This window comes from Maylandia zebra, linkage group LG6 (assembly GCF_041146795.1).
Source record: "Maylandia zebra isolate NMK-2024a linkage group LG6, Mzebra_GT3a, whole genome shotgun sequence".
Taxonomy (NCBI): Eukaryota; Metazoa; Chordata; class Actinopteri; order Cichliformes; family Cichlidae; genus Maylandia; species Maylandia zebra.
The window spans coordinates 25,956,773-26,240,014 of record NC_135172.1 but is presented as its reverse complement, the minus strand read 5'-3'; the positions used below and the strand labels follow the sequence as shown (position 1 = coordinate 26,240,014).

The following is a 283,242-nucleotide window of genomic DNA, read 5'->3' as shown; positions in this document are numbered from 1 at the left end:
GTTTATCACTAAAAGGTGGAACAATCTATCAACTTTGAAATATTCTGCACTGGACCTTGTTACTAGAAAAGTTTAAAATGTAGAAGCAATTTGGATTTGGACTTATCTGAAAATGCTTCACAGGTGTTAACTGCTACAAAGATTAGCGTGAAGGACTTTAAAATGTCAAAACGAAAAAGAAAGGAAAAGAAAAATGAGAATCTGTGTTTGGTTTGAGTATGCAACGCTGACACCAGATGGTCATGCGTGGTACGTCAGTTTCCTGGTAGAGCTTTTTCTCTGTGTCATGACCCCTTTAAACATGCAGAAGTGAAGTACAGTAATATTTTTAAGCAATTAAAGGCATTAACTTTACATTAAAAAACATGTCATTTTAATTCAAATGACTCTTTTCACTGAACCAAAAATATTTGCTAAAGATTTAGATGTAATAAAATATCAAAATATGATGTCCCTGAATCTTGGAAATGATCCTTTAAGAAAAGAAGGTTCTTCAAATTTATGTGATACACAATATATTTTACATGATAGCTACAATAACTATTTAAACATTACTTTATTGTTCTTGAAAGGAATTGATAATTTCAGAAAACAAGCACATTTTAATATTTGAGTACCCATTATCAGGGGCATCGCAGCAATTAAAAGTTGAATCCTGCACTCTACTCTGTTTTCCATTGTCACAGAACAGCATGTTTTCTCCTGAACTTTGAGCTGGTTACAGCACTCAGAATTTAATGCGTTCCTGTTTCACAATTAGATTTTCAAACAATTCCAACTAATTACTAAATTACTTTTGCTGTTTGACAAAATTCAATTCAAATGCATCTTGTTTTATTTTTTCCTCGGGTGATGGCTTATAATAATCTCACATTTGATTTAAGGTTCAGTGAAAAAAATGTCAATTGATGGACTCTAAAGTCATATAATTGTGTGTCCTTATTATCATCAATTAGAATAATCGCTTGTATTACTATGCAAGTGTGTCACCCATTCAATAAAAGGCTGTTTTCACCTGGAAAAACATTATGAAGTGCTGACCTCAGTTTTAAGTTTTCAGGAAATAGCCACCTAGATGTGTTTGCATTCCACAGAGGACAAATTCTTATGTAGCTGGTAATAAAGTAATAAAAGCACACATTGATTAAATCATTTAAAAATATTAAAAACCTTCTTTGAAACATCAGAACCATCATATCAATCAACTTTTACTCATATAATAAGCACTAGCCATAAAAGGTTTTGTAAATGATAATTGAATAAGAAATTGTCTGTCATCCAGAAAAAGTGTTAAAGTTAAACTCTTCATTAAATTCAAGGGATACATCTGATGGATGTTCATTTTATTGATTTTATAAAGATAGAAGAAAGTGTTGCGATTGCGCCCGGTGAAGTAAATCCCAGCATGTTAACCTCCTCACACACTGCCCAGCAGTATATCAAGTGGTCTTTGGAGTTGTCAGGTGTTTTCAAGAGCTTAAGCTCACTCTTCTTCTGAGTGACAGAAAGCTAGATTGAATTGCCTTTGAATTGGCTTTACATGCACAGAGAACCTTGGGCTCATTGCTTCAAAGTGAAAAGACATATTCGTGTAATATGTTGAAATTCGCCTGTCTTATTCGTTTGTGCTTTCCAATGAGAGGGGTTTATTTTCAGATCCTATCAGAAGGTGTAAGAGTAGAAGATGTAAAGAGTTCTGCAACTTATCCACACACACACATACACAACATTCAGGATTGGTAGAAGTGAAGATAAAGCATTAAGGATGCGATAAATTCTGTCAGTGCAATGTTCCTATGTTAAGGGGAGCCTTGCAGCAGAGCTGTAAACACTATTTCTCGCCAATATGCCAGACAGATGATGTGAGATTTGATCCTCCCCGTCTTCCTCGATAGGCTGTCATTTATGTCTTTTCATCTTTTCATGGTCACACCAGCCTCAGCTCATCAAAGCTGTGCCATCAGCATTCTTGGTAGGAACAAGGAAGCAGGAAATAACACATATACAGCACATTTTATATAAAAGCGCATCTTTTAGCATGATGGCATCTGCCTATACCTGCACGATAAAAGTTACTTTTCAGATGAAAAGTGGGTTATTCAAATGTTCCTAAATGTTTATGAAGCAGGATAAATATGCCAATTATATATTTCTATGAAATATGTAATATATTTGACAGTCCTCTGCTGTGCTTAGCTTTGCACTTGCTGTAATGTATGAAGACTGCATGGTATGTTTTAAGGCTAATTTGCACAGTATCAATGTCAGTTTGGTTTCTGCTGTCAAAGTAAATCCAAACAAGTGAGAATAGTCATTACTGTAAAATGCATTAACGGCTTCTTCATGTTTTAGATGAAGGGGTTTCCATGCCGATGGAAGGCTGCAAGAACGGTCTTGAACGAAAAATAAAAATATATGCAGAAAATGAAGCGATCACATTGCAGAGCCATGCCGTACCAAATGTGCGATGTCACAATGGTCACTATACCAGGACTTGTTATGATGAATAGGTTTCAGCAGGGAAGAAAAATACGCAATGCAGTATTTGTGGCAAAGCGGAACAGGTGGAACAGTTTTTCATAAAGATAAAAGAGAAACAGCTAAAACAGCATTTAAATTCATTGGTACATGTTGTTAAGGTTTTGCAGTTATACATCCTGAATGAACACATTTATATTCTGTCCATTCTTTTTAAAGGACTTTTAAATTAAGGATTCATTTATACACACGTTTAAAAGTGAACTTAGGATTTCCTCACTGCATACTGATGAAATCTAACAGAACCTTTCACAGCCTCTGCTCTGCTTTTATGTAACAATCATGTGATTTTCAGAGAACTCACTTTGACACTCACAGAGTAACGTTATTTCCATACTTGCAGGACCGCACTGCTTAGATTGGTGTAATGGTCTCAAGGCGAGACCACTTTTCAGTGTTTTTAATTTACCCCATGGGTCTCCTCAAATGTGTTTACTTTGTTTGTGCCATTTCCTCACAGATAAGTCTGAGCTCATAATCCGTAGGAAGTAATAAAAACCCTCTGTGTGTGTGTGTGTGTGTGTGTGTGTGTGTGTGTGTGTGTGTGTGTGTGTGTGTGTGTGTGTGTGTGTGTGTGTGTGTGTGTGTGTGTGTGTGTGTGTGTGTGGCTGATGACCTGCAGGTGGTGACATGTGATTTTCTGTTTCAAGTGATTGCAGGGATGTCATTGCATCTCCTGATTGACCATTTCTTTGGGTTTCCAAATGTTTCTTCAGTCCTTTGTTGTTTTTTTGTTGTTTTTGTCTTTATCCTCACAAAAGAAGGTTTGGGGGGGGGGGGGGTTCACTTGTGTAGCTAATTCAGAATCAAAGTTGTGACAGCTGCCCAGTGTCGAAATTTTACTACATGTGGTTAAGTTTGCATGTTAGTAATTAACACCCCCACTCTCTGGTCTCTTGCACCGTGAGATAGGCTCCAGAGCCACCCTGTGAAAGCCTAAGTGGGATAAGCAGTGCCAAAGGAGTGACAGATAGATACGTTATACACTTCATTTCTATTTCCAGTAATTCGCTTTGACTGTTTTCATTTGGGGGATAAAAAAGTACTGTAAAAACTGCTGCCCTAAAGCTTTATTTAAAAAGTTCATCCATATAGCAAATGCAGTCTCGTCTGTTACTCAAGTAAAGAGGACACCAAACATTGTTGCTCAAGTTTAAATCAATCTACATCCATTTCAGATTCTGAATGCCTCGAGAGTCTAGACCATTTTCCCCAAAGTTCAGCATGGACAGCATCTTATTTAAAGAAACTTTTGTCTTTCTCAGGCAGATGTGATTTACTGCTGTTAAAAGCATTTGATGATGACACATTTAACATGGGGATGTGTAATAATGTCAAGTGGTAATGCCATTAATAATCAAACTGCATCCCTCTACTTCCTCCTCAGAAGGCAATCATCATTTTTGTGGTCTTGATAATTTTGTTGTTGAAATTAGGACTATAGTTATGATCCATACTATCTCTGCAAACATGTCTGTTTTAGAGCTACGAATAATGGACCATTCATTACCGCGTATTATCTTTTGTTTTTGGATGTCACTCAAAATATCGTCACGTTCTAAAGAGAACTAGCAGACTTTTTTGTTTATTGCACGGATGCTGGATGCAGCTCAAATATGCACTGCAGGGGCCTATGGGACTATCAGTAGTAGGACGAAAGCACAGCTGGCTCAGTAATTTGCCTGGATGCAGTCAATCCTCTGTTATGCCCAAGAAGCGGTCTGTACTCTTTCAAGGGATGGGAAGTCATTGCATTGTTATGGCACCTGTTCAGACTTGTGTAAACTCCAAGTACACACAGCCACTGTTTTACATTTCTGTGATTTCATCGCCTGCAGCAGAAAATCGGAAGACATGCATAATTTCAGCCTCAGAAGCTCAATATTACATCCCTTTGGTTTACTCCCAGAGCAGATGGCAGCAGCAGCATGCAGGTCTCTGTTGGTCTCTGTGAAGGTGATGTTGTCTGGATTCAGTTCATCTGTACTAGAAGCTAGAAAATGTTCTTTTCAAATATATATATATATAGTCTGCATGATGTAAATTAAAAATCTCCAAGCAAATAAAGTTTTAGTGCGAAGATCAAATAAATGTCAAACTATGTGCTATTACTAGTCTGCTTTATTGCTTTTACAAAATACCCCTATCTGTTACATGCGACATAAAATTAAAATCTTTGACATTTCAGATTGCATATGATGAACATCTTTCTGACCTTTACATTTTTTATGATCATAGAAAGGGTAAGTGGCTCCACTGTTTCTAAAGCAAGCCCCAGCACTGCTCTCCCTGCAGCATTTAAAAACTGTTTATTCATTTTCATAATTATCACTTTCACACCTGGTCTCCCTAAAACACAACATGGTGTTTTAGGACTTTAGATGGCAAACACAAATAAACTCTGGGACACTATAACGAATGCAACTGATGCACAGAGAGTGCAAAAGCAACCCCAATAAAGCAAACTCACTAAACAGCGCTTCCTTTGAGAAAACACTTGAGAACAAGTGATATCAGTCTCCAGATGAAACGTGGAAATTAAGTGAAGTAGAAGTAGCTGTTATTGTTGAGGACCACAATAAAGGGAAATGAGCCTCCAAGGAAACACAGATGGGTGTAGATATTATACAGATGCAGCATAATTAATCGTATGTAGCGTTTGGATGTACATGGCTTTTTGTCGTGCTAGTTGATATGTTTTGCGTAGCATTTATTGCTTACTTTAAGATATCATGTGACATCTGTGAAAGTTCGCTGACTAATGCTGTGTGAAACTAATATGAGACAGTCTGCGGTCCATGCTGTTCCATGTTAATGGAGCAGGAGAAAACTACATAATGGCTGCTTACTGTGTAGTTCACTACACTCATGCATCGGGATAAGTGATGTTTAAAACAGACTCACAGTGGATCACTGCCAGTCAATGCAAAGTTGTTCTGAGTGATAACCTTTATCCTGACATATCTATCTCAGTGTTAGTGCTCTTTTCCAGGATCACACTGCTCCAATCCATGGTCCCCAATGTGTAAAAAATATATTGTCAGTGATATGCTATCTCCTTCGCAGTCACCAGTCACTCTCCGCTCAAACCCCTGTTAGAGATTTTGGACCGCCTTGTTAGACAGCACTCTCCATCGCTATCATCAAAACACTAAATGAGGAAATATCTTCTGGTAAAACGGTGCTCTATCCCTCCAATGGAGTTTCAGACATTTTTATTGCCAGGGGCCCTCACATAGGCTGGGAAACTGTCTGGGGTGTACTGCACTTGTCTCCTGATGAAAGCTGTCTCCACCACCCTGAAATGGGTAAGCTGTTAAGAAAATGGGTGGATGGATGTTATTGCCAGGGCACGTTCAGGCTGTTCTGGCATTGCGTGGTCACCCAACAACAAACTAAGGGACTTTATGCGGGCTTTTCTTTTCAATTGTGGCCCATCTATAGCCTCTCTTTCATGAGTATTTGTCACTGTTAAGAGCCTGCCAGCTATAATATAAAAGTTGTGAAGGAGCACACGCTGCCATCCAGATGAAGTCCTTTCCAGGGAAAGGCCTCGCTTATTGTGATCTGGCAAAACAATGCTAAACCACATTCAGAATGAATAACACCAGCATGCATGGCACAATATTAAAGGAGTCCAGATGAAAATCCACCCTGCCTGAAGTCCAGACATGTCACCCTTTGAAAACATTTGGCACATTATGAAATGAAAAACAACAAATGAGGCCCCCAAACTGTTGAGCAGCTGAAATCCTAAACAGGCATTTGAAAAGATCGCTCTTCCAAAGCTAATTGCTCTATGTTCCCCAATACTAAGTGGGCACTTTTAAAAGAAGAGGTAATAGGGGATGCAATAAAATGATAAAAATGCCGCCTGTCACAACTTTTTGAAATGTGATGCTGTGGTGAAATTTTAAATATAGCATTTATATGTTCTTTAGCCATCCCTTCTTTCATTTGAAATGCAGTGTGTGCTTAAAAAGTTTTAGGAAAATATTCAAGTTGAAGGTAAAAGAGGAAGCGTGCAGACCTAAATAACATCTAACATATCTGAAAGTTATGTCCTTAAGAAACCGGGGGACAGTTCCTGAAAGACCTGAGACAGGATCTGAGACATGCATCTGACCCGTATTCTATTCACCAAAAGCTCATCCGAAATTGTTCACTGGAAGTGATGGCTGTCAAGAAGCAGTTCTTAAGGAAGGGAAGAAGGAAGAAAAGAGTGAGGTATGCCAGCAGAACACTATCAGTCATGGATTGGTTTCCCCAGAGCCCGGACCTCAGCATTATTGAAGCTATGTGGGTTCGTCTTGACAGAGAACAGAACAACATCCAAAGAAGAGCCTTGGATCTTCTTCAGATAGCCTGGAGAACTATTCCTGAAGACTATATAAAAAAAATTACAAGGCAGCTTGCCTAACAGAGTTTATTCTTTGTTGAAGAATAAAGGCAGTCATACCAAATATTAACTTTCAGGCTCATTAAAATTTTACAAGCTATGTTTTTACCATATACACTATATGTCCGTCTATCTATTTCACTTAATCCTTGCACCTATTTCCCATTTACCCAGCAAAACATAAAGAAATGAGCAGCAGCTTGAGACTTTTAAACAGTACTAGATATTTGTTTTACAAACAACAAACACTGATAGTTTGCATATTTGATATGTTACCTTTGTTCTACTTTTAATTAAATGTAAAGTTATTCAGAGTCAGAGTTCTGTTTTTGTTTGTTTTTTAAACAGTGCTCCATCTTGTTAGAAATAGGATCATCATACTGTTTAATCACATGCACCTTTTACTTGAAGGTAATAATAATAAATCATCTTTATTAAACAACAATTAATCAATGACTATATATGAAGGATGTTTACTTTGATTATACAACCATTATATGGGAGTAGCTAATCGATGGAGAAATATGGAGAAATATGATGAGAGGTCAAATGTGACATGATATTTGGATACAAACTATAACATGATATTCAAAATCCCCATATACCAGTACTGTTTTCTAAATGTTGCCAATACAAACAAAGGCAGTAGACTTTTAAGCACAGCTTTAAAGATAAAAGACACTTTGTGAAAGTTTAACCTTATAAGATGAGATCAGAGGTCCAAAGAAACAAGATATTTAGCGTTGTAGATCAGTCTCTATATCTTAAGTAACATAGTTTTTAGTAGATATTTAGCATTATTATCACTTTGTCCTTCAGATCAATCGAGTTTGAAGGAGAGGTTAGAGGTCAAATTTTACATGATATGTTGAATCTCTATGCCATATCTCTGTGAAGGTTCTCAATCTCAATCACCTTTATACTATATGTTAGACCACACTTGTAAAAATTATAGTTTCTATGTTATAAGGCTTTTTTATAAGCTGACCTCGGCGTATGTGAGGTAAATTTTAATGGATTGTTGACCCCATGCTTGAAATATCATGTTTACAGACACTACCAAAAAATGTAACCTCCTTGGTGGCAGAAACAAACCTTATTTCTACTTAATGCATTATTAGTTACATAATTAATATAATCTTAAGAAAAAAATGATTTTCATTATTATTATTTTTTCAAACTTACAATTAATTTACATATTTTGTAAAAAATTAAAATCAATAGCTTTCTTTGATTCAACTTGTAACTTTATTCCAAATACAATGCAAATTGTTATTTAACAGCTTATTTAACAATATTTTGATTTTGATATAAAGTAAACATTATTTGTGTTGTATTTTTGTGATGAAACTGATATAAAATACTTGAAATAACACAAAAACCAGCCAGCCCAGAGACATAACCTCTCCACCATGTCCTCTGTCTGCCCTGGGGCCTTCTTTACATGTCCAAAACACCTCACCTTGAAGGCACAGACAGGGCATCCCAGTCAGTCACCCAAACTACCTCAATTGGTGCCTTTCTATGTGAAGGAGTAGCGGCATCCAAATGAATATCTCTAAGGCTGCACACAGACCCCCTTCATAGGAAACTCATCACAGATGCTTGCATCTGTGATCTTATTCTTTCAGTCACTACACAGAGCTCCTGACCATATGGGACGGTATGGTCACATTAGCCGTCAAATTGACTGATTCTCTCAGCTCTCTTTTCACCACAGCAGACTGGTGTAGCATCCACATCACTGCCAAGACTGTACCAGTCTGTCTGTCAATCTCCTGCTTCACTCTGCTTTCACCCGTGAACAAACACCGAGGTACTTAAACTCCTCCACTCGGGACAGCACCTCGTTCTGGGCACTCCACTCTTCCGTCAGATAAAGGTGACACCTTTGTCAAGTAGATTGTCCAGCCAAATATTGGACAGTCACATCGGCAGATGGAATTTTCTTCACTCCCAGGAGGGATTGTGGCTTGCAATATAACAGCATCAGCTGTCCTTTTCATGTGTGGCATAACCAGGGCATCTATCTGTCTCAAGTAGATCTGGCAATGTCTCCAATGTTCTGATGACTTCCAGTCTGGGAAGTTCCCCATCAAGATGATGAATGCAGTAATAGCATCTAAGTTGACACATGACAGGTACCCCTGCCTCCCTTGATATTATGTGATACTTTAACTTAGGACAAACAATAACTGAATAAATCAGTTTGCTAAAACTGCAATGGCAGAATTGGGTTCTTTTTAAAACATCTGTATTTAAAAAAAAAAAAACACACTAATCAAAGCAGAAATAGAAAGCAATGATGTGGCATCATTAGAAACACATTAACTGACAAAATCATAAAATACCTGAAAGATTGAAAAAAGAGATATAACAAAAATATAACTCCTGGGGCTTCATAGAGCCCAGTTAGTGGGATGACAGTTAAGGATACACTTAAATTAACTCTGGGAAATGATGCCTCAGATGTGCATAAAAATACTGCTAAAAAAACCTCATTGGTACTGATCTACTCCATCATAAAGTGAAAGGACATCTTTTAGAAATACACTTTTACTCAGACTACTCTGAAGTAGCACAGCTTTCCAGCACAACCCAACATTCTGCCATCATAGACATGAAAGGCTTTTTCGTCAGACATGGAACCCCACTGTGTGCCTGCTGTCACTATTGACTGTAAGCTGGATAGGCTGTAAAGCAGCAAGAGCCATGTGTACTGACAAAAAAACATCCAGAACGCCCTCTGCTGACCTTTTCCATATTGCACACAGATACAGAAGAAATCCAATGTTAAAATACAGCTTCTCTAAATTTTGAAAAAAGAAACCTAAATCAGACTTTTTTAGATTCTTTCTACTACATCCTGTTATACCAAACGTTTTTGTAATGTGCCAAATTTCACAATATGCTAAAAAGGTTAGCACTGTTGGTTCACAGCAAGAGGGCCCTGAGTTCGACTCTGCCAACTGGCCGGGGTCTTTCTGTGTGGAGTTTGCATGTTCTCCCCGTGTCTGCGTGGGTTCTCTCCAGGTACTTCTTTGCACAATCCAAACACATGCAGTTAGTGGGGTTGGGTTAATCGGTGGATCTAAATTTCCATGTGAATGTAAATGGTTGTTTGTCTCTCCATGTTAGTCCTGCATCAGATTGGTTTTCATTCAGTCTTGATCTATAAAAAATGTAGTGTTCTCATTCCTGTACTCATTTCTTTTCAGTTTAGCAACTTTTTCTACTGTGATTTATAAATTGTAATAATAAATTATATAATTATATTTATAAATCAGTTTTTCAACCTTTTGCATGTGTAAACCTTTTTGGGGGGGATTGTATCTAATGCTTTTAACAGCAACGTTACCTAAATCTTTCTGATTAACTACATGCAGTTTATGTTGGCAGCGACTTTCCTGTATAACAGTGACTCTGAAGATTATTAGATTATTTTTATATGCATAACACACAGTATTTAACTGAGCCTCTATAAAAGGAAATTTATCTCCAATCTTAAACAAAATACAATAAAGTGAAAGAATTATAATTGTGCTTTAGTTTGTAACCATTACAACCTATCAAAACTGGCTGTTCTAAAGTTTCCTTTCAAGGTGTATTACAATAAATAAGGCCTTTGATTTAACCTGAGAAAATGCATTCAGTAATTCTAAATTTAGAAAAGACAGAGACAGATCGTGAAAAATTATATTCAATCATCTGAATTTTGATTACGATCAGAATAACAAATGATATTACTAATAACTCACAGTGTGTTTGTCTTACCATCATTTTTGACAACAGTCCAGTCTTTATTAAGTGGTTTTATTGGTGACAACAGACAAGAGTAAACAAAACAGAGAAACACTAAATGTACTATAATGAGGAAAATGCCCAGAAATAAATAACTGAAACAATAAAAGATTTAAAAAATAAAAATAAAAAAACCTGTTCAGAAGTTCTTTTTCTGCAGTGAGTTTAGCATGTCATTACAACAAAGTTCTTATTCTGGTGGGAGTGATTGGCAGCAAACTAAGCACGCACACTGAGAAGTCTACATTATGTAGGTACATCAATCTAGAACTTAATTTAGTTCACTTGTTTCTGTTTTCACTTTGACTGCTTATCTACTTTCACACAGAGTGTAAGAGAGTACTGACACATTTGCATATAGTATCTGGTGGTGGAGAAAAAAATGCATTCCTTTCAAAATTTACAGTAATTTAAATTGCATGAATATGTTTTTAACTAGGTAACAACTGCCTCTGCCCACAGTGGATGTCGTTAGGGTTTTCAAACCATACATATACCAATATAAGAATATGCTTGTGCTGTTGAATACAAATGTGCTTTGAGTTCATTTTAAAGTGTTCCTCCATTGCAACAATAAACCACAAGTAGTGTAACATCTAAAGACGCGTCCATGCAGTGTAACTGATCCGCTTGAGCCACAATGAAACAAATATTGCCAAGATATTAGAACCAGATGCAGAAAAAAATCTGACAATTCTTGAGCTGTCCACCATGTGGGTGGAAAGGAGCACCATGTCAGACCCACACGGTAAGATGTGGGAGGTGAGGAAGAATAAGAAGGAAGTCATGCTCACAGGAAATAAGTTTATGACATAACACTTGGGCGACGGGTTGGTTGGAGGGGGTCCAACACTGAATCTGTGTGTGTGTGTGTGTGTGTGTTTGTGTGTGTGTGCCTGGAACGTGACTTTTTATTGATTTGAATTATTTAGCTGATTGTAACTCACACACCTTTTTTGGATTAGAAGTAGAAATGTGCTTTTTTTGTTCTGAGTGACCATGACAAACCGATATAACAGAAACGGTCACGTTATGCCAAAAAAATGCAAAGGTATTCATTCAGTCGTACACATACACTCGCACACACTCAGTAGGTGAAGCGTCGCACCAGCCGTGCTTCATATGTATTCAAGTATTCAGCCAAGGCTGGTGATGTTGGAGCGACCACCCGGGGGTGCTACAATGCGGTGGCCAGAGCGACGTGGGATATTGTCATCAATCTGTGCACCTAAAATGAGGACAAAATTTATATATTAGATGGCTCTAATTGCAAAAGAAATCAATTTTGCATAACTGTGTATTTAGAGTACATTCTGTTTGAAAATATATTACTTTTCTTACCTGAAAGGCTGAAGTTGGACTGGTGAAGATTACGTATTGGTGGTGGCTGGTGAGAGGTGGGAGAGGTTTTGGCTGACGGTGAAGGAGTAATGTATTTGGGAGTCGGAGCAACATCATATACAGGGCCATCATATATCCCCCGAGTTACACCCTGCTTACGCTTTACCTGGGCAGAAAACAGACAGAGACACAAACAAGCCAACCTATTATTCATTCTTTAGAAGCGAATGGCCTGCAGCACATTAGTCTCCATAATGCGGGACTAATTGGCTCATTTGTATTTTGCCTGAATCACCTACTGGTGAAAAAAGAGAGAATAATGATCATGTTTCTAATCAATTCAGCTCCTGTTTTGTTTTGTTTTTTTTCTTTTTCATTATCATAACATAATAATCTGTACAAAAGGTAAAAATAAACATCCCAAATTCCTCCAACCAAGGTTAGGTTGTACAATTATTTAATTTACAGAGTCTTCTTCAAATCTTTATTTGCCTCATTTTGGGGGCATATTTAAATTTTTACCTTTTATGAGCACTTGCAGCAAGATAAGGAAAAGAAATCCTCAAACATCTACTATCCAATTAATCTTTCAATGAAATTTTTCAATGTGACATTTATAACACTGTTTTTTAAGTATTTTTAAAATCTTCTAAATACTCTACCTCATTCCTGAACTTTACACGCTGGTAAGCATAATCTGGGAAGGGTTTGCGTGGAATAAATCGACCGGTGCCCTGCTGAGCATGCAGCTTTCCTTCTTCATACACCACCTGGCCTTGAATCAGCACCAGCACTGGACCTCCGCGACATTCCAGACCCTCGAAGATGTTGTATTCTGCAGCCTGTGCAGAGAGAAAATATGAGACAAAGAAGTACAGAAAACAGAGGATTATTTGATTTTTCCAAATACTGTACAGTGTTTAGCCTCTCTATGCAGTCAGGGCAAGCTTGTTTTTTATCATAGGGTTTAATAGATGCAGCAAAATGCAGCATATGAGAAGATGGGGGATAAATAAGTGGGGGGCAAGGGGATACGGGGGGTGACTGTATAAATTCAGGGGGATGGGCGGAGATATAACAAAATGGGTGAGGGGTGAAGGGAGATTATAATTTAAATCTGGCTTCAGTCTGGATTAGGGTCTTTGGGAGTGGCAGAACAGACCAATAAATGAACTACGGTGTATTGAGTTACATTTTTGAAAGCAATTTTGTTTTACCATTTGCCTATAGCTCATTTTGTTTTGCAGATAGATTTTGTCTTATCCTTCACACAGACACAGCTGTCTGTGTGATAGCTGCTGCTGTTGAAAAAGGTGAAAAGGCTTCATCTGTGATGCTTAAAGGATTAAAACAACAATGTCCTGATAATCCACGGTCCACAGTGTGAACTCGGGAGCATGGTTATTGTTCCGTGTCATTTTCAGTAGACTCGGTGTCGGTTTCACAATACGAAATTTCACTTGCCATCTCTGATTTTGAGAGAGAAATGTACAAAATGCACATTTGACCGCACATTTGCTCAGACCCGAACACAATAAGAATGAACAGCTATTCATGTGTAAACTCTGTCTCATCTGCCTTTACGAAATATTATTTTAATTAATTTAGGAAAAAACTTTTAAAACATTGAGGCTTACTATTTTGGTTCTAGCACACATATATGATATATACTGAGTAAAATAAAGCTAGACTTGACTGCATATTATTATTCAGGTTTCTGTTCCCCTCCTGTGATCTTCCACATGGTTCTTATCCTATTTTACACTCTGCAGTCTCCCATGAAACCTTCTGTTGTGCAGCCTCTGTCTAGACCTCCCCCCCTTATTTTATTAGTTCTTCTCCCTCTCTCCGATTTACCCACCCTCTCTTTTCCCTCATCATCTTTCTTTTCTTTTTGTCCTCACCGACTGCTGGAGTTTGGCAGTGATGGTTTTGACGCTGTCAGGGTCCCAGATGACAATGTCTGCATCAGAGCCCGCAGCTATCCGACCCTTACGTGGGTACAGATTGAAGATTTTAGCAGCGTTGGTGGATGTGACTGCCACAAACTGGTTTTCATCCATCTTCCCCATGGCCTAAGGGAAAAAGAAGTGGATGTTTAGAGTGCTACACAAAAACCTCACACCTACACAAAAGAAACAACGAAAACATGCCCTCATTGCTCACCACTGCCTTTTCCCAGACAAAGCCCATTCTCTCCTCAACGCCGTTGATTCCTTCGGGGATCAAGGTGAAGTCATCTTTACCAATAGCTTTCTGGGAGGTGCTGTAAGCGCAGTGAGAACTGCCCACCACCTGGAGGTCCCCACTGTATCAAGGCAACAAAATGAAGTGAAATCATCAGCAAACACTTAAGGATGCAGTCATTGACTTGTCTAATGTTAAAAGGTTCCCTGACAAATTGCTAAAAGTTTTAAACCCCTCAGAGAGCTCAGTCTGTAGAAATAGCAACAAATCAATAAAATAAAAATGTTTACGTTAAAAAAAAAAGACAGAATGAAGAAGACACATACAGAGAAGTTATTTTTTAACCACTAGCCACCAGGTGTCCTCACTGAGCATGTAAGGTAAAGTATGTCAAGTCATGCAGTGGCCTATTGCAGAAAAACAGCCAACTGAACTACAGAGAATGGTGCAACACAGCTGCAGTATCAGTCCTTTAAACATTAACTAGATTAATGCTCAGTCTGGTCTGCATCATTAAAGAAAGCCAACAAGACTTATGCTCGCTTTAGCTCTGAATAAATAAGGCTGAATCCGGCTGATAAAGAATTGTGATTGTCACGGTTCAGTTATAAGACCTTTAATTTATTTGTTAATTACAGTGATTACTCCGTGTTAGTGAGCTGTGGGATCGTCACCTTAATGCCAAGAAAGTGCTTATTATGTAAATAATGGGCTTCACTGAAATCTGAGGAGGAAAAAAAGCTGTTCTTGTGTTCATGTCTCCGAAAAGAACCTAAGGATACACCCCGTTGTTTCAGGAGTGGCTCAAAGAAAACAGCAGTATCACACCACCGACTTGACAGCATGGACCCGCCTTGAGAAGTAGGAGCTTCAGACGAAGGGTGGAGAAACAGAGGAAGATAGAGGAGGAGGAGAAGGAGGAGGGAGGCACTCGGTAGCCAAGGCAACAGATAATAGAGGTTTCAGTGCTATTTGTGGAATCGGGGGCATTTTAAAATGTGCAGCTGGAAGTTCTCCGCATTGTGTGTGTGTGATATGTGTGACGGGTGCGAGTACTGTGTCTGAGGTAATACCTGAGGTGAGTTTGGCCTTGACTTGCACTTATGCATAGGTACAAGTTAACCAACCATTATCGTGTGCTTGACTGAATATACAGTAAAGTGGCTTCCAAATGATTATGTAGTCCTTAGTCTGTAATTAAGTCTCTCTTCTCTTCTGCCTCTCCTCACACCTTCACCTTCTCTCCATCTGTTCTTCTGTTTCACTGAAGTTTGATCTAAAATTCTGCATAACACTAGCAGCTGTTTGTGGCATGAATACCAAAGAGTGTGTAGGGGTAAAACGTAAGAGTCTCCTTTTGTGTCTTCGATCCTATTTGCATTTCACATTGAGCAGAGGTCATACTGTAGCTAAATTAAGCTTTTGTCTGCCTTTACATAAATACTAAAAGTTTTTGCCTGTTTTAGGGTTTATGAAACACTCTTGACACTGCACATTTTCTCAGACTTCATACAAACTACTTGTTGTAAAACTCTGGAGTCTTCTATAAATTAAATTACTACAGTTTTTAGCAATATCCATTCACTGTTTAAAAAGAAAAAGTGAGACGTACCAGGCCAGCAGGGTGTGAAGATGGTCCGGGGTTGTCTGGTCAGGACTTAAAGGTGGAGAGGTCACGTAGGCAGCAGCCTTGGCCCAGTTTTTGCTCCAGTAGTGCGAACCATCAGTGGCCAGGCTAGCTGTAATTGGCTCTCCGAAAACCACCGAACCTGAGAAGAATAGTAGAATGGTTAATTTCATCCTTAATAAAGACAGAAAAGGACATTATATGATTAAGAACTACCTTTCCTCCGGGCCTGGGTGATAGTGTCAGCTGCACTCTTGCTCATCACCTTTGTGATGTAAACAGGACAGTTCACACGATTGCCAAGAGTGATGGCACGGAACACCGCCTCAGCCTCCAACTGCACAGGAAGGGAATAAACTAGAGCCAAGAACCTATACAGTGGCAGGTGAATTGATTAACAGTGAAGCTATGGGGGGAAAAAAATCACCTCTTCGGGACGACTAAGAGGATGGCCTTCTGGGCCAGTAATTCCCATTCCAAGTATTTTTTGCTGTTCCTGCAAAAAAAAAAAAATTTATAAGAATAACAAAAGAATGTCAGAATTATCTTCACATGCAATGCAATCACTGACAGCTGTACATACAGTAACTGTACAGCCATGTTTGAATGCCTCTGATGAGATTTCAGGAATTAGAAATAACAAATCTTTTGGCCTGTCAAGCTAAAATAAATATGCAGTGTAATCTTCGAAAGCCAGCGCACAGCTGGAAGATTAAGCACATTTCAGTTTCTCTGAAAACCTGGATGACAACCAGATCCCCACCCTGCTCCCTTTTTAGTGTTTGTTTGTTCTCTATGGGGTTGATATGAATTTTCATCACCTATCTCCCTATTTCTCTTACAGTTAGTTTAACAAGCGTGTCATGATCATTCATCAGCACTGCAATTATCTTCCATTACCCTGATTCATCTTCACATACATCAAAGTTTTTGCCATAATTGTCTCATTAATCTGGGCCATCATTTCCATGACCACAACTAATACTTGCCATCACTTCTGCTAGCTATATCAGCACCTTCACCCTCACCAACTTAATCACCATTACATAATCATCATCCTCATTAGAATAATAATGGTCAACTTTAATGGTGGCCTAAGATAAACATGTCATTCTCAACTGCAGCTGCAGTTGCAGGCGTATTAATCCTTGCTTTCTCTTTCTGAGAGATGCAGCATTATGTAACAAGAATATCTCTAAGCTGTGGTGCATGCTGGAGAGAGCAAAAAAAAAGGCAGCAGCACTTACCTACATAATAAGATATCCTTTTTCAGCAGGCAGTAGCACTTACCTGAGCAATAAGATCACCATTTTCAGCGTGAACTAACACCACAGCACCCAGCTGCTTCAGAAATGAGAATGCCTCATACAGCTAAAAGACAAGAACACCAATTTTCAGATTTCTACTGTTAAAAACAGAAGCCAGAAGATTCGTACAGTACAGATTCGTGGAATTTATGAGTATAAAACATACCTCTGAATCGGTCATCTGGTACACATCCTTATAAGCCATGTATACTTGAAAGGAGTTGATACCTGGCAACCGAAGAAACAATGAACGGCTTCATAATGAGAAAGTAAATACTCAGGAGCGTGGATAATAAAGACAAACTGTGAGTGAGTAGGAATGGGAAGCAGTGCGTGTTTGTGTCTAGCCAAATAATACAACTCCTAGAAGGAAGCTGGACACACAAGCAGCTGGTTTATCTCGTATGGTGACTTTTAAAGCTGCCCCAGAAGAAAATGCTAATTTTTCTACTCAAACAGATTACAAGTGAAATTTGCACATGGCCACAATGACAGCAGTGAGAACAATGGCTCTCTATAGTGTCTTGACTCTAAGAGGATTCAGCACTTTAGCCAAATTGTTTCTAAATCTGTCCCTATTGTTCTTGTGAAATGTGCCCAAACTAGGGATTGAAACAAGAACTGCAAGAAAGGCCACATCTCTAAAATATCATAAAATAATTAAAAATGGACGTACCTTTGTCCTGCACCAGAAGCTCCAACTCATCTTTAACATTTTCATTCCACTGGGGGATGTCTACGTGCAGAGAGTAATCACAGCAGGCTTTCTTGTCTGCGGCCTCCTGCCAGCGCTCAAACGCCTCCAGCAAACTGTCACCAGGCTGAGGGGCTACATGGTCAACTGAAAATTAGGAAGGGCACAAGGCATAGAAAAAAGAAAGAGCGTAATCAGTATTTTGAAACACTTAAAGACAAATGTAGATATGGTATGTGCTATACTGTAGCTGACACTTGCTGACTAAGTCTAAGCATTCACACTCACTGATCATAGTGGTGCCCCCAGCAAGTGCAGCCTTGGTGCCCTGAAAGAAGTCATCAACAGGCTGTGTGCCCAGATAGGACTTCATCAGGCAGGTGTTAACATCTATTCCACCTGGTATCACCATGCGGCCATTGGCCTCGATCACCTTGACTCCCTCAGGGACAACCAGGTTCTCCCCCACCTGCCTACCCAGGATAAGATGTGCAAAAACAGATGAATTGATGAAAGGGAAAAGGAAGCCAAATTATGGAGGTGTGAAGATTATGGAAAAGATTTGTCATGGCAAAATACACATGGGAATGCAAAAGGGTTGAGAAGATGGAAAAGAACACAAAAAGAAAGGAAGAGCAAAGAAATGTAGAAAACAGCCTGTGCAGTGCTTAAAACAACACGCTCATACAATGTCCCCAAATACGCACTTGATGAGCCCGTCTTCAATGTAGACATCTGCATAGAAAGACTGGTCATCATTAACAACTCGCCCTCCTTTGATCAGCAGCCTTTCACTCTGCAGGGGAAAAGCACAGAAAGGGAGATCAGGGAGGGAGAGGTTGAACTTAGTCCTGACATTTTGATATATTGCACAATCAGTTATGTAATCCATGGCTTTATAGCAATATAACATGATGTGGTGTAGTGTGGACAGAAATGCATGGCCACACAAGAGCTGTACCTGAATGGGGCGCCAAAAAAAAGTATCTTTCTGTTATTTCAATTATGCAATCAAATACTGAACATTCACAAACAGGGTGTTGAAACCAGCACGTTTTTTGTGAGACCACCACGTGTCCACACCTTCTACTACTACGGATGGTGCCTGGCAACAGCATTAGGAAGATGTTACGTCTCCATGGTAACCAGTGATCAAGCAGAGTTTGGCATGACGACAGCTGACGGCTTGCCGAAAAATCAACGTCTTTGACCAATGAGAAGGCAAAAGGGGGGAAGAATATGCAGACATTATTTGTGTCTTAACCTTCAAATTCAATGTGTAACTCTAGGCTTAAGATCCATTAGACACTGGATAATTCTCAAATAACAGACGTGCCAAATGTGTAAAATCCACGCTTGAACACAGACTGAAAAGGATGCGCGTCGTTTGTTAAAATCTAGCTTCACATTTCGTTGCTTTTAAGCAAGCAATTGTCACTTGCTCGACTCCAGTTTCGATCGCACACGTCAACCGAGTTAATCTCTCTGACAGGCAGCGAGATTATACAACATTATCCAACCAGGAGCGAGAAAACGCGCTCAAACACAACGCACTGTCACCTTTCTTTGGCGTGCAGTTTCTCGTAGGGGCAGCATGAGAAAGCCTTAAGTGAGGTAACTTTCAGTAGGAATTTAATCCGTATTCATGCATACATGACTGCTGGTCGCTGCTGAGCAGGCCGGCTCGCTTACCGTCAGATGGGGGATGCTGTTCTTGGACCCAGACATGCTCTTTCCGTCGCTCTGCCCCCTGGCAGTTAACTCAGAAGCGAATTATACCGACTCCGGCGCCCCTGCGCGGCTTCCTGCTCCCCTTTGTCTCCACTGATGTGATGTGGGTTTTGTTTCCGTGTGTGACAGAAAGCGAGCGATGAATCCGCCGCCGTACGGCTGCGTCAGGCTGCGTGGCGCGCGCACAGTGGAAGAAAGCTGACGTTCCTGTGGGCGCGCGCGTGAGGAAAAACTCACAGCCACCGTATTGCCTGACGACGTTCACGACACGGGGGGGGGGAAAGACAGCTATAGGCCGTATGTGAAGACACGAGCACCCTCATACCCACTACACACACACACATCTTACTTCAAAGCATAAACAATGCAGCGTGGAGGTTGGGTGGGGGTGCATGTTGTCTGTCGCTGTCCGATTCAGCACCACGGCAAGCAAAAAATATGTGTTGCTTTGTTGCGCGCGTTTTGCGCCTTTTATTGAGAATTTAAGCTTAACGCAATCCATAATAGCCAAACTGCAATGCACCATAAAAAGTTCATAATTTATGCAAACTGACGCCTTTGTCAGGAAAATAACTCCTGGTTCCTGGTGTCCCAAAACGAAACCAGCATAGCTTTTTTTGGTGGTTTATGAGTAAAAATTAATTTTATCCTCTGCGTAGGCCAAAGGTTTAACCAAAGGTTAAAGTCTAGTGGCACTTACTGGTGCACTTCATTAATAAATTATAGTTAGGGAACGACGGAGCCATTGCACTATCAACATATGTCAACAAAAAGCCACAGATTGAAGCTGTCAGTCCTACCTTGCCATTAGGACTTTCCGTCCCCGATGAAAATCTGACCTCAGCACCACTGCGTGCTTCGTTTCTCTCTCCGGGCGAGCCGTTCAGCGACGACTCCCGGGCCTCGCTGGGCGTCTTGCTAATGGGGTCACCGGTGTCTAAGAGTCGTTCCCGGCTCCCGCTTCTCGGGGTGCGGCTACCTTTTCTCCCCACCGCGTAGTTTTCGAAGTCTATGGTCTTGCTCTCAAACGCCCCCTCGACGGAGCTGAACATACCATAGGTCTTCCGCTGGTTCGGCCCGGTGGTGATCGGCCCTGCTAGGTAGACAGGTAGCTCATCCTCCCGGTTCCACTGTCTTCTGCAGTCAGACATATTGGCTACAGTGGGAGACGCACACTTCCCCCCCAAGTCTGAAAGGATGGAGACGGCTTTGCTTATTTTACGTCTAACCGGGTCACAGTCCCGCCTCTCCAGGCAAGCGCACTCATTCGATGATGTGAACTGGAAAAGCAGCTCTCTTCGGGCAACCTAGAATCCTTCCTCTTCATACACACATGGTGCAGTGCTCCCGTTTTGACAGGACTGGTGGCGTGTCAGTGTGAACTAGTTTTAAAGTGAAGCATTCGTGCTGAAAGAATAAGTAAGCACATCTACAACTTACCCCGATAAATTTAGATTCGGTGTTTTGGCCTCTTTGTGGAGGACCTCTTTGTCTCTCTCCAGTGTGCCCCTTTCTCGTGTTTTAATGTGGGGGGTTGTGTCTGAGCAAGACACATCATTATCATCGGATTAAATCAGCGTCATCTTTCCATCCACATCTGGGGGGGATCATCCACAAAGTCCATGTGCCTTAGGGGCTTAACTGCGGTTGTCACACAAAGACCTGCTTTACATCAAAGACCATGCGAGCTAAACGAGAGCTACCCTTTCTAGTTCCTTCATCTTCAATTATGGAGGCCTGCCCTTCCCAGGGCGCTCCATATGTACTCTCGGAAACGGGATGAGGGTGGGCGGCGGCTGTCCCTCAGCACTTGGACAGGTGGACCGCTACAAACATTAACACAGCAATAATACGTGCACACGCATTATTATTATTATTATTATTATTATTATTATTATTATTATTATTATTATTATTATTATTATTATTGAAGGAAACGGTTTCCAGGGCCTAATCCGTGGATCGACTTCCTTCGAGGCGTGGACGTCTATCAGCAGAGAATGTACCTTCACCTATCAGCAGAGAATGTCCCTTAGTCTGTAACACAGTCAAATATATTCTCAAGTAATATTCAAGCATGCCATTCAGCGTGTTAGTACGAGCTCGGGAGCAGCTTGGGAGAACAAGAAAACAGAGACTGCTTTAGATTGTCTTCCCAAAGTGACTCAACTTTATTCACAAGTACAACAGTTTATATGGTAAAATTCATGAGACAGCAGATTTATCAGTTTAAACCAGTACAGACCAAGATAAGGCAGCGTCTTCCTGCCCTTGGGTGAAGAAGCATCCTTTGTGTAGTGTATCAGTTCAGCTACAATTGTGATTATCTCAGCGACATATTTTCAAGGCACAAAACAAAGAGTTCTTACATTAGTGAAATCTGAAACAAACCATTTGGCCTTCAACAGGCGTCTAAAAGATTAAGAAACTAATGTAGCTGAGGGAGTGATCTCTGTGGTATTTCAACCTTGTACCAGCCTGTGATTCTCACACATCAATTCTTGGGTCAAAGAGAAAAACACTGAAACAAAGGGGCCTTACTGAATGACAGAGTTTTCCTGCATAATGTCACTATAAAACAATATCCAGTAAATGCTACCATGGTACTAAAATACCTAACAATTATTATTATTATTATTATTATTATTATTATTATTATTATTATTATTATTATTATTATTATTATTATTATTATTATTATTATTATTATTATGTATTTGTCCTCTTTAGTATACTGATACAAGTGTTTCTCTACTACATGCCTCATAATGATCAACTACACTGATGTAAAATCCTGTCTCTCCTTAATGAAATAATGAAAGGATCATAAATCCTCGTCTAATAGAACATCGGGTATTAATAACAATACGACATTTACTTTTGAAGTAACCGAGAGATGGTAAACAGGTATACATAAGAATCTCCTATTTTAATTCATATGCGATTGTGTTTGTATCTGATGATTACAGCAATTGTGACTTATATAATTATCTTGGTTTTATTTATTAGTCATTTTAATGATTTCTATTTTACTTTCACAGCATCTCAGGGTGCAGGATCGCTGTCCTCTGCCATATGGAAAAGACACAATCGATTAAGTGTAGGCCCGTAGCGTTTGATCTGGGACCCCGTAATCTACTTACATGTGTCTACTGCTCTAGCTATAGCTAAAATAACTGCACGTCCAGGCTTGAACTTTAAAGCAAGACCTCAAGTTTGTTTGTTTTTTCTTTTTAAAATTGGAAGTGCATTGGGGAAATGTTTAAAGAATCGCCATAAAACATCCGCAAAGCATCTGTCACAGGTTTAAAAAGCTAAAAACCAATCAGGTAAGCTGTTCCTTTGACGGACATTTGCAGTCCTTGCAGTGCGAGAGCCTGTTTTAAGAGGGCGGGCCACAAAGTTGTGGCGTCGTTTATAGCCCAGAGTTTGACGGCAGCGAGCAAGTGTGCGTCTCTGGTTACTCGGGGCTGTTTGGTGAGGATTAATCTGGAACATGGAATACACACTCAACATTCAAATCCAGGAGGGTGATTGTCTTGAATCCTAAAGAAATCTGCTCATTTAGTAAACAGGTAATGATTATTGCTTTACTGTATGTCATCATAGCGCAGTTTTAATGTTGAAGATTTGCTCTAGTTACTGACGTTCCGAGTTCTCCTGTTGCCTGTTACTTCATGTCAGTCCCTGCTTGCTGCTCTGATGCTTTAATGCGGAGTAATTACAGTACTTTCCCAAAGCACCTCTCATTTACCTTGCGTTTTCTCAAATTTTTATGCTGTTGTATATTTTTTTAATTAGCCTTTTTCTTGCTTTGCACTTTTAGCCTGCTTTATGTAAGAATTTGTTAAGTTCAAAACTTCAATGAGAAGATCTGTTGTTATGGACGTAAAATGTCTGTAGGTGAATCCATCAAATTCTGTAACAGGGAGTTCAGAAAGTTCACTACCCAGCTAAAATATACATTTTCTCTCACCCTGTTTTTATTTTAGGAGAGATGGAGAAGGATTTGTCATCAACACCAACTAGTGTCAACGTCCAGGGGTCGAGCCCTGTCCTGGATATGCCCTCTTGTCCATCCCCCATGCAAATTCCTCTTACACCCATCTCCAGTAACCTCTCTGCTTCTCCCACTCAGCATGAAAAATCACCAACCTCTCTGGAACCCAGAAAATTACCCAGTTCTTCGCCACCATCTACACATACTACCGCTAAACAGATGGATCCCCCCCTTTCCTTAGACAAGTCAAAGCCCTTATCTCCTGCTGTGTCTCCTAGCTCTACATGTAAAACCGTTTCTACTAATCCCTCCCTTAGTGCTCCGATCAGAACACCCCTACCAGCTTCTCTCACCCTTGCTGACCCTCAAACTTCCACAATTTCACTCACTTCCGACCTCACATCTGCCTCCTCAACAGCTACTTCCACCACGGCTTCCACATCTTCATCCATGGCCTCCGCAAAACGCACTTTTGCTTCCATGGCCAAACGGGTAATCATACAGGAAAGACTTAGAAAAGCTGAGGAAGAGGATGCCTTTGATGAAGAGGATGGTAAGAATAGTTTCATTCAAATTGAGGGATTAAATGACAGATTTTGAAGGTTCAGTGCTGCTGAGAGGATGTCATAGATCAGTTGCTGTGTTAAGGTGATAAGCCTTCTGCATGCTTTGGAATGTCTTTTCATGTAAACCTGTCCCAAGGAAAACACAACTCTTGTCAAGAATCCAGAATGCAGATCCACTTTGGCTTCCTTTGTTTACTCATTTGAATACCGTGCTGTAAAACATTTTGGGATGCTTTTTTTCCCAGTGAATTAAACACAATAATCGAAATAATGCAAAAGGCTTTTACTTAAATATCTCAGCAACTTGTTATGGCTTGCATTTAAATCTGTAGGGCATTACACAGGGACATTATGACTTTGGTAGTCTAAAACTCCAATATGAGGTTCAAATCTATGAAACAATATTAGTTGCGTTGCCGTGGAATTTTGTGCACAAAGTCATGTCCCCTCATTGATAGAAATAATACACCTTTTTCATTGTACATCATGATATGTTTCATGTATCACAATAAATATTTTATCTGTCAAGTGCACTAATTTTATAACCTCACTTCCAAAAGTTGGGAAGGTGTAAATGCAGTTTTAAGAAGAATGCAATGATTTCCAAATCACATAAACTCCATATTTCGTGGAAAAATATACAAAGGCAATCTGTAAAATGCTGAAACTGAAGAAATTGTATTGTCATTGAAAAAATCTGAATTTTGCAACAGAAAAGTTAAACAGAAGTTGCTCATTGTTTAATAAGTCAATTTTACAGCCTAAATTTGGTTGGTTAGCAGCATCACTGGTTTAAAAATGTCTGCCAAGAGTAACAATAGGAAGGGTTCAGCACTCTCTGAAAGTTTAAATATGCAAAAAAGTATTACTATTTAAAGTTTATTCTATAAAAAAACAAAGCACAAAAAGAATTTGATTGTGTCATTGTACACTCAAAAATTAACACTCGCGTTCATTAATTCTCTCTGGCACAGATTCAACAAGGTGCTGGAAACATTCTACAAAAATTTTGGTCCATTTTAAAATGACAGCATCATGAAGGTGATGCGGATTTGTTGGCAGCATAACAATAAAGTGAATTTCCTGCCCCATCACATCCCATAACTGCTCTGCTGGATGTAGACCTGGTGACTGTGGGGCCCATTTGGATACACTGAACTTATTGTCATGTTCAAGACACCACCCGTTTGAGTTTCCTGACATGGTGTTTTATCCTGCTGGAAGCAGCATTTTTTTTTTTTTTAACCCTACAAGAAGATGGCTAACATTGTTAGCAACAACACTCAGGTAGCCTGTGGTGTTTAAACTATGCTCAGTTGATACTAAGGAGTCTACAGTGTGTCAAGAAAATATCCTCCCTAAACCTTGGTACAATAAAAAATGCATTGTACTTTCATGTTGCATATATCAAAATCTGACCCCACTATCCAAATGTCATAGCAGAAGTCAAGACTCCTCAGACCAGGCAATGTTTTTCCAATTTTTGTGTTGTCTGGTTTTGGTAAGTATGTGGGAATTATAGCCTCAGTTTCCTGTTCTTAGCTGACAGAAGTGGCACCTATTGTGGTCTTCTGCTGTGGTAATCCATCTGCTTCGGGGTTTAATGTGTTCTCAGAGATACTCTCCCTTGCATACCTTGTTTGTGAAAGTAAATATTGAGTCTCCTAACTGTCTCCTGTCTCCTAACTGTCAGCTTAAAGCAGTATGGCCATCTTTCTCAGACCTCTGGTAACAACAAGGCATTTTTGCCAAAAGAACTGCTGCTCACTGGATATTTACTCTTTTTCAGACCATTCATAGGAAACCCTAGAGATGACTGTGTGGGAAAGTCCCAGTAGATCAGACTGTATAATCAGATTTTTATGTATAATAATAAAACTGTTCATAATGTACATTTTCCTTAAGTACTTTAGAAAACCGACACTCTTGTCTCATTGACATTTTGTGGTATTTCAATATATTCCATAGCTGTTGGAATTGAAAACAAGATCCTGGCTTCACCAGTTGGAGATCTGCTATGCGTGATAAGCTGTGACATTTGAAATGCAGTAAGGGCTAAAGTTGAAGAGTGTCAAGCCCTTTTCTTAATGGACAGCGGGGGGACAGTTATGAAACTTTTACAGCTGACAAGTGCTGTGAGGTAAAAACTGGGCACGGTGTTGCTGGAAGCTTTGAGGTTTTGTCAAAAAGTTATTGGCAGTTAATTAAAATTGATATACATGATTTTTTTTTTATTAAGACATATTGTGTCCTCTCCTGCAGATGAAGAACCAGAGGAAGACGTGTCTGTGGAGCAGCTTGAGGAGAAGGCCATAGGCGGTGATGCCAGAGCTCAGGCCCGTGTAAGTGAAAGCACATGCACAGACATGCACAGACAGGCTCTTGGCATTGTTTTCAGTCCTGCAAGCTGACTCAGTCTGGTTTTCAGCATGTGCCTATTTTGGGCCACTTGGAAGATGATCCCACAATTTCAGTGTGACACACTAATATACTGTCATACTTACAAATCATTAAGAAGTGTAAAAGTTAAAGCATACTGTAGCATGTACTGCTGCTGTATAAATAACAATGCAAAATTCACACTCTGTTTACTCCATGTTGTCTGCCAGCGCAAACAAATTCAAGGGTGGTAGAAGTGACATTCCCAAGCGTCTTGTCAACATTTGGTTCAACATTCTCTTGCCAGATGTCATGTATTTGCACATACCCACTGTCTAAATAAGGAGAGGGTGTGCATATCTAAGAGAACACATGCAAACCTGAGACCATATCAGTACAGCAGCTGGATGCTGAGAAGCATTGGTAGGCTTTCCATTTGTGCATTATGGTATCCCAATAGGCAAGATACACATTATAATATTTACAGTACTGTCCAATACTCCAATTCAAAGCTTTATTTTATTTTAAAAACATTTTGTCACTCTAGCAATTAAAATACGTTTTATGATGGTATTTTCTTTGTTTGTCTGATAGACACAGGAATACACAACTGCAGAACCATTAAAAACGAAGACACATCTGATTCCACACAAATAGGGACATTTAATAATAACTGAGTGAGAGGGAAGTTTATGAAATGACAGTTAATATTAGAAAGCAGTCACTTGATATGCCACAGGGGCCACTGCTGCCCCTGTTAGTTAGACATGACGAATGCCCCGACGGCTACAGAAACAGAAAATAATACATTCTGAAGTCATGTGTTCTTGGTGCATTATATGAACTTTACTATGAACTGTTTTGAATGGAGCTCACAAACAAGTGTAAATCCAATAATCCTTGAGGATTGTTCAAAATAACAAGAGAGCTACTGGAAATACAAGTTCCTGTTTAATTACATTTTTGTGCCACTGCAGATTAATTTTGATGACAGTGAATGTCGTAGCTGGAGGTGTTGCTTTTTTTTCATCTGTCTCTCCCATTTTTTTCATAATATTAATATTTTAGGAATACCCTCAGGGAAGTTCTTAAGCTTTAGCACAAACGTTCACTTGATCTCAAAAATGAAATTATTATTATTTGGTTACTAAAATTCAGAGGTCAGTGTGACCTCACGTAACACATTTTTGGCCATAACATGCATACACCAATTATGACCAAAACACTTCACATACATTTTTAATGGGATAAAATTAATATGCGATTCTGTTTCTGTCCAAAATACAAAAGAAGCTCAGCTATGATTTCACTATGGCATAATGTTTTATGATAACACTTTTTGGGGCATTGTTCACTGCTGTATCTTGGGAGCTAGGAAAAAGATTGTAGTAGACATACAGTTTTGGACATACACGATTTTTTGTAGTTTTGCCTTTAACACCACAGTATAACAAGCTTGCTTAAATACATATCCATGCATGCAGTACATTAAGTAAGCTGAAATAATCTGGCCCTTTTACCTCTCCTCTGTCTTTCAGCTTGGTCAGCACTACTTGGGTCTTGCTAAAGAGAAGGATAGTGAAACAAATAATCTGCTGGCTGTTAACTGGCTTGTTAAAGCAGCGAAACAGGGAAGAAGGGGTACAACAAAAGCCCTGCAGCGCTGCTGGATCCAGAAAAAAGGTTCATTTAACACAAGTATCACATGTGTTAAAGTCTTTATGTTTCTGTTCTATAACTTAAGCTCACTTCCACTAGGAATCACTCCAGAGAATGAGGCTGATGTCCGCAGGTTGTCGACAGAGAGTAAGTTTGAGCTGGCAGTACGCAAAGCAGCCATGCTGATGTACTGGAAGCTAAACCCAGACAGGAAGAAGAAGGTGACTGTATCTGAGATGCTGGAAAATGTCAACCAGGTGAATGCAGTTCCAGGTAGGAGAGACAAACTCAGCCACAGATATTTTGATAAATTCATCATTAAAAAGTATTAACTATTTTTGAATGGTGAAAATAATGCTGCATGATGTACTAGTGGCTATACCTAGAAGGATTTAGTATGCTGTTATGCAATAGCTGTCACTACTGCTGGAAATATGAGATGCCCCTGTGTGATTTTAATATTTGCAGCTGTTACAATGAATAGTTTCATGTTACCAGCTTTCATCCAGCTCAATGGTGGTGTGGTCATTTCTCACCAACAGGTGGCACTGCAAGCAGCAAGGTTCCTGTCCCAACTTCGAATCAAGCCCAGAAAGTGTTGGGGAGCATGGTCAGCAAAGAATGTAGGTATCCAGAGAGGGTGGAGGAGCGGACCAGAAACTATATTGCATCTCCACCTGTAATTATATCTCTCTTTATCTCTTAGCCAGTCAGATGGTGGACCTGGATGAGTTTGTTGAGATGACTAAGAACTATGCACAGGGTATTGCCCCGGCTACTCCCAAGAATGGCAGCCAAGTCTCAGCCACAACTGAAAGCCCTGCACTTCATGACAGTCGTACAGGGGTAAAAAAAAAAAAAAAAAAGAAAAGAAAAGAAAAGAAAAGAAAAAAAAGGTTTACACTTTACATAAGCAGAAAAAAACTGTTACTTGAACATAGTTTATTTGATACAGCATGGCTGTGAATGTGTTTGTGTTTGCAACTGTGTTTTTAAAGCACAAGGCTGAGTCAGTCTCATCAGGATGCAAGAAGTCAAACAAGAGTGCCTGGAGTTTTGGCCGAAGTGGGATGATGCTGCACACTAGTGAGACCGGAGCCTTTAGAAGGGCCATGGACATGAAGTCACAATTAATAGTACCTGTTACCTCATTATTATTTCACATTTTAATAGTCTTTTAAATGTGTTGATATTCTCTGTTCATCTTCATATCCGTCTCTCTTCTCCTCAGATGCTGCAGTACCCACTGCATGCAGTTGTTGAGATAAAGGAGCATCTTGTTGATTGGGCATCACGGGCCGGTGTCCAGTGGCTGAGCACAATCATTCCAACGCAACACGTCAATGCTCTCATTTTCTTCTTCATCATCAGCAACTTGACGGTGGATCTGTTTGCTTTTGTTATCCCTCTGCTTGTCTTCTACCTCTCCTTCATCGCCATGATCATTTGCACGCTGCGTATTTTCCAGAGGACAAAGGTGAGCATTTCCTTTCAGTTTCATTTAGTAATTTTCACACAGTTAGCAGGACTGTCAGAACCCTGAAAGTTTACATGAAAGTTTATGAAACAAAGTAATTTCTACTGTAAATGTGCATTTATTTTTGCATTTCTCCTTAATCAATGAAATTATGTAGTGCTCAACCAATTTATTACACCACAACCAATGTAAGGTTTATGCTAAATCTGCCCTACATTAACAGTACTGGTAATTATCAAATTACCAGTAAAAAAAAATACCACAATCAGTATTTTTAATGCAAAAATATAATTATTGTTTCAAATTTACTGTGTTGCTAAAAGTTGCTTTTTATGCTAAATGCTTTTTATTCTGCAAACTTAGTATTTCTGACCCCAAAGATACAAAAAAGGGACACAATCTCAGATTTAAAATTTGCAGCACATTAAAAAAATTCAACCAACCTCAATCCACTTTGAATGCCTATAAATCAGAAAATATTTATAGCATGAATGTAAACTTTGCGGACGACATTTTTGTACAAAAAAGTCAGCTAATGCTAAATGGGATAGGTGAGAATATGTTTTCTGTTGTTGTTGTTTTCTTTTCTTTAATTTGTTTGATATTGAATTTCAGTCTAAATACCCTGCATTTAAATTTCTTTGGAGTGCTTTGCTTCCTTTCACTTGTAAACTTTCCCCCTTTTTCTAGACCTGGGAGAACTTTAGTGCCCTGACATCTCTGCTGACACGGTTTGAACCTGGCCTTGATGTGGAGCAAGCAGAGACAAACTTTGGCTGGAACAACCTTGAACCGTACCTCTATTTTATCTTCTCCGTCTTCTTTGTAATTTTCTCCTTCCCTGTAGCAGACAAGAATTGGATCCCCTGCTCTGAGCTCTCGACTGTGGCCATCTTCTTTACTGCTGTCAGCTACCACAGCCTCAGCCCAAATGCCACAGCATATGCACGCCGGGCAATGGTTATAGAGGTCAATTGACTGAGTGATTGAATGATCAGAATTACTGTCTTGCCTGTTGCTAAGTATAATTTACACTAATAATATTGCTGCTTAATTAATCATTTCATTCTTAATGAAATGATTTGGAATTTCTAGGAAACCACTTGTTTGCCTTCTGTCATAAAAACGTGTAGCAGCAACATGACATTGATAACAGAGAAAAAATATTTTTGTAAATACTGGGAAATCTCAGATTTGGGAGTTGAAGTTTTATTTTGCCTTGTAAAACCAGAGTTTGACATAATTTTCTAGTAATGCCTTTTTTAGGCATAAGTTGCATAATTAGCCTGATAGTGACCACATGCTTTCATTCACTCGTTGTTGTGTACGCTGTGTGGCAGGCAGAGGTAGGACCCAAAAGCAGGACTCAGACACAAAGGGATCAACTGAAAGACGCAGCTGAGACTATTTAACCACAAGGGTACTAACAACCAAAAACTCAGAAATTAGCAACTAGGAACTATAAACTGGTAACAAACAACTAGGAGATTAAAACTAGGAATTAACAAGTAAAACATGGCACACATGGCAAACAGGGACAACACGACAATGTGCAGTGGAAGAGAGAGGACTTAAATACACACATGATAACGAGAGGAAGGGACACAATGAGAACTAATACAGACAAACAGGACAAGAGAAGCAAAACTTAACAAACTGTACACACTACGAGAGACTGTCAAAATAAAACAGGAAGTACAATAACCACACAGACAAAGACTAAGAAACAAGTGTTTGACACTGGGACCAGGGGAGAAACAGACATGGGAACAAAACTGACTGAGGAGACAGAAAAGAAATACTAAACACGGAGATAAGAGTAAAACAAACATGAAGACAAGTCTGATAAAACAGTCTGTGGAACATAGGAGAGGCATGGAAACAGAACCTGAAGACTAGATGGCAAAACTAAGGCCAGAAACTACAAGTATTACACAAAACAGAAAAACAACTAAAAGAACCAGAACTACGGATATAAACTAAACCATAGAATGGGTTAAAGGGTTTTTATGTGTACTTAACCTCAGTTTTATGAATGGAAAACATGCAATGCTGTTGTGCAAGGTTTTAACAAATGTCGACAAAAATCTCTTTCCTATTTATAATCTTAATGTTTTTATGACAGTGAAATAAAACAGCCTTCTCCAAGTTAATCAAAACCTCTGTTGTGTCCTTGCATTTGGTTTAATCCAGATGGCATCATCTCTCTGTTGCCTGACGCAGTTCTTGCCACAGAACATGACGGCGCTTCATTTACTGGGACGCACCTTCGCCACTCTGCCACTGGGGGAGTCTGTGGTGCTGAAGCTCAGTCTCCCCTGCTTGCTTTATGTTTACCTGTTCTATCTGTTCTTCAGGTAAGAAAGATTTGGACAAACTGAAATATTGATTACTTATATTAGTAAAATTCTCAAACTGGTCTTACTCCTGTCTGCCGTGTTGTTTTATTCTATGTTAAAATGACAGATTTACTCTTCAGACACTTAAAGTAATCTCAGAACTTTTTACCCCCTCCTTTTTGTTTCTCCTTCCTTAGCATGGCGAGGTTGCGTGGTTTCCGGGGAACTTACTGCTTCCTGGTTCCGTATCTTGTGTGCTTCATGTGGTGCGAGTTCTCAGTGGTCCTCCTCCAGAATTCCACTGTTGTGGGTCTAATCCGCACTTGTGTGGCTTACTTTCTCTTCCTGTTTGCCTTGCCTGTTCTGGCATTTGGTCTCGCCACCATGCTCTTCATCCAAGTGTTTAAGTGGTTCCTCGAGCTAGAACTGACAAAGATGATTGTGACTCTGGTAATATGTGCGATCCCTGTCACCTTGCGGCTGTGGACGCGGTTCAGCACGTCCATTCTGGATGTCTTTCGCTCACTGACTCATCGGGGTCCAGTCAAACTCATTTTACTCTGCATCTCCATGGTCCTTCTATTCTTCTCTGTCTATGTGTACCATGCAGAAGGTGAGAAGGTGTACAACTCCACCCTTACTTGGAGTCAGTATGGCCAGGTTTGTGGGCCTCCTGCTTGGGAAACCAAAGGCATAGCCCAGACACAAATCTTCTGTAGCCACCTGAATGGACACAGAGTCACCTGGACTGGGTGCTTCAAGCAAGTCCGTGTGGCTGAAACAGAGAATGGGGCACAGTCTGTGATCAACATGTTGCCGGTGTTTGTGGGAGATTGGCTGCGCTGCTTGTACGGTGAGACCTATCCCAAATGTGAGCCAAAGAATGCCGCAGTTGCAAATCTGACAGCTGCAGATTTGACAGCCAGTTCTGCATCAGGGCCTGTTTCACTGCCAATCCTCCTTCTATCGCAAGATGAGGAAGAACTGTGTCAGCTCAAGGCTCTGGCTAAACATACCTGCCATGTCAAGCGTTTCGACAGCTACCGCTTTGAAGTGACAGTGGGAATGATCCAGGATGAACGTGGAGAGAGAGAGGACCCAGCCAGAGATATAGTCCTAATGGCGAGTCATGAGTTCAGACAGGTGCTTCTAAATCTGAGCCCTGGTAATAAGGTGGAGTTTAGCACCAAACTGGAGGGACGTCTAGGAGCCAGAGCTCCAGCCTTTGAGTTGAAAGCTATCCACTGTCTTGACTGTCCTTCTTCAGTGCTCACTGGAGGCAGGCAGGTGAAAATAGAGAGAAACTGGAGACGTACCACAATGAAAGCCCTGAAGTTTGCATTTGATTTTTTCTTTTCCCCATTTTTGTCAGCAAAAATTTAAAACTAGTAATTAAAAGTAGAAATAAAATAACCTATTTGAGTCTCTCCAGAACATCATCTTGTTTCTTATGATGTTAGTCTAGAAGCACTGATGCAATTAAAATAGTATTTTTTTAATTGGATGGATCTATAAAGTTTGTGTTCCTGTGCATTAGTTTATGCAGATCCTACTTTTACTTCATCTACAGCAGTTCAAGAATCGTCAGACACCAACTTTGGCAAGACTCATGATCTGTTTTATTTTCAAATCCATTTTATGTCTAGCTAGAGTTAAACTTATACACACACAACCTAATATATAATAATATGTTATAATATAGTTATAAAGAACTGGAAGATTGCTGTAATTTGATGGTATCCAGCTGTATGCAAGAAGGTTAATGCTGGGTGCTGTTCTCCTTTCACCTTTCACCTAGAAAACTGCACATTTGTTGAAAACAAAATAGCGACTGAGTAGATTTTATATCTGCCTTTGTATTTAAAAATTTATCTAGAAATATAGTGTATGGTTAAGATATTTGCATTTGTATTCTGTTTATATTTGTGCATTTTCAAATGCATATTTAAATATTTTTATGGAAATATATGACACAAATTTAGTGATAATATATATGCATTTCTGGCTTCCTCTGTTAGGCAATATTTTATGATGTTGTCTTTAAACTTCCTGGTCTTAACTTTAATTTTAGCATCAGATTTTCCTGTCTCTCAAGCTATGATGCACATGCAGTCATTTTGAAAAGCCAGCATAAAACTTTCATCAAGGGGGGGTTGCAGTAAACTTGCAGATTTTTGTATTACACATATCAAAATGCATCAAATGTGGTGCTGTGGATTATACACAGATATCTACACTTTGGTCTGATCTGTTTCTCATCAAGACATCGTTCCAGAAGTCTTGTGGTTTGCCCAGATGCAGATCTGCAAACTTAAACTGTGCTGACATCTTGTTTTTAGAGGAAGAGCCTTTCTCCTGGAACCCCTTCTACCCAAGTTGTACTTTTTATAAATTTACTATCATGAACTTTAACATATTCAGGCCTATAGAGGCTAAGATATAGTGCTTGTTGTTCTTGTAGGTGATCTGAGAGTTACACAGTGTGACTTTGGAGTGAATTTGCTGGGGCATCCCCTCATTGGAAGATTGTGGCATTTTGTTAACACACATGAGAATGCTCCAGCCCAGAAAACTGCCAAAACCTCTGCTTTTATAGAAGTGCTCACTTGCTGATGATCAATAACCAGACGCAAATAAGGTTGAACTTTGTGCAGTTCTGTGAAAACTTTCGTTATCACATTAACACACACTAGACCTCCTTTTATGGTATTTCTCAAATGTATGCAAATGACAAATTTAAGACACACCATGTTCATTCCATAACAATTAAGAATTACCAGGAATGTTTAAAATGTGTTGTTTCACTGAGTTGAACACAATATTGGTTCAAGTTAAGAGACCATTTTGTTTACAGAATCCGAACCTTTAAAGAAAAACAGTTTTTATCTCAAAATTTGCCAGTTTGGAATTTGACTGAAGAAAGAGGTACTAAAGAAAATATTGTACACATAATTAAAATAAGCCCTGTGAAAGATTGGCGATGTGCCCAGAGTGTATCGCCACCTCTCAACCCTAAGCTCCATAAGCTCCAGCAGCCCTGAATTGGATACGTGGAAGAAGATGGATGGACGGATAGTTAAAATAACAGTAATGAATGATTAATTTATTTTTGAAATGGGGGTTTTCCTAGCTATCTGGTTTACACAGTACAGTAATGCAGTGGTGGTGTATGAAAAGCTTTACACATAAACACTATCAATCTGTAACCTCAATGCTCGTGTGGATTACAATTGCTGACGTTGAGCCTCGACACTGTAAATGTGAGTGCCTTTTTTTTTTCCACTGGTGGAGTTAAATGGGGTGTCTATTAAAATGCTTGAATTGGGGGGGAAAAATCTCTTGTGAAAGGTTTTATTCAGATTAATATATTTTTTTATATATATTTCTTTTTTGGTGATGAGACAAAAAGCAGAATCTATTAAATGAGGACAGACATTAAAATGAAATCCAACACATTTTTGTTAGATTTTATGTTATTTTATTAATGCACATTCCTTTCATTCACCTCATATGAGTTATGTTTTCGTACTGTTAGATTTTTAAAGCATGATAGATATACACGCTAGTAGCATTGAGTAATGGCGACATGCTGCTGCTGCTGTGCTCCCGAACACAAATCGTCTCACTGGTTGTATGTGTTGGTGGTTATGATGCGATTACAACTGACTTGTTCTAAACTACATTTCGCCACTGCAGGGATGAACCTCGGAGCTTACATAATGCTTCACAAGGCCCTTCACTATGTAAAACCGTTTTCTTGTGGGTTGTCGTCATCATGGATTTTGCTGTGTCGTACATGTTAAATCAATAAGTGAAAAACTGTACCTGCACATGATAACACTGGCTGGTAGTGAAGACAAAAAATATATATGCCCATAAGAAAACCATCTTAGCTACAGGCAGATAACACAGATGTGTGTGAACAGCAACTTGGAAAACCAAACGGGCATGAGGGAGAGAGGAGGAAGCAGGTGTGACAGCAGTTATTTCTTTACACTGTTGATTCTTCAGATTTTGAAAATGTGCAAAGGGACTTGATATTCTCTACCTTTGCACTGGTTATGTTACCCCACCCACTACAGTACACATTTAAACCACTTACAATAATCCCATCAGGGCCAAGGTCACTTGAAAATAAAGTACTTCACTGTAAACAAACAAGTCTCACGCGATCCAACACGGACATCACCTTACTGTACTGCTGTAAATCCCAGGCTTTCAGAGTCGCACCGCAGAGTAGCATGTGGCGCTGTGAGGTATACGGTGTAATGACATTAAGATCTTGTGATAGTATGAATTCACATGACATTACTGCTGTGATGAGCTATTGCACTGATGATAACCTCTAACCTCCAAGCACACTGGACACAAAGTCAACTTTGATTTAAATTTGGGAGTCTCAACGATGTGCTTAGAATTCAAGTTTGTCCAAACTGCAAGATTCCCCCATCAATACACACACTGCCTCCTTCAACTGCTATGTTTTCTCATATAAGCATGTGGATTTGTTTCTTTCCTCTTTTTCTTTTTTTTTCTTTTTTACATGAGATTACCATGATACAGCAATCAAAACACAATAAGGGCTTAATATACACAACCAAACAGTTAGTGTTTTTTGTGCACAATTTTACCCCGTCCTCTCTACAGCCAGCGACAACTACCTATATACTGCTACGAGAAAATATCTGATAAAGTGTGATTCCACAAACCTTATTATAAATGAGATCTCACACCGATTTAGAGTGTCCTTGACAAAATGCTTTTTTTTCTTAGCTCTCTGGAACTGAAAATTGGTACCGCCTTTAAAAAAAAACACAGACTATTTACAGCAAACAGTAAAAAGAGTGTGTACATTTTTTTGTTACCTGTAGAAGAAGAGCTCATGTATTAAAGCAGGAATGGTGCTGCACTGTGTTTTGTTAGTGTTATTATTGCAACGTGAACGGGGAAAAGATTACGGGACAGTTATTCGTGCGTTCCCCCAGAGCACTGCTCTGAAGGAGAGACTGAATTGCTGTTGTCACACGACAAAGAAGAAAAAACTTTTAGGAGACTGTTGTGAACTATACAATAACACCATTCCTGATATGACACAAATTTAGTGATAATATATATGCATTTCTGGCTTCCTCTGTTAGGCAATATTTTATGATGTTGTCTTTAAACTTCCTGGTCTTAACTTTAATTTTAGCATCAGATTTTCCTGTCTCTCAAGCTATGATGCACATGCAGTCATTTTGAAAAGCCAGCATAAAACTTTCATCAAGGGGGGGTTGCAGTAAACTTGCAGATTTTTGTATTACACATATTAAAATGCATCAAATGTGGTGCTGTGGATTATACACAGATATCTACACTTTGGTCTGATCTGTTTCTCATCAAGACATCGTTCCAGAAGTCTTGTGGTTTGCCCAGATGCAGATCTGCAAACTTAAACTGTGCTGACATCTTGTTTTTAGAGGAAGAGCCTTTCTCCTGGAACCCCTTCTACCCAAGTTGTACTTTTTATAAATTTACTATCATGAATTTTAACATATTCAGGCCTATAGAGGCTAAGATATAGTGCTTGTTGTTCTTGTAGGTGATCTGAGAGTTACACAGTGTGACTTTGGAGTGAATTTGCTGGGGCATCCCCTCATTGGAAGATTGTGGCATTTTGTTAACACACATGAGAATGCTCCAGCCCAGAAAACTGCCAAAACCTCTGCTTTTATAGAAGTGCTCACTTGCTGATGATCAATAACCAGACGCAAATAAGGTTGAACTTTGTGCAGTTCTGTGAAAACTTTCGTTATCACATTAACACACACTAGACCTCCTTTTATGGTATTTCTCAAATGTATGCAAATGACAAATTTAAGACACACCATGTTCATTCCATAACAATTAAGAATTACCAGGAATGTTTAAAATGTGTTGTTTCACTGAGTTGAACACAATATTGGTTCAAGTTAAGAGACCATTTTGTTTACAGAATCCGAACCTTTAAAGAAAAACAGTTTTTATCTCAAAATTTGCCAGTTTGGAATTTGACTGAAGAAAGAGGTACTAAAGAAAATATTGTACACATAATTAAAATAAGCCCTGTGAAAGATTGGCGATGTGCCCAGAGTGTATCGCCACCTCTCAACCCTAAGCTCCATAAGCTCCAGCAGCCCTGAATTGGATACGTGGAAGAAGATGGATGGACGGATAGTTAAAATAACAGTAATGAATGATTAATTTATTTTTGAAATGGGGGTTTTCCTAGCTATCTGGTTTACACAGTACAGTAATGCAGTGGTGGTGTATGAAAAGCTTTACACATAAACACTATCAATCTGTAACCTCAATGCTCGTGTGGATTACAATTGCTGACGTTGAGCCTCGACACTGTAAATGTGAGTGCCTTTTTTTTTCCCACTGGTGGAGTTAAATGGGGTGTCTATTAAAATGCTTGAATTGGGGGGGAAAAATCTCTTGTGAAAGGTTTTATTCAGATTAATATATTTTTTTATATATATTTCTTTTTTGGTGATGAGACAAAAAGCAGAATCTATTAAATGAGGACAGACATTAAAATGAAATCCAACACATTTTTGTTAGATTTTATGTTATTTTATTAATGCACATTCCTTTCATTCACCTCATATGAGTTATGTTTTCGTACTGTTAGATTTTTAAAGCATGATAGATATACACGCTAGTAGCATTGAGTAATGGCGACATGCTGCTGCTGCTGTGCTCCCGAACACAAATTGTCTCACTGGTTGTATGTGTTGGTGGTTATGATGCGATTACAACTGACTTGTTCTAAACTACATTTCGCCACTGCAGGGATGAACCTCGGAGCTTACATAATGCTTCACAAGGCCCTTCACTATGTAAAACCGTTTTCTTGTGGGTTGTCGTCATCATGGATTTTGCTGTGTCGTACATGTTAAATCAATAAGTGAAAAACTGTACCTGCACATGATAACACTGGCTGGTAGTGAAGACAAAAAATATATATGCCCATAAGAAAACCATCTTAGCTACAGGCAGATAACACAGATGTGTGTGAACAGCAACTTGGAAAACCAAACGGGCATGAGGGAGAGAGGAGGAAGCAGGTGTGACAGCAGTTATTTCTTTACACTGTTGATTCTTCAGATTTTGAAAATGTGCAAAGGGACTTGATATTCTCTACCTTTGCACTGGTTATGTTACCCCACCCACTACAGTACACATTTAAACCACTTACAATAATCCCATCAGGGCCAAGGTCACTTGAAAATAAAGTACTTCACTGTAAACAAACAAGTCTCACGCGATCCAACACGGACATCACCTTACTGTACTGCTGTACATCCCAGGCTTTCAGAGTCGCACCGCAGAGTAGCATGTGGCGCTGTGAGGTATACGGTGTAATGACATTAAGATCTTGTGATAGTATGAATTCACATGACATTACTGCTGTGATGAGCTATTGCACTGATGATAACCTCTAACCTCCAAGCACACTGGACACAAAGTCAACTTTGATTTAAATTTGGGAGTCTCAACGATAAACGATGTGCTTAGAATTCAAGTTTGTCCAAACTGCAAGATTCCCCCATCAATACACACACTGCCTCCTTCAACTGCTATGTTTTCTCATATAAGCATGTGGATTTGTTTCTTTCCTCTTTTTCTTTTTTTTTCTTTTTTACATGAGATTACCATGATACAGCAATCAAAACACAATAAGGGCTTAATATACACAACCAAACAGTTAGTGTTTTTTGTGCACAATTTTACCCCGTCCTCTCTACAGCCAGCGACAACTACCTATATACTGCTACGAGAAAATATCTGATAAAGTGTGATTCCACAAACCTTATTATAAATGAGATCTCACACCGATTTAGAGTGTCCTTGACAAAATGCTTTTTTTTCTTAGCTCTCTGGAACTGAAAATTGGTACCGCCTTTAAAAAAAAACACAGACTATTTACAGCAAACAGTAAAAAGAGTGTGTACATTTTTTTGTTACCTGTAGAAGAAGAGCTCATGTATTAAAGCAGGAATGGTGCTGCACTGTGTTTTGTTAGTGTTATTATTGCAACGTGAACGGGGAAAAGATTACGGGACAGTTATTCGTGCGTTCCCCCAGAGCACTGCTCTGAAGGAGAGACTGAATTGCTGTTGTCACACGACAAAGAAGAAAAAACTTTTAGGAGACTGTTGTGAACTATACAATAACACCATTCCTGATACCTCACCCTAGTGAAAACAATTAGATTTGGATTAAATGCCTGGTAAAGTTTTCCAGCCATTCTATCGGTATATTCTGTAGCATTTAGAAATTACCTCTCAAATGCTAGCTAGCACATATCTTCCATTTTTATGTGAAAGGTAACCAGAACATTAATGGGAAGTGCAACACGGTGTGAGGAACAGCACTGAGTCACTGCAGATCGAGAGGTGTCCCTGCACCTCATTGACTGCCCCAACAGTGGGGCAGTTAGACAAACATCTTCAAAAAGTGGAAGTAGAGTGCAGCCAAAAATAAATCAATCAATCAAATGTCCCGATGGGTACTAGATCAGTTCAGTTCGGTGATTAGATTAAACACCTTTAAATAAAATGAACTGAATAAAGAGTCTTGTTATTTTATGATTATTCCAATTATGTACAGACTCTGCATCAAAGCATGTCATCAAACATGCCACTCTCCATGCCCTCGATAGAACATCCAAATATATTCCAGTCACTCTTTGCATTTCTGTGACACTTTGATAAAAAGTACTGTGTCTGCTTCTGTTCATATTTCCATTCTTGTCACTGTGCCTGCGTTTCTGGGTTGACACGATCCTGGAAGATGTACAGATTGTTGGTGGCTGCTATGGCAATTATATTTTCAGATGGGTGCCAAGCCATGTGCAGGATTTTCTTGGTGAAGTCCAAGCTATCGACGCCCACATCGCCCCTGCGACGTTTACCGCCAGTGTACACACGGCGGGTTCGCAGTACGGCCCGGGGCTTGCTGCTCTCTCGCCAGGCCTCCAGGGTTACGCCTCGGCCTGTCTCCCTGTCGAACATCCGGAAGAAGCTGTTGTACGCCCCTGTCATAATCACGCTGGATCATGGAGGAAAGGAGAGGCGAAAGGAAGTAAAGAGCGGGAAGAGACAAGCGGTGTTCATGGTAGAATGAGGGGGAGGAAAAGAGGAAAAAGCAAACTGAATACATGAGGATTGATTTGATGTCTGTAAAGCTTGTCTCTGGGATTGATTTAAACGTCGGATAAAGCAGGAGGCCGGGCATTTAGGAAATCACTGTAAGCAGTAACACACTGACACAGCAGTCTGTTTTTGCTTCCAAATCTACTTAAGCTGTACTTTGTCTGTCCCCCCACCGCCTCTTACCTGTCTGAGCTGTTCCAAACACACTCAAACTTGTCAAAGATGCAGTCGTTTTCGTAGAGGGAACACAGCTTACTCCTCAGGTATTCATGGACCTGGGGATGATGCAAACAGTCAGCTTAAGTTTTGGGGAAGGTAGCATTATCCTGCTCAGGACGCTCACATTTTGGCATTTTAATCTTCTTTCTTTACTTTGCTCTCATGTATAATACACCGGCAGTAAAAATGAGAAAAGGCTTCCAGATTTTCTTTGGGATCAAGTTGATGCTGCTGAATTATGCTGATCAACTGAATGAATTGTGTATGAATGTAAAAATATATGTATTTTGAATTTGAAAAGCATAACAAACACCCAAAATTTTCAAATTTGATTCAGACAGATTTTATGTCAGACAAATAATGAATACAATTTCCAAATAGGTGCAGGTAAAATCCTCTACCTGAAAGGTCTCCACTGGGCCTTTATCCATATTGATATCCCACACCTTAGCGGTGAGGTAGTCTCTGGTCAGCAGGTAACGTCCGCTATGGCTGAACTTAACATCCGACACAGAGGAAATAATCTCTGAGAAGAAGGAGCGGTTCCCTGGATCCTCAGGCTCCTCAAAAACTAATCAGACAGAAATATAATTGCATTGCTTTCGTGAGAGCAGGATTCCTCATGCACAGCTTGCAGTAAACTCTTTAAAATGTTTCCTCACGTTTGGTATGTTTGTCGCAGAGAGCCGAGGCTCTCATGTCACAGAGGCGCAGCGTTCCCTTGCTGCTGCTGTACACGAACAAGTGGCAGTGGTGAGGGTGGAACTCTGCCGCTGTTATCACCTCCGTCAGATCCTCCATGTTTGCTGGTTTGATGTCTACAATATCTGAGAAGCAGAGCCATCAAGGAACAAACAGCGCAGACATTAAGCACCACATAAATCTGGCGAGCTGGGTTTCTACCACAGCCACACCGAATTCCATGACTATGTTTACATTTTGTCAATTGAGGCAGCAGACATGCAAACAAATCACTTATATTCATTCATGCAGTCTTTTTATTTTCAGATGATCTACACGTTCACAACCTAAATTCATAAAGACATCCCGGAAAAAAAAAAAACTGCACCCCATCCTATCCCCAATATGCATGCACAGGCTGTTCCTCTCTGTTCTATTTGTGGTAGTCCTGTGTGGCTCAGAAGAAAGTGTACTGCCGTGTGAATTATTTAAACTCGTCTTCCATAGATGCCTCTATGATTTTCTAGGTCAGCTTCCATTTGAATGGGGAAATCACAACATGCAGCCAGTCCCACATGCTACCACCTGCACTGACTACTCAGCATTATAATGGAAACACAAATCCAATCAGAGTCACGTTGTTTACATTAAGTATAAATCAGAAGATGAATTTGGATGATTGGTTATGATTACTGTACATAACCTGGAATTGGCTCCGTGATATTTTAGGCATAAATTTAGATAACAGTGGATGAAATACAAACACAGATTAGAAGCATATGGGATGCATTCCCAACACTGCTCAATTTCTTTTTCTTTAGTAAGGAAACTACATACATAATGATCAGTATTGATAACTAAAATCATGCACACTAACATACTAGCATGAATTGTTTTACAGTGTACCTTAACACAATTAAAATGAGATTTTATCCTTTATGGACACTTCACCATAAAATCAAACACAAAAAAAGCTTACTGACGTATATTGCACTTTTTCTTTTTTTTCCCCTTTTGGTGTAGACAGGAATCTTTACCTGTTTAGGTATATTGTTCTCATTGCTGTTTTACAATTACCATAAGGATACAGTTATACTTTAACAATGAACAGTGATCTAATTCATACCGCTGAATTCTCTGTAAAATTGAAGGAGTTTCCACCACACAAAAGTCTGAGAGGAGCTATAGAATTATTTAAAGCAAATGGTCATGGTTGGTTAAACTGAAAATAGTGTGTTATAATACAAAAAAAAGACAGTAAGGATACTGAAACTGCGGTCTGTGATGCCCAGGTGCCACATGTTGATGCGGAGGTCGTCAGCAGACAGGTAGGTTTCCCCATCGCTGTTGACTGAGATGGAGTTGACATGGTAGGTATGTCCATTAGCGAATACTCTTCTGGGACGGACCTCCACCATTAGATCTGTAGGTTTCAGCACTGGCACCTTAAATAGTGAGAGATAAAAGATTTAAGGCGGAAGGGAGGAGGTGATAAGAACAGGAGGAGTAAATCATAGGGCAAAAAGAAAGACAACAATGAGAAAGGACATAATTGGAGGACAGTAGAGCCATGGATCATTTAAGGACAGGAGCAAAAAGACAGACACTTGATTTGATGATTAAATGTTAGCCTGATAAATACTTGTATCAGGCATACCCAACAAAATGAAAGTGTGCAGTTGTATGTGTGTGTCCGAGTACCTGTAGAGAGGTGATGGTAGAGATGTCCTTGAGCCGTCCCTCCTCATCTTTCAGGTTGTATCCTTCTGGTCTCTTGTCTCTCTCGCTTACCTTCCACAGTTTAATAGTCTTATCTGTGACAGGCATCGGGATTTGCGTGCCAGAAAATGATGATTACATTCGTCTGTGAAAGTTCTCAGTCATCCAGGTCATCGTAGTCAAAGGAGCTTGCAAAGAAAAGCGTCTGGACTTCTTTGAGTTGCTAGAACTTAAAGAAGTCCAGACGCTTTTCTTTGCAAGCTCCTTTGACGATGATTACATTCATTGAAAATTGCAAAGCACAACAAAAATCACATTTGCAGCTAATTTAAAACATAATACTTAATTCATGCACCAAATTTAGATTTTTTTTTCTGTGCCATTATTGCAGCCGTAAGTGAGACTCCAAAGACTATCTTGATGTTATTTAATTCTATGTAGGTAATAAAAGATGACACAAGGCTGCCATAATTTTGGAAATTGGAGGTAGTTTGAAACCAAAGTGTGTAAGCGATACCTGTGCCATATCAAGCAAAAACAACTGCTATTTATAACAAATCTCTCTCTCTCACTATATGTATATATATGTATATATATGTATATATATGGATAGATAGATAGATAGATAGATAGATAGATAGATAGATAGATAGATAGATAGATAGATAGATAGATAGATAGATAGATAGATAGATAGATAGATAGATAGATAGATAGATAGATAGATAGATAGATAGATAGATAGATAGATAGATAGATAGATAGATAGATAGATAGATAGATAGATAGATAGATAAAACCTATATGCATGTAGTACTTCCTGTACTTCATTTTACCACAACCAACAATCAATATGATGTTCTGATAGAGACTGAGAAGTCACTGATTTCTCACCATTGGTGGAGAGGAGGAAATGTGCTGCGTTCTGCTGTGGCAGCCATCTGATCTTGTTAATTTTTTCTTCTATCTCCACACTCTTCAGGTAGTCAAAGTCAGGCTCGTGGCTCTGAAACGTGCTGTAGACATTGTACTCCCCAGAGTCCCCTGTCTCGCCCACCTCCTCTGATTCACCTTTCGGCTGCCCAGGGCAGACAGTGAGGAAAACACGGCTTTCAGCATGCATTTACAGTATGTGTACGAAGCTATTTTTTTAAAAAAAAGCATGTGTACAGAAAGTGGTGGTTTTGCATTGTAAACTAACCTCAGTCTCTCTCTGAAAGATGACCACCCGGCCACCTTTGTCCCCCGTGGCCAGAAGGTCCCCTGTCTGGTTAAACTCCACTGTAGAGATGACATCAGCTGTAAGGAAGATAGGAACATTGGAGGCAATTAAACAAAAGTATAGAAAGAAGAAAAGAAAACCGCAGCAATGATAGAGTAGCGAGAACGTTAGGCAGACATGGCAAAAAAAGCACAGATGATTAAGTGACCATAACAATGTAGAAAAGGCTGGCAATGAAAGAAAAATTAATAAAATCACATATTATTTCAGTTACTCTAAACCATAAATCAACCATTTATGTCTATGATGCCTAAGGAAAATTTAAATTATGAAAGTGTCTGTTGCTGAGTCAGGCAGTGTCATCATACATTCCTTCTACTGTGCAATGCAGGAAGCTGAAATTAATCTGTTCAATTATACCAGTATGTTATCTGACACCACAGAGATGGCAGCGAGACATCGTCCGCTCTACCTTCAGTGACGTAGTCTCGCAGGAAGGTGTGGTTGATTTTGGGGCTCTCAGCGTCCTCGCCCATCTGAAGCTGAGGGAGGGTGACCCGCCAGTGCGCCCGTCCTGAGGGGAAGGGTCCAATCCGTAATGTCTCTCCCCACCCAGTCTCCGCCCATGCTGGTAGGGCCTAACGGAGCGGCCTGGAAAAAGGCATCCTGGGAAACCAGCCGGCAGGAAGAAGAAAAGGCACGTCGAAGAGATTGAGACTGGAATGCAAGGGGCGGGGGAAGGAGGAACAGGGTTTTAGGAAAGAGGAATGGGAGTGAGAGGAAATTAAGATGCAGGAGGACAGAAGAGAGAACGGTGGATGGAGAGGCTGGTGATGAAGACAGCTTTGGAAAGGAAAGACGAAGGCTGTCATTAGGTAGGCTGACAATATGTGCGCACAGCATGGCAAATGATGTGACCTTAGTTAGACATTCAATGCATTCATTAGCAAAGACACGTGTGTAGACGAACAAGGCCTAGTGGGTGCTGAATCAAATCACAGTGCTGTAGAATGAAGGAAAAGCAACAAACAACTAGAGCAGAGAAAAGCAAAAGATGAATCCTTGTGTTTAAGCTCAGAAATAAGTATATAATGAACATAGCATGAGAATGAAAATATCAGCTGCTACATTCAGCCCTACCACTGGTAATAATGTTCCCAGGGTGTGGTAGTCCTCTTTGACTACTTGCCAGATTCCTGCTCTCACATGCACGCACACTTCTCAAAAAGATAGTCCTTGACAGTGATCAGAGGAGAATGCGATGTCTTGCCTGTGCTGCAATAAGGAGGGAGACAGGCCTCAGCACACCTACCAGTCCGCCTGCTGCTGTCGCTGCTGCTGCTATTCCTGCTGCTGTTGTGTTAATGGACCTCTGCTGCAGTGTACTCAAACAGGCCTGCGTGTCTTTCCAAGTGGGAGGAGAAGGGACAGAGAAGAGAGAGCAGGGGTAGTAGTGAGAGGAGGAGAGGCAAAGGAGGAGAAAAAAGAGAAAGAGAGAGGGATAACGAGGAGGATGGAGGTCCGTTGCCTGCTGATGCTGTGGATCTGTGCAGCATCCAATGTGTCATGGCAGCCTCCTACTGGAGCAGCCAATCACAGTATAGCTGTCACTGGAGGATCCACCCACTGCAGGTGATGAGAAGTACCCAAGACCAACAGAGGGAGCCCTTAAATACTGAGTGGCACATACCAGCATGCAGTTTTCTGTCCAGAGTAAAAATAATATTGAGGACTGCAGAGCAATTTAAACAGATGAAAGAAAAATTCTTTAAAAGAAACTTTTAAAACCTCACACACCAATTGATGGTATGTCGCTACAATTTCAGTTATTTGTCTCCAGAAAATAAAACATGATAAGAAAAGGATAAACAAGATATCAGTCAAAGAATGTTTGAAAAGCCCTTTCTTATTACAGCACTGTGTGATATTCCCTAAAAACTAAATAAACATTGTTCTGGTCACCTTGCTTTTATGATCTTCGGCTTTTCTTTTCTTTTCTTTTCTTTGCAAGGAGTACAATTTATGTTATGTTGTACTTATGTTGCACGTATAAATGTATTTAACAGAATCTGGCTAAATGAAATGTACTTGACTGGTATACAGTTGGCATTCAGTTTACACCAAGCCTATTTTGCTCCATCATTAATTATTTAAATAAAAGAAACTTTTGATTTTATATATTTCAGTTACATTTTACTCAAATTTATTTCTTGTTTAAGAGGGCAAAGTACTATTTTGTAACATATTAGCACAGTGTGAAATAATCTTCTAATGTCCAGTTAATGCTATATATCTGTAATGATATCTGACTGTGTTCATGTTGTTCTTGGTTGTTTATTTTAATTCTAAAGGTCTAAATTGCAAAGCTCAAATATTTGCTGATCATGTGATCACCTATCATGCTTTTTTTATATAAAGCGTAAAGGTTAATTTATAGTTTATCCACATCACGTAAGTGAATAACACATAATATGTTGTGTACTTATGATGATTAAACCATATTTTGTCCTTTTTACTTGGTTTTATTGCTCGTTCTGTACTTCAAGCCAAATAATTAGGATTAACCTATTATTTGCTATTTAAATGAGGACATGTTGGTGCTTTTTTGTTATTGTACAAATAAATATCACAATAGGTTGGTTTTCCTAGTTCTAAGATATTTACTTTTTTGGACACTTGGACACAGGTGTTAAATTTAAATGACGAGTTCATAACATGTACGAGCCGGGGGTTAGAGCAAATCCATTTAATCAGGTTCCTTTAGTGGATATCAGCTAAATAAAGGTCAAGGGATTACCTTGACGCAATCGTTTTCACGGGCTCTTTATGCTCTGCTCTCTGGCAAGTCGTTAGTCTGTCTTACTTTCTGCCTCCTCGCGTTCGAGGTGTTTCTCTTAGATAGCTCACTGGGCGTAAAAACTGAGTTTACCCGATCTTTTCTCGATTTACCTGAGCGAGGGGATGCCCTGCCTTCACTCTGAAGCGCTAGAGTCCATGGAGCCTGGCAGTGTGAGTCCTGGGGCATCTCCGGACGCTGGCGCGGAGTCGATGCGCAGGGGAATCGTGAGCGACTCGCCGATGGTGCAAGGCACGGGCTGGTTCTTCTCCCCACTGTGGAGTCCAAGGTCCAGGTTGCATAGCAGGAAGTTTGGAGATGGTACGACAAGCTACCAAGAGGACGCATGGTTGGATGACCACTCCGACTTCACAAGGGCTTACTTTTTACGCAGAACCTCAGCGTAAGAGTTTACATTTTATACCTCTACAGTTTTAGCTGAAACTCAAATTACTCAGATCCCTCAAAATTATAATGTGCGATTAAAACGTTTTTAACAAACTTTTGTTGAATAAAACGCTTGTAAAGGTGAACACTTTATTAGTAATGAAAATATAAGCTGCATTAGATAAAATTATGTTTCCACATATACGTTTAATACTTTTTATACAAATTTTAAGTACTTTATTTTAGTTTTGCTTTTAAATAAATCGTGTAATTTGTGTATGATTTCAGGGTCAGTTGTCCACAGACAGAAATGTCCCCACTTCTGTCAAGGTTTCAAAGGAGGAGCTCTGACCATTCCGAGGCGCTCATGAAGGCACCTTATCGGAGAAATTCTTCCCCATTGAGAAGCTCAGACCTGAACGTTTTAACTTTGACAGACAGACGCCTCGCTTCAAATCTCAGTGTCCCTGAATGGATGGACCACTTTGGTCCAGATGTTAAAGAAAGCCATTCACCATGCTGTCTCTGCTTACCTCGTTGTTCCCGTTTTCAGTTTTCTCCCTGTCAACCACGAGCTCCCGTTTGCCCCTGCTCATCTAGCTTACCCCACCCTCCACAGTTTTTTCCACCCACATCATGTGGCCATGGTGACGGCTGCCCTTGGATGATGGGGCTCCTAGGAGAAGGCCTAAGCTGTATGGGTTCTTTAGCAGAGCTCTGCCAGGGGACTGTGATCCATGTTGGGGAGCTACTGGGAGCAGAGGGTGGTTCGCTCTCTCTTGTACGGAAACACTGTGGTGGAAGGAGTAGCTTGGAAGACGTGATAGCCCTAACATCACTGGGGCACTTGAATGAGGGAAACCCATACAGCCAAGCTCATCTAGAACTGGTAAAAGGGATCATGGGATGCGTAATGGCTACAGCTTCACCAATAAATCTAAGAGATGCATCTGAGGTAAATGTTGATGTCATGATTGTACATGTAAGCTTAACTCCCATGTTCCAGGGCACAGACGAGGGATTAAAAATCAGAAATGAGGACTGCATGTTTAATGAGTCACCCATTTCCTGAAAGTCTTTTTTGAGATGATGACATGGCTATTTGAAGAAGCCTGATAGGGAATCCCTGATGACGCAGTTTCTTTTAATCCTTTTCGTGACTGCTTCCAGTGATAAACCTTGGATTACTGTCCTTTCCTCGCACATGCCCACACATACACCCCCACAAAAGTAGATTCATGCCAAAGCTGTCTAAAAGGCTTACAGGTGGTGGTCACAGCAGCTCTTCTTGCCCTCACAAGTAAGGTGATTTGGAATGTGTGCCTGGAAGAGTTGAACACCAGGTAAACCCAGTCAGCGTGGGTGTGCATGGGTTGTCCCTAATAACTAGGTAGATGCCAAGCATCCTGAGAAGTGTGGGTATTTTTGGTCAGATGTGGCTAAAGCTGATGAACAGCGCTGACCCAATAGCTTAACAACAAAGGGTTATGAAGAGATTAAAGTTAGTTTAGGTATTAAAGTCTGTTGCTACTCAGTTGCCACAAATATCTAACATACATAAGACTGTTGGATAGGATATGTTTAAAACATGTTGCTGTTAAGTAATTAATATTAAGTGATCCTCTTACATGCACTTATGTTTTCCTTATTTGTCCCAACAGGACCCCAGATTCAACTTAGCCAATGATCAAACATCAAAGATCAGGACGGTTCTGAGTGTTCCTATCAGCAACCATAGGGGAGAGGTATGTGTGCTGTTGCAAATACCTTTAACTAATGTAAATGTCCTGTGGATTTTTCAGTGGCATATTGTTCATTGTCATAACAGAATTTTAAATATAGATTGGATGTAAATAAAACGTTTTCTTTTTTTGAACAGGTTTTAGGTGTCCTGCTAATGATCAACAAAAGAAATAGTTGCGATGGATCACGTTCTGTTTTCACAAACGTTGATGAAAAGGTGAGGGATTGGACTTTAGTATGGAGATTTTTTTCTATTATAAACATTATTTATAATGTCAGATATTTGCCTTGTCTTAATGCTTACCACCCATAAATACGCGTTTGATTTTGTTTTAAGGTGTTGTCAAATCACATGGATGTGTTGGGGACTGTCCTGGATAATGTCCAGCTGTATGAAGGTGCGAGACAAGAGGCTAAACGCAGTAAGGTAAAGCCAGAGAACAGTTTAAAATCGTTTTATGCCTTGTAACATGTATATCTAAGTAATATCTTCATGCATATGTGTGTGTGTGTGGTCCAGGCTTTGATAGAGATGGCACAAGTACTATCAAAGGAGCACCATTCCCTTGAAGTTATGCTGAGTAAGATGGCTGCCACCATCATGCCCTTTACACACGCTCAATACTGCACCATCTTTATCCCCAGTGAGCAAACTTCAGACACTGAAGAAAAGGTACATTATCTTGACATCCTGCTCAATTTCCTTGTTTTCCATTACTTTGTCTGTTTAGAATATAGTACAATATTTTTAGCCATACACAATGTTTTCATTTTTTTTTGTTTTGTTTTGTTTTGTTTTTCATTTTTGTCTTTTGATTACAGACTTTATTCTCAAGAGTTATACATTTGGAATGTGAGGAGCTCGGATCAACCTGCCAGATCTACAGAAGGTATTGTCCGGAGACTTTGCAAGTCCTTGAGTGTGATTTACTTTTAAAACAAATATGGGATATTTGGGGGGTTTTGTAATTTGAAAGTATAATTTTTCAGGGAGCGTGACCTCAGGAATATAGATCCGTCATATGCCTTTCGAACCCTGACTTCTATGGAAACACTTAATATGTCGAAGAGTTCTGATGAACTGAAAAGGAGTCTCATCTGCTGCCCAGTTAGAAATGAGAGATCTGAAAATGTTATCGGTAAGTTCTTTTCTTGAATGGCAGTAAACATTGTAAACAGGATAGGATTTGAAAATAAATCTTTCACACCTCTGTTACCAGACAAGCACAAATGAAGCACAGCATACAAAGCTCTCTTATTAAAGTAGAAAATAAAATAGTATCAAATAATATAAAATAATAGGTTTCACAGATGATTTGCAGTGACCTTTCACAGCTAGAAATCCTTACTTACTGTTTAGACCTTTTCAGTCTTTATACTACTTACTGTGATCTGCTCTGAGAAGACCAGATCTGGACATTTTATAAAATTGTTTCAGTTTTTAATCCAGTTATCTTTTCTAGCCACTTGAATATTTAGATGCTGAGATTATTATTGTGATTTTTTTTCCCAGTGATTCCAAAAACAAGTTGCCCATCTCAGCTTTACCACAGAAAGCAACTAGACTATGTGTTAAAAACAAAAACATAATTTGAAGAACTTTGTGCTCAAGCTACACAACCATCTGTCTTTTAATGTCATTTAGCTGTGTGCCAGCTGATGAACAAACAAAGCAGAGCCTCAGATGAAATGGAAGTCTTTAACCGATATGACGAGCGCCTTCTGGAAGACCTGGCAGTGTATTGTGGCCTGGCTCTACAGTATGCTCAGGCAGTCCAGATCACTGAGGAGCGGAGGGCCAGTATAGAGGTCACACAGGAGGTGAGAACACTATCTCGCCCAATTAGTAAGTTAGAGAAGAGTCAGAAAAATAATTCATACATTAACAAATCTTAAAGTTTTGTTTCTGAGTTTTCTTTGTTTATTGTAATTGTGCAGGTCCTTGCCTACCACATCACTGCAGCAGAGCAGGAAATCCAGGCATTGCAGGTGAGGCTTTCTTTGGAAGAAATCAGCCTTTCTCTTTTTATCCAGTTTATCCCTGTTACAGCGTGGCATCGTGCATGTAAATAGTGATTTAAAGTAAATAGCGCACACATTTGTTCCCTTTTCTTTCATATACCTTGTTCTTTCTGTTAAATGCCTTCCTTCTCCACTCTTCCTATTTTTTTAATCACTATGGCAGTAGTCAAGCAATCAACCCTTGCTTTGTTCCAAGAGGCCAGATTTACAGGCTTTAATGCTATTGTAGAACTAATGCCCTAACAACTTAAAGCTCTTGATCAGCTGCTATCACTGAATGTGAGTGCAAAGGTTAAGGTAACCTCCTCACCCATGTTAAAGCTAGATGGGTTTTCTGTGTTTACACACCTAGGTAAACTGAGGAAAAGAGCTCAAGTTCTATTTTGTTTGTGTGTGTTTGTGCTTGAACGTCCTGAAGAGTACATTTCAATTTCTTTTATTGGTTGTGTTTTTAGGAGGCCACCATTCCTTCTGCTGAATTGCTGAATATTCTAGACTTCCATTTCTCTGGTTTCGGCGTGCCAGAAGACGCGACAACACAATCCACGATTCGCATGTTCCTGGATCTCAATTTGGTGCAGGATTTTAACATAGACTACAAGGTAGCTCAGCTTCTATTAATATTAGTAGCGTCATTTTCTTTATCATATAAATGAGGAAACAGTTAATTTTTGTTTGTTTGTTTGTTTGTTTGTTTGTTTGTTTGTTTGTTTGTTTGTTTGTTTGTTTGTTTGTTTGTTTGTTTGTTTGTTTGTTTGTTTGTTTGTTTGTTTGTTTTAGAACAAAATGACATTAATAGGCTTGTTTCATAAGTATTTATGAATTCAAAAATCCTTTTTCATACACATCATGCTTCTTTTACATCTTTTTTCCAATCAGGATACAGGATAGTGCTTGTATCAGTGTTAGTGTGAAGCCAGTTTGGCGTTTGTGCCTTTTGAACAAGCACAAAATTCAAAGTTTAATAACTAAGCATTTCACAATGTTCCATTTTAAAAGTTGGGGTAAAGAGATTTTGGTAAGAAGGAAAGCTTCTCTGTCAAAATCTGCAAGCTGCATCTGCAAGTTATCTGTGAATTTCTTGGTAAAATCCTGTTGTGTAGCTACTGATGTTAAGGACTGTGAAACCCTGGGGTTCTGTGGTGGTTCACGCTTGTTTCATTGGCATTGGTCTTTTTTTCATTTCATTAACTCCATCTTATCTAAGGCACCAAAACAGGAATCACGTTAGTGGGAAAAGGACCTTTGAGAGAGGAGAATATGAGTTCATAATGGATATTTTAGTGTTATCTTATTAGCTCTTACATTTGACAATATGTAGTTCAATATGTCTCTTTGAGTTACAGGAATTTCACTACTGACAAACTAGAAAAGCACAATAGAATCACCTAATACCTTAAATATTCTCAATTTCTATTATTTATCAATTTTACATATCTCATCCTTCCAGAGTCTTTGCCAGTGGGTTTTGACTGTGAAACGTGGCTACAGGAACAACGTGCCCTACCACAACTGGCACCATGCAGTGAGCACTGCTCAAAGCATGTTTGCAATGCTCATGGCAACAGACCAACTCCAGGTTAGTTTGTGGTAAAAGCAGAGTGGGTCTGTAGTTGCTATTATTATAATTTTATTTACAATCAATTCTATGTGTCCATGTGACAGTCACACTGTGACATTTGCATAATGCCGCCGGAGTTTCATCTGTCCTGTAGCTCAGAAGTTTTGGGAGGAGTCAGTTGAGGACTGCCAGGGTTGTCCTTCCATACTCAGCGCTCTTAACTGTTTGGAAGAGGATTAATTTTAGATCTTGCCAAAACCTCTTAACTGCTGTCTGTAACAATCAGACACATGCCTACGCCTCAACTCAAGTGACTTCTGCCATTCACTCACCAGTGTTCTAAGCTTTTTGGAGATCCAGGTGTATGGCCACCCTGGGGGTCTCTGTACCAGGACCAAGCTGTATCTGTTATGCATATTTGTATCTGTTATAGTCTGGAGCTTAATTATGTGGGATATTCAATGAAGACACTGACTGGTATTAGTAACACTAAAATGGAAGTATCATTTGTCGTACTTCATTTCTTTAACATCAAACATTGAATAGTAGAATTACAGTTACACTTTTTTTTCAGTATTTGTTCAGATAGAAAATGACATTACTATCTAACATTTTACTGTCTTATCACTTAATTCTTTTAGATTAGAGATTATTTAAATACAATTAAAATACAAAAAAAAAATTAAAAATGATTTAGAGATTTTGCATCATCAACTATCCATAAATTCCTGCTTCCTGTTTTTTACCCTTACATATACTCGTGTGTAGGGATCCATAGACTTCAGCTCCAATTGGGGTTGGTCCTTTATCATCTTATCTGTTAGAAACTTTTATTATCGACTTTTGACAGCACATGAGCCACCTATTGATACAAACTTTCTTTTATTTTGTGTAGCACATGTGCAATATATACATGTGCAGATGATTATTTTCTCACTTATTATTTTTTTCCTATAAAGCGTTCAATTATAAAATGCAGAAAAATAATTTTCTTCATTATTACAACCTGTTTCTTTCTGTTCATATGTTAGACCATTTTTTCTCGTCTGGAGATCTTAGCGTTGATGATAGCCACTCTGAATCATGATGTTGATCACAGAGGAGTTAATAATTCCTTCATAGAAAGGTAAATGTTACTTCTTCATCTCTCACATTTACTCCATTACTTATTTTTACTCTAAATTATCTAGACCATAATTATTTGTATTTATTTTGATTTGTACTATCTATAACACTTATTAGTCACTGCCTACTTATATTCAGTCCTGATTCTTTCTTTCTTTTTTCTCTCAGGACTCATCAGCCTTTAGCTCAGTTATATGGACACTCCTCTCTTGAGAACCACCACTACAACCTGTGTGTCTTCATCCTAAACAACACTGTAAGATGCAAGAAATAAGTTATGTTTGCATGCACACAACAGGACGTTCAAATGAAGCTCATATACTATATCTATTATTCTGCAATCATTCCACTTGTGAAATAATTAGATTATTTTGATCTCTGTGTGTGAACTTGTAGTCTTCAATTTAATTTACTTTCTTTCTCTCTCTCATCTTCCAGGGCAGTCAGATTCTTAGCGGTCTGTCTGCTGAAGAGCACAAAGCTCTATTACACTTAATCAAAAGGGCAATCCTTGCCACAGACCTGACTGTCTACATGGAGTACGTCTGAAACATTAAAAATGTCATAGAAGACGTAGATTACACATTAAGTCAGTCTTATTTTAACCCATGTTTCTTCTGGCTGTTTTTAATTTTTTTTTTCAGAAGAAGAAAGGAGTTCTTTTCTCTTGCTAACAAAAGCGGAGTGAGCTGGAAAAGTGAGAAACAAAGAGACTTGCTCAGGTGAGAATCACATAAATTAGAATCAGAGGCATATTATATTGTTGTGCTCGGTAAACCAAGAGGATGCGCTGTGTTGTAAGCTATTACTTTACCCCACAGGTCAATGCTGATGACAGCCAGTGACCTCTCTGCTATCACAAAGCCTTGGCCTGAACAAAAAAGAGTAGGTCTCACAAAGTAGCTCTGAATGAAAAATAAAACACTTCATGCTTCATCTCTCAATCCTTTTTCACTGCAACCTTAACCTCACTCTTCCGCCTAACAGATTGCCAGTTTGGTTGCCATGGAGTTCTTTGCACAGGGGGACAAAGAGAGGGAAGAGTTCAAAATCAAACCCATTGTAAGTGGAGCTTGCAGGATTTGTAGTGTGCCAAGGATTCTGAAAATGTTGAGTGGAACTCACATCCGGATAAAAAAGTGTGCGCACATAAAAAGGAATTTAAATCAATATTATTTTTTCATGATTCGAATCAAAAAGAATCCAATCATTTGTGAATATCTTGTTTCAGTCTGATGATAAATGTTTTTAAGTTTAAAAGGCATGCTGTTGTCCTATTTCTTGTTGCGCTACAATTGCATCTACCCTGTCGTATAACAGTATCACGGTGCCAAAGACTGTTCTTTGAAAAAATACATAACCACAAACACTGGTATGTCTCAGAATATCTTCACATTTTTGTCACTGTGGTTTAAAAAAATTTCTTATTTTGTTTACACAGATTCAAAAAAGGGTTTTCATAAAATGTTACTGTTACTCTGTCTACACTATAACAAAAATAACAATATCTTTGAATACATAAAGCTTTATAAAGCCTGTTGTGTATTTCTGATGCATTTTTCCCCATTCAGAGTGAAGTAAATTTAATGTAGCTTGCAGTGTTTGGGGTTGAATCAATCTTCATATATAAATGTTCATATTCAAGTACTGCATACTTTTACAATTCTATCTGATCTTCTGTAAGTGCTTTAAGTGCTTTTTAACAGCCACTTTATGCTTACTTTTCACTAGGACATAATGAACAGAGAAAACAGCACTCGACTGCCGTATATGCAAGTTGAATACATTGATGAGGTCTGCTATCCACTCTACAAGGTGTGTTATTACTATTGGTATTGTGTAAGCAATGTGTAGATAACTGTATATTCTACTTGCATGCATGTGTCCTTATATATTTCATCACAGAATTCACCTTGTTGTCATCTTGTTCCCTTAAGATCAGTTGTAATTTCCACTGTTCTATCAACAATCCCATCTCTGTCTTTGCCTTCCTCAGACTGTATCGAGACTGTTTGACTCCTGCTCTCCTTTGCTAAATGGGTGTAAGAAGAACAGAGAAAACTGGCTGCAACTTGCTGATGAACAAGAAAAAGAAAACAATGAAAACTTCACTGCATGAAGACTTTAAGGGAGAGACACAGACAGACCAATGAACAGCGGACTGGAGAGAAGATGAAGACACGTGGCTTCAGAGGCTAAAAGGAGGCTTGCCCATATGTTCTATCTTCATTCTTCTAAGTGAAGACTGACCTATTGCTCACACATCAGAACTTTGATGAGCAAACTGGTTAATATGTTATGCAGTGGCCCTCACGGTTATGATTATTCCTGCACTTGTATTGCAAACAACTTATTGTGCCACATATATAATAGCAAATTAAATGCATTTACTGTATGTAAAGATGTACTAAATAGCTTCTCAAAGTACTTTACATTAAAAGCTACATTCACATTTATGTTCTCTCTGTATGGAGTGTTAGGTTAGGGGATGGACTGCTCTGCCTTCACATTGAGCCTACATTAATCTGTTTATTTAGCAGTGAAGCTTTGAAAGTCTGAAAAATGACTTTGATTATTTGCACACCATATCTGTATTTGTATTTTTATCTGTGCTACACTGAGTTTCGTAAGACCTGTATCCAGATTTTCAAATGCATAAGTATTTTAAATGTACTGCTTCCTTTCCACATACCATCAAATTAGTACAGTGATCTATAACATAATCAATTTTGTGAACTTGTATTCAACTATTTATTTTATTAGATTACTGACATCTACATTTTTTTTTTATCTGATTTGACTTTCTTTCCATAATGGCTCTTTGGAGCACTTTGACCCTGTGCTAATTCTATTAATTGTTCCCCTTTATTGGCTCTGACTTACAAGGTTATCTTGAAATTTAGCAGAACTGATAACAACTAATGTTATTTCCACCATCTGAAACTGAGCAATAAAGATATTGTTCACCACACATATACAGCATGCATTTTAAATAATTATCCAGCCTAAAATGTTCAAAGTATTGTCACATACCTTCTATATGATTCACCTCACCCCCCGCTATGTGCCAATTGTGAGGAGGGAACCTGTGACCACCAGGACTGTTAGGAGGTGGTCAGAGGAGGCAATAGCGGAACTACAGGGCTGTTTCGAGGTGACCGACTGGGAAACACTCTGTGAGCCTCACGCCGAGGACATCAATGGGCTTACTGAGTGTATCACAGACTACATAACTTTCTGCACCGACTCCATTGTTCCAGCTCAGACTGTTCATTGTTACCCAAATAACAAGCCGTGGGTGACTAAGGACATCAAAGCCCTCCTCAACAACAAGAAGAGGGCTTTCAGAGGGGGCAACAAAGAGGAGGTGAGGAAGGTCCAGGTGTTACTAAAGGACAAGATCAGAGAGGCTAAGGACAATTACAGGAGGAAGCTGGAGTGGAAACTCCAGCAGAACAGCATGAGAGAGGTGTGGAGGGGCATGAAGACCATCACTGGATTCAGGCCAACCAACAGCAGGGGAGCTGAGGGAGGTGAGAATAGAGCCGACGAGTTGAATCTGTTTTTCAATAGATTCGACACCACAGTGTCTGCTCCCACCCCCACAACCTCACCTGCAGTCAGCCTGGAATCCAGAGCCACACCACTGTGCCAGCCTCTCTCTTCACATGTTGCCTCCTGTGAGATTCCTGACACCCCTCCCCCACCCATCACCTTCACTCAATACCAGGTTGAGATGCAAATGAGGAGACTTCACTCAGGCAAGTCTGCTGGACCAGACGGAGTGAGTCCCCTTGTCCTCAAGGCCTGTGCCCCCCAGCTGTGTGGAGTCTTTCATAAACTGTTTATGCTGAGTCTGAGTCTGCAGAGGGTCCCGGTGATGTGGAAGACATCATGCCTCGTCCCTGTACCAAAGACGCCTCGTCCCAGTGGCCCCCAGGATTACAGGCCCGTGGCACTGACCTCCCACATCATGAAGACCCTGGAAAGGCTCATCCTGGACCAGCTGCGACCCATAGTAAGACCACATCTGGATCCCCTTCAGTTCGCTTATCAGCCTCGTCTCGGAACAGAGGACGCCATCATCTACCTGCTCAATCGTGTCTACACCCATCTGGACCAGCCGGCGAGCACTGTGAGGGTCATGTTTTTTGACTTTTCCAGTGCTTTCAACACCATCAGGCCGACCCTCCTGGGTGATAAGTTAGCAGCGATGCAGGTGGATGCTTCTCTGGTGTCCTGGATTGTTGATTACCTGACAGGAAGACCACAATATGTACGTCTCCCACAGTGTGTGTCTGACAAGGTGATTAGCAACACAGGGGCACCACAGGGGACTGTCCTCTCCCCCTTCCTCTTCACCCTCTACACCACAGACTTCAGCCACTGCACAGAGACCTGCCATCTTCAGAAGTTTTCTGATGACTCTGCGGTGGTTGGATGCATCAGCAGGGATGATGAGACAGAGTACCGGGCTGTGGTCGACTCCTTTGTCACGTGGTGTGAGCAGAATCATCTGCAGCTCAACGTGGCAAAGACCAAGGAACTGATCGTGGACTTCAGGAAGACCAGGAAACACTTGACCCCTGTTTCAATCCAGGGGGTCAGTGTTGACATTGTGGAGGACTATAAATACCTTGGAGTACACATTGACAATAAACTGGACTGGGCTAAAAACACCACAGCACTTTACAGGAAGGGCCAGAGTCGTCTCTATTTTTTGAGGCGACTGAGGTCCTTCAACATCTGCCAGAAAATGCTGAGGATTTTCTATGAGTCTGTGGTGGCCAGTGCGATCCTCTATGCTGTTGCATGCTGGGGGAGCAGGCTGAGGGTCGCAGATGCCAACAGACTTAATAAACTGATCCGTAAGGCCAGCAATGTTGTGGGGATGGAGCTGGACTCCCTCAAGGTGGTGTCGGAGAGGCGGATGCTGTCCAAGATAAAGACAATGTTGGATAACACCTCCCACCCACTCCATGACATGTTGGTCAGTCACAGGAGCACGTTCAGTGAGAGACTGAGATTACCAAAAAGCACCACTGAACGACACAGGAAATCATTCCTGCCTGTGGCCATCTCCCTGTACAACGCATCCACTTAACACACTGTTTGCTGCTACAGCTACACATGTTTCTTTTCCAAATATTTATTTATAAGTGACTTATGTATGTATGTATGTATATATATGTATATATTGTACTATTCTTAGTTAGCGTATTGTCTGTCTTGTCTTAATGTTGGTTTAAAATGGAGCACTGTAACAAAAAATAATTTCCCCCAGGGATCAATAAAGTATTCTGATTCTGATTCTGATTCTGATATGATTTGCATAACCTTGTTAATAGTAAGTAGTTATTTAGCTGAACTGTAGAGGCAAAAGGGGCAGATGAGTGTATAGTAAGCCAATTTATTATTATTATTATTAGTAGTAGTAGTAATAGTAGTAGTAGTAGTAGTAGTAGTAGCGTTGTTTTATTGTTACCTGGATTATTTAGGGGAATGGACGTTTGCATTCCAGGCCTGTGGGTGGCACTGGTGCTCTTAAACAGGGCGCTGTTGCTGCGGACGGCTCGACGCTGACTGGCAGAAGAAGACTTCAACGGAGAAAAAGAGGGATAAAATGACAGGGCGCGCAAAAAGAAAACACAAAGCCGTTCAGGTAAATACGCTTTGTTTTGACCTGCTGTGTTTGGTGCAGGAATATGCGTTTAAAACAGCAGCCTTACCAAACGAGACGCCGTGCTCTGTGTGCAGCAGAGCAGCTGCCGTTAAAGTCGGTGTGAAGAAGTGTTTAGCAGCCTGACCGAGCAGCAGTGGACAACATGGCAGCAGCTCTGCAGGCTGGTCCCACAAAGCAGCTTGTTCAGCGATGCTAACAGCACATACCTGAATGGGGTCTTGGGCTTTGATTAAATGGAAAGCACTGCACCATAACTGGACCTTTATGCTAGCTAGGAAATATCCGTGCGTCGTTCCCATTCACTGATTGTGTAGTGTGGCATCAGCAAGCGCACTGTGGGTGTCTTCATTGATTGGTGCCTTTATCCATTAAACACCAATAAATGGCCCCATAAAATCGTTTTGCTAAGGTTGCGAGCAACTATTGGAAAAGATTTCGATCCCTACTCGTATTGTACACGCCACTGCAGGGTACAGAGTCCAAGGCAGTGGACACAGCTGTACTTATTGTACACTAGTGCTGATGCGAGGTCGATGCATTATTTCTCACGCAGTAAATATTGACCTACTTCTGTGGAGACCATGATGCTCAATGATTATTATAGAAGTGTTTTGAATAACCTTTATCGATATTTTTTTTTTTTTTTGGAGGGGGGCTTCTTTTTATAATAATATAGTGGTTGGTTCAATGTATCCACGATATGTTTTACTGTCAACCTGCTGAATCAAAATGAGATATTTGGAGCTTGATATAATACATAAATAGGCAACTTACTATGCAGTATTGCTGAGGAGTTCCCCTGCTTTTCATGTCTTTAGGAAAAAGGCACAAATAATGGAGAGGTGAAGAAAGCTCGAAGTGAAGAATCCAATGATGTGCTGCCATCGGGAGTGAAATCGGAGCAACGTGATGAGCTGATGCAGTTATACAGTTTTCAAATGCCAGAAGATCTGTACCACTTCTGGGAATTCTGCAGCGAGCTTTGCACTGACAACCCCTGTGGTATGATGATGTGGTACTAGACTTCATAGGGTGGAACCGCTGAATTTAATACTGCTTAGTATTTCAGTCTAATAGAACATTAAAGACGAGGTAATTCAAAGCAAAAAAAAATTCCACGTGACAGTCGGTGGTTAAGGACTTCAAAATGAACAGATCTCCTATTATACTTAAACATGAAATTCAGAACCTGTTTTTTAGCTATTAGATGCTCAATCGTTGTAATGAACTTAGGAGCTGTAATACAGGTGTGAAACAGATGACACAGTAGAAGACAGAAGCATCACGTCTGTAATACTGTAGTACTGTACGGTGCTTTAAAGGCCAGTGTAACAGCTAGCTAAAAGCAGATGTTCTTGAAGGTGCTGCGGTGAGTGGTAGTGTACACACTGCAGTAGAGTACAGCAGCTGACAGTCAATGATCATTTCATCTATAAAATGTCAAATATACTGAACACCTGAACAATTTTATCTTTGATTTTTTTTTTTTTTTGTTATTTTTGAATCCAGCCCTAAAACAGTGGATGATTTGTTTCCACTGAGTGTTGTTTTGTTCTCAGATTTAAGTTTATTTCATTTATCAAGGTTTTTTTGAGCAGTGCAGATGATTCATTTTATCATTAAGTGAAAAATCTCCATCTCAGATACTTATGTGGTGTATAAGATATGTGCTACAAAACAGTGTGTCTATTTAGTAAAATATTTCATCAATAATTTGCACTTAAGTAATGCTTCTGTGTCAGCTCGTTTCTGTATCAATATATTGTCACTCTCTGTAGGTGCTCTGAAAGACTCGCTGGGATTGCAGCTAGTTGGACCATTTGATATTTTGGCAGGAGCTCACAAAAACTCCAAGAATTCCCAGCCGAACTTCCACCTTCACTGGCGATATTTTTATGACCCACCAGAGTTTCAGACCATACTCGCAGGGTGTGAGAACAGCCAGCATCACATTGGTTACTACAGGTATAGAACATAAGATCTGAAGTGTGTGACTATCGGCTTTTATTAGAATCTTGTAGCTTCCACCAAAGGCTGCTTCCAACATTTGCTCTACCGAGAAGATAGAGAGCATCGTGTGTAATAATATGAAAATAGTGATAACAATATGTACATGAGCACAAGTGGTTCTGATTTTGTTGTTGCTTTGTTTTACTGAATTTCATTGTTCCGCCAGAGATACTCCAGACTCCCTCCCTTCGTTTGTTGGGGAAAATGAAGCCAAGAAGGGCTGTACTATAACACAGATGGGGGACAACGTGTTTGCTGCAGTCCAGTGAGTGTTAACCACCACAAACTCACCTTATATCACTTTATATAATCCAACTTCCAGCTTAAGAAACAAATTCTTGGCACAAGAACAAAAAAAGTCCTTGTGCATTAGTGACCACTGATGGTGGTGATTTTATTTCCCACATCACATTTCACAATAAACTGTTTTGTTTTTTTAAATGTAGTGTTTAGGTATGTACTGTTTAACAGGTTCTAAAAGTGATCTGAAGGGGGACAAATGCTGAAAAAGCAACAAGGTCACAGCCTCCAAAGCAGGAGAAATGAAAACTGTTTTTTTATGTTCAGGAAAATCAGGAAGAGCTTAGTATCAGCTGTACTGGAAGGTAGATCTGGGCAATATGGATTAAAAAAAAAAAAAACAATCACAAATTTTTTTTTTCTTTACTGAACAATTTCAGTTTCTGGTGAACTGATGGCAGGGATACAGATTTAACGCTAAGCAAGAAGACTCTTTGTAGGAAAACCTGTTGCGTGGACTTTCCACTATTCCATCATGCTTGTTTGAATGGTATTATTTAGGGCTGCACGATTTTGCATAAAATGAGAATCACGATTATTTTGGCTTAGAATTGAGATCACGATTATCTCACGATTTTCTTTTCCAGTATAAATATTTATTGCACTTATTAACTGCACATCAACTTCGCAACAGTTGAGACTGAACATAAAAACAATAAATAAACATAAAAACAACAAATGTCTCACATTTTGTTGTTGCTGCAAAATGTTGTACTGCTTGAAATTCCGTCTCCACCGTTGCTCGACACTGCGTGTATAGAGCAGTGTTGCCAACTTAAGCTGGGCAGACACTGCGATTTTTTTCAGTCGCGCGATTCAGCTCCTGCTCAAACTGTACGGTTGACTCGCAGGGGTTAGAAGTTCATAGGTCACGATGCAGGGTCTCACACTATACGGCCCGATGCTCTGATGCGACCCGAGTGCTCACACTGTGCGTCCATAAAATGAAGGTTATAAGAGAAATTCTGTTGCTCGCTCTCCCTCTCTGTCTTTCACTCACACAGACACGCACACCACCACCATCAACTTTGCTAAATTGCTAATGAAAAACATTGACCAGGCAGCTGTGATTGAGCAGCAGTGTAGATCCAACTATTTTCACGGTTGTTGTGGTCGTGATAATTTTGTGAGGCCACATCGAAAAGGCTCGGATGAGCTTGCCATAGTTCTACAAGTTGTGCCTCCATCGCTTGTGTCCAGATCACACGCTGCACTGCCGTGCTGCGCCGTCTTTTTCGCTGACATTTGTGTTTGCGCGTGCGCAGTGTGAGAAACTGCGGTGACACCCTCACGACGGTCGCGAGGATTTCAAACAGGTTTGAAATCCTCTCGACCAAGCGATTGATGATCGGGAGCTGGTCGTGAGGTGTCAATCGCTTCTCGTTACCCCACGTATACTACACGATGCACGACGCACGATGAAGGCCAAAATCGGGCCGATCGCCAAAACGGTCGCACGACTCAAAAATCTGCTCAAAATGGGCCAAAAATCGCACAGTGTAAGCCCAGCATTAGCGACTTTGTCGCTATATTTAGCGAGTTTTCAGACCCCCTTGGCGACTTTTTTTCTAAAAAGCGACTAGCGACAAATCTGGCGACTTTTTCTGGTGTTATTGGAGACCTATTTATGACGACTTTTTGAAGTGAAAGCGCGTATCGCTTTTACTCTCAACAAGCAGCGGGTGCTGCCGTGGGCATCTCACCCGTTCCAAAGCGCTCACGGGCGGAGAATAGTCCCCCCCAGCTTCTATCAGGGCAGAAGATGTTCACACCTGTGCGTCCGAACTGCAAATGAATAGCGCATGAGCGAAGCCGCTGCTCTCGCACTGACTGTAACGCAGTCAGTTCTTCTTTTACTGTTGTGCTTTTTTGTGGATCACGAGGTTTAAAACTACTTATACACACACACACACACACACACACACACACACACACACACACACACAGTAACTCCACCAGAGTGCCTATTTCGGGTCACTTTTGCCGGTACAAGCCCGGATAAAGGAACAGGGTTGGAATTGTGACATTAAAAAAAAACAATAATTGCTAAAATAAATTTAATTTGTAGTTATAAATAAATTCTAAATGCATTTAGAACGTTCTTTACTCACTTTATGTCTCTTCCATGATGTTATTTCTCTCTCCAACAACGTAGGTTACAGTTATATTAGCATGACCAATTATGCAAATTAGGCGATGACGTCATTTAACGACTTCTAGCGACTTTTAGGACAGCCAATAGCGACTTTCCTTACTGAGGAGTTGGCAACACTGGTATAGAGCAGGTAGTGCAACAATAGAAAAATAGTTGCAGGACGGCACTGTGTAGCGTTTGTCTAGGGTGTTGATCATTTTCCTAAATCCCTCGTTTTGCACAGTGTTGATGGGAGCCATATCTTTGGTCAGGTGATAAGTGATAGCCTCCGTAATTTCTTTGTGCCTGCGGGAGTTCGACGTGAAGCGCTGTATAAGGTTCCCGTTATTGATGTTTGGGTGGTTGACCGGGACGGATTTTCTCCTGTCACTTTCTCATGTGCTCTCCGTTGTTTTTTCCCTGCTAATTTTAGCAGCCAGCTTCTGTATCACGTGGTATAAGGCTCCGCCCTTGTCATTTGTTGAGCAGGAAGAGTGAGCGCTTGTTTTCATGCAGATTACGTCCCGGATCAAAATGCGGTACAATCGTCGTCTTTATTTACTGCTCACAAGGACATCTTAGTTGCCTGACATGTTTTTCACAAGTCCTTGCAAGTAATGTTTACATTATTTTTTTCGTCTTCTGAGGGAATGGGCAACATGTTGACTATGATTGACTGCTGTGGCGTTATGCCAACCCTACAATACTGTCTGATAGGCTATCCGGTTGTTCAGTCTGACGTCAGTGAGTGATTAAGATGGCGCCGGTGAGGTCGGCTGCCGTCACGACTGCTCCGACCACTTTTTCTTTGTCTTTGTTTTTTAAGTTAGTTTTCAGCGTTTCTAAATCGGCAAAATCATCACCATTGGGTACATTAGGTATGACAGTGACACTCTTGTTTCTATTGGTATACAATGTACTCACAATTCGAAGTTTTTAACTCCGGATCCGAGCTGGCCGAGTGAGATCTCGAGGGAGAACAAAGGGAAGCGGCGGCGGCCTAGAGGGAAGCGAGCCGGCGTCAGGAACAGGCTGAGAGCTCGTGCACACCGCACACCTCTGCCTAGCATCCTGCTCGCCAACGTCCAGTCACTGGAGAACAAGCTTGACGACCTCAGGGCCAGGATAAAGTTCCAGAGAGACATTCGGGACTGCAATCTCCTCTGCTTCACCGAGACATGGCTGAACCCAGCGGTGCCGGACCACGCCATCCAGCCGGCCGAGTTCTTCTCGGTTCACCGCATGGACAGGACACGGGACTCGGGGAAGTCAAGGGGAGGCGGCGTGTGTTTAATGGTGAACAACAACTGGTGCAACAGTGCGAACGTTGTTCCTCTCACACGCTCCTGCACACCAAATCTGGAACTACTGTCCATCATGTGTCGTCCTTTTTATCTACCTCGGGAATTTACATCGGTCATTGTAAGTGCCGTTTATATTCCACCACAAGCGGACACGGTCACCGCCTTATGCGAGCTGCATGAGGCACTCACACAGCACCAGACACAACACCGGGATGCTGCGCTTATTGTGACGGGGGATTTTAATAGCGCCAACCTCAAACGCGCAGCGCCGAACTTTTATCAACACATCACCTGCCCCACCAGGGGTGAAAGGACACTGGACCACTGCTACACTACGGTCAAGGACGGCTACAAGGCACAATCCCGCCCCCCGTTTGGCAAATCTGATCACGCCGCCATCTTCCTCATGCCAAAATACAAACAAAGGCTGAAACAGGAAGTTCCGGTTTAGAGGAAGGTCGCGCGCTGGACAGATCAATCGGTGGCCGCGTTACAGGACGCACTCGATGACGCAGACTGGGGCATGTTCAGAAACAGCTCCGACGATGACGTCAACGTGTTTACGGAAGCGGTTGTGGGATTCATCGGGAAACTAGCGGATGATACCGTGGAGACAAAGACTATCACAACGTTTCCCAACCAGAAGCCGTGGGTGGATAAAACCATCCGCGACGCTCTGAGATCCCGCACCGCTGCCTACAACACGGGACTCATGACGGGGGACATGGACCCGTACAAAGCCGCGTCATATAACGTGCGGAGGGCGGTGAAAGAGGCGACGCAGCGCTACGGGAGGAAACTAGAGTCACAACTCCAACAGAGTGACTCTAGGAGCCTGTGGCGGGGACTAAGGACAATAACGGACTATAAAGCACCAACAACCGGTATGACGAACGCGGCCGTGACTTTGGCAGACGAGCTGAACACTTTCTATGCTCGCTTCGAGGCTGCAGCTAAGGTCTCCAACAATGCTAGTGTTAGCGGCGCTAACGGCTGCAGACAGGAAGATACTGCCAGCACCGGAAACGTGCTCGTCATCTCCGAGCATGAAGTAAGGAGAGCCTTCAAGAGAGTGAACACCAGGAAAGCAGCAGGACCAGACGGCATCCCAGGTCGTATCCTAAGAGACTGCGCATACCAGCTAGCTCCTGTGTTCACTGAGATATTCAACATCTCTTTATCTCAGTCGGTGATCCCCACATGCTTCAAAGAGTCCATCATTGTTCCTGTCCCGAAGAAACCCCACCCTGCTTCTCTCAATGACTATCGCCCTGTAGCCGTCACCTCAGTAGTGATGAAGTGTTTTGAACGCCTGGTCAGAGACTTCATCATTTCTTCACTACCAGTCACACTGGACCCATTACAGTTTGCTTACCGTCCAAATCGTTCCACAGACGATGCCATCTCTCATCTCCTCCACACATCACTCACTCACTTGGACACTAGAAGGGGGAATTATGTTAAAATGCTCTTCATAGACTACAGCTCTGCATTTAATACCATAATTCCCTCCACACTCACCACCAAGCTGGAGCATCTGGGACTCAGCTCATCTGTGTCAGTGGATCTCCAACTTCCTAACTGGCAGACCACAGGCAGTAAGGATGGGCGGACATGTCTCAGCCTCCACCACTCTCAGCACTGGAGCCCCCCAGGGGTGTGTTCTGAGCCCCCTGCTGTACTCTTTGTACACATATGACTGTGTGGCCACTACCAGCTCCACCACCATCATCAAGTTTGCTGACGACACCGTCGTGGTGGGCCTGATCTCTGATAACAACGAGACGGCCTACGTGAAGGAGATTAGGAATCTGGAGAACTGGTGCCAGAGGAACAACCTCCTTCTAAACGTCAGTAAGACAAAGGAGCTGATAGTGGACTTCAGCACTAAGCAGGAGAGGAACTACCAGACCCCCGTCATCAACGAGTGCCCAGTGGAGAGAGTGGACAGCTTCAAATACCTCGGAGTTCACATCACGCAGGACCTGTCATGGTCCTGTCACATCAACACCGTGGTGAAAAAGGCCCGACAGCGTCTCTACCACCTCAGACGCTTGAGAGACTTCCAACTGCCCTCCAAGGTGCTCAGGAACTTTTACTCGTGCACCATAGAGAGCATCCTGGCGGGAAACATCTTAACCTGGTTCGGGAACAGCACCATGCAGGACAGACGAGCTCTACAGAGGGTTGTGCGGTCAGCTGAGCGCACCATCCGCTCCGAGCTCCCTGACCTGCACTCAATCTACAGCAGGCGGTGCCGGACCAAGGCCAGGAAGATCGTGAAGGACCTCAGCCATCCCAACAACGGACTGTTCTCTCTGTTGAGGTCAGGAAAGCGATTCCGCTCCCTGAAGACCAACACAGAGAGACTGAGGAGGAGCTTCTTCCCGCAGGCGATACGGTCTCTCAATCACACCACCACACAGTACTGACCCACACATATGGTTCTTACACACACACTGGACTTTCTGGACATTGTTTTTGCACAACACTGGTCACTATATTCTTCATTTCCAGTTAATACTTGTACAGCTGCTGTTATTGTGTATATATTTATTTATATTTAGATTTCTTCATACATTCTTATATAGTTCTATATTGTGTATTGTGTATTTTGTTGTACAGTTATTTTATTTTCAACTTTAATTTATATATTTTATCTTATTCTTCCCAGTTAAATTTACCCTTCATTCTAATTTGTGTTGTACAGTTATTTCATTTTTAACCTTAATTTATATTTTATTCCTTCCTAGTTAAATTTACCCTTTTTAATTTTTCATATTTATTTCCTATCTTATTCATAGCCTTTCCTTTTTTTGTTTTCTTTAGGTCACGAGCAGTTGTCCAAGCATTTCACTACATATCGTACTGTGTATGACTGTGTACATGACAAATGAAATTTGAATTTGAATTTGAATTTGATTTGACTATGATTGACTGCTGTGGCGTTATGCCAACCCTACAATACTGTCTGATAGGCTATCCGGTTGTTCAGTCTGACGTCACTAGCCGTGTCTGGGTCTAAACTCCGCTGCAGGTCCATATATCAAACGATCACTATGGCATTACTGAGAGTTGAAAAACTGTCTAAAGTCTTTCATCTTTAATAAAATGATCAGCGTTCTGCTCTACCAGGTGTAACTATTGAGTTTAACATCCAGGCATCCATGAAAACGGAATTTATGACATTTAAAGGAGTTAGAAGTTAGCAGGGAGTTAGCTCGCTAGCTTCTATCTAAATACAATATAGCATGTCCTGACTGCGGGGTTTTGGAAACAAATTAAAACGTACAGCTCTGTTATCACTTCCAGCATAAATGAAGACAGAAAACTAAACAGCAGTAACGTTTGTAGGGTTACTGAAGTTGGGCTAGCTGGTATATAATGATGTGCTGTGTGACCGCTAGCGACACAGCTACGTTAGCATAATATAAACAAGCTATTATTTATTTATTATTATTAAACAAGCTACTTGTATTGTCTGTCTGATCAAATTGTAAAGCCTACATTTATTATCATGGTCTTAAAAAAAAATTTTCTCGAAATAATATTGTAATCGTTTTATCATCCAGCACTATCAGAAAGTTGAAAGAATCATCAGTGCGTTGCATCCTGTTGTGTTTGGGTTTTGTAGCTGTAGATCAGTCAGGGTACTTTTGCTGAACTCTTACATTACTAAAAGTGTATTTATGTGGATGTTGTTATTTTGATGCATATCACCCACCTAAACCTTCAGACCACAAATAAACTTTCATGGGAACAATAGTAGAATAATGCACCACATTTAACTGCAAAAACTGTTCAGGAATGTTTTGAGGAATATGAAAAAAGCTTTAAGGTTTTAAGTTGACTTGCTGAGTTTCTGTGTCTGCCTGATTGAGCATCTGAATGTGTTGGGGAAAAAACTCGAGTGCATGGAGACTTAAAGGAAGTCGTGCTAATCTGTTGATGCTTGATACCACAAAACGCCTTCTGAGGTCTTGTGTTGAGTCCACCCCTCAACAGCTCTGACCCACTGAGGTGTGGTCTCAGCACAAGGGGAAATTGTAGAGTATTAAAGTGGTGGCTTTAATGTTGTGGTTTATTTGTTTGTTGGCCACTTAAAATTCCATCAATAACTTGATGCTTACAGAAATAAACAGTCAAATTGGGTGATCCTTAACTTTTCATAATATGCCCTCTTGTCCTTCCTCCTTTTATTTCATGTGTGAGAGTGGAGGTACATTACTGCATGAAATTTTCTGTCATCACTTCTTTTTGTCTTGTAATTTGCTGTTCTTACTTCCATCAGCCTGTATCTGCTGAGGAAGAGGAAAGAGAGGGGCAGTAAGAAAACTGGGGATGAGGCATTGGAAACCTTGGAGGCAAAGCTGAGAGACAAAGCACAGACTCTGGGCTTTTCTCTGGAGCAGAAGACCAAAGACATGAAGCAGAGAGACAAGAAGGTAAAATGGACACGCCAACAAAAAAAATTACCAAGACCTCTCTTGTAATACCCATTAAATCAGGGATGTCAAACTCATTTTGCATTTAGGGTCGCATATAGCCGACTTTGATCTTAAGTGGACCGGATGAGTGAAACTGCACTTTCTTCTTTAAAGACATTGATGTACACATTTAATCCCCGAGACATCTTAATAAAAGATCAAGTCCAATTTCATTTACAGAAAAAGTTCTGGTAGCTCTGACTGTTCCACATTTACAAGACAGTAATGCTGCTTGAAAAGCATTAAATGTATAGATATGAAAAAAAAAAAGTGTTCTTAAAGTTGATGCTTGAAAACTTTTTACACACTATAGGTCGTAACAAAGACATTCCACGGCGCGGGCATTGTTGTACCTGTAGACAAGAATGATGTTGGATACAGGGAACTTCCAGAAACAGATGGTGAGTTTACAAATTTAAAGTTGTTTTAACACCAGTTTTTTCCATTTGTCTTTTGTTTATTCATTGGTGAGGTAAACAAATTTTGATAAAGGAATTTAGCTTCTGTGAAATAAGCTGGTTATATAGATTGCAGAGATGTCTTGATGCATTCTCAATCATCCAGGTAAGTAAATCTCCAAAAGTTGATTCTGTTCATGTGGATGTAGCGTTTTCAGTGGAAGAAACGTTTCGTCACTCATCCAAGTGACTTCTTCAGTCTCAACTGACTGCAAGTTTCCCCAATCTTATACTGTAACTAGAACATTTGCATAATCACTGAAACCAGCCCACTGAAGGAAAAATGGACTGGGAGGTCAGTTCCTTCATCTTGATTATGCAAATTCTCATGACCATTGATCAACAACCACTGATCAAAGATCACTGATCAATGGCCATGAGTACCATTCACACAGAGTTGGGGAATGGCTGCAATCACAGCATTGTAAGATGGCGAAAGATGTACCCTTAAGCACCCTCCTCTATTCAGAGATGGTCTTTCCCTTTTCATGTAAATGGCCTCATTGACTCTGCGCTCAAACCAGCGTTCTTCCCTTTCCAGGATGTGTACATCCTCATCATTGAAAGAGTGTCCACCCTGTAGGTGGGAATACTGCAGTCCTGGTCTAATGAGGTGGCTCTTCTGTGTTGTGCCATTCGCTTTGCCAAAGGTTGTTTGGTTTCCCTGATGTATAAATCCTGGCAATCCTCCTGGCACTTAACAGCGTACACTATGTTACTCTGTTTGTGTCGAGCGACCAGATCCTTGGGGTGGACCAATTTTTGGCGCAGCATGTTTTGGGGTTTAAAAGCCACAGAGACACGATGTTTAGAAAAAATGTGTCTCAACTCCTGACACATGGGATCACTACAGGTTTTTGCTTAGTCAGCGGTTGTCCTTCTCTCCTGGATCGGCTGGAACTTTCTTTAGGCGCCTTTCCAGCTTTGACAAAAGTCCAGCTGGGATAACCCCATTTACTCAGGGCCTTCTTGATGTGATGTTCTTCTGCTTCCCTGTCCGCTGTGTCTGTGGGGATGGTGTTGGCGTCCTGATGACAACCAGTTTATGCTCCAGTGGATGATGAGCGTCAAACCTTAAATACTGATCTGTATGCGTAGGTTTCAGCTTTTAGATGTTCCCCATTACTGATGGAAATCTCACAGTCTAAGAAGGCTAACCTGCCACTTTTCATATCCTCCCTGGTAAATTTGATGTGTCGGTCCACCAAGTTAATGTGATTCGTGAGTTGTGGTACGTCCTGAGATTTGATTTTCGTCCAGGTGTCATCCACATACCTGAACCAATGACTTGGTGGTGTTCCAGGGTAGGATAACAAAGCCCTCTTTTCCACTTCTTCCGTGTACAAATTGGCCACGATGGGTGAAATTGGGGAGCCCATGGCACACCCATGTTTCTGCCTGTAGAACTGACCCTTGTATGTGAAATAGGTGGAATGAAGATACAGTTCCAACAGCAAACACACTTGGTTAGTGCTGAGAGTGGTCCTGTTGCTGAGGTTGGGGTCATCCTGTAATCTCTTACGAACTACCTCCAACGCTTCCGTGACTGGGATGCAAGTAAAGAGACAATGCTATTGACCGGAACTCATACGATTATAAGATTGGGGAAACCTGCAGTCAGCTGAGACTGAAGAAGTCACTTGGATGAGTGACAAAACGTTTCTCCCACTGAAAACGCTACCTCCAGATGAACAGAATCAACTTTTGGAGATTGCAGAGATTTTTTTTTTTTTTGTCTCGGCTCCTTAACAAATTTGTTTTTTCCCTTGTGTCCCAGCTGGTCTCAAGAAAATTTGTAAAGCCATTGTTGAAGCACGGACTGATGAAGAACGCGTCAAAGCTTTTGGACCGATCCAGGAAATGATAACATTTGTTCAGTTTGCTAATGACGAGTGCGATTATGGCATGGGTTATGAACTGGGAATAGACCTCTTCTGTTATGGATCTCATGTGAGTATACTAAGTCACTGCTTCTTCAGCAATCATCTTTCTTGGATTTGATGTGATTTCTGAGATGACTTATGAAATAAAAAGAACTTTTCTTTTCGACTTATTTCTTATTTAAAATGGGATAGTTTTAATTCTTTGACATATTTAAAACAAAACACAACAGTGGCTATACTAGAACTATTAGTGGTTTAATGTTGCACATACATTTAAGTTAAATAGAATAAACATAAGTTGGGAACTAATGCTTTGGTCCATACAAAGAACTGAATTTTCAAAACTTTTTAAGGACTGGGTTTTTGGGGATATAAATCATTTCTCTTTGATTTTCTCTCTCTCTCTTACAGTACTTCCACAAGGTTATCAAGCAACTTTTGCCCATGGCTTACAACTTACTGAAAAGGAACTTGTTTGGGGAAATTTTGGAGACCCATCTGTCAAGTCGTATCCATGACAACATAGACCAACTCTCTCCACATTAAAACAAAAAAAATTATTCAGAAGTACATTTCTGTTCTGGCTCTTTATAAGCTTTCCCACCATGTGTTCTTGTCTTCTGTTGTTTGTCATTGCTGATATTTTTGGTGGATTTGTGCTGCTGTCACTAACTGGAAACAGTTTAGTGATGTCTTGTTTGTAAAAGGTAGCTGTTCAATAAAGCTTTTTTTAAATATATATTTCTACTTTTTTTTTTCTTTTTCTTTTTTTTAACCTGTTTGATTTTTGTGTCCAGCCTAATCTGAGCCAAAGTCCACCTCACTTTACAGTTGAATTGTGCAGTCATCATAATTTTTGCCTTGAGTTTAGATCATCAAGGTGGACTGGTGTTGATCAGACTGCAGGCAATCTGATGGAACAATGCGTTTAAGGTGGTGTAATACCATAGAGTGGAAATAGAGGGCAGTGTTGTGTATGGGAGTTCATAAATGAGCAGCACGGTAAGATTCTGGGAACGACTTCCCATCATTCATATATTGAGTCATCATTTTCCATACTGTACATAGGATGTATTTGGTAACTGACATTTCTGTTGATGAATGTTTTGGCATATAGAAAGGGATTGATCCTTTCCTGTCTTTTCATTAGTCTTTCAGGATATGAGGAGAAAAACTGTAACAATAAGAAAGTTTCCAGTTTTAGCATACTGGAAACGCCAGAAAACCCCCTAAAACCAGGCCTGAGCCACCTCATTCATTTCCCATTTCTGATTAGATGCAGTTCATAAAATGGCTGGTATTTGGATATATTTTATTTAAGCCTCTATTATATCAAGAGCCTTTCTACAAACAAACGTTTTACAGCAGAGTAATATGCAACAAGAAGCCCATGTGGTTGCATTGGAATGGTTGCATCCACAGTAACGCAGCCTTTATTAAAAATTTGGATGACTGCACAGACTGCTCTGTTGCTGTTTTGTTTCAAGACATTTCAAAACATTTATTTCACTTGTCAATAATTGGGCAAGCTTACACTGAGTATGTTACATCTTCAAAATCTAAAGTGCATTACAAAGGTTATGGTGGCTGTGTCATTGTCGTCTTCCTGCTTTGATGTTTTTTCTTGTCGTGAAGCTTCATTGGTACACTAGACTTATAAAAACTCTTTTTGGAATGAGCATTCATTAATTTGGATTTAAGGACCTACAGTCAGACTGTAAACAGACATATTTACAGTTTGTAAATATTTTGACACCAGCATGATTTTGTAATTTGCCCCCTGTCCATCAGAGCCATTTTTAGAGGCATACATATAATGCACAGGGTGTGTTTCCTTATTTGTTAATTCCTGAAAAACTAAGCAGATGGAAGATCTGGAGCTGATTCCAACTTTTGGACTTGTATTGAGCAGTTGTTCAATTTTGAAGTCCAAAGAGGCATCGCTACAGTTTATTCAAGGAAGAAAAATGGATATTCTTCAATAGATCATTCAGTCACCTGAACTTGACGTAACAGAGGAAACTTTTCAGTTATTAACTACAAAACTGAACACAGAGAGACACACAAAAAAGCAGCAGCTGAACTGCTGCAGTAAAGGACTAGCAGATCAAGGAAGGAAACAATATTTAGTAATGTCCATGGTTGATGTCGTTGGCTGCAAGTGATTTCCATCCTGACACTAAAAACAATCCTGATAGTTATAATAATTTTAGTTTGCTTTTCGGTCTATAAACAATGTGTGTTTCCAGGGGGAGCTTAGTTCAATATTTTTTTTTTGTTTAACCCCCTCAAAAATCTGTACTTACGCCACATATTGACTGTTTGATTTAAAGTGCACAATGCTGGTTCACAGAGGCTGCAAACAAACAAACAAACTCATGGTCCATATAATGGTCCAAATGGGTTTAAATGTGAAAGGTCTGAAAGGAATGTGATGGGACTGACCTTGTGTTCCTTGTTGCCTGTATGTTTCCTCCTCCAGAAGCCTGACTGACTAGCTGGCTGGCCGCCTGGCCATTTGGTTTCGCTTTTGTTTTCACCTGCACACACTTATACGCTGTCTTTGCACTCACACACACACTGTATACACACTGATGTCCTGATAACTACCCATACAAATCTCTGGTTTCACTACTTTATTTCATTAAACCACTCCACTGCCTCCTAAGATTAGGTGTGGTCTCCCTGTTTTTGTTATTCTTTTAAAGCGGGTTGCATCGAATGGGAGCTTGTCTGCACAAAAATCGGGGTCCAGTAAGTTTTCAAATGCTTGTTTGTACTGCTTTGTTAGGCTGCACCTGGTATTCTTGGGGTCACATCTTGTGTATACTTATTTTGGTTAGTTATTTCTTTTGACTTGCCTTTAGAAAAGGATTGAACAGAATATTGCTGCTTATTGTCATTTTACATGTATAATGTAATTTTGGGTGCTTCACACCAACTGTGGTGCAATAAAATATTATTTATTTGATCGTATTTATTATTCTTATGGTATCTATTATGTTTCTATTGTTCAGCACTTTGGTCAGCCTTGTGTGTTTTTAAAGTGCTATATAAATAAACAATGATGATGATGATGAAAATATAAATAGTAGACAGGAATAAATAGCAAACAGGATAAATATATACAAAAATAGGCACACAGAGAACAAGTTGCAAAGTGCTTGGAACTAATGCAAAGTAAAGACTTGATCTGAATAGAGTCCATGTATGAGTGGCCTGAGTGTTGCGGGGGTTACTCAGAGCATGGCTCAGATTAGTGAGGTGGTTGGGCAGGGTTGGGGTGTGGGCAGCCAATGATTTAATTACCCTGGGCCTGTTTTAAGAATGTTCAACTTCAGGTTATTTCCTCAGCACCAGTTCTCTACCTCTGCCCCGTACACTGTCTGATCTATATCACAGTGGTGTCATTGGCATGCTTGATGATGATGTTTGGTTGGGTGGGTTGGTTTACACTCGTATCTGTAGAGAGTGTACAGTAAGGGGGCTGAGAACGCAGCCCTGTGGGGAGCCGTGGTGCTCAGTGACAGTGAGGGGGAGAGGTGGGGCCAAGTCGGACTGACTGATGCCAGTTGGTGAGAAAGTGGGGGATCTGAAAATAGTCCAGTTTGGTGGTGAGGATTTCTGGGATTATGGTTTTGAAGCTTTAGTCCACCTTCCTCAGGCTCATAGACAGCCTCCATGAAGTCTTTGAGGCTGTCTATACCAGTCTTCTGAGGATGGGTATGATAGTGGAGGCCTTCAGACAGTTGGGAACAGTGGCATGAGTCAGGGAGAGGTTGAATAGCCTGATGAGGATCCCTGACAGTTCGTTCAACCAACTTTAACCACAGCCCCTGGGATGCTGTCGGGGCCAGCAGGTCGCCTGGGGTTCACTGCTCTCAGCCTCCTCATGACCTCGTGTTCCTGGAGGGAGAAGGGTGTGTGCTGGGTGAGGTGGGTGGCAGGGGAAGTGGGGGAGGGGTGGTCTCAAACTGAGCAAAGAAGGTATGAGCTCCTCTGCTAGTTTGAGGCTGCTGTCCAGGATATAGCTCTGGCCTTTGTGGTTGGTGAGGTTGTTCAGTGGTAACATTGGCTACCGTTAGCTTGCGAGGCAGATAGATAGGCCAGCACCAAGTGGACATGGCACCTAAGTGTAGTGAGCAGTGACTGTGTAATTCTGCTGTTATGGCACCAGTCCTGAAGCACATAAGCACAGACCACATGAGCACAGAGCTCACCACCCCTTCCCTTTGTGTGTTAATATTGTGAATTGGTTGTCTGAGTACTGGGCTGTGACCTATAACTGGTTTGGGGAGGCCTCATAGTCTAGAGTACTTATTGAATGTGACTATACCTAGAGGTGTAGCGCTATTTAAGTAGCAGAAAGCATCAGTTGTGTGCTCCAGTACACGCACATGTTTGTGTTATTTGTTTCTAAGGCTGTTAACAGTGGCAAAAGTGATAAAATCTCAGGTTGAATTTATGAACATGAAGTCATCCGTGTGATTATCTTCTAACAGTTATGGTATGCTGCTTAAGACTTCCTCCTCCCTGGAAGTGTATTGTCTTTTGCCACAGAGGTGACAAAAGTACAGACATTCTGTGCTTAAGTACAAGTACTGATTGTTGTAAAAGTTGAAGTACGGATTCACCTTCTTAACTCAACTAACAATGAAAAAGTATAGACTGAAACATGAAACATGCGCAAAGTAAGAAAGTAAAAAGTATCTCTTTGGAAGATGTTTCTACTACTGTTATGTTAATTTAATAATGACAATAAATGAGAATGCTAACTTTACTTTGGTTGAAATTTTAGTTCTAAATAATATACTCAGCTTGAATCACTTAGGTAGAAAATTAAACAGACTGAAGGTAGATTGCAGTGAATTAATCTAAGCATCATCAGCTTAACTTCAAAATAATCTCTGCAATATGTAGTGTACCTCACTCTGACCATGAAACCACAGCCACTGTGCACCTTTTAATTTTTCTAATGACTTTTTAACTTTTACAGACTCGGGAGACTCCGCCATTTTACAGTGGCTTGCAAAAGTATTTGGTCCCCTTGAACTTTTCCACATTTTGTCACATTACAGCCACAAACATGAATCAGTTTTATTGGAATTCCACGTGAAAGACCAATACAAAGTGGTGTACACGTGAGAAGTGGAACAAAAATCATACATGATTCCAAACATTTTTTACAAATAAACTGCAAAGTGGGGTGTGTGTGTAATTATTCAGCCCCCTGAGTCAATACTTTGTAGAACCACCTTTTGCTGCAATTACAGCTGCCAGTCTTTTAGGGTCTGTCTCTACCAGCTTTGCACATCTACAGACTGAAATCTTTGCCAATTCTTCTTTGCAAAACAGCTCCAGCTCAGTCAGATTAGATGGACAGTGTTTGTGAACAGCAGTTTTCAGATCTTGCCACAGATTCTCGATTGGATTTAGATCTGGACTTTGACTGGGCCATTCTAACACATGGACATGTTTTGTTTTAAACCGTTCCATTGTTGCTCTGGCTTTATGTTTAAGGTCGTTGTCCTGCTGGAAGGTGAACCTCCGCCCCAGTCTCAAGTCTTTTGCAGACTCCAAGAGGTTTTCTTCCAAGATTGCTCTGTATTTGGCTCCATCCACCGTCCCATCAACTCTGACCAGCTTCCCTGTCCCTGCTGAAGAGAAGCACCCCCAGAGCATGATGCTGCCACCACCATATTTGACAGTGGGGATGGTGTGTTCAGAGTGATGTGCAGTGTTAGTTTTCCACCGCACATAGCGTTTTGCATTTTGGTCTCATCTGACCAGAGCACCTTCTTCCACATGTTTGCTGTGTCCCCCACATGGCTTGGTGCAAACTGCAAACGGGACTTCTTATGGTTTTCTGTTAACAATGGCTTTCTTTTTGCCACTCTTCCACAAAGGCCAACTTTGTGCAGCGCACGACTAATAGTTTTCCTATGGACAGATTCCCCCACCTGAGCTGTAGATCTCTGCAGCTCGTCCAGAGTCACCATGGACCTCTTGGCTGCATTTCTGATCAGCGCTCTCCTTGTTCGGCCTGTGAGTTTAGGTGGACGGCCTTGTCGTGGTAGGTTTACAGTTGTGCCATACTCCTTCCATTTCTGAATGATCGCTTGAACAGTGCTCCGTGGGATGTTCAAGGCTTGGGAAATCTTTTTGTAGCCTAAGCCTGCTTTAAATTTCTCAATAACTTTATCCCTGACCTGTCTGGTGTGTTCTTTGGACTTCATGGTGTTGTTGCTCCCAATATTCACTTAGACAACCTCTGAGGCCATCACAGAGCAGCTGTATTTGTACTGACATTAGATTACACACAGGTGCACTCTATTTAGTCATTAGCACTCATCAGGCAATGTCTATGGGCAACTGACTGCACTCAGACCAGAGGGGGCTGAATAATTACGCACACCCCACTTTGCAGTTATTTATTTGTAAATAACTAAGTTTCTGATAGTAATTTAACATTCGATAAACAGATAAATAATGTGATCAAGACCAGCTTCTTTCAACTCCACGTACTTGCAAAGGTGAAGCCATTTCTCTGCTTCAGATACTTTGAGAAAGCATCCCATGCCTTTATTTCATCTCGCCTTGACTTCTGCAACAGCCTCTACTCTGGTGTTACTTCGTCATCTATTGGCCAACTACAGCTGGTTCAAAATGCTGTGGCAAGGCTTCTGACTGGCAAGCGGAAGTGAGAGCACATATCCCCTATATACTTGCCTCGCTACACTGGCTGCCAGTAAGTTTTCAAATTAATTTTAAAATCTTGACACTTTTAAAACATTGCATGGACTAGCTCCTATATATCTTTCTGATCTTTTAAATTGGTACACTCCAGCGAGATCTTTGAGGTCCGCGGACCAAATGCTTCTAGCTGTCCCTAGGTCTAGATTACAACACAGAGGAGATCGGGCTTTTACTGTGACTACCCCGAAACTGTGGAATAAACATATCAGGACCTCTCCAACACTAGATACTTTTAAAACTTGTTTAAAGACCCATTTTTACTCTTTGGCTTTTTTAAAAAAAAATTACTATTCTGTATGAGTCTGTCATTATTTTATTCTTATTATTTTCTTATCTTATTTATCTGATTATTCTATTGTACAGTACTTTGGCCAACAGTTGTTGTTTTTTAAAAGTGCTATATAAATAAAATTGATTTGATTTATTTTCTATTCCTCATTGATAATACTAGTATTTTATTAGTATTCTGAGCTGGGGGGGGGTTGTGTTAGGCACAGACACAATAATACTGCAGTATGACGGCCACCCTTGTTGTCCTTGTTGCCTGTATCATATCCCCCAGGTAATTAGTGGGTGGAGCTGACCTGACATCTGACCTGGGCAGCTGGAGCCCAGGGCATTTCTCACATCCATTCCCTTCACTCAGAAATTGCATGTGTGTTGGCAACCATTCATAGTTTATTTACTTTATTTAACTAAACCATTTGTTGCATTCTTTAGAGCTGATTTCTGACAAAGGGTTAAGTCACATCTAAAAGGTGTTCTTATCTAGTAATTGTTTCACGCATGTTTTAAAGAAAAAAAAATTACCTCTGTCTTTTTTGTAAACTCATAGATTTGGCCTAGGGCATATTATTCTATGCCCTACTGGCTCTGAAGACTGCATCTCAAACGATGACATTTTGCTAACATGATTTCTTACATCTCTTCCCGTACTTGGCCCTCCTCTGCCCAAGATGCTGTCTGTTTTTTAAAATGTCTCCAAGACATTGTTATTGATTTTTGCCCTGTCAGCCTATATTAAATTTGTCATCTAGTGAAGAAGGCCAGGCCATGGCGGGGGCGTAAGAACACGAAGGAGGAGATTAGATTAGTTAAACCCAACCCAAAGTGTCTAATTTCACATGAGTGTGTAAGTAATCTCACAGTTTTTATTCAACCATGGGACAACATGCTCCATACTGGGAACTTTGATCTCTGAAGCAAACTGCTGCACAGGGCGTCGGTGTATTCAAGTGCCACTGGGAATTGTCTCATTGTAAATGTTTTGTTTTGAATTAGTGCTTTACTATGCAGTAAAGCACTATATGGTGACAATGTATGCTTTAAGTGATGCGATGTGTTAAAAAAAATGTCTGCGCACAGTGCGCCCCTTTAAAAGGTGCTCTGAGGCTACTTCTGGTCGCATTCAGGGTGGTCATCACTGCCAAGGTCTACTGTCGAGGTTTCCGGTTGTCCACGAAGGCAACACTGGTCCTGCGGAGGTTCGGGGAAGCGCATCTGAAGCGCGTTCACGTTTCCATACACACAAACACGCGCGCAGGCCATAGCAGCACACCGGGAGCATCCCTGAGAGGAGGGAGCGCTCGTTTTGGTTTACCATCTGGAAGAATCGCTGTATTAGCTTCTGTCGAGCTTGATTAAAGACTTTCTCTGACGACGCATAATGATCCCGGGCTCTGCCGGGCGCCGTGGATGCTGAGGCGTGCACAGAAATCCACAGTGGGTCGGGTAAAGGACCCCCGTGTCTCCTCCAGCAGAAGCAGCAAGCCCGAGACGGAATGTCAAGTAGCCCCGAAGAAAGTCACTCCAGGGGCGGCGGCTCCAACCGTGACTTAAAGACGGCCTCTTCGAGCAGCACGTCCCTCGAGGATGGAAATCCACCACCGCTGCACCAAAACCGTATACGCCAGGTGGGTGTCTGTCCGCAGCCTGCTCTCTGCACTAGCTGGCCCAGTCAGCCGTGTAACGAGCAGTCCAAAGCGCTGATGCTGATGCTGCTGATGATGCTGTGCGCCTAGGCAGAGCGGTCATAGGCGTTGCCGTGCTTTATCACATCGGCGCTGCCGAGAAGACAGATTTTCCTATGATGCTGCATAAACTGTGTTTAAATTAGCTGTTAATAATAGAAAAGCTCCTCAACCATCTGTTTTGATAAGCGACGTAGAGGGACGTGCTTCAGCATTGTGTGATAACAGGCCAACTGTGCCAGTTGTTATGGCCGTCAAAATAAACACCACCAGGTCTGCTCTGGTCGAGGGGCTTCAGTGAAGAATGTTTACATGTTATCATTTACCACTGAAAGTTTACTGTCTGGATCGGCCATATCATGACACACTGCAAGTTGTTTATAGTTCTGAATATTTGCTTGATTAGTTTGAACTTCAGATGTGATTTTTTTTTTTCCAAATATTTGTAGGTCCATAGACTTGTGTCTGAGACTCTCAAGCTCTTGAAATGACACGCATACACTGTATGTGATATCTGCAACAACCTCACATAGAGTGCTGTGCAAAAGTCTCCACTCATTTCTTTACATTTCACTAAAAAGATGGGAAATACAGTAAGCTCAGCAATTTATTGAAACATGCAAACAGACAGAGGTAGTGAGCTTGAATGTCAATTTTGGCATGGGCACCTTTATTCTTCCATAAAGCCTGAACTCTCTTAGGCAGCTTTCTGATCATTTCTAAGTAGTCTTCAGGAATAGTTTTCCAGGCTTCATGAAGGACATTCAAATCTTCGTTTTTAGACGTTGGCTGCTTTTTGCTCTGTTCTCTGTCAAGATCCGCACTATTTCAATAATTGAGGTCTGGGCCCTGGGGAGGTCAATCCAGGATTGATTCTCTTCCATTGTATGTTATTCTACCCAGGTGTACACACTGACATACAGTAAAATACTGTATGTCAGTGTGTTTGGGATCCTTGTCATGCTGGAAAATGAAGTCATTTCCAATCAGATGCTGTGCAGATGGTATTGCATGGTGGATTTTATGTGTGTCAAACTGTTTGGTCATTGGTATTTTTTGTAGATTCAGGTAAAGAAATAGAACATGTTATAGTAAGGCACTTTGCTTATAGTTCAGTGTTTTTGTTAAATGGCTTAATACTAAAAAAAAAAAATTCCTTTTAAACATTTGTATGAAAATGGTCAGGTATAAGGACTGGACTGGATGGAAAAAGAAGCCAATATCCAAGAAAAACACTGAAAAACCTCCAGGAAGCCTGCAGAACTATTGCCCAGGACCACTTTAAAAATTACATGAAAGTATGGCTCCTTGAAAACAAAATATTAAGAAATGAGGGGATGGCTCAAGACTTACAGACTAACAGTACTGTTTATTTATCACTAAGTTCTAGATTTACTTTTATGAGTACACATGCTAGTAATATATAGAGTCCCTTTATCTATATCCAAAAGTCAATTTTCATAAATTTTCAGTATGAACAAGAAAATGGATGTAAAGCGTTACCATCTAGGCCTGATCATGCAATGTGTGTTTGGTTGCTCGGTGGAAGTGAGTCAGGAGATGGCAGAGGGTTGTTTCCTGTCTCAGTGCACTCTCTGAGGCTAATGTGATTTCAGTAATGGACTGTGGTGCTACATGTACACTTGCACACACAGACACACACTTAGACCCTTCTTTTGGGGTGGGGCCTTTGAGCTCAGATACTTGAATTACCCCGGAGGTTTTGTTTTACTGAAATATCAAACGCCGCACTGCTCATCCGTGTGCTTGCTTGTTCGTGGTCAACTAATCACATCGTCTACAGGTTTACTATAGTTAGTTTAAAATAAATGCAATTTGCATACTTATGCTGATGTGCTCCACAATGAAAGCAGAAAATAGATTTCTTAATTTTCAGATAACAAACTGGATTCACGTTTAGGCCTCTAAACAGGCTGTGACACTCAAAGCTTGTTTAGAGGCTAAACTGGTACAATAAGCCACAACTTACAGCTTGAGGCTGTATGACACTGACCTATTGATTTCCAATATATAGTGCTTAACAAATTTATTAGACCATCACCCACTTTACATTTTACACCACAGTTGCACTAAATCATTGGAACTGGTAATGACTAAAACTAATTTCACATACATGTAATCATTAATACACCAGTATGTGCAAGCCCTTTAACTCATATATTTTTAATGCTAAAATATGAATTTTTACAGTTTTAGGTGGTCTAATAAATTTGATTAGCACTGTGTACGTACAATCATTTGAAAAACAAGTTTTCACAGGTCTCTGAGGATCAAATCTACAAAAAAATAAATGAATCAAGGTGTTGCAATGGGCCAAAGTACAAACCTCCATCTGATGGAAATGATGTGGTGAGAGAGCGCTGTATAAAGAAGAGCTTGCAAGCCTCAGCAAAGCAAAGAAGAGTGGAGATCTTTCACAACAATATACTGCTAAAAGATTACTTTAACTTTTTGCTCCTTAAGGTGGTTCCACAAGTTAGTGAATCATAACAGGACTGCATGGAGTCCTGTTAAAACAGTTTTTCACATGACTGTATATTACTTTTTTATTTTTATTTTTTACAGAGAAAAATGTAGGAAAAGATGCCTGAGGCAATGATGAGTAACGAATTGTTCAGTAGAGTGCACTGGGTGCATAATGCACCACAGCTGAGCAAACAGTGGTGCAAAATCAAAATACTTTATATAGTCAGTATGCCCGAAACACAAAAAGATATTACAAATCTTTGAAAACTTGTGTTGGAAGTTGATTCAGGTTTCTGTGTATCGTTATGAATGACTCTGATATTCACTTTCTTCACCCCCTGCTTTGGTCCCATCTAACTCCTGAGTCTTGTTCTTGCTTTATGTTGGACTCTCTTCACCAGCAAGCTTCTGCATTCTTTGTCTGCCATTTTGTTAGGGCACACTGGTTTTATCAAAGCCTTTTTATATCTGCTGTTGCTGGAAATGGCTTTAATGAGCACAGTGAAAATTAAGTATCCTAAATGCGCATGGGCCAGCAAGGAGAGGTACAGAGCGAGTTCTTATGTGAAGGCAAATCATGTGATACGTGTGATAATTTTACTCACCGTGAGTATAAAAAATAGCACATTTTGGCCTCTTGGGATACATCACTTTAACTTGCAAGAAAGACTATGGCACATCAAAGGGATACTGTCCAATTAATAGGCTTTTGGCACAAAGAGTACACTTGTCTTGTCTTGTTGTCTTGCAAGTGTGAAAAAGCATCTAGCTGAGTGGATACTCTTGATTTTATCTGTTAAATACATCAGAAAATGTCTTTCTAATAACGATACCTTGGTTTATGGAGGACTTTAAGGTGTCAGAAGAAACAGGATTGACTGCAGGAACGATTCTTGTGTTTTTCTAAACTGAACTTTCAAAGATTTTAATCCTGCAACCAAACTTTGTTTCATCTCCAGTGTACTTTCCAAACCACAGATAGACAATATGCGCAAAACTTTAAAAAAAGCAAGTTGACATGAATAAATGTAATATATTACAGCACTTTAATGTTTAATCTTATGAATAATCGAAATCTTATCGTTGAGCTGGAGTTCACTAAAACAATAAAACAGCTCTGACACAAAAGGAGAACATGACTAAGGGAGACTGGGATGTGAAGATCTTATTTTCAGGTCTAAAAATACTCCTGTCTCTCTCGTGATTGTCCTGGAGAGAAATCGCTTTTTCCCAGCCAAATGGCTTTGTGTCCATGTCTCTGCACTCACTGCAATGGACCAATGTCACTGTTCATTTGCACGCTACTCTGAGCTGTTGTTAAATGATTGCTTTCTGCAGTGTACTCCCTCCTCTATCTGAAAGATATGTGGAGTGCGTCAAAATATGTAAACTACTTTCCTGGGCTCGAATAGTAGATTCTTAGGAACAGAGATTGATTCTACTAGATTTTATGTTCATTGCAGTCTAAGACAAGTCAAGGAGCTATTTGAACCTTTTTGCTTTGGTGGAAAAATGCTGCTCCCCATGTAGATACAGATATAAAACCCAGAAAAGCGTAATGCCTTCATTTTATATCCAAAGATGATGGGTTTAGGCAGCTTGACCTGTTTTTTATTCAGGACTTGATATGAAGGTCCTATTTCAAGTGTCAAGCCCTGTCGCTGCATGCTCCTTTCTTTTGACACCTTTTCTTGCGCTGCGTTCCCTCTCCACTTTCTTTTCTGGTTGCCAGTTGTCTTTTCTCCTCGAGAGCCTTGCTTTCTCATTCTTTCCTCTTTAAAGGGGTTTGACTCTTTAGGTTGGTTTTCTCCTTGTCTTTTTGGCTGCCTTCCCTACCCATCTCTCATTTCCCAGCAAAATACCCCCCCCCCCCCCCCCCCCCCCCCCCACCACACACACACACACACACACACACACACACACACACACACACTGTTTTTGCCCTGCACTCCTCTCCACTAGTTCCTACACTCATGTCCTGATGTGCAAGGAGGTCAGATTACACTGCAGCCTTTGACATTTTCAGCTTTCTCTTTTCCGCCTCTCTGTCTGTTGCTTTTATGCCTTTCTGTTTTTGCCTGCCTGTCTATCTGTCTGTCTTTTTCCACTGGGAGTCTCATGATGGGACTCTGCAGGAAGGGAGTCCTAATGGAGCCAAGATCTTCATTACATTACTTCAGAACAGCTACATCAATGTACACCCACATATAACCACTGGAAACGTTTGGGGTCAAATACTCTATATTCATTCAAATTGCTAAACGCACATGTAGGTAAAGCATTAAACTGTATATTAGTATTTACCAGAGGCTTAACAGCACATTCCTGATTATAAATTCATGCAAAAACCTGTAAATGACTGCAGGTCAACAACTCCAGTACCCTATGGTTGTCAAATGCCATTAACAATTTATAATGTGGGCTTAATGCTTCCAGATTATTTCTGTATAGATATGATTCAGCAGGATACAGCTGTCAATTACACTTTCTCACTATTCATATACTATACCATCAGCAAAATGGCACATTACTGCATCTGTCAGTCTGTCAAATGTTAATTTTGAGATTTTGAGAATTAGTAAAGTGTTTTGTTTTTTAACAAAAAATGTAAAGCTGCTTTTTTCTTGTAATTTGTTGATATAATACAAGGAAAATGATTTATGTTTTTGTAGTTTGGAGCTTTTGGACCAACACAACACAACAATAGAATACAGAATGCTTATTGTAATTTTCACTACTTATATTCTGAATAATTTATTTTTGCCAACTGGTTAATTGTTAATTGAAACATTTTACTAGTACCAATTATTTTTAAATACTGACACCTAGCTTTAGTCAATTATTGTCAAAGAGCAAGTAATTAGAAAAATGTTCTCCAAATACAGATGAGCCACATTGCTGGTGAGCTCTGATGCAATGTACAAGCAATACACATGAGTGTTGTGTTTCAGTACTAGGTAATGGTGATACTGTGTAGAGAAATCCATTGGTATTCCTGTCCAAGATCCAAAATCCAAAGAGCACATGAGCATGTCTATACTGGGGTACAAACAACACCCTGACTCAACCTCACAGCTAGCTTGGGTGCCCTATTTACGTCTGACACCATCTTTTCCTGGCATGTTTTTTCAAGGAGAGAGATAGCATCACTTGATGTGTAATACCTCACCATCATTTTTACAAAATGTTGCAGACTGAAACAGATGAAATTATAAGGAGAAAACTTGAGAGAATATCAGCCCGAGTATAAGAAAAGCTAACAACACTATGTAAATATTGTATCCCTTGAAATGTGTCCTCTGCTTCATAGAGGACAGGTGTTTTTGGACCAAGGCAGTGAGAAGCATTTAGAAGTTAATTATTTATAATGACCTTATAAGGCTGATTCCCGTTAGAGAGAAATAGAAGGCGGGGGCAAGAGCAGGGTGTGGTTAGTGATCAATGGACTTCTCAGAAGCTCAGACATATCTATGTAAATGTGCACTCTCCCCAGCCGTCAGCTCCTTCCTAATGCTCCTTCTCTCCACTTCTCTTGCATCAAATTTAAGTTGGGTAAGCAAAGGTTTTCTCATAGGAAACGCATCAAAGCTTTTGACTGTGTTGCTGAGAATACTTTGCTGATCGAACTGAATGTTCACACGCACAATCATGTACGTGCACATACGCACAGCAGCATGTTGCTTTTTTTTCACAAACCGAGGAAGATGACACAACCTGTGACCCACCTTCTAACTCATGCAGCAGTTACATTAGAGTTAAGTCTGACATTTGTGCTTTTATTATGTGTCACTTAGGTCTAACATTTTCCTTTCTGAACTGGTATGGTTATAGATCTAAAAAGCGGCTGAAAAAAGTGGCGATACAATAAAGTGAATTCTTCCCCCATTTGTTTTGTTTTCTTTGTCGCCATCTCACAGTTTTGTTTTTTGTCTGTCTTACTAATTGTCTGCATTGTTCTTTTTCTCTGTGTGATGGCATCACGGCATCACTCAGCATTCCTGCATGACTGTGCGCTGCAGCGGATTTTAGGTCACACGCTTCATTATTCATAACACATTCAGATTGGAGGTGAAATCAGTTTCTGCCTCAATACCCTTTGTCATCTGACACAGCACTCTGTCATCATTTTGTTATTCTAGCATATCAAGAAATCAGTGAACTTTAAAGAAAAGGTGCAGAAAATTTACAATACAGATAATTTTCCAATTCTATATTAGCTGTAGGGGTGAATGTGAGCATGAATGCATGTCTTTCTCTATGTGTAAGCCCTGCAATTGATAGGCAATCTGTAAAGGGTGTGCCCTTCCCCTTGACCTGTAACAGCTAGGATAGGCTTCAACCCCCCCCAACCCACCCCTGAGACCGTGAATTGGATAAGCAGTTAAGAAAATAAGTGGATGCTTGGATGTTTATTGTGTCCAATTTTGAGTCAGTTTTGACTCATATCAAGACATACAGAAAGAAAGATACAGAAAGATGTGTTATTGATGATTGCAGGCAGCCGCATTTAAATTATTGAAGGTCATTTTTCATCCTTCTTTTTCAGTGAGCTGCTGTCATTGATGACACACCACGTAATTTGAAGTGTGAACCTACTGAAACAAGGTGCCAGCTGCAGAAGCATTATACTGCATTAGAGATCATACAGCATAATATCCAGTGACACAGCAGATGTTAAATGTAAGTTCAAATGTAAGCCTATGTAATGTTACCTGAGAAATTTTAAATAGCAGGTAAAATAACAGCTAAACACTTTGATTTCAAAAATAACTAAACTAACCCAACCTTGTAATTTATCAGGAGCTGCACAATATTGTCACATAATAAAAAAGAAAAATATTTTCTCGTTGGAAGGTTTTTAGCCAGCCGTGCTTTTTTTATTCTATAACTGCATCAGGAATTTTCCTTCACTGTTTGTGCGTCCTTTCATATGGTGTGCAACTAGTCAGTACTCCATCAACTCCCGGTGAGGCCATTTGATTATATTTGGGTTGCACATCACCAGCTGCTAGTATCTCCTCATTGTTCTTGACTGTGATTCTGCCTTAAGTGGCAAAACATGTTTGTCATTTCCATGTTTAGCACCTTTAGCAAAAGGTGGAACCTTTAGTTCCACCTTTAGGAACAAATGTTTTGCATATTTTTCCAGAGTTTGTTGGTGGTTGTTCCAGTAGCTGACACATACTCTTACTGTCAGAGATGTCCGGGCTTGTTTTGTTGTGTGTACTAGGGAATCTAAAGTAACGCTTGTACTAGGCGTTACTATAGCAATGACATGTCATGCTGTGACACTTGTGGTTGTAACGCAGGAGTGGGTTGATGGTTTAATTCCTGGCTGCTTCAGGTTGCATGCCAAATATCCTTGAGCAGGATACTAACCCCGAGGTGCTCTCATTGGAGAATAAATGTGTGTGAATGTTAGATAGAAAGCACTTACGTCGTAAGTAGAGCTGGGCGATAGAACGATAACGATATGTACCGCGATATAACTTTTACTCGATAGAGAAATTAAGCTATCGCGATAGACCTCGCCGCTCTTGTCCTCTTAAAAAAAAAAGAAAAAAAAGAACAGCCAATCCAAACTAAGTAGCGCAGAGCCGAACCAATCACAGCCGCAGCGTCACGTCGCGTGACTTGTTACGTACAGCACAAGTGCCAAGCCGCACGTGTGTTTGTTTGGGAAGCAGCCAGCGGGTAATGGAGCCAGCGCGTAATGGAGGAAATGAGTGTGCCGACTAGAAAAATCAACCGAGCGTGACCGAAGAGAAAACAGATGATGGTTCCAATGCCGGAGAGATTGTCGAACAGAAGAGCCATAGAAGTTCCGTAGTGTGAAGGTATTTCGGCTATTTCAAGTCTGACAAAAAACAGAGTAGCGTGCACTGTAAATTGTGCCGAAAGCAAGTCTGGAAATACAATAAACTGGTGCATGCGTCACACTGTGCGCCACGTTATTGTTTCGGTGAAATGAATTTCTACAATACTGTTACTGTTAATTCTACTCTCTGCAGTGTTTAAATGCTTAAATATACACAGTTACTGTCCGTCCACACATACGACTCGGTTCTGCTTCTATGCCCCAGCTTTGTTTACTTTTTCCCACCGAGGCTTCTAGACTTCTGATTGGCCAACATTTCTGCACGGTTAGGAATCTAGCGCCACCTGCTGCTTTGGCATGTTCATAGCAGCGTTTTCCTTCATTTCTGCCTTTATGTGTGGACGGGATTATTTTTTAAAACGAAAACGGAAAATCTCCGTTTTCAAAAATACCCGTGTACGCGTGGACGTAGCCTCAGTCTCTGACTGGAAGCGCTAATTCGTCATTCGGCTTTTGTCAGACTAAAGTAACTGTTAAAACTGTTTGAAAACCTAAGCTATACAACAAGGAGAGATTGAGAATTTCCTTTTAGTTCTCAGTTTATTTGATATTGATAAAAGTTAGTCAGTTTTGTCTGTTCTTCTGTAAAACAAACTAAGATTTATTTTTAGAATTAATATTTTGTTTCTAAGTGGAATTGACAATTTAGTCTGTTTCGTTTGTTCTATTTTGAAACTTAAACGCTTTAGCGGCTGCCTTTTGTGTAGTTTGCAATATTTGCCTTTATTTATCTGAAAAAGTCTCATGTTCCTTAAGTACATCTACCCTGTTGAACTTATTATGGGAAATAAATATTTAAATAAAAACAAGCTGCTGATTATTTCACATTTTACTTGTGAGCAACGGCACATTTAAATCTTACAAATATAGTTATTTGGCTTATATCGTGATAGATATCGTTATCGCCTGAAATGAAAAAAACATATCGTGATATGAAAAAATCTCATATCGCCCAGCTCTAGTCGTAAGTGTTTTCTATGGGTGAATGAGGCAAGTTGTAAAGCACTTGGAATGCTCAGACTGAGTAGAAAAGCGGTATATAAGAACCAGACCATTTATACTTTTATATCACGTAAAAAAATTACCCAGGTTATCCCCAACATTATCCCAGCTGATATGATGTTGCATTGTTACTTTGTGCAATACGATGCTGAAACCAGGTATCTTGTTAGGTGATGTCATTTGTTAGGTAAATGTGTGAACCACTAGGCTGTGGAGCCACACATAGCTAGGGACTCTATGGCTTGAACTTATACTTCAGTATTTAGTATACAAAACTACAGACTTTTGTTGTGATAACTGGTATATTGTACTACTTAACATTGATAACATCCTATAATAGGATGGGAGTCTCTTTCAAGTATTTATTTTCCATTTGCCTCAAGGCCTCTTTTTAATTAAAATGAAAAGCAAGATGACATCATGTGTTCCCAAGGGACTTGGGTAGAACTTCAAAGAGGGGAAAAGGGGAAAGCTATAAATTCAGGTACTGGCCATTTGCAAGGTACTGTAGCGGCTATCTTACCAACCCTCATCTATCACAGGGAGGCAGTGAATGTTGGTTGTAGCTGGAGGCATTGCATTGTACTGATGGCTTTTACATATAACACTTCATAAACCCTGGCATCAGTTATGGGAAGTGAATAATGAATTTATTGACGTGAGCAGTTGCTTACACTGCATTACTGGCCATCTAGCTTTTCTTAAAGTGTTCATAATTTATTTGGGAAAAGAAAGAAGTTGAAGGTTGTGGCATTGTGTAACAAAAAATAAAAGCTTAAGCAATCAGTTAATGTAGCACTGCTGTTTGCCTTTAGTGTTGCTGCCTGTCTGTGAGGGTGTGTGTATTGGGGGCTTTAGTGCGGTTGCACAACACTAACAAACAAATGGAGCAAGTCATGTTACGTGTAAATGAGCTGAGTGACTAATGAGATTTTTCCATTTTGTGCTTCATTTGCAACAGGGTGTGGTCCTTTTGACTTCCTCTTTCTTCATTTGACTTTCTCTTTATATAATAATGTATCAAGGTTATGTCATGTCTACAATGTGCCCTTCTATTCAATCTCATCTCATTTCAGCCCCTCCCACCAAGCATCCGAGTTTTATTTCTTAGTGTGTGTTTGGGTGTGGCATGATCTGGAGTCTTAACTGCCTGCTTTGTTTGCTTGCTATTAAATTTGACTCTGTATGATTTGGTTTTGGAAAAAACAGGGACGGTGATGGAGAGCAAGCATGTGTGCTGTGTATTTTATGGTGCTGACCTTTCTTAAGCACTAAAAGAGGCTTTCAAAAAGACATGGCATTTAGGAACTGTCTCTGAGGCAGTCCATTACTGCTTCAGCCATGTATTTTATTAATTCTGTTACACAAACATAAACAGGCTAACAATTTAGCTATTAGACATAAAAAATAGAAATATCAACCTTTTAAGTGGAAAGTCAGCATATCAAAGCAAAAAAAAAAAAATCAACTTCTCTTCAATGCAAAATCATATTTTGATCATTTTTTAAAAAAAACTGCCCTCAAAAAATTTTCCCCCAAACTGTATGTTTTACAGGATCCTCTCTCACAAGTAAAAATAAAGTGCTCTGCTATTGAAAGAAGTATTTAGAACTCAAGTGTAGTTGCTGTGCACCCACAGATGCAACAGATTTATGAAACAAAATAACTATTAGTGACTTTGCTCATGCCAAGGTTGCTTGTTTGTGACTGGCTCTGAACTCTATAGCTTTAGCCACTTTGCCTTTGTTAGTTTCTTTAAAATCCATGTTTCCATGTTTCGCTAGGTGGAGGTGGTTTAAATGTCTCTTTAGATTTTTTTGTTCTGAACATTTGTGGTGGTCCCCCTGTGATTTTGGCAAACATCGTGTCTTCACTCACAATAAGAAGCCTTAAAGCTAACCACATAGTATCATGTGGTTTGCATGCAACGATTTGCCTACATCACTGTGTGTGTGTTGTACATGCATGAAACAGACCGGCTTGTAATTTGAAATAAGTGAGGCTGACTGACTGGTCATCGGCCTCAGTCGATGCTGTAAATTGGCTATTTTTGGTCTTTGGACAGTTAAGAAGTGAAACTCTGCTATACATAATCTTTTAAAGCATGGTAAAGCCTTAACTTAAATTTAGTTTTTTCTCCAATCTTTCTTATGGAATGATGTCATCTGATAATGAAGGATATTTTACTAAATTAAATATATTGGAAAATACAATATAGTGGTTATTGACATCATGAGTCTTTATATTAGTCCCGGGCCTGAAAATGGTCAAGTTATTCAAAGCTAACAAAGGTTCAAAGGGGTTGGCAAAAAAAAGAATCTGGTAGCCATCCCCGATCGCTGTTACAAATTTCAGGGAGGAGATAAAAATTGTGGTTATGAAATATTTAAACGCGTTAAGAAGTCTATATGAGTTTTTTCAAACAGAAAGATCATATCTCCATTAAATCTCAGATGCATTATATGCTGTTAGACACTCTTCTCTGGGAGAACTCTACTAGTCAGCACTGTAGCTCCATTAGCAGGTAGAATAATTGTTATCAACTTGAAGGCCACGTCTTCCATCAAGGATAATGGCCTATCTCACAATTTAAAGAAAGTGATCAAAAACATAATGGCTTATTCCTTTGCTCTTGCTCCTAATGTTTGCTTGTGTTTCATAACATGAGCCCCCCCACGATAAGGATAAGCAGAAGAGATTGGATGGATGGACAGATCGAAGTCCATGGAAGGCAACTATCTTTTTAAAGCCCTGTTGCCTTTTAAAACTGTCAAATTCATTATTAAATAAAAAATCAGCTTGAAAATTAAGCACAAAAGTCGAAAAATAAACAGGAACAAATTGAAACATAGATGTAAAGTGTGAATTTGGTTGTTTATAACCCCCCTTTTCATATAAAAATGAGTGTGTGTTCATTTGACAAAGGAGTTGTACAATTCTGCGAACACACACACATTTACAGTTTGAAACATGCGTGTGTGCTCTCTGTCTATCAAAGAATGCTAATGGGCCAAATAAAAGCCTTTGGATCTATAAAAAAGAAAGCAGACCATTAACCCCTCCCCATGTACCAGGTCCACTGGACCAACAGAAACGAGAGCTCACGTCATCCTTCTTTCAGATCGCCCATCAGTGTAACCTGAATCTCAAATGGATAACCGCCACCACACACACACACACTTCCTCATATACACGTGCATTTGCAGACAAGCAATGATAGCATTATAACTTATTACTGAGGACACTGTTTCTGGATCAGCTAACATGATGATCAATAATTATAGATTTTTTGTCTGTTTAATGTGAAATTCAAGAACTCGGGTAATGCCAAGGTTTTTACTTGTAAAACAGAGTTGGCTTTAGTGTACTTAGGGAAGGGAAGGTGTACCCAATGAAGGTACACCTCCAAAAGACTGCACATCTTCGGCAATCCAAACAGAACTTGTTAGTAATTTTACAATAGCTCACTGTAACAAAATGCTACTAGTTGTAAATAACCCCCATCCAGTAAGTATTTCAGTATGTGATACATTTCAAGTAACGATGCATATATATTTAAAATTACAATAGCAAACCAAAAAGTAAAATTGTATTGTGCAGCAGTTCCATTCCATTTGAGACTCCACAATTTCTTATGTCCTGTTAGGATGTCCTGTGACTGGACAGTACCAACTATATTGCTATGTAAAAGTTAATGTAGTTAATGGCGAAATTATCTCTCGTGAAATAAAAAGATTTTGGTTGAATCCATTTCCTGAAAACTCAGACTTTATGTACTATGCCCGCCTGTTACAAATAAACAAAGGTAATTGCAAATTTATGAAAAATACAATAAAAATTAACATTTTGCATCTGTTTCATTCCCTTGTTAAGGAAGACCAGCCCACCTTTTCTTTTAAGATACAATGATTGAGGAAAACCTCATCTGAGGCTTTGAGAGTATGTTTTTACTGAGCGTAAAATCAAACAATAAATTCATAATCAGGCACTGAGAATATAGTAACCAGCCACATTCTAAAGTATCTGTAACCATAAACTGTTTTAATTTTATGACCATAAATGGTTTGAATAGGTGACCTAGTGAATAGCATGTGCTTGTAATTTCAGTTAAAAACAAGTTTATGCTTGAAAAGAAACCAGAAAAAAATGTACATTACAATTTCAGTTTATTACAATTATTACAGCTGTATTATTTTTATTCAAGTGAATAAATTAACAAGGAGCCTTAAATTTCTGTTCAAGGTTCCTTGTTCCAAAAACCTAGATCAGAGTAGTATTATTTTGTTTTGAATATTAGTATAATGGATTAATGATGCAAAAATGTCGAGTGTTCTTTTTACTTGTGTTTACTGCCAGTTGTTTTTTCTTCCAATATAAACACTGTTGTTAGGTCAGATTGGGTTCTAAGATCCATACGCTGTTTCCTTAAAAAAAAGATTCTCTTATTCCCTTCATCACCAGCAGAGAGCAGCAAAGGAAAAAGAAATGTGCAGTCTCTCTAAAGGCAGCATTGTCATGGAACTAAATGAAGCAGTCAGGTTCAGTGCACCAGTGTTAAAAAAAAAAAGGAAAACAACATTATTGCAGTTGTGGAGTGATTCAGCAAATCTGTCCCATTCATGATTACTAGAAGAAATAAATGCTGCTGATGCTGCTGTAGCTGACTGAGTCAGTGAAACCGATCAGGCAGAATGTGTGAACAGAAATAGAGGTGTGAGATTGTGTCCCTGTCACTTGTGCTGAAATTTCAAACTCCTAACATTAGCGGCATTGACAGAGAGAGACCTTGACACCCGTCTGCTTGGAGTGGGCGCGCACACTCACATGCAGGAGCTGTCAACTTCAATTCTATCAGCCACCACTATGGAGGGTGCAATGCAGTTAAGATTCAGACTGACCCACTTTCTCCCGTTTAGGGGGAAGCCTGTAACTTGGTGGTTGGAAGCCACTGTTCTCTGCTCACTGGTCCCCCTCTGGACAGAGTGGTGTGTCCCATTTGCTCTGCTGGCTCACAGTAGGACAGCCTGTACCCAAGTTCACCCTTTTCATGGTCTTGTCTCATTTTTATTTGAACACTTTTTGCATCATTCTTTTCCATTTTTATTTGGAAAAGTCTGTAGTATGTAATAAAAGAAACTAAACGCATACATCATTTAAACTGCGACAAAATAAAAAGTCCTTACAGACTTTATAGATTTATGAACTTGTAAATTGGGGGTTAACCATACCATGACTAGAATATTTACCGTATTTCGACCATTGTAATCCGTCTCATGGTCCTTTCTGACCTATTAAATCTTCACTACACATTTACCTCATTCGCTAAGGATGGAGAGCATTTTCACAGCAGCAGAGGAAGTAGCTGTGTCTGCAGCAGTCAGCTGGCTGTTAGCACACAGCCTCCTTAAATCCCTTACACAATGAAAAATTTCCTGTGACTCTGGCTCACATGCACATTAACACTCATGCAAGGACACGCTCGTACACACTCAGAGCCTTTTGTAGCCACATCTGTTCACATGGAGGGTTTTCATGTACATCTGGGATGGGTAATTCCCTGTTTGTGTGTTGAAATATGTGATGAGGATGAGAGTGTGAGTGGTTCTTATGTTCATTTTTCATCAGCCCTTTTCAGTCATCATCCCTCTTGTTCGTGTTTGATAGGACCATACGAGGGGAGGGATTCATTTTTTGAGCACCTGTAGGTGTGTGTATGCCTGTGTTTTTGTGTGAGGACTGAAATCTAACTGCTGTACAAGGTGGAAGAAAAGAAAACTGAAGAAAGGAAAAAGAGGAATATGCAACAGTTTTTTAAAAATATTTTATTTTTCACTGAATTTGGGTTAACGCTTCTTTAAAGTCTTTTTTTCAGTCATTTCGGAGTAATTAGTCAATATTTCTCTGTTTTTTCTTTTAGTATTAGCATAATGCTGATGCAAAACAAGGCCTAATAACTTTTTATAATTTATATAGTATGGCATTTTTTTTGACAAATATAAAAAGTGAAGGTGTTTAGTTTGCTTTAGGCAGAATTTATAAACTTTAGCACCAAGGAAAACACACAGAAAAGTAGAAGGGTGAAGTCATGGCCCACGCTGCAGCCCATCTTAAGAAAGCTCGCGAGCTTGAGCAACACCCAGACTACAGGGCTTTGCAGAAAGCCAGGGAGAAGAGGAGACGGCAGCGGGAAAGAGCTGAACGAAAGCGTCAGGTAAAATCTGTCACACGTGGTGTGTATCATGACAATTTCATTACCACATTCTGTGGTGGCCTTATCGTACGCTTTGGTGTTACTGTAGGACAACATGAAAAGGGGCTGTGGGATTTGCACAGATGTGGAGGTGGTTGAAATCGCACTAGGTAACGGATAAAGTCAAAGAAATAGTACTGTACCACTGTCTACCATAAATAGTATAATTTTTTTTAAAGATTTTCACCGTTTTTGTTTTAACCTTCATGGTTAAAACAAGGTTAACCATGAGGTTAACCTAATCAAACACTTAAATCACCACCATGAACATTTATAAGAAAGTAACCAAGGCAAAGGGACTAAAGCTAAAGCCCCTAGCAATACTAGTGCACATATGTTCATAAGTGACCTCGTGTACACAAAGCAGCTGTTAATGAGACATTCGTGATAATAAGTAGAGTTTTGATTTTCATCCAGTGTAAGCATACTTGTGTTGTCCTTCATTACATGACTGACTCCAGGCGAATCTGTGCAAATCCTGTACGGATACAGAGATTACAGCTGGATCTCAATCAATCCAATCTCTGCATGTGGAGTTTGGCAAACAGCTGAATCAGGCAGGCAGACGAGTAAAAACTCAAAAAGTGGAGACTGAAGAATACACACACACACAAAACGAGTTCTGTGTAGTGAAAAATTCTATGTAAGGTTGAAATTAGATTGCTTGTACTAACCGGATCTGACTTGGTCCATTTTTCAGTGGTTTCTGTCAGCCTCCCATATGTCCCGTTATGCATGAGCAACACATGTACAGCAGCACAGCCAAACAGTTGCATACACACTCACAGCCACACACTAACATGTCATTAGTGTTGTAAAGACTCACTTCTTGATGCATTCTCAATCATCCAGGTAAGTAAATCTCCAAAGGTTGATTCTGTTCATCTGGACGTTTCGTCACTCATCCAAGTGACTTCTTCAGTCTCAGCTGACTGCAGGTTTCCCCAAGCTTATAAACAGTACTGTTTATAAGGTTGGGGATAAACAGTACTGTCAACTTTTGGAGGTAAAGTCTCACTGTTCACTACCATGAAAAACCTTTGTAACAGCAAACCTAATCAAACACTTAAATCACCACCATGAACATTTATAAGAAAGTAACCAAGGCAAAGGGACTAAAGCTAAAGCCGTCCAGAGCTCAGAGCCAATCCAAGCCAGCAGCCTCGGTATGAGCAAAGGATCGGAGGAGTTATGTAGACAATTATAGAGATGAGTAAAAATGAAGGAAGGGCTGAAAGCCTGTTATGAACATGCTGAAAAAAGATGAAAGGTTTTTTGTTGTTGTTGTTATATAAATCTGTTGCTTTTGTTTGGTAAGGAAAAATATATCAGACATTTCAGTTAACTATTTATGCTTCAGCTAATTTTGCTTTGAAGAACAGTTATAGTTCTTAGAAAGAAGAGAATCAGAATCATCAAAAATATGTATTACCATGTCAGACTTGCAAAAAAACATGGAATTGGCCAAAGAAATCTCAATTAGTGCATTTCTTATTTAAATCTTTTTATTGCTGTGTTCCATTTTTAATTTTGTCTCAGAATCCTGACCCTTGGTGTTCCTGAAAGCACCGTAGGCCATGTGGTCTACATTCTGAGTGAAACCCAGCTGTTATGCACCCTACCATGAACACACACACACCCATCAGTGGGTTGTGTCTGTGGAACTGAAGGTCTAGAATGGTAAAAATAGCTAAGACAGGAGAAACAGTAAGGGTTAAATGTTTATGGCTGCAGTTGTTATCTTACTGCGAGAGAGGAGAGGCAGCGGAAGAGTAGGCAGGACTGGGCCTTGACCACAGTACATCGTACATTAAGTCAGAGCTAGAGGCTGATCCTCAGCTTGCACTGTGATAAAAGGGAACAACAAGGAAATGTAGTAGAATTAATTAGAAAAGGAAGCAAGATTTGGTAATTTATTAAATATGTTTGAACCAAAGATATGTACAAATTTATTGGACTGTAGGATTAAAGGATGCCAGTAATCAGGAGTGTACTGAGAGATGCAAAGTGAGAAACTGCAAGAATTTGACAAAGTGGCCAAAGAGAGTAAAGAAAGGCGACAATATTCAGGTAAAGCTGTGAATTCTTTTCCTGTCTGAATGGTAACCATGGGAAATGCAGCAACATGTAAGATATGTGGATCAGATAAAGCTTCAAAGACCGTTGGGATTGACTATGCCTCAAATCAACATACTGATTACTACAAGGCTGCTGACACTGGATCTAACGTTGATGATTTACTGGTAAGAGATGGAAAAAGCAGACTTGGGTTGTTATAATTTCTTTTTCTGCTAATGTCCTTTTTTGTCAGAAACAAACATGTTTGTTTGTCCCGTGTTCAGCAAATGAAAATAAAATAAACAATAAAAGCAAAGGTGAATCAAATAGACCAATACAGCAAGGCTGGGATGGTCCATTTGGTAAAGTAAATCCATTGGGCATCTTTCTTTGCCTTTAGACAACAATTCTGATGGCAAAAGAACCAAACGGGACAGGCAAAAAAAAAAGAAGAAACAAACATGTTAATGTCTGATGGTTTGCTTGGGATTGTGCGACATTGCACGTGAAGGGTAATCCACATAGGGGGTGTGGTATGATTGTTGACATGTATTGCGAAGTTTGATGACCTTACAAGTTAACTTCCAGTGGTGATTGACTGACACTTTAACACTTTAACCTTGCTAAAAAGAGGTTAGAAACTCGTTGACACTCTCAAGATAATGAAGACACTACTAATGTTCACATACTGTGATATTCAGCAAATAAAGCGATACATCGGTATATTTTGATTATTCAAATATCAGATGTCATGCAATGAAAAATTCTATTTTGGGCCAAAATCATTACAGAGGTAATGACAGGCCATCGTCAGAAAGTCATCACTTCCTTTGACTTTGTTTTGTTTTTTTGTTTGCTGTTAAAATTGGTTGTTAAATTTCTGTTCATTAAGCTGCAGTGATTATGATTGTCTGCAGTAAACAAATGTTAGATGTTTTATTAATATAAGATTTTTATTTTAATTCTGATACTGCCTTAAAAATATAACACTATTTGGTAAGATTTATATTTAATCCAACTCAGAAAAGAGTGCTATTCCTCTTACATTTTTTTTAAAGAGCAAGAGGAAAACACAATTTACATTTAAAACTTAAATTTGCTGTGTACATGCACATAAAGACAGTCTGTCATTAACTGTTGATCAGGCAGTAACGAACAATTCTAACAAAAAATGAACACATTTTGAATAAAATGAAAACAAGTCTTACACCAGGAGAACAAGAAATGCTGGAAGGCTTGAGATCAAACAGTAACAGATTGGGAACAAGTGCGGCAGTTTAACGCAGGTGATATTTATCAGTGCAGGACAGACAAAAATGGAGGAAAAAATAGTAAAGACACAAGTAAAACTAAAAAAAAGACACCAGGAATGGCTAAATAAAACAAATAAACTTAAGCCTGAACAAAAAAAAAAAACACGACATCAAAATGCAAATTTAGTATGACAACATGATGTAGGGATCAAGGTTAGAATCTCCATGAAATGAATGTAAGTCAACATAATGTCCTCTGGCAATGTGGAAACGTGACTCTGTGTGTGCATGTGTGTGTGTGCACGCGTGCGCAGCTGCTTTGTGATGGTTACATTTAGAGTAGCCTAGTAGGCCACTGATACTGTACAAGCAGCTATTTAGCCATATAAAAACACATGATTGACCCTTTATTTTATGTTTTCACATTAAAAGAGCTTTAAGGAACAAACCCATCGTGTGTGTGTGTGTGTGTGTGTGTGTGTGTGTGTGTGTGTGTGTGTGTGTGTGTGTGTGAGAGAGAGAGAGAAAAATACTGTTTTGTCTGATAAATGGAATGTGGCCTTTAATGTTGTTACTATAATATTGCATATATGTGGCACTTTTATCAGAATGACACAGTAACAAAATAAATTAGAAACATTTGCTTATTTACCTGTTATTAATATTACCCTAATTTCTGTTTTATCTCTGTAGTCGGACAGTAACACCAGTTTCCTCCGGGCTGCCAGAGCTGGAAACATTGACAAAGTCCTTGAATTCCTGAAGAACGGGGTTGACATCAGCACATGTAACCAGGTAAGAAAACTTAAACAACATCGGATTTTGTTTGAATTCTTGTATGCAGTTACATTAATTTGAAGAGAGGCGATAAAAATAAAAACTGTGACAAATTTTCAGGTTTTATGGAGTTATATTTTTCAAAACTCCATCTTTGTGTTTTTAATTTTAAATAATACTTTTTAAGTTTTTAGTTTTTTTTTTTAAATCTAAATATTTATTACAACTTTCCAGAACTGATATAGCAATTGTGTGAAATAATATCTAAAATCTGCTGTTTAGTGCTTCAATGCAAGCTACTGTCAAACCTGCTCAAGCTAACCTTTGCCCTGCCGTGTCATGATGGCATCAAATTCAAATTCAAATTCAAATTTTATTTGTCACGTACACAGTCATACACAGTACGATATGTAGTGAAATGCTTGGACAACATCACACAGCGAGTACCTTAACCTGCCATATCCCTTTACATACTCACAGCTACCCTCATAGCTACAATTACTCCCCCCCCCCCCCCCCCCCCACCCATTCTTCCCCCCAATCTCAGCAGCTTTTGAAAAGGTCTGTCTCCGTGACAGCTGTTCTCGTCCCCTCCCCATACTCGCCCTGTCCCACATTCCGCCGAAGGGGAGGGATTGGAGAGGTTAAAATATTTCCCCCTACTCCTCTCTCCTGTCTACGTCAATGTGATTTACAGAAGTCACAAGACAGCCTAAAGGAGTGAGGCTACGTGAGCGTATGTGTTGTGTGTGTGCGTGCATATCGTTATTTTTTACTGTGTCATTGCTTGACTGTTATAGCTGGTTTGCAGCTATAAAAAGCCAACCCGTAGCTCTGCTGTTTGTTATCATGGGCACCATGGGCTCTGTTTTGTGCCCCGAGAGGGAAGCCTGAATATAGAAAGCTGTGCACACACTAATCTTCACATACACATACACACAGACATGTACATAGGCACACACACCTCCTGTCCTGCAACAGGAGAGCCTTGCCCTAATAGGATTTCTCGGTGGTCAGATGATCAAATTTGAGACCTTGTCAAGTGACCAAAAAATGTAAGGGACATTTTTATACATATCCCAGTTATTCCCTCATTATTGTGTGTGTAGAGGCCAGTATAATGTGCAGTGAATGTAATTTTGGACCTAAGCACGTTAAATATCTCCCAGCACATATGAACATAAGCTATAGACTTTATTTTATTCCAGTGATGTGTAAGTAAACCAAATTAAAGTTATAACATGCACATAAATGCATTACTTTTTTTCTCTTAGTGTTTTCAATAGCCAAATGTAAAATAATATAAAATAATGTGTGCATCTTCCCACGTGTGTATTTGTCTCTAATTCTGATTGCACGTGCTTAAATACATAATCATACATTCACAGATTCACAGATCATTTCTACACTTTTTCCACCTACAGATATATGCTGTGTTACAGGCAGGGAAGTCTGTTGTGTCTTTACCTTTTTACTCACAAATTTTAAGAGGAAAGACATTGACAGTATGGTTAAGTTAAAGCACACATCACTGGTCTTAATTTGTGCTGAATGTGTATGACAGCTGATGAGTGATGTCTCTAGAATGATTTTGTTAAGTCAAAGCACAACAGGCAGTGACATGACCGTACTGGAAGTGATGGCATGAGCCCAGGATTAATGCTTTTGATTACTGCAGTAAGATTAAAAAAAAAAAAAAAATCACAATAATTCTGTGCATAAATGCAAATTTTCTCCAAAGACTTGAACGAATCACGGAAAAGCATCATTATCACAAAGCCATTATCTGAAATAATGTCCGATAATGAGTCATTAGAGTTAGTAGTCTATTGACAAGAGCCGGATAATGTGACATTGCAGTTGAATGACCCAATTTCCTTTTGCTTGTTTTAATGCGTTTCCGATTACCGTTCACAATGCAATCAAATACAGGAACTGTATCTTAGTATTTTATCATGTTTAATGTTATTCATGGTTTCTTTAAAAAGTCTATCCATCCACAAAACACCACAAGAAGCTGCAAATGTCACACACTAAGTCATGCACATATTTTGAGTATCGCCCTTGGTGCTATATTCATTAATAACTGAAGAGTAAAAACCTAGAAAGCACGAAGAGAGTGGCAAGGGCCAGAAACTGGCGCCAAGGGCAGAAGGCTGCCCAAGTTAGTAGAAGAGAGAGTGAGGGGTATATTCCTAGCTTGCCAAAGCCACTGTCATACTATGATTCTCCATTGCACAGATTTTATGAATGAGATGTATAAATAAAGTTGTAATGTTTTTTACAGATGATGTTTGTTCTTCCAGTTTTTAAGCATGGTGTGTTTGAGTTTTAGGATTTCAAAAGAGAATGAGTCACTACAGCTTTTTCTGCATTTTAATACAATATGCCTATGTGCTTGTATTTGCGTGTTAGGAGTGTGTATAAGAACTGTTTCGCTCTTCACAATTAAAGGCCAGATTTCCCTTCTAATCTACTTAAAATTTTAATCCTTGGTGAGTAATATTACTCTTTACTTTAATCCGCATGCATTTACATTATTTGCTCCAAAATCTATCCCACTGTGACATTTATGACATTTACATTATTTCCTCCAACATCTTTCCCCTGTGACATTTGAGACAATAAAACGGCACCAAGTAAGCATGGTTGTTTATACCATGTGTGCTTATAACAAAGGTCAGCGGTCAAAGCAGCTTGAATGACAATCTGCGCTGGATGAAGCTCAACATTTTGTCTCCTGCTAGGGGAAGCAACAAAGTGCCAGGGATCACGATGTCCATTAGCTAAATGAAGCTTTTAGGAACAACTGAGCTCAGAGGGAAAGGAGATTTAGATCGGTTTGTGTGACTGTGTGTGTGTTTTGTAGGGTTTTCTTGTCTCTCCTGAAATACATAATGGCTGAAATGTGGCTGAAAGTATGATTATTTTGTGCCGTGTCAGTGAGTCTATCATTTCAGAACTGAAGTATAACTGAGGCTGGACTTTCTGCTTCTCAAATGTCAGCAAAGAGCATCTGATATAGCCTAGACTATTTTTTTCTCTTTTCATTCGTTGCCAGTTCAGTGGAAAAAGTCACAGATGGACTAACTGCATACTGATTTAAAATATACTGAAGTGATGATGATATTAGAAGGTTTGGCCATGCGACCGGACAAACATGATATGCAGTGTGATCATTGTGGAAGTGATAATGACAATTTAAAAAAATCAGCAAAAACATATATTAAAATTTAAAGTCTTTACTTATCAAAAGTGAGTGCTTGCTATGATGAGTCAGTTGCAGACCTTGCAGACCTGCGTGATGATGATTTAAGTGTTTGATTAGACTTGATTAGACCATGAGGAGCTTTCACACTTTAAGCGACTGTGCTGTGAGAGCATGTGTGACTATTTTAGCGTGATGCAGTGTGACCAACTCATAATCTGACATACATGAAACTGATTGAGAATGTGTCATAGACTGTCGATCGGTGGATCTCTGCAGATTTGATTAAGACACATAACAGACACTGGTCTAGTGCCATTTGTGCCGCTTTACTCGTAGCTCATTAGAAACCGTTTGCACAAACTGAAGGCATTTATGCCTTCTTAGGTTTTATGGATGTACCATAGTGATACGAACTATGTGTCATTTTTCACTCTTTTTAAAGTCATGTTATAAATCACTCAGCCAGACAGTCACTGATATACTTTGGCCTTTGAGGAATGCCCCCCTTTTTATTTTAAAGGCTGACATTTTCAGTTGCTTCTAAATATGATTATCTATGTTTGGATGTGTGTTTGGGTTCCCTCTATGACTGTGCAGAAATATGACACCCTCTTTGGCTGTTTGGCATTTAGCAACTCGCGAGAAAGAAAGAGAGGGCGTGTTTCTATTTGTGTGTGAATGTATATGCATGATGAACATGTGCTATGGAGGGGAAAAGGCAATGATAGAGGGGTTAGCAACAGCTCCTCTTTTATATCACTGCCCAAAAAGCATCCAGAGCTTAGAGGCACATTTCCTCGCTGTCATTCATCTGAATTAGCCTGCAGGAAGAGGACAGAGCACATAAACCTAGAAAGCTGGTTCTAAACCAGTATAGAGGAAGCAGGAGGTGGAGGACTGGTTGGAGTTCCATCACCAAAGACAAAAGAAAACAGAGCAAAGGATTCATGAAGGCACAGAATACCCAAAGGAGCGGGCATTTTGAAAGATAAAAAAAGAGCAAAATTTCAAAGATCCAAAGCACAGGATGGAAGAAAAGGAGGACGAGGTGAATGGTTTTTGTTTTGTTTAGAGTTTGTTTCTGTGTGTAAATGTCAGCGTCAGAAGAGGTACTGTGAGTTTTCGAGTGGGGATAAATCAGTTGTGTTGTAAGGGCTTGTTGGAGTGCAACATTTGAGGTCTGCTCTCCTCTTGTGCTGCTATAGTTCCTGTTGATAAATCTGAGGTGAGGCCCTTGAACTGTGAAAAATCAGCCAGTTTTTTTTAACCCAAATAGTTTTTCTTCTGTTTCCATTCTTAAATGTCAATCTCTCCAACTGTGAATGAAATGAATGCCATAAATCATGTACAGTATAATGCAATGTCAAGTTGGATTATACCTTCATAAGTGACTATAAACTTAATCAAGATTTTTTATTGTTGCCAATTTTACAAAAATTCACACTTGTACTATAGTTTTCCTTTTTTGCAGGAGTATACATGATTCCATTAGATTGTTATTGAGCCAATTTCCAGTAGATATCGCTTTATGTCCTGTAATGTTGGTATGCCTTATCTTTGATACAGGGGGGTTGTAATATGATTCCCTGAGCACCACGCAGTTTCATTTTTTCTTCACGTGTTTTCTTGAAATCTTCTCTTGTTTTCTGTTTAGAATGGTCTCAATGCGTTACACCTGGCGGCTAAGGAGGGGCACAAGGAATTGGTGGAGGAACTGCTACAGAGAGGAGCATCTGTTGACTCTTCCACCAAGGTACACACATGATTTAGCTTTATAGGGTCTTTAATTGATATATTTCAGTTAATATAATTGTTGCTTTAATCGCTCACTATATATCTAATGGGTTTTTCTTTGGCTTGCATTGGCAAAGATAACTTTTTAAAGATAAAGCTAAATTTTTAAAAGAGGGAAAAAAAGATAAGAAAATTATTTTAACCAAAGGAGAAAGATGATGGAAAGGAATTAAATAAGTTGTAAAATACCATAAAAATCATTCCTTCTTTAGTGAATTAAGGAGCCATTGGGGTGGATATGAGGGTGATTTAAGATGATTATGAGAGTTTGATTGTTTGTTTCTTCAGACATTCAGTTTTATTAATTAATAAAATATTAATAATTGTATCATATATAAACTTAGCACAATGAGTCAGGAAATTTTTGATTGGCTGATGACTTGTTTGTTGTAAGAATGTTTCTTGGCAGTAAATGTTGGAAGCCCTGTTTAATTTTTTTCCATTAAATGGTGCCACATTGGTAAGGAAATTGCATTTGTGGGTTGAGCAGCAGAGTTGAGTGTGTCGGTTGCGCCCATGAAAAACCTCTCTGCCAATCCCAAACAGCTTCTTCTACTAATGACTTGTGCTTTGTGCCTCTGTTGTTAAATTATTATTATTATTATTATATGGCCAATATGTTTTGTATACTCAACTCTGCTGCTCAACCCTTTCCAACAGTATAAGATTTATTGCCAAGAAGCATTGTTACAACAAAGAAATCCTTACTTTTTGTGCTAAGTTTAGATATTGTACCATTCAGTCGGAAGGAGTAAGAGAAGGCGAGAGTGAATGTGTAGTGCGCTTTTTGGCAAGCTGCTTGTTATGTGAGTCTGTGACTGCCTCATGACTCAGGCTCAACAGCTAGCAGCAGTGAACAGCTGACACAGAATCTATCACTCTGCTGTTTGTGTCCTTCGAGTGACTTGAATACGTTTCTTGGAATTAAACCCAACTTTTACATCCTAAACATTAAAGCAGAAATGAAATGTTTGCATAATGTGATTTTAGCCCTGTAACACCAAGTGTATGTATATTTTTTTATATGTGTCAAACATTTCAATAAACATTCATTTTCAAAAATAAGAATTTTCTGGAATTTTCAGGGTTAAGACTGAGGGAGGTAAGAGACGACAGATATTTGGTTGGTGATCTTAACCCTGTTTTCTCTTTGCAGAAAGGAAACACTGCCCTCCATATTGCCTCTTTGGCTGGACAAAAAGAAGTAGTCAAATTGTTGGTGTCAAGAGGAGCAGATGTCAATTCTCAGTCACAGGTGAGAATTAACAAGAACTTTTACAAAATGCATCAGCATGCAACACAAGCAACAAGTATATGATGTGGTTTTGTTTTTGCCTGTATATCTCTTCAGAATGGCTTCACGCCACTCTACATGGCGGCTCAGGAGAATCACTTGGAGGTCGTGCGATACCTCTTGGAAAATGAAGGAAATCAAAGCATTGCAACAGAGGTATGTTTATCTTTCATATTGTTATATATACAATTATTGAAGGTAAAAACAATATGTAATATCTTGCCTATTTTCTTTTCTTTTCTCTATGAAGCGTGTAACCATTTAACTTTTTTTCCCCTGTGCTCCTCCAGGATGGCTTTACTCCACTTGCTATTGCTCTTCAGCAGGGGCACAACTCAGTTGTCTCCTTGTTGTTGGAGCATGACACTAAGGGTAAGGTACGCCTTCCAGCCCTGCACATTGCTGCCCGCAAAGACGACACAAAGTCTGCTGCACTGCTGCTTCAGAATGACCACAACGCTGATGTCCAGTCTAAGGTGAGGGAGGGCAACAGGGACAAGTTACATTTTATTGTTTGTGGGTTCCTTAGGGAACAATAATAAAACGGATAGACCAGGCCTCTCTGAAAATGCTGTATTGTACAGGTCCTTATTTTTTATTTTCAAACTGTGCAAACTTATAAACATACTCAGTGTTTTAAATTAAAAAAAAAATACTGAGTGTTTCCCCTAACAGCCCTTCACCCTATTCCCCTTTTCTCTCTCTATGCATCATAACCAGATGATGGTCAATAGAACCACAGAGGTATACAGACTTATCACCTCCTCCTTTGATTCTGAATTTTGTCACTTCTGACTAGGGATGGGTATCGTTTAGGTTTTATCCGATACCGGTGCCAAATCGGTACTTTTGAAACGGTGCCGGTGCTCAAACGGTGCTCAAACCGGTGCTTAAAGAATGGAGAACACAAAATTGGTCCAAAAACCTCTCATGTTCAGCTGGTTTTTTGTAAAAAGATAACAATGTTAGCCTTTTCTGCAGCTATGGGGCATATATGGCATCACTCTTGGCTGGAAGCAGTGCTTAAACAATGGAAAAAACACAAACTTTGTCCTAAACCTCTCATGTTTAGCTGTTTTCCACTTTTTCTTTGGTCATTTTAGCCTTTTTGTCCAGGGTGAAGGGAGTATCTGCCATCAAACAAGAAGACAGCTGCATGTAGCTATGATGATGTTTGCTAGTTCACCTTACATGCATTAATGTAATAACGTGGTTAGCCTACTCAACGTAAATTACACGAACAACATTAAGCTACTCACGCAGAGAAGAACGGCTGCCGCTGCATCATCATCCTCATCATTTCTGCTACACTGGCAGGGCTAGGGGCCAGGACTCTGCTCTTCGGGGTTTTTGGGGGATATTGCTAACTCCTGGTCAGATAACAGGCAACCCACCCGCAGTAGATGCGCTCGGTGTGAGGTCTCGCAGCAAGCTATCATACGGCGCATTTCTGGGCTTTTAAAAAAAAACGCTATGCGTCGCCAGGTGTCTCATCGGATTTGAGGAGTTACCTCCTTTGACAGTATCACAGTATCACCTTAAAGCACTTGTTGCTGCTGAGTTTGCATATTTTGCTGTGAAGTACAGCCAGACTTTTGACTGCTTCGCCTTGGACATTTTAATCTGTAGCTCTGCTCTAAAAGAATGCACGTACCTGGCCCCGCCTACTATCCTCGGAAACGTAAAATGATTGGCTAGAAGTGTATCACAGCTCAGGAAAAAAAAGCACTGAAATAAAGCACCGAAATGTGCGCTGCTTTTCGGTCTGGTTACTACCGTTTATGTCAGATGGCACCGGACACCGGTACCCATCCCTACTTCTGACCATTTTTTTCAGCTCTTTTGTTTTGATCTTGTCCTTACTTATTGAGGACTTTTGTGACATAGGGATACCCTGCATGCCAGAGTTTGCTGTATTAGACACTGCATGGCTGACAGTAAAACACAATGTGTTTTATTGATAATCCCCAGAGAATGTCAGTTAATTACTGATCATTTATTTTATAGATTTTTGTTGTTATTTTTAATTGATAGGTCATTGAAATGTATTATGTTTACGAATTTTATACTGAACTGATAACCTGAAAGTAAAATCAGCTTTTTCTTTTACTCCTATCTTTCTACGCGTAACTCAGCGCATGTGTGTCCTTGTGCATGTTGATTTACTTCTCTGAAACACTTTGATCTCTGATCTTTAAGTAAACTTTGTTTCTTAATTAAATTGCACCATGTCTATCAGAATGGGAAGGTAAGGAGTGAACCGACCTGCAATTGTGTACTATGAAAATTTATATATATAGCTAATATATAAATGTTCATTTGTCCACCCAAGTAGAAACACATACTTGCGAGCGTCCATAGTGTTGCTTGGTGCTTATGAGTTATGTTTTGTCCTTTATTTCAATATATTTATGTATCCAAAAAACCAAGTTGATTCACCCGTAGTTTTTTTTAGTAAGCATGGCTGAACTTGAGCAGTTTTGCATGTATTATCTATTGAATGTGCTATTTTGGGATTTGCTCATTTTTATGCTCCTTCTTACACAATGTTTTTCTTTCAGCACGCTCTTTCATCATATTACTACTTCAGCAGAGTCTGCTTCAGTAGAGTCTATTCCTGTATCTAACAATGAAAAGTCTTTCTTACTTTCTTTTGTTCACTTTCATTTTACTTTTCTCCTTTTCGTGATGAGCTGTTCTGCACTCTCTAACCTCTTTTCCTTTCACTCTGTCCCTCTCTATTCTCTCCTTTCCTATCAGAGTGGTTTCACCCCTCTGCACATTGCGGCTCACTATGGTAACGTGAATGTCTCCACCCTGTTGCTGAACAGAGGAGCTGCTGTTGACTTCACAGCCAGGGTACAGCCAAATTCCTGCTGTGTGGCTGTTTTTGATTTTGATCATTACAGAAGGGCATGTTATTTACCATCGTAGTGTTCACTTCTAATAAGCCTTTATTAATACATACCTCTAGCCCATTAAACGTTACATTTCTTTCTGTATGTTTTACATGCTGTAGTTTTTGATGTACCTTTGTTTCTGTATCTGCCTTGTCAGAATGGAATAACACCTCTACATGTTGCCTCTAAGAGGGGCAACACCAACATGGTGGCCCTGTTATTGGACCGAGGTTCTCAGATAGATGCTAAAACAAGAGTAAGACTCAGATTTTATTAAAACCATAGTGAACAATAAATAAGTGGAATCAACAACTTTCCACGTCCTCTTTCTCAAAATCTTTAAACTGGATTAATGTGTGCGTTTGCTTGTGCATATGTGATTGTTCCGAAGGATGGTTTGACGCCCCTGCACTGTGCAGCCAGGAGTGGACATGATCCTGCAGTTGAGCTTTTGCTGGAAAGAGGAGCCCCCATCCTAGCTAGAACCAAGGTTAGCATATTTGCACTAGTATATCATTTAGAATTTATACAATATGAGTACTATTGTTCCTTTTTATATGCCTTTGGTTTTTATCTCGGCTACTATTCTTTAAATTTTTTGCCTCCAAATAGAATGGACTGTCTCCACTGCACATGTCAGCCCAGGGAGACCACATAGAGTGTGTAAAACTATTGCTGCAACACAAGGCGCCTGTTGATGATGTCACACTCGACTACCTTACCGCGCTGCACGTCGCAGCTCACTGTGGCCACTACAGAGTAACTAAGCTCCTCCTGGACAAGAAGGCCAATCCCAATGCAAGAGCACTGGTAAGGGTTCAAAGAAACAATAAGAGAAGCACCAAAACTGGTATTAACAGAAATTATCATGATATTTACTGATGCACATATTAAGATAAAAAGAGTGACACTATGGATCGTGAATATCTTGCGATTTACTAGTATGCTTATTTATATATATATATTTATATATTTCCATATTCTTTCATATAAAATGTTCCTGAGGAATTTCAAACTGCCAACTTGGATTGTGAAGTCAGCATTGATGGTCTGAGTTGGAAATCTGACTTGAGGGGCAGATACAGTTAAAAAATTCTGACTGGGAACACGTATATTCTGACTTTTCACCTTCAAATTAAATGCCTCTTTGGTTTGGAAATGGTCAGAATACAGTTAGTTTTAATGATATATAAGAGTCCCAACAGTAGTAAGCATAGGGTTAATCAGATTATCAGGGGTCAGTTGACCCAAAAAGTTTAATAACTCCTGAAATATAAAATAAGGTTATAAAATTTAAATACTCCAATGCTACCTTTTTACTATAGAGACATGCATATTCCTGCTAATTTTTCTCTTACTGTCTCTACCAGAATGGTTTTACTCCTCTCCACATTGCTTGTAAGAAAAACAGAGTGAAGGTGATGGAGCTGCTGGTCAAATACGGTGCCTCCATACAGGCAATTACTGAGGTGAGATTGTTTTGGTGTGTCAGGATTTCATGGATTAGCACAGTATACTTTGTTGCTAACATTGTTCTAAATTTGCATTTAATGCTTCTCCTTGTTGTTACTGCTACTGTTACTGTCTCTTTTTTCATTATTGCAGTCTGGTCTGACTCCCATGCACGTAGCTGCTTTCATGGGTCACCTCAACATCGTTTTACTTCTACTGCAGAATGGAGCTTCTCCTGATGTTCGTAACATTGTAAGTAGTAATTTCTTTTATCAGGTCAGCGATCAGCAGTCGGAAATACACATCACAAAGTAAACACACATTTCATTTGTTTCAGTGCAAACACGTGAAAAAATGTACCCCGTTCTGGTGTACTTTTTGTGTTTAGCACAGTGTCCTAAAGCTTAAAAATCTTCTGCCTTTGATTGTCAGCGCGGTGAGACAGCTCTCCATATGGCAGCACGAGCAGGACAGATGGAAGTGGTTCGCTGTTTGCTGAGAAATGGAGCGTTGGTGGATGCCATGGCCAGGGTGAGTCAGCTGTAAACATTAATCACTCTTTCCTTCTGTTTACAGTAAATTTTTATATTTCAAGCACTGGTTTGAATGCCTGATGTCACCTGTCCCAGCTCTGCCTACAACATCACCGTTCATTCTAATTTTACTGCTTTTAAATGACTGCATCATTTCCGTTTATCCTTTTCTTCTATAACATGTACTACCTCTTTTCCCCTCAACTACAGGAGGACCAGACTCCCCTGCACATTGCATCCCGTCTGGGAAAAACAGACATTGTCCAGCTACTATTACAGCACATGGCCTACCCGGATGCTGCCACCACAAATGGCTACACTCCTCTCCACATTTCAGCCAGAGAGGGGCAGGTGGAGACAGCTGCTGTGCTCCTGGAGGCTGGAGCTTCACACTCAATGGCCACCAAGGTGAACAGAGGATGAATGCACGTAGACAGATAAATAACATGTGATAAGTTAAATCAGTGGAATTTTAATTAATCCCTTTTATATCTACAGAAAGGATTCACTCCATTACATGTAGCAGCAAAATATGGAAGCCTCGACGTAGCAAAACTTCTCCTTCAGCGCAGAGCTCTTACTGATGATGCTGGCAAGGTGAGCTGAAGTTGTAGAAGCAGGTTCTGAAACAAAACCCAGCACTGAGGGTAATTGTCTTAATTTCAGAGAGAGACACATTACACTTAATCTTTGAGCATCTGATTGTTTTCTCTGAAACACAAATTATGGAATAAAACTGACTTGAAACAAAAAAAAAACACACACAAAAACACACACACAAAAATATCACAAAGGCTTGCAAAAAGTTTCATTAAATCAAATGCTTCTTTTCACAGAATGGCTTAACTCCACTACATGTGGCAGCTCATTATGACAACCAAGAGGTGGCGCTGCTGCTCCTGGATAAAGGTGCATCGCCTCATGCTACTGCAAAGGTTAGGCTGAGTTTTAAAGAAAAATAAAGGTCCATGAGAAGCTCACACTTGTTTGCATGTACTGTATTTCTATCACAGTGTATATCTTCTTTCGTTCCTCTGTTTTAGAATGGCTACACTCCTCTCCACATTGCAGCCAAAAAGAACCAGACAAACATTGCTTTAGCGCTACTGCAGTATGGAGCAGAGACCAATGCTTTAACGAAACAGGGAGTCAGCCCTCTGCATCTGGCAGCTCAGGAAGGACATGCAGAGATGGCCAGCCTCCTGCTGGGAAAAGGAGCCCATGTGAACACAGCGACAAAGGTCACACAGAAGCACAATCTTTATGACATTTTTATTTATTAAAATAATTTGAAGTGGAAACAAGAAACACATGCACTCTACATACAGCTGTATAAAACTCTTTAGTTCTTAAGCTGAGTGCTCTATAACAACAGTTTTGTCTAATTTGTTCCATGAAGCAATTTATTACTATGTTAATAAATTGCTTCATGGAATTAATAAAATAAAAAAGTGTGAAGGATGGTAATGTGACATTGCTTTGTGTTTTACAGAGTGGACTAACTCCTCTGCATCTTGCTGCCCAAGAGGACAAAGTCACTGTAACAGAAGTACTAGCCAAACATGATGCCAACTTGGACCAGCAAACCAAAGTACAGACATGCATGTGCATGACAAATTTAACAAGTATACGCAAAAGAAAATTGTTACTAGTAATGAAAACCTAACAGTATGCTAATCTACAAGAATTTTCCTGTGTGAATGACAGTATGTCTTGCTTACTTTCTGTTTATTCGCTTTATGTTTACATGTTAATATTTAAGTGTATCATATGGACGTGCATGTAAATACCTGCCATCCAGAGGCTTTTTAAAAACATAACAAAGTCTTCATATACATCATATATTCAGGAAGCATTAAGATTGAGTTTAGTGCTTGCTTACAGAAGATCAGTGTTCATCTCTCACCCTCTCCCTCCTCGCTACAGCTTGGATATACCCCTCTGATTGTCGCCTGTCATTATGGAAATGCCAAGATGGTTAACTTCCTGTTACAACAAGGAGCCAGCGTCAACTCCAAAACCAAGGTTATATTTAAATCTTAAATTTGAAGCATGCAAGCTCTATTTAACTTAAACTGCAGACACAGCATGAAGCAAAACTCAAATATAGCATCCCTTTCGTTTTAGTTTCTACTGTGACTTAACAAAATTTTGTTGTCTTCTTTTTAAACTTTTGCCCTGCAGAATGGTTACACGCCACTTCATCAAGCGGCACAACAAGGGAATACACACATAATTAATGTTTTATTACAACATGGGGCCAAGCCCAATACTACTACAGTGGTAAGACACAATAGAGTCCAAGCATTTACTTTTAACATGTGAAATATGTTGTGGAAAAAGTTCTGCTGGTACGCTATCGTATATCCTTCTCTCTGTTAGAATGGAAATACCGCTCTGTCGATTGCGAAACGTTTGGGTTACATTTCTGTGGTAGACACACTGAAAGTCGTCACTGAGGAGGTCATCACAACCACAACTGTAAGCTCATGATTGCTTTAGCCTCTGGAAATGGAGCCAGGAAATTTTTTTTAACTTAAACTATAACCTTTCTCTGTTTTGGTTGTCTGTTTTCCATGACTCTGAATGGTGTTACATTAGACGGTTACAGAGAAACACAAACTGAATGTTCCAGAGACCATGACTGAGATTCTCGATGTGTCTGATGAAGAGGGTAAGTTACTTAAATGTAGAAAACAAGAATTTAGTGTGCTGCTCATCGATATCAAGCTAATTTTTTTATAGGAAAAAACTACTCCAGTCATGAGACACAATAAGTCATGACTGAGCTTCATTAAAAAATTATACCTCATTGTTCAAAAGTTGTAAAAAAGTGTATTGTAGGTGATGTAGTTTTGGATCTGAAAAAGTGCTCGAAGGGTTGAAGAAGAGCCATTATCTGAGATGTCTGTGGAACTCATCTTTTCGATCCCCATATTACTTGCATAGTCAATGCAACATATATTACATATATATATATATATATATACATGAGAGAGAGAGTGTTATTAATTTTTTCATTGGTCATAACAAGGTTTGGCATTTTTGTTGTATCTGTTTTCCAGGCGAGGACACAATGACAGGTGATGGGGGAGAGTATCTAAGAGCAGAGGACCTCCGTGAGCTGGGAGATGACTCTCTGCCAGGACATTATCTAGATGGCTTCAATTACATGAGCCACAACTTGGACAGGTCAGAAACAGCACACACATATTGTATTTGACAAACATCTAAATTTGCTCACAGCAAACCTTCCAGATCTGCTGTTAGCCAAGTTCATCATCATAAGGAATACCTAAGTAATGCAGATATATACAGAAAAGGTCTGAGAAGATTCACCTTGGTTTTTCATCAGGCCCCAACACACTCCCATTCACCAAAGTTTCCATCAAAGAGAAGTTCTCATTGAAGATCTGCTTACAAGTCACCAGGTAAGCGTAGTATCCGTAGTCTAACCTTCAATAAAGTATCTTTAGACACTCGAGGTGAGTTTAACCAGCCTGCTGATGCTTGTTGTTCTTTAGGTGTCAACACTGTCTAGAGAGCATGAAAAGGACTCATTCCGTCTGAGCTGGGGTGCTGAACATCTTGATAATGTTGTGCTGTCCTCCAGTCTGCTACATTCTGGGTATAAACACACACAAACACACACAGAGAAAAACTCACACTCCTTTCTTTCAGAGAAAATCCAAATGTTGGGACTTAACCCAGTTGCAAACTTAACATACACATTCCCATTATGTCTGGAAATACTGAGGGGTTTTTTTAAACCCACAATTTGTAAAATCCACAAGATGCCATAAACTTTTTGTGGACTTGCATTAAATCAGCTTAGGGTGCACACTTTATCCAAATTTCTTTAGTAAATTATCCACAACCAAAAGCAGAATTGTCTTTATTGTCACTACACTCAGGTACAGTTTCATTTTGCATGGCGTCTCTTATAGAAATAAATACATTAAGCCCATCTTTGGAAATTCTACCAACCTGTTTATGGTAGCAGTGCCCTCTAAAGGCACATTGACTTCAAAGTAAAATCAATTTTTTTTTACACTTGTAGCATTTTAATTTCAGAGTGAGCTTGGACATTAGAATTCAGACTAAAGGCTCCATCTTTATACACAAAGGTGTACATCTTGGATAAACAGGCTATGTGGGCATTTCTAACTGGATCTTCTCATTTGCATTTTGCTTTGTGTACAGTATGTGCAGCAGCATGTCAAAGGATCAGCTGATATTGATTTTTTTTTAATGATTTACTTATACTCAAAGCATTATTCTGCCATTGTTGTGTATTTTCTGGTTCTATTTTAGTTTACTTGCTGATAAAGTCACCAAAGTTTAAGACACAAAATGGCATCTCGGTGCTTTGCAAGCCTTTATTTCAGTAAATCTTTCTCCTGTTTGCAGCTGTCCTTCAGCTTCTATACCTCCTGCAACAAATTACTGACTGTTCTGCTGCTTGTGCTGGCTAATGCACTACTTCAAGGGTTATCATTATATTCTGAAATAGATATTCCATCTTTTACATGCCCTTATTTTTTTCTGGTGTACTTTTGGTGTATTTTTCATACTTTCTCATGTGTCTTTTCTACTCCTTTTATTTTTCCTGCTGTGTAATTATCTGTCTGGTCAGGTTTTCTCACTTTTACTCATTCTTTTTTCTCTCTTTCTCTTTTATTTATTTTGTTGTTGCTTCGATGTGCATTCTCTTATCTTCTCTGTGTTTGTGACTCTGTGTGTGTGTGTGTGTGTTGTTTTTGTATTCTGCTTCTAGCCGTTCCTCACCATGCCTAGACCATGACAACAGCAGGTGAAGTCTTTATTTTGTCTATTTTCTTATCTCCTTTGTGCCTTTACTTCTTTTTCTTTGTCACTTTTGAATGATTTTCTCATTTCCATCCTGTTTCTCTGCTTTATTTCATAATGAATGCCCTTACATTACCTGAAATAACCTGAAATAACCAGATTTTTTTTTATCCTTAGTGCAGCTCTAGCTGGCTTTGCCCTGTTTTTAATGCAATTTAATTATATCAGTTCATAATACAACCTGTGTCCTGACCAGAATCTTGCAAGTTAAAAAATTAAAGCAGAATAAAACCGAAAAAGTGTTTCTCCAGGATAAAGTGATATTTATTGAGACCTATTTGTTATTAATGTCTCTTCTCAGGTTACAAAAATAGCCTTTTCTTTTACCTTTACTTGATTCAGTTGCCTTGTGAGCATGGAGATTTTGCATCTTTATTTGTTTGAATGTCTAGAAACCAATTCATCCATTTCTGGTGCCTTTTCTTTAGCTTCCTGGTCAGCTTTATGGTAGATGCCAGAGGTGGAGCTATGCGTGGTTGCCGTCACAATGGTTTGCGAATTATTGTCCCACCAAGAAAGTGCTCTGCCCCGACACGGGTGACTTGCAGGCTGGTGAAGAGGCATCGTCTGGCCTCTATGCCACCTATGGTAGAGGGTGAAGGGCTGGCTGGTCGCATTATAGAAGTGGGACCCACTGGAGCCCAGTTCTTGGGGTAAATTTGGTTGAGTGTGCGTGTGTTTGTGTGTGTCTGCGCGCATCTACTAACAGTTTGTGTACTTGCTGGTGGCTTTGTACTATCTGGTATAAGTGTGTTTCAGTAGTTGTGTGGTGTGTTCATACTTTCTTCTTCACTCCCCCTCTGTGCTGCGTATGGATCAGTAAGCTCCACCTACCTACAGCTCCACCCCCTCTGAATGAGGGTGAGAGCTTGGTCAGTCGCATCCTGCAGCTGGGTCCTCCAGGAACCAAGTTCCTCGGGTAGGACCATGTGAGGGTGATACCCAACCACCCTCAAATCCTGGTTACACGCCCACCCGTGTTTTTCCCTTGTCCTGAAATTTGAATTTTTTTTTTAGTTTTTCATGATATATATATATATATTAATTTTTATAATTTATTTTTGTGGTGCTTCTTTTCTTTCTTTGAAGAGAAGGACAGCTTTACCACCTGACCTGTTACCTTAACCTGTTGAGTTTTCTTCATGCTTCCCACAAGCACCTATCTCCCCAATCATGTTTCTAGTTGGATTCTGGTCCTGATGTGAAATAGATGTTTATTTATTTTTATGTTCATAGTTTGTGTTTTGAAATTAATTTTAACTGAGTTTTTATTGTTTTCTTTCTTCGTAAATTCATTCACATGTCAACCTAAACACTATGCTATCATTGATTTTTCTCTGGAGTTAGCGCTGAAAAGCATTAATTAGCATTAGTCCAATTTGTATTTGCTTTTACCTTGTCACACCTTTTAGGCCTGTGATTGTAGAGATCCCCCATTTTGCTGCTCTGCGGGGAACAGAGCGGGAGCTAGTGATCTTAAGGAGTGAAACAGGAGAGAGCTGGAAGGAACACCACTGTGACTTCACTGAAGAGGAACTGAACCAGATACTTAATGGCATGGATGAAAGTAAGGGATCTGAAGTGGCCTGTGATGTATAACTGTGATCGATAGGTTGATATCTCAAAGCATTTTATGTAAAACAATACATGAATGCCATAAAACAAGCAACACTAGAGCAGGAGAGAGTTGTCTTATAGATTTTAAAATGCTAGTATAATAATGTGAAGCACAGTACGTAAATAATAAAGGGAAAAAACAAAGCACTGACTTTATGCTTTCTTTCACAGAACTTGATTCCCCTGAGGAACTTGAAAAGAAAAGAATATGTCGCATCATCACCAGAGACTTCCCACAGTATTTTGCTGTTGTGTCAAGGATAAAGCAGGACAGTCATTTGATTGGTCCAGAGGGCGGGGTCCTCAGTAGTACTCTCGTGCCCCAGGTCCAGGCTGTATTCCCTGAAGGAGCCCTTACTAAGAAGATTAGAGTTGGGCTTCAGGTGTGTACATTCCTTGACTGGTATACCAACAGAATATCCAAATTATGGCTATGAAGAAAAAAAATATGAATACATATTACCACATATCTTGCCCCAGGCTCAGCCTATTGATGTTGACATGGTGAGAAAGATTCTTGGTAATAAAGCAACGTTCAGCCCAATTGTCACATTGGAGCCAAGGAGAAGAAAGTTCCACAAACCCATCACAATGACAATCCCAATTCCCAAGACCTCCAATAGTGACACCACATTCAGTGGGGAGACCCCGACTTTACGTTTGCTTTGTAGTATTACAGGTAAGTATCTATAAATAAAACCCTTTGTTTTAGAAAGAAAACATCTTGGATGGCTTTCAGGCACATCTCATTGGATGACATATTGAAATGCTCCCGTGAACATCCTAATTTATTGTTCATGTTGTATTTGTTGCTTGTGCAATTGCTGTTTTTTTTCATAATTTTATTAAGATTTCTATGTTTAAAATCTTAATATAAAGCTCTTTAGTCAATCTTTGATATTTTTCTTTGTGTGCTATTAAAAGAAATGACCTGATTTAATGGACGTAATTTATCAGAACTTCGTGGTGGTGGATGTATCTTATCTTAAGTCCAATAAAAAGACAAATGCTGTGTGAAGATTAAAAAATATTGCGTGAACTGTTTTCAGAGGTTGAGTAACAAATCATCGGTTTACCTTTCAGGTGGTACCACTCCTGCACAATGGGAGGACATCACCGGCTCCACGCCTCTCACTTTTGTTAACCAATGTGTTTCCTTCACCACGAATGTGTCAGCAAGGTAAATCCTTTATTTGTTGGTAAATGACGATGCACAGTTGCAGTCTTACGATTGAAGGTTATAAACGTTTATGCTTAAATTTTTACCTGTTGATACTTACCTAAAAGTGTCGTTCATTTGTAGATTCTGGCTGATAGACTGCAGACAGATCCAGGAGTCTGTTGGTTTTGGCACTCAGGTCTACAGAGAAATCATCTGTGTCCCATACATGGCTAAGTTTGTCATTTTTGCTAAGACACTTGACCCCATTGAGGCTCGCCTACGGTGTTTTTGCATGACAGATGACAAGATGGACAAAACCTTGGAACAGCAAGAAAACTTCACTGAAGTCGCCCGCAGCCGAGATGTTGAGGTGCAGTGTAATACTGGGGAATAAATAAGGCAAATCAAATCAAATTGTGTGCACAGGTTTATCTAACGAGGGTTAAACAGTAATTGAGAAAAGTAGGTCGATGTCAATTAATGATGGTTAAGTGGGTATTTAAAGATTTTAAATCAGACGCAGGTTATTACTGACTGATTCTTATTAATATTGGTTCTTTTTCATTTCTGGAAAGAAATTGAATAATATTGTCCAAGAATTTTTGTTTCTTTTGAGCCATGGAAACATTTAGATTTGTCATATCCTGATACAGGTACTAGAGGGGAAACCTATATTTGCTGACTGCTTTGGAAACCTGGTGCCTCTTACCAAGAGTGGGCAGCACCATGTGTTCAGTTTCTATGCCTTCAAAGAGAACAGACTGGCCCTCTTTATTAAAGTATGACTTTAAATCTATTAAAATATATAAAATGTTTACTTTTTTACTCAGAAATTCACAAATCTAAATATATGCAAGTCAGAGACATATTTTTTCCCCAAATATGAGCAGATTCGAGACACAGCACAGGAGCCATGTGGTCGATTGTCTTTTACCAAGGAACCGCGCACGTACCGTAGTCTTAATCTCAATGCAATCTGCAACCTAAACATCACCCTTCCATCATACTCAAAGGTCAGCTTTTAAATATTTTATCATGTATGCTAGGTGATTTTAACTTTAACTTTGAAACTGCCGCATTGCTGATTTCTCCTCATTTTTATTCTTTTATTTAGGAGTCTGATTCAGACCAAGATGGAGATGATGAGGTAAATAAAGTTTGTTTGATTTCAGTCTATAGCAAAAAACCTTGATGGTATAATTAGGTTGCAGCTTACTGTGATTTGACTTCTTTTTTTTTTTTCAGAGTGAGAAGAGTGACAAGAAATGTAAGTTGTTATTTTAGTATTTGTGCTCTATTAGAAGTTAGTTTTCTTATATATATTGTCACAATAGACCAAGTATCTAAAATGCATGATAGAAATTCATGTATTGAGACATTGTAAAAACTATTTTCAATAGTAATGGGCCTGTATATTATATGATAGTTATGCATTTATGCATCACAAGATTAACTTGAGATTGCTGGTCATAAATATTTTGAAGTATTAAGTTAAAAGATTTGCCTGTTATATATACTAACTACTAATTACTACTACTAACATTGTATGCAGTTACATGTTTGTAACTGGAGGAAATGCTATGGCTGCTATACTTTATGTTCTCACTCCAAACTCCACTGACTTTCCTATCATTTCAATTTTCCACTATATTTGTTTTTATTAATTTCATACAAAGGTCAAAATAGTATTTTTTATATATATCTTCTCAAAATTGTTTGATTCTCTAGATATTTGTACTTGACATTAATCTTAACTTACAGATAATTATGTTTTATGATAATAACATTTATTATGTAACAAGTATTTTTTTGACATAATATTTTCTCATGTTAAACCTCAGCAGTTGTACGAGTTGCGTGTAAAAATTGTTATTCACAGAAAAACAAACAATATCATGTTGTTTGTGCTTGATTACTAGCCAATTTATTATTACATAATTCATGTTCTATGATTTTCTTTAGCCACTGCTTTCTCCTTTGTTGTTTTATTTCTTTAAATTATTATTATTTTTTTGTACTAAGTTACTTTCATTCACTCATTCACACAAATTTTAAATTTGGTTTACACTGTTTTACCTCACTATTTTTATTTTCTATATATGCTATCATGTCACAAAACTATAGGATTCTAGCAGTAACAACTTGTAAGCTATAATATTTAATAATAGTGAACACATCAAATAGAGTGTAAATGCTAAATATAACAGTATTTTATACTAACTAACAGTTCTATATATTGTGTTGCTTACAGTTAGTAGGTATTGAAAAGAGACTAAAACAGTCAAGTAACAGTGATTCTCTTACTTTGCTTACCTCATATTTTCACTCACTCAAATACCTTATAATTTTTTTAATTCAAAGTTTATTATTTAAAAAAATGTTTATTTGTTGGCAAACATGACTATAATAGCAACAATCTTGAGAAGTTTTGTTTGTCTGTTTTCAGTCCTTCTTGTACCTTTGTTCCATATGTAGGTTTATCTGTTTCATCTTGTTTTTGGTATATCTTGCAATTCATTTTTAATGCATAGTCAAACAATTTAGATTATTATGGTACTTATTTACATTCTATTCATTTTGTTACACCTCTTGGCTTTGCTTATGCTGTTGCTGCTCTACCGCTCTTCAAGTGTCTGGGAACTACTTTGTCTTCTTTGGTCTTCTTTTTGAGACTTCCTTATTCTCTGCCTTGTCATCTTCTAACTCTGTGAACTGAAGATGGATTTTTGATGGCATTATCTTGATGACAATTTTCTGATGTCTCTCTCCCCCACTTCATTTGTCCCTTATGTTCTGTACCCTTTTTGGTTCTGAAATATTTTTCACTGAAGACGATGAATCTGAATCAACGGAGACATTCTCCTTAAGAACTAATCAACCTCTTGACCCTGCAACCCTTGCGAGCCCAGATCTCCTGTCAGACACACAAGATGTCAGAATGTCTGCTATCTTTACTCCAGATATCTATGAAGAAAGAGCTGAAACTAATAAATCGGAAGAAAGAGAATCTGTGGCCACTGTAGAACAGTTCAAAGACAGAGTAGAAAAGGCTGGTGAAATTAACGATCGGACGAATGTTAGTAAACTGAGAGGACAACAAATTGATGATATCAAAGATAAATTTTCACTCTATGGGGCCAATACCCTTGAAGAGCCAGTCATAAAGAACATTGAGAAACAAAGTTTAAGTAGATCTTACACAGATGTTAGAGACATCACATTGTTCTCCCCCCCTACCACACAGACAGAAAAATGCCTTGGCCAGAAATCTGCTAGGACATGTGGTTCTCAAGAAGATCTTGTCCAAGATGGATTTGAACAGGTCATTGAGAAGCATGCAAACAAAAAACACCCCCCAGATATCAAGAAACCTATTCGGAAAAAACTTAGAGACAGATCGCGTTCTGGATGTAGCAGTTCTGAGGGAGAGTTGGAAAGGATGAGCTCTGAGGAGTCTTTAGATGGTGATACTATTCTTAAAGAGAGTAGCCTTTTATCCACCCAAGTTGTCGAGCCACCAGCTTCTCCTTTGGTGGTTGAGACACCTATAGGATCAATAAAGGACAGGGTAAAAGCTTTACAGAACAAAGTTGAAGAGGAAGAAGTGCAAAAAGATACTAAAGTCTTTACATACGATGGAAAATCTTCTATTACCGCAAAGAAAATGGAGGAAGCTATGCCAGAACTTCCCAGAGTTCCTAAGTCACCTAGATCTCAGACAGAAAGATTAGAGGAAACTATGTCAGTGAAGGACCTTATGAAAGCTTTCCAAACTGGGGAGGACCCGTCAAAAAGTAAATCTGGGCTTTTTGAACACCAATCCTTGCAGTCTTCTTGTATTTCCACATGGATTTCTGAATCACCAGGTTCGGAAACAGTGCATGATATAGAACAAAGACCTACACAGGAGCCAAAATCACAAATCCAAACTCAAAGGCCCACGATTTTCCATCAACACAGTAGTGTCAAGAAAGGTGATCAAACAGACATCAAGGATGAACCAGCAAACCTAATCAGCTGTAAAGAATCCCAGTTCACTTCAGACAGTGTTTATATTGAAAAGATGGTTACATTTAGTGATACTGTTCAACGAGATGATGAAAGTGTTAGCCCATTGCGAGAAGTATCAAACTTGTCAGAGAAGGAGGGAATCTCTGTGAAACATCTGATAAAAACATTCCAGACTGGGCAAGAAGATCAAAAAAGTAAAGTGGGACCTCATTCAACACTGATATTAGATTCTAATGATTCTGAAGAGAGAGAGACAACTGAACAAAGTCCTACACAGGAGCCAGAATCACAAAGCCAATCTCAGAGACCCACGGTTTTCCATTCAAAGAGTGACGCTGATGTACACGGCATCATAAAGACAGACACAGATGATCAATCACAAAGTTTAATCAAAACGGAACCACAGTTAATTTCAGACATTTCCCTGTTGAGAAAGACAGTTACGTTTGCTGACACAGTTCAGTATGATGCTGTTAGCCCACAGCAAGATGTGCAAGAGCTTTCAGAAAAGCAAAATGTGTCTGTTAAGGAGCTGATGAAAACATTCCAGTCTGTAAAAGACCCCTCAAAAACTAAAGTGGAACTTTTTGAACACAAACCTGTGGCTTCCTCTATTTCAACATTAATATCCCATTCAGGAGATTCTGCAGAGATACAGAGTACTGAACAAAGTCCTACAAAACAGATAAATACTCAAATCCAAAGTCAGAACCTCACAAATGTACATCAACAGAGTGATGCCAAGCAATATGACCAGGCAGAATTGGTTGATCAACCAGTAACCTTAATCAAAAAGGAATCACAGATAATTTCAGATATTCCTTATGGAAAGTCACTAATATTTGTAGATACACTTCAGGGTGATCAATTGTGTCTTAATAAGGGGCCAAAGATGTTACATAAAGATGCCATGTCTGTGAAGGAGCTGAGGAAAACATTTGAGTCTCAGAAAGACCCTTTGAAGAGTAAAGTTGGAGCACTAGAGTCAGAGTCAGGCATTAAGTGGAGTGAACACAGTCCCAGAAATGAGCCAAAATTGCAAACCCAAATGCAGAATATCACAACTTTCCAACCGCAGAGAGATATGAAGGATTTAGAGGCCCAAACTGGCCCTCTACAGAATCCTGAGAGTTCACAACAAATGTTAGATATTTCTTATTTTGGAGAAACAGTAAAAAATCCTTATGGAATTCAGTTAGATGACGGAAGGGTTAGCTCTTGGAGTGATGATTCAGAGTTATCAAGAAGGATAATGCAACTCGAAGAACCGGCTATTAGAAAGAGTATATCTGATGATTCACAGATTAGCCCTGATCGTAGACCTTCTGAGGACTTTAGTGCAGACATAAAAGCTGAGCTGGAGGAATGTCCAAAGTACCAGCAGTTCAAGCAAACAGCTTCAGATGTCAGACATCAACTTGAGACACCTGAAGAGGAGAGCTTTGCTCAGGATTCTGATACTTATTTTGAGGAAGACATAAGTCCCAAGTATCTTGAGAGTCACAAACATAAAGGCATTGATAAATCCTCAGAGACTAGTGTTATTACAACATATCACTCCAGCACTGGTGAGAGAGACAGTTCTGAAGGACTCATGTCAGGACTGAGCAATGAAATCCATTCGTACTCTACTAAAGAAGATGGAATGTACATTATACCATCAGAGGAAGATCAAATCCAAGTAGAGATAAAAACATCTAGTCAGGCTGATGTAATTAGAGAGAAAGAACTCATGCCAACTTCAGTAACTGAGACTTCACTCCAGGAGGTTTGCATTGACAAAAAGGTACATCAGCAATCATATGAGCAATCTGCAAAACCAAAAGAGATGGCAGGGATGCTATCCCTGCTGAACAGTGACCTGGATCAGTACCTCAAGGACAAGCCAGTGAAAAGTGAGCATGCAGAGGAGGTTGTTGTTCAGGAAAACTTTGAACAAGTTATTCACACCAAAATACATCATTCTTCTAGTGCTGATATGAAGGATGATATTAATGATGAAGAGACACAGATTGATGTGGCTAAAGTAAAAGAACTAACACCATGTTCTATATCAGAGACTCCATTTCAAGAAACTTGCATTCAGAAAAGCTTAAGCCTACAACAGTCTTCAACGGAAAAGCAATCTACATCTGAGAAAAATATGTCTGGCATGTTGTCACTTCTCAATAATGACTTAAATCAACATCTTCAGGAAAGGCCAATGGCAGTACAATCTGAACCAGAAGAAGATCTAGTCCATGAAAGTTATGAAGAAACTGTATTGTCAAGTAATGATTTACAGGACAAACTAGGTGGTGAGGAAAATGAAGTCCTGCAGACTAATGTAATTACAGAGAAAGGACTCACACCAACTCCTGTGAGCGAGACTCCATTTCAAGAAAATTGCACTGAGAGAAACTTAAAACAACAAGAATCTGCAAGTGAAAAGAATATGTCAGGCCTGATATCACTTCTTAGCAGTGACCTAGTTCAACATTTCAAAGAAAAGCCAGTGACAATACAATCCCAACCACAAGAAGAGCTAGTCCATGAGAGGTTCCAACAAGTCATATTGACACGTGATGATTCGGAGGGCAAAATAAAGGGAGAGCCAAATGAAGAGCTTCAGACAGATGTAATTGGAGACAGAGAAATACCAAGTTCAGTGTTGGAAACTCCATTCCAAGAAGTTTGCATAGAGACAAAGGCACACCACCAGCCATCTACATCTGAGAAAAATATGTCTGGCATGTTGTCACTTCTTAGCAGTGACTTATATCAACATCTTGAGGAAAAGTCTGTGGTAGTGCAATCTGAACCAGAAGAGGATGTAGTCCATGAGAGATGTGAACAAACTATAGTGAAAAGCAATGATTTACAGGTCAAAATATCAGAAGAAACAAATGAAGAGCTGCTGACTGATTTAATTAGAAAGGAAAAATTCACAGCAACTTTGGTAAGTGACACTCCATTCCAGGAGGTTTGCACAGAGAGAAAGGCACACCACCAGCAATCTACGTCTGAGAAAAATATGTCTGGCATGTTGTCACTTCTGAGTCATGACTTAGATCAACACCTGAAGGAAAAGCCAATGGCAATGCAGTCTGAACCAGGAGGAGATCTAGTCTGTGAGAGATGGGAACAAATTATAATAAAAAGTAATGATTTACAGGTCAAAATAGGGGAGGAGCCAACTGAAGACCCACAGACTGATGAAATTAGAAAGAAAGAGCTCATGCCAACTTCAGTAACTGAGACTCCATTCCAGGAGGTTTGCATTGACAAAAGGGCACATCAACAATCATATGAGCAATCCGTAAAACCAAAAGAGATGGCAGGCATGCTATCCCTGCTGAACAGTGACCTGGATCAGTACCTCAAGGACAAGCCAGTGAAAAGTGAGCATGCAGAGGAGGTTGTTGTTCAGGAAAACTTTGAACAAGTTATTCACACCAAAATACATCAGTCTTCTAGTGCTGATATGGAGGATGAGATGAATGCACAGACAGATGACCAGACACAGATTGATGTGGCTGAAGTAAAAGAACTAACACCATGTTCTATATCAGAGACTCCATTTCAAGAAACTTGCATTCAGAGAAACTTAAACCAACAACAGTTTACAACTGAGAAGAATATGTCAGGTATGGTATCACTTCTTAGCAGTGACCTAGTTCAACATCTCAACGAAAAGTCAGTGACAATACAATCCCAGCCACAGGAAGAGCTAGTCCATGAGAGGTTCCAACAAGTCATATTGACAAGTGATATTTCAATAGACATGATAAGGGGAGAACCAAGTGAAGACCTTCAGACAGATGTAAGTGGAGGCAGAGAACTAACACCAAGTTCAATGGTGGAAACTTCAATCCAAGAAATTTACATAGAGAGAAAGTCACAGCACCAGCCATCTGCATCTGAGAAAAATATGTCTGGCATGCTATCACTTCTGAGTCATGACTTAGATCAACATCTTGAGGAAAAGTCTGTGGCAATGCAATCTGAACCAGAAGAACATCTAGTCCACGAGAGATGTGAACAAATTATATTGTCCAGTAATGATTTACAGGACAAAATAGACGGTGAGGCAAATAAAAACCTGCACACTGATGTAATTAGAGAGAAAGAAATCATGCCAACTTTGGCAAGTGAGACTCCATTCCAGGAAGTTTGCCTTGAAAAAAAGGTACAATATCAACAATCATACGATCCATCTACAGAACCAAAGGAGATGTCAGGCATGCTATCCCTGCTGAACAGTGACTTGGATCAGTACCTCAAGGACAAGCCAGTGAAAAGTGAGCCTACAGAGGAGGTTGTTGTTCAGGAGAATTTTCAGCAAGTTATTCAAACCAAAATACATCAGTCTTCGAGTGCTGATATGGAGGATGAGATAGGTGCACAGATGCATGACCAGACACAGATTGATGTGGCTGAAGTAAAAGAACTAACACCATGTTCTATATCAGAGACTCCATTTCAAGAAACATGCATTGAGAGAAATTTAGAACAACCAAAGTCTACTACTGAGAAGAATATGTCAGGTATGGTATCACTTCTTAGCAGTGACCTAGTTCAGCATCTCAACGAAAAGTCAGTGACAATACAATCCCAGCCACAGGAAGAGCTAGTCCATGAGAGGTTTCAACAAGTCATATTGACACGTGATAATTTGGGGGGCAAAATAGAGGGAGAATCAAAGGAAGAGCTTCAGACAGATGTAATTGGAAACAGAGAATCAGCTTTGGAAACGTCATTCCAAGACGTTTGCATAGAGACAAATGTGCATCACCAGCGATCTACATCTGAAAAAAATATGTCTGGCATGTTGTCACTTCTTAGTCATGACTTAGATCAGCATCTTCAGGAAAAGTCTGTGGTAGTGCAATCTGAACCAGAAGAGGTTGTAGTCCATGAGAGATGTGAACAAACTACTGTGAAAAATAATGATTTACAGGTCAAAATAGCAGAAGAGGCAAATGAAGAGCTTCAGACAAATGTAATTGGAGACAGAGAATCAGCTTTGGAAACTCCATTCCAAGAAGTTTGCATAGAGACAAAGGCACACCACCAGCAATCTACATCTGAAAAAAATATGTCTGGCATGTTGTCACTTCTTAGCAGTGACTTAGATCAACATCTTGAGGAAAAGTCTGTGGTAGTGCAATCTGAACCAGAAGAGGATGTAGTCCATGAGAGATGTGAACAAACTACTGTGAAAAATAATGATTTACAGGTCAAAATAGCAGAAGAGGCAAACAAAGAGCTTCAGACAAATGTAATTGGAGACAGAGATTCAGTGTTGGAAACTCCATTCCAAGAAGTTTGCATAGAGACAAAGGCACACCACCAGCAATCTACATCTGAAAAAAATATGTCTGGCATGTTGTCACTTCTTAGCAGTGACTTAGATCAACATCTTGAGGAAAAGTCTGTGGTAGTGCAATCTGAACCAGAAGAGGATGTAGTCCATGAGAGATGTGAACAAACTACCATAAAAAGTAATGATTTACAGGTCAAAATATCAGAAGAAGAAATCGAAGAGCTGCAGACTGATGTAATGGTAGGCAGAGAAATACTAAGTTCAGTGGTAGAAACTCCATTCCAAGAAATTTGCATAGAGAGAAAGGCGCACCACCAGCCATCTACAACTGGGAAAAATATGTCTGGCATGCTATCAGTTCTTAGTCATGACTTAGATCAGCATCTTCAGGAAAAGTCAGCAGTAGTGCAATCTGAACCAGAAGAGGAACTAGTCCATGAGAGCTACAAGCAAGTTATAGCAATAAAGGATTTCAAACAAGAAACTCATGCCTTATCTCCTGAACATAAAATGATGTCACCAGGAGATACAATTTTTGACAGCCTGGATATCACTAAAAAACAACCTTTAGAAAGTGGTTGGCACACATGTTCTAAAGAAGATGAAGGCCTGAAGAGTTTTTCATCTGAGGAAATTAAAACGGAATGGATGGTGGATGCACATGACTATAAAAGTGACCATGAAGATGTTAGTGTTGCTGTCTCTGATTCTGTTCTTTTTCAAGTACCAAGTAGTTTTAACACACTACAGCGACCGGCTGATTTAGAAAATCTAAACACTGTTGTATTTGATGACCCAGCTAATGAGTCATGTCATCGAGATTCACTAGAAGCTAGCCCTCTTGTGGAGGATAAATCGTCACAGAAATCCCCTGATTCAATTGAACCAAGCCCTACCAAAGAATCTCCTTGTCCAGACTCTCTTGAGGGAAGTCCTACTCAGTCAAACAATGCAGATGTTAAGATCCCAGCAAAGACTGCTGTATATGAAGATTATGCTTCCCAGCTCAGAGCATGTTTTGCTTATGAGAAAAATATTTACTCAGATGAATGTGAGCATGTTGAGCATGATAACAATCTTGAGACAACTGAAATACACAGTGAAAATAAAGAAGACAAATATTCTGAATCCACAAAGAGAGTAGCTCATGGTGAGAGTCTTCACATGTTTGTAAGGCAAGGCTGTTTTGACACAGAAGAAAGGGCGGTTGATGGCACCAATAAACAGTTAACACCAGAAGAGGAGATGTTTAAAATGGCTGCAAAGATCAAAACATTTGAGGAGATGGAACAGGAGTCTAAACTGCGGATAGAAAAATCTTTTGATGCTATTGTACTATCAGAAACAAATGGTCATGAAAATGGTGAGGTTGATCTTAAATCTGGCCCGGTTTCACAGTCTGTCCCACAAGATGCAATAGAGAAAATAACAGAGAAATGTGTGACAGAAAGCATTCACAGACAAAAGGAGGCACTGAATATTACTTTTAATAAGAAGGAAGAAACTCAGTCAGATCCTAAAAGTACTCACTCAGTTGACAGTTCACTGTGTTTAACTGCAACTCCAGATGAACCTGAACAAGAATGTGAGTACTCTGTGCCACACAAAGATAAAGACACTATTGGAGGTGCAGTCACTGACATTCCTTTTTCTGGCTCAGATGAACATCATTTAAATGATGACAAAGAAGTTGGATCACCATTTACAATCGGTTCAGCTTCAGTCAGCCAACCTCAGACTACGGTGTGTACTAAAGAAGGAGAATTTGTTGTAGAGTGTGAGGGTCTTTGCATTTCAGAGGACAGAAAAACACCAGATAAAACACCAGGTGATGAAAAAACCCCTGATCCATTTCAGTTTCAAGAGGGAAAGCTATTTGAAATGACCAGAGGTGGAGCTATTGACATGACAAGAAGCCACGATGAAGAAAGGGAAGCATATGCATTTTTTCATATTGGGAAACATCCAGTTGATGAAGTTGTCCCAGAAGAGACTGAACACTCTCAATCAAAGTCTTTAACTTTACAGATGAATGATTATGTCTCAGATGTAACCCATCAAGAAACCCCAAATTCATATTTGACTCAGGGTACCAGTGACAAAGCATCTAGTCCCAATTCTGAAACTGTCATCGTAGCTACAAGTGGAAAATCACAACTTGAGAAGCCACTTACTAAAGTTCAATGTGCCAGCTCTAGCTCTGCTTTAGACAATAAAAGCCTTGAAAGTCTCGGTCTAAGCTATCTAGACTCTACCATAGCCGATCTTCAATCAGACATATCCACAGTCGCTCATTCATTCTACTCAGACCAGAGCCATGATTTCTCAGATGATGATGATGATGATGATGACGTTGAGGAGGAAGAAGACCAGTGCTCAGTCATAGAGATGGCCTTTTCATCTGGTCAGCCTAGCATGCCAGCATATAATCAGGACTCACCCACACCTTTGACAAAACCAGCCACGGCAGTTAAGGGAGATGGTCATTATAAAAAAGCCAAGAAAGACACACAGATATCTCAAGTTCATGGAGAAGAAAAAAGTTCCACCTTGGCCCGTAGGACTAGATCTGAGGCTAGTGACATAAATAAATCCTCTGTAAAAGACAGCAGGAGTTATTCTGATGGTAGTCAGCCCACTAATACAACTGACCTTTCCCCTTCCAAACTTACTGTAATGACACAAGAAAAAGCTTTACCTCATATGATCTCGACATGCTCTTCTCCAAGGAAAGACAGCCAACTGTCCATGACTATAGAAACATCTGTTAGGCCTTCTTTGGATACCGATGATATAAGTAGCGCTAGTCACAAGAGCCCAGATTCTGTTATCTTCACATATGACATTCCTGCTTCGCATAGTTCAGGTTCTGATGGCAGTAGAGTAGAGCCAACAGAGCATTTGTCTTGTGAGACAGTGGATGTATTTGAATCCAGGCCTGCCTGGAATGAAACAGTGGAAACTCAGATGCAGAGAGTCATCGATGACCAAACTTCAGAATGTACGGCAGGTATGGCCAGACTCAAAGTGGGTTTTTACATTCTTATCTCTTCCTCTCAGCTGCAAGAGCCTTTTCCCTCCTCCTAAGAACAATATCAACATTACTCATTTTGCATTGCTTTCATATGTTGTGACTTGTCTGGTCCCACCTTGCACAGCTTAGTGTATTTTGTATGTGAGTATGTGTGCCCCTATGTGTATATTTTTGTGTTGTGCATGTAAGTTACTTTCCCATCTGTGTTTGTGAATATGCAGTCTCAAGATTGAATGGCCATGTTGGCTAAAGAAATAGTCTAAGTAGTTTCAATGAAGACTTATTGATTATAGATGAATGAATGATTATTATATGAGAGTATTGTCTGTACTAATAATCCAGCTTTACTATTATCAAAATAAGGAAAAGCAGATCTATAACATTACTTACACTAATGACTGAAAAGCATGATGTGCTGACCGTGACTAGTCATTTGTAAGAAAACATTAATTCGTATCAAATTTCAGCCTTTATGTTATCATCTATGTCATTATTACAGATCTACATTTATTTTACAGCCTATAGCATAGAATCCTCGTGAAATATTATTTTACACGTACACATTCACATAACATATACTTGCAATATGTAAAATAAAATTTTACTCGGTATATTTTCACTTCAGGAGTTGTTAACATTTAATGTTTGGCTATGTTGGCATTTTTTTTAGTCGATTGGCAGGAAGATGCTGACAGGAAAGAGGAGACATTAGCTATCATTTCAGATCTTCTTGGCTTCAGCTGGACTGGTAAGCTGTCAAATTATGCAATTAATTTTAAGTTTTATATTTTAAATTTTAAATACGCAATGTACTTTAGGAAAAGGCTGTATTTTAGGTAGAGGCTGTATTTACTGCATTTTTCAAATGTTATTTTAACTTTAACTCAACTATTCATCATCAGGAACAGATGATATTATACATAATTCAACCCTTTTGTTATTTGATTTGTTCTCCACCTCTCAAGAACTTGCAAGAGAACTGGAATTCAGTGAAGATGATATTCAGCTAGTGAGAACAGAGAATCCTAATTCCCTGCAAGAGCAGAGCCATGCTTTACTGCAGCGCTGGGTTGAACGTGAGGGAAAACACGCCACAGGTCCATAACATTTTGTCCTGCCAGATATGCCTTTATGAAATTATTTGTGCATTTGGTAGACCCATATTCAAATCGCTGATTGAATACAAATGTTTTATTTTCAGTTTTTACGTAATAGAAATGAATGTCTTCTAGTCATCTATTAATAAATTATTGATTCTTCCACAGAGGACTGTCTGATTAAGAGGCTGACTAAGATCAACCGCATGGACATTGTTCATCTTATTGAAACCCAGATGAACAAGTCAGTTCAAGAGCAAACATCTAGAACTTATGCAGAGATAGAGAAGACACTGGATCACAGTGAAGGTAGTTGTACTTCTTAGCACACTGAACACCCTACCTTACACCAAGCTCCCTGTGTGTTTACGTTCATTCATATATATACATATATATGTTGTTTTTAGTGTCAGTAGCCTTATCTTCAGTCCAAGAGGATGCAGATAGCCCCAGAGTCGTGAGAAAAGTGGAGTCAGATCGCAGACCACCCCCAGCTGTTTCAGAAGAGGACCTCTCAGTCGCTTCCCTACTGGATATTCCTTCGTGGGCAGAGCCTGTTGGACAGATCCATTCGGAGAGCATGCATGGTGACCTATTGGAGGAGCTTGAAATCCCGCAGTAAGTTATTCATTTGAAAATATTTCTGACTCTGCAAAATGCACTGGCAGTGCAACACAATGTCAGATCAAACTACTCCTTTTCTCAAGCCTAATGTTTCCCACCAAGTTGTCCTCAGGAAACAGAACAGTGTCCTATCCTGCTTCAGGCTGTTCTTTGTGTCATATAGTGGGTGCAGTTCTTTGGGTGTGTTTCCCTTTTAGCTTGTCAGATTAGGACTCTGAGATGCACATTTATCATCAAAGTCAGATTTTGTGACCTATCTTTCTTTTTGTTCTGCAGTGAGTTGAATCCTAACTTGTGGACCTCTGAGAATGTAATTACACGTGAATCAAGTCAAGACAACTTAGATGAGCAAGTAAGTATGCAGCCTACTTCAAAAGAAGCTGCATTTGGGAGCCAAGCAACTCAGGTTTATGACCCCAAAGTGAAAGACCAGGAAGCTCATTTCATCAGCTCTTTCCAAGGTGGAGCTCAAGTCAAAGATGGTCAAAGCCTAGAGCACTGTGGTTATGAAGACAAGCAAGGTCAATCCTGTGAAATTCACTCATCTCACTCATCTTTTTCTGTCAGAGACTTTACTCTGAGGCTGTCAGAGTCAGACAAAATTGAAACTGATATCAGTAAGCTTTGTAATGAATTACATTGTGCACCCTTGTTTTGCAGTAGAGATCCAGCCAGTTCTAGTGAGATCACAGCCCAGTTCAAGAGAGTACTCTATAGTCATGACAAGACCACACAGGTTTCAGGTGTGGACATGGACACCAAACCCTTCAAGTTAAGCAAAGAAGAAATAACAAAGTGCAATGTATATAGTGAAGTCATTCTGGAAAACTTGCCCTTCATTGATGACAATGCTGATATGCAGGCAACTGAACTCAATATTGCAACAGCTAAGTCCAGCAACGTGAATCCATTTAAAAATGGCATACAGACAATGATGCCATGCAGTCAGACAACCTGTCGCCCTCATTGTATGGCTTGTGACTCAACTGAGATGATCTGTAATTGTTATTCTACTACTCCAAACAGTAACAATGTTGTAGCAGCAGCAAACAGGTCCTGCATTACTGAGCCAGAGAATTTGTCTTTCCACTATTTCCAGCCTGTCACTTATCTCACACTACAAACACCTGAGTGTGGTATCACATTACCTTCCACTTTTATAGACTGCAGCCGATTGACCCCTGATTCTTTAGCATCTGAAGAGCAGTGTGGCTCCCTTTCTCCCGCTAATGAAAGTGGTCACTTCCTTCCAGATGCATGGATGTTAAATGAATCTGTACCTAGATTGTCATCCCCCGAATCTGTCATGTCAGTTAGTGATTATAGAGCAATGTCACCTGACTCTCCTCAGGGTGGGGAAAGAGTATTACCTCCAGACTTTTCAAGTATATTTGATGAGACCTATGCACTCTCTGTTATGTCTGAGAGATGTAGTTCTCCAGAAGTTACAAACAACTTCACTGAAAATGAATATAACACCTGTGAGTCATGTAGTTACGACCACAAACTGCTTTTTGGGTCAAAGGCTTTTGTTCCTGTAATTTCACACTCTAGACCAGTATCGAATGACTATCTAATCTCTAAATATAGTCCAAGACATGAGGGTGAACATTTAAAGAAAGAATCCAGAACATTCTCACCTGTGATAGTAGAAAATGAATATGATCTTTCAGTTCACAAAGGAATATCTTCACCTGACTTGTGTGCAGCTATTCATGACTATTTATCTACAGATAGGGATTGCCGACCATCTTCCCCACAATCGCAAACTTCTCAGTGCAGTTTTTCATTTCTTGAACTATTGCTGTCACAGCCAATTCGCACACAGCTAATGAATCAACACTGTCATTATTATTTACAGTATTCAGGAGAAAATCCATCCTCACCATCCCTGATGCCAACTTCTTACCAAAAATTCAGTGTAAAGGAAGCAGGTCAAAGTAGCCCTTTGATGGAGGACTATGTAGATTGTGATTGCCCTCCGTCTATCCCCCAGCAATCTGCCACATCAGTTTATCTTCCACCACATTTTTCTGCTTCACAGCACCAACATAATGCATGTGATGTCAAGCAATATACTATAAAGAATTGCTCATCTCATCTTAATCAATGGCGAGATGATAAAACCACAGATGCATCAGATTCATTGATATGTCACATGAAAGGACGAGAAATACCAATTATGGATTCATCTACTTTTACATGTGTAGAAGTCAAAATCATTGACACTGAAGACTTGGGCTGTTCAGCTAAAGAAGAAGAGTCATTTCAATTTAAGCCACTAGTTTCTGGAGTCCAAAAATTAAGAGAGGAAAGGAGTCAATCTTACCTTGATTACTGGTTTTCAAAGCTGGAAGCAGAATCTTTAGAAAATAATTCATTACCAGGGAAGTCAGTTGAAGATTTAACAACAAAGCCAAAATTGGCTCCAGAATACAATGAAATGAAAGAGACTATAAATTTGACTTCGGTGAAAGAATTATCACCTACCAAAGACCAACACCAAAAACTTGAAACTTGTGACAACTTGCAAAAAATATCTTTAGCCCAACCACTTGTGTTTGACTTAGTGGAGAGACCAAAATACATTTTGGACTTTCCAACGATAACTCAATTCTCTAACACAAAAAAACCCTTAAATGAAACTGTAAACAAAGACTGTCAGTATGCATTATTCACAACTGAGAAGGAAGCACTAAGGCCATGTTTGAAAATTTCACATACATCGCTAGGAAAACAGAGGGATTATGTATTTCCTGAAGATACAAAAAGTTTGGGGACCGTATGCACTCTAACTGAAAAGGAGTTAACCCTTATCAGTGACTTGAGAACAGTACCTACACAAGTTTTTGAGGATAACAAAAAAAATTCAAAAGATTTCTATTCTTCAGATATTGAACTTACACGCTCAGCTTTTAATGTAAAATCATGCCTAAGATTGCGGCCAAAATCTCCTGAATCATTGGAGTCTGATGATGAATTTAGTCCTCTCTCTCCTGACTCACCTGTTACTCAGTTCAGATGTCCCCATAATGAGTACAATGAAGAATTGCTAAGGCCTGCTTCAAGACCTTTGACCTATGCACAGGTTGTGCGAGGCTTTACACATGACAACGAATGTGACACTTTATTTGACTTCCAAATTAGTGACTTGAGAACTATGCCTTCTGCGTCTTCGCCATCAGAAGCATCTGATACAGAACATACCCTTTGTTTTCTAGACGAGTGGGTGGTGGAATTAAAGCCCCAGTCTCCTGAATCACTAGAGTCTGAAGGTGAATTTAGGCCGCTCTCTCCAGACTCACCTGTTCCTCAGTTCAGATGTCCCCATAATGAATGTAATGCGGAATTGTTAGGGCAAAGGTCGGTTACACCAGAATCAGCATTTTCAGACTGGGAAGATTCTGATTTGCGTCTGGAAATTATGTTTGATGAGATCAGACCAGTGTCCTCTCAGTCACATTCATCTGATTTTAGTCTGGATCTGTTGTCAGATAATAGAGCATTGTCTCCAGAGTTTGTGTCTCCTGGTTTGGACTTTTCACTCTTGAACAGTTGGCTGGCAGACTTTAGATCATCCTCCCCAGAATCTTTGGTGTCAGTTCATCAATGTCCTCATTCTTCTTCCCTGATGTTAAGTCCAACAATCAGTCAACATTGTAACTACTACTTGCAATATTCTGAAAATAGGCCCACGTCACCTCTTTCAACAATGTCCGATAATGATGATTTAGAATCTTGTCTTGCACAAATGTTTGAAGACAACAGACCAGATTCACCAGATTCCTACTCTTCAAATGTTGAAGTTAAACACTCAGCTCTTACTGTAAAATCATCGCCTTTGCTGCCTGCTTCAAGAACTTTGACCTATGCACAGGTTGTGCGAGGCTTTACACATGACAACGAATGTGACACTTTATTTGACTTCCAAAGTAGTGACTTGAGAACTATGCCTTCTGCATCTTCGCCATCAGAAGCATCTGATACAGAACATACCCTTTATCTTCTAGACGAGTGGGTGGCGGAATTAAGGCCACAGTCTCCTGAATCGCTGGAGTCTGAAGGTGAATTTAGGCCGCTCTCTCCGGACTCACCTGTTCCTCAGTTCAGATGTCCCCATAATGAATGTAATGCGGAATTGTTAGGGCAACGGTCGGTTACACCAGAATCAGCATTTTCAGACTGGGAAGATTCTGATTTGCGTCTGGAAATTATGTTTGATGAGATCAGACCAGTGTCCTCTCAGTCACATTCATCTGATTTTAGTCTGGATCTGTTGTCAGATAATAGAGCATTGTCTCCAGAGTTTGTGTCTCCTGGTTTGGACTTTTCACTCTTGAACAGTTGGCTGGCAGACTTTAGATCATCCTCCCCAGAATCTTTGGTGTCAGTTCATCAATGTCCTCATTCTTCTTCCCTGATGTTAAGTCCAACAATCAGTCAACATTGTAACTACTACTTGCAATATTCTGAAAATAGGCCCACGTCACCTCTTTCAACAATGTCCGATAATGATGATTTAGAATCTTGTCTTGCACAAATGTTTGAAGACAACAGACCAGATTCACCAGATTCCTACTCTTCAAATGTTGAAGTTAAACACTCAGCTCTTACTGTAAAATCATCGCCTTTGCTGCCTGCTTCAAGAACTTTGACCTATGCACAGGTTGTGCGAGGCTTTACACATGACAACGAATGTGACACTTTATTTGACTTCCAAAGTAGTGACTTGAGAACTATGCCTTCTGCATCTTCGCTATCAGAAGCATCTGATACAGAACATACCCTTTATCTTCTAGACGAGTGGGTGGCGGAATTAAGGCCACAGTCTCCTGAATCGCTGGAGTCTGAAGGTGAATTTAGGCCGCTCTCTCCGGACTCACCTGTTCCTCAGTTCAGATGTCCCCATAATGAATGTAATGCGGAATTGTTAGGGCAAAGGTCGGTTACACCAGAATCAGCATTTTCAGACTGGGAAGATTCTGATTTGCGTCTGGAAATTATGTTTGATGAGATCAGACCAGTGTCCTCTCAGTCACATTCATCTGATTTTAGTTTGGATCTGTTGTCAGATAATAGAGCGTTGTCTCCAGAGTTTGTGTCTCCTGGTTTGGACTTTTCACTCTTGAACAGTTGGCTGGCAGACTTTAGAGCATCCTCCCCAGAATCTGTGGTGTCAGTTCATCAATGTCCTCATTCTTCTTCCATGTTGTTAAGTCCAACAATCAGTCAACATTGTAACTACTACTTGCAATATTCTGAAAAAAGGCCCACGTCACCTCTTTCAACAATGTCCGATAATGATGATTTAGAATCTTGTCTTGCACAAATGTTTGAAGACAACAGACCAGATTCACCAGATTCCTATTCTTTAAATGTTGAAGTTAAACACTCAGCTCTTACTGTAAAATCATCGCCTTTGCTGCCTGCTTCAAGAACTTTGACCTATGCACAGGTTGTGCGAGGCTTTACACATGACAACGAATGTGACACTTTATTTGACTTCCAAAGTAGTGACTTGAGAACTATGCCTTCTGCATCTTCGCCATCAGAAGCATCTGATACAGAACATACCCTTTATCTTCTAGACGAGTGGGTGGCGGAATTAAGGCCACAGTCTCCTGAATCGCTGGAGTCTGAAGGTGAATTTAGGCCGCTCTCTCCGGACTCACCTGTTCCTCAGTTCAGATGTCCCCATAATGAATGTAATGCGGAATTGTTAGGGCAAGGGTCGGTTACACCAGAATCAGCATTTTCAGACTGGGAAGATTCTGATTTGCGTCTGGAAATTATGTTTGATGAGATCAGACCAGTGTCCTCTCAGTCACATTCATCTGATTTTAGTCTGGATCTGTTGTCAGATAATAGAGCATTGTCTCCAGAGTTTGTGTCTCCTGGTTTGGACTTTTCACTCTTGAACAGTTGGCTGGCAGACTTTAGAGCATCCTCCCCAGAATCTGTGGTGTCAGTTCATCAATGTCCTCATTCTTCTTCCCTGATGTTAAGTCCAACAATCAGTCAACATTGTAACTACTACTTGCAATATTCTGAAAATAGGCCCACGTCACCTCTTTCAACAATGTCCGATAATGATGATTTAGAATCTTGTCTTGCACAAATGTTTGAAGACAACAGACCAGATTCACCAGATCCCTATTCTTTAAATGTTGAAGTTAAACACTCAGCTCTTACTGTAAAATCATCGCCTTTGCTGCCTGCTTCAAGAACTTTGACCTATGCACAGGTTGTGCGAGGCTTTACACATGACAACGAATGTGACACTTTATTTGACTTCCAAAGTAGTGACTTGAGAACTATGCCTTCTGCATCTTCGCCATCAGAAGCATCTGATACAGAATATACCCTTTATCTTCTAGATGAGTGGGTGGCGGAATTAAGGCCACAGTCTCCTGAATCGCTGGAGTCTGAAGGTGAATTTAGGCCGCTCTCTCCGGACTCACCTGTTCCTCAGTTCAGATGTCCCCATAATGAATGTAATGCGGAATTGTTAGGGCAAAGGTCGGTTACACCAGAATCAGCATTTTCAGACTGGGAAGATTCTGATTTGCGTCTGGAAATTATGTTTGATGAGATCAGACCAGTGTCCTCTCAGTCACATTCATCTGATTTTAGTCTGGATCTGTTGTCAGATAATAGAGCATTGTCTCCAGAGTTTGTGTCTCCTGGTTTGGACTTTTCACTCTTGAACAGTTGGCTGGCAGACTTTAGAGCATCCTCCCCAGAATCTGTGGTGTCAGTTCATCAATGTCCTCATTCTTCTTCCCTGATGTTAAGTCCAACAATCAGTCAACATTGTAACTACTACTTGCAATATTCTGAAAATAGGCCCACGTCACCTCTTTCAACAATGTCCGATAATGATGATTTAGAATCTTGTCTTGCACAAATGTTTGAAGACAACAGACCAGATTCACCAGATTCCTATTCTTTAAATGTTGAAGTTAAACACTCAGCTCTTACTGTAAAATCATCGCCTTTGCTGCCTGCTTCAAGAACTTTGACCTATGCACAGGTTGTGCGAGGCTTTACACATGACAACGAATGTGACACTTTATTTGACTTCCAAAGTAGTGACTTGAGAACTATGCCTTCTGCATCTTCGCCATCAGAAGCATCTGATACAGAACATACCCTTTATCTTCTAGACGAGTGGGTGGCGGAATTAAGGCCACAGTCTCCTGAATCGCTGGAGTCTGAAGGTGAATTTAGGCCGCTCTCTCCGGACTCACCTGTTCCTCAGTTCAGATGTCCCCATAATGAATGTAATGCGGAATTGTTAGGGCAAAGGTCGGTTACACCAGAATCAGCATTTTCAGACTGGGAAGATTCTGATTTGCGTCTGGAAATTATGTTTGATGAGATCAGACCAGTGTCCTCTCAGTCACATTCATCTGATTTTAGTCTGGATCTGTTGTCAGATAATAGAGCATTGTCTCCAGAGTTTGTGTCTCCTGGTTTGGACTTTTCACTCTTGAACAGTTGGCTGGCAGACTTTAGAGCATCCTCCCCAGAATCTGTGGTGTCAGTTCATCAATGTCCTCATTCTTCTTCCCTGATGTTAAGTCCAACAATCAGTCAACATTGTAACTACTACTTGCAATATTCTGAAAATAGGCCCACGTCACCTCTTTCAACAATGTCCGATAATGATGATTTAGAATCTTGTCTTGCACAAATGTTTGAAGACAACAGACCAGATTCACCAGATCCCTATTCTTTAAATGTTGAAGTTAAACACTCAGCTCTTACTGTAAAATCATCGCCTTTGCTGCCTGCTTCAAGAACTTTGACCTATGCACAGGTTGTGCGAGGCTTTACACATGACAACGAATGTGACACTTTATTTGACTTCCAAAGTAGTGACTTGAGAACTATGCCTTCTGCATCTTCGCCATCAGAAGCATCTGATACAGAATATACCCTTTATCTTCTAGACGAGTGGGTGGCGGAATTAAGGCCACAGTCTCCTGAATCGCTGGAGTCTGAAGGTGAATTTAGGCCGCTCTCTCCGGATTCACCTGTTCCTCAGTTCAGATGTCCCCATAATGAATGTAATGCGGAATTGTTAGGGCAAAGGTCGGTTACACCAGAATCAGCATTTTCAGACTGGGAAGATTCTGATTTGCGTCTGGAAATTATGTTTGATGAGATCAGACCAGTGTCCTCTCAGTCACATTCATCTGATTTTAGTCTGGATCTGTTGTCAGATAATAGAGCATTGTCTCCAGAGTTTGTGTCTCCTGGTTTGGACTTTTCACTCTTGAACAGTTGGCTGGCAGACTTTAGAGCATCCTCCCCAGAATCTGTGGTGTCAGTTCATCAATGTCCTCATTCTTCTTCCCTGATGTTAAGTCCAACAATCAGTCAACATTGTAACTACTACTTGCAATATTCTGAAAATAGGCCCACGTCACCTCTTTCAACAATGTCCGATAATGATGATTTAGAATCTTGTCTTGCACAAATGTTTGAAGACAACAGACCAGATTCACCAGATTCCTATTCTTTAAATGTTGAAGTTAAACACTCAGCTCTTACTGTAAAATCATCGCCTTTGCTGCCTGCTTCAAGAACTTTGACCTATGCACAGGTTGTGCGAGGCTTTACACATGACAACGAATGTGACACTTTATTTGACTTCCAAAGTAGTGACTTGAGAACTATGCCTTCTGCATCTTCGCCATCAGAAGCATCTGATACAGAACATACCCTTTATCTTCTAGACGAGTGGGTGGCGGAATTAAGGCCACAGTCTCCTGAATCGCTGGAGTCTGAAGGTGAATTTAGGCCGCTCTCTCCGGACTCACCTGTTCCTCAGTTCAGATGTCCCCATAATGAATGTAATGCGGAATTGTTAGGGCAAAGGTCGGTTACACCAGAATCAGCATTTTCAGACTGGGAAGATTCTCATTTGTGTCTGGAAATTATGTTTGATGAGATCAGACCAGTGTCCTCTCAGTCACATTCATCTGATTTTAGTCTGGATCTGTTGTCAGATAATAGAGCGTTGTCTCCAGAGTTTGTGTCTCCTGGTTTGGACTTTTCACTCTTGAACAGTTGGCTGGCAGACTTTAGAGCATCCTCCCCAGAATCTGTGGTGTCAGTTCATCAATGTCCTCATTCTTCTTCCCTGATGTTAAGTCCAACAATCAGTCAACATTGTAACTACTACTTGCAATATTCTGAAAATAGGCCCACGTCACCTCTTTCAACAATGTCCGATAATGATGATTTAGAATCTTGTCTTGCACAAATGTTTGAAGACAACAGACCAGATTCACCAGATTCCTATTCTTTAAATGTTGAAGTTAAACACTCAGCTCTTACTGTAAAATCATCGCCTTTGCTGCCTGCTTCAAGAACTTTGACCTATGCACAGGTTGTGCGAGGCTTTACACATGACAACGAATGTGACACTTTATTTGACTTCCAAAGTAGTGACTTGAGAACTATGCCTTCTGCATCTTCGCCATCAGAAGCATCTGATACAGAACATACCCTTTATCTTCTAGACGAGTGGGTGGCGGAATTAAGGCCACAGTCTCCTGAATCGCTGGAGTCTGAAGGTGAATTTAGGCCGCTCTCTCCGGACTCACCTGTTCCTCAGTTCAGATGTCCCCATAATGAATGTAATGCGGAATTGTTAGGGCAAAGGTCGGTTACACCAGAATCAGCATTTTCAGACTGGGAAGATTCTGATTTGCGTCTGGAAATTATGTTTGATGAGATCAGACCAGTGTCCTCTCAGTCACATTCATCTGATTTTAGTCTGGATCTGTTGTCAGATAATAGAGCATTGTCTCCAGAGTTTGTGTCTCCTGGTTTGGACTTTTCACTCTTGAACAGTTGGCTGGCAGACTTTAGAGCATCCTCCCCAGAATCTGTGGTGTCAGTTCATCAATGTCCTCATTCTTCTTCCCTGATGTTAAGTCCAACAATCAGTCAACATTGTAACTACTACTTGCAATATTCTGAAAAAAGGCCCACGTCACCTCTTTCAACAATGTCCGATAATGATGATTTAGAATCTTGTCTTGCACAAATGTTTGAAGACAACAGACCAGATTCACCAGATTCCTACTCTTCAAATGTTGAAGTTAAACACTCAGCTCTTACTGTAAAATCATCGCCTTTGCTGCCTGCTTCAAGAACTTTGACCTATGCACAGGTTGTGCGAGGCTTTACACATGACAACGAATGTGACACTTTATTTGACTTCCAAAGTAGTGACTTGAGAACTATGCCTTCTGCATCTTCGCCATCAGAAGCATCTGATACAGAACATACCCTTTATCTTCTAGACGAGTGGGTGGCGGAATTAAGGCCACAGTCTCCTGAATCGCTGGAGTCTGAAGGTGAATTTAGGCCGCTCTCTCCGGACTCACCTGTTCCTCAGTTCAGATGTCCCCATAATGAATGTAATGCGGAATTGTTAGGGCAACGGTCGGTTACACCAGAATCAGCATTTTCAGACTGGGAAGATTCTCATTTGTGTCTGGAAATTATGTTTGATGACATCAGACCAGTGTCCTCTCAGTCACATTCATCTGATTTTAGTCTGGATCTGTTGTCAGATAATAGAGCGTTGTCTCCAGAGTTTGTGTCTCCTGGTTTGGACTTTTCACTCTTGAACAGTTGGCTGGCAGACTTTAGAGCATCCTCCCCAGAATCTGTGGTGTCAGTTCATCAATGTCCTCATTCTTCTTCCCTGATGTTAAGTCCAACAATCAGTCAACATTGTAACTACTACTTGCAATATTCTGAAAAAAGGCCCACGTCACCTCTTTCAACAATGTCCGATAATGATGATTTAGAATCTTGTCTTGCACAAATGTTTGAAGACAACAGATCAGATTCACCAGATTCCTATTCTTTAAATGTTGAAGTTAAACACTCAGCTCTTACTGTAAAATCATCGCCTTTGCTGCCTGCTTCAAGAACTTTGACCTATGCACAGGTTGTGCGAGGCTTTACACATGACAACGAATGTGACACTTTATTTGACTTCCAAAGTAGTGACTTGAGAACTATGCCTTCTGCATCTTCGCCATCAGAAGCATCTGATACAGAATATACCCTTTATCTTCTAGACGAGTGGGTGGCGGAATTAAGGCCACAGTCTCCTGAATCGCTGGAGTCTGAAGGTGAATTTAGGCCGCTCTCTCCGGACTCACCTGTTCCTCAGTTCAGATGTCCCCATAATGAATGTAATGCGGAATTGTTAGGGCAACGGTCGGTTACACCAGAATCAGCATTTTCAGACTGGGAAGATTCTCATTTGTGTCTGGAAATTATGTTTGATGACATCAGACCAGTGTCCTCTCAGTCACATTCATCTGATTTTAGTCTGGATCTGTTGTCAGATAATAGAGCGTTGTCTCCAGAGTTTGTGTCTCCTGGTTTGGACTTTTCACTCTTGAACAGTTGGCTGGCAGACTTTAGAGCATCCTCCCCAGAATCTGTGGTGTCAGTTCATCAATGTCTTCATTCTTCTTCCCTGATGTTAAGTCCAACAATCAGTCAACATTGTAACTACTACTTGCAATATTCTGAAAAAAGGCCCACGTCACCTCTTTCAACAATTTCCAATAATGATGATTTAGAATCTTGTCTTGCACAAATGTTTGAAGACAACAGACCAGATTCACCAGATTCCTACTCTTCAAATGTTGAAGTTAAACACTCAGCTCTTACTGTAAAATCTTCGCCTTTGCTGCCTGCTTCAAGAACTTTGACCTATGCACAGGTTGTGCGAGGCTTTACACATGACAACGAATGTGACACTTTATTTGACTTCCAAAGTAGTGACTTGAGAACTATGCCTTCTGCATCTTCGCTATCAGAAGCATCTGATACAGAACATACCCTTTATCTTCTAGACGAGTGGGTGGCGGAATTAAGGCCACAGTCTCCTGAATCGCTGGAGTCTGAAGGTGAATTTAGGCCGCTCTCTCCGGACTCACCTGTTCCTCAGTTCAGATGTCCCCATAATGAATGTAATGCGGAATTGTTAGGGCAAAGGTCGGTTACACCAGAATCAGCATTTTCAGACTGGGAAGATTCTCATTTGTGTCTGGAAATTATGTTTGATGAGATCAGACCAGTGTCCTCTCAGTCACATTCATCTGATTTTAGTCTGGATCTGTTGTCAGATAATAGAGCGTTGTCTCCAGAGTTTGTGTCTCCTGGTTTGGACTTTTCACTCTTGAACAGTTGGCTGGCAGACTTTAGAGCATCCTCCCCAGAATCTGTGGTGTCAGTTCATCAATGTCCTCATTCTTCTTCCATGATGTTAAGTCCAACAATCAGTCAACATTGTAACTACTACTTGCAATATTCTGAAAATAGGCCCACGTCACCTCTTTCAACAATGTCCGATAATGATGATTTAGAATCTTGTCTTGCACAAATGTTTGAAGACAACAGACCAGATTCACCAGATTCCTACTCTTCAAATGTTGAAGTTAAACACTCAGCTCTTACTGTAAAATCATCGCCTTTGCTGCCTGCTTCAAGAACTTTGACCTATGCACAGGTTGTGCGAGGCTTTACACATGACAATGAATGTGACACTTTATTTGACTTCCAAAGTAGTGACTTGAGAACTATGCCTTCTGCATCTTCGCCATCAGAAGCATCTGATACAGAACATACCCTTTATCTTCTAGACGAGTGGGTGGCGGAATTAAGGCCCCAGTCTCCTGAATCGCTGGAGTCTGAAGGTGAATTTAGGCCACTCTCTCCGGACTCACCTGTTCCTCAGTTCAGATGTCCCCATAATGAATGTAATGCGGAATTGTTAGGGCAAAGGTCGGTTACACCAGAATCAGCATTTTCAGACTGGGAAGATTCTGATTTGCGTCTGGAAATTATGTTTGATGAGATCAGACCAGTGTCCTCTCAGTCACATTCATCTGATTTTGGTCCCGATTCTTTATCAAATAATAGTCCTTCGTCCCCAGAAAATGAACGCGACACAACTTCGTCCCGAAAATCAAGTCATGCTTTCAGAGAAAAATCAACTTCAGCCAAGGCTTTTTCATCAGATTTTGAACCTCTATCTTCTCAAAACCTATTAGTTAATAAAAACCATACCCAGGTACACACTTCATCTTTGCATTCCTTGCCACAGTCATATGAAATGAGATATGTTAGTGATTCTAGCATACAAAACAAAGTTTGTTTTCCCAAACTAATGTCACATCTTTCTGATCCAATGTATAAAGGAAAATGTCCTTGTTGTGATATTAGATTTTCTGAAACCATCCACCTATTTAGTCAAGTCAGTTGAACATCACAAAAAATATCCTGACGCAATAGTAACTAAAATGGTTCAGTTTTTTTTCTCTAGTATTTCACCAGTCACCAGTCATCTTTTTTTTCATAACAACTATTGTGTTATTAGATCTTCAAGCATCTCTATTGCAATGCTGAAGACACCCGTAATCTTGACTTATGACGTTAATTTATGATAAACTGTGTGATTCCCCTACACATATATTCTATTTATCCTTTATTCCTTTATTCCTTAGTCCTTATGCTCTTTTCCTCAATGCAAGTAAGGCCAACTAGTTACTGCTAGGGCTTCTAGGTACTACTAGGATCATGGGATTAACTCAAAATGAGCTTAATGTTCCCTTATGTGTTTTCAACTGTTGCCTTTTTTAGTGAATGTGGTTGTATTTTGAGCCCTAATTTTGAGGGGGGTTTGTTTTTTTGTTTGACCAAGCCTTTCATGTTCCCTAATGTGTAATGTTTAATGATTATCCACGCCAGTTAGGGCTGGTCAATATGGCCTAAAATCCATATCATGGTATAATTTGAAGCATGTGCGGTAACGATATATATCGCGATATATTCTTTTCTTCTGTATAACATACTTTACACACTATAAGGCAGGGGTCGACAACCCTGGGCACGCGTGCCAAGGGTTAACTGATGGCACGACCGTATCTGGACTGGCCATCTGGCATACCGGGTGATTTTCGTTTTTATGGGCTGATTATGTATTTATTTATTTATTTATTTTTGTAACAAATCAAATCAAATCACTTTTATTGTCACATCACATGTGCAGGTACATTGGTACAGCACATGTGAGTGAAATTCTTGTGTGCGAGCTTCACAAGCAAAGCTGGAGTTTTTCTGCGTCTTTACGCTGCACAGCTGTTTCTTCTTCTCTCACTCTCTCCCCCTCCCTCTCCTGTTGCTACTTCAGTCATGAAACTGATCAATGATCAGCTGATCGGCTATGCTTGTTTATCGCCCACTTTGCACCAGAAACAGGAAACCAGCGGAAACAGGAAAACAGCAACATCATCTAGCAAAGTTTTGCCAGGGGGCCAGGTAGGGCATTAACAGGGAAAGGGGGGCACAAAGAAATATGTTTCTTTCTTATTCTCATTTAAAAATATCTAGCTTTTATTAAATAATTATCTGAATCTTATAACCAAAGTTTTTATCTGACGTAAAATGTATAGAAATCATACATATACCAACAAGACAGTGTACATCACTGTCACCAAGGCGTTTGTTTTCATTCAAAGGCTTTATATCTTTAATACCTGGTGGGCCAGTCTCTAGTCAAAATGCCCGGGCCGATCTTTTGTCACAGTCCAGCCCTGGGCACGACACGCAGTGAGTTAATCTGAGAAGGTGCATTAAAAAATAAATGGCTGGGCCAGCGGTGCACATCACAAATTAGCTCACATAGACACACTAGTTGTGCCGCTTCTTAATGACGGTATCTTAGCTAACAACCACAACGACCAGATTCAACTTGTAATTGGCTAAAAATAACTTAGCTTACCAGTGAGAGGGACGTTGCTAGCTGACAGTTTTTTCAAGCGATGTTGAAATTTCCACATTCCGACACTTCAGATGCTTCAGGAGCTCTCCGCTCAGCGCAGCATCAGCACCACAGAAATACACGGATACATCCGTAGACTCGAGACTGATCAAACCAGAAGGCTTTAATGAGCAGCTGGATTTGTCTCGCATTAACTGGCTGAGTTAATGCCAGTTAATGCGACATTGAAATGCAGCTGATTGAACTGAAAACCTCAACTTTGTGGGGGTGAAAGTTTGCAGAACTACGAACGAAGCTGGAATCCATAGCTGTGCGTGTTCATGGAGCTTGCATTTTCACCTGCTGGACATCACTACCTGACAAGTTTAACTGTCTTCAGAACATTGCAGAGGCATTATTGACAGTATTTGGCTCTACATATCTGTGTAAGCAGATTTTCTCTCACACGAAGAGTGTCCTCAGGTAGCGGTCTGCATGCTGGACACTCGTAGACCTGTGTCTCTGAGTGGGAGACCAGAGATCACATTAACATGTGTATCCCTGTATTAACAAACATGTCATATTGGCTCAGTTTATTTTTCTTATCATTGTTGTGAGGAGACCATAAAGAGCATTTGCATTTTCTGTTGTACAGTTCATTTGCTGTTATGGAGTTCTTGTTATGGATAAAAAGTGTATTTTTTTGTTTCAAAACAGCTGATAACTATTCACTGATAGCTGCAAACATCTGCGAACAAATATAATTCTATAAAGTTGTTCTATATAGTGTGTAACTGTCAATATAGAGTTATTAAATTTATTGCTAATGCAATCATATGGCACATTGACTTCTGAGGAAATTTTAGATGGTACTCATCATCAGAAAGGTTGTCTACCCCCCGCTATAAGGCATAAAATACTTTCATTTTCTCAGAAATCGACAGTGTGCCTTATGTCTGAATTCTGGTTGTGCTTACTCACCTCGAACCGATTTTATGTGGTAGAAATCTGTCAAAAAATGTTTTAGTATGATTTTGGTAAGCTATGAAGGCGCACAGCTTGATGGATTGCCGGAGCGTTACGGCTGCCGTAGTCAGGAGCTTCGCGGAGTAATCCGGGTCCAAAACTCCGTCTGCTTCAGGTCCCAAAGTCAAACGAAAAACTGTCTAAATTCTTTCATCCTTAATAAAATAATCAGCGTTGCTGCTTTACCAGGTGTAACAATTAAGTTTAACATCCAGGCATCCATGAAAACAGAATTTATTAAATTTAATGGAGTTAGAAGTTAGCAGGAAGTTAGCTCGCTAGTTTCCACTTAAACATGATATAGCATGTTCTGACTGAGAGATTTCTGAAAAATTAAAATGTACAGGTCTGCTATGACTTCCAACATAAATGAAAACAGACAGAAAACTAAACAGCAGTGATTTTTGTAGGGTTACTGAAGTTGGACTAGCTGGTATATAATGATGTGCTACGTGATCGCTAGCAAAACAGCTATGTTAGCATAACATTAGCACAGTGAAGCTGAAGGATGAACGCTAACCTTTTTCCACTCGATAAAAGTTAACGTGAGGATTTCTGGTGGTTAGGGACAAATGCAATTGCATGGCAGGATGCTATAAACGGACAAAACTTCAGTCAGGAGAACAACTGAGGTAATCCACAATACGAGGTTAGTCATTAATATACTGCAACAACATGGGAATAGAACAGCTGCGAGAGAATTCATCATTATTGAATCAATGGTACGGAAGTGGAGGAAGCGCAGTTTTTAGCTTTCCCCATATTCGAAAAGTGCTTCGTCTCTTTGCTATTACTGTCGCCCGGCATAATTTGCAGATGATGTTGTTTGCAGCTGCTGCAATGCTTTCGACCAAAACAGGCACAGCTTGATGACGCCGTCAACATGCGCTATCATGGTAGAGCGGTATAAGTCAAAATCTCTACCGTTGGCCAAATTTATATTGTTTCTATCATATACCGTTTCTACCGCCCACCCCTAACGCTAGTCAAGTTTTATTAAGCTCAAGTCTGCTGATTTTGTCACAGGCTTAAGGCTGTAATGCTGGAAATCCAGGCCACATTTTGGAGTAAGGTCTAGTCAAGGTCTAGTCTTGTATAGTGTAACCTGCATGTAACATCCTATGTGCATGCATAAGTGGACCATAGGTGTTTTGCTGGGTGTCTACCAAATATCAGGTAGTTTCAATGTTGTGGCTGACCTACTGCTCATACTCAGAATGCAGTGTGACCAGTTGTTTATCTGTTTTATTCTGTCCAAACAAGCTTTTGCATTAGTTAGTAGAGTTACACCAGCAGAAATGCCTATCTGATGCTGTAGGGGCACATTCAAATGGAGGCGTGACAACATAAATTATAAATTAAAGGGTCACCATCTGGTCAAAACAGTTTTGTTCAGGAGTGCTGAGGTATTTGACTCTGATTTTAAGACATTATAATATTTGGTGCAACAAATAATTTAGAAAGGAAATGAAATGCTATATCTGTCACTATGTTCCCTGGATAAATAAAAAGTTAGCAAATGAATTGTCATCACATGGTGCAGATGGGCCACCAGAGGGAGTTGACAGGTGTTGTGCTTTGTCACAGATCATCTGTCTTCCACCAACTCAATTCTGTCTTTCAGAGAATAGACATTATAGGCATAACATTGTATATTCACAGCTCAGATAATAAAATTACCTATCTATCTAATCTGGAGAGACACTGTAATTATTTATGTTTTGCTATTTTTCTTTTATGTGATATGACCATATTATCGATTGTATACACTAGTTTTTATTGTATACAATGTGTATTGTACACTCTATACTTTAGAGTTTAATATTCAATCCTACGGGTCCCCCATAAATGTACTGTACAAAAAAAGGTGTCCACAGTCAGTTGTTGATGATTTGTTGCCTGCAATCACTAAAATTATTTAAAATTCAGATTAGAGTGAAACTCCCCAACAATCAGACAAAGCCCTATGCTCAAGCAGTAGTAAATGGACTGGTTCTTATATAGCACTTTTCTACTCTGACAAGGCACTCGGAGCGCTACAACTTGCCTTATTCACCCACTCATACAAGCACTTTTTTTTTCTTTTTCTATGCAATTGCTTTCTGTCTAAAATTCACACTCCAGTGGATGCATCGAAGAGCAACTTGGGGTTACTATCTTGCCCAAGTATATCTGGCATGCAGGCTAGTTCAGACAGAGGATCTGTTGCTGTTGGTTTTGGCAAGTAAGAAGAAAAAATAGAAGAGCATTCAAATAGATTACAAAATTCTGATTTCACTCTACATTAGTTACAGTCACAGATACATATCTTGAAACAAAGACTACACAAAATGAAACATCTGAAAACGAACCTATAACTCTTTACTAAGATATAAATAATCGTTTTTCAGTTTGTTTTTTAATAAAGCCTAAATGCCAAAAAGTCTATATTAGATCACAATAAACCACAGCTAGTTTTCATCATTTGAGTCACAAGCCATCTGTAGAAAACAGTGGTTTTCATCATGGTACCTGGCTGGAGGAGGCTTTCCAATGAACAACCTCAAGGAAAAAAGAATCCCTGAAGTGAATACAACTTGTGTATGAACAAAAATGGACACAACAATATCACATGTCCAAGACTGATCTTCCCAAGTACATGAAAAGCCCATGAAAAGAAAATCCACGATCAAGTTCAAGAGAAAAATTTCCATGGCATTGGTAAGGCAGCAAAGGCTGTTGCATATCAGTGAATGCAGTGTTGATTTTTATAAGTAGTAGCTTCCCCCAATAACAAGCAATGGCTCTCTGACCATGGCATGTTTGCATTAGAACAGGTAGAATGCCCTTTCTCTGAAGCAAAACTAATAGAGATTACCAATAGAAATGTATTTTTTATTTACTGTAGTTGCAGCAAATTTTTTGCAATATTTAGCTGTTCAGTTAAAAAACACAGAATTCTAAATTTGCCACAGCTGATATTTTTCTTCCTCTTTGAAAGTACATCCTCCGCCAAAGAATTTTTACATTTAAAACCCACACATTTTGCTTTCCCAAATGTATTGGCAGGGGCGCAACACCTTGGGTTGGTTGCGTTGATTCAAATTTTCACCTGATGTGTTTTTGTAACCTTTCCTTATAATGCTGTGTCATTTGGGCAGGTTTTTTGAAACAGTGTTATTATTATTGCAGTAATGCAGCTCAGCAAAATGCACTAGCAAATTTTATAAACTGCTGGATGGCTGACTTTATATGACATGGAAGTGACTTTATACTATACTTATGCATGTTCATCTTCACAGTAAATCAAATCTTTTGTTATTCATTTTTGCAAGTCTATCATAGTTGTAATATAATGTCTTGTCAATTATGTACTGCTATGAAGAATATTTCAAAAATATCGATGGGCATCTTAATAGGTCATGCCATGCTTTTTAAACCTCATGCTGCTTGTTAAATACATGTATTAACATATTTCTTAATATGTTAATTCTGTTTTATATGCATGTGCACTACAAGTGAACTTAATTATTTAAAATATTGCTCACTGTTCTTGTATTTAAAACACCAACTTGTCCTTGAAAAATCTTGGAAAATGCATGCGTCATTGGAGTCTTCCTTAAATCAACAACAAAACCACCCATGATATTTATTTTTAATTCCCACTTCATTGTACCATTTCTTTCAGGTGTCACCTGCATCTTCCAAGACAAATATTTCACAAGATTCACAACAAAAAAATCTTGAATTAGGACAGAGGCAGGTCTTTCCAGCAGAATCCCCATCCTTACCATGTGATTCAAATACAGTTTTCACTAAAAAACTAGAATTACCAATTCCAGCTAACTTTGACTTGAGTAAAGCACAATTTGACACCACAGTGAACAATCAAATTAGTGCACCACAGGAAAAAGACAAAATGTCATCTCCCACAAGTGAAGATTATGGCTTAGTTAAACCAAGCTTCATGACTCTAGAATCAGTCTCTCAAACAGCTCAAGATAGCCCAGATGCTGCAACTGTCATGTCCTCAGAATCCACACCAACACCACCAGGGTCTGGGTCCCCTCAGCTTGACCAGCTTCTGTCAGATCTGGAGGAGATGAAACTTAAGTTTAGACCAGAGGCACTTAAACCACATTCATCTGAATCCACCAACGAGATCCCTGCAGTTGACCAAATGTATGAGTTCCAAGATATTTTCCTTCAGGATCACAGCCCTGCAGAATATAGTGATATGCTAAAAGTCAATCTATCATCTGCTGCACAGCTTGCAGTAGATAACCCAGATATTCCCATTACAGAGCATCCACATTTCCAGACATCCATTCAGCTTGAACATGAAATGGTCTCAGTCATTCCCGATGTAACAAAACTTGTCATAAGCGTACCATCAAGCTCTGGTCTTCATAAAGACAGTTCTGAGTCCTCTAATGAATCCCTTTCGAGCCCAGATTCTTCCCAAAGACTTTGTGAAGAAATGGAACAACCAAGCTTTCATGTGGATGCATTTCAGTTAAGCACACATGGTCTAAATAATACTCAGAAATTTCCTTCAGTTGCTACAAAGAGCAAGTCTGACATACCTGAGAAAGATATTTGTTGGGAAGATGCTACAACTGACATTCTTCAGAGTCAAGAAGCACATGAATTAGCTATGCCATCTAATGACTTTAAAGGTGTGACAGAATCACAGACTAACCCAGATAGACTTCAGTTATGGGCAGCAAACTCTGTTGACAGTATACATAATGAAGATTTGTCTTCACAGTCTCTTTCTGATTTGACTCCTGAGACAGTGATATCTGCAAGAAATTTCAGCTTTGAAGAACTGGTGCCCAATTCCTCATCAAGGAACTTAAAAATATCTTCAGATGAGGACAGGACCAGTGAACACCATTCAGAAGGATCTCTGACTTCAGTAGACGATGAATGTTTTGACTCTGAGTCTTCTTCAGTCAAACCCAAAACTTATTCTTCTTCAGCCTCTGATGAAGAGTACAACTTGCCACCTGGCTATGCAGAGGCCTCCTCTATTTCATCTACCTATACTCAGATACCTTCAGGATACAGTCCTATAGTGCATAGTGGTGCAGACAGTCCAACCAATGAATATTCTGACCCAGAGCCTTACTTTGACTGCAAACAGGGTTCATCCGATTTCTCAGAGCCTGATCCTGATGAATCTGAGACAAGAGCTAGGTCAAGTGGAGGTCAAGCCCAGGATCACTCTAGAGTGCAGGAAAAGTTGAATCAAAAAGTACTGTTGTCTTCTGGAAGTGAAGATTACGAAGACGCTTCTTTTGTCCATGAGCCTATTTATCGTGTAGATGTAAAGAGAGAAGAAATGCAAGAAACATCAGATGAAGAATTCACCTTGTGTGAGACTTCACAACCACCACCTGTCTGTGAAACTGCAGCATATCATGATACTGATAAATCTCTGACAAGGGTAAGATGAGAGTTGGTAAAAAAAACTGCAAGTGTTTTCCCCAGAGCTGAGCTTGGCCAAATGACTATATTTGCTTCAGAGAGGAATGACTGCTGGTAACCCTGTAGACACGTGAATGGGAGCTAAAACTCCTTCTAACCCTTAATTTGTTTTGATTTCACATTTGACTAATCCTAACTTAGCATGTCACTTTGCTGCCTGTAACTAGTAGGATCACTCACAGTGATAACATGAGTTACTTTTTTTTTCATCAGTAGGCACATTTATTGTCATCTAGGTAAGAGCATGGTGTATTTTCTTTTTTTGTTTAATTATAGACTGCCATGTTGTACTTTCAGTGTAATGTACAAAACGACATGCAATCATCTGAAAGTGCAACATATCACTCTGCTTCTTGCTTGCTTTCCTGCAAACCTAGCATTCATGCTGTCATTCATTATTAAATGTCAATGGATTTGTGTTGCTTGGTCAGGAGATCAACGCTGAGCTTGGATCAATGTCAGAAAGTTCAGATGATGAATTTTTGACTGCCAGAATAGTACAAAGAAGAGTTGTCATTCAGGTATCTGATTTAGCATGACTGATGACGTTTTAAACCAGTGTGGCAACTAAATGAAAGCTAAAAACTTTCACTGTCAAGTTACAAATGTTTATTTTCTAACAACCTTAAGTCTTAACAGAAAGGATTAAAATGGGTTCAAATTAGATAACACACCCCTTGATTAACATGTATGAGCCTAACCTGAGAGTTTTGTGCTGCTGTGAGCACTTTTTTTTCTTGGTTTATTTAACAAAATACATCTGAAAATGCAAGTTTGTTTCCTGTGTCCCGAAGTCTCTGTTTTCTCACTGAATTACTGCTTAAAAGTTGTGTGCATTATTATACTCGAACATACAGTTGCACTAATTTGTCAGTTAAAGAAGTGAATATTTCACTGACCCAAATGAGCCTGTATGATTATTAGTTGTCTTGTTTTCCTCATAGGCTGATGAAATGCCAGACCTCCCTGCCCAGTCGGTGTCAGAAGAAAGGTACAAGGATGAAAATGGACACATAGTTGTCAAAAAGGTGGAGAAAAAATGCACTATATGCATTATATGCAAGTATAAGTTAATCCTATATATAGTCGTTAAATGCATTATCTTGCTCAGGTTACCCGTAAAATTATACGTAAGTGTGTTTCCGCGGATGGTGCGGAGCATGAAGAGACGACCTTAGAAGGAGCTCCTCAGGGGTTTGTCCCTGCAGCGGAGGGAGATGGCTACTCTAAGGTTGTGAAGCGGACAGTCGTGAAAAGTGAGGGAGACCACACAGAGGTATGTTCGTTGCAGATGTCCTTCTTCATAGTGTTTTGTTCTGTTTTGTTTTGGGGTTGTTTTTTGTTTTGTTTTTTACCAAAAAATGGAAGGTGTAACATCTATACTGACATTAATATATAAAGTACAGCTAAATAAACTTTTTGACCTAGGTGACTTTTACCGAACGTGAGCATTCGTCATCATCAAGGCAGGAGACGGCTGATGGCCGCAAGATCAGTCACACGGAAAGGACAACCGTGTTGGAGGGTGAAAGGACAGTGACACACCATGGTGATCAGTCTTTGACCTCTGATCTGCCTACAGCCCAGGACGACTTCAAGAAGGTTTTTAAACACTTTGTCACCGTTATTCCCCAACCACATAACCACATATTAACATAATACTTATACATCAACATTCTTCATGTCTTAGCACCTTAGGTTTAAAAAAAAAATAAACAAACAGCACATTGTGAAGATGTTTCGAGTTTCAAATGTATGTTTTTTATTATTTAATCACTTTGAATTAAGAGACTGTGTTCTCTGCTTTTCATGCCACCAGGCATTCGGTTATTTGAGTGGTTTTAGCGGAACAGAGCTCCCTCTGGTGGTAGAAAGAGAGACTATCAAAGAGGATGGAACAGTGGTCAGGAGGTGTGCCTACTGGAGTGCACGTGTGTGTGTGAAGCTTACTATTATTGACTAATGTTTGCGCATGTTCATTTGTGCTGGCAAACAAATTTTTTGTATTCTTAACCAATTCAAAGTCAAACGTGTAAATAAACCAGTGAGATGTGAGTTTATAATTTTTTAACTCTTGTGAACAACTGCAAGAAAATGTTGTCCCGTGCACTACATTAAAATTATTATTCATGCACTATTTAGTTGTTTTTAGTAAATCATAGTTTTAGTGATTACTTTGTGTTGCTGCTTTTGAGTAGTATAGAAGTTGAATAGCCTTAAATATTCCAAGTAATTAACAAGCAAAAGACACAAAAATGAAAAGGAAAAAGATACATTTTGACACAAATGAGTTTTGAGTAGAATTCCGTAGGTTTCCTAATGGTGGTATTTTACAAACAAGTTTAATTCAGGAAAAACTGGCTCAAAAGAAATTCCTTGGTTTGAGGAACCTGAATTCAGGTTCCACGCAGGGGACGACATGTTTTCAGCCTTAACAGTATGAGTTTTGCAACACAATCTTAAGCTTTCTCCACTAAGAAAATAGCTATGAAGTTGCTCACAAAAAATTGATTCCTTTCATCTAGTCATAGTGATTTCAGGTCCAGATGAACAGAATCAAGTTGTGGGGATTTCCTTACCTGGACGATCGAGCATGCATCAAGACCATGAAGTTGCTGTGCATGTGTGCAGCGAGTATTAATAGAGATGAGAAAGAGAGATCAATTTCTCCCATAACTGCTTCTCAGGCTCACTGTCCACAACTGAATTTAAAGTCCTTTTCTTTACATACAAAATCTTGAGTAATCAGGCTTCATCATACCGTCATCAGACAGTTTTATATTATCCCGACAGAGCACTTCTGCTTTCAGACGGCAGGTTTATTTGTGGTTTCTAGAGTTTCTAAAAAAGCTTTCACATTTCGTCCCCCATGTGGGTGATATAGAGTCACTTGATTATTGGGGTTTTCTCCAGAATACTATAGGGTCTTTACTTTACAGTATCAAGTGTCCTGAGGTGATCGTTGTTGGGATTTGGCACTTTATAAGTAAACCTGAATTCAATTCAACTGTGTAAATCCAAAAATGTAATGTTGGATTTACACGGTCTAATCTGTGTGGGGTTTTTTTTTTCTCCTATAACATATCTGTAACTATAGCTCTTCCTTTACTTTATTTTCCACAGGTGAATTTTTTCAAAGATATTTATCTTTCTTTATCTATTTCCCCTCCCTGCCTCTTGCTACCTGTCCAGGGCCCATCTGCGTAAAGGTTGCACTCTCACACGAACAGTGGTTGAGGGAGCTGGGCAGCGCAAACAGGTCATTCAAGAGAAAGTGGACCACCCCAGAAAAGGATCAAAAACCCGTGATCTCCAACAGCATCTCCACCAGCTCTTTCACCGCTACTGCGAAGAAGAAAAGAACAATGATGAGGAGGAAGGAAGAGTAAATGATTGAGTAACACTCTGCCCAACTCCCTCGTTGTGCCCATGCTAAAATCCCTGCTAGTCCTATGCATTAGTCACATGCAATCCTAGTGTGCACAAACACACCTCAAAGCTACCACAGTCTTCCCCTTTAGGACCTGGAAGATGATCTTTAGTTCTTGATTTGGAGTTTTTTCCCTGTGTGGTTTCAAAGTACTTCTGAGTTTCTTTATTTTATTTTTTTTATCTTTTTGCCTTTTGTGACCAAAGAAAGCCTTTTGTTGATCTCCTGATTGTTTTACTTTCTGATTCAAGTTGTCTGATAGGTTTGTCTTATCCTGTGGTAGAGCAACAGAACACTCAAAGAAAACAGAGCGACACTATCCCCATCAAATAACTCACAAACCTCCGAAGTACATTTTACTTAAAAACACTGGTACTGCTCTTGGAGTAGGTGCTTGGACTGAAAGGCGATATTTCACATTGCACTGCCTCTCACAACTTTCACAGATAATCCTTTATGAAAAAAAAACAACTTACTCACTGTACTAGCCTCTGCTTTTTTGATTCAGATGGTCAAGATATCACAAACAGAAAATCAGACTGTACTGACACTGAATTTAACTGCTGCTGTTGTGTTTCGTGTTGACTATGTGTACTCTGTCTTTGGGAATTATATATTCTATTTAATCTCAACATTACTGACATCTGTAGCCTAGGAATGAATAATCACTCATGTGAACTTAACAGGCATGACTAATCAACATCTGTCAGTTTGATCCTAGCTTTGACTGCTTTGTCGTTGTGTGGATTGCCCTTCTGCTTTTCTTTACCTTGTGTGTGTGTGTGTGTGTGTGTGTGTGTGTGTGTGTGTGTGTGTGTGTGTGTGTGTGTGTCTTTCATTCTTTATTATTATGTTTCAACTAATCATTGTTGACCTCCACTTTTAAAGTATGGATGTGATGAGTGCAGGTGTAACTGTACGTGCTTTAGGTTTGATTTTGTCTGTGCATTTGATGAGTTAAATACCACACTGAACGCTGGTCAAAAGTTTCTGTAGGTGATTTTAACTTGTTTGCTGATGTTTGTTTGTTTTTTCATTTTCGTGTAGAGAAGTTATTTAATTTAATAATTCAGCCCCTCAGGATTTGGCACTGGGAAATGAAATAATCCCAGTTTTCTAATATTACATTTGCGGTAAGATGATGATACACTCAGTGTTTTATTTATGTAAAGATTTGTTAGTTTATCTTTTGAATCCGATTGTTGAAGTAGATAAAGGCGGTTTTGTGTTATGTGTGTGAGTGAATGATTCGGCGTATGTAGTTAAAGGATGTGTAGCAGTTTCTGTCAGCAAAGAAAAGAAATGTTTATTTTACACAATTAGCATTTGCACTCCTGAATTTCAGAAGAGGAAACCTCCATGCTTTCTGTGCACTGCAATACAAGGTACAGAATATATCAGCCACAGGGATATACTCATTGTGGAGGGATTGCTGTAACAAAGCAGGTTGAGAGCTTAAATATATGATTATCCACAGCTCGGAGCATCGCTACTGTTTGTATTTACAACATGCAATGTATTTACTCTCACTCTCACTGTTTATTTTGTGATTTAGAGAAAAAAATGCAAATTAGTGGAGATTCACTGTGACAGATATGCTTTTAATTTGAAGACTCAGCATCCCTTCTCTGTGATGATGACCCGTTATATACATATACAATGCATATATAAATAAATATCTATAAAGGCATGTATTACTGTATCAAAAGTCAAGAATGCAGAAAAGAAAATGGCTGCAGTGTATCTATAGCTGAGAATAAAAATCTACAAATGTGCAGTGTTGTATCTGATTACATCTTTTAACTGTAAAATGGGCCATTTTGACATGCCAAAATAGTAGCTTGGGTGTATTGTTGATGGTTGTGTCTCAGGGGAGGTCTTGCATAACCAAGTTCAGAGCTTACTGGAACTGAGAATTATTAATTCCATCTGTGCTTTTCTAGAAACTACTTTATTCTGCTTCTTTATTTGCAAGAGGGCACCTTGTCTGCATATTTGACCATGAATATCATGCTGGATTTTCTTCCTGACTTAACTCCAAAAGGATTTATGTCTCAGAACTGAACTGGGGAGCTTTTGTTTGTTGGGAAAATGTCTAATACACTACACTTTTTCTACTGTGACAAAGGAAAAATTATCTTAAAAATTGTCTTTTTTAATTCCTGCTACATCCAGTCCCATCAGTTTTATAATAAAGATATGTTAGGCACATGTACTTAGTAGAGTTTGTACTGCCTCCTGCTGGGCATCAGGGGTAACCCAGAAGAAACAGATTTCCATTTAAACTCAAGATAAATGGGTTGCATGAATTTTACCTCACACTACACATTTTCAAAGACACAGTTCCAGTCTTTAAAAAGTATTACAAATGATCCATAAATCTGCACCCATGTGTACTAAGAGTCAAATCAGCTACTTGGGAAGAAATGGTTTATAAACAGGACAGCTTTCATCACAGTGGGTTAAGAAATTGATTTGCCTAATTGACACATGTTCAGGTCTGTGTGAAATGCACTCTTCTGGAGATGTGATCTAAAGATCCTTTCCTTGGTTTAGCACCCTGCAGTTGTCCTTGTGCAATAGCCCGACAAAGCTAGTGAATTCAAGAACTTGTTGATGGTAAGAGGGTTGAAAGGTTAACAAATCTTCATCCAAGGAGGTCATTTAAGGTTGAACTGCTTATTTAATACACTTTACCTCCATACTACCAAGGTAAGTAGAATCCAACTTTATTGATCATAAACACATGTTTCACCTGGTAGCTTAAATATTTAAATGCTTTCTCACACATTTTCAGTCCAGTCCTCACACCTGACCATTTTCAGGGGAATATTTTTTTAATCAATCATTCATGCACAAAAAGGCATCTAACTACAAGGATCAACCAGTGTTGTATCTACACAAAACAGGCAAATTAGCAAAGAACATATTTTTAACTGCATCTTTAGACAGTTTGTTACTAGCAAAAGCACATAATTCTTTTCCATTTCTTTAGTTGAATACAAAAAATAGCCAAAGATAACACTTTGAGGAGTAAATGGTAATTTTGCAACAACAAGGTGATTCCCAAAGCGCCATCAACTCAACACTTGGCATATTTCGACATCGTGTACAATGTATCCTTAAAAAATTTGAGGAATCAGGACAAAAGAAGACGTCATAACAGTGATTGTCTACAGTCATACTATAAAACACAGCTGAGGCTCTGTCATGGTTTGGGGCTGTATTTTAGTCAGTGTTGTTGGAGATCTTGTCAAAATTGATGGAATTGTGAACAATCATATTTTGGTCCACCATGCAATACCATCTGGAAAGCATCTGATTAATAGCAGCATCATTTTCAGCCGGAAAATCATCCCAAACACACTGCTAATGCAGTAAAAGCATACCTGCGTAGAAAAAAGATACGTATGCACACTATCAGTCATGGATTGGCCTCCCCAGAGCCCAGGTTGTACATGTTGTATTTCAGAGTATGTTTAAACATGAAAATGTAATATAAGTCTTTAAATATCCAAATAATCCGGCACAACAATATAGCCTGGTCTGGGCTTAGCATTTCTGAAGCACAGCAATCTAATCACACAGTGACCAAACCACAGGACACAAATGCATGAAAAATCAATACCAAAATAACACAAAATAAAATTAAAACACATCAATTATCACATATTTTAGCTGATTTATTTATTTCTTAAACATGTTAAGCCATCCATTGCCATGCTGGCAACAGTTACACACCAGATAAGGAGTGGTGCATTGCATTGACATCATACGTTTTGTCGAAAGAAATGTTTATCATATTTTCCCTTTTAAAAAAGAAGAGACAAATCAGTCGAAAAGAGCAAACAGTAGGGATGACAAAGACACTGCCATTGTCCTGCAGTGGTAAGACCACTGGCTAGCAGAAGCACTGATCGCCAAGGAAGACATCCCAACATTTATTACAGTCCATTGCACTTTCTCTCCTTCAATTTTCTGATACCATCCTCTTGCCTTGGTGCAACTTTTTCATTACAGTGCTTCCAGACCTATTAGTCCGACCACCAGTTTGTATCACTTGACCTGACAGAAGGCAAACCTTCTAGTGCTTTTGTGCCATCTTCATCATCTGCACCACCTCTATGCAATTGGCAAAATAACACACTGATATGACAAGAATAAAATGACAAAAGAAACCCTACATACAGTTATACAATACAAGTACAAACGTTATGAAAAATGAGCTTGTTTTCGTCTTATTTTTTGTACAAAATGTAAGTGGTGCTTCGGCAACCCGGAGTTTATTCTCCTCCTCTTAGATATGAGATTCCGATATTTGGATGGTAACAATAACAATGTTATTGTTTTTACAACAGTTCCATGATGCTGGAGGACATTAGAAACATTTGGACAGGACTGATGCACAACATTAACAAATACAAACAAACAAGTCAGTGACTGACAAATCAAACAGAAGATATAATAGTTTCATATGATCTTAGCACGATAACACCCCCCTCCCCCCACCATGCACTACACAATAGTCTTGGATTTTCATATATTACATATATGCTACATTCTCTTATTTCTTATTTCACTTATATAAAGGCAAACATATCTCAACGCAAGTGTAAGCTGCTCTGCTTTTCTTTACATTTAAATTAGTACTATAGATTGAAATCTGACAATTTAAACAGTATGACTTAGCTCATAGCAAACATAAATGTAGCTCATAAACTGGATTTTACGTAAACTCTTAAGTCCTCTGATAGCAAGAATAGCAATTTCAGTATTTGTTTTTGTTGTGTTTTGTGTTTTTAAACCAACAATCACAATGTATATACATCACCAGAACTAAAGCAAGCTCAATTTTTAACATTCTGATCTTCCAAATGTTTTTGAATTGCACACACATAAATACACATAAAAATACATAACTATTTTTTGGGGAGAGGTTACAGTTGTAGATCTTTAAACATCTCTATTTTATATTTAAAATGCATACCAAAACATCTTAAAAAAACAAACAAAAAAGATTTTTTTCTCAATATGCTTGTTTCATAATGTCCAAATACAGTGTGCAGCCACCCAGTGGTGGTTTCGAATGATGTCCATTAATAAAATGCCATAACAGTAAAATGTAGTAATACTTGTTTCCTGTGGTATGTCATATCCTTATGGAGGGGTCAAAGAGCAGTCATGAACTCCACTAGATTTGCTGATGAGGGTTCTTTTTTCTTTTTCTTTTTTTTTTATGTGACCACATGTTGATGTTCCATTAACTGAAAAGACAGAGAGCAACCATGTGAATCTTTGCTGACAAGACAGCATAAAAAGGATCTTTTGAGAAAACATATTAAGCCATGTAATGGCATGAAATGAAAAGCACACATCAGTGAAAGTGAAAAGTACTGGCATGGTACTGGCATGCAAACAGCTCTGCGATACTGTTTACTGGTAATATCCCAGAAATGCCAACAAGACACTTGCACAGGTGTGTTCAAATATAATGCCAATATTTATACTTAACCTTTGCAAAGCAAACAGTTTATACACGATATTATGATCATGCCATGCCAAGTGAACATTTCCCAGGCTCTCAATTCAAAACAAATCAGCAGGAGTTCTTTCACTTTTAAAGAAAGTCTGCACGGAATGCTTAAGGTGATATTTTATGTTATACAACTACAGTTTCAGCGCATTAAACAGCCCCGATCAAAAGTTTAAGAACACTTGAAAATGGCAAAAAATCATATTTTGCATGGTTGGATCTTAACAAGGTTCCAAGTAGAGCTTCAACATGCAACAAGAAGAAATGGTAGTGAGACAAAACGTTTTTTTGAGCATGCAATTAATTAAAAACAACGGTTAAACTGAAACAGGCTTTATGGATTTATGGATTTATAAACTATTCTAATCTTCCCAGATAGAAAGAAAGAAAAAAATCATCAAAAATCATTCAGAAACTTTTTAGCTACCGGTGCTCGTAGCACTGGTTTACATAATCTAGCTACAATACCGTCCAAACATATAGAGCCACCATGCATTTATAATATTTTGCTTCCATGGAGCCAGATTTTCTTTCTTTCCAAATTGGTCTTTAGCAATAATTCTCCTGGCTTTCTGAAGTTTTTTCAGTTGTTTTCTTTGCACAGTTATTCGACCTGGCCACTTTCAGAAGATGATTTGTTGTTGTTGTTGCTGTGGTTTATTTTGATTTGTGTTTACTTATTAGGCCACACAAATGAGACTATGAATTGTTCATTCATAAAAAGGTACCTTGCTGACAGAATTAACTAACCAGTGTTTGTCTACATATAACAGAGAAATGAACAAAGAACTAACTTTTGTATCTTTAGGCACTTTGTTACTGAGAGCCTTGTGGAAAAACAGTTCCTGAAGACCACTTAAAGATATTAGAAGAAAGCTAGCTAAGACAGTTCAGATTGTGTTGGAGAATAAAGGTGGTCACACCAAATATTGGCTTTGAAGCTTTGATAAAGTGATAGAGTAGGAAGCCCGGGACATAGAGGGGGGTTGTGGTTAAATTAATATTACATCATACCGTAATACAGAAATTCCCTGCTTTCTCAATAGTGAAGTGATAGCTGGTACTTATTTTTTATCTTAGTAGGAGTAAGGAAACTTCGGGGAAATTCAAGAGCGACAATGCCAAGCCTGGTATAATTATTTTTGCTCTAACAATAAAAGGATGTCGCTGAATCACAAAAGAACGCACACTTCATCGAACAGCTCATCCTGGTTACCTCCCTTTTTTCACCAAGCAGAAGCAAGAATGTTTCTCTAGAGGTAAGCATTTAACATCTAGAAATATAAAGAATGCTTCCTGCTTAAAGTACTACGACAGCTTCGTTTTCATATTCTACTTAATAATTCCATTCTCGCCGTTTCTGTTGTAATACTATATATGCAATAGTGCATATGTAAAACAGTCTTCAAGGTTTTCTGACTGCCCCTTTTCTGTTTCTTTGTCTCATCCACTACATTGGACAACGGCAAGTTTTATACCAATGTACTACAGCTTGATCAAAACATGAATTGAAGTTGAATATGTTGAGCTCGAATTCCACACAATGGTAGTATGTATATGAAACCTCATACCTTAATTTTTAAAAGAGTAGAAGAATATAGGTGCAGATAAACAGAATCATTTTTCTAAGCATAATTCCACGATCGTTGTTGGTTATATTCTGTAATATCATTTCCTGCAACTTCATCTGAATAATGTTTGATAATTAAAAAATAAATTCAATGTCAAACAGATGTTTAAGTGTTTAAACAGATAATTATAATTACTGACTGAAATAAGCTATGCGGCTGGTTAAGCACAGAGAGTGTGCCCTCTATTGATTAGGTGCAACAGCCAACAGTGATCATACCCCGGAGCCCACAGCTGCATTACATTAGTCAGGTGGTACATCTATTTTCCTAAAACACATTTTCAGCTTTGCAGTTCTTACTGTCTCTTACTGGGGGATGCTGGGCGAGCCAGAGCGATGAAAGTGAATGTTCTGCCACTTTCCATCACGGCGGTGCCAAACTCGGGTCTCCTCAGACTGCATGGTGCGAGGCATGCCACTGCCATCCATGTATTGGGTCAGCCGAATATAGGCAATACATGCTGCATTTTCCCCAATAAGGTGCACATGTGGGTTCAATAGGATGGTGTGAACTGGCTTATTCCCTTTGGACAATGCTGCAAATGAAACAGAGAAAGATGCCACACAATATGTGAATGTTATGGGTAGTATTTCCCCACTTTCCACACAGAGTTGGCTAAGAATTGCTCCTTTTTATGTTAATATTATACAGCAGATACAGTTGCATCAAAAACAAAATGCTGATTCTTCTTTGGAGTATTAACTGATATGAAATCAGAGCAAGTGAAGTCTCCATATGTTGATGCTGGATAGTGGACAAGCATGGGGTTGCCAAGTGATTGAGGTTTCTGGGACATATCTGGTTTATCTGAACTATTTTTACCCAGACTGAGGACATTCTGCCATTTATAGCAGTCATTATTCATGAGTGATTTTTTTTTTTTTGCTCCAAGGTTAGTCAATGCCCTTGTAGTTTAGCAGCAAATATGAACAAACTGAACTAAATATTGATATAGGACAAACAATCCAGTCCAACTCCAGTAATGTTCCTATAATATTGTCTTTCAACAATCCGAATAACTACTTGGTTGTGAACTGGACTTTGTTATTTTAGGTATCTTAATCATATTATCCCTTTTTTGTGCATTATGTCCTCCAAATAAACGTTTCCATAGCTCTGTGCACACATTTATCATTTTGACAAGCTTAAGTCAACTATTTACAAATTTATGAACTGGTGTTGACATGCACAGATGTACTTGATAGTGTGAATGTTGAAAAGAAGATTAATATGTCATACATTTGTTTTCCTCAAGTAGGGCTGGGCCATATTATACCGTTCACGGTAATACCGGTATAATGTTAGGCAACGATAGGAAAATGAAATATCGCGATAGAATATGAGTAAAACGCGCATGCGCAGTGCCTTTGTTTTCATACGCACATGGCCGATTGTTGAGTGAAACAGATGAACCAGAATTGGTTTGTAAAAATGGTGCAACTTCCGTGATGTGGAACTGGTTTGGTGTTTGTCCGTCAGATACACGACAAAGCACATTTTTTTGCAGAACATGCAAGCGGCCATCATTATTGTCGTATTTGTCGGACTAAGATGCTCTTAAATCTGGGAGTAATCTGGGTCCTAAACTCCGTATACTTCAGGTCAAACGAACACTGCAGCATCACTAAGAGTTAAAAACTGTCTAAATTCTTTCATCTTTAATAAAACGATCAGCATTGCTGCTTTACCAGGTGTAACTATGAAGTTTAACTTCCAGGCATCCATGAAAACAAAATGTATTACATTTAACGGAGTTAGAAGCTAGCAGGAAGCTAGCGGAAGTTAGCTCGCTAGTTTCGCTAGTTACCTAAGCATGATATAGCATGTTCTGACTGAGAGATTTCTGAAAAAAATCAAACGTACAGCTCTGCTATCACTTCCAACATAAATGAAGACAGAAAACTAAACAGTAGTGACGTTTGTAGGGTTACTGAAGTTGGGCTAGCTGGTATATAATGATGTGCTACGTGATCGCTAGCGACACAGCTATGTTAGCATAACATAAACAGTGAAGCTGGAGGACCAACACTAACACTTTTCCACTTATAAAAGTTAACGTTAAGGTTCCTCATGGTTAGAGACAAATGCAATCGCATGGCAGGATGCTGTAAAAGGACCAATCTTCAGTCAGGAGAACAACTGAGATAATCCATCCACAATACGAGGTTAGTCATTAGTATACTGCAACAACATGGGAATAGAGCCGCTGCCAGAGAATTCAACATTAATGAATCAATGGTACAGAATTGGAGGAAGCAAGAAGAATGAGTTTAATAAAGTTTGATTTATCTGACTGCTTTGTTTCGCTTAATGTGCCTTATAATCCCGTGCACCTTATGGTCCGAAAAATACGTACTGCACACTGCAGTTTAATGTTGCAAAGCACCTCTTTTTAACTTCAGTGGATATTATACATGGTTATGCTCAGGATATGTCAGCCCATTTCTACTGGAAATGCCTTTTGGTTAAACTTTCAGCAAGGAATTTGCATTTGCACTGTTACATTTTTATAAAGCTTTAATGTACATAAAAACCAGCTTCTTGTTTAAGTGAAAATAAATGGAAGGTTGTCTTTTTGCGCTAGTAATGTTGTGGAGTTGTATTTTGTCTCGCATCAATTATATCGTCAGTTATATCGTTATCGCAAATTTTCAAATATATATCGTGATAAATATTTTTGGCCATATCGCCCTGCTCTATCCTCAAGGTCTTTTTTTATTTGGCTTGTTTCTGTTTTATCAGCTCCCTAAAGAGGGATTTCTATTGACAGCTCAGATTAGTAGTTGCAGTTATTTAGAATAGAAATATCCTTTATTGTCCCTCATTGGTGAAATTTAGCTGTTCCAGCAGCAAAGTAACCACCAGATGGAGAATGCAGATTCAAAAAAATTAGTTAGCAGTCTTAATGTTCGACTTTGTATTAAAACAAACTACAAAATGAAATTTTTTGTTCCTCCAGTGTAGTATATTGATTGTGTTTGGTCTCTTCAACCATATGTTTTCATCAGAACATTTAATGTAAACATGCAAGTTCTCCCCTGCTGAAAAATCAACAGTTCTCCAGACTGTGACTGAGATAAACGACTTGTGCATTAGTTCATTCATCTTGTCATACCAATGTAAGCAAACATATTTATACTAACTCTCTGTGTTTAACCTCCTAAGACCCGAACTCTTTCATGGTATGCATTTTTAATTTCTCTTTGCTATTTGGGCTGATTGGGACCTGATGAATGTAAAAACAAAGAATTACCAGATTTTTTTTACCTGACTTTTGTTTCTGAGAAAAATGAGATCAACATATGAGGACATTCGTTTTAAATTTTGATAGAACAGTGGCAGTAGAATGGCCTCGTACGTGGATATCAGGCCCTGGTAGAGCAAAATTTTGTATTTTGGTCTAGACAACCCAAAATGTGATGTCCACATATGTGGACACCAGGTCCTAGGAGGTTAAAGACTCCAGTACTGTTACTTAAACATAATCCTTAATTACTCCTAGTATCAAATGCTGATTCGAGGTCAGCCAGCTGTTTCTAACTCTTACACTAAAAGCTGGTAGATTTTAGTTGCAGATATCTTTTGCATAAGCAAAAGTTCTCTTCAAATTCTCTTTTTAATTCTGCAAATTCTCTTTCTAATTCCATTTTAATTTGTCAAATGTTACCCAGGTTGTTAGTAGTTTATCGATTTTCTTTTGAAATGCAGAAATTGCAGGCAATTCTCCATATGAGTCCTCAAGATACTGCTAGAGCAGCTTTTTTTCTAAAGTTAGAATTAATCGTCTTGAACCTACCATTTTCAAAATAAAAGCGATGGAAGTCATGTCCTTCCACGAGGTTGCCCAGGGCCTCAGGCTCAAAGGAAGTCAAACCAGGATCACAAATTTTCCTGTTCCACCAGAAACATAATGTAGCATCAGCAAAGAAGACAAGCAAATAAGTCTATGAAATTATATATATATATATTTATTTATTAGGGGTGCAACGATACTCGTATCGATATTGAACCGTTCAATACAGTGCTTTCGGTTCAGTACACATATGTATCGAACAATACAAAATAAATTTTTAATTTATTTTATCAACTTTCCTTCTGACGATGCTGTCTGTGTTGAGCGCTCAGTGGTTCAGCGCTCGACAGTGCAGCCTAGGCGGAGTAGTCAAACGCAGATTCACTGAGTGCAGGGCAAGCTAGCAGACAGAAGTTAAGCTCTCCTTGCAACATGGCACCCTCATTCAGATCTGGCGTTTGGAACTATTTTGGTTTTCATGTGACGTATGACCCTGAAGGTAAGCGCGTCATGGACTAAAGTAAAACAGTATGTTGGATGTGCCAGGCAATGCTCAATTACATGGGTGGGAGCTAGTGTGTTAGCACAGTTAGCTCGTTAACGTGTTGGCCGTCCAGCCCCATGCAAGGGCGATCCGTAGTAGCTCGTTAACGGAGATTTGCCGTGTTGTGGCGTTAACGTCATTTCAACGAGATTTACGCTGACAGCACTAGTGGGAACACAACAAATATGACTGCACATTTACGCCGACATCATCCTAGTGCAAAGACAAGTGGAAGCAGACAAAAACAACAAGCACGCATGCTACAAACTTTACCCGAGTCATTTAGACAGCCGTTAGCACTTGATTCTCCTTATGGGGACCTGATATGTTTAATATGCTGCTGAGAATATAGCCCAGAAGAAGCGTATAGTATAGCTTTTATTTTGGAAAGAGCCATTTCTCTGTAATAAACTCTCTTTTCCAAAGATGAGTGATTCCTCAATCAGATACAGGGCTCGCAAAATCGAATGCCCGACGTCCTGGGGCTAGTGATTTTTCCAGTCGGGCTACCAAAATCTATCTCTGCCCTGTCCGTCGGCCTATCGTAGGAAGGAAAAATATATGTCAATGCTTTTGCATTCTTTCGGAAATGTAGCTGGGTAATTATGTCATTGGCATCGGTGAGCCACTGTCAATATGTGACATATTGAAATCGCGTTTGAATTTGCGCTTGTTTTTTTGCTTTCACTTTGCAATCGCGCAAACTGTGTATAGAGAGCGACAGCACTGATTGGTGAGTGATGATAATTTGCGCACCAATTTCTCTGACATGTCTTATCAATCGTTAGCTTACTATGCAAACATGACAAGTGAAATCTCCCGCAGCAAGCTTAAACATGTGAGAGGTTGATCGCGCAGAGAATCGCTGAGCGTTATGTTAGTGCGTGTGTAAAAGGAGCAGGATATATATTGTAGTGGGTCAGGGCTGTTCGGGGTTCTGTTTGTACAGTTATGTTTTGTTTATGTTGCCATAGTGACGGGTGACGCCCTCTCGCTGCGACAGTGTGTCCTTCCGGGGTCAGAGGGCGCCCTGTGTGTTGTTGTTGTTGTTGTTGTTGCTGTGCTGTTGCCGCGCTGAGCAGTTAGCTAGCGGCAGTGTTCTTCTGCAGATGTCAATAAACGGCTGTGCTCCCTGGCTAGCTCACGGGAAGCAAGACCAAACGATACCTCCGTCTCCTCCTTGTCTGAGCTCGCCACAATATTTTAGTTCTGCTGAGCCAAATAAGACAGGTCAGGGTGAAGAAGTGAGAGCCAAAGAAAAGCTTACCACAAAACGGAAAAGTTATGACAAATCAGACTATAAGGCAAAAAGAAAGTGCAGCTTTATGGTTTCATGGACAAAATAATTTCTGTGGCTGCAATATGACGAGCTATATAACCAGGGCTGCACATAAGTGGTCCGCAGGTGTGCATTCGCTGTCAAAATAAAAAACAGGCACAAGATAAGAAGTTGCAAAGCATGTTTGCATACATCCGATTTTCAGGAGGAGGACATACATTTGTTTAGAACTATTTTAAAGATGTCGAAGAAGCTCCTTTAAGCAATTACTTTGGTGTTCCTCCACCTCCAAAGAAATGTCAGAAGGAGTCCGAACCACAAAAGAAGCGCGTATTCTCGGAAAAGTAGTTGCAGGAGGTGAGCTGGCTTCAAACAAATGATGAACGCACAGAGATGTGGTGCGGAATGTGCCATGAAAATTTAATAAATGACAAATTAAAAAGGCATGAACATTTTTTTTGTATCGAAAAAATATCGAACCGTGACACCAAAGTATCGAACCGAACCGTGAATTTTGTGTATGGTTGCACCCCTAATAAATATATAAATATATATATATATATATATTATTTGAGGGCGCCTTTCAAAAACCCAAGGTCACCTTACAAAAGAATAGAATTAATAAAAGAAGCAATAGTCATAGAATACATACAATAAGTTAAAATTGCAAAGCAGAACTTGACAACAGATAAAATCAGCACTAAAGCGAATAAGCCAGTTTGAACAGATGTGTTTTGAGCTGTGACTTAAATGCGGGAAGAGAGTCTGTGTTTATTAGGCCACATTATATACACATTATAGTTATGTTACTGGGAAAACGTGAACAGAAGGGAACTTACGCGTAGGCCTCAAAGTCTCCATTGTTGATAGATTCAATTAACTGCTCAGTAACTTTGATGATTTCTTGTTTTCGAGCTAAAACACAAGATCACAGAAAATCATCAGCTAAACTGGCATAATAAATGTGTTGTTACTATATTTCAGGCAAATGTTCAGAGTGCAGCTACAAATCAGCTTCAGATGAGTTCTACTCTACGGATTTGCAGGATTTTAAGATTATTAGAAATGGAAGGCGCTCAAGAAAGGATTTCACAACATTTTTGATCATTCATGTCTGAGTCCAAAAAAAAAAAAGCTGGAAGAAAGCCTCCCATGACTAATAGTGATATCAGGCAGGAAAAATGCAGGATGACAATATATTTCACCCAACAAAGCTCAAATGAATCAAGACAAACCAATGTCAGATGCAAGTATTTGCTGTAAAAACGATTTAAACTAAGTAATATTGACAGTTACCTTTATTGTTATTGGTGCAGGCTGGGGGATATTGAAAAAATTACTCAATTTGTGAAACAACAGACATGTTAAATAATATTTTTTTTTAAAAACTGTAAGAAGTCCTTCACCTTCAGACGAAAGGAGCAAATAGGGTCATAAACAGAGGTTTCATTTTATTGAAGAAGGGATAGTCACTGAGGAGTAACTTTCTTAAATCACAGACTACTGCAAACACCCAGTGGTCTAAGAAAAGGATATGATCTGAACATCACGAGCATGGCATTTGAGACACTTTATATATAAGGAACACTACCTCACAGGGATGACTGGGTAAGCAAAATAGGGCATCTTCCCCATTGTGGAGGACTTACTCTGAATTGAGGAGTTGGGAGTCTGTCTTGAGTCAGACATCTGTGAGGAACGGCTCTTAGAACTCAAGATACCACTCACTAAGCTGCCCAGACGAAGGGCTGAGATGGGATGATTGAATGATTGAATGATTGGGTGTCCAGTGTGTATAAAGGGCAGAAGACGTAACAAAGATAATCATGTATGGTGAGAGACATAGCGAAAAAAAGATTTTCTCAACAAAAACACATAAAAGGAGAGTAAAAAAAATGCTGAGTGGAAACATTTAATAATAAAAACATAAAATGGTGGGCACAAAAGCAGCATGTGTTCCCATTTTTGTATTAACCTAGGAGTACATGGATGCAGTTGGAGGAGAAGACAACGAAAGAACAGAACAATTTCCATTTTGCAAGAGTTAAAAGCTAAATGGGAGCAGGAGTAGTTAACCTGCTGTTAACTGCGTAACAAAGCAGGATTTAGAAAAACACAGATGGGAGTGACCAGTCTGACTGGAAATCATGAGGACTGACTAACATTACCAGTGTAGCAGAGATCTGCAAGTCTGTAAACCATACAGTTTTTACTACCTTTCACATCTTCATCTTCAATGGTGGTGTTGGCACTCTCAATTGACTCCTGACAAAAATGACAAAAAGATTATGGACACATAATACATGCTTCTTTAATGATATCATGCAACATGCATTTGTAATACAATTAAGTCTTAAATGGAGAGTTTTAAAAGCTAAATGGTCTCATAAACTCTGATTTATGAGCAAATTTGCTTTATTCTTGTTGGTAAATTGGAAAACATTCCTGTTAGCTCTTACTAAGAAAGTCTATAGTACAGGAGCAAACAGACTTAATATTAAATGTAGCCATCAGTGAAAGTGAACTTTGTTTATGTTATACCTTGTTTCCATCCACAGGGTTGTGTATCACAGTTGTCTGTGGTTCCTAAGAAAAACATATAATAGGCACTTGTGGGAGCAAATACTTCAACAATGCAAGAAAAGTTATGATTGGGCAGATACCTCTGAAGAAAATGTATTTTGTGTATTTTCTAAAACTGACGGTCAAGAAGATGGCCAACCACTTACATCAATTACTCATTACAATCTTTAACTTTGTCTATCTGTAAATCTATTCATCACAATGTATCTGAGACCAAATTCAAATGTGTGCGTCAATTTCTTGTTTATTGTATTTCTCATTCTTTCCACTCTTTCTGTATTGTGTGGTCTTTTTTGCATCTGATTTTCTCTCAGCAGCCCTAGCCAGTGCCCTCACTTGGTAATCACATGTCTGGGTTTTTGTAGAATTGATCCTGGTGACCAGCTCAGTCTTTCTAATCACTCACCCAGATTACATAAGATTATAACATCAGCGGCCTTGTGTGAGTGTGAGTGTGTATGTGTGTTGGGGGTGGGCGTGTGTGTGTGATGATGGAGTGAGAAAGAGAGGAAAGACAGATGTCATGTGCATGTGTTCATGCGTAATCAACTTGACAGCAAATGGGAGGACAGAAAGTCTTTGACATCATGCATAGTGGCAGTCATGTGGCCTGACGTAGACAGCAGACACCATGCCCAAAGAACAACTATCCTCACAATCCTTACAGTCATGCACAGACCAACTATGCCAGTAACAAATCCTACAAAATGCACATGTGGATTACTGTCAGCAATTTTACTTTTAATTGCATATCTAACAGATGTACAGTACAATGACATGAAAGGACTTCATGCATGGTACAAATGAAAAGAGCAAGAAAAGAAGAAGAGTTTCTTAAGAAATACAAGAACACAAGAAGTGGGGGGGTTGAGGTAGAGGTTACCCTAACCACAGAACTTCATGTTCATTAGAGCTTAATCCAAACGTGTGTGTGTGTGTGCGTGTGTATATAAAGACTTAACTTGCTTTAACCCAACATTAACGGTGCATAAATTCAGCAAATCCAAACTGGCCAAGCGGTATATATCCCATGCATGCACTGCTAATTCAGATGAATGAATTCATAAATACATCAATCTGAATTATAAATATCTTTCATAGATAGCTTGATGAAAAAATCTGGAGCTGGGACATGCTGCACAGTTACAAAGGTCTATATGCACTATTTCATTCAGGGATAGTCTATTATTGGTGCTAGACATGTATTTCACCCCACGTTACTACAATATCCTTACATGTCTTTTTTAAAAGTTGAAATCTTCTTATCAAAGGTTGAGATCAAAAAGAATATGATCTTACAATGTGGAAAGGGTGAACCTGAACCTCCTCCACAGGATGTGAGGCAGGTACATATAGAAGTTTTGTGAAAGAAGCTGTGAGTGTAGATGAGAATGTGTGTGTATACCAGTGCAGGGGCAGGGCCAGTGTCTTTAGGACTGGTCACTGTGTTGGCTTTGTTGTTGACCTGCAGGGGGGCAGTGTAGAGGGGAGGGACATGACACATACACACTTCTCAGACACACACACTCTCTCACATTCTTGACTTTATGTGAAGAATGCGGGGACAGCGCATCCTTTGTTCATACAAATACCAGATGGCCTGGTTGTAAACCTTTTCAAAGTTTCCACAATGTACATATACATTCCAAAATATCCCATGTACGCAAGATGGTCAAACTCCCATGATCCTTCTTGAAAGTTTTGCAAAGGTGAAGAATGGAATCAGCAATCAGCCGGAGCCTCCTGTTCAGCACCCTGTTATAGACTTTCTCCAGGAGACTGGGCAGTGTGATACCCCAATAACTGGAGAACAATTTCCGGTCCCTCATTTTGAAAATGGAAACCCCCCCTCCTGCTGTCTTACACTCCGCCTCCAATCTTTAACAAGGCTCATTCGGACTTTGTGTCTCCAGACTCTCTGGGAAGCAAGAGGAATCCTTCCAGATTTAAACACACTACACACAGGGGCTTTCAACCAGATGTTCCCAGTTCACCCTCACTAGTCGTTTGGGTTTTTCCAGGTCTGTCTGAGAACCTTCCTCACCATCTGATCTGGCTCACTCCTAGGTGGTGATCAGTTGACAGCTGTGCTCCTTTTTGTGCTTTTTGTGTCCAAGACATACGGCCTTAGATCACATGATACAACAAGGGAGACTGTTATTGACCTTTGACCTAATGTGCTCTGATACCAAGCACACTGATAAACCGCGTATGCTAGAGCATCATGTTACTCTAAAGAAACACTATAAATGACTATGGAAAACATGAGTTTAGGTAAATTCAATAAATACAAAAACTAAAAAGATCAATAATTTAAAAAGAGGATGATGAGACCAGAAACATAAGCTACGAACAAGCTAAGAAAACTAGGAAAGCTAAGAAAATAATACCCATTTCCCACATCTTTGAGTGACTGTCCCTGAATGATAATGTTGTTAAGTGCAAAATGCATAATAACAGTAGTAATAATAATCAATATGGCTTCTCAGACACTAAACATTCCAACAAAAATAATGCAAGAAACAAAGCATTTTCTTCATTGTGCAAAGCAGCTCACCTTAACGCCATCTGGCTTCTTGTTGAGCAAAGTCTTAGCTGCTGTAGAAGGAAAGACAGAGACAACATTTCAGTATGAGGTTCAAGAGAGTCCTGTGCCAGAGGCTACACAAACATGCAGCAAGCATATCAATTTGTGCTTATCTCCAAACTCCAGGTGCAAGATCCAACTGCAAGATCCATAATGCAATCCAACTGAAGCTCCAAATAACATAACTTCTGCAAGGCTGTTATCCTACTACATACTTACTCACATGTCAGGGCTGAAGGGTGGGTGGTTAATTGGGTGTATATATAGCAGGTGATGAAAAGGTTAATCTAACCAACTATCTCCAACAGGCTCACACACAACATTCCTAAGTCGACATTTGCCCACATACCCATGCACTTGTATATTTGCACCTACGCATATGCTCCCACCACTATTCCTTAACTTTATTTTCCGATGTTACATAGAAACTTAACACTAAACTGCATTACAATAATCCATGCTGCATCTTTCTCTAAATTTCTCTGAGATTGTAAATTAGCACTTATGCAAGGATGAGATTCTGTAGTACACTTTAAAATGCCAAATGTCATACTTTCATGCATGCGCGATTGGCTATTCCACACTATTTCCAAAAATGTAGGGGCACAGTATAAACAGAAAATACAACCAGAATTAAATTATCAACAAATCATTTAGACTACACATGTAACTGAAAATAATACCAAGGCAATTTGACAATTTTTTTAAAATTGCTTTTCATTTATTACAAGCATATGCTTATTTGGAATTTGATGTCAGTTGGGAACTGAGGAGGAGTGAGACGTTATGTAGCTTTGAAGGTGAAATGTTTTCCTATTTGTTGCTTAATGTATGAGTTCAGCTTCTCATCAGTTTCTGGCTTCTTGTGTTGAATTCTTATGTGATTATATGCCAGAGGTTTTCAGTGGATAACATGTCAGGAGTGCAGGCAGCTCAGCTAAGCAAGTGGAAGGTGTTGTAATAGATGCTGTCTTTCTGAAATAAGCAAGAACTTTCCTGAAAACAATGTGATGCAGAGGGTCGTGAAAACTGCCCAGCGCATCGCCGGAGCACCACTTCCTGCCATAAAAGACATCTACAGGAAGCGGTGTCTGAAAAGGGCTGGGAAAATCATCAAAGACCCCAGTCACCCATCACATGGACTCTTCACCCTCCTGCCCTCTGGGAGGCGCCACAGGAGCCTCCGGACTAAGACCACCAGGTACCGGAACAGCTTCTTCCCCACAGCTGTCAGACTCCTGAACTCTGCCTCCTGACATCTGACCCACGTTAAACTCATGGACTGAACATACACACACCCACAATGGACAACTGTACCCTCAAACACAATAATAACATGGACTGAACCACCACTCACAACCACTAGCACTTTATATAGCCTCTGTAGAAACTATCTACACCCTCACTTATCTTAACTGCACTAATGTATAGCTCTGTGTAAATAATCATTCTGTACATTCGATAATCTTTAATCCTACAACTGTTTACAACTTGCATAGTTCCCATTTCTGTATAGCTGTATATCCCAGATTCTGTAAAGTTATTTATTTCATATTCTGTATAGTTTTTCATATTTATATCCTGTTCATATCCTGTACATAGCTTGTACTCACTACAGCCTGTACATACTTATAGTTATAGAATATTCACAACATACTTCATACCGTGTACATTATAACATACCATAATAGACCCATTTCTGTAATATACTCACATATCTATATTATTGCTAATATATATTGTAATATATCTATATCACTAAAGCACTTCTGGATGGATGCAAACTGCATTTCGTTGCCCTGTACCTGTGCATGTGCAATGACAATAAAGTTGAATTCTATTCTATTCTATTCTATCTGGATGCGTTTCTCTAAAACACAACATTTTTCACCTTTAACATTTTATACATCTTTACACTACTGTCAGTTATATATATAAAAAAATGTTATTTGCATTTTACACAGTGTCCCAACATTTTTGGAAACATGACTCTAAATGAAAAATAAGACCTAAATGCCAATGCTTATTGGTTGGGCTCAACCTCATACATTTCACTGTCATTCCAAAAATCCTTACCTCAAATGGTTACCACAATTCAAACAAAAAAGGAAAGAAAATTGAAAAAGGAAGAAACTGATAAATAAAAAGAGACACAAATGAACAAATGCATTTCACTGTAGAATGAAAAGCAAAAGTAGTCTAATAAGAGCATGAAGAATATGAGATAGGTCAAAAGAAATGTATATTTAAAAAAAAGTTTGGCGTCAAAATAGAGAGAGAATGGTAGAAAAACAGCTTGAAAAATATAAATGACTCGTGTTTAGCAATGGCATTCTTATGCCTAGTTTCTTTTTTTAAAGTCTTCTAAAATTCAATTTTATTTCATTTTAAAACTTAGAGTTTCTCCATATTTTACCTTTTTATGGTGTAAGCAGCAGAAGATTCACTTTTCAGAGAGTACTTAACCAAATTATTATCAGTTATTAAGGTTTAATAATTCAGGTTAGTTTAAGTGGGCTTGAAATAGTTATCCATAGTCAGTGTACTACCTACAACATTCATAGTTTATTCCCCTAGTACTTCCGATACCATCACCAATATCCTGCTGTAGACAAGGCTGGTTACAACCATTTATACTCTATGTATCTACCTCTTGATTCGTTGGTCTACCACTGTCTTCACTGGTTAATATATACTAATGTGTGAATTTGGTGTTTTAATGCCTTAGATTGAATCTAACCCTTTAAACCCTTAAAGTTTTAAAGTTGAGGAAGGTTCTGCTCATTACTGTTTTTAATCAAACTTTACTAGCTTATTAAAAAAAGCAGTATAATAGCTTTATATCACCTCAGTAATTTGTTAATCTCATCCATAATAGTTTTAATTTGCCAGTACTCATGTCCGCATCCTCTACTGCAGGTATTACACTGATGGATAAGTTCATAAATTCCCACTTTTTTAAAGATCTCTTTAACAGCTGTAACGCCTTTTTAGCTTCCAGTTTTGTTTTTTCCTTCTTCTTTTTTTGTTTTTTAGGACAAATGCTTGTAATTTTTAACATAATATGTTTGGGAAAACCAGGTTTTGGACACCATGCTGAGAAAGACATACCTGAGAAGTTTCTTGTGACTAGCAAAGTGGTCAATATTGCTCCCTGCATTGACAGAAAAGAAGGAAAGAAGAAGGAAATGATGATGGGCGAAAGGAAGGAAGAGAAAGAAAGAAAGATTGATTAAAAGGTTGTAGCAAGAAAGAGCAGCATAGCAAAAGGACAACTCGAAGGCTTTACAGAACAAGCAATCATTTTAAGTTATAGTGAGAAGTCTTGAGCAAGGAAAACAGAAAAGGAGAGGAAAAAATGGCTGGATGGATTGTTCTATATAAACAGAAGCATGAAGGACTGCCAGAAGTCTCACCTTGAGTTTCCTCCTGGCATTGAATTTCTTCAGGCATTCCACAGTCTCCTGCCTGTGCATCATGGAAGCGACAGTGGACCGTTGCTGCAGGGAGAAGATGAGAGGATTTGAAGGAATGGAAACAATGGGTGAGAAGAATGTATGGCTGCGATTTTGTGGGCAGTGCAACTGTCACCTTTTGTGTGTGTTCATGCTTTTTTTTTTAATTTCTGTGTGCATCTGTGTGTGTGTGTGTGTTTGTGCAAATATTCCAACATCTGGGAGTGTGTTTGCCACATACGCAGATCCAGGGGTGTTTTAGGGCCTCTGCAGCAGTGATGCGTTTACTGGGGTTGATGGTTAGCATCTTGTTAATTAGATCTTTGGCCTCAGGAGTTACAGTGTCCCACTCCGGTGATGGGAACTGTAAAAAAAAAAAAAAAAAAAAAAAAAAAGTGTGTCATATATACAGCATATATACAAATACAAAACTACAGAGCTCTGAGGATTCTGTATTTGTAGCAAGCCAGGAAGAGAGGAGATAACATCAGAATTATTATCCAATTTTCAATTTCAGGTTTCAGATGTTATATTAGTGGAGAGAAAAATCTTTAAAGGCCTATACCAATTCAAAAATCACAGTGGCTGTGTCCTGAGCTCCCAATGATGCTACAGGAAAACTGAGCAGATGGCCAGATGATGAAATGATCCTATGTGCAAATTAACTAAAATAAAATGTCACTTTTTGTTTTGTCTGACTTTATTTACCATTTAGTTTTTTCAGTTTTGGATGATGTATATATGCTTACATCATAGGCCCCAGCCTTGATTTGTTGATAGAGGCGATGTTGATCCTCATCCCAGAAGGGAGGGTAGCCAACCAGCAGGATGTACAAAATAACACCTAGAACAAAGTGACATGCACACAAACCCATGCATTTTAGATCTTTATACTCAGATACTATTTGTTTATTTTAAAAAACAACATGAGGTTTCTTTATTTAGCACTCCACAAAACACTCAGAACAACTTAAAGTTTCAGTCCTTGTAAAAAAAAAAAAAAACAGATGTCTTTGGACCCAGTATTAGATCCAAGCAGCTACAGTGAGACAATTTGAATGTTATTTACCACAGGCCCACATGTCCACTGGTTTCCCATATGGGTCTTTCCTCAGAACTTCTGGAGATAAGTAGCCTGGGGTGCCTGCAAAACCTGGAGGAGTAATATGAAAGAATATTTGGAAAGGCAGGTTGGTGCAGGCCGTAAAATGACTGTGAGACAATGAGTGTTGTCTTATGCTGATTTTTGAAATTTCACTTTTTCTTATTTTGAATAAGAGACTCTGCTAAGAGACATCTGTTGTAACATTTTTATTCACAAGGAGTCAAGGCTTTGGCTGCCATTTACCCTCTGTGGATTTAGGGCGGTTCGTGTGAAACTCTTTATTCCTGCCAAATATTTTGTTGACAGTGTTCTTTGGAAAACTGAATAACTCCAATATGTCACATGAAATCTATTATCACGTTGTGCTTTGGCCAGGATGCTGTCCAGTTCATGAACAAAAAGAAGCCTACGAAAGGTTTCTATGGGACATTTAAACCAATTGGTGTATGTGCCCCTACTTGTCGAGATTAAAGAGATTCTCAACAGATTAACACTAAATCCCCCTTTATTAGTATTGCCCCAAAACTTCCCTAACATTGTCAAACATCTATATGGCTGACTTAATATTATTTATCATTACTGATTGCTTGCTTGACCAATCAGCTATTTCAAGTTGGAAAATGGATGGATGAATACTCACCAAACCATGCCTGCTGGTCCCCCTGTACCTCGATAGCCAGCCCAAAGTCAGCCAACTTGACCGCCGCCCCCTTCAGCTTACTGGCCAATAGAAGGTTCTCAGGCTGGGGGGGGCGGAGTCAAACAGGTTAGAGGTGAGAGGTCACACGCTCTGGGAACAAGCTGCCCACAGACACAGATCTAAGATCAGATTAGCCATAGCAATCCCAATCAAAGCCATTAGAGGTCAGTGACACTAAGCTGCTCTTAAATCAGTGTCTGAGGCAACTCCCTTTCTGCCACATCAATGACAGAGAACAAAAATGTGCACGGGACCAGATCTCTACGTGACCACGGACATGTTTCACACTGGAGCTGTGGACTTGCTCCCCCAGCCTCATGGATTCAAAGGGAGTAGAGGTGATGTGTAAATTAAAAAAAACACTCTACTATTAGAATCCATGAGCAGGAACAAAGTGCACACTGCAGGGAGATGGATACAGGGGGCAGCTGTGGTGGAACAGGAGACGTGGGTGTAAAAACAAGTGACTCTCAGCCACATATGTATAATGACACACACTGCACACTAAGACAATTTAGCACCATCATAAATTTATGAAAGCCAACAGCATGCACATATATGCACACACATTTAAACACATACGCACTAACAAAGGCGCAGGTGCAGAAAGGTCTTTGCTAACCTAAGGCCAGTTAGACAGTGTGCTCTAATGAATAATGCATTTCCTAACATTTAGAGACTCAAAACACAGGCAGCCTGTGTGCAGTCACTTTATGGCAGACGTATGACTCAACAGGACATAGACAGTAACTGACAACTAGACACAGCTACATAACGATTAACATAACGATGAATAAATCGTCCTAATTTTGAAGCATGTAAAAACCTGAAATTGCTTCAGCAAAGGAAATCCTAGTCACAGAATGGAAATCTCAAACTTGGTTATTCTTTCTGGGGTGTTTTTGCAGGCACAAGCTCACAATCCATTTAGTCACATTGAAAACAGCTTTTTTTTAGCATTCTCCTGCCTCTTTGCTTAACATCAAAATGCTAATGGCAAGTTGTGAGAATACGGGCTACCACTGGAATAGTCATGACCTTAAAAAAAATTTTCACATCTCAACATAATTTTTTACATAACTATGCGAATGGGGATCATTTCTGAGTGTCTGTCTTGTGATTGCCTCTATTTTTAACCAGCACTGCATTACATTACACAGTCATACATCTCACAAAATTACTGCCATGATAACATCAACATACTTTCAATCTGTCTTCAACATATTAGAGGTATTAGAAGAGGTTCCTCATTCTCTACACGAGCAGGCAGGGGGGTACTAGCCACGCATACTAACTTAACATAGAAGAAGACAAGCAGGCAAGAAGAAGTGTCGGAATCTGGTAGGCTCGAATCAAATATTTGCAATATATTGCCTTTTATTACTTTTATTGCCTTCAAAAGAAAGAATGAACAATGTAATAATTAAGAAGGTTGATAATGGAGAATTTAATTTATTTATTTTATAAAACAAAACATAAAAGAAGCAAAACAAAAATATGTAAAGGACAAAATGGAATTTTCTCTCTGTTGCTACCAAGTCAGGACTTTTTGTCTGTCTGTTTGGTCAACAAGGTTGCAGCAATGTCTGTGGTCATACAAACCTTCAGGTCCCTGTGAACGATTCCATTAACGTGGCAGTGATGGACACTCTCCAGGATCTGCTGTATGCAGTGGCTGAGGGTGGGAAAGTGGAGGAATGAGATGGATCAAATTAAAAGGAGAGAGAGGGGGAAAAAAATCAAGAAAAAATATATTTTAAAAGAGGATACTAGGGAAAATAACCAAGAAGAGAAGAATAACCTAATTCATAACACTGTTCTCGTCATCAAACTTTTTATGTGAGATTTATGTGATATTAAGCCTCATGATGGGAACTTATTTCTGCAAAAAGTTAAAGTTAAAGACATGCATAACATAAAGACATAGATATACACACACACCCCTTTCTTTCTCCCTCGAGATGCAGCTTTTCAGCATAAAGCTGGCAGTGTTAGGTAGGTTGTGTATGATTAATATTGCAGGCTTTATGTCATTAATCATCTTTATAAATAACTCCGAGATCCCTGAGACAAGGTAACTATATCACACCTCTGAGACAACCATATGTGAGACACACAAACACACATATAGGCACACACAGTTGTTCTTTCGGGTAACAGACAGAGATGCATAATGGCTGCTTTGCTCAGCAGCGTGTGTGTGTATGTGTTACCTGGCATCAGCCTCACTGTAGTACTCCCGGGCTACTATATCTTCAAACAACTCTCCTCCTGTCACCCTGGGAAGAGAGAATGAGATCATTATTTAGTGTATTCATGATTCTGGCTGTCATGAAAACTGAAACAGACTTGTCATTTTTTCTATGGACTCAATTACAAAAATCACTGGCAACTTCAACTATTACACCTCGGTAGTATCGACTCTGTACCCCTTTTTGCCATCAGTGCTGCCTTAATTCTGTCAGCTGTACAATCATCATGTGAATATCCCATTCCACCAAATACCAGTGGTGTTTTACTGGACCTGGTGACAGTGAACGCCCTTCATTGTCAAGTTCAAGAAACGAGTTTGAGATTATATTAACAGGGTGTGTTATCCTGTTGGAAGCAGCCATCAGAGGATGGACACATTGTGGTCATAAATGGATAAATTGTTTAGCAAAGATACTTAGCTGGGTTTCGCATTTATATCAGTTGATACTCGGGGGGCCTTGCTGATGCTGCTCAAGGGATAGCTTCTCTTTTTCGGACCATTCTCTGTAAACCCAATAGATGGTTTTGTGGCAAGATCTCAGCAGTTTCTGAAATTCTAAGATCAATAACTGTGCCATGTTGAAAGCCACTTGAATCATCTTTCAGACCTTTGCATTAACAAGCAGCTGAACAATCTGAGAAGCTTCTTCAGAACTGAAGAAGCTTCTCAGATGAGAGGTGAAACATCTTCAAGCAACTTAAAGAAGTCCAGACACTATTCTTTGAAAGCTCCTTTGACTACGATGACCTGGATGACTGAGAACCTTCACAGACAGCTGAATAATGCTATACTGGAATGTGGAACGTTCCAAACGAAAATAAGAAAAAAAATGTTTGCAAGTAACTCACCAAATTACAGTAACTGGCTATTAGCATTCTAACAAAAGGGTGCCATAATAATTGCCATAATAATTCTTTAACATAGTGGACTCTAATATAATTGGGTATTTACAGATATCTTGTTTGAATGTGTTTAACCCTGAATTTTTTTCCCCTCCAGTGGTCATGGCTTTCAGAGTAAAAACTGAGCTTCTTCTATACAGGGTGTTAACATTAATAAGAGATAGTATATAAAAATTGGTATGGTGAAGAGAATTGACAGAATGTGTGAATGAGTGTTACTCACAGATCAAACACCAGATAGTGGAAACCCTCTTCTGATATGCTGTCATGGAGTCTTACTGTGGAGGAGCGCAAATAAAAAAAAGGAGAGAAAAGTGTGACAGAGAAAAGAAAAATCAGCCAACAGAAACAGACCAGCAGTGTGCAGCGGTGTCAACAAAGTTACAATATAACACTTAAAACATCTCAGAACATGTTACTAATAATAGATGACTTCTAAGTTTTCATAGTAAAGCTGTCAATAGTGATGGCTGTCGTTTGATGAAATCTCGCTTTCCCATAATAAAACCTCAATTATTTTGGAAGTAGCTATATGTCTATGAAAATCTTTACAATACTAAAAATAAATTCAGTAAAATTATAATTCACATCACGGCAATTATGACACCCAGTTACGTCAATTGAAGGTTACTAGAACTAATATTGAATCATGTGCAACTTTGCCAAAACAATGTCAGACTCCATAGTTGGGACCACATGTTCTCCTTAAATTGCTGGCAGGAAACCTGTTCTTGGTAGGAGAGACGGCATCCATCCCACTTTGGATGGAGCAGCTGTCATTTCTAGAAATCTGGCCAAATTTATTAAACCCCCTAAGTCGTGACTATCCAGAGTTGGGACCAGGAAGCAGAGTTGCACTGTTACATGCCTCTCTGCAGCTTCTCTCCTCCCATCCCATCCCCCCCCTGAAAATACCATCTCTTTAGAGAGTGTGTCAACTCCCAAACAGTAAAAAAAACAAACTAAAAAGGAGCAAAAAATGACTTAACACAAAAAAATGACAAAGAAAGAACAATACAGTATCCACATTTTCACTGCTATGCAGATGACACACAACTTTATCTATCAATGAAGTCAGATAACACACACCAATTATTTTAAACTGCAGGAATGTCTTAAAGACATACATATCTGGATGTCCTCAAATTTTTGCTTTTAAATTCAGATAAAACTGAGGTTATTTTACTCGGCCCTGAAAATCTTAGGAATATGGTATGTAACCAGATACTTACTCTGGATGGCATTACCTTGGCCTCCAGTAACACTGTGAGGAACTCTGGAGTCATTTTTGACCAGGACATGTCCTTCAATGCATATATTAAACAAATATGTAGAACTGCTTTCTTCCATTTGCGCAATATCTCTAAAATTAGAAATATCCTGTCTCAGAGTGACCCTGAAAAACTAGTTCATACATTTATTACCTCTAGGCTGGACTACTGTAATTCATTATTATCAGGATGTCCTAAAAACTTCCTGAAAAGCCTTCAGTTAATCCAAAATGCTACAGCAAGAGTACTGACAGGGACTAGAAAGAGAGAGCATATTTCTCCTATATTGGCTTCCCTTCATTGGCTCCCTGTTAAATCCAGAATTGAATTCACAATCCTGCTCCTCACATACAAGGTCTTAAATAGTCAGTCCCCATCCACCCATCATCCATCTTCATCCGCTTTATCCGAGGCCGGGTCGCGGGGGCAGCAGCCTAAGCAGAGAGGCCCAGACCTCCCTTTCCCCAGCCACCTCCTCCAGCTTATCCGGGGGAACACCAAGGCGTTCCCAGGCCAGCCGAGAGATATAATCTCTCCAGCGTGTCGTGGGTCTGCCCCGGGGCCTCCTCCCGGTGGGACATGCCAGCTCACCCAGGAGGCGCCCAGGAGGCATCCTTGTCAGATGCCCGAACCACCTCAGCTGGCTCCTTTCGATGTGGAGGAGCAGCAGCTCTGCTCTGAGCCCCTCCTGGATGGCCGAATTTCTCACCCTATCTCTAAGGGAGAGGCCAGCCACCCTTCGGAGGAAGCTCATTTCTGCCGCTTGTATCCGCGATCTCGTTCTTTCGGTCACTACCCACAGCTCGTGGCCATAGGTGAGGGTAGGGACGTAGATCGACCGGTAAATTGAGAGCTTCGCTTTTACACTCAGCTCCCTCTTCACCACGACGGACCGGTGCAGCATCCGCATCACTGCAGCCGCAGTCAGTCCCCATCTTATCTTAATGACCTTGTAGTACCATATCACCCCATTAGAGCAGCTCATTCTCGCACTGCAGGTTTACTTGTTGTTCCTAGAGTATTTAAAAGTAGAATGGGAGGGAGAGCCTTCAGTTTTCAAGCCCCTCTTCTATGGAACCAGCTTCCAGTTTGGATTCGAGAGACAGACACTATCTCTACTTTTAAGATTAGGCTTAAAACTTTCCTTTTTGCTAAAGCATATAGTTAGGGCTGGACCAGGTGACCCTGAATCCTCCCTTGGTTATGCTGCAATAGGCGTAGGCTGCTGGTGGTTTCCCATGATGTACTGAGTATTTCTTCTTCAGTCACCTTTCTCACTCACTATGGCCTCAGTAGACCTCTCTGCATAGAATCATACTTTTATCCTGTCTTCCTTCACTCTCCTCAACCAGTCACGGCAGACAACCACCCCTTCTCTGAGCCTGGTTTTGCCGGAGGTAAACTGTTACTGTTAGAAAGTAAAGCATTACTACACTGCGTTTCAATATTAGGAAATTAGAAGAGTTTGACTTATATTATATATTATTGTCTTGATTTCAAAGCCACAGGATCAAAAACCTAACGCCATTGTTGCTCTCAAAATTTCAAATAGCAAGTACATCTCAGAAAACTACAAAGAAATTATTAGAGAAATATGAAACAACAGCAGTGAAGGGAAGAAAGAGCATGTGTCTATAAATGTGAAAACAAAGGAGGAGAGACCACTTCTTTCAGAGGTTTAATGAGAGGGGTGTAAAGGTTTAGAGAGCAGGTATATGGCTAGTGTATCTTTTTGATGACTCAGCTGCAAGAGCACACAGGTGCAGCATAATCATTACATACCGTACTAGAACACATACACACACACACACACACACAAACACACTTGGTTTCGTGGTCTCTCCTCCTTTCTCTCTCGTAACTGTGTCTAGAACATGAATATCCCTAGCAGAAATCAGTAGAGACCTGAAAAGACCTGTTTTAATTTGCACAAGTGTGTGTGTGTGTGTGTGTGTGTGTGTGTGTGTGTGTGTGTGTGTGTGTGTGTGTGTATTCCGAGATTTAGGACACAGCTCACCGATGTTGGGGTGCTTCAATAAACGACAAATCCTCGCCTCTCTCTCCAGCTTCTGATGATCTAAAAGAAAAATAGAGGAGACACAAACACAGAGATGGGTTATTTTAATGCTACTCATGATTCCCTCCTGTGATTGGCTTTATAAATAATAGAACGTGAAGTTGGATGCAACTTAGTTTTGACTCAGTGGAGGACACATTGCAGTATTTGGTTGTCAGCGTGTGTTGTGTCTGTCTGTCTGTCTGTCTGTCTGTCTGTGTGTGTGTGTGTGTGTGTGTGCGCGCGCGCGCGCTGGCATGGTGTCAGCCGGCTCTTTTCCTTATCAGAACTGAAATGCTTGACAAAAATAATGTGACCTGATATGTGCTCGGTAATATGCCACAAACAGGCAGGCGGCAGTGAACAACAAACACAGTGAACGGCCACAGAGGATTCATATTGACCTCTCGCGTCGGGCTCAGCATAAGCTCCTCCAATGTACTTTTAGGTCCTCTTTGGTGCCCTGAGGGAAATCTGAAATCTGTATTCCCAAAATATACACTGTGCGGCAGTTTTGCAGATGTATCATACAATAGATTTATACAGTAATCCTTTTGAATGTTTAAAAGAAAATCTCATACCGTTTTTTTCTTCATGTTTTTAATTAAAATTTGTGTTAAACAATTAATCTGGATAGAATATGTTAAAATTATTTATTTTCTACCCCCTTTTTTCAGACAAAGGGTATTTTGAAATAATATATAATCAGTAATACAAAAACAGCTATGTAATTCTGTATTACACCAATGATGAGATTTAATCAGAAACTTTATGATATTTGTAGATTTCTACATCACTGTAATGAAGTGCTTTAGGTTAAAATAAACTGTGACTTTTTTTTTTCCACACACACAGTAATATTATGCATACCATAAAACGATTTCACTCATATTCCGAAACCTTAAAGAAGTATATGCTCTACGGCAGTGACTATAATGTTCCACCTAAATACAACATCAGCTTTTGGTGAGCTTGTTTTAATAGTGGACCCTTAACTGATGCTGGGAGAACATGTACATGCTTCTTTACATGAAATCCACCAAATTTTATGCGGGGGGGAAAAGACGGTTTTTGGGAAGCAAAGAATAGAACAGCAGCAGGTATTAGATACTGCAAACTGTACTGCAACAAAAATCCCAGACAGGCAATATGGCAACCCAGACAGCATAACATATCTCTCCTCGTTGAGGCTCAGACTGATTTTATCTGACTTAGCAAACATGAAGTGACACTCAAATCTCTCTGTCAGAAGAAACCCAATGTCCAGTGACTCTGATTCAGAATAAGTGAGTCATTGCAATGAGTAAGACAATCCGGTGCTGAGGCGACCCATTTCAGCTTTGCCTCAGGACAGGAGGGAGAGAGAGAGAGAGCAGGAGGTTCTACATTTTTCCAAAATAAAATAGGACGCCTATTTTTCACTCTCATCTGCCTCCTTCTTCTTCTCTTCTTGGTGCTATGGAAACTGTGGGCTCAGTGCAGCACAGAGGCAAGACCAGCAAAGAACACTAGGCTGCTTGTTCTCATTATAGGTCCAGGTATCTGTTTGTTTCGTGTCAGTGTAACGCACCTATAGGAAAACAATAGGCAAGCACAACAACAAAGCTAGTGAGCTTTAAATGAGACGGACCTTGGCGTGCACTCAAATATGCAGCAAAATGCCAGTATAAAACATATTATGACAGAAAAGTACTTATCCCCAAAGAAAGGTGACAAAGATGTTTGTCAGCCCTAGTGACAAAGTTTAATCCAGAATAAAATATATAGCATGAGCAGACAAAACTACAAAAAAAAGAATGTTTAAAGGCAAAAGAAGAAGAGATAAAATGATGAAACTACAAAAAGGTCTACAATGAATTGATCTGATTACTGTTGCAAAAAAGCTTTCTCGTCCATCAGCCCAAGCATTAATTACCAAGAACAGCCACAATTAACTTCATTAACTTAAAAAATGCTGTTTCTTTTCTTTCAACAGTCATATTGGCTCCAGAGGCGGTGATGAAACTGTAAAAACTTCCGAAAGGACTTGCATGCCTTCCTGCATGCAGAATTTCTTGCAGCTCTTCTGTGTGGCTCCAAGTCTGCCATAATGCCCCTGAGAACATGCCAATTTCAATTTTGCTGAAGCATACTGCCGGCTGTAGAGACAAGCATAACAGCACAGAAGCCCACAAACAGCGCCAGAAACAAGGGCAGCCTAGCCATTACTGCATGATTAGCAGGATTCTCTGAGCAAGGTCACTAATCTCTCCATCTCTGTCTTTGCCTTATTATGTTGCTGAATGGCACATCCTTTTGTGTCAGTATAACACAAAACACATTTTGTCTTCCCTTTGCCAATATTGAGAGAATCATTACTCACAAATATCTAATTTTCACATTTGCATTTTCTGCTACATTAAGTAATTGTTTTTTTGTTTAGTTTTTTATAATACACCTGTGTTTACAGTACATCACTTAAGTCTACTAGCATCATAGCGTATTTTACACTGGTACAACAGCCAATTTGCTGTTCTTAAGGAATTTAACGGACTACTTTTCATTGTACTTTGCTTTATCAACATTGTTAAATTCCAGTAAAATAAAACAATACCCATAGTTTTAAGTATGTTTGCAGAACTTTTGTTAAAATGATAGTATGCACAATGCATTAATGCCATTATGTAACCATTATATTACAATTAACACACAATCTAGTGTTATTCTTTGTACACTAAGCAATAAAGTTATCTGACCTAATTATACCATACCTAGTAGCAATACTGAGGACATGGTTTAGGAAAGACTGCAGCACGTTTTCAGACCTCAAAAAAAAAATCAAACTCTGAAAATGATTTGAACCATTCTTCCATAATGCTCCATAATAGGTGGTCATGTTTGGCTGTGCCAGGGTGGTTGTATTTTTTTATTTTTTTTATTTGCAGTATTCATCGACTGTACTCTGTTATATGACAGCCTCGCTCCCTTTTTTCATCATTTTCCACCTCCACTTTTCTTTCTGTCTCTCTCCTCTCTCTCCCTCCTCCACAGGTAGTCCACCTCCTAGTCGGCTGGACATCTGTTGTCTAGCAACTCACGCACCAATCAGAGCGTCAGGCCTCTCCTCTCCTCTGCAGTGGAACCAGCCTTGAATGCAAATAGCAGATATTGAGAGTTCACACACAACTTTAAAACTCTGCAGAAATACAGTTAGAGCTACGTATGCTTATTTCCTAACTTAAACACGTCTAGTCTTGTAGATGAGGATGGAAAGTCAGAAATTGAGCTTTACAGATTCTGTAATGCAACAGTTGAGTCTCAAGATGCTTATGTACACAGAAAAAGTGCAGATAGTCTAAGGATTGATGAGTAGTGAACATTTGTCTGCAAAGGATGCGTTCATTTAGATAATATATTTTTTTGATAATATTAAAACTGTAGCTTTTTATTGGAAACCTCAGCAGCTACAAGATTAGAGAAAAATGCAACAACAAACACATGCAAAAGAGCTTAAGCATAACAAAGTTCTGTTCGTTCTGAAAAAGTGATACATGAATTTGTGACTTCCAGATTAGATTATTGTAACTCGCTGTACTCTGGACTCCAACTTGCTCACCTCCAAAGATTATAGCTCGTTCAGAATGCTGCGACTCGTCTCCTAACCGGAACTAGAAAGTTTGGCTCTATTACTCCAGTGCTCTCTGACTTCCATTGGCTGCCTATTAAAGTTCTGCTGCTTACTTTCAAATGCCTAAACAACCTTACCCCTGACTATCTCACCGACCTCCTCAGTCTCTATACTCCCAACTGTTCTTTACGATCTTCCAGTCAGTTACTTCTGGCCCAGCCCAGGCACCGTTTGAAGACTAGGGGTGATCGTGCTTTTGCCTCTATAGCACCAAACCTCTGGAATAGTCTTCCTGCTACCGTTCGTGCCTCTGACTCCATTCAATTCTTTAAAGCACGCTTGAAAACTTACCTATTCAACCTGGCTTTTTCCGGTTCACTAATTCTCAACGCACATTAATTGCTGTATCGCTACTCATTTCTCTGAATTATCATGATCTCTCCCTATCTCTACTTACTGCTTTTTGTTTGTTTTCTATACTTTCTCTATTTTACCTTGTTTTAATGACTTACTGTTCAGTGTAATCATTTACCGTTATTTTTACTGTGAAGCACTTTGGTGTACCCCCTGGTTTTAAATGTGCTATATAAATAAAATTGTATTGCATTGTACTGTACTGTAGTATGCTGTTGATTTTAGCAGAAAATCAAACCTTAATGTCAAACATCTTCAGTGTTGAGGGACTGCAGACAGTAACTGTAGAATGAGACAGTCCACAAGATTACTTGGTTTTCCTTTGAGAGCTTGTTTCTCATTTTTGCAAGCTTCATACAAGTTAACAGGATTGGAGCACAAAAGTGCACGAGCACAGGTGTGACTGCCTGCACTGGCATAACAGCGTGTTTTTATTTTTTAATGCATGAGTAAATCGCATTTTACCCATTCACTCTTCAGACTGTAGCTGCAAAAAAAGCTGACTCTCAAAATGTCGCAAACAATCAGTTATGACTGGCTGCAAAGCCTCACAATACTCAACTCTGCTTGCGCAAGCTTGAGTCCTGCTGTCACAGACACTAGTGAGAGTAATTTTGCTTATGTGGTTAAAACTGAAGCAACTGTGCCAACAAATGTGAATGTGCGGTCAGCTGTTTTCATTCAACCCTGTCTGGACCTTTTCTTGGCTTGATCTGGGCTGACCGTCTCTAAGTGTCCAAGTATGAGTGCTTCTCTGTCTGGCACAATAAAGACCACGATGATTGATAACTTCATTTAAAGTATACAAAAACATACCTATTCTTTTTTGTTCTCTTTTACTTTTATTATTTTAACTGTCATAATTTGTCTTTAATTAGCTGTGGTGTGAGAAAAAAATACAGCTACTTTGTTTGTAATGGCTGAAAAGTAGCCGTGTTCCTCTTCAATACCAAATGCACTTCTTTGTCTCATAAAACAATCCAACAAATTTGTTATATTTTTCCATGGCACAGTGCAATAGCCACAAAAAGATTGAAATATCTATTTAAGGTATTTACAACAGAAACAGTATCTTAAAAGTTTGTGGTGAGTATGTATTGCTATAGGTATAGATTTAACCTCCCCAAATGTAGAGTGATGCAAGGAGACTTTCAGTCAGCTCCTTTTCAGTCTACAGAAAAATACTGACTTGTTGTATTAGTCACTTCATAAATCTTAATGTCGTAAATAATCAATTTTCTATCATTAGCATTCCAAGTATGCTGCTCAGATTAGGCCTCCTACGCTTTGCACCATTTTAGAACAGATCACAAGTTACTTCTTTCAAAAGTCCATCCATCCATTTGCTTCTCCTTTTCAGGGTCGCGGGGGGTGCTGGAGCGTATCCCAGCTGTCATAGGGCGAGAGGCGGGGTACACCCTGGACAGCTCGCCAGTCTGTCGCAGGGCCAACACACAGAGACAGACAATCATTCGCGCTTGCATTCACACCTATGGGCAATTTGGAATTATCAATTAACCTATCCCCACAAACTGCATGTCTTTGGACTGTGGGAGGAAGCCGGAGTACCTGGAGGGAACCCATGCAAACACGGGGAGAACATGCAAACTCCACACAGAAAGACCCCGGCCTGATGCTGTGCGCCAACAGTGCAAACCACGGTGCCACCGTGCTGCCAAGTGAATGTATAAATATGCTAATTTGTTACTAGGGAATGTACAGAAACACAGCTCTTCAACCTGGACAAAGTGGGGACTGGCTGATAACCAGTTTGTCTGCTGTGTTGTGCATTTGCTCATTTTCTGTAATCTCCAGGTTTCTATTAGTAAAGGGTATGACTGTAAACCAAAGAGTTATAATAATAATAATAATAATAATAATAATAATAATAATATAATAATAAAATAATAATAATAATAATAATAATAATAATAATAATAATAATAATAATAATGGATTGCATTTATATAGCGCTTTTCGAGAACCTCAAAGCGCTTTACAATTCCACTATTCATTCACTCTCACATTCACACACTGGTGGAGGCAGCTACAGTTGTAGCCACAGCTGCCCTGGGGCAGACTGACAGAAGCGAGGCTGCCATATCGCGCCATCGGCCCCTCTGGCCAACACCAGTAGGCAAGTAGGGTAAAGTGTCTTGCCCAAGGACACAACGACCCGGACAGAGAGCCCAGGGATCGAACCGGCGACCCCCTGAGCCACGGTCGCCATGTGTTCTTTCATTCTGAGTTGTTCTTTCTGTTCCATTACCTGTACACTTCAGTTGCTTGAGTTGTGTATTATTATTCCTTACGTTAAATGGACACAGTTGCAAGTTGGAAAGAACCAACCGTTAGCAGTAGGTTGCAGTGGGTTGCTGGGGTAAATACGATCGACAGGTTAGCAAGTATCATTTGATGAATTGTTTCCAAAGTGATTAGTAAAAATCCCACTGAACCTACAGTAAAGGTACAAAAACATTTGCAACAGCAAGCCCATCTTCAGTTCACCCAGCTGCAGACCCCAGTGAACCTCCACCTCTACCCCACTTTGTTTCTTTCCACTGCTGCTTCTTTCTTTTTCAGTCTGTGTCTGAAGTGTCACATCTGCAACCGCACTGCAGCAGTATAGTGCTCTCTCTGTGAGTGTCTTTATAGTTTGATATCCTGCAAGTCCAACACAAGCAAATTTTGGGACAACATAACACGTCCAAACATTTTTATTAAAACTAAATAAATAAATAAAAACATTTTAAAAAGAACAAGGTAAAGAGGTCAGCTTTGAAACTAAAAAGCTAAATAGAGCCATCTTCACAGCAACAGAAGCAGACTGAGAACATGGCATGAATCTTTAAGTGAAATCATTCTGTGCTTAGTTTTATTATTATTGTTATTTTTTTTTAGTTTTTTACATCCTCGATGTTTTTGCATCCATGGTGACAACAACTATAATTTCAATTTCCAAATGATGAACTATTACTTCTTGATATGTAACATTTCTGTTTTCTGTATAAAGTATGAGGTAATTTTACTTTCATTACATGTAGATCTGTAGTTAATGTTACTACTGACTTCAGTGTTAAGCGGTGACTTAATTAACAGGCTAGTATTGACAGTCTGACCTTTATGTCATAGTAAAACCACAGCACTAGTGGCTACATGTAAAGAGTGTAGTATCTATTACAAGGGAGGAAAAGAAAAGAAAAGACTTATTTAACATTTGGCTCTTACATAGTTTTGACCTACAAAGAATATTTCCAGTATAGTGTGCCTGTGTAAGAGTGCAAAATGCAAATGAGGAAAAAAATAATGGAAGGCATCCATGACAATTGTTATGTTTTTTTTGTGTTTTTTTTACATTTTATCCTTCAAAATAAATTATTGTAGGCGCTTTTATGTAAAAAACCAAACAAACAAACAAAACTGATATGTGAAAACACATTTTCTGTTTAAATTAGGTATCATGCATGTTTGGGAAGCTAAAAGGTCACTTGAGTGGTCTTTCATCAAATGTGACTCAGACTCCAGTTTTGCATGGTGACTCTCCAACTTTATCAGTAGCTGATAGGCCAAGTATGAAAAGCAGCACACTGGCTGACCCGTTCTTTCCAAAGTATATATTGCCAGTCATCAGGGGAGCTAATATCAAAATATTTTTGGAAGTGGGTTGAACAGAAAATGGCTCCTAAGCTAAAAAAAAGAACCAATACTAGCTAACTCTAGCTTTGTACCAAAAAAAGAGTCATGAATAAGTAGTGATGCAGTTATCGATGATAATATGCCAGTTTATAATGGAAATAACATCCTTAAGACTAATTTCTTATATTTGCAATGATCATTACAAATATCTGGGGAATTTATACATATGTCCTGCCTTACTGGCTAAAAATATTGCTGTTACCAGTATAAAATATGCTAATTCTATATACCAGTCAACAATAACAAATTCTGATAATCAATTAAAAACTTAGGTAATCAATTAAGTAAAAATTCCAAATTTTGTTGGTTATAGCTCTTTGGATGTTTTGAGTGTTGGTCAGAAAAATGAGCAGCTGAAACCATCCTCTGGAAATGCCAATACATATTCAATTAACCCTATTAAACAATCAATAGTTTAACCACCAACGACGACAAACGTTTTCTGAAGTCTTAACGCTGATACAGACGCAAATGTTCAAACCACACACAAATGTACACACACAGACAGCGACACACCGCAACGGGGTCCTGGAATTGCGCTGCTCCATTTAATTAAGAGTTTTAATTAAAAAGATGTAGTGGAGTGAATGTAACATCCTCTGCTGCCAGCGGCTAAGTAGTCCTCTTCCATACCGTTCCCAGGGATCTAATGAAACCATCCAGGATGCTGAGACACCGTCACCCTCTGTTAGTTTGCAATAGAGGAAGAATTAAGAAACTGATAACTCCCTGGCTTTCTCTTCTGAAGAGAAACAAAAGGTAGCTGGTGTCAAGAGATAAAACTGCCCCAAGAGTCTTGTAACATACGGTAATGTCCGCATTTATCTTATACACTGTAATGCAGAGATATACCACACACACATTAGACTGATGTGTAAAAGTGGTTTAATCTGAGCTGCATTTTCTGAAAACACCTCAACAAGGAGAGACTCTCAAAATACTAGTTATAATCACAGACAAAGACCCCATTTTATTGCAGCAATCAAGCCCTACTGTGCTGCACATTCTTTATTTTGATTACAGCTACAGTACTGTGGTAGGAATTGTGTCCTGCAGCTCAGGAGAACTGGCAGCACCAAGGTACCAAAATACACAGTACAAAAGATTCAACTTGAGAATTTAATTTTTGCAACAAGAACAGGAATAATATAACCTGACCTGTTATTTAAGAAACAGAAAAGCCCCATGGAAAAAAATTATACATTTTATAAAATACAAATTAAACAGAAAAGTTGCAGCTCTCCATTTGCAATGCATGTCATATGATCAAGCTTTGTAAGAAATATATTAGTAAATATAAATACATGAATGGGTGTGCAGGTACATATGTGCAATCTGTGTGAACCATGAAACAGCATAAAAAGATTAGTCAACACTTAAAATTCTTTAATACAACTACCAGACCTAATTTATTCTGCATTTCTCTGCAATGCCTCCAATACACCCACAGAGAACTTGACTGAACCATCCAGTTTTCCCGTTTTTATTAGCTAGGGAAGCAATAGTTTTAATGTAGAAGAGAAGCAATTTAATGGAGCTACTTTTTTTCTGGGGGAAAAAACACTGGAATGTCTTTTTTTCTAGTTTTAATTTTGGAACAAAGTGCAACAAGTATCTTGTGGGAAAATTGCATTACAAAGTAAAGAACTTGAGTCACTTGGGGAAAACCAAGCCAGGCCATGCACTGCAGACTCTCCAGTTAGACATGCCAGGAGCAGACTGGAGGCAGATGTTGTAGGAGTGTTTAGCTTATTTTAGAGTTTAGAAATGTGTTAACATAGAATGTAGAACTATTGTAGAGACATTGACACTGCCCTCAATGTAATAAAGGCCTCATTGTGTTGTGAACTTAGGAGTAGATTGTAGGAGACCCCTCCCCCACTTGAACTGTGAAAGTAAAACAGAGAGGAGTTAATGCTGAGTGGAAATTCCCCAGAGAATGTTTGGGTGGGGGTCTCAACATTTGTAACTGGATAACTGTGGTCTGGAAGGGAGATGGGTTTTATGACCTAGGGAGTCACCTACACCCACAGTGTTTTAACTGTCACGCACACACATCCACACGCACACTCACACACGAGCACTCACATAGACACGTGGGAACGCGCACATGTAGGCATTCATGTGCTTGTGCACATAGACACAGACACAGAGTTTGCAGCACACCGTGGGGGGTTTTATGATAGCGTCGCCCCTACAAAACTGTGTTTCACAGACAAAGGAGTGAAGATTTAGAGAGGGACACACCGGCCTCGTCTTCCCTTCTAGAAGTGCATGCTTAAATGAAGATGAATAAAGATGAATAAAGGTTTTGTGAAATGACTACTGAGTTCCGGTGCCGTCTCTGGATGCCTCGACGAATAAAAGAACCGGGGTAAAACTGATTTCGCAACAATGTCTGGACCACTTGAACTGCCTTTTCAATGTGGAGGAGCAATTCCTCTACTATGAGACCTTCCACTGACTGAACTCCTCACTCTATCTCCAAGAGTGAGCCCAGAGATGTCAAAATCATCACAGCGAAATGCAAATTGTGTCTGGGTGATAAGTATTTCCAGGCTGTGAAGTGCTCCACTTCAAACTGAAAAAGCACCTGCAAGTTAAGCATGGCTTAACACAACACTGCTGATGAGGCCTACTGAAGACAATAACAATGCAGGACCTATAGTTCAGACGCAGTCATGGCTAGCATTTAGTGTGGCTAAAATTGCCACTTCAAAGGAAACTGCTGGTTAAGTGATGTAGTAGATGCTTCTGCTCAACTGTCTATGCAATGAGGCAGTGTCAATACACTCATGACAGATGTACAGTTTTCTATGCCAAAAGTAGAAAATGCATTTGCAACTTTGCAGCTGTGCTAATCCATCTATGAAGTGACATCATTTTGAACTACAATGCACACTTTTACATATTTTATTATGAATTTTGTCTTCTAAGATTGTTTAAATATATTTATGTCTGTGACAATCTAATCAATATTCAATTTGTCAATGTTGAAATCATTTGGTACATGGCTGATGACTAAATGGTCATAAATATGTTCAGTGTCACACAACAGCTCTTTGTAGGAAGTAGGACAGTAACAATATGAACCGTACACAGTTTACCTGCAGCAGGAGTTCAGACTAAATATTCTAAGACTCTGAGAAAGTAAGAAAAAAAATTAACATATAAAAGCACAGAGAAAAGGAGGGAGGTAGGCGATGCATTCAAATGTAATCTAATCTGTAACTAAGAATACCCTTGCTTTGTTGCACACATTGTACTGAACATTTTTTTAACCTTAAGTCAAAATTTTGTGATTTTAAAAGAGTGAGAGCTGCATCACTTATTTTTCACTTTCACTGAATGCATACATTGAATTTAATGGACAAAGTTGGTTCACGTTTCACATCTGCAAATCTAGAGCAGACTCTGTGCTGATGACTGCCATCAGTCTAATGTCTATTCATAGTGGTAGGACACATTTGAATAATAAGGTCCATGATACAGTATGTGGCAGACGGCTCTGTAAGAAATTTGGCATAATGCATCAAATTAATTTGATAACTTGATGCATTATTATACAGGAAAAAATATTTTTAAAACTAAGACTTAAAGTGGGATCTACAAACACACATTTGCTGTCCAGTGCTTTGTTAATTTGCCAAACAGCTAAACACTAGGGGTGCAACGATATTCGTATCGATATTGAACCGTTCGATACAGTGCTTTCGGTTCGGTACGCATATGTATCGAACAATACAACATTTGTAATTTATTTTATCAACTTTCCTTCTGACGATGCTGTCTGTGTGGAGCGCTCAGTGAATCTGCGTTCGACTACTCCGCCTAGGCTGCACTGTCGAGCGCAGATCCACTGAGTGCTCCACACAGACAGCATCGTCAGAAGGAAGCGCGCAGGGCACCTCCCCCACCCTCATTCAGATCTGGCGTTTGGAATTATTTTGGTTTTCATGTGACGTATGACCCTGAAGGTAAGCGAGTCATGGACTAAAGTAAAACAGTATGTTGGATGTGCCACGCAATGCTCAATTACATGGGTGGGAACTAGTGTGTTAGCGCAGTTAGCTCGTTAACGTGTTGGCCGTCTAGCCCCATGCAAGGGGCGATCGGCGGTAGCTCGTTAACGGAGATTTGCCGTGTTGTGGTGTTAAGGTCATTTCAACGAGATTAACCTGAAAGCACTAGTGGGAACACAACGAATATGACTGCACATTTACGCCGACATCATCCTAGTGCAAAGACAAAAACAACAAGCATGCTACTAACTTTAGCCGAGTCATTTAGACAGCTGTTAGCACATGATTCTCCTTATGCTGCTGAGAATATAGCCCAGAAGAAGCGGATAGTATAGCTTTTATTTTGGAAAGAGACATTTCTCTGTAATAAACTCTCTTTTCCAAAGATGAGTGATTCCTCAATCAGATACAGGGCTTGCAATATCGCTAGCCTGACGTCCTGGGGCTAGCGATTTTTTCAGTCGGGCTACCCTGCCCGTCGGGCTATTGTAGGAAGGAAAAATATATGTCAATGCTTTTGCATTCTTTCAGAAATGTAGCTGGGTAATTATGTCATTGGCATCGGTGAGCCACTGTCAATATGTGACATATTGAAATCGCGTTTGAATTTGCGCTTGTTTTTTTGCTTTCACTTTGCAATCGCGCGAACTGTGTATAGAGAGCGACAGCACTGATCTGTGAGTGATGATAATTTGCGCACCAATTCCTCTGACATCGTCTTATTAATCGTTAGCTTACTACGCAAACATGACAAGTGAAATCTCCCGCAGCTTAAACATGTGAGAGGTTGATCGTGCAGAGAATCGCTGAGCTTATGTGAGTGCGTGTGTAAAAGCATTTCAGTTCTGCTGAGCCAAACAAGACAGGTCAGGGTGAAGAAGTGACAGCCAAAGAAAAGCTTACCACAAAACGGAGAAGTTATGACAAATCAGACTATAAGGCAAAAAGAAAGTGCAGCTTTATGGTTTCATGGACAAAATAATTTCTGTGGCTGCAATATGACGAGCTAAATAACCAGGGCTGCACATAAGTGGTCCGCAGGTGCGCATTCGCTGTCAAAATAAAAAACACGCACAAGGGTTAGGGTTAAATTTAAAAACTGTACTTTTGAGTTAAAATATATATTTATAATTTTAATAAATGACAAATTAAAAAGGCATGAACATTTTTTTTGTATCGAAAAAATATCGAACCGTGACACCAAAGTATCGAACCGAACCGAACCGTGAATTTTGTGTATCGTTGCACCCCTACTAAACACTCACAAAAAACAGAAAAAAAGAATATTTTCAATACTGAGTGTATGTCAGGGTGTGAGAGCACAAGCAATATATTTTTAGCCTTTGAGTACCCAGTGAGTCATGTGATCCCCTTCTTCTGACTGATCCCTCCTTCCTTTCCTTCTCTCCTGCGTGCATATCTGTGTATCTTAACCACAGTCCTCTCCCCTTTCTCTCTGTTTTTAGTCCTACAGACCTATTGATTAATTTCTTTTTTTTATTATTATGATTATTTTTGTCAAATGGCTCAGCTGTCTCTTTATTGTCATCTCCTCACATATAGTACAGACTTTCGTCAAACATGTGCCAGGTGAAAGAAGATAGAAGAAGATAAACCACCATCTCTAATTTGCTGGAAATGATTTCCAGATTCACAGCCCATCTCCTTATCACCATGCCATGCTCAAAACAATGCAATGAGCATACTGGGGTATCAATCAATACTTAAAAATTTTCTAAAATTTCTATATCAACAAAGCTGAAAGCACACAACCCCTGATTAGCTTGAGTGCCAAATTCTGTATTTTTTAAAGATACCAACCAATTGCATTGGTATTAATGAGTACCAATTCTCACTAAATCAATTGGTTTCAAATTTCAAAACATCTGAGTTAGAGGAAGAAAGACAGCGAGACAGTGTGATGTCACTCCTACAACATTTTCAAGTACAATGATGGTGGTGTCAGCAAGGAGACAAAAGTAATCTCAGGGGTGGTTACACTTTTCAAAATGCAATGCAGACGACAGACTCTGCAACATAGCATTTTTGTACTGGCTACAGTAACACTTCTTTTGAAATCACCATGCTGTGCACATTTAAAGAACACGTTTTGTGAGATTGTATGTCTGAAAAAATAGTATGTAATCACAACCAATAATAGTATAACGTTACTATTTAGTACAGTCGTTCACAAACAGTGTCACATGACAGACATTGTCAGTGACCAAGGCAGTGTGCAAATGGTTATAGATACATAACAAAATATATCAACTGGGAAGTATGGACTTATTTTGTAATATATAATTTATTGTTTTAAAACAAGAATATGATAATTGAGTATCATAACATTTAATGTTTGCAATTTAACTATTAGCAGTTAATTGATAGCACCATTAGCTGTCTGTTAAGTTATGATTAAGGCAGCGGCTAATTGCTATGACTAATAATAAATTAATAACATTAACATGGAGAAATAGGCATCAAAGATTATCAATCCTGCCAGTATGTAGCCTTAATACAGGCTCCTGGTAATTTAACAGGATCACATTCTCTTTTGTCTAAAAACTGTCATGTTTCTCTGAAAGTACCAGAACGAAGGTGAGAAAAGTCTGCACCAAGTAGAAACAAAGGCAGTCTACCTTTCCAACTCTGTTTGATCAGCAATGACAATACTTTGGGGTTTTTTGCACTACCTAAAAGAATCTTAAATTTGTTTGTTTGTATTATGCTAATCTATATATTTTTTAACCAACTTTTAGTTTAATTTTTTTTGTCATTTTTCCTCTGATATCAAAACTGGCATTGAATATTAAGTATTTACTTGGATATCAGTATCGACAACCCAAGAGCACATCTTTTAAAAATTAAAAGTACAAACCAACACAACTAGGCAAGCTTTTAGCTATGAGAAATACAGAATGCACAAACACACACTTAAATACTGACTGACCATCTTCTCTATCTCACTCTGATTTTCTGTCTCTCTCCCTCTGCTTCCTTTCCTTTTCTTCCATTCTGTTTCTCCACTCTTATTCACTAACTCATCTGCTGCTCTAAATCAAATGCTGCATAATCAGGACTGCAGATTTTAGGAATCTGGCTGGTTCAATAGGCCCACCACATGTGTGCCTACTTAACTAGAAGCAGCAAACACACACGCAGTGCCTTGATCTGCCTGCATTCCAGACACCAATCCTATCCTAAACCCCTTTCAATTATATATAATCACACACACACGCATGCACTTGCATACACAAACACAGAGAACAGAAGAGAGGAGTAGGGGGAAGGTCATGATCCTGCCAGAGAAAAGGGAATCAGAGTTGCAATTCTAGGGCTTATCGCGGAAAGAGGGTAAGTCCATATTTGACACGCCAGCATGCAGAGTATATAAACCTCTATATGAACACACATAAGAAAGAGGAAGGGCAAGTACGTATGCACTTCGAGACCCACATGCACAAGTGGTGAGATAATTCTTTGCAGTATTTTTGGAAAATCTGTCCACGCAAGTGTCAAGACACTGATCCGTCTCCCAAGGTGTCTATTACAAACACTACACTCAGCAACGTGCAAAAGACTGTTAGGATATGGAGGAGAAGATAGAGATATGCTGCAATAGATAGATGGATTGACAGATAGAGCACATACTAACCTTCTTAGTTACTATTCAGTCAGTACTCACACATTTAAATATTACATTTTGGGTAAGAATTCGATGAGCATTTTAATTTATGACTTTAAGAACTGAGAAATAACTGAGTATAACACTAAACATTTAATGTGCACTGTGTAACATATAATATACATTTTATGGAAATGAACAGCACCAGTAAATGCATAATGAAAAATGTAGCAACAACAATCCAGGAGACTGTCTATCTAATATTGAGCATATTCTATCTGAGTGAGCACCTATGTGGCTAGTTTTGGCATGTTTCAAATGGCAATATGTAGATCAACTTGTTATTATGATATTTCAAGAAAATCAGGTTGGTTGAGTCATTTGCTTACAGTTGAGTTACACAACACCAGGTGCTAGTGTTTTTTTCTTTTACTTTTTTTTTTGGTTGGTCGGTTTTTAGGTAGTATAGCATCATCAGAGGGCATCTTGCTCTCAGACATGCCCGGGGTTGTCTCATTCTTGTGCGCACTAGGGAATGCAAATGCATGGGGTTGCTCTAGCAGTGATATTACAATATGACAGTCTTACATCATGTATGAGATACAAACTGGTATGGTTTTAAGTCACTGAATGTGAAGAGAAGTGATTGTCTGTAGTGTTTGCATGTCATCTGGAAATGATACAATTCTTGGATTTCCTTTGAAATTACTATCTAATAACAGTAGGCACCAATTTTAAATGTTATATATTGACAGCATGATATGGCAGCAAAACTGTCATTAAAAATTATGTGTCAATACTGTTTTGTGTTGCCTGTCTGCTACCTGCCTTTATGTAAACCAACAACATCCTGCATCTTTCCATACGCCTTCCTGGTCGAAGAAGTGTAAAATATAACTTCTGTAGTCATCATCAAAGTATTTACTATTAGCTAACGATGACAAGTGGTTTGACTTGCGGGCAAATGTTATAGAACTATTCCTTTAGTAAAAGGTAGTAGCAAACACTAAACACCTCACGAGACATAAAACACAATTATTGTCATACAATCAACAAACAACCAAAAGAAAAAGCGCATATTCCCCAGAAATTGTTCCCCATCGCGTTTTATGGAACAATATTATTTTTGCAGATGGTTAAGTCTCAGCTCATTTTCAATACTTCATTCTCTATTTAATCTAATGTAATGATTCATAGTATATAAAATCACATTTTTGTAGTGTGGTTGTGAATAAGGACCACAAATCTTCAAATAAACGTTTTTTAATGAGCTCAGGAACACAGTATATCAAATATATATTTATTTTTTAAATGACAGCTGTCTGCACTGTCTGACATGGTAAACCGTCAATATCTACTGAGGGATTCAAAATATTAATTAAAAATGCAAAACAGCTGATTAAAGTTTATTCTGTCAACCCTGTGAGTTCACATACATGTTATTCTGAAAGAGCTGCTGGGTTCTTAATTTGTTAAACTTGTTTTATTAAACCAGAGATGGCAACAGCTGATGTCCTCTGTCCATTATCAAGGCTTTCTGCAAAAGAAGTTATGAAAAACTTTTTTCACACTACACTATAACTCCTTACACCTTGCATGTTTGCAAAGGTGGTTATGTAAGGAAAACTTGTACTTGTTCTGATTCTGTAGGCGCAAGCAACCAGAAAAAGCTGCTGGGCCCTTAACTGACGATCTCAGGCTATTGTTAACAGAACAAGACCATGTCTTCAAAACACTGGCCCTGTACAGATTTTAGTAGCATTGTAGTGAAGTGGGCTTAATCCTGCTTCCAGAGACAATAGCAAACTGTGGCCACAAGATGGCAGTAATAGAGAGGACAGATGCAAATGGGCATGAAAATAAAAAAGAACTCAAAATAAATATATAAACATGTCCTTTTTAAGATTTCATTAGACAACTGCTACTTCCCTTGCTTGCTTAGTAAGTGATATGGATATGGTGACACAGACAGAATGAAAGTTACCATGGTGTCACTGGTCCACTGGTTTCTTTAGTCCCGTTTTGAAATCTTGAGATGAGTGTTTTCACTGTCACCATCTTAGCTTAAGAAAACTAGATGTAACAAGCAAGAGCGGGACTTACTACATAAGTCATCTGCCAGTGACCATACTACAGATAATCCTGCATTTTGAAACACAGTATGACCAAGATTTACAAAAGTGTTTACAGAGGTTAAATCAGAAAACTGTTTACACAGGTTTATATGTGTTATGGGTAGACACCAAGATACATCTATCTTAAATTTGAGGCAGCCCCCAATGAGAGTGCAGGATATCACTGATTGGCATATCACATGACAGTAAATACATCATTGGGGCACCCAGGCAACCGTATCTGGAAAGTCTGAAAGTAACTAGCTGTCAGCTCCAAAGTGTGTCCAACAAGCAGTTTACTTCCAGTGAGTTGCTTTTATCCTTCAACAACCAATCAAAACTTAGTGCCTCTTCTGATTTACTTAGGGGTGGTCCTAAGCAACAGACCACACATTTGATTCATCACAGTCAAAATGTACACAAATATAACATGTGCACTCCAGTCACTTTAATTTCAAGTAAATTATTGCAAACTAAATTGTAGTTTGGAAAGAATGGTTCACATATACATAAATCTGACATTTTCTGTAGTAGACAGCAGTCACTGATTATCACAAACAAGCACACTGCAACAAAATCTATTGGCTGAAGAAATGGAACTGTAAAAGCACAACACATCACTGGATAGTAATCACAGATAGACTCTTAATGGCTCCTGGGTCACATATGTGGCTGCGCATGCATACGTTTGTGAGCGTGTATGTTTGCATCCCAAGCCTGAGGCAACCAGGCCAGCAGCTACAATTACAGTGATGGATATGAAAGAACTGGGTCGGCTTCACAAGAGATCTGCCCCTGGGACAACAAGACCAGCCAGAGCCCTGAATCAATAAGGAACACACTCACACGGACGCACATACGTACACACAAGGTTGTATGGGACAAACATTTGCATAGAAACTAGAGGACAAATATGAAAGCCATAAAAGGAGGGAGAACTGTACATCACAAAAAGTGCAACAGAACAATTACAGCATGACACATCACTTGACACGTATTCAGTTGTTTTTTTCTACAAACATAGAAAACATAACTATCCAAAATGCAGATGAGTCTCTTCCCTTCTGTGTGACTGTCTGTCAGTCACTCACTGAGTTTAATCAGATGCACACAAACATGTGTCCTAAAGCCTGTTTCAGAGTGAGCAATGCTCAGCTCATAGGTCAGTAACACTCAGGGAATGTTTCAGCTTGTGTTGTTGTATGTGCTTGAAAATGTTTGTGGTTCCTACCTCTGGCAGATAGCTTCTTAGTGTTGATGATTTTGGCAGCATACTCCTGACCAGATGAGATCTTTACGCACCTCCTGACCACAGAGAAGGCGCCCCTAAAATGGACATGCACACAAAAATACTTAGGGTTTTTATTCTCAACAGGTAAAAATAAGAGATATAATCCATACCAGTCAACATACAACAAAACAAGTTCAGAAAAATTGAGCTTAATTTTAAAAGACTAGCTTGAGTGAGCCTATGAATGTCAGCCAGATACCCTGAAAAAGGCTGCAAATATATCTGACTAAAATAATCTTGCTTTATTAAAAATCCAGCTGACGTTATAGTTAAGTTAATTAAACAATAGTGAAATTTCAATGTAAATTAGTTAGTAGTACTAAGTCTAGGTGCAGCAGTAACTCACTCTCACACACCACACCTGCAGTACACGTTCCCTAAACCGTCACACCCGTTAGCACCTGCAGACATGCCAACTAGCCTTCTTTTGTTTCAGTCACGTGCTGCTCTGGAGTTTCAGGCACATGTATGAAGATCAAAAAACTAGGTCAGCTATATTTGAAGGAGAGGAGCAGAGTGCTGCATCTCTCATCTGTAAATGCAGCCAAGGAGTGGTCCACCTGCCTCAGATCTGCTCAGCACTGCAGCCATGCCTGCGGCTTTGCTACTCAAGCTTTTTCTCTGTCTATCTATGCTTTTTCTTAACAATAAAATGTTCTCCTTCGTACCAAACCTCCTGTCTAATTCCATATAACATCAGAGACGTCAGTAAGAGTCAGTAAGAAGTAAGTAAGTATTGCCAAGATGATGCTGAGAATAGCCATTATCTCAAAAGAACTCTGGCCTTTCACTTAATTTAGTGCTAATTGTACATCATGTGATTTGATGAAATCAGTTTTACAAGAAAGAGCTGACTCTTGTCTTTGGTGTGTTTAATGACTGGCTGTTGAGTATATAGTGATGTGTACCATAAACATGTTATCTAACATCCTCTTGAGAGCGCAGCCTGCCACTAAAGCTTACCTCTAATTTATAGGGATTTGTTGAAGGAAATGATCATAGCATGACATGTTACATAAGAATTTTAGTTGACTGTCCAGTATGGTTAAGTCGCGTGGCACTATTGCACGCATATGTCAAGTGCATCTATACAGTCCTGCGGGACAAAATATACAGTAGCTGCAGAGTGAAACTGCCTGCAGTTACTAAATTCAGAGAAAATAAAAGGCAATAGCAGAAATGTGGTTCTGGGTTAAACACTGAACACTTTCCCATGATATTTTGGGTTCTTCAAAATATATAGTTCCAAATATAAATGTAATATACTGTTGGTCTCTGGTATGGACCATCTTATTGTGTAACTATGTAAAAATGCTTAACAAAGATGAAAATTGTCTTGGTGAAGAAATGCTCAGATAGGAGTTTCTATGTCACTGAAGTTCACAGAAGATAGTAAACGGATATAAGACTTCTACCATCAATGACAGGACAGTGCTTTTGATTTAAAATGTATTTTTGTTATTGAACTGAAATGTTTATATGTATCATTCCAATCATCCCAATCACAACGCACTTTTTTGCAAATGACGTCACCATTTTTTATATTAAATTTTTTTTTTCTTTACCTGAAAATCGATGTAAATCCAATTCATGGGTGTAAAATAACAGACTGTTATACTTTATATGCAGCTTAAAACTAACAGACATTAAAGCAAACTTAAATCCTTTCTGTGATGGCTTACACAGCAAAAGATGCTTGAACAGGAAGGGGATATACATACTTTTTTTTTTTTTATGCAGTCCAATAGATAAACTGTGACAGGCACGTGTGGTCCTTTAACAGCCAAATCTGAGTTGTTGTGGGGTTTTTTTGCCATATTCCCTTTACTAACTTGTCTAATGGAACGCTATCATTGTATTGTAAACAGACAGTAGAGAGATGTCTAATGCCTGTGTGGGTGAAACTGTGCTTAAAGTATCAGTGAGTTAAATGGTAATATGAAAGCAATACGGGTGCATTATTAATGCCAGATGGTGTAAGATGAATACTGCAGAGGATCATAATTGAAGGGAGCTGTGGCTTCGGTGGAGACTTGAAATCCAGGTTTCCTTTCAGTGATCAACTCTTCCAGTAAAAATACTCGGTGAGAGCTACTGGGAGGACATTCTTATACAGTTTTTGCTGTCAGTAAAATTCAACGCTGGTTTCAGACATCTTGAACTGTGTACACTGACTACTGGGTGCCGACCAGACTGCAGGTCAGTCAGCTGCATGACCACAAACATACACACACATATATTTTCATATAAACCAAGCCAGCCACCTTAAAAACATATACATATGTGTGCACAAGTATGCAGGTACGTGGATCTTTCTTTCACACCTCTCGCTCTCTCTCAATGGTGAGGAATTCCCTGCCTGGGTCTAAGAGTGATCACGGTTCGGTTGCTTGGCTGTGGAGTGTGTCATCTCCATCTCGCCTACATGGTCTGCTGTCGCATTACTGAGTGTGTATTTCTGTCACGAGGGAAGAGGAGGAGGAGGAGGAGGGCTTTGGAATGGGGGGGTCGAGGCAGAAAGGGAGGGGTGTTTTAGCAAATCTCAGGCTTTCACCCACAGTAATGCATCTTTCCCTGGTTTCGCTTTTCAAAGAAAAAAAAAGGTCCTCGCCCTGCTGTGGAACCTCTAAGGTCGAGGCATCAAAGACTGCACAGGATAGAGGCAGATGACGACACGCTCCATACGCGTCTTCTTTCGTAAGCACAAAACGTAAGCAGGGCTTCAGATGTTGGATTAAAACAAATAGGATCCCATCGCACAGGCCTGCATGATATACATCAGAGTGTTTTACCCCTCTGCATCAGGCTTCATCGCCGCACTTATCAGCAGCGCGCACAAGCACACTCACAAAAACACACTCAGCCTGAAATCCGCGTCCCTAAACCAAGGCGGCCTATTACATAACAAGCTGACATTTCAAAAGGGATGATGCCAGATGATTGAAACAAAAAGGAAGAAGAACGCGTTTCCTTACTTCCCCAGCTCCTCGAACAGCTGATATTCGTCAGTGAATCTCGTGCAGATCGTTAACGCCATCCTGAAGGAGGTGCCAAGGACTGTGCGGAGACGCGGATAAGGTGCACTCACAAACTGTATATACCACACACAGTCAGCACCGCCCGGTTTTGTTCTGAACCTGCAAACCAAACGAAGGGACTCATGCAGAGCTAAAGCGCATCGACAAGAGCTTTAGTGGAATGATTTCTGCGGCAGAAACGCAGCCTGCTAGAGCGTACTCAATCTGGAGGCGTTATCGTCAGCCGGTCCTTTATTTTCTTCACATCCAGCGGCTTGTTACAGCTCGTGGACGCAGCATTTTGTGTGTATGTCGGTTATCTCCTGTGTGTCCTGTGCTGTAAGTGTTGTCTTTCTGCACGCATCGTACGCCGCACTACCGCACCTACCCCCGGCTGTGCGCTCAGTCCCGCCCCTTTGCCTGCATCCTCACGCAAGCCACTGGCAAACAAAAATAACAACATTAATAAATGTAACGTTGTAAATATTAACAGCATTTGGATGCACGAGTATTTTTGGCGTGTCTGCAAAACCTTTCTGAAATTAAAAAATCGCGCAAATGAAATGTAAGGTCATACATAAGCTAGAAACTGAATCATCCCTTCTTCTGTTTTATTTACATTCTTGATTTATTGATGATTAATTGTGAAGCATCAGTGGCAAAACAGTTGTGACAGTGCTGGCAGATTATAGGAAAGTGAAGCTGATGGTTGGTTGGCATTTTGTTTCTATTTACTAGAGATGGCACGATACCACTTTTTTATGTCCGATACCGATACCGATATCATAAATTTGGATATCTGCCGATACCGATATGAATCCGATATAGTGTTTTTTAATCAACAAAACTGTTTTTTAAAATATCTTGCTGCATTTTGCAAGTCTGCAAGTTCATACTCAAGTTTAAAACAACAACTACACTAAAGCTATTCTGTTATACCTGTATACAAAAAAAATATTTCATAGTTCAGCAATACTGATCAATCTAATTTAGTATTTAGTATTTATTTATTTATTGTCATTGTCAAGAACAATGAAATTGCGTTTGGGGCTTCCATACAACCCAAAAAAAAGAAGAAAATAATAAATACCCCTTAAAACCCAAGTGTACATATTTAACCCAGTGTGACTCCAATGCAATAAGACAATCCTTAGCAATAATGTTTGTAGAAATTCAGACAAAGACCTGAGAAACATGACAAAATACAACAATGCAACCCATTCAATATTATTGTACTGTGAGATATGATATCAGATATGATAGTTATCTATTTAAGAAAGAGGGGGGGGGGGGGGGGGGCAGGAGGGGGAAGAGAATAAAGATATGATGCACCAATGCAGACCAGTTCATTGCTATTAAGAAGTTGGATATGGTTATTGTCCGTGAGAGGGGGGCAGAGAGTTCAGGAGCCTCACAGCCTGTGGATAATAAACTTAGACCTACACCATCCTCCCTATTTCTAGTGTGGTTCCCCAGCTGCACCAAGGCCGATCAGCAAGCACTCCAGCGGGTGGTGAAAGAAGCTGGCAGAATTATTGGAACAAGTCTGCCAGAGATCAGTAATATCTTCCCCACTCGCTGTCTGAGGAGGGTGCACAGTATCCTGCGGGACCAACATCACCCTGCCCGCCACCTTTTCCATCTGCTGCCCTCAGGGAGAAGGTACAGGTCTATACAGGCCAGAACATCCAGACTGGCCAACAGCCTGTATCCACAGGCTGTGAGGCTCCTGAACTCTCTGCCCCCCCTCTCACGGACAATAACCATATCCAACTTCTTAATAGCAATGAACTGGTCTGCATTGGTGCATCATATCTTTATTCTCTTCCCCCTCCTGCCCCCCCCCCCCCCTTTCTTAAATAGATAACTATCATATCTGATATCATATCTCACAGTACAATAATATTGAATGGGTTGCATTGTTGTATTTTGTCATGTTTCTCAGGTCTTTGTCTGAATTTCTACGAACATTATTGCTAAGGATTGTCTTATTGCATTGGAGTCACACTGGGTTAAATATGTACACTTGGGTTTTAAGGGGTATTTATTATTTTCTTCTTTTTTGGGGGTTGTATGGAAGCCCCAAACGCAATTTCATTGTTCTTGACAATGACAATAAATAAATAAATACTAAATACTAAAATACTAATTCTGGTATTTTAAAGAGTACTTAGCGTAAATATTAAGCAACCTAACTAATAGGGTTCCAACTCCCAGCAACAACAAAAATAAATAAATAAAAAATAGGGAACCACCCCTCACGCGCCACCTCATGATGCTTAATCGACGTAATCAACCTTAATTTGATGCAGTGTGAAAAAAAATGCACAGAAATCAATTATTTTTCAAGAAATATTAAATAGATTCAACATCTTTCTTCAACAAAATTGCAGACTGCACAGATGGTACCTTCCCAAAGGAAAAAGTACTATAGCTTACTAGGGTATATATATTAGACTTAATAGTCACTATATACAGTAATTGACTTCTATTCATTTTACATCAAATTAAAACTTTGGCTGTCAGATAATTATTTATTAAAAGCTAGACATTTTAAATGAGAATAAGAAAGAAAAGTATGTCTTTGTGCCCCCTTTTCCCAGTTAATGCCCTATCGGCCCCCCTGGCTAAACTTTGCTAGATCCGCCCCTGCACAGTTACCAGCGTCAGCTACGTAGAAAAAGATCCTGGTGTAGAAAGTAATATTAAATAAATTCTAACAACAGCTTATCAAGCTTAAACGTGCTGCTGTTGTTCAGCCGCTGGTTTCCTCTTTCTGGTGCAAAGTGGGCCAAAAACAAAGACGGACTCGCAACAGAAAAGCCGATCAGCTGATCATTAAGCAGTTTCACGATTGAAGTAGCAGCCGGAGAGCGAGAGGCAGTCGCTCGTTAAGCTTAACGCAGGAATGCTTTACAAACATTCAGAGATGGACTTACACACTTGCTTTACTTCTCTCGGGGATAACTTTGTCGGAGATGAAATGCCGGGTTGCTAGCGAAGCTCCACATGCTATCCAGACCACCGACAGGTCCTGCATGCCACAGCCGCTCTATCACGTGATGCATACTGCGCCGACGTGCTAACGTTCTGAGGTGAGTTACGGCGTGTTGCAAGTTTTGTGAGGTGCTTTCGTGATATTTAATGGATCGGATTACATTTTTTATTTTTCTCCGATATCCGATCCAGTCATTTAGGTCAGTATCGGACCGATACCGATACGTAATATCGGATCGGTCCATCTCTACTATTTACATCCCACACAAGCCCTGCATAGGCATACAGAGCTAGAGGGTTCTGCACAGTATCACAGCTGATCCTAGGATTGCACTCTTCGATTCAGATATTGTAAGTGGAATTTGCTGAAGTCACTGTCTTAGTATGGGGGGCATCAAGTAGCAAAAACAATCCTGATAGATGCACATGCTGTGATTTAAGATAAGCAACAGCCTTCTAGTATTAAACAGACACAAACAAATCATACAACTAACCAGAAGGAAGCTTTCTGTGTTTACTCTGCACAGATGCTATTTATAGGGCTGCTAACATGCTACTAGCTGCTAGCAGCCTTGACGGTACATGGGGGAAAGATGGCAGAGCTAATGCAATATAATGATTTATTTAACCACAGAGGTAACTAGGCAAACAAATCCAGAAATTCACTGAATTTAGATCTTTGGCGTGTTTATTGAGATGGTAATAAACACACCAAAAGGTCTAAATTCAGTTAGATAAGGCAAAGAACCAAACAGGTGGAAGTTCCACCTTCAGTTTTTTGGGTACTCACATCTCCACCAACCTCATCTGGACCCAGAACACCAGGTAAAGAAAGCCCTGCAGCGTTTGCACTTCCTCTGTGCCTTGAGGAAGAATAACCTGGACCAGAAGCTGCTGCTACCCAAAAGAGTCATTGGCTGCACCTCCCAGAAGCTGCTGTTTCAGGAAAACCAGGGTCATCACAGGTGACCCCGTGCATCCCACGCAACAGCTGTTTGACCTGCTGCCCTCTGGATGGCGCCTAAGGTCAATCAGGTCCCAAACCTCAACACTGGCAAACAGCTTCTTCCCTTGGACCACTCATAATGTCAGGAAAGACTATCCCCCCACACCCCACCCCTGGCCACCCACTCACTAATCTGAGCCATGATCTGAGTAACCCTCATCACTCAGGTCACTCACACACAGACTCAGACCGAGTCCATTACACTACTTTCAAGTACTTTGTAAACTATCCTCTAATGCCTTTCTGCTGTGTGGCTTCCTCTTGTTTTGTATATATATTCCTCTTTTTTACATATTCTTGCTGTCTTGTTATTTATATGTTTTCTTTCCATGCAGAGTTGGTGTAGAGCACTCAAAATTTTGTTGTACATCAGTGAAAATGTTAGACCTTTATCTTTAATAGTTTTAAGATAATCGCGTTCAAACATAGCCTGACATTTCAATGTTTGAAAAAGAGACCTGAAAGTGGGTTGTTATCTTTAAAAAATCATGAAAAGTATTTGATATATGAAACTAAAATTTTACAGTACTCATTATGTATGTTCACATTTTGATTCAACCATTCCTTCTCACTTATCCAACTCATATTCACTACCTTTCCAAAGTATATGCTAACACAAAGTATGAAGGAGCCAAGGATTGTACTATCTCCTAAGAGATAGCCTATCCCAACACTGAAACTGGAAAAACTAATATACGGATTGTTTTCAATGCTTCAAATGAAATTCTTTGCAGTCTCTTTTTGGCTGAAGCCTAGAACAGATGGATATCTCCAGATGTTTTGTTTCATTCCGTGAGATGCTCTGCTAGGCCTGGCCTTTGCTGCAGCCACTTTTAGCTGCAGCTTCTTTGTTAGTCTCTCTGGCTTTGTATGTAATAACCAAAAGCATCCATTTTATTTGTATTCTGCCAGGTTTCAGGCCTTTTGGTGTCACTGAGGTGACCAGTACTTTCCTTCTTTAAAAGAATGTATTGATTTGGCCACCCCTTTTCCTTTTTTCAGCCTGTTATTGGCCCTTCACTTCCATCCACATCTGTTTTGCTCTTATTGAGAATTCTAGTGAAAAATACCACGTGTTAGTTCAACACTTGGAATCAACTTCACTTCTTTGGAATTGGCTACATGGCTATGGGAAATATGCACTTTGTTTGATTAAAAATTGAATTAAAAAATAAAATAAAATAAGAAATCAGGGCTGATTAGGAAGTGTTATGCACGGGGCGATCATGGCTCAAGAGTTGGGAGTTCACCTTGTAATCGGAAGGTTTCCAGTCTCGGTCGTTGTGTCCTTGGGCAAGACACTTCACCCGCTGCCTACTGGTGGTGGTCAGAGGGCCCAGTGGCGCGAGTGTCCGGCAGCCTCGCCTCTGTCAGTGCGCCCCAGGGTGGCTGTGGCTACAATGTAGCCATCACCAGTGTGTGTGAATGGGTGGATGACTGGATGTGTAAAGTGCTTTGGGGTCCTTAAGGACTAATAAAGCGCTATACAAATACAGGCCATTTACCATGCAGGCCAGCAGAGATTAGAAACCAGGAGGGGCTGATGAAAAATGGGAACTTCTGGGTCAGTGAGATAATAACAACAGGAAGAAAAATCCAAGGACATGTGTTCAGTAGAAAGGCAAAGATAAAAGCAAGAATGTGGTTTGGCAAAAGTGAGCATGCCCTGAAAAGCAGATTATAACACATATACCTGTGAAGTCAATTAACTTTTGAGGTAATTTTGTCTTGTGACCCCAACAAAAAAAAAATTGTATCGGTGGATCTCCTTGTCACATTTCAGATGACAGATGGCCTCATGACATTCTCATCAATAATAGATGTTCCCTCTAAAATTACAGTTTTAGGACCAAAGAGGAAAAACTAGTCATGGTCTGACAAAAAGCCAATTACTTGATTATTATGTATTATGCCATAAGTGGGAATCAGTGGACTACTTAATGTAGGTCCACTATAACTAGTTACAACAGTAAATAATTACTTAGACACAATATGCATCAGTAATAACAATCTATTAAAATATGTAATGTATGTCATATATGTTACTATATCATCGAATGGGTGTTTTTCCATACAGAATATTTACAATATCTGGCTGCTCCTATTATTGATATTGTCAGTTTTGCAATATAAAATGTAAGAAAGGGCAAACAAGCTATTTCAATTTGACATTTTATTTGACATTTTATTTCATAAATACAGAAAAAAAATTAAGCACTTATAATCATAAATACATAAATACATACACACAGGGAAATAGGTAGCCTCCCTTTCTTCATGACAGGAGAATACATGGAGAATACATATACTGAAGTAAAAAAAATAAGGTGTTTGATACAAACACTTCAATCAAAATTCTGTCATTTTTAACAGGTTTTCAGGCGAGTGGTACTGCTAGTTGCATATGATGACATTCATCTCGTGAAAGGAACACGGTGATTTCAGTGATTTTTGTTGGTTAAAAAACAGCTCGTTCATGAAGCACATCTCTTGTGTCGCTTCAGTTCTTCAGCTCAGGGTCTGCTGCTTGGACAAGAAACAGTAAAGAAGAATTAATTTGTGTGTCAAAAGTGGATTTTAACATTGTTTGATAATTTCTTAGTTTCTATTTCCTATTAAAAGAAAGACTGCTGTGTTGGCATACTTTTAGGTAAAATCTTACCTGGACATGATCTTGTTGATCACTTTCTTGACCCAGGGGGCCTCAGGATTAAGGCAAACCTCTTCACCTGTCCTTTTCAGTGTGGCACTGCAACACAAATCAGTGAAAAAAAACTAAAGTTTAGATAGAGAACTCGTGTTGAAGCCAACAAATCACAGTGACAAAATCAAGCAAAATTATCACTACTGAGATGGAAAGAAGACTTTGGCTCTTACATGATCTCCGTCTCCTCGCAGTGGGAGTTGGGAAGAATCAACTCCACCTTCTCGATGTGGCGGCCAATAGGTTTGCTTTCTGTCTGAATGCAACGGCAGTGCAGTTCCACTCCCATGCCTGTAAGAAGAAAGCAGTTGCACATGGTCACAAAGTGCATGCTGAAAACATTTAATGCAATGAAAAAGGATAGCATGAATAAAATTGCTTGTTACTGCTAAATTAAGCCATTAAATGACAAAAAAAAACATACCTTCACAGGTGGCCAGCAGGGTCAAAAGCACCACGATGGAGCTGACAATGATTCTGTTGCTTATCATTTTGCCTTTTAGAAATTCTGTAAAAACTAACAACGAAAAATAACAATGTTCTTCTGAAAGCTGATGAAGCCTGAAGCGCTAATCTACAACAGCTGTTTGTTTTTTCTTCTAGTCTGTTTGTCTTTCTTTCAGCTCCCGGTCCCCTCTCTTCTCTCAGTTCAGCTGCTCTGCTGTTTGACTCTATCCCTGAAGAGGCTCAGCTTTTAAAGCCAACTGAAAATGACTCACTTCTTGCAGATTGCGCAAGAGTGGACTTTCAGACCCGGTGTGGGAATTCACACTGAGAGCTCTAATAGTCTGATTTATCAAGATTTGTCACATATATCACCTTTGTGGAAAAACACTGTGACTAAAACTCTGTGATAATCGACTGATGCCACAGGAATGCTTCAGATTTTTTTTTTTTTTCATTAACCAACTACGTCTGCATTCCTGTATTGCACCAGCTCTTGCACGAAGCTTAAAGATTGACCAAGTGGTGACTGATTCACAGATATAATATAATTTACACCTGAATGTAATTTTTGAATGACTGGTTGATGAATGTTAGCCTCCGTTTGTTGGCATGTCTCTCACATACTCAGTCATCATGAAAGTTACCTATTTGCATAGTTTTCATAGAAAACAAAGTGAAAATGGGGAAAAATGCAAAAGTGGCTAAATTCCTAAGTAAAATGTAGTATCACATTCGCTCATCAAGTCTTATAAGAGCTACAGTATTTTTTATTCTTAAAGAATTTCATTTCTTTTCCATATGAGATGGTAATTGCCTCCTCAGTAATTAACTGCCAACTTAATTTCACTCAGTCCTTAAGAAGAAAAGCTAACTACCTGCTGTATTTCAACAGTGGGTATACTGTGAATATGTTGATCATGTACACATGCCATATATGCATTATAGTAAAAAAAAAATGCATATATGTTAAAAAGAGACAGAAAATCCTTTCCCAGAACTGATGACACTGAACCTTTGGCGTTTATGCACCCTAGATTACATTGGTGTCATTTTGGAAGGCACGATCGTCAGTTTATTACTTATGCGATTGATATTTCCTGAAGCAACAGTGGGTGAGCTGCCAAAAGTTGTTATTGGACTTGAGTCTGATGCAATCTCATCTAGCTCAAACATGTCTGCTGACATGACGTCGATTCAATCATTCTCACAAAGCAGAAGGAAGTCTGAGCAAGAGAAAAAGACTTTAACTGTTGCTTCACTTAACAAATTAATGCTGACTAAAGATTTTTTTTCTTTCAGAGGGCAAAAGTCTGTCATTTAAAGGCACAGATATTTCCATATTAGTTGTAATGAATTTTTTTTCTGTTTTGTTTTGTTTTTTAAAATTGATTTTTGGAAAAATTGGATGCAATGACCAAAGGTCTATAAACCTATTAACCGATGGTCCCTTTGTGGTCACACCCACCTTCGCTATATAGAAAGGGAAAGCAGTTATGGTTAAACACAGAGCATGTGATGGACCTCAACGGAAAGTTTTTAAGTTAACCATTACGATGCTGAAATTAAAACTAACATATGTAGTGAGACATGTGAAGAAAAGATGATATCCGGCATGTGACCACCAGCAAATGTTAGAAATCAAATGACAGTTTACATCATCTGGCTCCATGAAATTCCCCTAAAGAAATATTTATACATATATGAGTGACCAAACACTGTCTATTGCTTGAGTTTGAGTTCTGTGCATTTGAAGTATTTCATATTTCCTGCACACAACAAAGAAAAAAAATATTTCTACTGTTATATGCAAGATTTCATTTTGCAAAGCAAAACCTATTTTAAGGAGCGTACTTTCGTATATTAGTGAGGACATCTCATTGGCATAATGCTTTCATTTTCTGCCATCACAAAGATGTTTAAACATGTACACACACACACACACACACACACAAAATACAGGAACTAGACTTTTAATTAAGAGGAAGTATAACAAAATTTTTCCTAACAGCATGTTTCACAAAACAAAACTTCCACAACCTCATGTTGGCCCATCTTGAACCTAAAGCTAGAAGTTGAAGCAAAGAAATTCCCCTAAATGGAATAAATGAAATCAGACCATTTTAGGTGGTTAATGAAAATGATGAACTATTTTTAACACCTATTTTGGAATTATTGTTAAAAGATGACTCACACTGTCAACTCACAATGGCCAGGTTTGAAATGACAAAACAAATATTGGATGAAACTGCAGTGCCATTTAGTGTAGGTATCTAAGAGGTGAGAATAAACTCTACTAACTTTTATGCAAGCATTCCAGTTTTTGCGTCCTTGTGAATCATCTCACTATCTACTTGAATTACAGTACTTGCTGCCATGCTGGTGCATGCTGGTAGCAGGCACATTCATTGAGATTTGACAACAACTGGGGTGGGATGAACTGTGCTTAAAAATGACATATATGGTCATGTTTCCTCAGAATGAATAGTAGGAACGTCTGTAAACCTTCAACTTTATGTAGCTCACTGATTTTCCCACCAATTGTGTGTTTTCATTTACAGATTACCACATTCTAAGTGAAGTATATAATAAAAAATAGATATTTTCAAACATTAAAACAACTCCAATCACCTCCACATTCACTAAATGTATATTGCCAAAACTATTCACTCATCTGCCTTCACACACATATGAACTTGAGAGGCATCCCATTTTTAATTCCACAAGGTTTAATTTATTTGTGTTTATGAAAATTTTTGACCATCGTTCCACAAGTGCGTTTGTGAGGTCAGACAAGGAAGTTGGAGGAGAAGGCCTGGCTCCCACTCTTTAATTCATCCAAAAGGTGTTCAGTCAGGTTGAGGTCAGGACTCTGTGCAGGCAAGTCAACTTCTTTTACCCTCCAGCGAAGACGGACGAAGCTGATGAAGGCTGGAGCGGTCCCACTGACCCTCCAGCAGACGACGAAGGCTGGAGCGGTCCCTCGGACCCTCCAGCGAAGGCAGATGAAGACTGGAGCGGTCCCTCGGACCCTCCAGCGAAGGCGAATGAAGGCTGGAGCGGTCCCTCGGACCCTCCAGCGAAGGCAGACGAAGGCTGGAGCGGTGCCTCGGACCCTCCAGCGAAGACGGATGAAGTCTGGAGCGGTCCCACGGACCCTCCAGCGAAGACAAACGAAGGCTGGAGCGGTCCCACGGACCCTCCAGCGAAGACGGATGAAGTCTGGAGCGGTCCCACGGACCCTCCAGCGAAGACAAACGAAGGCTGGAGCGGTCCCACGGACCCTCCAGCGAAGGCAGACGAAGGCTGGAGCGGTGCCTCGGACCCTCCAGCGAAGACAAACGAAGGCTGAAGCGGTGCCTCGGACCCTCCAGCGAAGGCAGACAAAGGCTGGAGCGGTGCCTCGGACCCTCCAGCGAAGACAAACGAAGGCTGAAGCGGTCCCTCCAGCGAAGACGGACGAAGCTGATGAAGGCTGGAGCGGTTCCACTGACCCTCCAGCAGACGACGAAGGCTGGAGCGGTCCCTCGGACCCTCCAGCGAAGGCAGATGAAGACTGGAGCGGTCCCTCGGACCCTCCAGCGAAGGCGAATGAAGGCTGGAGCGGTCCCACGGACCCTCCAGCAGACGACAAAGGCTGGGGCGGTCCTCGGACCCCCCCAGCGAAGGCAATCCCGGACGAGCCCCCATATGTTACACCCCGGCCTAGGCAACCGGCGTGCAACGTATGAAAATAAAAATAAGAAAAAGACACACGAGAAAAAAACTAAAGCTCTCCACCAAAATCCCAAAACGAAGGTGTCTCAAACGAAAATATTAACAAACCCATTCACAGCTATTTACAACAGACTATTTATTTACAACAAAACACCAAACTATTTACAACACGGGGGAGATCGCGACCATGACACACTGAAACACAGGGTTTAAATACCTAGAAGGAGCAATCAGGGAATGGACCACAGGAGGGAAACACAGCTGGGGCAAATTAGACCTGACGAGACAGGGAAACGTAAACTGAAAACACTAAGATAACACAGACTTTCAAAGTAAAACAGGAAACACATAACAGTCACGCCAAAAACAACACACTGACAACACCGAAACGTAACATACGCCAAACTCTCTCATCATGTACTATGCACCTAAGCATCCACTGACCCTGCTCTGTGACTTTAGTTGGTTTGGGGCATATCTCAGTGTGCTGTTAGAGTGTGCTGAGAGTGTCACCAAAAAATTAAGGAAATTTGTTAAGTGGAGGACAAAACATGCCAGGTCTAAAAAACTACACATATCTACTGCAGATAAACAGTAACTGAAAGCCATGCCCTAAAGAAATAGAGGAAGAAATCACAAAAAAAAAAAAAGACAAAGGGAATGCAAGATATATCTGTCCCTTCTATTCCCTGAGGTCTCATCAGAAATTGTTTCAGTGGGAGTGTGGCAGTTAAAAAGCCATTTTTAAGGGGGGGAACCGGGAAGAAAAGGCTAATATGCTGTGCCAAAATAAACAAGAATGGACTCAAACTCAGTGGCAACAGGTCTTGTGAAGTGAGTGTCAACAGCCACTGCTAAAACTTGCTGAAAGATTTGTCATGGTTTGGGAATCTTGTCAAAATTCATTTAATTATGAATGCAAAAAAGTAACATCAGATTATAAACCATCATTCACTAACATCTGGAACTCATCTGATTGCTGTGTCAGTGATCACCGTCACTGTCAAAACATTATTGATGCACAAAAGGCACTGAATAGAAAACACACAATGGAACATAATCTGTCATGGGTTGAAAAGCCAGACTTCAACATGATTTAAGCAGTGTGGGATTACCTTGACAGAGACTTTTAAAGAAGGCAGCTAACATCCAAAGAAGAGCTTTGAATGTCCTTCAAGAAGCCTGTAGTCATTTCATTAACGAAAAGAAATAGCAAGGAAGCTTGCCTAAGCAAGTTGAGGTCGTGTGAAGAATAAAGGTTTACCTTACCTAAACCAAATATTGACTTTTAAGTTCTTTAGAATTGTGCAGACTGTTTTTACTGTCAACACTGTATTTCCATTTATGCTGAAAATGTGTAATACAGTAAAAAGTTAAACTGTTATTTTATCAGTATAGTAGACATGTATATTAAATGCATAGATGCTGACATTGCACCTTTTCACTGTTAAAGCAATGTAGAAAGATGAAATATTTTGGAAAGAAGTCAAGACAACATGCAGGAAATCTATTTCCTGTTCATAGACTCAAAGATATATACACACAGTATATACAGTGTGTGTATATACACGCATCATGGACATGAATGTCATGGCAACAAGGATTTCTTTGAACTGTTCTTTTTCCAGCGTGGAGTGATTGTACAGTGTACATATTTAATTACTAAAAAATTTTTGATTGAACAAGTTTGAATTTATTTTCTGATTTTCTCCAGTCCACACAGAGTCAGAATTATTCAGGATCAAACATATACATACACTCACTTAAATATTTTAATAAGTGGCGCTGAAAGTGCAACAGTGTCTTTCAAATTGACAAGGACAATGCCTATTAACTTGTGATTAGTGATTATGATTAAATGCGACTTGTAGTTTCTGTTTGCCAGCATTAAAAATGGATTTGTTTGACAGGACCTATTTGGTTGACCAACACAACATTGGGAAAGTAAAAAGAACTGAATAAAACCGGAAAAGGATAAGTTGGGAAGGTCTCTTGGAGCCAACAACTGCAGATCTCTCCATCATCAGTTCAAACAGTAGTGCATAAGTACAAGTTATTCTGATATGTCATCACTTTTTCAAGGTCTGGAAGAATACAAGAGATGATTAGTTAGCATGTTCAGAAACACCCCAGGAACCACCAAGGCTTAAAGCTGGTACAACAAACTAGATGAAGTAATAAAGGAGAAAGACTACCTCCAAGATTCTTCACCTCAAATCAAAACCCAGATAGTTTAAAACTTGGACACAAAAGCACCTGGTAAGGTGCAACTTGGAAAAATTTAACCAATTATTAGTGGGGGTGTATGTATATATTTGAGCCTGTGTGGATTAGAGAACCCCCCCCCCCCCCCCCTCTCCCCCCCAAAGAAAAAAAATCTAAAATCCTATACACCCAATTCTGGAATTTTAAAGTAATTAAAGATATATGGCGTCCAAAGCATTCCACCCTGAAAAAATAACAGTTCAAAGAAATCATTAAAAGCCCCAAATTACCATGAGGTTCATGGTAAGACTTAAAAACCTGAACTGGGAAAACAAGGACTGAATCATTTCCTTGCTGTTGGCCAATTGTTCATTGTTTGCGTTCTGCAAGCTGATGGGATGAAGTTTTACAATATAACTTGCCTCCATTGAGACTCAAATGTAAACATCCCCTGGATAGTCTGAAAAACGTCAGGATGTTTAACAAATAAAGAATTGTACAACCTCTCACCCATAAACAATGAATACTTTAATCTTGGATATCTGTTGGGGGATGGTCCCGAAGTACAATTTCACATGTGAAATCGCATCCCTCTGACTTTAATGTCATGCCAGGGCAAGCCTGCTGGCTTGTCATAAGCACCTTCTGTTTGAAAAGTTGGTATCTGCAAAGCCTTCACACATATATCTGGCTGAATATTAACAGGTTTGTGCTAGTTTTATTTATGTTTATAGAGGGAAACTGTTATGATCTATGTTTATTTATGCATATATGCAACACAAATTATACAAAGACAAGAAAGACAAATACAAAGTCTTTGGTTTGGCACAGATATCCATATTCCAGATAACTTGTTAGTACCATTTACTGGCTATAAAAAGGCTTTAAGAGGTTTAAGAAAAAAAAACCTTTTTCCATGGAAATCAGTTCTCTTGCGATGTACTTATCTTGGGACAGAGTCCAGGTATTTCCTTGCCAAAAGCCTGCTGCTGCAGCATGTATTTCTTATGTGATTCTTATTCTGTGCTCTCATTTTTTTTTTCAGTTGTGGTTATTGAGGGGGGAGAAAAAAGAGTTCATTGGAAAGAGGGAGCAAAGAGAGAAAGGGGGTCTGCAGAGCAGACTTCATCACAATCTTTCAAAGAAGAGGGCTGAGCTGATAGTCTACTCACTAATCATATTCTTCAGATATATATCGTATCTCTTAGATAGTTTAGTTTACAGTCAGTTGCAGAAGAAATGTCTACCATCGTTGTAGCACTCCTGGTTTTCCTGACTATCCATGGAGGTAAGTATAGCTGAACAACTGATGAAAATACAAAACATTTATTGCTCAGAAATGTGCATTTGACACCTAATGGCAGCAACAGAATTTTCATTTTTGTCACGTGCATGTGAATTTTAACCTGCAATAGATGCTTGCCTTACCTTGTTTGTCTCCAGACACTAAAATCATTCTCTAACTTATCTAAAAGCCTCAGGTATCAGTCCTAGATGCCAATGCCTCTTTAAGGAGAAAAGGCCAATTGGACGTTTCATAAGCACCGTGGATATTTACCCTGCAAACTCCTACTGCAAAAGCACTGAGATTATGTAAGTATTTCTATTGATTTGCCCTCATAAAACACTTGAACCATATGCATACATCTGCCGTCTCGTATCTGTCTTCGATCCTGCAGTGCTACTCTCAAGAAGGAGGGGCAAAAGATTTGTCTGGACCCCAATGCTCCATGGGTCAAACAAGTGCTTAAAAGTAAAAAGATTACGTGAGTGTAACTTTACTGTACTTTGGTAACTGTTGAATTGAATTGAATTGAATTGAATTGAATGAATGCTTTATTGGCCATATGCAGGTTGCCCCGCAGAGGAATAGTACCCCCCCCCCCCCCCCCCCCCCGACTTACACACACAACAAAGATATCACATGGGAATACAGTCGGAGATCGGCAGCGTTGCAGAGAAAACACTGAAAAATTACACAACAATGGGAAAAAGTACAAGAGGAAGAAAAGAGACCTCTTCTCACGCTGGGCACCTATGGGAGGACAGCATGAGAACAGGAAATAAAAAAAACTCCTCTGCACAGAGAGCACATTAATATCCACATCACAACATTAGAGCACGTGACTGGCCACAGGGGTGGATAGGGGGGTGGGGGGTAATCCGAAGGAACACAGCAGTCGTCCTACACAGCGCTACCATTTCAGCGCGGCACGCATACCCGCCGTCTTCCCCCGCAGGAAACAAGCATCGAAGGCGTTTGGAAAGGGAGGGGGAGTTAGTAGATACCAGTGCATATAAAACCTTATTTAAACAAGAAGCATATTACTTTTTTCAGAATCCGGATAAGCAGGGAGAGCAAGATGTCTGCAATGACTGAGAAACATATTTTAACACAACCCCACCTTCATTTTTTACATTAGGGTGAACTGGAAACCTTGTGTGGCTATTGTGTTTGCATGCTTAGTCATGGATCAGGAAAAGGTTCAATTTCTTACAAAAGGAATTAAAAGCACCCACTTCCCCTTAACATATACAATTACAGGAAGATATTCACGATACCAGGAAAACAGTTAATCGTTAATGATTAACTTGTCACTAGGAGTGTCACTTCCATTTTTTGCTTTTGTTAACAGGAAGTGGCTCCTACATTTTTGTTGGTTCTAATGAAAGAATAAAAAAATATACAATTGGTCATTTTATTGCATTCAAATTAATCAAAAAAATTTTGATTTTTTTTTTACATTTTTTTCTGTGAGCCAAGTGAAATAGTATTCCCCTTAAAACATGAACATTTTCTTTTCTGTAGGCAGACACCTTGAAGAATATACCTTCCCTGATTTGGCTAAGATGGACAGAGGATAGACACATGGAAAATAGAAGCACAGACTGCAGTTATAGAACATAAACTGGGTTTTGTTTGAAGGTGTAGAAGCAGGATTGTTTATACCCGTTTTCACTTTACAGCACTTAACTGTGTTCTCTTATTATTGATGTGAACTATCTGTGTTTGTATTTCCTTAAAAATATATCCTTATATACATTACATGTTCATTTATTAATACATTGTGGGGATAAACCTTATTAACTAACGGTAAGGAGGGACTAGATAGTGGGCAATGAGGACAGAGCACAACAGCAAGTCATGAAATGGGTTTAAAACTTTATTAGAAGAGTTGGCATTTAATGGTTTGTATATCACATATGACTGTGTGACTGTTCCATGTGCTGTGCTACATACCATACATTTTGTCAAGGACATTTTTGCTGCCTTTGAAATGTCAGGAAAAAATTGTGGAAAAATAAATCTATTCATCCATTTTCTTAACTGGTTATCCAATGCAGAGTCATGGTGGGGCTGGAATCCTGCCCAAAATGTCATAGGGTGAGAGGTTAACAGGTACAGTCTATTCAGGTATATTGTCCATTGCAGGGTAAAGCAAAAAGGAGAATTTCTTGGATTGTGTCATGTAGACTATGGCACACAGTGAGATTATATTTTCAATGGAAGGAGATTGCCACCTCTTGGACAAAGATGCATACCATTAGGATTGTCTCATTTACTGAATACCTCTATAGCAGCTGAAAGCAATTATGTTCTTTCAAAATTAAACAGTTTTTACTGTGCCCTTTTCAAGAAAAATCCTTAGCTGGTGTATAACCATAGTCATTTATGCTTCTTCTGAGCTGACTGCAGAACAACTAGTATTTTAGTTTTAAACACAGTAACAAAGTTAACAATTAAAAAAATGTACTATGTGCTTGTTTTGTATCATCACTGCTGCTTTGAATAAAGGCTTATGAATAAAGGAAATACAGTCACCTCTTTTTAGGACTGTGATTTCAAAAGCAACAGCAGATATTTGATCTTAGCCTATGAAAGTTATGCTGACATACCGAATGTCACAATATTAACCATTTCCCAGTTACACAGCTGCTTTTTATTCCCCCTTTGACTTTCCCTAACTCTCTACTCCCTTCAGATCTGTTCTCTGTGGTTCTGTAACTCCTGTTTTCCTACTTTTCCCACTGACTTACATGCAAATGTTAACACACTGGGATATCATGTTGATTTACTGCCAAACTGTAAATAATGTTGCAGTCTTGTTCTCAGTCTCCCAGTGCTTCCCATGTGAAAAAGAAATAGTAAAAACTTATATGTGATTACTCATGAAAGTGGCCACTTTCTAATTACTTTCATACATTGTTTTAGTAAGTATCCAAAACATACAAGTTTCATTATATAATTTTTCAAGGGATCTTATATCTGTTTTCACTCTTATATGCTTTTCATACAAGTTTCACACAAGACAGATACAAACTTTATAACATTTATATATATCGTTTCCATATGGGTTTTCTCAGCCATTATGTTGAATTATGCTTAGAAAGTAAAAAACAGAAAAAAGAAAAGAAAAAAAGAAATGTAGATCACATGCACGATATAAATCATCATATACAGTGGGGCAAAAAAGTATTTAGTCAGCCACCGATTGTGCAAGTTCCCCCACTTAAAATGATGACAGAGGTCAGTAATTTGCACCAGAGGTACACTTCAACTGTGAGAGACAGAATGTGAAAAAAAAATCCATGAATTCACATGGTAGGATTTGTAAAGAATTTATTCGTAAATTAGGGTGGAAAATAAGTAATCCAAATTTACCAGACAAAGAACAAAAAACAAAAACAAAATAATCATCACCATACAGGTCTTTAAGTGACTTATTGCCAAGGTCTAATAGTCTAACCTCTGACACTTTCAGCTCTTATATATTTATTGGAAGTTTTAGCAATAACATTTTTAGTGTTCATTAGAAGTTAGGAGTTCATGAAGAGTGTTCATTTACTTGGAATTAGCGGGGGAGGTTATATCAGTACAGAACTGAAACTGCTGGGTGACTCAAAGTCATCTAGTGCATCTAGGCAACATTTTTCTTTCTCTCTCTCTCTCTCTCTCTCTCTCTCTCTCTCTCTCTCTCTCTCTCTCTAAATAGCAATAATTAATATCAGCAGCATCATTCTGGCTTTTGATCCGCACTATGGACAACAGCCATAGTTAGAGACCAGGCAACAGACAAAATAATTGAAGCATAAGCCATAAACTCACACCACTCTTCAATTAGGCTATCACAAGCCCCAAACAGATTCAGCATTGACAAGGTAACCTAAAGACAAGTGTAATGTCCACAAGCCTGGAACAAAGAAGAGAGAGAAGCCCTTTTAAACCTCAGGTCTTCACAGAGAAGAAGCACATTCATTTATCTCCAAAAGTTGATTCTGTTCATCACAACGTAGCTTTTTAAGTGGGAGAAACGTTTTGTCACTCATCCAAGTGACTTCTTCAGTCTCAGCTGACTGCAGGTTTCCCCAATCTTATAAACAGTACATTTGCATAATGACTGAAACCAGCCCACTGAAGGAACAATGGGTTCATTTATAAAATTCTTTATTCAATAATAATTTCTGACCATCTTCTGTATTTCACACAAAAATATTGCAATATAAGTACATATTTTGTACTGAGACAGAGTCCAGCCCCTCTCCAGGAGACTGGTTCCAGAGCCCAAGCCATGCGTAGAGGTGAGCCCGACTATATCTAGCCGGTACCTCTCAACCTCACGCACTAACTCAGGCTCCTTCCCCACCAGAGAGGTGACATTCCATGTCCCTATTGCCAGTCTTGGCAGCCGGGGGTCAGTCCGCCAGGGCCTCCGCTCCTGGCCGCCACCCGGCACACAATGCACCCGACCCCTATGGCGCCTCCTGCGGGTGGTGGGCCTGTGGGAGGATGGGCCCATGTCTCCTCTTCGGGCTGTGCCCGGCCGGGCCCCATGGACTAAGGCCCGGCCACCAGACGCTCGCCCTCGGGCACCCTCCCCGGGCCTGGCTCCAGGGCGGGGCCCCGGTAACCCTATCCCGGGCAAGGTAAACTGTTCCCTCGATATCCTTTTCATAAGGGTCTTCTGAATCGCTCTTTGTCTGGTCCCTCACCCAGGACCAATTTGCCATGGGAGACCCTACCAGGGGGCAAAAGCCCCCAGACAACATAGCCCCTGGGATCCCTGGGACACACAAACCCCTCCACCACGATAAGGTAGCGATTCAAGGAGGAGAAAGGGAGCCACCAGGCTGAAGAAGGAGTCCTATCGGGCTTGGTTAGCCTGTGGGACTCCGGAGGCAGCCGACAGGTATCGACAGGCCAAGCGGAATGCGGCTCGGGCAGTGGCTGAAGCAAAAACTCGGGTGTGGGAGGAGTTCGGAGAGGCCATGGAAAAAGACTTTCGGACTGCCTCGAAGAGATTCTGGCAAACCGTCAGGCGTCTCAGAAGGGGAAAGCGGTGCTCTACCTGCACTGTGTATAGTGCTGGCGGAGCGCTGCTGACGTCGACTGAGAAAATTGTCAGGCAGTGGATGGAATACTTCAAGGACCTCCTTAATCCCACTGACACGTCTTCCGAGGAGGAAGCAGAGTCTGGGGATGAGGGGAATGACCCGCCAATTTCCGGGGGTGAGGTCACTGAGGCAGTTAAACAACTCCTTGGTGGCAGAGCCCCTGGTGTTGATGAAGTCCGCCCCGAGTTCCTGAAGGCTCTGGACGTTGTAGGGCTGTCCTGGTTGACACGCCTCTGCAATGTTGCGTGGAGATCAGGGGCAGTACCTGTGGACTGGCAGACCGGGGTGGTGGTCCCCATCTTTAAGAAGGGGGACCGGAGGGTGTGTTCCAACTACAGGGGGATCACACTCCACAGCCTCCCTGGGAAAGTCTATGCCAGGGTGCTGAAAAGGAGAGTTCGTCCGCTAGTCGAACCTCGGATACAGGAGGAACAATGCGGTTTTCGTCCTGGTCGCGGAACACTGGACCAGCTCTTTATCCTCTCAAGGATACCTGAGGGTGCATGGGAGTTTGCCCAACCAGTCTACATGTGTTTTGTGGACTTGGAGAAGGCATTCGACCGTGTCCCTCGGGGTGTCCTGTGGGAGGTGTTGCGGGAGTATGGGGTGTCTGGCCCATTGCTACGGGCCATTCGATCCCTATACAACCGTTGCAAGAGCTTGGTTCGCATTGCCGGCAATAAGTCGGACTCGTTCCCGGTGGGTGATGGGCTCCGCCAGGGCTGCCCTTTGTCTCCGGTTCTGTTCATAATTTTTATGGACAGGATTTCTAGGCGCAGCCAAGTGGCGGAGGGCTTTCGCTTTGGTGGCCTCAGAATCTCATCTCTGATTTTTGCGGATGATGTGGTTCTGTTGGCTTCATCGGGTGAGGGCCTCCAGCTCGCACTGGAACGGTTCGCAGCCGAGTGTGAAGCAGCGGGAATGAGGATCAGCACCTCCAAATCTGAGGCCATGGTTCTCAGCCGGAAAAGGGTGGAGTGCCCACTCCGGGTTGGGGATGAGTTCCTGCCCCAAGTGGAGGAGTTCAAGTATCTCGGGGTCTTGTTCGCGAGTGATGGGAGAAGGGAGCCGGAGATCGACAGACAGATTGGGGCTGCAGCTGCAGTGATGCGGACGCTGCACCGGTCCGTCGTGGTGAAGAGGGAGCTGAGTGTAAAAGCGAAGCTCTCAATTTACCGGTCGATCTACGTCCCTACCCTCACCTATGGCCATGAGCTGTGGGTAGTGACCGAAAGAACGAGATCGCGGATACAAGCGGCAGAAATGAGCTTCCTCCAAAGGGTGGCTGGCCTCTCCCTTAGAGATAGGGTGAGAAGTTCGGCCATCCGGGAGGGGCTCAGAGTAGAACAGCTGCTGCTCCACATCGAAAGGAGCCAGCTGAGGTGGTTCGGGCATCTGACAAGGATGCCCCCTGGGCGCCTCCTGGGTGAGGTGTTCCAGGCATGTCCCACCGGGAGGAGGCCCCGGGGCAGACCCAGGACACGCTGGAGAGATTATATCTCTCGGCTGGCCTGGGAACGCCTTGGTATTCCCCCGGATAAGCTGGAGGAGGTGGCTGGGGAGAGGGAGGTCTGGGCCTCTTTGCTTAGGCTGCTGCCCCCGCGACCCGGCCTCGGATAAAGCGGATGAAGATGGATGGATGGATGGATGGATGGAGTACATATTTTCTGTATATAAGTGGTAAAGTTTCAGTGCTTTAAACTTTTTTGCCCTAGTAGACCCATTGTCAACAAGTTCTGTTATGTAATGGACTGCTTTGATTCCTTCCAACATAAGTGAGGCTACTCATGTATACTCTTGACCTTATTCTATCATATACAGTGGCTTGCAAAAGTATTCAGCTCACTTGAACTTTCCTAAATTTTGTCACATTACAGCCACAAACATGAATCAATCTTATTGGAATTCCACGTGAAAGACCGATACAAAGTGGTGTACACGTGAGAAGTGGAACAAAAATCATACATGATTCCAAACATTTTTTACAAATAAATAACTGCAAAGTGGGGTGTGCGTAATTATTCAGCCCCCTTTGGTCTGAGTGCAGTCAGTTGCCCATAGACATTGCCTGATGAGTGCTAATGACTAAATAGAGTGCACCTATGTGTAATCTAATGTCAGTACAAATACAGCTGCTCTGTGACGGCCTCAGAGGTTGTCTAAGCGAATATTGGGAGCAACAACACCATGAACTCCAAAGAACACACCAGACAGGTCAGGGATAAAGTTATTGAGAAATGTAAAGCAGGCTTAGGCTACAAAAAGATTTCCCAAGCCTTGAACATCTCACGGTGCACTGTTCAAGCAGTCATTCTGAAATGGAAGGAGTATGGCACAACTGTAAACCTACCAAGACATAGCCGTCCGCCTAAACTCACAGGCCGAACAAGGAGAGCGCTGATCAGAAATGCAGCCAAGAGGCCCATGGTGACTCTGGACGAGCTGCAGAGATCTACAGCTCAGGTGGGGGAATCTGTCCATAGGACAACTATTAGTCATGCGCTGCACAAAGTTGGCCTTTATGGAAGAGTGGCAAGAAGAAAGCCATTGTTAACAGAAAACCATAAGAAGTCCCATTTACAGTTTGCCACAAGCCATGTGGGGGACACAGCAAACGTGTGGAAGAAGGTGCTCTGGTCAGATGAGACCAAAATGGAACTTTTTGGCCAAAATGCAAAACACTATATGTGGCGGAAAACTAACACTGCACATCACTCTGAACACACTCTGTCAAATATGGTGGTGGCAGCATCATGCCCTGGGGGTGCTTCTCTTCAGCAGGGACAGGGAAGCTGGTGAGAGTTGATGGGAAGATGGATGGAGCCAAATACAGGGCAATCTTGGAAGAAAACCTGTTGGAGTCTGCAAAAGACTTGAGACTGGGGCGGAGGTTCACCTTCCAGCAGGACAACGACCCTAAACATAAAGCCAGGGCAACAATGGAATGGTTTAAAACAAAACACATCCATGTGTTAGAATGGCCCAGTCAAAGTCCAGATCTAAATCCAATCGAGAATCTGTGGCAAGATCTGACAACTGCTGTTCACAAACGCTGTCCATCTAATCTGACTGAGCTGGAGCTGTTTTGCAAAGAAGAATGGGAAAGGATTTCAGTCTGTAGATGTGCAAAGCTGGTAGAGACATACCCTAAAAGACTGGCAGCTGTAATTGCAGCAAAAGGTGGTTCTACAAAGTATTGACTCAGGGGGCTGAATATTTACGCACACATTTATTAAAAAAATGTTTGGAATCATGTATGATTTTCGTTCCACTTCTCTCGTGTACACCACTTTGTATTGGTCTTTCACGTGGAATTCCAATAAAATTGATTCATGTTTGTGGCTGTAATGTGACAACATGTGGAAAAGTTCAAGGGGCCCGAATACTTTTGCAAGCCACTGTAGGTTCCCAGTTAATATTTATATTGAGGTTGCTGCCTTCTCCTGTTGTGAGCTTATTTTGCTCGCTATTTGCTCTGTGTAATATCCAAACACATAATTACCTCTCACTGCATTTGGAAAGATTTTGGCAAAATCCCATTGCAACCTCCATTAAATGTGCTGATGCATCAGTGCACATTCTCACAGATCTAAGATATCGTCAAGCATTATCAATTCAGTCAAACCTCTTATATTTACAGTCACTGAAGCATCTATTGGTTTTGTTTCATAGATAAAATTGAAAAGATAAGATTAACGGTCACAGCCTCTCTTCCTTGGGTGTTGCACTGACTCACCTTCAACTGGTTCTGTAAGGTATTTTCGTCTGAGCTGAGGGACATTGTGCAAGAAAATCCCCTTTTGCCCCTGTGATGCTGGGTCTTCTCATATCATACGGGATAGTGTAGATGCTAGTTTCAATCGAGTATCTGAAGAAGGTCAGCCTTTAAACAAAATAAATAAAAACCCACACCATCCTATCTCTAAATTACCACACATGTGAAAAATAATGGAAAAAGTTGTCATGTCACTACTGCTGCTTTCATGAACTCAAATGAGATACTATTACTGTCACATCCGCAGTGGCAGATGAGGGGAGGTTGGAAGTAGCACCCAAGATGCAAGCACTGACTTTGATGAGAGTGAGCTTTATTGTGACGGTGATAGAACAAACAGCAAAGGAGGTGGCAAGTGCTGAACCTAAGATTAACTAAACTGGAAAAACTAACACAAGCAGACCTGAAATGGAGACGCAGGGAGAATCAGGAAACCAACATAGGATGATGCAGGGAAATAACACAGATGAACCGGCAACAGGCAGGAGAACACACAGGGCTTAAATACACACAGCAGTAATCAAGGGACGAGAGACAAGAGGGGAACACACCTGGGAGAAATCAGAGCTGACGAGACAGGGGAAACGTAAACTGGACACACTCACATGAGACAGAGACCTTCAGAATAAAAAAGGAAACTCACAGACACAGAGAACCAGACAAGACACTGAACTTACCAGATAGATTTACAAGCAGACAGTGTGACACCATGGACAGACAGAGGGAACACAGAGAAGTGGGAGCAGGCAGGCATAGATCAAAACCCTAACAAATGGCAAACCTTAACAAAAGATATAACAGAATAAACAAGAACATAGAATAATATAAAGAAAAACAAAACACTGAGTCATCAGACTCAGGACCATGATAATTACTATTTTAGTCAGACTTCAGAGGCATTGATGCCCCTAAAACAGCTTTGTTGAATGTGACCAATGATCTGTCATTTAAAATAGTTTCAGGAAGTTGTGAAGACTTGATTCTGTTGGACCTCAGTACTGCTTTTGATACTGTAGATGACAAGTCTTTTTTGTAATTCCCTGTGGTTTGTCTTGAAATAACATTGGATGACTAATAACGTCTTCCAGTTAAACAGTGACAAACAATTTTTGCACCCTCCAGATCTCTTTCTCTGGAAATTGACCCTGTGCTCGAGAAAATGCTAACTTCCTGGTTTGAGACCGGGTGTGGGGTTGTACATTTCCAGTAGCTTTACTTTGCGGTCAATCGCTACTGCGAAGATATACTCCAAAATCATGTCCAAAACTCGAAAACGGAAAGATCGCGTTAAGTTACAAAGAGGAGAAGGTGGGAACACTCACCACTGTTGCGTCATAAAAAATCTAATGATCAATTTTGACGTTTAAAGAGTTTAGATCGATCAGTTGTTTACATCACTCAACACAAGCAGTACTGCATTACTGCATGCAGAAGACACATCGTCCACATTCAGAAGCACATCTCTGTATAGTGACTGGTCTTATGATTTAAACAGGAAAATGTTCAGCATTCAAACTACAGGACAAGAATAGTCAAACCAGATGTTTCCCCCATTATGTCGAGATCAGCTAGTCAAGTACACACCTACACAGCATGTTAACAAACCGTGAAAAAAGCCACACAAAAATGAGTGATTGCTGGTAACGGTTTCTATACATTAGTATGTACGAAGGGTATGTTGTGACTTACCTTAAAAATTACAGTGGTCCCTCGCTAATAACGCGGTTCACCTTTCACCTCGCTGTTTCGCAGATTTTTTAGTGCAAGTTTGCATGCTTATTTTTTCTTACGTCACATTGTGTCCTGCGTCCTGATCGCTGCAGACGATCTCATCCGTGCCGTCTCTCCTGTACAGTACAGAATCGCTGCATCGATCGCTAGCAGTGTGACTCTGAAGTGCAGTACTGTATGTCCACGATGCCCACGAAACGTTTTGCACCGTCAAAAAATAAAATTGGCTACTTGATTTCACCTATCGCTGGTTATTTTTAAAACATAACACCCGCGATAAACGAGGGACAGCTGAGAAATATAACATTTGAATCCATTTTCTCTTTTGCCCTGAGGCGCGGGGAAAAAATATCGACAAGTCGATGAACATCATTTACAGATATATTGTGTAAATGCCCAAGACATCTATAGAAATGTAAATCGCCGCTTAATTCATTCATTTGCTTAACTTGTTTTGGACCGTAAACAGGGCGCGAATAGGACACCGGAAACAAAGCTCCCCACAGGAGTTTCCGCACCGGAAGTAGCATATGCTAACGTGCACATAGTCAATTTAGGTAAATTCACCTCATATTTAAAGTCTTCAGTTGATCCAAAAAAAACTCCTATATTGACTTCATTTCATTGGCTCCCTGTTAAATCCAGAATTGAATTCAAAATCCTCACATACAATTTCTGGAATAATCAGGCTCCATCTTATCTTACTGACCTTATAGTACCATATCACCCCATTAGAGCAGCTCGCCTCTGAACTGCAGGCTTACTTGTTGTTCCCACAGTATTTAAAAGTAGAATGGTTGGCAGAGCCTTCGGTTTTCCAGCCCATTTTTTATGGAACCAGCTTCCATGGGACACGTGGATCTACATCAAAATGATATTTGCGATGAAGGGGGAAAATGCGCTGGATCTTGTTTACACAAACATTCCCCGTGCTGCAGAGTTTGCGTGCTTCATTAACAAGCTGTATTGCCTGATCTTCAGTGTCAACACTTGCTAGTCAGAGTTCAATGAAGAAGTTGGTCTTGATGAACATGATGGTTTCTTCATCAAAACTTCCTTCTCCTTCAACTGCAAGATGCTTGAGGCCATAGTTGGCAAAACCTGGAGAAGATGCTGCTCCAAATAAGTGTACCTTCATCCCGTAGACAGTGAATGGAGTTTCAAGGTCACTGGTCTACCACCACCAGAACCATAGGTAATCGTGGTCACAAGCATGCACATGGAATTGGTAGAACGATATCACACATGAAAGTTCCCTGGGCCTCTTTGGAAGCGACACAAGACTCCGAGCAAGGTGTTTGTTAGCTCTGGACCAGTCAGGAGATGGTCATTTAGTGAAGTGCCTTGGAACTTGGCAGAGGCATCAAAGACGATACGAATCTTTCCAGGTTTTTGTGGATGATACACACCATGGTGTGGGATGTACTAAGCTGGGCCCTATTTCAGGAAGCCGGTTTAGTGCAAACTCTGAGTAAGTATACCCTGAGTTAATGAAAACTCTGGGTTTTCGGTTTCACAAAGCGAGTTTAGATTAATTCTGAGTGAGTTACTATGACGACACACTCCGTGAAGCTAACCTGCCCCCTAGCAGGTTTACTTCAACTAACCCTGACTTTCTCCGCCTCTTTGTCAGAAACCTGACTGTAGGAAGTGTCAGACATGGCGTGCTCCTTCCTTGAAGAGCCAGTAGATGTTGAAGCCCAAATTCTCCGCAGAGCTCTCCGCCGGGAGAGAGTGATTAGAGCGCGTTCGGACATTTTATCATTTCCTGATGATCTCCTGTGTGAACGTTACCGTTTTTCAGCACAATCTATAATTTATTTGAATAAAATCCTCAGGCCTAATATTGCTCATGTGACACATCACGGACATTCTCTCAGTTCTGTACATATTATTTGTATTGTACTTCGGTTTTTTGCAAACGGGAGCTTTCTGTATAATATTGGTGACGCTGAGCACGTTTCCAAGGCTACCGTCTGTCGGGCAGTCAGGAATGTTACAGTTGCACTGAAACGTCTCCTGTACTCGTTTGTGGTGTTCCCCGGTCATAGACCCACAAGATTTATCAAAGAGGGATTCCACAAAATTGCAGGTATCAGGATGAACGAAACTTAATTCATGATGTGGTGATACTTGAACTACTACTTAAATTTTACATTTATTCTCACGGTTCCCAGGCGTGATTGGCTGTAGAGATGGCACTCACATTCCAATCATTGCTCCTTCAGTAAATGAAGGAGACTATGTGAACAGGAAGTCTTTCCACAGCATTAATGCACAGGTACATAGTTCCCTGTAGCATTTCAAACTAACAAATTATTTCATTATAGTAATGGATGCTAATTTGTGTTCTCTGCACTGTGAAGATCATATGTGATGCTGCCAACATTATCACAAATGTGGAAGCCAACTGCTCAGCCTCTGTGAGTGGTGGTGGTGGAGGACCCCCACCTGTTTTTCGGGCCTCCGCTTTTTTTTCTGTTGGCTATAACGGGTCACATTTGAGCATACAGAGTAAGCAAATATGTACTTGTAATGTGCTCAGATAATTTCAATAAGTGCTTACAGAAAGAAAATTAATGTAGCCTCTAACTGCAATTGATTTACATCGGACAAACAGACCAAGCACTATGGCTCATAATACAATTACACCTTACCTGTTTGGACTATATTTTTATATTTCATTTTTACTTGCTGCCAGGAACGTTTGGGGCCTGTTGGGTTGCACCTGCGCTCACATCACGTCACAAAATAAAATGTATAAAATACAAAATAAAATAAAATATAATAAAATAACGTGTTAAATGGGTGGAAATCCCTAGATCAATGTTTAAATTAACACTCACGCATTGACTCTGTCGGCTATGTTTTGCCATGCATCCTCCCTTTCTTTTGCAGCTGAGGCTGTGTTACTTTTTTTCTGCGGAATTTGCATGTTATCGGCATATGCTGCCATCAGAATTTCGGCCTCAAGCGCTGTAAAATACATTGACCGCGCCTTCTTTCCCTCCGTCTCCATGGTGACTCGCTTAATCTGTGCTCCACTAATCAGGGCTTTATGTATCCTCGTGCGCGCGCTTAACTTGGGGTTAAAGCAACTCCACGTTGACTGAACTAATTGTTATCAGCCTTTCTGAAACCGAATATTCTGAGTTGGACAGTTCGGGGTTACTTAACCCCGAGTATCGTTTTTCACTCTGAGTTTTCTAAACCGGCTTCCTGAAATAGGGCTCTGGTGTCTTGACAATGTGTTGCTCTGGGACCTTTTCAGCATCTCCATGGGCTAGGATCTCATCCATGAATTTCTTATAGTCCATGTAGTACTACTTGTTCTTCTTGAGCCTTTTTTCTAAACATTTGAGACGATGAATAGCACATGCCTTGTTGTTCAGCAGGTTAGGCCTTTCACTCTTGAATGGGAGTGGCATCTCAAAATGACCATCCTCCTTGTGCCTGATGGCAGTCTTATCTTTGTTAAAAATTTGAGATCTTCTTGAGAGACCTTTGTATCTTCTGCTGTTTCTCAACAAAGTCAGACTCCAACATCTTTAGGACCTCTGTGGAAGAGATCATTTCCTTTATTTGAGTTATGTAGACATAGTGAACCTTGTTGGTGAGGTTTGAAGAGGGCTGAATGTCAGGCACCACTTCCTTCACAATGACTTGGTGACTTACTTCGAAGGCATGTCCATAATCGAGACATGGATTTCCATAACCCACAATACTCCATCCCAGATCAGTTCTTTGTGCGAACGGCTGATTTTCCTTTCCAGACACAACCTCACAAGAAACAAGTGCTTGGGGGCAGTTTTACCCAATCAGCAGACCAACATCACAGCTTTGAAGTGGAGCGATCTCACTTGCAATGCATTTGAGATGAGGCCATGTCTGAATGTGATCTCGGTTTGCAGGTATACAATCTCTGGCATATGTTACTGGTAGGGAAATGGTCTTGAGTAGCACCCTCTGACTTGTAGACCTGAGAGCTTGCAACAGGACACAACTGTGTTTCTTGAAGACATGGTAGTGAACTTTAGCTGAGTCGATTCACCTTTGATATGCAGAGCTTGTGCAGTTTCTTCAAGAATAAAGGTTGTATCGCTCTGTGTATCAAGGAGTGCGTATGTAACCGGTTTCTGCTTCATCCCGCTGCAACAGTTCGGCCCAAACAGACTCCTCGACTCTGCGTTGTGTAGTGTTTTTAAAAAGACAAGGAGTCTCTGATCGTTCGTTGCCACTTTATTTCCTGAATTGAAACAACGGTGTATTATCAGTGCACAGGCTCGCCATACACCACTCCGCACAGCACACTCTCGTATGGCTACGGCAGACTGGCAGTGATTACTGCAGCAATATTACAATTTCTAATATACAATAAAATAACAGCAACAACAAATGATGTACCTGAATGGAAACAACGGTGTATTATCAGTGCACAGGCTCGCCATACACCACTCCACACAGCACACTACGGCAGAACATCTCATTAGCATTCCGCTTTAGCATACAGTTTCACACATTAATAAACAAATGAAAAGTACATAAAACTGGTGTTGGACATGTGTCCACTAAGCACTTATTACACTCGGTGCTCGTCAGCTAATCAAACATGTTTATGTGTCTGTACTACTTAGCTATATCGTGTGCGGAACAATACAACTCACCTCTCGTATGGCTACGGCAGACTGGCAGCGATTACTGCAGCCAGCCTCACCTAACCAGCCACACCGAGAGGGGGGCGCTGTTTCCCCATTACACTGATATTTGTGGCAAGTGGAATAATACCACATAAACACTGTTACATTCCCCCCCTGCTGAATTCCACTTGCACACTCAAATAAACAAACACCACAAACAAACAAAAAACACCCTTAAAAAAAAAATCAGGTACACCACAGTCACCATAACACAAACAGAGGACAAAAACCCAATAATCCTCAAAAAAAAAGAACAAGATAAAAAAAAAAAAATCCAATAGCTAATCCACAGCTATCAGCATGTGATAAATCTGTTCAGTAATACCAGGTCGTACAGTCACAAAGAAAATTCAGTCAGAGGACTATCCCCAAAGGAAGTAGAAGAAGAAGTTGGCCAGACCCCTTCCAAAAAAGAACAAAATATGCCAGTTACATATTTCATCACATCATAACTGTACACCACTCCGACACAGAAAAATCAACGACAAATAATCAGTTTCAATTCTAAAGATCAAAGTCCCACTTCAACAACAATAGAATCAACTCACAGTTATCAACAATATTTAAACTTTAACAGGTCTCTGATGCATCATTTCAATCAACCTGGAAACAGGCTTAAGTAACCGTCCCACTCTCGATCTAGCACGGGTCCCCACCATCCTGCTAACATCAATCGGGTCTGCGTTGGGTGGAACAACTGTGGTTGAGACATGACCCTCAATCGTAGCTTCATTGTCCTGGTCACTGTCAGTAATGGCTGCCAACTCCGAAACAGAGGAGGCTGCAACTGGGGCCACAGACATAAGCAGGTCAGAATGTTGACCACCAGAGGTGGCATCTACCTGCTCCTTAGTGTCAACAAGGGGGACACTGGTACAGGCAAGCTCTCGATCCACCATGCTGCCTTCTGGTTGAGTAACCTCTGTCATCAGCGAGTCGCTGGACACTGCAGACGGTAAGTCAGACACCCAAGCTCTCGTCCTGTATTCAGCCGTGCCCACTGATGAGTTGCAGACAGCTTCTCCGTCGCATCCAACCATCAGCGAGCCAGACTCAGAAAGCTCATCTCCATCATCCTGAACTGAAACACCACTGAGAGGGAGGAAGTTCACTGGCATTATCAGGTTGCGATGCACAACTTTCACTTCCCCTGTGGAATCATCCATCAGCTTAAAGGTGTGACTCTCATCATTTTTGTCAAAAACTGTATAGACAACACTCTCCCAGCGATCAGCAAGTTTTCTTTTGCCACGTCCCTTTTTGTTGGCCAAAAGGACGTGATCACCAATCGCTACTGGGGCTCCCCGCACTTTCCGGTTGTAGAGGTCCATGTGATGCTTCAAATTTTTGCGTGCCACCTCCTGCGCCAAATCCATGGCCTCTTTGAGGTCCCTCCTCAATGTCTGGACATATCGATCATAGTTCATGAGGTCTTGGTGCTCAATAACAGAGCCAAAGATCACATCAATCGGCAGTCTTGGCACTCTGCCAAACATCAGCAGAAATGGCGCATAGCCAGTTGTCTCATGGACTGTGCAGTTATAGGCGAATGTGAGAGCTTTCAGTGCCTCAGGCCACCTTTGCTTGGCTCTTGGGGGTAATGCACGAATCATGTTGCCCAAGGTACGGTTCATCCTCTCGCAGGAGCCGTTTCCCATCGGATGGTATGGGGTCGTGTGAGACTTCTGGACACCTGCCACATTCAATAGCTCGGCAATGAGCACACTCTCAAAATTAGCTCCTTGATCCGAGTGAAGGCGTTTCGGAAAGCCGTAGATGCAGAAGTAGTTATGCCAGAGTTGGTGTGCCACCGCCTTAGCAGACTGATTGGGGCATAGAAAGGCCTGAGCCATCTTAGTAAAGTGGTCTGTGACCACAAGCACATTCAGTGATTTGTTCGCCGAATCCTCTGCAGACCAAAAATCTATGCAGACCAGTTCAAGAGGCTCTGATGTTCTGATATTCTCCAAAGGTGCTCTCGCTCAGGCGACTTGCTAACAACACACCTTCTGCAGCACCGTACATACTCTGACACATGTTTGGCCATACCAGGCCAGTAGAATCTATGCCTGGCCAGATAAAGTGTTCGTTGTTGTCCCTGGTGACCGGCTTCATCATGGACGCCTTTCAGTACAGCGAGCCGCAAGGTTGGCAGAACAACATACAGATAAATCTTTGTCTTTGAGACGGGCTTCTTGGAGACTCGATACAGCACACCATCCCTCACAGTTAACTTGTCCCAAGCCCTTAGAAATCTCTTCGTATCAACCGGTTCACTTGCCCGCTCCCTCCTCGAGGGTCTCCGTCCCCTTTCCACATAGGAGATCACTCTGCACAGCACATCATCACGCCGCTGGTGTCCCACTAGGTCATCACGCAAGAAGGGTTCAGAGTCAGACTGGTTTGGCGTAAGCACAGTCTGAGAGCATTGGGGCAGAAGGAGAGCATGTGGCCACACCCTGGACTCATGTTCACTATGGGCCTGGAAGACAGCTCCCACCTCAGAAGATATCAGCATTCCTGTCTGTGCAACAGCTGTGCACTGCGAAACAACAGGCTGGTCATTGCTTGAGGCCTTATCAGCTGAGTGAACAGTCCATCTGAAGGCCTCCTGAACCCCACCAGTGGCGACTGCCTCTGCTTCTGCCAGAAGTTCCTTATATGGAACTCTTATCAAACGGTGTGAGGCCCTGGGGTGCACGAAGGGCTCCCTGCTCAGTGCGTCAGCAACCACATTTTTAGGACCAGGAATGTACTTTATGTCAAACTTGAAAGGCGCTAGCTTTGCGATCCACCTCTGCTCACATGCATCCAGTCTTGGCTTAGAAAGCATGTAAGTGAGAGGGTTATTATCCGTCCATACGGTAAACTGATGACCCCTCAACCAGTGATGGAACTTGTCGCACACCGCCCACTTCAATGCAAAGAACTCCAGCCTATGCGCTGGGTACTTGGACTGTGCATGATTGAGTGTCTTACTGGCAAAGGCAACAACACGGCACCAAGGCCACTGCTGGAGGCATCAACAGAGAGCAAAAAGGGCTCCTCAAAATTAGGATGGGCCAGGAGCACTCGATCCAACAAGGCCTGCTTCAGCTCATTGAAAGCTGCCCTGCATTCATCCGTCCAGTCCTCCTCACACAGCTTTGTACGCACCAGCCGGTGCTTTCGCCGTGAACCACAAGGGACTTTATCCCCAGATGTCAGCCGAAACAGAGGTTTTGCGATGGATGAGCAGTTCTCAATAAATTGTTGGTAGAACATTACCATCCCCAAAAATGAGCGGACCTTCTGTTGGGATGGGACACTCGAACCCTCTTCCATAAGGTCTGCCTCTGCAAGGGATGTAATGGATGCTATTTTGTCAGGGTCTGACTGTATCCCATCAGCATTTACAATGTGCCCCAGGAATTTCACAGACTGTCTCAGAAAATGGCACTTCTTTGGAGCCAACTTAAGGTTGTGAACCTGGAGTCTCTGGAACACCATATGCAAGCGCTCCAGTGCCAATTCTTCTGTCGGGGCAAAAACCAGAACATCGTCAAGATAACACAGCACACTGAGGAAGTTCTGATCCCCAAAAATGCCTAGCATCATCCTCATGAAGGTGGCCGGACTGTTGCACAGTCCTTGTGGCATACGATTATATTCGTACAACCCAAATGGAGACGTAAATGCCGTGTACTTACGGTCCTCCTCATGCACCTCCACATTATAATAACCCGAAGTCAAGTCCATTGTGGAGAACAATCCGTTCCCTCCCAAAGCAGCCAGTGCGTCAGTCGGATGCGGGAGTGGGTGAACATCTTTGACAGTTCTAGCATTAAGCCAGCAAAAGTCGTTACAGATTCTCAACTCACCGGACTAGTTCCAAACTAAGACCAGGGGTGATGCAAACTCACTGCAAGACTTCCAAATTATTTCCTGTTCCTCCATGTCATTCAAAGCCTGTCTTAGTTTTTCATAATGAGTCGGCGGCACACGTCGGCATGGCAACCGGAATGGCTTGTCGTCCACAACTCGAATTCGATGTAGGCAGCCTTGCCACAATCCAGCTTGTCTCTCGAGAAGATAGACTCAAACTGGGCTATGAGGCCAACCAGTTTTTCTTTGCCAGCCGGCGAAACTGCACATGAATCAATGTCGATATCAGACAGCCCCAGATTTTGCAGCACTGCATGTAGGGGGCTACAACCACTTGTCACCTCCTGTGAGGGTGAAACATCTGGCAAAGTGGAAACATCAGTGACTAGACTCTGCTCATCATGGCACCAAGCTGAGCCAGTAGACCGTTGCATGTTCTGTTGCAAGTAGGAGCCAGTGGGGCTGAAGTTCTCCACTGCTGTACAGGGGGACACGTCAGCCAACTTCATGTTCCGTTTCAGTGTTATCGGCTTGTCAAAGGGGTTCAGCACTTTCACAGGGAGCCACCCATCACTGTTTAGATGCGCTACAGTTCTTCCAACCATAACTGACCTCGGTCCAGACTTTGACCCGGTGGGCTCTACAACGACAGCACTGCCCACTTCCCCATTATTCATTAGCTGCAGCCTGCCCCAAACAAGGTGTTCTGTCAAAGGCTCTAATGTTACAGCTCTCTTTAGCTTGACAGTTCTGATCTTATCACCAACATGCCCTGGGGCCACCACTCCTGACATTGAACTCAGCAGATTTTTATTAAGCTGTTCTTCCGCACTCAGAGTCTTGCTGCATTCCTCTCCTAAATGTCCCTCTTCCCTCAGGTGATTACCCAGATACCTCATTAGGTTACTGCCCAAAATGAGGTCCTCACTCTGCCCTGCAATCACCAACATTGGCACAACAACTTTACAGCCATATATCTCCACTGTAATGTCACACACACCTGATGGAACTGTCCTCGAACCACCACAGCCAATCAGGACGACATCCGTGGGTTGCAAGGTGGGGGTCTGCAGCACTGCATGATGTAATAGTTGGGGCATCATATTGGTGCTGAGGGTGCAGGCCATAGAGCCACTGTCAAGCATGGCTTTAACAGACACTTTGCCACCCAGGGTCACATTTTCATAGAACAGCTCATCATGCTGTTTTAGTCTGTGTGTGTTCTGAAGAATGGGTCTCCGGCCTAGCTGGCGCTCCTCACAAACAGTGTGTAATACAGATTCTAAATCATCAAAATCATCCTCTTTGGGGGCGATTTCAGGCCTAACACTTGCCCCCTCCACATGTAGGCCATCTAGTTTCCCAGCTGCTGGGTGGCTGATTCAGGCCCCCTCACTCTGACAGACACGGCCCTGGGGCATTGAGCCCGTGTGTGGTCGCCAGCATGGCAGATGAAACATAGCTGATGGGCTCTACAGTGGTGATATGTAGAATGTTCAGTGTCAACACAAATCACGCAAGGCACAATTTTGTGTGTTTGGTTCCGGGGAACCCTTACATCATCTTTAGCAGGCAGCTTTGCTTGTCGAAGCTGTCCCTCCAGGACTTTCTCTAACAGGGCTATCACATGATCAAGACGATCAGTAGGTGGTTTTGCATGAAGGTCGGTAAGTGATGCTGAGGTAGAGGTTGGTGATGGTGTAATACACTTACTGTTGCCTGTCGCCTGCTGCACATTAGGACTCACCTCCTGTTGCTGAAAACTCAAGGCTGTCATGGCTTGCTGTGTGGCAGGCAGGATGAGGACCCAAAATGCAAACTCACGGACTCAGGGGATAAACTCAAAATCACAGCTTTAATGCTGGAAGGCAGATCACAGGAAATACAAAACTTAAACTGGGAACAATAAACTAACACTCGGAGAGAGACACAGGGAAATCCACGCAGCATGAGGGAGAACGCGACACAGAACTGAGGGAGACGCAGACATAAATACACCGAGGGTTAACGAGGGAAGTGGGAGCACATGGGGAACACAGGTGACACTGATAATCATAACGAGACAGGGCGGGGTGAACATAACATGACGTATACAGGTGCGGGAGTCCCAAAGTAAAACAGGAAGTACAGAGGTTCAAACAGGAGGAGAGAGAGCACGGGGAGAACACAGACATAACGGGCTGGGGAAAACAGAATAAAACACAAGGAGAGACGAGGGCTCACAGATACACAGGGGCACACAAGAGGTAATCAAATAAGGATCATCATAACTAAATAATCCTAGGAACCAAGGCATGACTAGGGAATGAAATACAAAACATACAAAAACTGAGAATACTGGGCCCACATGGCCCGGGACCATGACAAAGGCACTGACTGCACTAAACTGAGGGGTGCACTTCCGGTCCTTGCCATGCTCCAGCAATTTCTCGTGCACATCAGCAACCGTCCACTGCTGCAGGGGCTTGCACTTGAAAATAAGAGACAGTTCTGAGTCTGGACAGTGGCGGATAAACATAGCAGTCAGCTCTTTTGTCAGATATGCAAAGGACTTATTTTGTCTCTTCAGACAGTCTTCAGTCACCTCCATGGCTCTGTTCAACCTGAGCCAGTAATCAAACGGTGTTTCACCTGAGTTGGGTAGTGTTGCATAAAAATCAGCTAAAGGCATGCTTGAACAGGCAGTGTCACTGAAGTGCTGCTTTAAGATCTCAAAAATGGGCTCTGGGCCCCTCTCAAGACACACCGATGGCTTACTACGTATGCCCACCTTGACTATTTCTCGTGCCCTCCCCAGCAGTTTACTTAGCACATCATCAGCTTGTTCAGCAACTGGTACCCCTCTTCTCTTAAAAAAAGTCATCATCATTTCCTCCCATTCCTGAACACTGCATGTATCACAGCCATCCCCTCTAAAACACACAGGTTCTTTAACATCAGACTTTACAATCACATTCAATAGTGAGGGTTCAGATAACACATTGGCAGACCCAACAACACTGTTTCCCACTCCAGAGCCCAACCGAGATTCAAGACAAGAGGCAATGCTTTCCCCAATAGAAAACCCAATTTGCGTTGCAATCTCTGCATAAAGGTTCTCTTTTGTGGGACTGGTTTCTGATCTAGTATTTTGTAGATCATCACAGTTCCCAACAATAGGGTTTTCATTTAACTCAGCAAGGACAGGCTTAGGTGTGGAGGAAACTGGGGCTGTCAGCAACCTTGATCTGCCTCTGCCATATGAATGCAGAGGGGTAAAACCAACTGCCCCCCTTCCCCTGCCAAAACCGGGAAAATCTGCCATGGCTCAGCAATGTGTCCCTCCCTTTTTTTTTTCTTTTTTTTTTGTAACTCTCCAAAACAAAGAAAGCACAGAGCCCCGCCCCGATGTCTCTAAAGAACGCAGAAAATGGCGGGACTAAGAAAAGCCAGTCTCCCGCGACTTTTCCACCTTCCAGGAAGTAGACGGCCCCCGTTGCGGTCGCAGGATAGCAGGAGCTGGGGTCACGGCACCAGTGTAACCGGTTTCTGCTTCATCCCGCTGCAACAGTTCGGCCCAAACAGACTCCTCGACTCTGCGTTGTGTAGTGTTTTTAAAAAGACAAGGAGTCTCTGATCGATCGTTGCCACTTTATTTCCTGAATGGAAACAACGGTGTATTATCAGTGCACAGGCTCGCCATACACCACTCCGCACAGCACACTCTCGTATGGCTACGGCAGACTGGCAGCGATTACTGCAGCCAGCCTCACCTAACCAGCCACACCAAAAGGGGGGGCGCTGTTTCCCCATTACACTGATATTTGTGGCAAGTGGAATAATACCACATAAACACTGTTACACGTACACAAGAATTTCATGCTCTGGCTCACCTTTGGTTGAAACCCATACTGGAATAATGGAAGATGTGTGAGTGTTGTCAACATTCTGTGTGACTCTGTTAGAAGTTGCTTCACTTGTTGTTGGTGTGACACTGTCGTCTTGTGAGACGTCTGAGTTCATTTGTCTTGTCCTGTCACTGTTCTTGCTTTGATTTCTCCTTGTTCTCTCTTCCCTAGTACGATTGTCATGAAGACATGTTGGATGCCTTTTATTACATGTGTCACAGGTTTCTCTGCTTTCACAATCCTTGGAGCAATGACCAGATTTCAGATAGCCAAAACATAACTTTTTGTCTTGAGCAAACTTTAGTTTCTAGAATGCTCTCACTTTTGAACCTTCTACACTTAAGTAGGCTGTGACCCGACCTTTCACAGTACACACAACTAGCACTAACAGTTCTTTCATTTGAGTTAATTGCTAGCACCTTTGCTACATTGCTTCTGTTCCCCTTCAATTTCACTTGGCTTGAGAGCAAAGAGAGATGTTATAGGATTACAGGCACTTCAAACCCCTTCATTTGCAACATGGCTGTCTTGCAGCAGCAAAGGAAGTCAGCAAATGCTTGAAGTTCCATACTGCCTTTAGAGCTTATCTTAGGCCATGTGCCAAGTTTGTATCTGAAGGCCTTGGCTACGAGGAAGGGATTCCCATACCTCTCTTTGAGAACTGCCCATGCTGCATAGTATGCAGCCTCTGTGCCAAGTGGGAAGTAGCCTTCTATTGCCTTACTTGCACGTCCACTTACATATTTTCTCAGGTAATAAGTCTTCTCTTCAACTGGTATATTTTTCCTGTCGATCAGAGTCTGAAAGGAAATTTTCCAATCATTATATCTGATAGGATTGCCACTGAATATTGTTGGCTCTGGTACCGGAAGACGACTTGCATTAAGAGACACTGCAAATGCTTTAACCAGATCTTCTGTGTTCACCTTTCGTTGCGGTGGCGAGGAACACCGTTTGATATGCTGGTCATTTTTTCAGACTTGACTTCATTTTTCTTCTCAGATCTGTGGTGAAGTAGGTTGTATATTTCTTCATCTGAACATTCACTTTATTCATACACCTGCTGTCGAGCCTTTGCTGCAATCAGCTTTTTTACAGTAACAAGTCGTTCTACTTCTAGAGCCTTTTGTCTTTGTGCTATTTCTGCTTCTTGTCTTTCAGTTTTCTTCATATGGATATCTTGTTCAAGCAGAACTTGCAGAGCAGCCTCATTTGCTGTAACTTCAGCAGCTGCATCTTGTCTTTTAGCTGAGAGCCTGCTGGAGTGTCTGGAGGAAACCCTTGAATGAGAAGAGAGGTTAGTGTGGTGTGACTTGACACTCATCCTGTCTGAGGCTAACTTAGGCATAGACTCAGTCTCCTTCCATTGTTCATCCCTACTTTCCACATCTGAGGCTACTGACTTAGGTAAAGACTCAGTATCCTTCCAATGTTCTTCATCTCTTTGAACCTCCACTCTACTTGGGCTTGGGCACTTTCTTACAGATTCAACAATTGTCTTTGTTATGGCTTCACACATATCCATCCTCCATCTTGTGTCATTATCTGGAAATTCAATACGTCTCAACTCAACCATTCACAACCTTAGAAGCACTCAGAACCTTGGAAACATGTTCTTGTAGCAGATCCTTTGAGCACTGACCATCTATAGCTCCTTTGGCATCCTTAATGACAACGTTGACACTGCAGGTCTTAATGCTCAATTCCGATTTTTTGTCTGCTTGTTCACACCACAAATAAAATGTGACAGCAAACGCGCTCTAGTATGAACCCTCAAAGCGGCCCACATGCGCAAAAGAAGACATCACACACAATGCGCTCTGTTTAGACCCAGACCAAAACAGTACTGTTTGACTGATGGCCCTTACTATAAAGACTTATTTCTGACTTTACGTTTCCCAATTTTTCTTTAAGTTATAAAGTTATTTTTTTATTTACATATGGCCTAATAATGATCCTAATTGCTGTTTTAGAGAGGAGATTGTCATGAACCGAAGTTCCACGCACAAGCTGGACCCAGGAGCAGAACACACACACAGTGGTACGAGAGAACAAAAAATAAACTTTATTATAACTGAGGGTGTCCCGGGAGGGTAGAAGGGAAAAAACGCACGGAACCAGAGAAACCGAGGGACCGGGAGGCGAGTCGCGCTGGAACGCCGAGAGCGGGACTGTGGGAGGCTGAAACAGAAAAAGGAAAAAGGATTATTGGGGTGCGGGGAAAACGGCAGCATACGAGGGGAGGTAGAGTACGCGTCTTACGATGATAGCGGGGCCGAGGGAACCGGAGGGAGGGGTGAGGGTCCGTGGGGAGAAGCTCCAGAAAGGTCAAGGCGGCTGGGGCTGATCGGGATCCAAATTCCAGACGGGCAGGTGGACAGGCTGGTGGCTCAAACACGCCGAGCTGTGATCTGAGTACACAGGGCAGAGTTAGTGTTAGTTCACACGGATAGGTTTGCATAAGGGCTTTCCCGCAGGTGTACGTTACCGCTGAAGGACGACTACGGACTGGCGTGGAGCAGCAGGCTAGGCAGGATTAAATAGTCCACCTGGTGATCGCCTGGGATGGGATGCAGGTGTGGAGTTAGCAGCCACGCCCACGGGAGTCCCATCAGCACCTCGGACGCCGGGCCGCGGACCATGACAGGAGATTATACAGTACAAATAAAAGGTCCACGTTTCTCCAACGCTGTCTTCCCAACATTTTCACTGGATGGCCAAGAAGCATTCACAATGTCTTCTCGTGCACTTCTCCGGCGCTGATAATTGGCATCTAACTTGTGTCAGTGACGTAAAAGACGGATTTAGTGCGACATGACCGTTCAAACAGCAGTCGCTTTCTAAAACATCAGATATGTATCGGATTCAGTACCACATACAAAAGTGACCCAGATTGGATTTGAAAATATCGGATTTGTGCTGTTCACACTGTCATACCATGATAGGATATGGGTCGCATAGGTTCAAAAAAGTCAGATTTGATGCGCTTTTGCCTGCAGTGTGAATGTAGCCTATGTGCTTATCGTACAGTTCTTTGCCCTTTTCCGTCAACGTACGGACTCGTTGGCTCTGTCGTGCTCTTTGTGATAGTAGAAACATCATCAGCTGTGCCTTCAACTGCTTGTAGTTGCTCATCTGCAGAAAATTGTTCCACATCACCCTTTTCACTGATTTCTGGATTAGTCTCAAACTCTGCCATTGTTGGAGGGTTTTTTTTTTAAATTTGTATACTTAGCCTTAATGTAAACGTTAATGCAGCAGCTTAAATTTGATTTGGTAGTTGAGGAGCAAATGAATATTAATCTCAGCTTACTGTTACAACTTTAAAGCACAGTAATTACTGTTACTTTTTAAACATCACTTAACATGTATACTTAAGTCACCTTAGCTATAAGTCACCATTACATATCTTGTCCAAGCCAGTAATACTGTTTCTTACAGCAACTGCTGAAACCCACCATATGCACAATGCACAGGTTACTCATTACACATTAATTTAACACCGTATGAATACCAGTCACTTAAACAGTAGAAATGTAAACAGTGAGAAAAAATGATTTCAGTCCTTTGCTCATTTATAACATAATGGACCCAAAATAAATAAATGTACAAAAAATATGTCATTCTGTAACAATTGATTTAAATAGACCTCTAATGCATTTGCCATATCTGGCTTTTTGACATGTATTACTGAACAATCCCAACAGTCAGGAAGGAGTTTTCTTCAGTATCCAAAACTTGCTACAAACAGTGTAGGGTAACAGGTAATCAATACGGAACAAATCTCTCTTGCTCATAATTCGATAGGAACATTTCTATGATCACCAAAGTGGTTCTGGTTACCTGGCATGGAGATTGAAAACTGTGCAGCGCAACTCTACTGAAGAGATGCAGAAACCAAGGTCAGCTTTTCAAGACAGCCCCAAAATTCTTCACAACTTGTGTTCAAATGCGAGACAGTTGTCAGGTGATGACTGCAAGGAAGCTATGTCAGTGATGAGGCACTCAACTGACATGAAACTGTCAAAGAGAAAATGAAGGTGACATTTCAACATAGGCAAAAAGTGATTCAAGATCCAGCCACAGCTTCTTCTGTCCTGGACCTTTTCCCAAGATTTCTGGATACACCTGGCTTGGTAAGGCATAAAATGGTTTACTGACAGCTTTGTGGTTCCTTTGTTTGTTTGCCCTGGGAACAGCAAGGGCCAAACTGTCTCAAGACATCAGTGCAGCAAAGCAAGTACACGGCAGAAGAATCCATGGCCACTTCCTAGACAGTTGCATGTAGCAGGGCATCAAGGCCATCAGCAACTACAAGAAGAAGACACCTGGGGTTGATGGCGACGCCTCGCTAACAGATGCACTGAACAACGCACGGTTTGATGCTCAGAATGACATATTGGTGAGGAAGCCCAGAGGAGCAAATTTTAGCAGAATGCTCAGTCTTTTGCACAACCCACTGGCATTGTCACACTTTCTGTGTCTGCACTGCCATGTGTCTGTATCATTTTGTTTTTTCTGGTGTTACACTGTCTTTGTCTTGTTTTGTTTTTTTCAATTTTTGCACACTTGCCCTCTATGTAGCCCCGTGTTGATTGTCTGTTACATGTTATATGTAGCACCACAGTCTTGGAGGAACGTTGTACATACTGCACATGGTTGTATTGTGGTCGTATTGTCGTATTGTACTTCTGTTCTACTTCTGCACATGGTTGAAATGACAATAAAGCCACTTGACTTGACTTGACTTCCAGTTTGGATGCAGTACTAGCTCTACTTTTAAGATTAGGCTTAAAACTGGGGAATTCCCATGATGTATTCATTTCTTCTTCAGTCATCTTTCTCAATCACTATGTGTTAATAGAGATCTCTGCATTAAATCATACTTGTTATTAATCTCTGTCTCTCTTCCACAGCATGTATTTTATCCTGTCTTCCTTCTCTCACCCCAACCGGTCGCAGCAGATTGCTGACCCTTCCTGAGCCTGGTTCTGCTGGAGGTTTCTTCCTGTTAAAAGAGAGTTTTCCCTTCCCACTGTCACCAAAGTGCTTGCTCATAGGGAGTCATATGCTTGTTGGGTTTTTCTCTATATAATAATAATGGATTACATTTATATTGCGCTTTTCGAGACCCTCAAAGCGCTTTACAATTCCACTATTCATTCACTCTCACATTCACACACTGGTGGAGGCAAGCTAAAGTTGCAGCCACACCCTGGGGCAGACTGGCAGAAGCAAGGCTGCCATATCACGCCATCGGCCCCTCTGGCCAACACCAGTAGGTGGTAGGTGAAGTGTCTTGCTCAAGGACACAACGACCAAGACAGACAGAGGAAGGGATCAAACCGGCAACCTTCCAGTTACAAGATGACCTTCCCAATCCCCTGAACCACGGTCGCAATACTACAATAATATGTGTATTATTGTAGGGTCTACGTTACAATATAAAGCGCCTTGAGGGAACTGTTGTTGTGATTTGGCGCTGTATAAATAAAACTGAAAAATTCATATTTTGTAGTAGGAAAGTTGCTGCCACTCAGGCTGAAACTATTTTTTAATACGACTTTTCACTTGATAAGCTTTTCTTTGAAACCTTCACGTCTGCCTTCCTAACACTCCTCTCAGTGGCTTTAGTCGTCATAGCAACCGGTCCCCGCAGGTGCACTGTGAAGTCATGTTTTCTCTTTCAGGTTTTATGTTATGATACCACAGTTTTGTCCGTTTCCATATGTATGTAGAGCCTATGGAGACGGGTATTCAGCTTACACAAGCGTGCTCCCGTGCCGTTCTTTTGAAATCCAACAAGGAATAGTTTGGCATAGGCTGAACGCTGATTGGTTAATAAGTGGGCCAAAGCAGACCCGAGAAACACGATGAAGCTACCATGTGCTCATGTCCTTATCTTTCACAATAAAAGCCCCAGAGTCCTGAATGCTTTACAGTTTGACTGGAGCCATCATCCTGATAAGAAGCTGAATTTAATAGCTTACAAAGGTGAAGAGATTTGCAAGAGATTCTGGGGTATACATAAGAACCACATTATTGATTTAGAGTTATGAAATGAAAGACAGTAAATGATGTAACAGATTGGTGGCAGATGGAAGGGCATTAAAAGTGGTAATCTTTCTAAAGACAAGAGCAATATTAAATGTCAACAGGGTAACTGACTGAAATTAATATTTACCACATGTCAGAATAATTTATTAAATAAAATGTCTATTTGTGGTTGAGGTTCTGATCAAAATGTTTCAACAGTGACATCTGCAGGCTAGATGAGGTAGGGCAAGCCATGTGATTGTGCAGACAAGACTGGACTCTCACCTCTTCGGGATGTGATCTCTTACATGAATATAATGGACTTCCGTTTTTTCCATGCTAATACTTATTCTATAAGCTGTGAAGGACTGTTAAATTAGGAGAGAATGGATTTTGAATGGTGCATTAATCAGCAACAAAGCACTGCTGTGGGAAGGAAAGTGCTGCTTTTGTGGCAGAGTTGCAGGCCTCTCTGCCATAGCATTGGCACTGGATTTTGATATTGACAATGGACTGCTTCACTGTTATTTTGGTTGTGTATTGTGATAGTCTATCCAGTGATGTAAACACCAGTCCAAACTGTAACTTATCAAATAAAAAAAAGCATCTAACACATGAGAGAGAAAGAGACTGGTGGATGAGCTACAATGGCTTACATCAACAGAGAGAGAACTTTACTTTCATTAACCTATATTAATAGAAACTGCCTATACATTCAGAAAGAAAAAATGAAAGGTTTTTCTACTTTTGAGTGGAAATAAATAATGTACTTACTGTATTAAGTCCTTTCATCCTCATGCTAACCCTTTACTCACATTCTGTGCAGCCAGAAGCTACCAGAAAAACATCCATTAATTAGAGAGAACCTATTTGTTAACAGTTCAGTTTTTGTCCGCTCAGTGTGCAAATATCTCATAAACAGAGAAGCCATGCAAGTTCAGAGTGACCAAAACTCCACACTCCAGACTCAAACAAAGTAAAACATCATGCCCGTGTCACATGATATGCCATTCACACCAGTATACAACGCAAAGAAAAAAGAAAAAAAAAAGAAAATTTCTTCATCCTCTTCTCAATAACTGCTAATTTTATATATATTAGCCAGTATGTAACTGGTTAGGTAACAAATGATAACTTAATAAATGCTGTCTTTTACTGTTTTAGGAAAGAAAAACGCATTTAGTCTCACATTTGCTTCACTATTTATTTTGATAACTGATAATAAAACCTAAAGCAATATTTCTCACAGACTGCCAGAATAGGCCTATTGTTAAAGAGGCCCACTGACAATACTGTAACAGAATTAGCTAAAGGTGTGTTGAGTTTAGGCAATGGAAACCACAGGCATTATGGTTGGTAACCTACTGCTAGCTTTCTGTTTAATTTGTTCTGTTTTAAAACTTGCATCGTTGCATAACAAATAATCATATTTAGGCCTATGTTAAATTCCTTATGATTGTTCTGTCATTTTGCACATTTCAACAACAATTAAAACAGTTAGTATGTTTAAAAAAAATACACTGTCAGGTTGCTGGGGTTTTTTTTTTTTGTTGTTATTTCTCTCCAGTGCACTAGAAAGTAATGATAATAGTTTTGGTAAATGAAGAATGCACAAAGGATTTTTTTAATTGATAATATATAGTTAATATTGGGGTGCTGAGGTGGGATTAGCGGGGGGGGCACCAAATTAAATTCCACTTAAGGCACCATAAAACCTTGGCCCGGCTCTGAATTTGGGGTCTAACTAGTTAACGTTCTTCCCTATACTTCAGCTTCCCCTTGGATGCACCAAGGGGAAGCTGAAGTAAACGCCCACTTTTGGGAAGCGGAAGATGGGGATCTTGGGTTTCTTGCTGTAAACTGTAAGCAATCGTCTGAACTCCATTTATTTCGATGGTACATCTGCAGTAATTATGATAGCTGTGAACTCCGGAGGATGCGAGGACAAAGTCAGTGTCGCAGGCATGCAACGCCGGATAGATGGCTTGTCTAAACGTCGAGCCGACATGTGTTGACTATGGCAAACTGGTAAAAGGTAAGGACGTTTGGGCTAGCGTTAGTTACGCCGCTAGCTAACCGCGTTTAACTGTAGCAAACTTTCAGGGCAATATTACAGGCCCTTAGTGGCGATATCGTTTACCGCTACGCAAAATGAACAGTGAGATTACATAATTCATATCTAGTTTTCGCTGCATTTCGTTTTTCGGCTAAAATTAACGCTGGTCGTGGCGCCATTTGGTGTTGATGTGCGAATATTAAAAACGAAACGCAGTTGAATATCCTGTTGGGTAATATTGTTGTGTAACGGTTTGCGCTTCCTGTTGCTTTGAAATGCGCGTGCGTGTGCACGTGTGTCTGTCTCCAGGTATCCCTCCCATCGCGGTGCTAACCAGCCGGCGTCTCTGCTGCCATGGAGGTGGGCAGCCTCCCCGTGGAGCTGTGGAGGGTTATCTTAGCCTATCTCCCTCTCCCTGACCTGGGCCGCTGCTGCCAGGTGTGCCGTGCCTGGCGAGAGCTCATCCTCTCTCTGGATAACACCCGCTGGAGACAGCTCTGCCTGGGCTGCCCTGAGTGCCGACATCCCAACTGGCCTAGTCAACCTCATCTGGAGCCCCCTTCGTGGAGAGAGGCCCTGAAACAACATGCCCTTGCCACCCGCACCTGGACTCAAAATGGTCCAGAGCTCCAGTCCTCCGCCTGCCTTCTCTTCTTCCGTCGTCGGAAAGATCGCAGGGTTTGGCACGTGGGGCCGGGATGTGAGTTTGAGACCCTGCGCGGAGCCCTTGGGGTGGTGGGGCCTTACGACCGAGTGGTGCTCCATCCAGGGGTGTATGAGGAGCAGGCTGAGGTAGCGCTGAAAGTACCGGTGGAGCTGGTTGGGTTAGGCCGACTGGGCGAGGTGGCCCTCCTAGTGTGTATGGAACAGCAGTGCCCTACTGCCAGGCTGTGTAATCTGGTGTTCATGCCACCCTGGTTCTCCACGGTTGTCTACAAGGTGCAGCTTGTTTCCTAAGAGTCTCAGAGTCAGATTGGCCTAGTCTATACACTCCTATAAACACAAGAGAAAATAGAATCTAATTATATTTCTTTGTTTCTTTCTGTCTTGCTCTCCTCTAGACATCCTGGGGACATGTCCAACTAGATAACTGCAACTTTGAGGGGGCTCAGCTGCAAATCCGCGGGCCAGGAACCTGCCAGGCTCGATTTTGCTCCTTCTCCCAGGGCAGCTCTGCACACTTGCTGGGAGTTGTCCTGAGTTTATTTGACAGCTGTGACTTCTCAGGAAGTGACACAGCTTCAGTGACTGTGGAAGGTCCCCCGGTCTCAGAAAGGAACTGGGCTTGTAAACATTTGGCAGCTCTGGCTAGGACGTTCTCATCATGTGGCCTATCTGAGCATAATGGTTCTCCCAAAGGACATCCGGCTGCCTCCACTGGTGGACATCAACCTCCAGGTGCTAATGTTAAAAAGGAGAGCATAACCATAGGTGACTGGAAGAGGAGAACAGGGGTAGATGCGGTATGTCAGAGGACAGTGATTGAAGATGGCTGGAGTGATGGTGAGCGCAGTGAGGGAGAGGAGAACAGAGACGAGTGGGGGGCCAACAACACCAAAAAGCAGTTTACACTGGAGTACAAAATCCCATGTGACCATCATGGCCTATCACATTTGCTCAACCCCCGGCCAGATGGCTCTCTTCCACTTTCCTCTTCCCCAGATCCCCCTTCTATGATCCCTGACCCTCTCACCCTACAGCAGGAATTAGACAGAGACCCGGAGGCTCACATGTTGGCAGCATCGACACTTGGCTGCATCCTCAGACGATGCCTCTTCAGGGACGGGAAGGGCGGTGTGCATTTGTCCAATTATGGACAAGCTCGACTGGAGGAGAATGTTTTTCGTAGCCTGAACTACGCCGTGCGCTGCATCCAAAACTCCACAGTTAATAATGTTCCTAGTAACTTTGCTTCATACAAATGGCATGCATCTGCGATTGTGTATTGTGTGTATTTGGGAAACATATCAAGTTAAAGTAGCTCGTATCATTAGTAATTTAGCATCAGTGTCCTATTCAAGCTGCTACTTGATCACCTTCCTTTTCTATCTCTCCTGCTTCAGATCGTAATGCTGAGAAACGAGGTCTGCGAATGTCGTGCGTCAGGCGTGTTTCTGCGCCTCTCTGCTCAGGGCCTCATAGCAGAAAACAACATTCACTCGAACGGGGAGGCAGGGCTGGATATCCGAAAGGGGGCTAACCCAACCATTGTGGTAAATGCCACACAATTGCTGATTGGATTCCAACTTTTTAAAGATGCAAGCAAACAAAAAATTTCCTGTGATAGCATGTCCCAGAGCCTTTCAGCAGCATGCCCAGATATCATGGATGAGGAGATTTTTGTTCATTACTTTTCTAACTTACTCAACTTAAGAGCTTAAGATGCATAAAACAGACAGACCCAGAGTATGAATATTTATGATTTCCAGAAATGATCTATTCAGGCTTTCCAGATGAAACTAATTTCCTCAGTCTTTTTATCCATTATCAACTATTAATCCACAGTGCAACAAAATACACAGTGGTTTGCGCTCTGGGGTTGTTGTCCTTGGAAATGGAAAAGGTTCAATTCGAAGCAATCAGATTTACAACAACAAAGAAGCTGGGGTATATATTCTCTTCAGTGGAAATCCCGTGGTAAGGTAGGTTGGAGTCTGCAAGCAATTAATTTGGATATTATTCACTGTGTTCGTGTTTATCTTGAGACTGGAATTGTTTAAAAAGATAGAAATCTGGATTTTTGTAGAAAGCCTACAGCAGAGCTAGCTTCTTTTTTTTTTTTTTCTTTTGACACCACTTTTCTGTTCTCCTATTCATCATTTGCTCCGTGGGAACTTTTATCCCCCCCTTTTTTTTCTTTCTTTCTCAGTGGGAATCACATCTTCCAGGGCCAGGCTGCAGGGATTGCTATAAATGAGAACGGCAGAGGAACGATAACAGGTGTGTCAGTGGATCTGCTCCATTGTCTTATCCAGATGAACACACAAATTGACAAATGGCTTCTTTGTGTTTCTCCACTAATGTACACAGATAATAACTAATTTTAATTCCAGAGAATGTAATTCGAGAGAACCAATGGGGCGGTGTGGATATCCGCAGAGGAGGCGACCCTATCTTACGGAACAACTACATTTGTTACGGCTACTCAGATGGTGTTGTGGTGGGAGAGAGAGGACGTGGACTTATTGAGGGAAACCAGGTTTTTTGTATGTATTATTTATCTCTTAGAGGCTTCATTGTGTTTAATAGCTCATTTTCAACACCCCTGACTCAGAACAGTTTCAGTTCCCTCTTTCTCTGACTCCTTCAGGTAACAAAGGCTGCGGTGTGTGGGTTATGTCATCCAGCCTCCCACAGCTCCTAAGCAACTACATCATCCATAACTGTATGTATGGGCTGGCAGTGTTCTGCAGGAAGGACCCAGAGAACATTGAGGTCAGGGAGGGAAACTGGCCTGGGCAGGAAGGAATCGCTGGAGAAGGAGGCGGTGCAGACAGGAGGGGTGTAGAAGGAGAGGGACGTGAAGGGCAGGAGAACTTTAATGAAGAAGGTGAACTGTTTGCCTGGGACAGTGACCTGGACAGTGAAGATGAGCGCCACTCTGCTCGCCGCTCTATTAGCGTGGCCCTGGTGGAGAGCAACTGCATGAGCTACAATGGAGGTACTAAATTGATCTGTTTCATCAAATGCCGATAGAACGGGAGAATGAAAGACTGTTTGTCATTTCTCCATCTGTTTGTCCCTTCCTATAGCAGTTGGTCTGTATGTGAAGAGCACTGAGGCCCTGAATGTTTTCGCTAACCTGATAAACTGTAACCGTGGCCTTGGCATTGCCGTGCTGCAAAGCAGTCAGCTGACCCGACTTGCTACAAACTGCATTCTGGAAAATGGTCGAGGTGGTGTTGCGGTGGAGAAAGACTGCAGAGTGGAGCTTCGTGGTAATGGCATCTATGAAAACAGTGGCTATGGTGTCAGTTTCAGTGGTAATGGGCAGATTGTGGAGAATGATGTTGTTGGGAACCGTGGATGTGGAATCCAGGTCTGTGGAACTGCCGATATCAAGGTGGGATGGACTGAAGATCTCCAAACCTACTATTAGACCTGCATATTGTAGCTGTTTACTTTTATATTAACCATAACTTTATTACATTTGAGTTTTTAATAATTTTTTTGTCTTCAGGTAATGCGCAATCGTGTCCAACCCTCACAAGGCTGTGGGATTGCCGTGCTAGGGCCAGTTAAAGGTGTTGTCCATGACAACATCTTGTTCCAGGGTCACCGTGACAACAGAAAAGCGTTGCTACATATGGATCCTGGCAATGAGAGCTGTGTGCTGCGGAACAATAGCATTCTCAGGCATGATGACAGGTAATCAGTAGGCCCATTAAAAACTGGCAGACATTCAGTAGACCAGGGGTCTCCAACTCCAGGCCTCAAGGGCCGGTGTCCTGCAGGTTTTAGATCAACACACCTGAATCAAATGATTAGTTCATTACCAGCCTCTGGAGAACTTCAACACAAGCTGAGGAGGTAATTTAGCCATTTGAATCAGCTGTGTTGGATCAAGGACACATCTAAAACCTGCAGGACACCGGCCCTCGAGGCCTGGAGTTGGAGACCCCTGCAGTAGACCATCAGTGGAATTAGTGTCGTCACTTTCTATCGCTTCTGCTGTCTGTGCAGTGTCTAATAAATTACTAATAAATAGTAAGTGATCTGAGTAAAAAATTACTCAGATCTGCAGGTTAACTTAAAGAACTTTTTGAGGTCATTGCTTTTAGTAGGAAAGCAGTGGCTTCGTGGTGTAGTGATCACATTTTCCTTACATGTGAAATGATCCCCCAGTTCAAGACCTAGAGCCCAACCTCAGAGGTTAGAAGATGGTGTACTTGGAGAAGTACTAAGGCAGGCCATCTAAATATCAGGATACCGCTTGAATCAGTTGCTGCTGCCTCATCTTATTAACTTGAGTTCTGTGTTTGGGGTTTGGCTCCTTAGAGGCTTTAGTCCTTGGTTCTTTACCGTGTTGGTAGTGCGTCCCACCACACTGCAGTTCTTTTACTGGTTTTATTACCTTGGTGGAGAGCAGTGGTTGTTTTTCTTAATCACATTCCCTCTCTATTTATTAGCTTTGCTGGGCTGGACCCATACATGTACTGCTACAGTTTACTCTAATAGCAACGTTTTTGAATGAAGCAGGTTTTTATGAGAAGAAAAAGCTCTAAAAATTCACCGTTTACTCAGAATTGTATAACAGTCAGTGACAGCTAGCTAGTGACATAAAAAATGGTGTGCAGCTTAAAGGTTATTTCCCTCAGGAACTGCTGAAGATGAAAATGGTTTAAAAAAAAAACAAATCGGGGTGGGGTGAAAAATAATCTTAAAGGGCACCTCCCAATTGCTGTTTACCCTTTCTCTCTTCATTTCATAGCTGTACATCTGTTCCCCCCTGGGTTATGGAAAACCCTCCTCCTCGCCCACTGGCCAGCTCCCCTGCTGGTCTCTCTTCATCCCAGTATCCCTCTGGACTTGGAATTTCCGTGACCACCAGGATCAGCGCAACTGTGGAAAGTGGTTGCCACAGCGGCAGCATGTTTTGCAGCATCCTGTGAATACTGGCAAGAACTTACAAGCCAATATGATAGCCAGGGTCAGGAGGTCAGCATCGGGTTGCACCTTAACTGCTGTAAACCATACACGTGGGGCACTGACTGTCAAAATAAGGGTTCGGTTAATTGTCCAAGTAGCTGGAGACGGCAACTGAAACATTAAAGGAGCCATCCACCATCATTTTTATTAAGGTGGAAGAAGATTTTGAAAATCTGAAATTAGACTTTTGTACTTCTACGATTAAAATGCTACTGTACTCATAAAACGTGGGCTATTGAAAACCGAAGCTGGAGTACAAGACATTCATACTTCTTTGGAATCTGTTTGAGACTAGAGCTTTGCCTAGTTTATCATTAGCTCATTTACTGCAGACTTGTTTGGTAGTCTTATTTTTGCTTATAGGGACTCGCTGGTTAGGAAGTGCACATTTCTAAATCCTAGCAGGAGTCAAAGGCTTCAGAAATGGTGGCTTTTACAGTGGGTCAAAGTAAAGCTGTGCCTTGGTTGACTATTTAAGGGATGCTGTAGCGAGGGAAGGTGTATTCATAGCGTGAGGGCTTTTATGCAATTAAGCCAAAATTAAGATTCTGTCTCTTTCTGTCCTGTTTGTTGGCGGGTCTCTTCTTGCGTAATGTCCTCTATGGTTTTTAAAACTTAATGCACTTCAGCTTTTGAGACATCTCATTATTTCAGATCCTGTCAACATGCTGCACAGAAAACTAAACAGATGTCTGCATATGATTATGCAAAAAAAACTGTTGGTAGTCTAAGCTTTATAGTTCCATTTGTAGTCCACCTGCACTTAAGTTCGACCAACCAATCACATTTGAGTAGGTTTCGGTTTCAGAAGAGGGTTCGCATTTGCTGAAATATAATCTCACAACCATCCACTATTGTCTGACGACAGTTTAGCTTTTGTAACAGCTTATTTAATTTGTCTGCATTTGTAAAAAATAAATCAAAAGCAAAAAAAAGACCAGCAGACAGAAGAGAGAGGCAGTTATCCAGATATCCTGTCCACACACTCAGAGAAGGGGAAGATATGTAGTGTGCAACATGTGATGTCTACAAACGTGCCTATACGTTCCTGCTAGATGTTCTGTCATCTAGAATTTGTTTACAGCTCTTTAGTCTTTTTTTTTTTTTTTTTCCTATCTTTAAATGTAAGTGTGTCACATACGCCTTGAAGTTCACTTTGTCTACAAAAGCATTAACAAACAAGCCTTGTTTAATGCAGCCATTTGTTTGATATTCATTTCTTTCTGTCCGGTTCTCGGTTCTCCTTCGCGTCCTCAGTGCATCTTTTTGCGTTTCCGTCTCTCAGTGAAGTGATCGTATTTGATCAGAGGCAGAACAAGGGCGGCCAGTCTGCTGTCATCTTGCAGTTCAATGTTATCACCCTTGCCTCGGGCTGGTTTCACCAAGGTCAGTCTCATTGACTTTGCGACTTCAGTCATCCTATAGGAGAGCACAAGAATCACAATAGTTTACAGTTTAAGCAAAAACTACAGAGTAAAGAAGGAGGATAGTAGTATCTGTGGTTAAGTCCACATTATTGACTTCATTAATGATTTTACTCTTTATTTAAACAATGTATGAAATGTAAGAAACGATTTTTAAAGGCTTCCTTTTTATTCCCCTGCTTACCTTGCCTCAGTGATTCCCAGGTCACGATGCAGTAATGTGAGGTCAGCTGTCATGTTACCCATATGCAGCAGCAGAGCTAAGCAGTATGCTGCTAGTTTGACCCGCATTGACGACGACACCATGTTCTGGATTCTAAACAGAAAAGTAAAGAAAGTGTGTCTTTTCAAAAGAATCAGTGCAGCAACAACTATACTTTTGTGGTCAGATGTTTACATAAACTCATCATGGCCATGAATGTCTGCCATAAATAATTTGGTGATTTTTAAAAAAACAAAACAAAAAACACTTATTTGAACTGCTTTCCAGAGTGAAATGATAGTAAAGCACGCACCTTTAATAACTTATAGTTAAACAAAAATTAGGTGCACAAGTTTAAATTTATTTGGGATTTTCTGAAATCCACACAGGTCAAAAGTATGCATACAGATTCAAATATACACACACATCCCCACTAATATTTGGTTAATGTCCCTTAGCAAGTTGTACTAATGAGATTTTTGGCAGCCCTCATGAAGCTTCTGGCTGAATATTTGACCACTCTTTTTGGTAGAAATGGTAAAGTTCACTTAAATTTGTTAGTTTCCTGGCATAGACCTGGCTTTAAAGCACACTGAACAAATTTAAACAGGGTTGAGTTGGGTTTTTGTTTTTTAAAAGGCAATTCCAGAGGCTTAATGTTAGCCTGCTTTATTCATGCTAAAACCAGTTTTAATGTGTGTTTGGGGCTTCTTTGTTGGTTGCCACCCTCTCAGTCCATGGCAATGAAAAAGGTGCTTCACTGTGGACAGTAATGCTGGTGTTCCAGCAGTTTGCAGTTCATGGCAGGCTTCAGCCATGGTGGTTTCTGGGTTGTTCCTGACTATCCTAGCTCACCTTCTCTCATATGAGGGTGACATTTTTGGCAAAGTGATGACAAATCAGCTGTTTAAACTGATGATGTTGGAATCTGTAGTTCTTTCGAGGGTCTCCAAGAAACTACAGATCTCCTTAGATCTTCAATTAGTTTCTTGGACTTTTGCATTATTCAATCCAGTTGGTGCTATCGAACAATCCATTCTTATGCTGCAAAGAGAAACTAAAAGATGTAGTCAATCACGATCACTATCGAGAAGCTAATAGGTCTTAACTTTGTTAAAATACATTGTAGAACCTTTAACAACACTTACTAAATTATTTAAGTGAGTATCTATACATTTGACCCCGTGTGGATTAGAGAAAATCCTAAATAAATTGAAACTTGTGCACCTAATTCTTGGTTTTTAAAATCATTAAAGGTGTATGCTGTACAATCATTCCACGCTGAGAAAAGAACAGTTCAAAGAAGTCATTAAAAGCCCAAAATTACCATGACATTCATGCTCATGATTCGTGTATATAAACTTCTTACAACTGTATATATTATTTAGCTTCCCTGTCTCGGTTTAGCATTTGGTAAATTTTTGAATTACTAATGAAATTATTAATTTAGTGAAACAAAATCAAATTCCAGATACATTTTTCTTCACTAGCTACATGTGTTTAACCACCATACCTGCCATTGTTGAAGGTCTCCACAGTGAACGTTTTAAACAGTTTGCCCTGGATGATGCGAGGGCAGCCTTCCTCTTGCCCAACTGTACATGCAAACATGAATTACTACAACCCTCTAATGGTGAAAGTTTGTATGCCACTTTCCACATCATAACACTAACAAAATTCACTCACACTTGCGGGTGACATTCCTCTCCCGAGCCAGTTTGAGGAGCAGAGAGAGGTAGAAAGCACAGCGTGCCGTTTTGTCTCGGTTTTCACTTTCAGTTGGCAGATTCTCTAGATGCTTCACAATACTCAGGCACCTTTAGGTTAAAGATAAAAACCACAAGATCAACCTCAAGTGCAAGAACACATTAATAAAATGTCTCTGAAGGTTTGGTTGCCTCTACCTTCCATCATCTTTCATCTTTTTCAGCTCTTCGGGGGTGAGTGCTGCCATTTTGGCACCACCCTGCTCCAAAGCACCAAACTCCACTGGGCTCAAGACTGCACATATTCGGTTAAGGGTCACCTGAACAAAGTCTGGTACGGCTCTAGATAAAAACCTGCAAACACATGCATACGCTAGTACCCCAGCTTGATATCTGGGATTCAAATGGATTCCTTGCCTTCCTATTTCCATAAACACATTCCTCCTCCAGCACAGGAATAAAAGATACGCTCATCAAATGGATAGACGTCCTCTCGTTTGTCTGCGTTTGCATTGCAGGGGGGAAGGTGCAGAGCCAGGTCTCCTTGCGACTCTGCGTCAGCCACTTCTTGCTGCAAAGCTGTGCAGAGAGGGAAGGTTAAGAAAAAAAAAAACCTGGAGAGAGAAACATTCAACTTCCAGATTTCTCCTAGGAGAGGCATCCACTGTGCAGCTTACCTTCCAGACCCTTCTCGCCAATCACAGTGTTGGCAGCCTTTGCCACTGCTTGCTGAAGGGTTTCACTGCCCACCTGATTCAGCCTGCGAGAGCTCAGAGCTCTCTTCTGCTTGTTGGTACCAAAGGCCTCAATCAGTAAGTCAACCTGAAAGGGAAACATTAAAGGTAATAACAAGATATTCACATTACACATAATTAAGCACAGATGTCTTGTAATGGACAGACAGTAGCAGCAAATGCACCTTTTCTCTGTAGGTCTGAGTAGTGTCCTGGGGTTTTGCACTGTCTGTTGTCTCTCCTGGTGACAAAAGTCAGAAAAAGTGACTCTCAGAAGGCACACAAAGCATTCCTTCCACAGCTTCTGGTCTTTATGGGCAGTTAGAAATAGCAACAGATATGTTATAGGTCTCTTACCTGGTATAACTGGTTGCATGTTGAAGAGCTGAGCTTCATGCACCTCCATCGTCATGGTCTGCTTGTTCAACACGCCCACATAATATCTAAAAAGATGCCAAACATCCTCCTTATCAATCTCCTCCTCGGTGACCATAACATGCCAAAATGTGCAGCAAAGACCTACTTGCAAAGATTATTGCACTTCATTGACCCCACTCCAAAGTTCTGCCCCACATAGGACAGTCTGTCTGACTCTGCAACCTAAATAAAAGAAACCAGGAAGAACACAGAGTATAGCAACATAGCCCGGAGAGTGCAGACACACGATAGATCCTCATCTTCCTCACCAGTATCCGCCTGGTCTTTTTCCTGGGGTTACTTTCCTCTGTGTTTTTAAACATGCTGAAATCCAGCTTGTCTTCATTTTGGACGCTGCCGTTGGAAAAGCGGACTGTGGGATTGGGACAGAAACACCGGGAATCAAAACCTCAAATGCGATCAAACCTCAATGACCGATGTGATTGTAGAGTGACACACGTGAGAGCCTCGGATACAACAACACAGTAGTGCCCACGTGTGCACCTAAATGCTTTAGAAATATAAACTCTACAAAGCCCAACCCAGAGTCATGTGTCATCATCATCATCCTCGTGAAAAATTCTACATAATAAACAAATGAGGACGACTCACCGACGACAGCTTTATCGGCTTCTTTCTCCTCTCCGCAGCACACAAACGAGCAGGAGGCGGCCATGACTGTTGTCATGATGAGTTTTCATGCAGGGCAAGAGTTTACTCCTCTGTACTTCCGTGTTCGCTTCGCCAAGCCGCTGCTCTAATTTCTCCAGTTTTGTTGTGGATACTTTACCTGGTGCCTTTCTTTATTTTGCCTGCACTGTTCCTTCTGCTATGTCTTTGTTCATTGGATTATCATTTATACGGGCTTTAACAAAATGAAAATGCCAAAGCATTTACCATCTCGATGCTGTTTATAATCTTTGGCTAACTGGCTATGTGTGGGGGTGCAGCAGCGACGCCTTGTGGTGAAACTGTAAAGCTGCAGCTTTTCACCTCGGGTGAGGTCATGGACGCGAAAAAGAGGTACAGCGCCGCCCCGTGAGTCTGGTTGGAAAAACCGTCTGTCGGCCGGGGGAAATATTAGAAAACACAACACAGCATGACGCTACCACTCACCAATAGATAGGAGGCATTAATATTATTCTAACGGTTATTCTGGCGCCGTGGCTGTGTGCTCAGCCTGGCAGCCGCTGGAGATCAACGGACACCGCGTCACCGTGCATCGCGGCCAGCTTTACGTTCCCACGGCCAAAACCAAACAAGCCGCTTCGGGGTCAAACCGTCAGGAAGTCGACCGCAGGGGGACGCGGGAGGTAGCAGCGGAAATGTTAGCTATCCACAGCTCGGCTTGAGGGGACATTTTGTCCAGTCTCGGTGACCGCATGCCGCTGCTTTTACTTTAGCTAACGGGCTATTTGTTGGGCTGATCGGGGCCCTGTTCTCCCTCTCGATACCTGCATTTTCCGGATCTTTCAAGGTAACCTAAAGTACCGCTGGCTCTCTGCTCTGACTTACAGCACCAGCAGAGTGCTTCTTTTGTGCCATTTTACCCAGTCGCATCCCATGCTATTGTGTTCCATTGCAGTTGTGACGTTAACTGTGTGTAAAGACGACGGTGTTCAATAAAGTTAGACCTGTTCGTCAATATATGACTTTATAGCAAGAAGGCAAAGACAGTGGAAAACGCAACATTTGGTGCACAGTAATCAGTAACCAAAATAAAACGACAGCACCACGGCATCCTGGCTGTTCGCTAGTAAATACAAAAACTGGTCCAACTTCACCCCCATCACCATTCAGACATCCTAGACTGCATCCACAGGTACTCAAAAATGCACAGTTTCATCACTCAAGTAGAAGTGAACATACTTGTTTCAAAAAATACTGAAGTGCTGGATCCAGACTCTGAAATGCAGTGAAAATGAGCTATTTGGAGGACATTTCTATCAGCTGTTTTGTGCAAAGCTAACTTAACTTCATTAATAATATAAAAATCAAATAATATTATGGGAGTACAAACATTATGTCAGCCCAAATTCAGATGCAAACTCGCTCTATGTGCTGATGTAGCTACACCTAAGCAGAAAAATGAGCATAATCGTGGGTTCAAGTTTGATTCGAGTAGGTGTGAGATCTCTAGTTTTGTAGTGCAGCATCACTTGGAAGTAATTTTTATTGTAAGCACAATGAAATTTTCTTTGTTTTCGGGCTGTGATCAGCTGACCTGAGTTTCTGCTCTTGTTGGCTGTCAGGGCAGATTTGTGACACCCCTACACACTATAAAGGTAGAATTCAGTGAATTAATCTCCTTTCCATAACTTTAAATTTACGTGTTTCCTTGTTACAGTAACCATAAACGCCACATCTGTTCTGCACTGTAAACATCCCCACAGTACCACAGATTAACCGGATTACCCTGCCATACACTGCCTTTTCATGCAACCTTGGAATAGCAAAAGTTAGTATACACTTCACATAAGCAACACATCAGGTATAGATCTGGTATCAGTTCAAAAGTGTCTAAAATGAATGAGGATGTTATGTTTCAGCTTTAACTTCCCAGTCTGTTAAATGTCACGGAGCAGTCCTTACCTTTTAAAATCTAACCTCTCTCCATCCTCTCCTGTCTTACTTTGATAAATAAGCGTTTTTTAACATTTTGAAGTGTGATGAGTGTTGTAGTAACACATGTTGTGATTTATCACTTTGTCCCCAATTGTTTTATCCATTAAGATAACTTGATCTTATTTAATTTTTGTTTTTTTTTCTCATGCATAATGGATTGTCAAAAAAGCAAGCTGCAACCAGTGTGCTACTCAATAATGTCAAGTTGGCAACTACATACAGTCTGTTTCTTGTAATACAGCAATTAACTTAGAACTATTGGTTTGGGCATTATGATGATAAGGGTAAGAGTACGTAGGGGCAGTAAACTGAATTTCCCAATTTGTTGAAGAACACTGAAGCTTGAAAAGCTCCAGGTCGCTGCTGATAGGTCAGATGCAGTGACATCAGTAGATCACCTGATCTTTGCTAACTGACTGTAGTTCTGCATAACTAACCTACCCTCTGCTCCTCTGTCTGCAGGGCCATGGATTTCCCAGGCCATTTTGAGCAGATCTTCCAGCAGCTGAACTATCAGCGTGTCCATGGTCAGCTTTGCGACTGTGTCATCGTGGTAGGCAGCCGACACTTTAAAGCCCACCGCTCCGTGCTGGCGGCCTGCAGCACCCACTTCAGAGCGCTGTTCACTGTCGCAGAGGGAGATGCTAGCATGAACATGATCCAGCTGGACAGCGAGGTTAGAAAGAAAATGCTGTCAAAAAAGCGAAAAAAGTGTTTTTAGTCATTCTAATGGTGATTGAAACCACTGTGTGCGTTCTGCAGGTGGTGACGGCCGAGGCCTTCGCTGCTCTCGTGGACATGATGTACACGTCAACACTGATGCTCGGCGAGAGCAATGTCATGGATGTTCTCCTCGCAGCTTCGCATCTGCACCTCAACAATGTGGTCAAGGCTTGCAAACACTACCTGACGACGCGCACGCTGCCCATGTCCCCCTCATCCGACAGAGCTGCCCATCACCACCCACAGCAGGAGCAGCAGAGGCACAGACAGCAGCAGCATCAGCAAGTAGCTGATTTAGCAGTGAACCCGATGTTAGCAGCTAATGCTAACCTTGCAGCAAATGCTGCCACTTCAAAGCTGCAGCGCTCCTTCTTACTGCAGCAGCTGGGGCTCAGCTTGGTGAGCTCTGCTTTGGGTGGGATGGAAGACGACCGGGCGGGAAATGTAGTTGGCAGTAGGGTGGTTGACCAGAGGGCCTCCTTCCCAATCCGACGCTTCCACAAACGGAAGCCCTCTCTGGCGCTGGGGATTTCAGAGGAGAGACCCAGACAGAGACAGCGTCCTTTGGCGCCTAACCTCGGGTTGTTAGGAGAAGAAGGGGTGAACGCAGAGCGGGAGGAGGGAGCACTTCTCTCCCCGGATTCCCACAAGATGGGGGACGAATCTAAACTTGACCCTCCAATCACTGGGTTAGCAGCTGCGTCCCAAGATGACCCTCAGATGCCGAGTCAGTCAGATAGTGGACGCTGCGAGGAGGAGAACTTGGGGAGAATTCAAGGAGTAAACAAAGAAGAGGACATGGATGACCAGGATCAGCAGGACAGCAGAGCAGGGGTGAAAATAAAATCAGGAACAGAGGAGGAGGAGAACGAAGAAGAGGAGCAGAAGGTAAAGCTACAGGTTTGTCTCTTCAGTGGGCAGGAATATTTTCATAGTTAAAACTCTCCAGACCTCTCAGGCTTGTCTGTATGAAGTAAACAAACTTAACAGAAATCGTTGGTTTGATTGTCATTAATGCAACCAGGGGTTAAGGGATTGGACAGAAGAGGGAAGTCATAAGATCGGGTGTAGCAGTGCAGCTGGGGAAAATGACTCACTTAGAAATAAGTCACACATAATTTCTGTTCTGAGGATTTGATTTCCTTGCGGACGGACTGTGACAGCTGACCTGTGCTGACTCTGAGGTCCACTGCTCTTTGTGGGTTTTGCTTGCTGCAATTTACGAGATATTAGCAGATGTTACATGAGCTGTCGTGGCCACTCTCCAACCTTTGGGCGGTGTAATGTCTAAAGGTGGAGATTGGCAGGTGAAGGGTAGTAAAGAATGTCATCAACTTACATTCAAACTAATGACTGTTACCCTGAAGCCTTGATTACATTTTTCTCATCGACTTGGATCCAAGAGACATAAATTTGACCAGTGTTTTTGTGGCCTCGTTAACTAATGTGCAGATAATTGACATTACAGTCCATGAACTAAACACACACACACACCCCAGGCAGAAGAGTTCAAGCAGACTTCAAAGGGGTATAACAGGTGGGACAACTCGGCCATCGAGTTTCAGCTGTCATAACCAGTCCTAACAGTGATCGTGAACACCCATCCTGCACTTCATTACTGTAAACTGTACCACAGTACTGCAGAGTACCTACTTTAGCCTGAAAAGACTGTCCAGTATAGTATAGACCCCCCCCCCCCCCCCCCCCCCCCCACTCTGCAGCAGCAGCAGTAATGGCAAGGAAGCCATTTCTTGCAAAAGTTAACATGTTAATTTTCCACTAAATGTTTCCATTTATAGGCTAGAGTTAGAAAAAAATATTTATGATTAACTTTAGAGGTTTTATTTGTTTTACAACTTATATACAGGGAGTGCAGAATTATTAGGTAAATGAGTATTTTGTCCACATCATCCTCTTCATGCATGTTGTCTTACTCCAAGCTGTATAGGCTCAAAAGCCTACTACCAATTAAGCATATTAGGTGATGTGCAACTCTGTAATGAGAAGGGGTGTGGTCTAATGACATCAACACCCTATATCAGGTGTGCATAATTATTAGGCAACGTCCTTTCCTTTGGCAAAATGGGTCAAAAGAAGGACTTGACAGGCTCAGAAAAGTCAAAAATAGTGAGATATCTTGCAGAGGGATGCAGCAGTCTCAAAATTGCAAAGCTTCTGAAGCGTGATCATCGAACAATCAAGCGTTTCATTCAAAATAGTCAACAGGGTCGCAAGAAGCGTGTGGAAAAACCAAGGCGCAAAATAACTGCCCATGAACTGAGAAAAGTCAAGCGTGCAGCTGCCAAGATGCCACTTGCCACCAGTTTGGCCATATTTCAGAGCTGCAACATCACTGGAGTGCCCAAAAGCACAAGGTGTGCAATACTCAGAGACATGGCCAAGGTAAGAAAGGCTGAAAGACGACCACCACTGAACAAGACACACAAGCTGAAACGTCAAGACTGGGCCAAGAAATATCTCAAGACTGGTTTTTCTAAGGTTTTATGGACTGATGAAATGAGAGTGAGTCTTGATGGGCCAGATGGATGGGCCCGTGGCTGGATTGGTAAAGGGCAGAGAGCTCCAGTCCGACTCAGACGCCAGCAAGGTGGAGGTGGAGTATTGGTTTGGGCTGGTATCATCAAAGATGAACTTGTGGGGCCTTTTCGGGTTGAGGATGGAGTCAAGCTCAACTCCCAGTCCTACTGCCAGTTTCTGGAAGACACCTTCTTCAAGCAGTGGTACAGGAAGAAGTCTGCATCCTTCAAGAAAAACATGATTTTCATGCAGGACAATGCTCCATCACACGCGTCCAAGTACTCCACAGCGTGGCTGGCAAGAAAGGGTATAAAAGAAGAAAAACTAATGACATGGCCACCTTGTTCACCTGATCTGAACCCCATTGAGAACCTGTGGTCCATCATCAAATGTGAGATTTACAAGGAGGGAAAACAGTACACCTCTCTGAACAGTGTCTGGGAGGCTGTGGTTGCTGCTGCACGCAATGTTGATGGTGAACAGATCAAAACACTGACAGAATCCATGGATGGCAGGCTTTTGAGTGTCCTTGCAAAGAAAGGTGGCTATATTGGTCACTGATTTGTTTTTGTTTTGTTTTTGAATGTCAGAAATGTATATTTGTGAATGTGGAGATGTTATATTGGTTTCACTGGTAAAAATAAATAATTGAAATGGGTATATATTTGTTTTTTGTTAAGTTGCCTAATAATTATGCACAGTAATAGTCACCTGCACACACAGATATCCCCCTAAAATAGCTAAAACTAAAAACTACTTCCAAAAACATTCAGCTTTGATATTAATGAGTTTTTTGGGTTCATTGAGAACATGGTTGTTGTTCAATAATAAAATTATGAAATGGGGAAATGGTTGGATGTTAATTCTTTATTTCGAAAGGACATGCTAGAAAAAATAAAACGTCTTAGTAAGGCAAAGCAGGCTTGTTCAAGAGATTATTTTAGAGCATCTGGTTTTACCCATTTGGGAGCTGGCTCTGAGGTTTCTGTGAGAAGTCTTTCCACAATAAAATTCTGTCCAACTGTGAGACCTTTAGCCAGTGTTGTGAATATTAATTCTTACATTAAAATTTGAGGTCTTATCTCCCTTGGCCTTAGATGAAACATTTCTTTCCTTTTCTTGCTTTTCTTAGGTGGTTGTTAAACGTGAGCCGCTAAGTTCGCCCGAGCCAGCTGATGAAATTAGCGACGTCACATCGCAGGCCGAAGGCAGTGATCGCCCCGAGCCTGGGTGCCAGGAGGACGAAGAGAAGGTGGAGCTGAGCCCAGAAAGCAGCGACCGCAGCTTCACTTCTGAACCCCAGCCCAGCTCCGACTCTCTTCTCCAGCCCAGCTCTCAGCTCATCCTCAAGGGCAGTATAGGAGGAGGAGGTGCGAACGGAGGTTTTGGGTGTAATAATGGACTGAGTGGCAAACCTGGTTTCAGCATTTCCAGCTTCCTCAGCCAAAAGGATTTTGCGACTGGCAGCTCGGGGATGGTTGCCGGAGAGGACGACCTTCCGAACACAACAACTGGGGATGCAGTAGCACATCGCTTTCTGCTGAGGCAGGAAGCTGCTGGGACTTCGAGCTCTGCTTCTTCCTCTCTTTTGCAATCAGGTCCACTCAGTGGTGAGAGTAGAAGCAGTTTTGGAGATAATCTGCAAGCCGATTCTCTGTTCCTCCGCCCCCTGCATGATGGTTTAGGAAGCCCCAGAGGAAATGGGGGAAATTCAAGAGGAGGACGTGGAGGAGTGGATCCTTTTGATTTAGAATTCCAGCGCTCAAGTTTGGGGCTTCATTCACTGGGACGGCCCTCAAGAGAGACAGGAGGAGCCAGCGGCACAGGTCTGAGTTATCCAGGCTACAGACGCATTGCTCCAAAAATGACCACTGGCATGGGAGGAGAAGAGGCAGTCGGGGGGATTCTTCAGGATGCTGCCTCTTCTTCCTCAAGTCTAGCGGGTCCCCTGCTCCTCAATGAGAACGGGGGGTATGAGATGAGTGGCAACAGGCCCACCTCCCTCCCCCCTCAGCTCACCCGGGCCTCAGCAGACGTTCTGTCCAAGTGCAAAAAGGCTCTCTCAGAGCACAATGTCCTAGTGGTTGAAGGGGCACGAAAATACGCCTGCAAAATCTGCTGCAAAACCTTCCTCACCCTGACTGACTGCAAGAAACACATCCGTGTCCACACGGGAGAGAAACCCTACGCGTGTCTGAAGTGTGGAAAACGCTTCAGCCAGTCGTCACACCTATACAAGCATTCCAAGACCACCTGTCTGCGCTGGCAGAACAGTAACATGTCCAATGGCTTGCTGTAGGAGCAGAGTGTGGAGATTAAAACACTAGGAATCAGTGTAGCTGCCTTTAAAGTCACAAAGCTGTTATAAAAATGTTTCTGAAACTCTGACTGAACGGCCAGTTTTGTTATCCGCTCTGTCTAAACTAACTGATCCTGATCACAGACCAAAGATGGGGATGAAAATGTAACTTAATATAAATATATAACGTGATCTTCTCCAGGACCAGTTGATAAAGTTTCTGTTAAAAAATTAACCCCATAGAAAGATTTTAGGGATGTAGGACATGCAAAATTAGCATATTTATTTATGTTAATTAATTGCAAAGTGTCAAAGTGCACCCTTTAAACTTTACTGTATTAGAGCCTGACTGATTTGTCTGCAGGCCGATATATCAGCAAATTACCATTTGGCATTGATAATGGCCAATATGTGAAAATTTAAAAAGGAAAAAAACATATTTTAACAATTTTGTGAGCATAACACAGCATAAAAGATGGACATAGCTGCTGTGACATCACCCTTTGGTTTGTGAACTCCCATTATGAAACTTCAAGATGAGCATGAGGTGATCCTTTAGTGGCGATTCATTGTTAGTGGTACACTTGGAATTAAATTAGATTCAGTCATTGCAACACTCAGAGGCAGCTGTGCAACATCAGCACTAACGACTGACATCATGTAAAATATTGTATTTAAATTCATATTCGGTGCATAATTGTAAAAACATGTAGCAGCTGACATTATTGACTGTGCCTTGTTCTGTGCACGGGCAGTCACATCCATTCACATTCATCCACGTTGGTCGCCATTATGAGTGTAAGTGCTAAAATCTAATGGTTTATTAGATGCAAGCAAAAAAGGTAGAGATAATCCAGTGTGTGGGAGAGACCTGGGTAATGCTGAAATCTGTAGCATTTTAACAGTTTAACCAGCTGAGAAGGCGACAGAGTATGTAGTGTTGTAACAGTGTTTTTATTCTGTCATGCGGTGAAATGTCATCAGTACTTTGTTAATTAATAGTCATCATGAGGAATCGAGCAGTGGACTTATTCAAGTCAAATTAACGTGACATGATCGTCGTCTGTGGTTGATTTTCAGTCTGTCGCTGACGTTGTTGCTGAGCTCATTTTAATGTTGAAAATATTTTTGGTTAAAGGCCAAATAATTCAAAATGTACTCATGGAGGCCTTCATGTGGCATATGTCTGCAAGAGTAACAGCCTCACTTTAAAACATTTATACTTGTAGGGGGAAAATTATGAATTAGCCTGATTACCCTTCCACCACAACTGTTTACCTTAGAGTGAAGTTTCATTGTTTACTGACGTAAAACTATTACGGCAATCAGGAGAAAAGTTTAAAAAAACAAACGCATTTTTCTGTCTAAATTCATAAAACAGTTTATTGTGATTGTAAAAGATATGGCACTACGTGACTTTCAGCCATAGCTCCTCGGTGTTGTGCGTTTATTGAAAGAACGGCGAAGTTTCAGTGACGAGTTCAGCATGTGTTGGAGGAAAAAAAAAAATATTTAGACATGTAAATACTGTATTGCACATTTCTGGTAAGTCTTTTGGAGAGGAGACAAAACAACTCCTAAAGATGTAAACATTGCGTGTCTGTTTGCTACTGTACTTGATATGAGTGCTTTATACGTGTCTCTTTACATATAATGTTGCGCCTGATACAAAAACACTGAGACAAATCAGTCTTTTTTTTTACAGCTAATAATGTTTACTGGAACGTTGAACTATGTGACGACATCTTCATTGTAATCCAACCATCCGGCTCACCCAGCTCTTATGATCTTCCTTCTTCCTTTGTTATTCTGTTGTGCTGGAAATGAAAACAAAGTTCCACTAGTCTAGAAAAATGTAACATCACTAAAGGAATATTTCACATGGAGAAAGTAATTTTAAAAAACAAGATTTTAATGTTTTCATTTTTTGTTAATTACAAGAAATTTTGTGTTTTATGTAGCTGTATTTTAATGTAACTTGATAAATGTTGGGGAATGCTGTAAGTTACAAGACAACTATGTTACAGCTGAGGATGTGTACGCTTAAAAAAAAAAATATAGACAGGATTTACAAAAATAATATCACATGAAGGTTTTCTGCTAGCAGACATCCTGCAGGTTGAAAAACAGCCTCTGGATGGCAGTATGTTTTTTGAAACAGTATTCATGCTGTGTTGTAGAGTTCTGTTTTAGTGAACTGGAATGGAAAAAAATAACACATTAATTAACATGTTTGCTTTTTGTATAGTTTAATGATTGGTGTATTGTGACACTTGAGCTGTCAGTGAGACAGGATCATTGCTTTCAATCCTAGTTGGCACCTTATTGTACTGTAGAGTCATCACACTGTTAGCCCTTTACAAAATGACACTTTTTAAAAAGGAAAAAAAAAGTTATTTAAAGTTATTTTCCCTGTAAATTTAATTCAGAACTCTATTAAAGTCATTTAAATGACCAGTGACGGTTCAGTCTTTAATCTGACTAAAATTTAGTCTGTTGCTCTGACTCTCACTCACATTCAGCTTCTTCTCTCGTCATGAAGCGAGGTAGCTGTAGCAGGCTTTTGAAAAATACAAAGGTAGATATGGGATCAGGCAAAGGTTTGACTGTTTACATGTCACACAAGCAGGTTAGGTGATGTCTTCTACAGCTGTTGTATTAATTATTAAATTATTATTAAAACTGCACTGACTGAACTACCCTCTGTATGAAGATGTTTGATTTCTTAGAAAGAAATGTGTATAAAAGTCTGAATTGATTATTAAAGTCACTGCCTTATGCCCTCTAGCTTGTAAAGCCGGACTTTTATTGATATGCCAAAATTGAAAGGTTTGGGGGGGGGTGTTAGTTTGTTTTTGTTTGTTTTTTTCTGTATAACGTCCGTAGTGTAACAATGAGGTGGCTAAATGTTTGTCTCTTTACTCTTGAGTACTTTGAAGATTGTATAGTATGTTCAGGTGTTGTATAGGCTGAATAAAAATGCTATGAAATTCAGTTTGTGTGCAACTTTCTTATCATATACAGTGCTGTGAAAAAGCCTTGGCCCCCTTCCTAATTTCGTATTTTTAAATATTTATCACACGTGTGTTAGATCATCAAACTAATTCTAACATAAGACAAAATAACCTGAGTAAATACAAAATTGTTTTTTGTTTGTTAAATTAAGAGATAACTGTGATTAACCACACTTTTGGGGAAAGCTGAGTTCAATTTCCGTATCCACACTCAGGCCTGATTACTGCAAGACCCGTTGATTCAAGAAATTGCTAACATAGAAGCTGTCTGACAAAGCTAACTAGGCTAAAAGTTCTCAAAAAGCAACGCAACATGCAATGAGCAGCTGAGAAGCAATGTCACTGACACCTATCAGAGTGGAAAGAGTTACAGAGCCATTTCTTAGGCTTGATCCTGAATCCTGAAGGAGAATGTCCGGCTATCAGCTTTTCCCCATGGTTGAGTTGTGCAGCAGTACAATGATCTGAGCCAGGTTGTTCATGCGCCAACCCTCCAATGTGGCTGAAATATAACAATTCTGCAAAGAGGAGTGAGCCGAAATTCCTCCACAGAGATGAGTAAAAATCTTTTTGCAGTTCTTGCTGCCAAAGTGTGGGAAACCAGTAGGTTTATAGGAGCAATCACTTTTTCACCCAGGGCCTGCTAGGTTTGAATCACTTTTTTTTCCATATAATTTGAAAATCAGAAAGGGGGCAAAAACTTTTTCACAGCACTCTAGAATCCCAAACTAAAAAATGTGAAACTGAAGACTAAAGAAAAAGGAGACAGTTGCAACACTGCAAGGATTTACTTCAGTCAGCAAAATATATTTTGAACAGTAAGTAGAACTAATCATCCACTATTTGATCATTTTTTCAGAGTGGAAGCTGTTTCTTCTTAAAGCTTGAGCTCTTTGATCATCGGCTGCCCTCGCAGGCCCAGGAGGAGGTTGTTTGCCGCCAGGGAAGACATAGCATCACGGGTAGTATAGGAGGCACTCGCAATATGGGGTAGAATCACTGCAGGAAGAGAAAATATTAAAACCTAATGATAGGCAGAGAGGACCAAGTGTGATTTAAAAACCTGTTCAAAGTAGCAGAATGCCCACCACAGTTTTTGAGCGTAAACAGTGGGTGGTTGGTTGGCAGCGGCTCAGGAACAGTAACATCTAATCCAGCTCCTGCGATCTGCCCTGTGGACAGAGCTTCATACAAGTCTTCCTGGTTCACCACCCCGCCTCTGCACAACAGCAAAGTCAGTTATAGACTCAAAGGGCAGAATCCTCTCTGCTGATTGCCTACAGTACATATCCATTTCTCCAGATGCAAGTCACCGAGAAGTTAAATGATTAGTCATTCTAATTTCCTGTGAGTGAACTAGTCAACTGTGGAGGTCATTTTGTGAAACTGCGAGCAATTCTAATATCTCAAATGTGAATATTTGGATTTGAGGAAACACAATGGTCATTTCTTAAAACCGCTACCTTGCATTTTGTGTATTAAATGGTGATCAGTGAAGGAAAATAACCTGTTAAACATCAGGTTAATCAGTAATTAATGAGCACAACACTCACAGACCACTCTTGGGGTCATGCATGTATCAGGTACCTGCTCGTGTTGATGAAGATGGAAGTCTTTTTCATCTTGGAGAAGAGGTTCTTATTGCAGATCTCCTTTGTCTCTGGTGTTAGAGCACAGCACACAGCCAGGAAATCTGACTGCTTTGCCAGCTCATCAAAAGAGACTAGAACAAGATACAGTGCAAGGTTATTAAAAATAAACTGAAAACTAAAATAAAACAAACCTTTTTAGCTGGTAGGAATCAGATGAAAACTAAACTAGATGCACTAATATCACTTTTATCATATTAGGTTTGTGGATGGCTCTTAGGACTTCAAGAAAGACTTATAAAAAGTCAAAAGGTTTTAAGTAGCCTTATCTTTTGACTAGCCCCTTAAACCTGCCTCTCATCTGCCCTGTTGGCAGGGGATCTTTTGTCCACATATCATAGAGTAACGTCCTTGCTGGGTCTTCCTTACCATATTCTGCATTGATGGCACTCGCCAACTCAGGCCTGGGGGCCACATCTGTGTAGATAAACTTCCTTACTTTGAAAGGTGCCAGACGCTCAGCAATGGCCACACCTTTGAGTACAATCACACACTGTAAAAAGCTCATAACTGACAGAAATGGCAGTTTGACGATACGCTGATGTAAAGGTTGTCTTAGTGACGTGCTGCTTACCGATCCTGCCTAGTCCGAGAATACCGACAGTGCTGTTGGCCAGCTCATAACCACACAGCCACAGCGTTCTCCACGTGCCCCAGCCGCCACTGGCATCAGTGAGAGAAAGAGAGAATTTGTTTTGCACAGTTTGCATTTTTGCATGTATGTTTTAGTAAGTTTTCCACACATGTGTGATCTTATTTTGTATATGACAGTACGTCTTGGCCTCATGTGTGGCCTCTATGAGCCTCCTGGAGGTCGCAAGCAGCAGAGCTACTGTCAACTCAGCAACAGCATCTGTCAGGACTTCAGGGGTATAACCTATACGGATTCCTCTGTAGGGGAACATAAACATTGCATACAACGTTACATGAATATTTCACTGCCTATTTGCATGTTAAGAACCTTTTTTCATAAAGGGAAGATCACTCTCAGTAGAGCCATGAACGGCATTCACACGTGTTACAATAAAATAAAACAGAAAGAGGGAACTCACCGTTTCTTCAGCTCATCCAAAGACAGATGATCGAATCCCACTGACATTGTACTGAGGACCTTCAGGTTTGGACCTGCAGGAATACATTACACATATAAAGACATGCAAGGCTGTTTGTTGCATTTAGGTTATTTGTCAAAGGCAAAGGGCAGACCTGCAGCGTCCAACAGTTCCGCATCAATTTTTTCTGTCAGCGTGCAAAGCAGACCATCTACACCTTTGACCTTCTGAAGGAGCTCCTTCCTGGGCACCGGTATGTCATCTGAGTCCCACAGCTCAAACTGCACCCTAGGGAAACAGAAATCACATGACTGAAGATTTAAATCAAATCCAGTTTTGAAAAAAACAAAAAAAATCCCAAATGCATGAGCACAGGTTTCACATTTATATACAGATAATGGTTCTTCTTAGAGATACATAATCTCAAAGTGCTTTTCATAGAAATCCTGGGATTTTAAGGTGCAGTGAAACATTTGTGCAGTTCTCTTTCTCAGGGAATACCCTTTAGACTATGTGCTTTATTTGACGAGACCTTAAGGCAAACATTAGCAGTCATGTTTGTTCAAAGTAAATGATGAACCTCAGACCAGACATTCAAACTGCTTAAAGTGATCACTGTCAAATCTCCTGCGGCACACATCGCGTAGTTACATAAAAACGCAAAAATTTGTTATTTTAAGTGACATAACAGGATACTAAAAAAATACTCACTGTCCGGATTTGCGGAGGATCTTCAGGCCCTCAGGTGGGATCTGTCGTGTGACGTAGACGCGTGGCAGGGTTGACATCTCCCTCTGGATGTTGCTTGTTAGACCCCCGGTAATGTTCAAAGGAGTAACGGCGATCTTCTGGAGCCGACGGAGTGCCATGCGACTGCACCACATTGCAGCGTAAGTGCGTGGGCAGAGTGTCCACAGTGTAGGATGAGTAGACTCTGGAGACTGTTGTGGGATTTGTGTGTGATTCTGGCTGCAGATCAAGGGGGAGGCTCCTTTGTGAACTAACCAATATGATAAAAGGGCGGGAGTCTGAAGGCCATTGCATAGTCTGAAGGTCTGAAGGTTAGAGATACTTATCCCTAGCCCCCCCCCAAAAAAAGAAGCAAAAATCGGTCCAATTTTGTCTCTGATTATGGAACTGGAGGCACAAGCATAACTACCTGCTGTGACAAAGACAGTACCAGAATTGTGTTTTCCATCGAGTTGTGGTGTAAATGTTTCACTTAGCTGGTGAACTTTGTTTCTTTAAATGAGGGGGGGGGGGGGGGGGGACCTGAACATTGTTTTTTATCTTCTGCTTTCACTGGTTGCGACCAGTTTTTATATCTGGCTTTTTCCAACACGAGCCTGCCTGCGTTGTCATGAAAATAGAAAAGTTGTTGCTTGGTTGATTGCTTATTTTTTCTCAAACTGAAAAATAAAATACCCCTAACCCGTAATGGCTGGAGGAGGTATTGTCACACCTCAAATCCAAAGCGATAAAGCAGACTCATCATCGACAAGGTTGATTTAAGATAAGGCAATATTTTCTGACATGTTTCTGCTGTTTCTGTCCTGCTTTCAGTTGGATGGACCTTAAAATCATTATTGTGTTACAGGTATTACTTTTGTGCTATCTTTTTCTTTTATGAATAGAATGCATTGTTGTCACCATATTCACATATACAATATACATCTATACGGTGAAAAGTCTTAAGACACTCTTAATCACTTTATATTTTTATAGGAAAACGCGAAATAGACTCAGCAACTTATTGAAACATGTGCAAACACACATAGAAATACAGTATATAAGGGGAAAAAATAGAGTTTGTACAATTCTAATGAGCTCGGAAGTCAGTACTTAGTATTATTGGTAGAACAGTGTGTTATTTATTCTTTAACACAGCCTGGACACTCTTAACCTTTATTTCTTTAATTGTGTAGTCTTCAGGAATAGTTCTCCAGGCTTCTTGTAGGACATTTAAAGCTCTTCTTGAAATGTTGACTTCCTTTTCTTCCCTTCTCTGTCAACATGATCCCACACTGCTTCGGTAATGTTGTGGTCCGGACTCTGAGGAGGCCAGTCCATGACTGATAGTGTGTGTTTTTCTAACCAGGTATGCTTTTACTGCATTAGCCATTGCCAATCATGAGCTTTTCTGTTGGTAGTTGTTCAAAATGTGTGTTGATAATTCAATTTGTTTTGACAAAATCCCCAACACAACTGTCTGAAGTGCAGATTGAAACCATGACAGAGTCTCCACTGTGTTTTACAGACCATCACTTATAATTTGTAAACACTGACTTAGACACTAACTGTTCTACCTCTCTTCCGACCTCTTCTGCACATACTGATGAGCTTTTCTCCCTGCTTCCCCTCCTTAAGACTGGCTTCTTTTTTCTTTTTTTTTTTTTTTTTTTGCCTGTCCCGTTTGGCTCTTTTGCCATCAGAATTGTTGTCTAAAGGCAAAGAAAGATGCCCAACGGATTTACTTTACCAAACGGACCATCCCAGCCTTGCCGTAATGGTCCATTTGATTCACCTTTTATTGTTTATTTTATTTTCACTTACTGAATACGGGACAGACTTGACTGGGGGAAAGAAGGGGAGAAAGAAAGAGGGAAAGAGAAACAGCTGAGAAGAGGGACGGGGGAGAAGGGCAAAAGACAAAAACCAACAGAACGGGCAGAGAAAAAAAATGCATATATCAATCACCTGGATCACCTGCTGAGAAAGAAAAAAGAAAGCAAGCAGAAGAGAACAAGAGTAATAGAATAAACAACATCACAATGATATATGGGAATATGACAGTAAATACTAGACTGGCTTCTTAACAGCCACTGAAACAGTGAACAGTAGATTTATTAAATCAAGAGTCAGAAGCATCTCCCAGGACCTGTGTCAGATATTTGTTAGATGCTTTACCTGTTTTTTATTTTTTTAAAAAATTGTTAATTTAATTTACTTATTTTTGTTTTTTTCCCACTTCTCAGTTTCTTCAATATTATTTAAAGACACACTGCACAACATGTTCAGATATGCCAAGTTTTCAGCAAATAAATCCTGTGTTTTTTGTGGGGGAGAAGGGGGGGGGGGGGGGGGGGGGGGGGGGTTTCTGCTTGTAACAAAGTGTCTAAAGATTCCATTTAAAATTGGTATTTTTCT

At 40.4% G+C, this 283,242-nt stretch overlaps 13 protein-coding genes across 33 annotated transcripts; 7 read left to right on the top strand and 6 right to left on the bottom strand.

The window, feature by feature from the left end:
- Positions 1-10,699: 10,699 nt before the first annotated feature.
- crmp1 (collapsin response mediator protein 1) lies at positions 10,700-21,471 on the bottom strand. 2 transcript variants are annotated; one of them, XM_004564248.4, is made up of 14 exons: positions 20,426-21,471; positions 18,602-18,690; positions 18,183-18,367; positions 17,877-18,041; positions 17,367-17,428; positions 17,184-17,264; positions 16,321-16,389; positions 16,110-16,230; positions 15,879-16,035; positions 14,246-14,387; positions 13,984-14,154; positions 12,742-12,921; positions 12,080-12,245; positions 10,700-11,966 (listed from the first exon to the last, which is right to left on the bottom strand). In XM_004564248.4, exons 1-14 carry the CDS (start codon positions 20,774-20,776, stop codon positions 11,875-11,877), a joined length of 2,031 nt encoding a protein of 676 aa, XP_004564305.1. In that variant the 5' UTR covers positions 20,777-21,471; the 3' UTR covers positions 10,700-11,874. The 2 variants fall into 2 exon arrangements, with proteins under 2 accessions (XP_004564305.1, XP_004564306.1); XM_004564249.5 differs by lacking the exon at positions 20,426-21,471 and adding an exon at positions 19,587-20,378.
- A 1,575-nt stretch (positions 21,472-23,046) lies between these two features.
- On the top strand, positions 23,047-35,382 carry wfs1a (Wolfram syndrome 1a (wolframin)). The gene is made up of 12 exons (XM_004564250.5): positions 23,047-23,200; positions 23,618-24,178; positions 26,454-26,533; positions 28,109-28,253; positions 28,329-28,502; positions 28,772-28,852; positions 28,936-29,075; positions 29,228-29,365; positions 29,461-29,706; positions 30,397-30,675; positions 31,900-32,063; positions 32,243-35,382. Exons 2-12 carry the CDS (start codon positions 23,623-23,625, stop codon positions 33,426-33,428), a joined length of 3,189 nt encoding a protein of 1,062 aa, XP_004564307.3. The 5' UTR covers positions 23,047-23,200; positions 23,618-23,622; the 3' UTR covers positions 33,429-35,382.
- A 3,089-nt stretch (positions 35,383-38,471) lies between these two features.
- Positions 38,472-46,869, bottom strand: ppp2r2ca (protein phosphatase 2, regulatory subunit B, gamma a). Of its 4 annotated transcripts, none has more exons than XM_004564251.4 (10): positions 46,381-46,869; positions 45,541-45,911; positions 45,048-45,145; positions 44,741-44,924; positions 43,829-43,941; positions 43,395-43,572; positions 42,109-42,273; positions 41,848-42,017; positions 41,411-41,502; positions 38,472-41,123 (listed from the first exon to the last, which is right to left on the bottom strand). In XM_004564251.4, exons 2-10 carry the CDS (start codon positions 45,602-45,604, stop codon positions 40,826-40,828), a joined length of 1,362 nt encoding a protein of 453 aa, XP_004564308.1. In that variant the 5' UTR covers positions 45,605-45,911; positions 46,381-46,869; the 3' UTR covers positions 38,472-40,825. The 4 variants fall into 4 exon arrangements, with proteins under 4 accessions (XP_004564308.1, XP_004564309.1, XP_004564310.1 ...); XM_004564252.4 differs by having other exon boundaries at positions 45,541-45,785; XM_004564253.4 differs by having other exon boundaries at positions 45,541-45,734.
- Positions 46,870-47,583: 714 nt separating this feature from the next.
- pde5aa (phosphodiesterase 5A, cGMP-specific, a) lies at positions 47,584-57,715 on the top strand. The gene is made up of 20 exons (XM_004564356.3): positions 47,584-48,307; positions 48,580-49,246; positions 49,953-50,036; positions 50,171-50,251; positions 50,372-50,461; positions 50,555-50,707; positions 50,857-50,924; positions 51,025-51,173; positions 51,680-51,855; positions 51,973-52,023; positions 52,512-52,658; positions 53,507-53,635; positions 54,649-54,743; positions 54,911-54,998; positions 55,181-55,281; positions 55,387-55,464; positions 55,564-55,627; positions 55,730-55,804; positions 56,474-56,557; positions 56,739-57,715. The coding sequence occupies exons 1-20, from the start codon at positions 48,030-48,032 to the stop codon at positions 56,859-56,861; spliced, it is 2,781 nt and encodes a 926-aa protein (XP_004564413.3). The 5' UTR covers positions 47,584-48,029; the 3' UTR covers positions 56,862-57,715.
- A 2,560-nt stretch (positions 57,716-60,275) lies between these two features.
- On the top strand, positions 60,276-73,740 carry hpf1 (histone PARylation factor 1). Its single transcript, XM_014409048.3, has 8 exons — positions 60,276-60,404; positions 61,244-61,427; positions 62,204-62,390; positions 62,602-62,700; positions 70,465-70,618; positions 70,974-71,061; positions 72,896-73,068; positions 73,413-73,740. Exons 1-8 carry the CDS (start codon positions 60,366-60,368, stop codon positions 73,545-73,547), a joined length of 1,059 nt encoding a protein of 352 aa, XP_014264534.3. The 5' UTR covers positions 60,276-60,365; the 3' UTR covers positions 73,548-73,740.
- A 7,518-nt stretch (positions 73,741-81,258) lies between these two features.
- On the top strand, positions 81,259-160,847 carry ank2a (ankyrin 2a, neuronal). Of its 3 annotated transcripts, none has more exons than XM_076884945.1 (48): positions 81,259-81,670; positions 101,349-101,450; positions 106,298-106,396; positions 107,594-107,692; positions 107,789-107,887; positions 108,022-108,207; positions 110,492-110,590; positions 110,789-110,887; positions 111,023-111,121; positions 111,244-111,441; positions 112,002-112,100; positions 112,237-112,335; positions 112,516-112,614; positions 112,827-113,024; positions 113,115-113,213; positions 113,453-113,551; positions 113,660-113,857; positions 114,109-114,207; positions 114,543-114,641; positions 114,801-114,899; positions 114,999-115,097; positions 115,218-115,290; positions 115,682-115,808; positions 115,972-116,047; positions 116,141-116,244; positions 117,394-117,429; positions 117,914-118,138; positions 118,306-118,404; positions 118,898-119,052; positions 119,274-119,485; positions 119,583-119,781; positions 120,186-120,282; positions 120,406-120,634; positions 120,918-121,043; positions 121,155-121,277; positions 121,379-121,411; positions 121,510-121,531; positions 123,096-132,590; positions 133,285-133,362; positions 133,580-133,711; positions 133,880-134,020; positions 134,119-134,329; positions 134,612-134,687; positions 156,587-156,670; positions 156,754-156,918; positions 157,071-157,244; positions 157,462-157,553; positions 158,835-160,847. In XM_076884945.1, the coding sequence occupies exons 1-48, from the start codon at positions 81,539-81,541 to the stop codon at positions 159,037-159,039; spliced, it is 15,288 nt and encodes a 5,095-aa protein (XP_076741060.1). In that variant the 5' UTR covers positions 81,259-81,538; the 3' UTR covers positions 159,040-160,847. The 3 variants fall into 3 exon arrangements, with proteins under 3 accessions (XP_076741060.1, XP_076741061.1, XP_076741062.1); XM_076884946.1 differs by lacking the exon at positions 157,462-157,553 and adding an exon at positions 108,452-108,475 and having other exon boundaries at positions 158,835-158,992; XM_076884947.1 differs by lacking the exon at positions 123,096-132,590 and adding an exon at positions 108,452-108,475 and having other exon boundaries at positions 81,263-81,670.
- Positions 160,848-162,734: 1,887 nt separating this feature from the next.
- Positions 162,735-210,931, bottom strand: camk2d2 (calcium/calmodulin-dependent protein kinase (CaM kinase) II delta 2). Of its 11 annotated transcripts, none has more exons than XM_014409067.3 (22): positions 210,510-210,931; positions 207,475-207,569; positions 188,727-188,786; positions 185,662-185,716; positions 184,496-184,561; positions 183,885-183,957; positions 182,223-182,325; positions 181,547-181,630; positions 181,227-181,321; positions 180,719-180,841; positions 180,439-180,522; positions 180,134-180,176; positions 176,993-177,033; positions 175,841-175,900; positions 174,394-174,438; positions 174,069-174,117; positions 173,502-173,600; positions 173,149-173,169; positions 172,692-172,767; positions 170,033-170,127; positions 166,536-166,771; positions 162,735-164,336 (listed from the first exon to the last, which is right to left on the bottom strand). In XM_014409067.3, exons 1-21 carry the CDS (start codon positions 210,569-210,571, stop codon positions 166,542-166,544), a joined length of 1,659 nt encoding a protein of 552 aa, XP_014264553.2. In that variant the 5' UTR covers positions 210,572-210,931; the 3' UTR covers positions 162,735-164,336; positions 166,536-166,541. The 11 variants fall into 11 exon arrangements, with proteins under 11 accessions (XP_014264553.2, XP_014264552.2, XP_023008791.2 ...); XM_014409066.3 differs by having other exon boundaries at positions 166,546-166,771; positions 210,510-210,930; XM_023153023.3 differs by having other exon boundaries at positions 166,546-166,771; positions 176,993-177,030; positions 210,510-210,930.
- Positions 210,932-216,712: 5,781 nt separating this feature from the next.
- On the bottom strand, positions 216,713-217,954 carry LOC101468246 (permeability factor 2). Of its 2 annotated transcripts, none has more exons than XM_004564268.5 (4): positions 217,683-217,954; positions 217,432-217,549; positions 217,217-217,303; positions 216,713-217,080 (listed from the first exon to the last, which is right to left on the bottom strand). In XM_004564268.5, exons 1-4 carry the CDS (start codon positions 217,747-217,749, stop codon positions 217,068-217,070), a joined length of 285 nt encoding a protein of 94 aa, XP_004564325.1. In that variant the 5' UTR covers positions 217,750-217,954; the 3' UTR covers positions 216,713-217,067. The 2 variants fall into 2 exon arrangements, with proteins under 2 accessions (XP_004564325.1, XP_004564326.1); XM_004564269.5 differs by having other exon boundaries at positions 216,713-217,077; positions 217,683-217,941.
- Positions 217,955-224,696: 6,742 nt separating this feature from the next.
- Positions 224,697-227,446, top strand: LOC101468744 (C-X-C motif chemokine 10). The gene is made up of 4 exons (XM_004564270.5): positions 224,697-224,912; positions 225,100-225,217; positions 225,304-225,390; positions 226,434-227,446. The coding sequence occupies exons 1-4, from the start codon at positions 224,864-224,866 to the stop codon at positions 226,444-226,446; spliced, it is 267 nt and encodes an 88-aa protein (XP_004564327.3). The 5' UTR covers positions 224,697-224,863; the 3' UTR covers positions 226,447-227,446.
- A 28,341-nt stretch (positions 227,447-255,787) lies between these two features.
- Positions 255,788-262,909, top strand: fbxo10 (F-box protein 10). Its single transcript, XM_004564275.5, has 11 exons — positions 255,788-256,042; positions 256,373-257,002; positions 257,125-257,949; positions 258,127-258,276; positions 258,569-258,705; positions 258,933-259,003; positions 259,117-259,269; positions 259,374-259,724; positions 259,816-260,126; positions 260,244-260,431; positions 261,495-262,909. The coding sequence occupies exons 2-11, from the start codon at positions 256,418-256,420 to the stop codon at positions 261,673-261,675; spliced, it is 2,952 nt and encodes a 983-aa protein (XP_004564332.2). The 5' UTR covers positions 255,788-256,042; positions 256,373-256,417; the 3' UTR covers positions 261,676-262,909.
- Positions 262,581-266,948, bottom strand: polr1e (RNA polymerase I subunit E). Its single transcript, XM_004564274.5, has 12 exons — positions 266,808-266,948; positions 266,465-266,568; positions 266,302-266,378; positions 266,136-266,221; positions 265,964-266,019; positions 265,722-265,866; positions 265,513-265,623; positions 265,243-265,339; positions 265,025-265,155; positions 264,852-264,933; positions 263,321-263,452; positions 262,581-263,131 (listed from the first exon to the last, which is right to left on the bottom strand). The coding sequence occupies exons 1-12, from the start codon at positions 266,881-266,883 to the stop codon at positions 262,966-262,968; spliced, it is 1,263 nt and encodes a 420-aa protein (XP_004564331.3). The 5' UTR covers positions 266,884-266,948; the 3' UTR covers positions 262,581-262,965.
- A 181-nt stretch (positions 266,949-267,129) lies between these two features.
- zbtb5 (zinc finger and BTB domain containing 5) lies at positions 267,130-277,374 on the top strand. 4 transcript variants are annotated; one of them, XM_004564271.5, is made up of 4 exons: positions 267,130-267,218; positions 269,283-269,496; positions 269,583-270,431; positions 273,214-277,374. In XM_004564271.5, the coding sequence occupies exons 1-4, from the start codon at positions 267,130-267,132 to the stop codon at positions 274,378-274,380; spliced, it is 2,319 nt and encodes a 772-aa protein (XP_004564328.1). In that variant the 3' UTR covers positions 274,381-277,374. The 4 variants fall into 4 exon arrangements, with proteins under 4 accessions (XP_004564328.1, XP_076741057.1, XP_076741058.1 ...); XM_076884942.1 differs by having other exon boundaries at positions 269,583-270,443; XM_076884943.1 differs by lacking the exon at positions 267,130-267,218 and adding an exon at positions 267,533-267,672 and having other exon boundaries at positions 269,583-270,443.
- Positions 277,375-278,163: 789 nt separating this feature from the next.
- On the bottom strand, positions 278,164-281,072 carry grhprb (glyoxylate reductase/hydroxypyruvate reductase b). The gene is made up of 9 exons (XM_004564276.5): positions 280,807-281,072; positions 280,250-280,383; positions 280,096-280,168; positions 279,818-279,934; positions 279,618-279,706; positions 279,413-279,517; positions 278,982-279,117; positions 278,483-278,613; positions 278,164-278,393 (listed from the first exon to the last, which is right to left on the bottom strand). Exons 1-9 carry the CDS (start codon positions 280,977-280,979, stop codon positions 278,272-278,274), a joined length of 1,080 nt encoding a protein of 359 aa, XP_004564333.1. The 5' UTR covers positions 280,980-281,072; the 3' UTR covers positions 278,164-278,271.
- Between the last annotated feature and the right edge of the window lie 2,170 nt (positions 281,073-283,242).

Bases quoted from the DNA above. Each gene is read 5' to 3' on its own strand.
- crmp1 (XM_004564248.4), bottom strand. From the start codon at position 20,776: ATGTCTGACTGCAGAAGACAGTGGAACCGGGAGGATGAGCTACCTGTC. The intron at 16,390-17,183 runs GTAAGTGCTACT...TTTTTTTTGCAG, and splicing joins ATGGTGATCTTATTGCTCAG to GAACAGCAAAAAATACTTGG. The intron at 11,967-12,079 runs GTAAGAAAAGTA...TCCTCATTTTAG, and splicing joins GTCCAACTTCAGCCTTTCAG to GTGCACAGATTGATGACAAT.
- polr1e (XM_004564274.5), bottom strand. From the start codon at position 266,883: ATGACAACAGTCATGGCCGCCTCCTGCTCGTTTGTGTGCTGCGGAGAG. The intron at 265,156-265,242 runs GTAGAGGCAACC...TTTAACCTAAAG, and splicing joins AAGATGAAAGATGATGGAAG to GTGCCTGAGTATTGTGAAGC. The intron at 263,453-264,851 runs GTATGGTGGTTA...TTTTCTGTTTAG, and splicing joins GAGACCTTCAACAATGGCAG to AATCCAGAACATGGTGTCGT.
- fbxo10 (XM_004564275.5), top strand. From the start codon at position 256,418: ATGGAGGTGGGCAGCCTCCCCGTGGAGCTGTGGAGGGTTATCTTAGCC. The intron at 257,003-257,124 runs GTGCAGCTTGTT...GCTCTCCTCTAG, and splicing joins TCTCCACGGTTGTCTACAAG to ACATCCTGGGGACATGTCCA. The intron at 260,127-260,243 runs GTGGGATGGACT...TTTTGTCTTCAG, and splicing joins GTGGAACTGCCGATATCAAG to GTAATGCGCAATCGTGTCCA.
- grhprb (XM_004564276.5), bottom strand. From the start codon at position 280,979: ATGTGGTGCAGTCGCATGGCACTCCGTCGGCTCCAGAAGATCGCCGTT. The intron at 279,707-279,817 runs GTACTGTCATAT...CACTGATGCCAG, and splicing joins GCCACACATGAGGCCAAGAC to TGGCGGCTGGGGCACGTGGA. The intron at 278,614-278,981 runs GTACCTGATACA...GCTGTTGTGCAG, and splicing joins ATCTTCATCAACACGAGCAG to AGGCGGGGTGGTGAACCAGG.
- zbtb5 (XM_076884942.1), top strand. From the start codon at position 267,130: ATGTGTGGGGGTGCAGCAGCGACGCCTTGTGGTGAAACTGTAAAGCTG. The intron at 267,219-269,282 runs GTACAGCGCCGC...CTCTGTCTGCAG, and splicing joins GTCATGGACGCGAAAAAGAG to GGCCATGGATTTCCCAGGCC. The intron at 270,444-273,213 runs GTTTGTCTCTTC...TGCTTTTCTTAG, and splicing joins AGCAGAAGGTAAAGCTACAG to GTGGTTGTTAAACGTGAGCC.
- ank2a (XM_076884945.1), top strand. From the start codon at position 81,539: ATGTCAAGTAGCCCCGAAGAAAGTCACTCCAGGGGCGGCGGCTCCAAC. The intron at 107,888-108,021 runs GTATGTTTATCT...GTGCTCCTCCAG, and splicing joins ATCAAAGCATTGCAACAGAG to GATGGCTTTACTCCACTTGC. The intron at 114,642-114,800 runs GTTATATTTAAA...TTTGCCCTGCAG, and splicing joins GCGTCAACTCCAAAACCAAG to AATGGTTACACGCCACTTCA.
- LOC101468246 (XM_004564268.5), bottom strand. From the start codon at position 217,749: ATGATAAGCAACAGAATCATTGTCAGCTCCATCGTGGTGCTTTTGACC. The intron at 217,550-217,682 runs GTATGTTTTTTT...TTCTTCTTACAG, and splicing joins CCTGCTGGCCACCTGTGAAG to GCATGGGAGTGGAACTGCAC. The intron at 217,304-217,431 runs GTAAGAGCCAAA...TTTGTGTTGCAG, and splicing joins TGCGAGGAGACGGAGATCAT to TGCCACACTGAAAAGGACAG.
- pde5aa (XM_004564356.3), top strand. From the start codon at position 48,030: ATGCCCTGCCTTCACTCTGAAGCGCTAGAGTCCATGGAGCCTGGCAGT. The intron at 51,174-51,679 runs GTAAGTTCTTTT...AATGTCATTTAG, and splicing joins GAGATCTGAAAATGTTATCG to CTGTGTGCCAGCTGATGAAC. The intron at 53,636-54,648 runs GTTAGTTTGTGG...TTCATATGTTAG, and splicing joins TGGCAACAGACCAACTCCAG to ACCATTTTTTCTCGTCTGGA.
- camk2d2 (XM_014409067.3), bottom strand. From the start codon at position 210,571: ATGGCGTTAACGATCTGCACGAGATTCACTGACGAATATCAGCTGTTC. The intron at 180,177-180,438 runs GTGAGACTTCTG...CTGTCAATGCAG, and splicing joins ATGCCAGGAGGAAACTCAAG to GGAGCAATATTGACCACTTT. The intron at 172,768-173,148 runs GTAACTGTCAAT...CTTGTGTTTTAG, and splicing joins CTGCACCAATAACAATAAAG to CTCGAAAACAAGAAATCATC.
- wfs1a (XM_004564250.5), top strand. From the start codon at position 23,623: ATGGAGAAGGATTTGTCATCAACACCAACTAGTGTCAACGTCCAGGGG. The intron at 28,503-28,771 runs GTAGGAGAGACA...TCTCACCAACAG, and splicing joins CCAGGTGAATGCAGTTCCAG to GTGGCACTGCAAGCAGCAAG. The intron at 30,676-31,899 runs GTCAATTGACTG...GGTTTAATCCAG, and splicing joins GCCGGGCAATGGTTATAGAG to ATGGCATCATCTCTCTGTTG.
- LOC101468744 (XM_004564270.5), top strand. From the start codon at position 224,864: ATGTCTACCATCGTTGTAGCACTCCTGGTTTTCCTGACTATCCATGGA. The intron at 224,913-225,099 runs GTAAGTATAGCT...CTTATCTAAAAG, and splicing joins TTTCCTGACTATCCATGGAG to CCTCAGGTATCAGTCCTAGA. The intron at 225,218-225,303 runs GTAAGTATTTCT...TCGATCCTGCAG, and splicing joins TGCAAAAGCACTGAGATTAT to TGCTACTCTCAAGAAGGAGG.
- hpf1 (XM_014409048.3), top strand. From the start codon at position 60,366: ATGACAGGGCGCGCAAAAAGAAAACACAAAGCCGTTCAG. The intron at 62,391-62,601 runs GTATAGAACATA...TTGTTCCGCCAG, and splicing joins CATCACATTGGTTACTACAG to AGATACTCCAGACTCCCTCC. The intron at 62,701-70,464 runs GTGAGTGTTAAC...TACTTCCATCAG, and splicing joins AACGTGTTTGCTGCAGTCCA to CCTGTATCTGCTGAGGAAGA.
- ppp2r2ca (XM_004564251.4), bottom strand. From the start codon at position 45,604: ATGGGCGAGGACGCTGAGAGCCCCAAAATCAACCACACCTTCCTGCGA. The intron at 42,018-42,108 runs GTGAGGAAACAT...CTGTCTGATTAG, and splicing joins CTGCGACAAACATACCAAAC to TTTTTGAGGAGCCTGAGGAT. The intron at 41,503-41,847 runs GTAGAGGATTTT...CATCATCCCCAG, and splicing joins GCCCAGTGGAGACCTTTCAG to GTCCATGAATACCTGAGGAG.